The 288,358-nt window shown below is 40.4% G+C and overlaps 8 protein-coding genes across 11 annotated transcripts; 4 read left to right on the top strand and 4 right to left on the bottom strand.

Annotated features, from left to right (window-relative positions):
- Positions 1–15,533: 15,533 nt before the first annotated feature.
- Positions 15,534–21,238, bottom strand: LSM3 (LSM3 homolog, U6 small nuclear RNA and mRNA degradation associated). The gene is made up of 4 exons (XM_081317093.1): positions 21,192–21,238; positions 18,993–19,103; positions 17,750–17,845; positions 15,534–17,238 (listed from the first exon to the last, which is right to left on the bottom strand). Exons 1-4 carry the CDS (start codon positions 21,210–21,212, stop codon positions 17,158–17,160), a joined length of 309 nt encoding a protein of 102 aa, XP_081173219.1. The 5' UTR covers positions 21,213–21,238; the 3' UTR covers positions 15,534–17,157.
- Positions 21,239–21,723: 485 nt separating this feature from the next.
- On the top strand, positions 21,724–44,598 carry XPC (XPC complex subunit, DNA damage recognition and repair factor). 2 transcript variants are annotated; one of them, XM_081319561.1, is made up of 16 exons: positions 21,725–22,258; positions 23,092–23,284; positions 24,251–24,366; positions 26,109–26,223; positions 27,526–27,610; positions 29,704–29,861; positions 30,105–30,219; positions 31,092–31,181; positions 33,043–33,942; positions 35,573–35,733; positions 37,346–37,427; positions 38,055–38,189; positions 38,284–38,453; positions 39,430–39,523; positions 41,635–41,724; positions 43,222–44,598. In XM_081319561.1, exons 1-16 carry the CDS (start codon positions 22,123–22,125, stop codon positions 43,432–43,434), a joined length of 2,853 nt encoding a protein of 950 aa, XP_081175687.1. In that variant the 5' UTR covers positions 21,725–22,122; the 3' UTR covers positions 43,435–44,598. The 2 variants fall into 2 exon arrangements, 1 of the variants encoding a protein (XP_081175687.1); XR_014025340.1 differs by lacking the exon at positions 43,222–44,598 and having other exon boundaries at positions 21,724–22,258; positions 39,435–39,523.
- A 3,500-nt stretch (positions 44,599–48,098) lies between these two features.
- TMEM43 (transmembrane protein 43) lies at positions 48,099–63,527 on the bottom strand. 3 transcript variants are annotated; one of them, XM_081316404.1, is made up of 12 exons: positions 63,493–63,527; positions 59,573–59,722; positions 58,186–58,320; positions 56,822–56,916; positions 54,718–54,767; positions 53,363–53,432; positions 52,675–52,745; positions 51,601–51,722; positions 51,331–51,405; positions 51,126–51,227; positions 49,923–50,040; positions 48,099–49,419 (listed from the first exon to the last, which is right to left on the bottom strand). In XM_081316404.1, exons 2-12 carry the CDS (start codon positions 59,711–59,713, stop codon positions 49,217–49,219), a joined length of 1,182 nt encoding a protein of 393 aa, XP_081172530.1. In that variant the 5' UTR covers positions 59,714–59,722; positions 63,493–63,527; the 3' UTR covers positions 48,099–49,216. The 3 variants fall into 3 exon arrangements, with proteins under 3 accessions (XP_081172530.1, XP_081172528.1, XP_081172529.1); XM_081316402.1 differs by lacking the exon at positions 63,493–63,527 and adding an exon at positions 63,233–63,367 and having other exon boundaries at positions 59,573–59,725; XM_081316403.1 differs by lacking the exon at positions 63,493–63,527 and adding an exon at positions 63,233–63,352.
- Positions 63,528–63,824: 297 nt separating this feature from the next.
- CHCHD4 (coiled-coil-helix-coiled-coil-helix domain containing 4) lies at positions 63,825–77,495 on the top strand. The gene is made up of 3 exons (XM_081316773.1): positions 63,825–64,042; positions 66,641–66,739; positions 76,439–77,495. The coding sequence occupies exons 1-3, from the start codon at positions 64,021–64,023 to the stop codon at positions 76,738–76,740; spliced, it is 423 nt and encodes a 140-aa protein (XP_081172899.1). The 5' UTR covers positions 63,825–64,020; the 3' UTR covers positions 76,741–77,495.
- A 2,815-nt stretch (positions 77,496–80,310) lies between these two features.
- LOC308664577 (netrin-4-like) lies at positions 80,311–144,046 on the bottom strand. Its single transcript, XM_081321949.1, has 10 exons — positions 143,689–144,046; positions 130,614–131,146; positions 119,046–119,309; positions 98,550–98,676; positions 96,996–97,184; positions 88,922–89,135; positions 87,532–87,668; positions 85,880–85,948; positions 84,833–85,003; positions 80,311–82,400 (listed from the first exon to the last, which is right to left on the bottom strand). The coding sequence occupies exons 1-10, from the start codon at positions 143,774–143,776 to the stop codon at positions 82,264–82,266; spliced, it is 1,929 nt and encodes a 642-aa protein (XP_081178075.1). The 5' UTR covers positions 143,777–144,046; the 3' UTR covers positions 80,311–82,263.
- Positions 144,047–148,710: 4,664 nt separating this feature from the next.
- UROC1 (urocanate hydratase 1) lies at positions 148,711–199,170 on the top strand (the record flags this gene model as incomplete). The annotated part of the gene is made up of 20 exons (XM_081316470.1): positions 148,711–148,836; positions 154,072–154,202; positions 156,996–157,089; positions 158,842–158,901; positions 162,171–162,299; positions 163,794–163,855; positions 164,986–165,052; positions 167,428–167,571; positions 169,591–169,679; positions 170,896–170,958; positions 171,562–171,741; positions 172,646–172,743; positions 173,046–173,118; positions 174,101–174,222; positions 180,510–180,580; positions 182,771–182,869; positions 184,374–184,473; positions 185,146–185,227; positions 193,130–193,229; positions 198,989–199,170. 20 exons carry the CDS (start codon positions 148,711–148,713, stop codon positions 199,127–199,129), a joined length of 2,031 nt encoding a protein of 676 aa, XP_081172596.1. The 3' UTR covers positions 199,130–199,170.
- Positions 199,171–204,098: 4,928 nt separating this feature from the next.
- Positions 204,099–226,788, top strand: ZXDC (ZXD family zinc finger C). The gene is made up of 10 exons (XM_081321503.1): positions 204,099–205,691; positions 208,257–208,409; positions 208,663–208,741; positions 209,042–209,172; positions 209,973–210,143; positions 216,998–217,683; positions 219,201–219,285; positions 221,947–222,101; positions 223,805–223,906; positions 224,248–226,788. The coding sequence occupies exons 1-10, from the start codon at positions 204,476–204,478 to the stop codon at positions 224,332–224,334; spliced, it is 2,865 nt and encodes a 954-aa protein (XP_081177629.1). The 5' UTR covers positions 204,099–204,475; the 3' UTR covers positions 224,335–226,788.
- A 57-nt stretch (positions 226,789–226,845) lies between these two features.
- Positions 226,846–253,612, bottom strand: CFAP100 (cilia and flagella associated protein 100; the record flags this gene model as incomplete). Its single annotated transcript, XM_081321504.1, has 15 exons — positions 226,846–227,301; positions 231,348–231,441; positions 232,105–232,307; positions 232,988–233,123; positions 234,610–234,761; positions 235,538–235,601; positions 236,549–236,750; positions 240,086–240,255; positions 243,706–243,786; positions 245,589–245,752; positions 246,776–246,843; positions 248,305–248,497; positions 251,242–251,348; positions 252,342–252,425; positions 253,546–253,612. The coding sequence occupies 15 exons, from the start codon at positions 253,610–253,612 to the stop codon at positions 227,188–227,190; spliced, it is 1,899 nt and encodes a 632-aa protein (XP_081177630.1). The 3' UTR covers positions 226,846–227,187.
- Positions 253,613–288,358: the final 34,746 nt, after the last annotated feature.

Here is a 288,358-nt window from a genome sequence, read left to right as displayed (position 1 = left end):
TCAGTCTCTTGATTCTGCAACAATGATATAAGCAAGATGTTGAGGGAGACATGGCAGCACTTTCCCAATATCTAAAGGACTGACAAAGAAGAGGAGGCCAACCTATACTCCAAAGCACCTGAAGGCAGAACAAGAAGCAATGGATGGAAATTAATGAAGGAGAGAACCAACTTGGAACTGAGGAGAAATTTCCTGACAGTGAGAACAATTAATCAGTGGAATGACTTGCCTCCAGACATTGTGGGTTCTCCATCACTAGAGCTTTTTAAGAAGAGATTGGACAGCCATTTCTTTGGAATGGTATAGCGTCTCCTATTGAGTAGGCGGTTGGACTAGATGACCTCCAGGGTCCCTTCCAACTCTGCTATTCTATTATTCTCTCTGTTTGTGAGCCAGTGGCCATTAGTAGGCTATCCTTGCTCAGCTTTTAAATGTTACCCTTTTCAGAACAGGATGCAGGTCATTCACAGATATCTACACTCGTAAATGTGGCAGCAGAAAAAAATAAAGTAATAAAGAGCTGAGTTATTTAAAACTCTTGACAGATTTGAACATTGGATGCTATCTAACCAAATGAAATTCAATGGTGAAAAAAGTAAGGTTCTACATTTAGGCAAGAAAAGTCAAATGTACAGGTACAGTATAGGTGGTAGGGTTAGGGTTTGCTCAATAGTAGTAACTGAGAGGGATATCGGAGTCCTAGTTGACAATCACTTAAATATGAGCCAGCAGTGTGCTGCAGCTGCCAAAAAAGCCAACAAAGTGGTAGGCTGCATTAACAGGGATAGAATCAAGATCACATGACGTGTTAATACCACTTTACAATGCCTTGGGAAGGCCACACTTGGAATACTGCATCCAGTTTTAGTCACCACGATGTAAAAAAGATGTTGAGACTCTAGAAAGAGTACAGTGAAGAGCAACAAAGATAATTAGGGGTGTGGAGGCTAAAACATATAAAGAATGGCTGCTGGAATTGGGTCTGTCTAGTTCAGGGGTCGGCAACCTGAAAAAGGAAAAGAGCCACTGGGAACCGGTTCCATCACACATAAAAAAAAGTGGGAGCCGCGTGTGTGCGTCCATGCACGCGCATGCATGGTTTTTCTTGCGCATGCGCGGACGCGCGTGGTTGCCATTTTTTTGTGTGTGTGATGGAACCGGTTCCCGGTTGCGCGACGGCGACGGCCCATCTGCAAAGCTGCCATTTTTTTGTGTGTGTGATGGAACCGGTTCCCGGTTGCGCGACGGCGACGGCCCATCTGCAAAGCTGCCGCTTTCGGCAGCCTGCAAACGTGCCGCGGCAGCTTTCTCAGAGCGGCGCCGCTGCCCATTCCGAGAGGTGCGCGCGCAGCTCTCCGAACGACCGTAGGTGCGCGCGCACCTCCCCAAACCTCCCCAAACGTCGGCAGGTCTCCGTACCTCCGCGCGAACGGGCAGCGGCGCCGCTTCTTGGGAAAGCTGCCACGGCCTGTCTGCAAAGCTGCCAAAAGCGGCAGCTTTGCAGACGGGCCGCGGCAGCTTTCCCAAGAAGCTGCACCGCTACCCATTCCGAGAGGTGCGCGCGCACCTCCCCAAACCTCCCCAAATGTTGGCAGGTCTCCGGACGGCGGCGGCTTGGGAGAGGTGCGCGAGCACTCTCCAAACCGCCGCCATCCCGTTTGCACAGCTGCCGCATTCGTCAATGTTTGACGAACGCGGCAGGTCTCCGGACGGGACGGCGGCGGCTTGGAGAGATGCGCGCACACCTCCGCCCTTCGGAAAGGTGCACGCGCACCTCTCGGGACGGACGGTGCCACTCTCCATTTGGAGAGGTGCGTGCACACCACTGCCCGTTCGAAGAGGTGCGCGCGCACCGGGCGGCTGGGAGCCGCAGGAGACGGCTCAAAGAGCCGCATGCGGCTCCGGAGCCGTGGGTTGCCGACCCGTGGTCTAGTTTAATGAAGAGAAGGACCAGGGGTGACATGATAACAGTGTTCCAATATCTCAGGGGTTGACACAAAGAAGAGGGAGTCAAGCTATTCTCCAAAGCACCTGAAGGCAAGATAAGAAACAATGGATGAAAACTAATCAAGGAGAGAAGCAACTTAGAACTAAGAAGAAATTTCCTGACAGTTAGAACAATTAATCAGTGGAACAACCTGCCTCCAGAAGCTGTGAATGCTCCAACACTGTAAGTTTTAAAGAAGATACTGGACAACCATTTATCTGAAATGGTATAAGGTTTTTTGCCTGAGCAGGGGGTTGGAGTAGAAGACTTCTAAGGTCCCTTCCAACTCTATTATTGTTATTGTTAAAACATCCAAAAAGAGTTTTTCTTTCAGATATAAGACTCATTGAGAAGTACTTTAAATCTTGCCCAGATTTCAATGTATTAATTTGAAATGTAACAACCATAAGGAATTACAGCAAATAACTATTTCTGGAGTTTATGCAAAATAATGTAGCACAGTAGTAAAAGAGAAATAAAGGACTGGGTTGGACTAAAATAATATTACACAAGTATAAGTCTGTTCACTTGCTACAAGTCATTAAAGAAATGAATGTACACATATTTAACTTGGAAATGGTTAAAACACAGATTTCTAAATTCTGTACTATGGATCATGATTAGCAGATTGAAAGAGTAAATACAGTTAGCTATTAAGTGAAGTAAACATACAGGAAAAAAATTCATTGTATGTGATGTAACATTCGGTAGCCCAGCAATTTAGCATCAAAACAATACATTATTCTATTACTAATAAGTTTGCAGCAAGTATGCAGTCTGGCTCTGGGTAAAAAGTAGCTGGGATCCTTAATTTCAAGGTATGGTCCTGGTTTGGCCCAACATTCCCCATCTGTTCAAATTTATCCCACCAGGCAGCTTTTTGATACTGCAGACTCTGAGCATAATACCCAGAAGAGGCAAAAGTAGCTAGAAGAATGCCTTCAAGATAGGAGCCCTTCATCTGCTTCCCTTCCAAAATAAGGGTGTGGAGATTAATTGGGCTTTTTTCAAACCCCGCAGATCATCTTCTGCACAGCTTGGCCAGCAGCCTTTGCTACCTAGTCTTTCTGCTAATGGTTTCCAAGGTGCAGGGGATGATGGTGGCAGTAATTCCTTCTCTTTTTTTTCTTTGTTTACCCTCTTTACTTCTCTGTTCACTGATTTTCCTCTCCCTTCTCTTTCTTTTTTTTTCTCACTACCTTCCCACCGCTCCTCTTTTCTCTCTTCCTCAGCTGGTTTTCAGGTTTTACCCCTTCCCCCAAATTTAGGAGGGTGGGAACAGACGCTTGTCTGTTATATTAAGGAAATTGTGTACAGAACTTCTTTTTCCAATTTTTCCTCAGAAGAGAAGTTGTGTGAGGTACGATGGGCTGGGAAAAGGGAGACTGGCACAAAAACAACCTTGTGAACTTTTGGGGCTGAGACAACGTGGTCTAAATCAGGGGTCTTCAAACTTGGCCCTTTTATGACTTGTGGACTTCAACTCCCAGAATTCCTCAGCCAGGCATGCTGGCTGAGGAATTCTGGGAGTTGAAGTTCACAAGTCATAAAAGGGCCAAGGCTGAAGACCCCTGGTCTAAATACACTAACTGACAAACTACCCAGCCATATGAGTAATTTCCCCAAAGTCCCAACAGTAATTTCTTGTCCAAAATATTGAAGGGAAACTGATAACATTAGACTAATCCCAGGACACTTGCATAGGTGCCCAATCCAGGCCAACAACTCTCAGGAGACTGGGAAGTAATTCATCTGAAGGGACAATGAATCGCCAGATTGACTAAATAACTTGAATTCCTCACTGAAGGCGTTTATTTTAAATGTAGGAAGTGATTCAGTTGGAAAACACACAAAAACAAAGCCAAACTGTAACCAGAATACATTTGTTATGACTTTGCTTGCTATCTTCCTGAAAGTATGTTTATTTTTTCTTTTGAGACCGAATGGAAGAGTCTGTCATAAATTCTAGCAGTGGTAGCAGCAGTAGCCACATTCAGAGGGACTCACATGTGAGTAGCCTGGAACAATAGCCCGGCCACGGTACTTGGGGTTGCCACCAAGGATTTCAGAATGCAGATGAAACTAGATTCAATTCATGCTCTTCATACTGGAGCTTTCATTCACCTCCTACACAACCTGGGGTGAATTCCAAAGCTATTTTTGAAATATATTAGATAGAAGTTGTAACCCGCATATCTTGCGTGAGTTTTGCCTTGCAGTTCAACTCAACCAAGCCCACTCAATCTTAAAGAAGCTCTAATTATTTTTTTCACAATTTTATTCAATATTGCCATCTTGTGGATTAAGCTAGGCACTGCCAAATATCTCAGAGCAAATATTCAAAGTTACTGCAACATTTAACAAACAGTAGGAGTCTTCCATTGGATTCTATTTAATTCATCTTTTGAAAACTCAAATTGTTTTCTCAAATGAAGATTATTATTAATATTTGCACAGAGGGATCAACACTGAAATACTGTATGCAAGGTTTAAAATAAAATGACTAATTCTGGATTATTTCCTGATAAATCCAAATTAAAATAATCTCAATAACAATTGCTTAAAATTTCACAAACTCTCATTTTTATATTATAAAAGTCATTTCCTCATTTGTTAAAAACCCGCTCTCAAATTATTCACATGCTGTAATATAATAATGTAATAACAGTTTTGTCAAAGGTATTTCAAAACGTGCAATATTTGGCAAGAAAAATGTCTTCCTGTTTTTGAGATGTGATGTTATTGTAACACTATGATCAACAGATTTAGCATAGAAAAGAGAATACTTTTGCAAGCAGCAAGTCTGGTTAAAAATGGCACCAAACCTAACATCAATGCTCCAGGCCACTTCAGAGAAATATATCATTTCAGAAAACCACTAGAGGCTCTATAATTTTAACTTGGGAAATTCTTTTAAAACAGAAACAGGGGAAAGTTTGAATTTAAAGAGGAAAATAACAAAACAAAAAAAGATAAATGTTTGTAAAAGTTAGGAAAACTGTAGAAAACTGTAGAGCGATGGTAGGGTTGTTTAAGAGTACCAGTAGTCCTCAGTTTGCAACCAGTTATATTACAATCCACTTAAGGCACAAATGGCCAGTTCAAATTATCATATTTTAGACATTTTATGGAAAGACCCAACTGCATGCGCATACACACACACACACACACACACACACACACACATACAAACTTTTATGTTTGATTAGCAGGATTTCTCCAGGGAAAATCAAAATCAAAGTTTTCATGATTATACACAAGGACTTTAATATGTAGATCAGAGTCCCAAGGGTGCTTTTTCAGGAGACAACTGGACTTACATTTTTCTCCTTGAAGACATTTCGCTTTTCATCCAAGAAGCTTCTTCAGCTCTGACTGAATGGTGGGGAATGGAAAGATTTATATTCCTTGCAGACAGCCAGTCACTTGCATTCTTTTAGAGCAGGCATGTCAAACACAAGGCCCGGGGACCAGATCCGGCCCGCGAAGTGGTTTCATGTGGCCCGCGAAGCCATCCTGGAAACAGTGAGGGAACGGCCCCCACTGCCTTGGCCCTGGCCCAGAGACCCTCCTTCTGCCAGAGACCCTCAGATCTGTCCCACTCCTGCCCAGGCCCCCATAGGCACCCTTGATGCGAACGATGTAGAGCTGGCCATGCCCACCCAGTAGGCCACACACACTCTAGCCACGCCCACCCAGTAGGCCACGCCCAACCTGGTCATACCCACCCAGCCCCCTGAGGGTAACCGCAATGCTGATGTGGCCCTCAATGAAATTGAGTTTGACACCCCTGTTTTAGAGAGTCTCTGATTCTGTGTTGCCTGCAACTCAAACTGAAGCACAAATGGTTCCTGTAGTCTGCAATGTTTTCTGGAAATCCGTTCATACTCCTGCACCATTCGAAAGGGCGTTCATCCCAAAGCGCATGACTAAATGTCTATGGAGATTCTCAATCATCCAGGTCAAGTAGATCAGAGCAGTGGTGGGATTCAAATATGTGAACAACCGGTTCTCTGTGTGAATGCTGCTTCCGGACGTCCACTCTGGGCCTGGGCAACAAAAATTAGCTTCTGATTCTGCCCAACTGGTGCGAACTGGCTGAATCCCACCACTGGATCAGATATGTTCTGACCTTCATTTAAGGTCTCCTGGAACTAAGGAGAAACTTCCTGACTGTTAGAACAATTAACCACTGGAACAACCTGCCTCCAGAAGCGGTGAATGCTCCAACACTGGAAGTTTTTAAGAAGAGACTGGACATCCATTTGTCTGAAATGGTATAGGGTTTCCTGCCTGAGCAGGGGGTTGGACTAGATGACCTCCAAGGTCCCTTCCAACTTTATTATTATTATTATTATTATTATTATTATTATTATTATTATTATTATTATTATTATTATTATTATTATTATTATTATTATTATTATTATTATTATTATTATTTTACCTCTGGGATCCTTCTCATAGTAAATTTTAGCTGGAAAAAAGTTCATTACTGTCTGTACTGCTTATTAATCTAAACTGTGTCGTATAAGGACACAGTGGCGCTCTCAAAATGTGGCATAGATCCTTCCCTCTGCCCTAGTCCTGAGAGCTCAGCTGAAGTTTGAGTATGGTGATCTGCTGCCTGCTTAGTTTGTGCGTTGTACAGAAACTGGTGATGAGCTGGATTTCCTCACAGGCCATAGTTTCCTCACCCCTGCTATAGAAGAAGTGTACATAAAAGCTCATACGTGAAGGTACAATGTAAAGTAGCATACTTATCTTCCTGGTCTGAGCCCTTAAGAAAAAAGAAGGCGAACTGTATATATATTACAGGTACTCCTCAACTTACGACCACAATTGAGCCCAACCTTTCTGTTGCTAAGTGGGACAGTTGTCAAGTGAGCTTTGCCCCATTTTACCACTTTTCTTTCCACAGTTGTGAAGTGAATCACTGCTGTTAATTTAGTAAGACGGTTGTTAAGCGAATCTGGCTTCCCCATTGATCACAAAAGGTGATCATCTGACCCCAGCGCACTGCGATTGTCATAAATATGAGTCAGTTGCCAAGCATTTGAACTTCAATCCCGTGACCATAGGGATGCTGCAACAGTCATAGGTGCGAAAAATTGTCTTAAGCCACTTTTTTCCAGTGCCGTTGTAACTTTGAACCATCACTAAATGAACTGTTGTAAGTTTGAGGATTACCTGTACTCTAAAAATATTCTTTGGGCATGTGACCTGAGAAGATGAACTAGAAGGTTGGAAGAAAGGGAAAAAGGGAAAATAGTAAATTCAGTGGATAGACCGGATCACTTATTGAACTATCCATGGAAGAACTGCAGGTCTTTGGTGAAGATAGTTGATGTTCCTTTTCTTCCTTTTCCTAGTTCCCATCTGAGTGTGTTTTCTTTATCACATTGTTTCTTTTGTGTTTTATGTGTTATTTTTATTTTTATAATATTTTTAACAATTAGTAAGCCATCCAGAGTGGCTATGAAGTCAGGCGCATATAAATTTGATTATTTATTTATTTAACAAATTTATATGGCTGCCCAAATCAGATATCATGACTCCTGGCACCTTCAACATTAAAATTTCACAATATAGAACTCATATAAAACCCACCACCATACCCACTCACCTCCAGAAGCGGCAACCAGACAATCACACCCAGCCACATGACCAGCTCCATATCAGTCTGAGGTCTCCAGGCCCATTGACAGAACCATGACTTCTGGGCTTTCCATAAAAGTTTCAAGATGGGCCCACTGTTACCTCTGACAGAACATTATTAGAAAGAGAGGGAGCCACTACAGCAGACATGTCAAACACAAGGCCCGGGGGCCGGATCCGGCCCGCGAAGTGGTTTCATGTGGCCCGCGAAGCCATCCTGGAAACAGTGAGGGAACGGCCCTCACTGCCTTGGCCCTGGCCCAGAGACCCTCCTTCTGCCAGAGACCCTCAGATCTGTCCCACTCCTGCCCAGGCCCCCATAGACACCCTTGATGCGAACGATGTAGAGCTGGCCACGCCCACCCAGTAGGCCATATGCACTCTAGCCACAACCACCCAGTAGGCCATGCCCACCCTGGCCATACCCACCCGGCCCCCTGAGGGTAACCACAATGCTGATGCGGCCCTCAATGAAATTGAGTTTGACACCCCTGCACTACAGAGAAGACCCTATTCCTTTGAACCACTATATGTACTTCCCAAAGGTTGGGCCCTACCGCAGGCTTGCCCTCCTGCTCTGTTGGGATGAGTAGATGTAAAAGGGGAGAGGTGATCCTTCAAATAACCTGGCGCCCAAGGCATGTAGGGCTTTAAAGGTGATAACCAGCACCTTGAATTGCACCTGGAAGCAAATGGTGCAAGCTGCTGCATTTTGAACCAAATGAAGCTTTATTATTATATTATAACCAACTGAACCGTTATTATCATTCCATTATAACCAACTGAAGCTTATTGTTATTATTACTAGAGGTAGATGACAAGCATCTGACCAACCAGTCACCAGAAATCAAACCTGACTTAATTACACATGCATATTGCTTAGAATTTACAGAATAAGATAGGGGTATTTGGATGTTCTCTTTAGAAGGCCAGATCCTGAAGCTAAAACTCAAGTACTTTGGCCACCTAATGAGAAGGAAGGACTCACTGGAGAAGAGCCTAATGCTGGGAAAGATCGAGGGCAATAGAAGAAGGGGACGACAGAGAATGAGGTGGCTGGATGGAGTCACTGAAGCAGTAGGCGTGAGCTTAAATGGACTCCAGAAGATGGTAGAGGACAGGAAGGCCTGGAGGAATGTTGTCCATAGGGTCGCGATGGGTCGGACACGACTTCGCAGCTAACAACAACAACAACAACAATTTGGATGTTTGTGCAAAGTGTTTGAAAGTAAATTCATGGGAGATCAAATAAAGTTGGGCTAGGGGCACAAACTTATAATAGCATTAAATTTCCCCATGAGTCTAAATAACTTGAGTATTGTTCCAGTTTTCACCAGCATTTTGAACACCAGAGTATGTTGGCACACCTATGGGATTCATAGCATTTGCTTTCTATCTTAGTGAGGTATTCAAGGATTAATTGATTTTTGTAAACATGACTCCCAAGAGTTTTACTAAACACTGTTTTGGAATATCCAAAGATTGCTTCCAAGAATCTAAATGAGGCTCTGTGCTGAGGCTGCCACCTACAATATCATAGATCTGAAGAAAACTAGGCCATGTTCTGTTAATGTCTGCTTTTGCAGGACATTATTTTTTTCTGCAGACAAAACCCTGGGCTGTATGACATGGCTGAATAAGGAAATATATTTCTTAAAAAACAAAGGCTATGTCAATGCTAATTACAAACTATAATCTCCACACAGCCACAAATATTGTATTTACTACTAGTTGAGCAGTGTGTTCTTTGTTTTTGGCAAATTCTAGGTAGTTTCAAGACAAGTTCTGGTGTGCAAAGAGGCAGATAATCATCCTGCCCTTCATGCAATCTACCTCCTTGGTATCCCCAGGATGAAACCTTATCCCAGATAATATCATAAGACCTTATCTATATAATCTCCATAGATCCTGCTCATGTGAGTCTGAATATGAGTGAAATTGAGAGATTTTTATTAGCAAAATATTGCCCCCAAATCGCATAATAGGCTGTGGGAAGATCTTACTGACTCTAGCTACCCAACAGGAAGAATCATCCTACATAATCTCTTTTATCATTTTATTTGCTTAGTTATTGGCAAACAGGAAAATGCCATTTGAGGACAATCTCATCAAGCAGTCTAGACCTATCATGGTCCACAATTTTATCAGGCCCACAATGGGACTACCTCCCAGGGCTTGGAAATTCACTTAGATCCATAAGACTTAATGAGTCTTCTTAAACTACAGGATTTTGAAACAGGCACTAGCCTCAAGTGAATTGGGGAGTGATCTGACCATGGCAAAATCCTCCATTTTGAGATTGCAAACCAATTGCAGACGAGGTAAAGTTTTACGCCTATTGTGAAATGAATTGGAGATTACCTGCAATAAGCCTATGATTGCAAGGAAGGCCATGAATATTGAGATTTCCTGAAGCAGCACTTCAGGGCATGGAAATTGAAGTCCTCTAGCATTATAAGTTTGGGATACACCCTTGCCATGAATTACAGGAACTCAAGACTCTACCCTACAACAAGGGAGGCCATGTACAAGCAGTATCTCTAGCTCAATATTATATACAGGCACTAAGAAGCCCATGACAGCAGAGTAGGACTCCAAGTCACCACTAATCTGTCTGGGGACCATTGTTCCAATTTCTGTGTAGCCAGTTATGTCCTATAGTTACTAAATTCAAAACTTTTAAATGCACCTAACAGGTCTTATCATTAATCCTTCTTACTGATGTTGCCAGAAATTTATGCCTAGACTTTTTATATTCACTGTCTTTCTGCCTGCAATATTTATGCCTTTATCACCCTCTATATTTATATACAAACCTATGTGTCTCTCATAAGTCCCATCTGGAACTTCCTTAAAGATAGGAGTTACTACCCTGCTCAATTTGAATTTTATAGCCAAAGAGTAATTGAAACTCATTTTCCCCCTTTGACACTAACACAATTATTACTCTACAGTTGGCTCTGGTGACTATTCTAAACTAATATTAAGGTGTATTTTTTCAACTAAATGTCATGGTTCCGACTAATGAGACAGATCAAAGAACATTGCATGATTGTTTATTCTAAAAAAGTCTATAATAATGAGAACGAAGCATCGGAACTCATGGATGGATGCCAGAATCTGAATTCTCCTCCCCTTAACACATCATATCATACAGAATTCCCTCCCTTAATTACACGTCATGGATCACATTCACCAATTAGTTTAACACACGGAGTTTCACTTCCCTTCTGAAGCGTGCTATCCCTTATCTTCTCAAAACATCCGGGTTGAATTCCTCCCGCGCTTTAGTGATTCAAAGCCAAACAGTTAAAGCAAAAGTCTGCCTCTTATATTGTCAGTGCAAAAACAAGTCAATGTTTGCAGCATTGACACTAAAAGTAACTGACAGTTTATATATCAACACATTTTCAATGTAATGTGTATATCTAAGTCTAACAGGATCTGTGGCAGCATCAACATTCAGGATAAGATTTTATTATGGTAGTTAATTCTCTGATTCAATCCATACACAAGCTGAAACTTTAAACAATTTGAGAATAGCCCTTTTTTCTGCAAGCATGAGAAAATCTAGCTGTACCTTATTTACTAGAATTTTTGGATGATTCCTCATCCTAAATATTCAATGAAGACAAACTCATTTGCCTTGATTGCTGCATTCTCAGGCAATTTACAAATATAAAGTCTCCCATTTAAAAAAAAAGAGTTACTGGGGGTGGGGGTGGGGTAGCAACATATCTTTCAGATAAATTCAATTTCGGAATCTTTTTAATGTAAATGCAAAGTTTCTTTCTCTAGATCAGTACAGTGCCAATAAAGGACACCAGAAAAATACCAGATAAGCATTATTACAGATGCATTTTCTAGATGCATTTTTGCATCTTGATGAGAACTGAGACACAGTCAGAGATGTTGTTACATCAACTACCTTACATAATAATCTATATAACCAACAAGCCAAGTAGTCCTCGGCTAAAACATTGGAAAAAAATTCAGGAAAATGCACATCAAATTTTTGCTTCTCAAAGGTTCATTGAATCTTAATCAGATAAGACAGCTCTGGTCTTTGAAATGGGAATTCATGATCTGTTCTGCTACATTATACAAATAGCAGCAACTTAACGTATCCCCACAGGGCAATTCAGTAGGGAACACTGCAGTAGGACTGCCTTCTATGGAATACCAATTTAGTCTAGCTAGGAGCAAGTCCAAATTCTGGGCTTTAGCAGCATGGAGAGGAGTTTATTGCAGCAGCAGGCAAAACAGTGCCAAATGAAAAGCATAAAGAGGAAAAGTCATGGAAAAATGTAGCAATTTGCTTTGAGAAATCTATTATGATAATTCATTGGAGAGCAGGACAAACTCCCAAGATTTCAGGTGCAGCAGAAGTTGCTAAGACAACCTTAAAGTAACAAGAAAACCTTTCCTAAAATACAGGAATCACCATTGGGACTGGAAACTCAGTTGTTAGGTGGAGTGGTCGCTAACTGAAACCACAGCTGTGCTTATGATCTTACTTCAACTTTCCTTTGCTTTACAGCACAGGTGTCAAACTCAATCACGTCACATGATGTATAGCGACCTTTTTTTTCCTTTGCAGAGCCGGGGTGGGCGTGGCCTATGTGTGACACATCTGGCCGCGGGCCGCTAGTTTGACACCCCTGCTTTACAGACCTGTGAACATTGTAAATGTGAGAATTAGTTTGTAAAATTACTTTTTCATCACCATAACTAACAGTTGTTATGCTGGCTGGGGAATTCTGGGAATTGAAGTCCACAAGTCTTAAAGTTGCCAAGATTGGCCACCCCGGCTCTAGAGCAAGTACATGGAACACAAAGGAACAAGCTTATTTTTTGTGAAGAGGAGGGAAAGAAGGCTACATAAAAATACCAGAAGTGATGGAGCAATTTTTTGAATAGGTGCTTATGGCCAGTTTAGACTAAAGAGACCTTTCCTATGTCAGAATTGATGCCATCACTGACTCAACTCAAGTCCCAGACTAGGGAATAATGCCAAAATACTTCTTCCCTGTTTCTATACTCAAAAGAGTGGTATTAGGTGGAACAGTTGAAAGTCTGCAGAAAACACCTACATTGCCTGACACCATTCTTCTCTGCATATTCAAAGCCAATCCTTCCTACACATTGTTTTGTATTCCTGATGCATTTCAGTAATATCCTCCGAAAAGTATGAACCATGACATTTGCTGGCAAGTCTGCACCCTTCCCTAGCAATCCCTTAAGTTTCCCTCATTCAATTCTCCAGCTACTTATCCACAACTGGGAATATTTACAGTAATACTATTCCAGGCAGTATAGCATTAAAAAAACATCAATCTTTAAGGTTACTCATTATATCTTTCTTGGGAAAGCCTCTAGTATTTAGTGACCAAAAAGCAGTGTGTTTGTTAAGCATTATTGCACAGAATACTACAACTTTCCACTTGAGGCTGCATATTATGGCAGATATACAGACATACCCTTTATAATTTTTATAAATAACTGAAGGGGGCAAACATATCTAATTCTTCTTCCTCCTCCTATTTTCCTCACAACAACCACGTGAGGTGAGTTGGACTGAGAGGAAGTAACTGGCCCTAAGTCACCTGGCCGCGGCTTTCATGCCTGAGGAAAGACTAGAACTCACAATCTCCTAGGGTGCGCCTGCCCTGTGGAACCAGCTGCCTGTGGAGCTTAGGACTGCCCCCGACCTTCGGTCATTCCTCCGGGACCTGAAGACCTGGCTCTTTGAGCTTTCCGGCCTAGGCTGAGAGGTGGTTTTTTTTTTCCCCTCAGGGATCAAATTTAATTATTTTAACTGTTTTTAACTCTTGTATTGTATTGATGTTTTTAAATACTTTGTAAACCGCCCTGAGTCCTTCGGGAAAAGGGCGGTATATAAATTCAATAAACTTAAACTTAAACTTAGTTTCTAGCTTGGTGCCTTAACCAGCAGCCCAAACTGGTTCTTAATTGTTAAATAAAATGAAAATATTTAGCCAATGTGTGTTACCTTATGATAACCATCAAGCAGTGTGCACATCTGCTGTGAGCAAAGTAAGCAGCACCATCTGGTGTTCAGCCAAGGGGATGTTAAGAGGAAGTGAATTTCTCTTAAATTCTAAATAGTAACAAGGCAAATAGGATGGTTTGGAGAAATCAGCTCTCATGGAAAGTTTAACTGGATCATCCCCAAAGCCTGAACAGGACATTAAATTCTAGACCATTCTGTCATTCCATCCCAATATACTAAAACAAGAAGAATTATTAACCATCACCCAATTTTGACTCAGACATTTAATGTGAGGATTGTAAGAAGTCTGATGAAGGCTACTCACACTGGTCCCCTTCACTACTTGATCCCCATATGCACCTGCCTTTCAGTACAAAATCCATGTACAAGTTGCAGGGCTAGAGATGCATCGGTAGTAGTTTCTGCAAAAAGATAATTCCACAATGACTTCCACTCAGGTGCTGTGTTCAGTTTTAGGCACCATGTTTTAAAGCAACTTGAAGGAAACTGGAATGTTGCCGTACAAAGAAAGGCAACAAAGATGACCAGGAGACAACAAACTAAATTTTACAATGAGAAACTAAGAAAGTTAAGTAAATTTGATGCTCTATTGTGAAAGTCCCCAGGGCTTAAAATATAATGATCTGAACTTACCGGAAGCCAGTTTTCACTTATGTATCCGTTACATATCCAGTTATCCATCCCATCAGAGTAGGTAAGATGGATATACTCTATGTTCCTTCCCTTTGACATCTTGTAGAAATCGCACCCATCCCATTGCCGACAATGGGAAAAAAAAGTCATAATACGTCGCAACATGTCACGTGACGATGCAAGTTCGACACCCCTGCAATAAGGGAACCAAACATCTCCAGAACTTTCTGTTCCTCAATTAGTGAGTTTTGCATATTTGTGGAAATGGCACTGATCCATTTTAAAACCTTAACATTTATTCCTACAATTTTCTGTTACTGATCTTTAAGATGACTTTTGATATGACTGCTAATTTTCCAAAAACATATTTGAAATTGCAAGTAATTAATGTTAACTAATACCATATCATTTGGATTCTCAAAAACTTGGGAACTTAGCAAGATGTTGTAGAAAATATCTTCAATATATATTCCTGAAAGATACTTCTCAATACCTGATCATTTAAATTGTTAAAAAAATCCCAATTATATAAGCAAATATCTAATTAGTACAGAGAACATTAAATTGCTGTATTGTTCTCTGGATTTCCATGAATCCTTTTCTAGACATTGATATTAAATACATTCCATATAGATTGGAAAGATCAGTTCTATTTTTATTATATACAGCATTTTTACATTAGATATTTCAGAATGTTCAAATGAATACCATCTAGACCAGGGCTTTTCAACCAGTGGTATGGGTACCACCTGTGGTACATTGGCATCTGGTACGCAAACTAGAAAAGTGGTAGCAGGGGAGGGGAATGGCAGCACCACACAAGCCTGAGCTAGAGATGGCTGGACTGCAGGGCTGTCAGGGATCAGTGGAAGCCCAGGATCAGCGCTTCTTCGGGGCTGCCAGGGTTCAGTAGAAGCGCCAGGATCAGCGCCAGGCTCCAGCTGGATCAGCACTGATCCTGGTGCTTCTGCTGAGCCCAGAAGCGCCGATCAGCTGGAATGTTGCAGCATCTCCAGGGTCATGTGATTTACATTCAGATGCCTGGCAACTGATTCATGTTTATGACGGTCAGTGTCCCAGGGTCATGTGAAGTGATCAAAACCTGCTGCAACCACCCAGCTGATGGGGGGGAATAAAAACCAAACACCCACCCCACCCCACCCCTGCTGCCAATCCTCAACAGAAATGCTCACAAGAATGAAAACCTCGGACAGGAGGAAGAGTGCCGCCGGGTGGGCAGGCAGGTGTCTTGCTCGGCTGTGGCTTGGGGGGCACTTTTTTCAGTGCCATTGTAACTTTGAACAGTCACTAAGCAAACTGTTGTAAATCGAAGACTACCTGTACTTCACTTTTTTCTTTTTTTTTTGGTCAGGTTTTTGACACCTTGCTTGGCGACGTGGTACTCGGATGTTGCCATATCCTCAAAGTGGTACAATGGGTGAAAAGGTTGAAAAGCCCTGATCTAGACCAGGGGTATCAAACTGCCAGCTAGCGGGCTGGATGTATCACATGGAAGCCGTGCCCAAACCAGCTCCGGCAAGAGGAAAAGTTATGATACGCCACGACACGTGACGAGTTTGACACCCCGGATCTAGACTGGTTTCCATATTAGGTAAGAGCAAAGCAGTTTTTTGGAGATAAATGTTTTGCTTTTTCTATAAACCATGCCAGGTTTAAACCAAGCTCCCTTAGAAGGTTTTTTTTTTTAGAATTGAACCCTCTGAACCAGATTACAATGTTCTAAATGAAACAAGCTGCTTTAGGGTGAGCCCTATGACCTGAACACTGCAAATTGCATATAGGTTACACAGTATTTATTACTTTCCAGAAAACTGCTGACAGTCTAAGTGCCAGGACTGGCTTGCTGCAGAGGAATAATTTGACATCTGTATTTAATATGATCGGAAATTTAATCTTTTGTCACTATTATTCAATTTAGTTTTTCAAATTCCACTTCCTTGAAAACAAAATATGTTCAAAGCATTTGTACTTTTCCTCCATTATGTGCAATGAAAAAAGACAAAAATGGTTCAGCTTCTCTACATTCTCATCCTCTTGCTTTTTTTCTGAGTGTTCTGAATCACTACATGGCATTTTAGCCAATTTCATTTATGCATTTTGTATTCTTTATAGCAACATGCTCCCTATTTTTTATTTCTTATTTCTTTTGTGCAATTTTAATTTTTCTTCATTTGGAGAAGACTTTCCTAACGTCAGTTTTATTTTCATACTTCTTTATTAACTATGCTGCAATTTCACTAACACTCCTTTCCATAATTTCATTAACAATAGACACAAACGCATACAAATATTTCATTCATATAAATATTGAATGGGCTAGAAAAGTCCTTAGTACTCTGGATAAAATGTTCCCTTTTTAACTCAGAGTATTACCAGATTAGCCTTTTGTGGCTATTTTCCATTTAAATATAAATCAAATTTGATGACATTTATGATTTCCCCCAAAATGTTTTTAATCTATGCATTTCAACTGATAGTAGAGTAGCATTTAATCAAGCAGACAAAAATATTGATGCGTATGCACTACATTGAACTGTAACAAGCATGAGGACTATTCATAGATACACATGTACAAAATTAGTGAATTGATTTATTTAAAAATGTACATAAGGAACACAGGTATTAACTAAACAAGAAAGTCCACTGATTTGATGAAACTGATTTAAATGCAAAAAGGAGTCTTATTTGCCAAATAAATGTAAACTTTTGAAATACATAATCAGGATTGGAAATTCTCCTCTAAAATATTGGATAGTCCTAATATTTAAAGGGAGTGAATGTCTTGGAAGTCCAATAACCCACGGTGAAGGAGCAACCTGCAGTGTCAGCCAACCCGCAGTGGAGGAGCAACCAATACAACTCCATCTCCTCTGACAAACAGCATTGGAATATTCCTCTTGGTAGACTGTGGAAAGCAAAAGCAACAAGGCTTAGACTACATTCAAGAATACCAAACTTCTCTTCTCAATAGAACTAGTTCTATTTAAGGTGGTCTAGTGGTTAAGACACCAAGCAAGAAGCCTCACAACAAGAGACTGAGAGTTCTAGTTCAGGCATGAAAGCTGAATGGGTGACTTTAGTCAAGTCACTATCAACCCAACATAACCTCACAGGGTTGTTGTTGTGGGGAAAATCGGAGGAAGGAATATTGTGTGTGTTTGTCACCTTATTTATTTAAAAAAATAAAATAAAGCCAGAACTAAATACAATTCATATATTTGGAAACAAGATTATTCAGTTAAAATTTATTTGCACAAGGAATACTAGATATATTTAATCTTTCATCCAACATTGTTCTGAACTGAATTGCATTATACAATGATCTGATTAATAAAGTGTAACATCATAAATTTATCTACTTTGTCCTAATATTTGAAGCATTAAACATCATTATCAGTGACATTAGAAATTCTCACCTTATAAATTTCTTCGTAAGTTTCTTCATCAATTTCTATTGTGGTCACAGTCTCTTCAACATCACCCAAAATCATATTTAAATGCTGGTCATATGCCTTTGAGAGTGAAAAAAATTCATAAATATTGTTCTGGTGGCATCATTTATGTGGCACAAATAATAATAATAATAAAAATCCAGCTTTAACCTATAGTAATTTGTTTGAATTTTCCAGTTTGCTGAATCTAACTCTTTTATCATGCAACTTTGATTTCTACAGTTACATTCCATGCATATTTGCTGGAAATGCTATAATCAGGCTGAATTATTCTTATATATTGGTGGCAATGGTGTAAAAAAACTCCAATAATCTGGAAAATGATTATAGAATGAAACAAATATTAAAACCTGAATTTTCTTTCCTGCCAGCTATTTTTTTGTTCAATATATTTTATCAAACATTTGATTTTTAAATCTATTTTAAGGTAGCTCCTACAGGATAATAGCTAAAAGGACTCTTTGTGCCTTTATTGGAAATCATACATAATTCCCTTTAAAAGACAGCAAATTAAGTTATGGGAGTATGCATCCAAGTCAAACTTAATTCTGTATTTAAAAACAAGTCTGGCACAGAATTTCAATTTGGAAACCTTTTCTGGATTATAATTCTACATGTGGGCCATACATTGAAAATCTATTTGTTTTGCTAATTAATTGCAATTGTGGTGTAAAGCTGTGATTTTAAAAATGGAGATTCAAGATCTGTATATGTTTTTAACTTGTGCTTATATCAAAGCTCCAACCAGTCCAGAGACAGGGCAGAACAGAAATAAATATTTAGAAAAGAAAATAGAAATCAGGAATAGGATAAACAAGCCATCATTACTTTGATCAACTGATTCTATTTTTGCTTGCATGACAAACTAACTTTACAGTGAGATGGGTGGCATATAAATTTGATAAACAACAAATTATAACTTAACTTTTTTCTCCACAATAATCTATTACTAAATAAGCATTGTTCATAATTTGTTTTACTTTTAAGAAAAAAATTACCTTTAAACCAGAAATATAAAACTGCAGAAAAAAGGTGACCTTTTTCACCCCTTTATAACCACTTGTAAATATGGGCCCTAGTTATACCGGTACATATGGTTGGAGTGTGGTTCTCAATAGCCTCTTGCAGTCCTTGAGCTAAAAGAAATTATACAACTCTACTTTAAAATTTCAGCCCCTCCTCCCCACTTCTATGTAATTTTACTTACATGTAACCTGCCTCGAAGTTCTCGGTCATTCCTCATTTTTACATAAATCCGTTCATCAAGACTAAGCCTGATGAGATCCAAAGGTTCTTCTACAGTGTTGGTGGTTTGTTGCTGCAAAATGTAACAATTTAGAGATATACTTTAGCAAAGAAATATGAGACAATTTTGTCTAGTAGTTAAGGCAGCAGGCTAAGAACGAAGAGACCACGAGATCTACTGGTAGTTCCACCTTAGGCATCAAAGCCAGCTGCATGACTTTGGACAGGTCACTCTCTCTCAGCCCAACCCACCACACAAGGTTGTTGTTGTGGGAAAATAGGAGGAGGGAATATTAGATTTGTTTGTCACCTTGAATTATTTATAAAAATAAAAGCCGGCTGCATATAAATAAGTGGTAAATGTTGGCTACTGATAATTTTTCCTTTCCTCTCAAAAACCCTAATCTGATGACAACTAATGTTTACTGAAATCAAATGGGAGGAAATTAAGTAATAGTTTGTAACATAATCTAATATGGTGAATTTTCATCAGCTTTCAGAGGGACAAGAGTTCACTTGTGCTGACTGGATCAACAGCAAAATGCAAGTAAAATTAGAGAAAATGTATACTGCTTCTTCTCTCAACTTAGCCCACATTAGTAATTGTTTTATTTGGTATATTCATATTTGCTTTTAAAAAATAAAAAACCCACCTCTTTCTTAAAAGACTGGATGTACATTTCACTAGAAAGAGCCAGTCTATTTTATCAAAGGATATAACAATGTCTGTATTTTGCTGACACACTTTGAGTCAATGTTCTTCAAATTACATATATTTAAATTCTTCTTTGACCATAATACTTGTCAATCCCAAAAAGAAAGACTATGTGGTCATATGCTATTTTTCTGTTTTATATTCCAAGTTCATAATGACTTATTTTCAAATATTGAAAAAGGTCACTAACTGCAATAACTTTATAATTAAAAAGTTATATATCAAGAAAGGCCCATACAATTGAGATTTTATAAATAAAATACAGCCTAAGCTTTCCTACTTATTGAGAGCATATATAGTATATAGTATAATAGTAACTTGCTACTCTTCAACAAGTACAATTAAATTTGAGTATATTTTTACACACAAAAGGCATACAACAGCCACACAAATATGTACACTCAGATCACAGCAATACACTAGTGATACCCACTTTAGAAAAATGTGCTTCTTGGGTTTAATCCAAGTGTAGCTCGGGGTTTAAGACCAATATAATAATGGAGAACGATTTAAGGCAGCATTTCTTAAACTTTTTCCCCTCAGGATCCCTTGCCACTTTAAAAAATTATAGTGAAGCTCAAAATTGTTCGTATAGGTTACATTTAACAATATTCGCATCAAAAATTAAAACGGACACTTGAATAAGCAGCAAACGTTTCAAACCAAAAAGAAAAGTAGTCCAGTTGCCCTGACTTAACTTCGCGACATCTCTACCTGGATGACTGAGGATCTTTATCGAATTCTCACTATAGTCCGCTAGGATTTTAATATTGTATCATTTTTCAAGCCGACTAGCAAATCATTTAGATTTTGCGGGCCTCTGGGATGCCACATTTTGAGAAACATCGATGTAAGGCAGGGGTCTTCCAACTTGGCCGTTTTATGACTTGTGGACTTCAACTCCCAGAATTCCTCAGCCAGGCAAGTCATAAAAGGGCCAAGTTGGAAGACCCCTGATTTAAGGCATTTGATCAGAAACCATGAAATAGCATTTCACCCACTGCAAAACTTTAATATGTTTGCATCTGTTAAGGCTTTGAAAAAGGAAGCCAAAAGCAGCTTACAGTAAGAGTCGTGTACAGTATTTGAGATGAGCCACCATATAAATCAGGGGTCTTCAAACTTGGCCCTTTTATGACTTGTGGACTTCAACTCCCAGAATTCCTCAGCCAGCTTTGCTGGCTGAGGAATTCTGGGAGTTGAAGTCCACAAGTCATAAAAGGGCCAAGTTTGAAGACCCCTGATATAAATCGATTAAATAAACCGCATAAAGAGGCAGGTGGCCGAATGAAACATGGACGCCTTTCAGAAGTCGTTCCCGGGACTTTGAGAAACTCAAAGCGAAAGCTAGAAACTGAAGCTCTAGTTAACCACCCCCCAGGCTTGCCACACTTTCCACGGCAACAGGGCCAAATCCCTAGAAGATTCAGCGGCCGACAAACCCACCTGATCCACCTCGTCCGCCATTTTTTCAAAGGCAGACCACTTACTTCTCGCGAGATTTTATATCAAGTCCGATACGGCTACCGAACGTCTAGCGGAGTACATAAAGCTGCGAACTAGATGTTCGTGTAACGTCTAGCTTCCGGGTTAGTTCATCGAAATCGCCGCTTTTTTGCCTTTATAATACTGCATTTTGTTTTTTAAAACTCTGCTTGGACCTTTCTTTTTCAACCTGGGCAATTTTTAAGATGTGTGGACCTCAACTCCTAGCCCATTTTAACATCGCCCAGGTTGAGAAACATTGGATTAGATTCACAGGCTAAATTCGCACACAAACAAGCCATCTCTGTTTCCGATTTTTCTCCTGTTCTTTAATGCATCTCTCTTTGAACCGATTCAAAACCGCCCGTGTGAATGAATATTCATAGATCGGGCGTGAAGCTTGAGCGCTTTACGCGTCCTCTTGGAAGCTTCTAGGGAGCCGAGAAATAACTTGCGGGCGCTTCCTCCGATGCAAGGGAGGGATGCGAAACGCAGTCAGCTCGATCCGGAGTAGTCCAGTGGTTCACAAGTGCAAGTGTCCCCGCCAGATCCCTGGCCCGCTGCAGCGCAGGTTCTCCGGAGCCGCCGGCACGGAAGGGACGTCAGGGAGGAGGTGCCGCGGGAAGCCCGGAGCGCCCGGCGTGGCTCTGTCTGGCTTGTCTCCTGCGAGAAGCCGGAGTAACGGAGGACGGTTACAAGAGCTGCTGCTGCAGAGCGACGGCCCGGCCACCCAGCCGCCCTGCGCTCAGCCCGAAAGAGACGCTTCGCTCTTCTTTGGCATCCTCGGGAGGACGCCCGGCTTCTGTCTCTCTAGTCGCTGATCTCCTTCGTGGCTCCGCCGCGCCTGGGCTTGGTGGATCGGGCTGTTTTCTTTCGCCGAATAGCGGCCGGGATGGTCGGGAAGCGTAAAGGGGTCTCGCAGGTGCGGCGGTCCTGCAAGAAAGTCAAGGAAGAGGGTCCACCTGCTGCTGCCGCCGCCGCTGCTTCCTCCTCTTCCCCGGGTCTGAAAACTTGTGAGCAGCGAGACGGTAAAGACAGTCAGATCTCGAGCAGGAGTAGGATAAGCACTGGGGGCGGCTGGGGATTTAGGGGACAGCCTGGAAAAGTTACTTCAGAGCCGGAAAGGAATAGCTGTAATTAAAGCAGCTTTTTCTCAGTCCTGGCAGATTTCACACGCCGCCTTTCGCCTCTTATGGAGTAGTTTCATTGCCCTTGCTGGGCGATGCGAAGTTAGCAACTTTGACCGCTTCGGGCGGTTTTCTGTTATGCAACGCTTATGTAAAATGTTGAGAGAAAGTTCCCCGGTACTTTTACTCGGCCCTTTAATTTTTTCCTTTAAAATAAGTGTTTCTAATCTTCCATATCTTAAAAAAAAACACTTTTGTGGGGTATGTGCAATAAACGCCGACACTAAAGTGCGATACTGTAAGTCGTGTATAGAATGAAGTTGTGAATGAAACGCGAGTCGCTATGCCACGTGATTAAAGCACACTTTAACTGGGGCTCTCCTTTGTAGAATTACTGTTGTGGTTACGTAAGTGCGCAGTTCTTTGTCGCAAATTAGTAAATGTTTCATGGAAAGGACCTTGTTGTTTTTTTTCCCTGAAGAGTGAAAACAAAGGCTGACTTCAGTTCTTTATTCTATCAGAATGGGATACAACTTTCTGCTGATTATGCCCTTGTTTTTGTTAATGCACCATGGATATTCAGTCAACTTTAAGGAGAATAAAAAAAGATTTTTACAGCTTAATTTTGAATAGATAATTGGAAATTAAGCAGGTTTTTGCTTAAAAAGTTCCTTTAAAAATCTGTAATCTACTTTTCCTGGTGATTTTTGTAATTTTCTCCATTTTTGATACAGATGATTTTGAAGATGAAAAACCTGAGAAGAAAACTAGGAGCAAATTGCCATCTAGAAAAACGAGAGAAAAAGAACATGTCCCTCAGCCATTTTATAAAAATTCCAATCAAAAAAGACCAAAATCCAAAGTCAAGGAGGAAATGAATAGAGGTATAGAAAGCCAAGGGTTCCTTCCAAAAGCGGGGAAATGCAGGTGAGCAACTTTAAAGTTTTTGTAGACATTTTCAAAATACAAATACAAATTGTTAGAATTGAAAGAGTCCATTAAGGCTACCTAGCACTGCATCTCTCTACTTAGTGTGGGAATCCAGAATAAAACATCTTTAGAGGTGGTTGTTTAGCTTCTGCTTGAATACAGAAAACAGGAGCCCAGCATCTCCTGTTGTTAAACTGCTCTTACTGGGTTTTGGGGGTTTTTTTGCCTGAAAGGTAACCAGTATTTCATTTTTTTTCTGGAATTACAGACCACTGGAAAGATAGATAATAGTATTGTACTTGATATTCTGAAGAGGTATGGCAACTCTTCAGATACTTGGAAAGTACTATTACATCCCCTCTCAGTTGCCATTTTTTAGGATTAACATACCTAGTCTCTTCAATCACTCCTCATAAGACTTAATTTCTTATCACCTTATCATCTTTTCTCTTGGTCTAATTTTTTTAAAAAGTAGAATGGTCTCTTAAAATGTATCCAGAACTGAACAGAGTACTCCAAAACAGATTCTGACCAATGCAAAATATATTGGAACTTTTATTTGCCAAAGTTTAAACTGCAGTGGCTTTTTCACACTTATTGTTATCACAGCAGATATCTCCTGATCTTATGCCTGGGAATTAGGTTTGTTTTTCCAAAGTGTAGAATACTGCATTTGTAACTATTAAATTTCATGCAGTTTTCTTCCCATTTAACCTGTGAAGATTCTTTGGAGGTCTGTTTATGTCTCCTGAGCATTTAGCTATCTCATTCAAGTATCATACCTTTTTCCACTTTGAAATGACTATAAGAAATTTAGAGGTTTTTATTTTCTGCTTTGGTTACACACTGTTACATTGCCAAAAGTAATAAACAGTGGGTTAATATTACTACCATATCAGGGAAAGAAAAACAGTACATGAGACAAGAAAAAAATTGTAGTATATTTCTTTTTGAATTCAATAGTGGTTTGCAGAGCACTCCTTTAAAGAAAAAAACAGATGCAAAAAAAGAATTAATTATTACAAAGAGAGAAGAAGATGAGGATGAGGAAAGTGAGGAAGAATGGGAAGATGTGGAAGGTAATACATCTGCTATATAAGCCATTTGTCTCATTTTTTGATGGCTATTTTGGCTTCTCGTGTTTTATGCTTATTTTCATACTGAAGTCGTCCAAAGATTATCACAGATCTATTGAATGTTGTGTTTCTTGTATGCCTCTCTGAGCCTGATTCACTTTTTTTTTAAAAAAAAGCTTTTTCCCAGGTGTTGCAGAGTAACAAATTAAATTAAGTAAATTATAGAGAACTACCGTATATTGTTTCTTCAGTTGCAAATAAGATGAAGGAACTATCTGGAGGTTCAGTTGGCTGAAACTTTCATTTAGCATGTCATCCATCTCTTTCACAAAGATCATCCTTAGATATAAGTAGTGAAAATATAGCACTGTTTTAAATAATAATTTGAAAGCAACTTTATTTATTCATTCATTCATCCATTTATTTATTTATTTAAGAACACTAACGGAGATGGGCAGTTAAAAATGTGAAAAATAAAAATAATTTAGATCCAATCTTTTATTCGGGAGCTCAAGACAGTCTGCATAGTGATCCCACCACCCATTTTTTCCCTTACAATAACTACTTTGTGAGATGTTTCCACTAGTGTAGTTTATCTGACCTAAAATGGTACAATAAATAGATTAATTAAAAATGAAAAAAAGATTGTAAAAAGGGGAGCAAGAGTAGTCCTTGACCTATGACCACAGTTGAAACCAGACTTCCTGTTGCTAGGCAAGATTAAGTGAGTTGTATCCGATTTGATGACCTTTTTTGCCACAGTTGTTAAGCGAACCTCTGTGGTTGTTAAGCAACTCATGTTAAGCAAATTGGGCTTCCTCCATTGACTTATCAGAAGCCAGTTGGGAAAGTTGCAAATGGTGATCACATGACCCAGGAAGAATGCAAGTATTGTAAATAAATGACAGTTGCCAATCACCCAGATTTTGATCACATGACCAAAGGGATGCTGCAACAGTCATACATTACCGTAAGAACCAGTCGTAAGTCACTATTTTTATGCTGTTGTAAATTTGAATAGATGCTAAACAAATGGTTGTAATTCAAGAACTACATGTAGTAAGTTCATTCTGATGCTGAACTATGCTTTAGCTTCCCCCCATAAAAATCCTTAGAAATCTAGAAATAAGTGAAAGCTGAGCCCATATTTTATGTATAACATTTCTATAATCATTATTTTCTATGCTGAAAAAGGTTGTTTAATAAAGGTATTGCCTCATTTAATTTAATAATAATGTTGGGTTGGTGTTACAACAGAAGGAAATATTGCATTAAATACTAGATTTCCAATGTAACATGGACTATGTAACATAACAAACATTTATTGATGTCTTCTCCAATCTGATATCTTCTAGGTATGTTGGACATATAGCTCCCTAAAACCCAAACCAGCAAAGCCAGTGGTATCTATTAGAGCAGGGGTCTGCAACCTTGACAACTTTAAGACTTGTGGACTTCAGCTGAAGTCCACAAGTCTTAAAGTTGTCAAGATTGCAGACTTCCAGTTGGGGAAGAGTGATTCATAGGCAAAATATTTATTAGACTTATAGGCACATTTTGTTTAGCCTGTTGCCAAAATATGCGATTCAGAAATATCGTATTTCTGAATAATTGTTGTAATACCTTATGCCTTCATTTGTCTTCTTAATTTTCTGTCATTGAAACCAAATGGGAAGCAGCCCTGAATTGGAACTGTTCAGTTCTGTTTGAAACACCCTGGCTAGATTTAGAACTTTTGTTTCCAGAACTTTGTGAACCTGAGATCGAGATGCTGAAAGAACTTAAGGCACCAAAGCTGCCCAACACAACTGTTGAGATAGAAATTGAAACACCTGAACAAGCAAAGAAGAGAGAAAGAAGGTAGGTGGACATCCATGTAGGGTGGACACCCAGTGGAGTTCGGTGGCTGATACATTTAAAATAATAATAACCTAATACTATTAGGTGGTTTTCACAACTGATTTGACTTTTAGAGGGAAAGAGTCCAGATAAAAGGTTTTTTGAGATTTTGCTATGGTCTCTTTTTCCAATTTGGTCCCCAAGTTTTATAAATATCTTTGCTATTTGTAATGATTAATCTTATACTTTTAAGATTAAGAAAAATCAGTTCTTCTTGCTTAGAGTTTTGGTAACTTTCATTGATGTATTGTTTGTGCTGTCCTTATTTTTGGCTATTACAACCATTCTTTGTTATATTTTGCTTTGTATTGTTTTGACATTTGACTAGAATTGAGATCAGAATTTTGGTTGCTTAGCGATGCATTGCTTAAGCAAGTCGTCGTATGGCGAGACCAAATTTTACAACCATTTTTACTGTGATCAATTAAACAAATCATGTGGTTGTTAAGCAAATTCGGCTTCCCCAATTAATCTTATTTGTCAGAAACCAGCTGGGAAGGTCACAAATTGTGACCATGTGCCTGCAAGATGACACAACTATTAACAAATGCGAGTCAGTTGCCAAGCGCCCAAATTGTGATCACATGATCATGAGAGTGGTGTGAGGGTTGTAATTTTGAGGACAGGTCATAAGTCATTTTTTCCGAAGCTGTTACAACTTTAAACACTTGTTAAACGGACAGTTGTAAGTCCTATGACATTAGGAAGCAAGCTATTTATTGCCAAATAAAAGAAAGGAATTCACACAGCCAAGAGTCACATATAGTGTATAGCTTCTGACAATACATTAAGTTGTCCTTGCGGTTTCTTGTTTTAAATGACTGCTCAGAATCTAGATTATGAGTGGGGACTGTGCACTTTTAAGAGACTGATGGGAAATGGAGAACTGCCTTATGCACTTAATCAGAGCTGCAATTTTTTTTTTAATTTTTGCTAGGGTTTTGCTGCTCTTTTCAAGTATTTTTTGCCTGAAGTAGATAAGATTCCCAGCAACCATTTTTGAAACAGCCTTCAGGGACAACAAAATGGGACTTATTTAGAAAGAGACATCCTAAAGTTATTATAGCATAGAGTCAGTTTGGTCTAGTCTAGTGGTTAAGGCACTAAGCTAGAAACTCACAGATTTGTTATGGGAAAAATAGGAGGAGGAAGGAGTATTAGGTATGTTTGCCATCTTGAGTTATCTCTAGAAGTAATAAAGGCAGAATATAAATAAAATAATTAAATAGAGCTCATCAATTTGGTTTGCATGAAATCTTGCAGAGAGAAACGGCAAGCTGAGTTTGAGACATATCTCCGTCGAATGATGAAACGCTTCAGCAAAGAAGTCCGCGAAGATACCCATAAGGTTTGTTCTTCAGGGTTAAGTTGTCAGAAAATTGGGAGACTTCTAGGGGCAAAAAATGTTCATTATCTGAAGTATTACATTTATCAATTTATCCTGGCAATTTAACTAATTGAATTTGAAGATACTTTAGAGTTAGGGTCATCTAATCAAGCCCCTGCTCAGTGCAGGACTTACAATGCAGTATGCTGTTAAAATATTCCTGATTGGTAATTTTCCAGGTTCGGCATAATCAACTTTCTGAAAGGTGAGCTTATTGCTGTATAAATGTTTCACAACTATTTCACAGTTGAGCAGCATTTACTATTGGAGGAACATTACGGAGGTACATTAAGAGAGTCAGTTTGGTCTAGTGGTTAGGGCACTAGGCTAGAACGCAGAGACCGTGAGATTAAGTCCCACCTTAGCCATGAAAGCCAGCTGGGTGACTTTGAGCCTCTCATTCTCTCTCAGCTTATCCCACCTCACAGGGTTGTTGTTGTGGGGAAAATAGAAGGAGGGAGGTGTATTGGATATGTTTGCTGCCTTGAGTCATTTGTAAAAAAAATAATAAAGACGGGATACAAATAAATAAATAATACACATCTAGATATGTTAGTGATTTCCAAAGAGTAATTCAATATATTCTTACTGGGAAAATAGCATCCTGAATTCTGGAACGATTTAAAAAAATGTTCCTGTGTATATAACAGTATTTTAAATTAGCACTCAATAAACAGCACTCATTTTAACAGTATTTTAAATTAGCACTCAATAAACATAAAGGATTAATTTCTTTTGCACATTTTGTAATAAAACTGAATTTTATTTGAAAAACCTTTTTAGTGCAGTTGCATATGATCTGTGTGCAATGGCATATGATCTGTAAATGCAAAATTAAAACCGCATTTTCAAATTCAACTGCCACATGCATCTTAAAAATAAATTGAGCAGTTAAAACACTAGCAGGTGTAAATACAGCCTCAAAAAGAAACGAACTCTCAAACTGATACTCAGTTAAAATTCAACTCTGTGACAGTAGAAACATCTAAGGCTTGAGGCAGAGAACATTAACTTCCTGTAGTCTCACAACACATCATGATATAATTAGAACAATGCAGGAAAAGCCCTTTTGGTCTTAGTGCATACTTTTAACTCTGCAAACTTAACAGGTGCGGTTGGCCTGGAAAATGCATGAGCTAAGGGCTGAGGGTTATAATACCATCTACCATCCATGCCAGAATTTTATGAAATTCATATAATATGAATTTTATATAATCCAGGGAAAGAAGAGAAATAAGACTATTTCACCCCTTGGTTGAAATCAGAATATTCATTCCAGTTGGTCATGAAAGAACTGTAACTCTACAAATGATTTCTTAAATATGCATTTTTCTTTCCTTTTTTCTTTTCCTTTTTCTTCTCCCCCCCCCCCCAGTCTTGAAAAGTAGGGATATACGGTGTGAGACCTCAGAGCTACTACCGGCTCCCCAAAGCCTTGGCTCCTTCAAATGCTGCCGTCCAGTTCTAATATTTAATATAATGGGGATGAGAAGAAATTGTTAAATGTATGAGGAATAATGACTTATTTATTTATTTATTATGTATAAAATTGAGGTGCACATTTATAGTTTACCCTGGCCTTGCCTAATTTGAGGAAGTTTAGCCCTAGCATATTCATTGAAAGCCCAAATGCGGGTGTTCTTTGACAAAGTGATGATGTATGCCTAGGCCCTAGACCAGGGGTAGGCAACCTTGGCTCTTTTATGACTCAAGGACTTCAACTCCCAGAATTCTTGAGCCAGCCTGGCTCAGGAATTCTGGGAGTTGAAGTCCATGAGTCATAAAGGAGGCAAGGTTGCCTACCCCTGCCCTAGACTAAAGAATGTAATGAGATGCTTTTTAATAGGTATTAACCAGTACAGTGACCTGGATGATTGGGGTGCTTAAAATTTATGTTTCTTGTGGCTTTTTGTCTTCTGTCAACCAATGAGGTGTGGGGGGAGCAGAGCTGTCCCATATTGGGCCTGTCCCCTGAATTGTAAAAAGTACTTCAGTATCTCTGATGTACCCTAAGACTGCTTGCTTTCTTAGGATCCATGTCCTTTTCCCAACAGGTTCACTTACTGTGCCTGTTGGCCAATGGTTTCCACAGGAACAGGATCTGCCTTCAGCCAGATCTTCAAGCGATCGGGCTTTCTATCATTCCCATTCGCTTCACCAAAGACTCTGTAGATCGCATCAACCGTCTGTTTCTGTCAAACCTTGTGAATTGGTAAGGGGTTTTTTTTTTCATTTCCATTTCTTTTTTAAATGAATTTAGGATCCATCAGTGGAAAATCCGGCTTTCTGTGACTATGAGTAATCCAAGAATAAGGAAGTAAGTGTGAGGGAGTCTTCTTTTTAGTTTAACTGTAAGACTGAGATAGCTTCCCTACCCTGCTGTTCCAGCTTCCATGGGAGAGATAAATGACTGGGCAAATAAATAAATTATGGTTCTCTTGTTCCTAAAATAAAGGTTTTCTGCAACTTTCACTATTAACGATCAGCTCTCTGATAGTGAAGATTGGCGGGTTACTCTAGAGAGCCGCTTTGCTGTCTATGCTGCACGAGATGAGGCGGAACTGGTGCAGGTAAGTCATAGAAGGCTTTGCAAGGCATGCTGGAACCCCACTATATTGTAATCATAGTAAGGATAATGTGAGGGAGGTAGAGGCTGGAAGCTTGTATTTTTCACTTACAAAAAGAAAGACCGACCTCCAGAGATTTCTATACACATCTTTCTCCTTTAGCCATTGATGTCATTATTGGAAATTCTTTGTTTTTATGCTGAGCATAGCATAGAAGGAATTTATCGGACATTATACATGTGTGAATCTGAGTGTATGTACGTATACACACATATACACAAAGATGTGCAACAGTTTTAGCTTTCATGGTACTAGGGGAAAAGACTAAGGCTTTTCATTAATTGTAGGGGAGGGGAACCTGCTTTACACATTATATACAAATTATATATTTGTTTCATTTCAAAACATTTGCAGCAATTATCCTGTGGGTAAATAGTTTTACTAGGGACGCGGTGGCTCAGTGGGTTAGGACACTGAGCTTGTCGATCAGAAGGTCAGCAGTTTGGCGGGTCGAATCCCGAGTGCCGCGTAACAGAGTGAGCGCCTGTTACTCGACCCAGCTTCTGCCAACCTAGCAGTTCGAAAGCACGTAAAAATGCAAGTAGAAAAATAGGGACCACTACGGTGGGAAGGTTACAGCGTTCTGTGCGCCTTTGGCGTCTAGTCATGCCGGCCACATGACCACGGAGATGTCCTCGGACAAGTGCTGGCTCTTCTGCTTTGAAACGGAGATGAGCACCGGTCCCTAGAGTCGGAAACGACTAGCACGCATGTGCGGGGGAACCTTTACCTTTTACCTTTAAATAGTGTTAATACTGAATGGGGGAAGGAGAGAGACAAAAATCAGATTCCAAACTGGTTTTTTTTCCTAATAGATATTTTTACTTATTCTTCGAGCACTTCATCTATTGTGCCGACTTGTATTGTCTTTACAACCCATTCCACTGAAAAAGCCCTCAGGGAAGGTAAGTATGGCAAAATTGTAGCTATCTTTGTTTTTCCTGGAGAAGGTCCTCCCTGAACACTTACTTTGTAGTAATCCTTTTCGGTGTCTATTTTAAATATTTTTGCTTATGTTTCTGGATGTACTTTGGTTTGTTTTCCTTAATTTCTTCAAGTCTTTATTAATTCCGTATTATTCTGGAAATAAAGAAAAAAATCAGGTCTGCTTTTCCAAATATATATATTTAAGATTATTTTAAAGTGAGATAACTACATTTCCTGGAGTAGGCCAGACAACCTATGGTTTGTAAGTCAGATAAGATTGTATTTAGTCATTTCTTCCAATGGTAACTATTGTTAAACAGTTATCCTCGATTTAATGATTGTGTTGTAGTGACTGCCCATCATGGTTGTAAGTCGTGATGGTCGTAATACGAGTCACCTAAGTGACCTACCGGATTTTATGGTTGTTGTTTTTAACTGTTGTTAAGCAAACACTGTGGTTATACGAAAGTGTTCACCAATGGTTCTCTATGGGCTGATTTTGCAGAAAATCAGAAGTAAACGCTTGTTTTCAGCAAAGCTGTTATAAAAAGTGACTGCAGGATACCGCAAGCAGCCATAAATGTGAGCCAGTTGCTGAGCACCTAACATGCATTCATGTGACCAAAGGGGGCTATTGGAATTTTGAAACCCAAATTATAAGTACCCCTTGGAGGTCCATTATAAATTTGAACAGACACTAAGGGGACCGATTGTAAGTCAAGAATGACTACTGTACATAAGCTCTTGGGTTGTATTTCCCCTGCTTTCTTCAGTAGCTCCTGATTCAGTATCTGCAGAATGTAGAAACTGGTGCTGAGAAATGATATATGGCAGTAGCCTTTGTGTAGGAAGCAGGCAGGGTAAGCCATAGACTGCCCGTAGCCTAAAAAGAGGTACAACTACAGATCTTGCAGATGGGAGGTACGCTCGCAGAGTTTTTGTCTGAGCAATAGAACTAGTTTATTGTTGTGATTCAGGGTCAGCCTGTGGGTTCGGCAGTTGGGTCGGACGACTCAGAGGAGGAGGAGGGGGGTCTTGAAGAGCTTTCTGATGATGGCTTTGAGGCTCCGCTGAGCCCTCAGCCAGGCCCCTCCCACCTGGTCACGACGGAGACCCAGCTGTGTGAGCCTGACAGCGTGGATGAAGATGACCCACAGCTGGCCCTGTTCAAGGACGCCTGACACAGGAGGCAGTCAATCAGGAGTAAACAGAGGAAGGCAATGGGGCTTCTCGGAAGGAGGCAGAGAGAAGCCACGCCCTGAGCTGTATTTAAGGGGAATACTTCCTGTTTCATAGCTCCTGTTTCATGGTTGGTGTCTGTTTTATGTTAATAAATTTGGCAGGCTTTATTCCAGCCTCTTGCCGTTTGTAAAGGGGTTGTCCCTGCCTTTTCTGCAGGGCCGGTAGCAGGCTGGTACAGAACATTTATATAGATAACACGTGTTTTTTTTTAAAAAATGGAAGAAGTCTGCTTATAAAACAATAACTCTGTTTCTAGTCTTTATGGTTAAGACAGAGAAAGGCTGAAAGGTGTCCCAGATTTGCAGTCCTTTTATCATCATAAAGGCCCCGAAAGATGAGGAATGGTAGTGGTGGAGCTCCGTTACAGAGACTCCCTGTGCCAGTGGAACAAACAGCACAATCCACAGATCCAGCATCTCCACTGATGCACTGTAATTCACGTTAGGTTGTAAGACGTGAACAGCCAATATAATCTTAAGAGCAGGTCATTTTCTAAAGTCAACCACTTGAATTTTAATTCAGTAGAACTATCCATATTTTCTTGTTCGGCTTTTTGCCTCTTAAAATCTTCAACTCTCCTGCATTTTTTTTCCCCAGGGAAAATCCTCCAAGAAAAGCTCTGTTTTGGTAGCTTCTGGGACGTTGCCCGATTCTGCCAAAAGCTCAAGAAAATGCACAAGAGCAGGTACTGCTAAGAAGCCAAGCCTCTCTAGGGCCAAAAAGCTAAGAAAGACATCTTCATCACAGGAAGATATTCAGAAAGATATAAAATCTGAGAATGATAAGAAGAGTTTGAGGGCGGAAGAAGGGCTGGGCAGGCCTAAAAATGACCGACGACGGCAAGTGGCATCAAAGGTGTCATATAAAGAAGAGAGTGGAGACAGTGAGAATAGCGATTCTGAATTCTGTCCTTCAGAGGAAAATGATGATGGTAGCATTTCTGATGAGGACTTTGAAATTCCCAGAAAAAAAATGAAGCCACCACTAGGAACCCCTAAAAGAACACTAGGAGCCCTGAAAACAAAAGCAATAGTTAACAGGCAACGATCAGTGCCTTCTCTGTCGAAACGACACAAGGACTCAGAGATACTTGGTAATTCGGTAGACAAAACAGTCAGTCCATGTTCTTCAGTCCCACCCAGGAAGAAAAACAAAATAATTTCTAGCGATGAAGAAGAAGAGCAGAGGTCAGTTGTACTGAAAGGCACAGACCAGTGGGTAGAGGTTTTTCTTGAGCGAGAAGATCGGTGGGTATGTGTGGACTGTATTCATGGTGATGTTGGACATCCTCTGGAATGTTTCAAGTATGCCTCAAAGCCGGTGTGCTACATCATTGGCATTGACGATAACGGATTTGTAAAGGATGTAACACAGCGATATGACCCAGCATGGATGACTGCAACAAGGAAGTGTCGTGTGGATGCCCAGTGGTGGGAAGATACCTTAGAGCCGTACAAAAGTTCTTTTGTGGAACGAGATACAAAAGAAGAAATAGAGGTAAATAAAATGGCGCTGGAGGATATTTTTTCCAGTAATCAAAATTACACCCAGAAGGACTTGATTTTTTTTCTTTATCCTTTTCTGATAGATTTAGATCCCTGGATGGCAAAAACCTGGAGCTCTATCCTTTTACCTTGTTCTGCTTTGCTGCTTCTTTTATCCAAGACCTCAGCTAATCTGTTCCTCTTGGTCTACTCAAACGTTATGTGCTTTTATTCAGTTTCCCTTCAAGTCAGTTCTTGGCTGAATGATAGCAGAGCTTGTGAATTGTCCTCTTTAGATATCCCTCAGTATGACTAGCAGGGGCCAGCAACCTGAAACGGTGAAAGAGCCACTTGGAACCGGTTCCCTCACAAAAGGAAAAACTGGGAGCCGCAAAAATGTGTTCGCATGCGCGTACATGTGCGCATGTGCAGAACAGGGTTTAACTGAAGAATGGAGCCAAGGCTAGATATGCACCTACCCTGCATATTTGAATTGATTGGTTGAACTATTTTAGTCCCACTTTTTTTTTTTTTTGGACTGCATATGGCAGAGGACCGGGAGCCGCAGGAGACGGCTGAAAGAGCCGCATGCGGCTCCGGAGCCATGGGTTGCAGACCTGTGGACTAGCTATTAGCACTTATAGCCATTAAGAAGAAAATACCTGCATATTCTCAAATTTAAAGGACATCTGTATCCTGTATTCTTATTTTATTGCCCTGTACACTGCCCTGAGTCCTTCGAGAGAAGGGTGGTATATAAATAAAATAAATAAAATAAATAAATCTTTCCATTGATCATAACAGAATAACAAAGTAACAGAGTTGTAAGGGACTTTGGAGGTCTTCTAGTCCAACCCCCTGCTCAGGTAGGAAACCCTATACCATTTCAGACAAATGGTTGTCCAATCTATTATGAGAAGTGCATAAAAATGAGGTGTTCAGACCTCAGAAATTATATGTAGCAATCAAGTGAGCAACACTCTTTAGCTTGTATTTATTTCTTTGTTTTTCAAATTGGATGTTACCCAACATATATGTTTTATCTTCAGCAAAACTCTAGTGGATTGATACTTTCATTCAACATCGTATTACGTTCGATTGATTACATTTATTCCCCACCTTTCTGCTTGTATAAGCACTATGGCAGCTGAAATTAACTAGAATAAAATTACGAAGCATGTAAAAGATTATATTAACATAGGTACAATTAAATCAATTAACAAGGTTAGGGGAAGAGATGAATGTTTACATTTTTCTAAATTCTGGAAAAAGGGGATCAAAAGCACATCTTTAGGGAGACCAATTTGTAGTCTGGAACCATATAGAAGGCGGCCTCCTGGGCAAGAAATGGTTTTAGCTGACTTGACCTCTCACGATTCTTTGAACCAAAACTCCTTACTGTAGCTTCCATCATAATCCACACAGTGAAAGCAAGCAAAATTGAGATCCCTTCCGGGAAAAGTAGGGTTGCCAATGATGCTTAGATAATGTCTCTAATAGTTATTTAAATGCTAAACTTTGCACTGAGGCAGTGTTAACATACCAGGCCTCAATATTGTCTTTTATCTAGTCTTCCAAAAACTGGAAAAATATATTTGTAATTGGTTTCCTCTATAGTCTACTGCTAATAACATGATTCTCAGTTTCTAGCTAAACTTCAAGATCAGCCTTTGCCAAAATCCATCAGTGAATACAAGAATCACCCGCTTTATGCCTTGAAGAGGCATCTCCTGAAGTATGAGGCCATATATCCCGAGACAGCTTCAATTATAGGATATTGCCGAGGGGAGGCTGTCTACTCCAGGTGAGACATTTCTCAGATGTGTGTGCTGTGAAACATGGCTTCATTTGATACACAGGTCTGGGATCATCAGATTGTCCCACTGGCAATACCTTACAATTACCCATGTTTCCCAGAAAATAAGACCGGGTATTACTTCTTCTTTTTTTGCCTCCAAAAGAGGCACCAGGTCTTATTTTCAGGATAGGCCTTACCTATGGCACTGACAGCCCCACCCAGCCGGTCCACTTCTTCTGGGGCCAAAGTTCTGCAGCTGCATTTGGGCCTGCATTTTGTAGTCAGGCCTTTCTGGAAGGCCTCTGTAGCTGAGTACCGAGCTATGATTCAATCCATAGTTCAGTTCTCGGCTGCAGTGGCCTTTCCAGGAATGCAGGCCTGACTGAGAAATGCAGGCCTGGCTGCAGAAGATGCCTCAGAAGAAGAAATGGGTGGGCGAGGAGAGGCCTGCCTGCCACACCCCCACCCCATCCCTGGCATGAATTTTACGTGTATGCCTCACCCCAAAACTAGGGCTTATTTTTCGGGTAGGGCTTATATTAGGCCCACCCACCCCCAAAATCTAGCTAGGGCTTATTTTCGGGGTAGGCCTTACTTTCAGGAAACAGGGTACTTATTTTGAATGTTTAAACAAGGATCCATGTTCACACTTCCCACAGTGAATTTTACTCATCTATCAAGGTACAAAGAGTTCCCTTATCTAACTTGCCAAAGGGATAATTATTCCCAATCTTGACTGAACTTCAAGAGTGCAGTTCAGCACAGAAGAAATTTCCATCTACTCACCTTCATTGAAAAAGTGAGGCCAGAGTTGGCTGTTTGAGGCCCAAGAGGGCCTTGGCTGCCCATCTCTAGAAGCCATAACTTGTTTCTACAAATTACATAGGAAGAACAAATCTGGTGTTTGTGGGTATGAAGCCAGTATCCCTTTCATCACTTGGCTTTCCCCTCCTAAAATGAATCTGATTTTTTCCTCTCACCTTCTGTAAGAAGGTTTGAGTTGGATACTAGGCATAGATAGGGCTACTCAAAGTGCATACATGAAACCTGTTTTTCTGCTTGTCAGAAAAGTCCATCTATGCTTATTTTTTTCCCAGTCTTTCCCATCCCTACATTAAACAATATGGGAATTTCTTGCATGCAAGCATTCAGAGGAAAGTGAGCCAGCCTTTGTGTGATCCTGCATTCACTTTCTTCCAATCCTTTTCCAGTTGGTGTGCATTTAGAATACTAAATGTCAAAAAGGTACTTGTAAATGTATTCACTGTAAATGCATTCCATAACCCAACTTGCACTTTCATATGATGTAGTATAATATTCAGAAGGTTTTTTTTACTAAGACTACATCAGAAAGATAATGATTATTTTAAAAATTAAAATATTCTAAATATATCCACATTATCATGAGGGAAAGGGTATGAGTGGGTCAAAGGATAAAGAAATTCCCTCCATAGCACAAATAGCACATCTGTAACAAAGTGCATATTGAGTTTGTTCTAGTAGTGTACCTCTGGTATACTGTGCATATTATCTAGTATATTATCTAATGTGGTTTTTTGTGAACATTATCTATATGAAGCTATATTATTTACCAAGAATGGTATTTGGGTAATTTCAGAGACTGTATCCATACGCTGCACTCCAAGGACACCTGGTTGAAACAAGCTCGAGTGGTGAGGATTGGGGAAGTGCCTTATAAGGTAGAGCAATATCAACAATATTTTTGGGCTAATGTTGACATTTGTGGTAGGGAATATGTATAAAACTTTGGAAGCTGAAGAATTTTTTTTAAAAAAAAAATGCTCTTTGGGGCCAAATTAAAGGATTCTCCTGCCTGTCTTCTGTGTTTTGTTTTGTTTTTTGTGGCTACAGTAGATGTTACACAATTCCCACAGGTGATAGCTTTCTCCTGCTGTTGTATCCATTAGAGCAGGGGTATTCAAACTTGGCCCTTTTATGACTTGTGGACTTCAACTCCCAGAATTCCTCAGCCAGCGTGCCTGGCTGAGGAATTCTGGGAAGTCCACAAATCATAAAAGGGCCAGGTTTGAAGACCCCTGCATTAGAAGCATGATTGTCAAACCAAAAGGGAGACCAGAATAAGAAGGGTTTACAGATTTACTAGTATAAACAGACTTAATGCTACTTAACCTGGTTTAATGGACTTTTATGTCCAAATATTGGAAGGGAGATGTTGGAAGATTAAGTACTTCTTACTGCTAAAGAGATGGACCAATTCCATGAGGAAGAGGCTGTGATCATAGCTTTGAGAATTATGAGCAAGAAAGAATGATGATGACACTCTAAACTCTGTTGTGTTTGCACAGATGGTGATAGGTTATTCCAACCAAGCAAGAAAAGCACGAATGGCAGAACCTGCAAATCGGGACAAAAAGGATTTGCCGTTGTTTGGTCTCTGGCAGACTGAGAAATACCAGCCACCTCTGGCTGTGGATGGAAGGGTAAGCTGGCAATTAGGTAGATTGGGTAGCTTTAAAACTCTATTCTCCCACAGAGTTTATTTCCATTTTTTTCCCCATTCCACTTCTCTTTTAGGTTCCTCGAAATGAGTTTGGGAATGTCTATCTCTTCCAACCCAGCATGTTACCAATAGGCTGTGTGCAGCTAAAGCTTCCTAACCTTCATAGAGTGGCCCGTAAACTGGATATTGACTGCGTTCCAGCTGTTACAGGATTTGATTTTCATGGTGGTTACTCTCATCCCGTGTAAGTCATAAACATATGATCTGGTTTTACTAGGATATACCATGGTCTTGAAGGGACGCGGTGGCTCAGTGGGTTAGGACGCTGAGCTTGTCGATCAGAAGGTCGGCAGTTTGGCGGGTCGAATCCCGAGTGCCGCGTAACAGAGTGAGCACCTGTTACTTGTCCCAGCTTCTGCCAACCTAGCAGTTCAAAAGCACGTAAAAATGCAAGTAGAAAAATAGGGACCACTGCAGTGGGAAGGTAACAGCGTTCTGTGCGCCTTTGGCGTCTAGTCATGCCGGCCACGTGACCACGGAGACATCCTCGGACAAGCGCTGGCTATTCGGCTTTGAAACGGAGATGAGCACCGGCCCCTAGAGTCGGAAACGACTAGCACGCATGTGTGGGGGAACCTTTACCTTTACCTTACCATGGTCTTATGTGCTACCTAATAATGCCATTGGATTTACTTAGCATACATGGTTAGTGTTAGTATTGCAGAAAAGCAGAATTAGCAGGTTGGTTGCTTAGTCCAAAATAGTAAGAGCTCAGCACTTGCTCCCCTCCTTGCCATCCACTTTCACAAAGGTGGATTAATCTGGTTCCTCTTTCACCCTTGCTTATTTAATATTTTTATATCCATATCATTCAGGTGAGGATGCTAAAGCAATTAACATTCCTTCCTAGCTTTGTTAGTTACTCATTTATGAATACAGTTATAGCCCTTGACGAGTTCCTGGGTACTTTCCATCTAGTTTTCAAAATGTTGTTAAACGGACTGATGTTTAATCTATTGGAGGAGTGGGGAATTTGGGGCCATCCAGATGTTGAAATGTCTCGGCATCTCTCACTGTTGCCTGCCCAAGGATAGATTGGAATTCAGCAACCTTTGGAAGGCCAAAATTTGTTGCCCAGCGCTAAGCCCATTTAACCACAAGCCCCTGGATTGCATTTTGTTCCAACTCTGCATAAATGACAACCTGGATCCTTTTCACAGCACAGAAGGCTATGTAATCTGTGAAGAGTACCAAGAAGTGCTTGTTGCAGCCTGGGAGAACGAAGAGTCAGAAAGGGAAAAGAAGGAAAAGGAGGTGAGAATCACTCTGAAGTCTTTATTAGGGGAGGGGAGAGGGGTGAACTGCTAACACTCAGCAGCATTACCAGGCTAAATGACTGGGGAATTTAATTACAGATCTGCAGAGAGTTAATACTTCTGCAGCTTTTGACAGCATTTTCTAGCCTGGTGTCCTCCAAATTTGTAAGGGTTACAATGATTCAGAACTATCTTCAAGAAAGGGGGAAAAAAACAGACCCAGGAAACTACAGACCAATCAGTTTAACATCAATACCTGGGAAGATCCTAGAAAAGATAACCCAAAAAACAGATCTGCGAACAACTAGAAGCAAACAAAGTCATAACCAGTAGCCAGCATGGGTTTGTTAAAAACAGATCATGCCAAACCAATCTTATAAGATAACCTTTATTGTCATTTTTTTTACTGTGGGCACAACGGCACGCATCAAAAATGAAATTTAGTTGCCCGCTCTCAAAGTGAAACACATACATGACATATACCTAACCATACTATATACAACATATAGTTGTATATAGTATATAGTATACCCCTACATTACATAACAAATAAAAATTAAACACTGTCCATCTTGAATATATAACGGAAGGAGGAAGCCTGAGAGTTCACAAGGTTAATGTTGTATGGAATGAAACTATGGTTGAAAGTGGATTTTCTGCTACGGATACCACGAAGCCTCCTCCCAAATGGTAACAAGGAAAACAGGTTGTGAAGAGGATGAGTAGTGTCCCAGATAATCTTGCGGACCCTGCTCAAGCAACGCTTCTGTGCTATGTCCTGGATGGAAGGGAGGGAACTGCCAATGATCTTTTCGGCCATCCTCACCACTCTCTGCACTGCCTTCCTGTCTGAAGCAGTGATGCTTCCAAACCAGACTGTGATGCTGTATGACAGGATGTTCTTGATTGTCCCCTTGTAGAAAGTGGTCAGAACAGGGTAAGGAAGATGAGCTTTTCTCATGTGACACAGAAAGTGCAGGCGCTGCTGTGCCCGCTTCACCAGTTTCTCACTGTTGAGTGACCAAGCCAGCCTACTCGTTAGCTGCACACCCAGGAATTTGATGCTGGTAACCATCTCCACAGGTGAATCATTAATGCACAGAGAAGTGTGGCTGTGCCTGCCTTTTCTGAAATCGACAATCATCTCTTTGGTTTTTCCAGTATTTAAAACTAGTCTGTTTTCCTTACACCAGTTCACCAACCCCTCAAACTCCTTGCGGTAAGCTTATTTCAACTCTTCGATAAAGTAACTAAACTAGTAGACCAGTGAAATGCTGTGGATGTAGTATACTTAGATTTCAGTAAGGCATTTGATAAGGTAGACCATAACCTACTCCTTGGTAAACTAGAAAAAGGTGGAATAGACAACATCACCACCAGATGGATCTGTAGTTGGCTAGCAAACCATACTCAACGAGTAGTCCTCAATGGCACTACATCCGCATGGAGAGAAGTAAGTACCACAAGGTTCCGTCTTAGGCCCAGTATTCTTCAATATCTTCATAAATGACTTAGATGAGGGAATTGAAGGGGAACTCATCAAATTTGCAGATGACACCAAACTGACAGGAGTAGCCAACACCCCAGAAGACAAACTCGGGATCCAAAAAGATCTTGACAAACTTAAACAATGGGCCCTATTCAACAAAATGAGTTGGGCAATTTTGGGGCACTCGGTCTCTAAAAGGTTCACCATCACTGGTATAGGTTCTCCTGCTTGAGCAGGGGGCTGGACTAGAAGGCCTCCAAGGTCCCTTCCAGTATTCTATTCTAGTCTAGTCTATTCTATTCTATTCTAGTCTAGTCTAGTCTAGTCTAGTCTAGTCTAGTCGTTTCAGCACAACTGGAGAGCATAATTTATATAATTTACCATTTCACCTTGCAACATTTCTCTCTTTACCACATCTTACCATGTGCATGTAGAATTCCTTCTTCCTTCCTCATTAAAGTTCAGAAGATTTTTTTTTCAAATGATCTAATTTTGGGTTCCCATAGATGCTATTTGAGGCTGCCGCAGATACTGTAATGTATAGAGATGCTACTTTGCTAACCACAGTGTTAATGAGTATGTGCCCTTTGGTTTTAATTCTGGGTGAACTTTAAAAACAGAAGCGGGAGAAGAGAGTGCTGGGAAATTGGAAACTGCTGGTGAAGGGACTTCTGATCAAAGAGAGATTAAAGAAGCGCTATTCTACCAAGGTAACAAAACATTGGTGTAATATACAGGTGACAAATATGAAGTTATTCAAGGCCAACTGGACATTGGGGTTTGTGCCCAGATTGGAAAAAGAACAAAATGTCAGTATAGATTTCTTAAAATTGAAGATATAATCTGAAGTAAAATACTTTTTAAGAAATATATGTAAACGTACTTTTAAGAAATACTTTGCATTTGAACAAGTACTTCCTACATAGAAATAATATTATTACTCTTGAAATGACAAATAATAGCATTATTTCTTGATATATAAATATTAAATTGAATATTTTGCTAGTTTATCTGAAGTTATCTGAAAGAAAGGGATACCGTATTTTTCGGACCATAAGACGCACCTGACCATAAGACGCACCCAGTTTTTAGAGCAGGAAAACAAGAAAAAAAAAATTCTGAACCAAATAGTACTGGTATACTAGGAAGGAAGGAGGGGAGAGAGAGAGAAAAGGAAGGAAGGAAGGAGGGAGGGAGGGAGGAAGGAAGAAAGAGAGATAGAGAGAAAGAAAAAAAGAAAGAAAGGAGAGAGAGAGAGAGAGAAAGAAGAAAGAAAGAAAGAGAGAAAGAAAGAAAGGTACCAGTAGTTTCTTTTCCTTGAATAGGTTTTCTAAGATGCCGAAGCAATTTCAAACAATTAGCCGTATTATCTTGCAAATGGGAAATCACTTCCAATAAACTTCGCAGAGAAACCTGCAGGGACAACTCCTCACGGCTTTGCTGGGGCAAGTCGCCTATGAGGGTTAGTTTAGCAAAAACTATTTCTTTAGCAGCGAGGTAAAAGAAAGAAAATGTGTGCGCGCAGGGAGGGGGAGGCAGTCAGAAGGCATGGCAGGCACGTCCGTATTTCCTCCCTTGCCGACCAATCACAGGGGTGGGGAGGAGAATTCCACGTCTTCATTCAATCACGTCTCTCCAATGGAGCTGATGGACTGCGTTGACTGAACGGGAGACAAGTGTTTTCGCTTCGGACCATAAGACGCACCTCATTTTTCCACCCACTTTTGGGAGGGGAAAAGTGTGTCTTATGGTCTGAAAAATACGGTAATTGAATTTATCAGGGCTTTTAGAGTATACCTGAATAGGATTGCATGTATTCCTAACAGTGGGTTCAATCATAAATTTTGTCAACATTATGAATATTAATGGAACTATGTTATGATAATGTTAAGTGGCTTTTGACAGTAAAGCCTATTTTATTTGTTGAAAGAAGTATGGTCATCCATTTCAGACAAATGGGGCCAAAATAATAGGAAAAAAAGAGTTCTCTTTTCTCATAGCATTTCATGCGAAGTATTTTGATAATGTTTGCATTCTGCTGGTTCTTCTTTTTTCCAGAGGCAGTAGGATTGTTGAAATCTGAAAACTTAAGTTCTGTATTTGTACAGCATTTGTAATGTCAATTACTAGTTTTGTCACTGCGCCCTCCGTTAAAGGGAAAGTTCTTCCACAGCATCAGTGAAATATTTAAATGCTTTTTCTTCCAGAATGAGACAAGAGTCATGGTGGAAGGGGAGTCTGGTTTCTCAACCGATGATGAAGAAGGACCAAATTCAGAAACACCTGCTGAAGATATGGCTGTTTCTTGGCCCCAAAATCGGCAAGCTGAGGAACAGAGTGAGAAGGGAAAAACAACCAAAAAGAGCAAGAGAGAAAAGAAAGGAGAAGCAAAACACTTGTTCCCGTTTGAGAAATTGTGACAAGGAGATTTGGGCTCTTTAGATTCCTGTCTTAGCATGAACAAGGAAGCACTTTTATGTTCCTCCAATGTACATTCATACTGAAACTTTCCTGCCAGCAGGAATAGCTAAAAACACTCAGGAAACCTCCAACCAGTTTTTCTAATATTGCATTGCTAAGATGTATGGAGGACTTGGATTTGAAGCAGGAAAATTGGTCTGGACCCATTGCTGGATGCCTACTATACCTTTATATTGGCTAGTGGCACCTTAAAGAATCTACTTTTCCTAGATTCTTGATAGTCACATTTTCTTTAAGGTGCTGCTGATAGGTACAGCAAGAACGCCGATGTTGGAGCAAAGTACAATGTCAGATCTTTTACCTGCAAATATATTCCTTTTCTTGGAAGCTTTGCCTCATTGTGTTGCAAAGCTGTTAATAAACTAGGCTCATGGGTTTCTGGGAAGATTTATGAAAGGAACATGTATACTCACACACATATTGCAATAGTAAATCGGGGCTTAAGTTGTATTATATATGTAAAAAAAATTCTAGTGAGAATAAATGAGGGAATCTATAGGAAATGACTATTACTTTAATAGCTTCTATTCAACTTTACAAAGGAAACCAATGTGAACAGTAGGCTAATAAATGGGTATAGGATATTTGAGCAGAAGATACCTAGTTTTTAGTTGAGCTGGATTTATTCCTATCGCCTTTTCCTCTTTTATATCATCACAAAAAACTCTCATGAGTCTTACTTCTTTGTGTATTGATGATGCAACAAATTCCAACTTTAGATACTGTGAATGATGCATTCTAAGTGGGACTTATTACAAAAAAGGCTTGCAGTATGCCACATGTTCAATCGTAGTGCAATTACTTAATTGCTTAGTGTACTAGTTTGAATGTTTTACCAATGCACATTTTTTGTGCAAAAGAAACAAAAACTGTAGCAGCTTTATTACTCAAAGCAATTTTAGAAAATTCTGTCATAAACTTCATCCATTTGATGTGACCAGAATTAATTTGGGCACTTTAAATTTATTCAGAAAAAAAAGATTATATTGAATCTTGGGTAAAAAAATAAAAACTTGAGTTCCAAGCACCAGTCCCTTTCCTAATATTGTCATTTGCATATTTAGATAGTTGAACATAGTAGCGAATATCTGTAGCTTGGGTATAGGGTGAAGGTGAAGGTGAGTTCTCCAAGTTTGTGGGTTGGTTTCTGGACATTTTGTTACCAGGCTAGGTAACAACTTCAGCCGAGTTTTGACATCCCCTAAGCTCCACTGAAGATGTTACCTAGCCTGGTAATGAAACGTTCAGAAACCAACCCACAACCTCGGAGAACGGACTTCCACCTTCATACTTGAATATTATTAGATTCCCATCTCACATGAGTAATTTAGATCATCTCTTGCAAAAGGAAAATACTAGCCTTCCACAATCTCCCTACAAGCTAAAGTCTTCCTGAAATAGCATGGTTTTAAAGACCTTTCAGAATATAAGGGTGGTCAGGCCAGGGGCAGCTTTGGGGCATGTACCAAAATGTGAAGGCCATTACTAAGCAACCCTACTTTGGGAGCCTGTACTACCTTTACCTCATATGCAGAGGGAATCTTAACAGGCCCACTCAATATTTGAATTATGCTTGGACAAGTTGTCTGTGATAGAGCCCAATCCACTGATGTGGTGGATTTTTGGATAATAGCCAGAACTTTTAACTTGTTCTGGGAAAAACAGCAGCATGCAATGGCAATATATTGAGTTTATTTCAAGCTGGGTTTTTCCCCCCAGTAAATGCTAATAACTTACAGAATTATAAACAAATATAAGGAACAGTAACTTTTTTAAAAAAAAAACTTTTTAATTGCTGAAGTAATGTTTTTAAAGATCTTAACATTTTTAGTGTGTTTTCCCCTTCAGAACCTCTTCTTAAAAACATTTTGAAAGTCCCAGTAGTTGTGGTTTTTGCTCTGGAATTAGTTGAAAAGCTTTCCAAGTATCTCATAAGCAGCAATATTCCTGTCAGAGGTCTGCCTCCCTTGCAAGGAATGTCTTCAGTTATTAAACTAGAATGTTCTACATCTAGAGTAGATCTTTTCTAAAAAAAATAATCTGAAAAATATTTCATTTTATCGCTCTTTAGTCAGGCTTCCGCTGAAAAGTACTTTGTCCAATTCTGGGTTATCACATTTGAAGGATTCACAATGGAAGAGGAACAGAAAAGATTAAGAAGATCAGAAACTAAGTCCTATGAACAGACATTGGTGGAGGTGGATGTTTGTAAGATAAAAGATTGAAGGGAAAAATTATTGCACTCTTCAAAAACTTAAAAGGATGTCACATTTAGGATGGTCTTGTTCTTAAATACAGGATACAGAATAGCTGATTTTAAATTAGGGGAAAACTGATTCCAACGGAATGCTAGAAAATAACTTCCTCGCAGTAAGAACATTTTATGGAGAAAGCTAACACAGATGGCAGATGTGCCTTTGCCAGATGTGTTGAAACAGGTTAGACAGGAAGCTTTATTCTGGATTCCTAAACATGAGCTTGTATTTGATGATCTAAATCAGCAGTCCCCAATCTTTCCAGCTTGGCGGGCGGGGGGGGGGGAGAGGGGATGGATCTGTGCAAGTGGCAGGTGCGTGCACATGCACAGCTCCATTTGTGCAAGCAGCAGGCACTAATGGAGCTTCATGCGCAAGTACAAGGACCCGCCACTCATGCAAATGGAGCTTCGCACACTAGCTCAAGTGCCTGCTGCTCACGCAAATGAAGCTACATGTGCCAGTGCAAGCACCCACTGCTTATGCGAGTGGAGCTATGCATGCCAGCACAAGCATCCATTGCTCGTGTGGCCCAGTTCCAAACCTGGCATGTCGCAGTAGTGGGCTGTGGCCTGAGGACCTCTGACCTAAACGGTACCTTCCAATTCTTAATTCTCTTACCTTTAATAATGAACTGACTTCAAAACATATATGCAAATCATACATTTTTCTTGAATTTTATTCATAAAATAGAAAGTAGGCATTTGCATCCATAGAAAACTTTACAAATAATATGGTAAAAATAAAGAATACAAAGCAGCCACCATGCTTCATTCTGCCCCAGTGATACAATTGACATCTTAACAAAATGATGAATAACTCCATGGCAATGGCAAATTATAGCTAGACTTCAGTGAAATGACATTAGATAGCACCAGACCAATGAATCCAAATTTTAAGTTTGGAATCCTAACTTCAAGAAAACGGTAGACCCAGATGATGCTAATAAGCTTATTTACTTCCAAAGCTTTGGCTTAGTTGTTGCTCTTAGACTAATTCAGTGTACCTGTAATAATGAATTGAGAATAATACAATTATTTTAAATATAGCGTATCAGAGCCTATCTATCTTGGTAGATTGCATCCATATAAAAGGTTTCTACCTAATCCATGTTTTTGAATGGATCTCACTGGCAATAATGGCTTGCAATGGGGTATACATTGGCTTTTTGACTGCTTGAGAGTCTATAAAATAGTCCCAATTGAATTGAAGATTGCACAATCTGAACCAAGAAAAAGCAGCGATTGAAGCTATAGGGGAAAAACCTATTCTGGGCTATGGGAAGTTGTTAACATATTCTTTCAGTCCTAGTTTTAAAGCAATTCCTTTGCTTTCATAACGTGTGAGTTAACCATTTTAGCTTAGCATTATATACAAAGCAGGTAATGTCCTTTGGACAAAATCAACAAATTTACAAACTTGTACAGATTTAAAGAACCCAATTCTAAAGTGTTGCACTGTTTTTTTCTGAAATTGGGCAGGCTTCAAATAAAATTTTTGTCAGAGTACCATTAGTACATTGAGAACCCAATCCTATTCTACATAATTTTTCCGTAAAAAACAAATATATTAATTTGCCCATGGAGCAAGTTATGTGAACAGCAGAAAGTCTCTTCTCCCTCTGGATATATCTTTGGTTTTGTCTTTTAAAAAATCATAATTCTTCATGAAACCATCAGTAACTTACTGAGTTGGTTCAGGAAACAATTCTCAAGTCACAGGTAAAAAAAAATCCACCTGAGATCATAAATTATTTGACTTAGTGAAAAAAATGACGCATGGGATAAGAATAAATAATAAGACTGAGATACAATTATGCTGAATATAGTAATAGGAAAATAAACAGCATCATAGCAATAGCAGAGTAGTGTAAGTTACTTTGATCCACATAATTCAAAGATAGGGTTAGCTACCTATGTGAGAATTCAGACAGGATAGTAAAAACAACAAGAATGAAGGTAAGTGAAATATCGCAAAAACTTCAAAATGTTGCATGCAGTAAAACTATAATATATGAAGTTATAGATAAGGAATAGGAGATTAATATTACAATGATTTACTCATTCTTCAAAACTACATATGATCCCCATTGAATCCATACATCTATTCTACATGAGGATTAGAAGACATTTTAAATAAATTGCCTAGAAATCCTAACCTGCTTGGCCTTGTTACGTTTTGTTCAATTTTCTATTTCGCAAAATTGGGGAAGATGCACATTGTCATTTGTTTCCATTGGGTGTGAAACCTGTCAATGAGATTCAAGGTACTAGTCATGGTGTTTAAAGCCCTACATGGCAGGGGTCCGGAGTACCTCAGGGAACACCTGCTGCCGGCGTCAACTTCCCTCCGCCCTGTGCGTTCCCACAGAGAGGGCCTCCTCAGGGTGCCACCGGTCAGAGAATGTAGATTGGTGGCCCCCAGGGGGAGGTCTTTCTCTGTGGGCGCCCCGGAGCTATGGAACCAGTTACCGGTTGAGCTCCGGACGGCGCCCGATCTTCGCTCCTTTCGCCGCGATCTGAAAACATACCTGTTCGAACAAGCCGGCCTGGCCTGAGGGGGGATTGGTGGGGTTTTTACTATCATTTTATTGGGGTTTTATTAATGTATTTATTGTTTTTTATGGGCATGTATTTAATTACTTTTTAATTTTTGTAGCTTTGTGTTTTATTCTTGCCCTGTACACCGCCCTGAGTCCTTCGGGAGAAGGGCGGTATAGAAATATTAATAAATTAAATTAAATTAAATTAATGTTTAGATCAGGCCTGTACAGCATCTGAACCTCATGCCGCAATCCATCATTTTTTAAAAAGTCAATAAATTCACTGCCACTCTGAAAAATATGCTACCAAGCATCTGTAGGCCTCACTGCCACTTCCAAGCTGCCACTGAACAGCTGATTGGTGTAACACAGATCCCTTTGAGTCGTGGTGGCACAGTGGTTAGAATGCAGCATTGCAGGCTAACTGTGCCCATAGTTGAGAGTTTGATCCTGATGGGACTTGAGATTGGCTCAGCCTTCCACCTTCTGAGGGTCAGTAAAATGAGGACCCAGACTGTTGGGGGCAATATGCTGACATTTATAAACTGCTCAGAGATGCTGTAAAGCACTATGCGGCGGTATGTAAGTCTAAGGGCTATTGCTATTTGTGGCCTGTACTTATTTTAAATTTATCAATGTGGTCTTTTCTACCAGCTGTGCAGGCCTGGTCTAAATATATATGGATCTTAGTACCCCTGACCATGCTATCGAGTTCCTGAGAGCTGTAATTCAGAAACGCTTAATTCCTTCCCTCTGGATTGCATAAGGAAAGTGTCATATCTAGAACCATTATAGAACACACTGATGTTGCATTTGTTTTCAGCAAAAATAGCCATGATGGCACTTTCTTCAAATCTGATGAAAGCAGTGAATGTGTGAAGTTTCCAAAGACGTGGGTACAAAGAAGGTGCTTCCTCCATGAGGTCACTGCTGTTTCTTTGGTGGAACCTGAGATCTTGCAATCAGAATGGGAATTACAGCCAACAAACCAATCAATATTGCCCAGAAGGGCCGATAGAAGAACCAGCCCACTGAAATGGTCAGCAATGAGAGACAAGTGGCTACACAAAAGGCAAATCCTTTCAAACCAATGTCAACCAGATCCCGGACAACTGGAAACCAATCCACTGTAATGAGGAGAAATAAAAAGCAAACAAACAACTCAATGGCAGGCTTATAAAATACTTCCAAACTAAATCTGATTTAAATCCAATCCAATGCCTACTGATTTCACTGAAATTTCCATCTCTACAGACGACAGACCATTAAAGTCCAAAAAACAAAAAATCCCAGACTTTTACCAAAATACATTTTCAACACTTGAACAATAAAGAATAGTATTAGTATTCAATTCCCACCTTAACTACAGGCTTTGATTAGCTTTGATTAGTTTTCTATTTTCATAGTTTATGGAAACACATCTTTACTGTAATGCAGTGCTGAAATAACTAATTGCCTTCCCTCCCATAGACTACTGAAATACCTTCTTTCCCTTGGAGTATTCGTTTAATACAAGCACAAGAAAGGAAAATCTTTATGACTATGTTTCATAGACCCAAAGGTACTTCAGTACAACTTTTGATTAGTCCTTTATTTGTAAATCAAACTAGGGGACAGTAGCAACACTTACCCAGGGTATAAATAATTCTGGTCATAAGGCTGATGCCTAAAAACATAGACAACCATCCAGCTGCACGTAGGCCCCAGGTCTTCATGCTGTTACTCTCGTGTTCTTTCTGAAATACTTCCTAAAATGTATTTGATATTTACTTAGCACTTCCAGTCGTGTACTTGGTATCTTATCAATATCCAGTTATAATAACTCTTTTGATCAGCAGGATACACAGTGCAACTGGACGCAGCGCCAAGGCTTAATCTAACATTATTGGCCTGTGCCTATTCCCCTCCCCTCCATAATCTGCTATCATATCCTAAGAGGAATGTTACCTGAGCAACCCTAAGCTATAGCTATAATTTGAAAATGTTTTGACACACCATATTTAAAACTAATTTGATTAGTTGAAAACAGAAGCAAATATTGTCAATTTTGTTCTCATGGCCTTATCGGAGCATTTATGATGATTTTTCAACTGCAACTGAACTTCAGATCAATATTTTTAAGACAGGATAAGATGGATGGAAGAATGAGATATGGGCAAAATCAGTTTATGAGTCGTGTAGGTAGAATTTTAAGAAAAATAGATTTTACTTAGAACATACTAATTTTCCTCTTGTTCTACCCTGCAAGCAATCCCCGAGATGCAAAACATTATACACTCATCCCTTTTCATTGTCTATAAGTGTTACTTTTTTTTACAGAGACTTAAAAGACTATTTAATCCATTAAAACGATATCTGTACAAACTGACCTACACTGCTAACTTACAGCATTTTGGGGAGAAAAATATGAGAGCGCAAGGCTTGGATTCATTTTTTGAACTGGAAAAATGTCTACAAATGAAACATCTACACTGACCAGGACCAAATTCCAACATTAGAATTTGAGAAAAGCTTTATAGGAAGCTAGCTCACACTGGTCCACTTTACTTAAGCTCAATTCTGCCTACTAGAATTGCCAATTTACGGTAGGTTAACCATTTAGATTTTCAGAGAAGAATTTCACCATCTGGAGTTAGATCCGCCAGAAACTGAATCAGAGTAGTTTTATTTGCAATGATGAACTTTACCTCTGAGCTACGACCTTTCCATAAAGAAATAATTCAAGAGGATGTGTATGTGTGTGTAACAGCCGTTCTCCCATCCTTTATTTAAGCAAACAGACAATGTATATTTCTTCTCTACAACTCTCCCTCTACTGATCTGTAACCCTTACCTCAGCTGTGAGCTCTCCGGGATAGAGAATATTTAAGACATCTCCAGATTTACTTTGATATGGAACTAAGTGATCCTCTTGCTGGCGAGCAACTATGGTCACCTGAAAAGGGGCAGAGGTGGGAAATTAAAGAAATTTGCACATTAACATTGGAGAGCTTTATCTAATTACATGAGAAGGTCTTGAAGAGATAGGGAACATTTACCATATCTGGTGGACCCATGTGTGAGAAGTCTTCACTCAAACCTGCATACAAGAATGAAACACGAAGATCCCCAACCTGAAAAGCAGGAAAAACAAAAAAAATGTTGAGCAACTAAAGATTCCCAATGGAGATTTTATATCTAAGATTCTCATATTCTCTGAGCTGAGATTTGTCATATCTAAAGGCTATGACAAAGCTAAAAGTGCAATGCAGAGGGATTGGGGGAGGGGGGGAACAATTGTTTAATGTTTATTTTCTTCTATTTCTTACTTCTGGACGTCGTGGATTCTCACTATGAAAGAAGTAATCGCCTGAGCGGATCACGTCTGCGTGAGGGTCTTCCAATTTTGATAGGCTCATCTGCTTGAAATTATTAATCTTCTCAATGAGGCCTAAAAGAAGAAGCAGGAATAAGGAATCACTTTTGCTTGAGATTTATGGTGTCATTGGGATACTTCAGTGAAGCCATGTTCTTTCAGGAGGTAGGGCCACAGCATAAAATGGGCATGGCCATAGCTTGGAACGAATGGGGCCATCCTTCATGCTGTCATACAAGAAATCTCCTCATTCTACTCCATCTAACAAACTTTCCAAGTTCTTCCAATGAAGAAAAATAAAAGAACATGGGCACCAAGGAGGAATATGATAGCACTCCAAGTACCCAAATGAATGCCATACAGAAGAAGGCTGAGAACTATTTTCTATCATCCCACAGCACCAGACATGGAATAACTGTCTTAAATTACACAATGAGATTCTTAGTTAATGTTAGAAAAATGTTTCTGATGGTAAATATAGTTCAACTGCAGAAACCACCACCCAGAAATGTAGCGGATTTCCCTTCACTGAATGTGTTCCTGCACAGCTTAAAAGTCCATATGTCAAAGATGCTTGAGTCCTGCCCAGAGTAGGAGTTCAACTCAACAGCTTAAAAAATAGCTTTTATTTCTATGATTCCTTAATTCTCCTGCCTCATCATGCAAAACTAAAACAGAAAAAGCAGGCATGGTGGTGGGGAGCAGCATGCCAGAGCATAAGAACTTACAGGCAGATTTAGCTAACATCCAGATAAGAATGCAAAATATCCAATGCACAGAATAACTATACCATGCTTTGGAACATGGTATTTATTCCAAAAGCTCATGAGATATTTTGATACTGTCTTGTGATCTGCTCCATAAAATTTAAACCATGGGAATTGGAAAACTGACTTAAATTAAAATTTATTTAGCTACTTTTCCAAATATTACAAAGTTAGGAGGATTTTCCCCTTATCTGCCTTGTTAAGTACAACTTAGCATGCATGCTGTATATTTAGACATATCTCGAATCCAAACTTCATACCTCTGGAAAGGAAGAACTTGCCAACTTGAACATCAGAAGCAATTGCAGTGAAAGATTCAACAGCCATGGCACTGCACAGACAAAAAGAATTACCAGGTGAATTTTAGCATGGTAGACACATAATCACAAAAGAATTAGCAAATCTTCTAGCTATTAACCACCACAAAAATGTACTCCAGTGTTTCCAAACAAAACAAGTGTGAATGTATATCCACCCAGAAAACCATATGTATAACATTTGTTATCCTGCCACTTTGTTTAATTTCCAGAATACAATCTTGTGAATCAGTCAGAAATCTTACTCAGATTAATCAATCAATCAGAACAGAGCTGGAAGGGACCTTGGAGGTCTTCTAGTCTAACCCCCTGCTCAAGCAGGAGACCCTATACCAGGGGTAGGCAACCTTGGCTCTTTTATGACTCATGGACTTCAACTCCCAGAATTCCTGAGCCAGCTGGCTCAGGAATTCTGGGAGTTGAAGTCCATGAGTCATAAAAGAGCCAAGGTTGCCTACCCCTGCCCTATACCATTTCAGGTAAGTGGTTGCCCAGTCTTTCCTTAAAAATCTCTAATGATGAAGCACCTACAACTTCTGAAGACAAGCTTGATTTATTTATTAATTCTTAATTTAGAATATTCTAAGGACAGTATTAGAAGAGCCACAGTATAGAATACTATCAAGTTTACCTAGGGTTTTTATGTCCAATTTCTCGATCAAAATTTCTGCTGTTCACAACTTCTGATTTCCATTCTGTATCTAAAAGGGGAGTACAGAAATAAAACATGAAGAATACTATCCTGATTGCTGGAAAACATCCCAGGCATCACACATCATGAATATTTCCCATAATTCTTTATGCTCTTATATGGGAATGGGTCTTGCTGAACACCGCAATCAGAATTCTTCTCTAAGCACATGCTAATTATGTTTTTCCCCCCTCAGATTCTACTGTTCATGAACAGACACAAATACAGGACAAATGCTATTTTGAGATTTATTAACAGAAGCACAGAATCCAGATCATGAAAAATAATTTTCTCGCACTAAATTTCCCAGTACTGACTCTGATTCTGAACACCACAGTTTAAAACGAACAATAACAAAGTAGAATGAAGATGGTGAAAGGACTGGGAACTGAATCTGGTTAGGAACAGTTAAAGGGACTAAGTAGATGTAGCCTGCAGAAGAGCACTGAGAAAAAGTAAAATAACATATATCTTCTACAGGAAGGAAACATCTCTTCCCCACACCATCATCCTTCAAAGTTATTCTCACATTCCTTTACACTTGGAGATTTTTAAATAGAGATAACCATTGTTTGAAGCAATGGAGAGGCTTGGACTGGATGACGGTCAAGCCACCTTTCAATTCCATGATCTTGCAATAGCAATAACGTGTAGACGTATATACCGCTTCACGGTTTTACAACCTTCTCTAAGCGGTTTACAGAGTCAGCATATTGCCCCCAAAAATCTGGGTCCTCATTTTACCGACCTCAGAAGGATGAAAGGCTGAGTCAGCCTTGAGCTGATGAGAATCGAACTGCTGGCAGTAGTAGAATTAGCCTACTGTATTGCATTCTAACCACTGCACCACCACGGCTCTTATGAATAAAATCCAATGAAAACTTGCTTTCTGTGGTCTGCAAGTGCTGAAGTTCAGCTAATCTTGGCCTAAGATAAACATCAGTAATGGCTAAAAAGGAAAATATATTTTTGTTTCCTTTAGCATTTTATAATCACCTGAAAAGATTAACTGCTTATTTCATTTTGAATTTTATAAAGATCATAGAGAATGCAAATGCAATCAAAATAATAGTGTTTCCCGTTCACAGTGCCAAAGATAAAATTGGTAACTTTTTCTCTTTCAGTGGTTCTCCTTTATAACAGCTACATGACAGTAGAAATTCAACAGACAACTCTCACCATCCTTTTTTATAGTAGCAAGGACAGCTCTTTCCTAGCTGGAGAACAGCTGCCTAATATTAAAGCCATACCCAGTGATTGTTTTATGAGACAAATTTTTCTATTAGCAAACTTACTGTAAGAATATTTTGTTTCTTTCTTCACTTTACCATTTTCTTCGTATTCTCTACAAGGAGATAAAAACATCGTCAGATCAACATAAAATGCTAAAATATTTTATACAGTATTTTATTATAAATAATAACTTTAGCAAAAAATTACCCAAACTTTCAACTAGTTCATGTGAATGTGAATGACCTCATATAGTGGGCCCCCAACTGCTATCAATTTAAAAGATTCAGTAGAGCTTTGGTAAAAACATTTCCTAGGCATAAATGTATCAACTTTTCAAACCTTATCTATATCTCACAATTCAGTAAAAAATACGAGCCTTTCCAGAGAAAGAACTTTATAATTAATTCACTCTTTGACGGTTTTTGCTTGCCTATGTTCTTGCTTCCATGAAGCTTGAACCTGATTGTCTTGTGTAGGAAACTTCTAAATTTCTATTTTGCAGACATACAGTACATGCACACATCTCTACCAGCTATAATTGCATCAGATTTCCTTTGAGATGGTAGGGAAAAGCCACACTTTGAAAGAGGACATAAACTTCGAAGCAGGAAACAGAATTTTCAGACAAATAGATGAATTCCTTCCTTCAATATCCGAAACACAGATAAACTAATGTAGAAGCTTTATTGATTCGCAAAGGAGAAAATATTTTTAGCTGCCCTATAAGCCCAATTTGAAATGAGAAGAACTTATTCTTTTGCTCTGCAGCAGGGGTGTCAAACTGCTGGCCCGTGGGCCGGATGTGTCACGTGGAAGCCAGGCCTACCCCTTTTCCCAAGGGGAAAAGTCACAATATGTTGTGACACGTTACGTGACATGGCGAGTTTGACACTCCTGCTCTACAGTAATAATGCGTGCTAAATTAGACAGATCAAACAGATCTGATTGTATTCTCCTTATGCTTGTACTGGATTGGCACTCATTTAGCCATCATTCAATCAATCATTCACTGGATGCCATAAAAATGGTTAGTACAGAGTTATCTATTCTATATATTCTATTGTGATACAGATTTTTAATGCTGAGTTGAGATTGAAAAAACAATACATTTCAGGAAGAAGTCCTGAGGTAAAGAATTTTAAATAACACCATTTCAAACCATACACATTTTATGAAATTTATTTGAATACTTTAAATGCTCTTTTATTTCAATCATAAATAATACCCCAAAGTGAAAGGAAGTCTAAATAGGTACCAATGGACTTATTCCTAGATAAGTCAGTGCATCTTTAGATCAATATAGAGCAGCCTAAGCCTCCTCACCACAACACCAGTAATGAATACCCACCACTCCCAAAGTTGCCTCTTTTTAAGAGAGACCTTTAACCAACTTGTGATTTCAATGAAAACATGTCAGTTTCAAGACCTGAGACAATCTCTCTGTGATCTAAAGCTTAGAGAATAACACTTTCCGAATAAGAGAACTGATCTGAATGCATGGGGAAATACTGGGATTTGAGATTAATGAAACTATACAAAGAAAATGCATTTCTGTAAAAGACAAATTAAATTTCACCTGCCCCTTTTCCTTCTGGATACTGGGACTCACTGCTTCAAACCTGCACTGAAAATTTTCCTCATCTAAGTAGGATATCAGCTAAATAGATCTATCCTTGCTATGACTGAGAAACCTGAAAGAGTGCTAAAATTCCAGCTTTGATGTTACTTGCTGCTTCACTGTAGCTCAGTTTGGTATCATAACACCCATGATGAGATGTGGAGACTGCTGTAGGCATGACAACTGCTGGTTATTTTTCTATCACCCCTCAGCTGCTCATATTTTCCAGCCCAGAAGCCAGCTATAAACAAATGACTCATATTTCTGTGTTCATTCACTCATTATAGCTTTGAATCACTACAGCAGTTGTTATAAGGTGGGGAAAAATAGATACCAGGAGGCTAGATCAAACCATTATTATATTTCCCATGGATAGAAAGGAAAAATAGGTTAGGATAATATAAGAATAAATATGTCAGTGTTTCTTTTAATCCTAAATTGGATTATTTAAATTTCAAAAATTGACACAAACGTGTTCCACTATCACCACTACTCGAAACATGCACACAGTTTAAGTAGAGAAAGCATGAATATGGTAAGCATCTTACTTGGATTCTTCATACTCAACCCACTGATACATCTCCACCTGACGTTTGAGCTTGACTGCCCGGATAGAAAGCCCATAGCTGGGATCATAGAGAGACTAGAGAATGCAAATAAATATCAGTTGGTACAAGAACTATTATCTACAATGACTTCCTTAGATGTTCAGCAGGCACAGTAGGAAAAAAAAGGATAGCATTTCCCCCCCCCCCCACAAATCATTTAATCTAGCAGGACAAATGATTGCTTGATTATGTATCATCAAGTTGTTTTCAATTCCTGGCAACCATACAGATAGATTTTATCCATGAAAATCTATTCCTAACCTGCTCTTTCACATATCCCAATGTTGCATCGTCATGGTAACTGAGTCCAGCCATCTTTTTCTCAGTTTATCATTGCCTTTTCCAGTGTAACTGATGCCTCATCTATCACTGTCATCTTTTTATATTGCTACTATCCATTATAGGCACCATTTTGCTTTAGCTCAGTACCTGGGATGACCTTCGTGGCTTGTGTGGTCTTGCTGGGAAAATATATATATACGTGTCTCTCTCTCTCTCTCTCTCTCTCTCTGTGTGTGTGTGTGTGTGTGTGTGTGTGTAGGTAGGTAAAGGTTCCCTGGCACACGCGTGCTAGTCGTTTCTGACTCTAGGGGCCAGTGCTCATCTACATTTCAAACCCGAAGAGCCAGCGCTTGTCCGAGGACGTCTCCGTGGTCATGTGGCCGGCATGTCTAGACGCCAAAGGCGCACGGAACGCTGCTACCTTCCCACCATAGTGGTACCTATTTTTCTACTTGCATTTTTACGTGCTTTCAAACGGCTAGGTTGGCAGAAGCTGGGACAGGCGCTCACTCTGTTATGCGGCACTTGGGATTTGACCCGCCAAACTGCCGACCATCTGATCGACAAGCTCAGTGTCCTAACCCACTGAGCCACCGCGTCCCATCGTATGTGTGTGTGTGTGTGTGTGTGTATATATATATATATATATATATATATATATATATATATATATATATATATATATATATATATATATATATATATATATATATATATATATATATACACACACACATATATATACACATACATCTACATACACATGCATATATATACACATACATATACACACACACACACACACACACACACAAACTTGATGTACACTCCCAACATTCTTTGCTCATCCTTCCCAGGAACAACGCACATCCCCAACACAATGAGGCAGCACAGCAAGATTTGCTGTGGAAGGGGAGGAGGGGAAAGAAAGAGAGAGAGACAGAAGAAGCAATACATTTTTTTAAAAAAAAAAAAGCTTTAATATGAAAAGGTGAAGAAAATTTTGAATTAAGGAAATTTACCTTTGACGTTCTAAGTATACCAGATAAGTGAACAAGTTTCTTGTCATTCTCATGGGATATAATCTGGATGTTGTCAAGTGGGACAACTAGAGAAAGCCCCTCAGCCAAAGAGGAGGCTGTTTTCAAAGCTCGCCCCTAGGAATGATGAAATGAGTAATAAAGAGGTTTAAGTATACCCCTGAAGCAAGAGCTCGTCCATGCAACATCATGCTGAAATCACCACACAGAACAAATTTTCTTTTAATGAAAATTCATTTACGCAAGAAAAAATAAAGCACTTGGGTTGAAGGAACTCACCTTCTCTTCTTTAAATAATCTAATCCAGAGGTTCCTAACCTTTTGGGCACTGGGGTCCAGTTCCATGGAGGTTTTTCCACGGATTGGAGATTGCTTGTTTTGTGTGCTGCCTGCATGTCACAGATGGGGCTTGGCTTGTTCGTGCAGACCGGTTGCTGGCACGCCACAACGGACCGGAGGTTGAGGATCCCTGATCTAATCCACTAATAATATTTAGGAAAGCAGGAAGATAGGCAGGCAGGCAGGCTTGACGCATCATTTGTGTAAAGCAACTTACAAATGGACCCAGATTGTTGTGGGAAATAAGCTGACTTTGTAATAATGCCGCTGGGGGGGGGGGCGAAAGCCCTAATAAGCAGGCATATACATAGAATGAAGGCTATTGCTAAGCACATTGATTTGTGCTTTAAAAATTTTAAGCCGCCCTGAGTCTTCGGAGAAGGGTGGGATATAAATGGGATTTTTTTAAAAAAAAAACATGTAACTATTTGACACAAGGAATCATTGAATTAAAATTCTAAGTTGGATGCCAAATATAAAAATGCAAAGCAACCTGACACAGTTTTCCTTGAAACTGCATTAAAAAAAGGTTAGAAATATTGGTCCCAAAAGTTCTTTTTCAAAGGGCAATTGGACTTTCTTTGTTTTTCCTTGAAGACGTTTCGCTTCTCATCCAAGAAGCTTCTTCAGTTCTGAGAATTGTTGAGAACTGAAGAAGCTTCTTGGATGAGAAGCAAAACATCTTCAAGGAAAAACGAAGAAAGTCAAGTTGTCTTTTGAAAAGAAGAACCTTTGGGATAACCATGACCTGGATGACTGAGAATCTCCATAGACCACGGGTATCAAACGTGCCACATCACATGACGTGTCACAACGTATCGCAGCTTTTTTCGCATTGCCGGAGCTGGGGTGGGCGCGGTCTCCACACGATGCAACCGGCCCATGGGCTGGCAGTTTAACCCCCTGCCATAGGCAGTTAGAACCATTCATTTGTTCATTCATAAAACAGCATGCCATAAGCATTTTGAAGAAGAAGGGTTTCAAACTTGAAAACAGCTGAAATCTGACACTTTGATTCATTCTCTCTCACCTCATTGGTAAAAAGAATGTAGAAAGACAGGACAAAGGTGGCAAGGCCAACAAGCATCCCTCCAGAAGTCTCGCTGAGGCGCTCCAGAAACCCAGGCTTGTGCTCAGTTGTGATCCTCACGTGCTCATTCTTTCCACCCATTTCAGAGAACTATGGAAAAGAACAAAATGGGGGAAAGAGTTATTGAACAGCACATCTGCTGCTACCTACTTTTATAACTCAAGTACTCGAGTTACAACCACTGGTTTAATAACTGTTGCAAAGGCGTTGGAAAAAGTGACTTACGACTGACTATTCCAGCATTCGGGAATCAAAATTTGGGCACTTGGCAACTGGCATGTATTTGTGACAGTTGCACTGACCTGGGGGTCATGTGATCACCATTTGTAACCTTCTGACCGACTTCTGACAAGCAAAGCTGTTGCAGAACCCCGATTCGCCTAATGACCACATGCTTCACTTAACAACTGCAGTATTTCTCTTAACAACTATGGCAAAAAAGGTAGCAACATGGTGCAAAACGTACTTAACAACTGCCTTGCTTAGCAATGGAAATTTTGGGCTCAATTGTGGCCGTAAGTAAAGGACTATTGTAGAAATTGGCAAGGTAGCAACAGCTACAGCAAATTCTCTAACTAGGAAATCTGCTAATTGATGGCACTAATGGTGATTTCTCAAGGAAAAGATTTGGGGACAGAACATACAGTATACATTCAGACTTTACTCGTTGAGCAAAAATATGACAGTATCAACTGGGACCCATCTTGGAAGGCTACAGAAACTCAGCTATAGTACTAAGTTTTGATTTGATGGAATACCCATCTATGCATAGATGGGGGAAAAACTAACTTCTCTAACTCCTTTAGTCTAATCCTTGGGCTGGTTCATCCTTCATCATCATCATTCTGCACAGCAGAAGAGGAGCATGATAGTAAGACAGTATGTCAACACATGGTACTAATTAGCTTCACCTATGCCACTGATTGTAACTTAAAATAGAACCAACAATATTTCTTGTAGCATCTTTGGAAAAGGTATGCCCCAAACTAGTCCATTTTGTTGCTAATTTTTTGCAGCGTAATCTCAAATGCTGGAGTGGTCTTAGGGATGATACACAGCCTACAAACTATGTTTGGCTACCTCAGATTTAGCACATTGTATGAATCTTGCCATTAATATTTCTTGCTATTGTCTAATTGTGCTCAAAGTTTTCTTCAATAAACCTTGGAAAAAAACATGAATTCATCTAATACAAGAGCGAGATATCTTCTGCTTTCACATATCATCCCGTCAAAACTGAATAAATCACATTATGCATCACTATAAAGCCATAATATTCATAGAATGAATATACACACACACACACACACACACACACACAAATGGTCCATGAGATCACAAAGAATCAGACACAACGTAGCAACTGAACCACAACAAAAGAAATAACAAATTACCTATCATCCAATTTAAAGATATTTGAAGGTGTGTCTATGCCATTATATTTTGTAATAGTTGTTTAGAGCAACATGCTATGGAACAAAGATACATAATTATTCAGAGCAACATGTGCATAGAAATATTGTACAAACTTTGGATTCAGTTTAGAAGAGGCTCTTCAGAACTTTCAGAAGTGGAATCTAGCATCTATGTACAAGTATTTGGGGAAAAAAATAGAGATTTGTTCCGAAGAATATCTAGGTTGCTATGAAAGCCTCTTTACAGCACCCACAGAAAGCTTGAAAAAGCCATGGATGTTTTAATGAGTCGTGTACACAGGTGTTGCTCCCATGCTTTCTGAAGCCCCTCTTCCAAGATTAATTTGAAGTAATGGTGTTAACGTAGTGATCCATGTATATATCCTACACCCGGGATGGTGAACCTAATACAGAGCCACCTCTGTGGGGACACACGCCTTCAGCTGGGTTTTGTAAAACCTTTTTGCTTTAGGCCTCCACCGCCGTGTGCAAAAAAAAAGGTTCAATCAATCAATTTTAACTTTTTGTGGGGAAAAAAAGATCTTGCAAAGTTGGAATTGATTGATTGAACTTTTTAGTCCCATCCAGTCTGCTGTTAGCACTGCTGTCACGCCCACCCAATGGGCCACACCCACACAATTGGCTACATCCACCCAATGGGCCATGCCCACCCAGCACCCAACGATACATAAGTGGGTTTTGTGTTGCAGTTTGGGCACTCGCCATCACTGTCCTACACCATGGCTAATTTTGGCTAACAAAACAGGATCAAGCCCAAATATCAGAACACAAACAAAAGAAACAAGTGCAATCTTTTTTTCTTTTTTCTTTTATCCTCAGATCATGTGTCTTTTGAACTAAATCAAAACATGCAGCCCAACAATAAAACCAAATTAATTCATTAGCCAGTTCCTTACTAGCACAAAAACATTTTAATAGCTTAATAAGAAAGCTGCTAGACTTTTGATAGTTATTAAACTAATCATTGCTTTTAGTGTACTCAGACATGCCTTTTAAAAATAATAATTTTATCTATGCCTTCTTAGAAATAAGCTTCATTAAATTCAAGTTGTTACTTTCAATTAAAAACAGTAATACCATGCTGTAATGCAGCTGCTCTCTACGCAGCCTCAGTCATGTTGTTATTTGTTTACACAGGTTGGACATTGTTATGGTGTGACAGAAACTTAGTAGAGACTACTAAACCCAATCGGAAAAGTTTGTCCCAGAATGGAAACATCGGAATGCATTAAGCCATTTTTAAACACTTCAAGTGACAACACTCTAGAACAATTTACAAGAAGACGCCCTTTTCCATGGGAATGTATGTGATTATTGAAAGCAACATGAAATCAAGCAGAAACTCTTACACGTAAGCCCATTCCGTCAAATCGTCCAGCAACAACCCCACTTTATCTTTTACATAGATTTTGGTCTGAAGGGAAACTATTCATTTTTCAAACTTGCCAACCCAAAAATAGCGAGATCCTATCACCACCCCTTGAATAAAGCAAATGTGTTTCTCCTTTCAAAAAAGCCTTTTCTGAGGAATCAGCCCCTGGCTCTTTCCTCTGAAATCAGGTGCGGTGGATTGCAGTCCTGGCTGTCAACACTCGTGAGGGGGTTATCTGTTTCTTACTGGTTGTATACATTTATTAGAAGTATTTCTATCCTACAGAATAACAGCGTTGAAAGGGACTTTGGAGGTCTTCTAGTCCAGCCCCTGCTCAGGCAGGAAACCTTATACCATTCCAGACAAACGGCTGCTCAATCTCTTCTTAAAAACTTCCAGTGTTGGAGCACCACAACTTCTGGAGGCAAGTAGTTCCACTGATTAATCATTCTAACTGTCAGGAAATTTCTCCTTAGTTCTAGGTCAGGGGTCTTCAAACTTGGCCCTTTTATGACTTGTGGACTTCAATTCCCAGAATTCCTCAGCAAGGCACGCTGGCTGAGAAATTCTGGGAGTTGAAGTCCATAAGTCATAAGAGGGCCGAGTTTGAAGACCCCTGTTCTAGGTTGTTTCTCTCCTTGACTGCTTCTTGTCCATTATTGCTTCTTGTCCTGCCTTCAAGTGCTTTGAAGAATAGCTTGAGTCCCTCTTCTTCCCATTGCTGTTTCCCATTGCAAAGAATCTTCAAAACGTTTTTTTTTCTTAATAAAGGCGGAAAAACCCCATACTTACATATATCGCTGTGATTTGAGCTTTTAACAAATGCACCAACTCCCCGAGCTATTCTTAAAAGTGAAGGAAGAGATCTGACGCCCAAAGGAGATGTAACGCCCAAACACTCCTACGGATCAGACACGGATGTTTCTCTCTCTCTCTCTTTTTCTAGCACTGGCGGCAAACTCCGCCCTCGTTCACAGACCTGGGATGGCCCGTGCTTGGGCGCGTATCGCAAGAATGAGATAGAGACGAAGGGAGGGGGTATAAAATATAACCTGAAGCACAGAGGGAAATAAAGTCCCGACACGCCCATCCGTCGCAAAGCATTGCTGGGAATATCATTGAACTTTCTAGCATAAGAAGGCGGGAAGGAGAGGCGAAACCGAGAAGCCGTCGAAGTCGCAAAGCTTGTCGGGAAAACGGCGGAGGAGCGGTTCTTCCGCACAGCCTCTTGGAACATGTAGTCCGTTATGAATAACGGCCCTTCTCTTGTTTCCCGGTCGTTTCTTCCCCCTTCTACTTTGGGCCACGCGGGAGAAAAGGCCGGGCTCTGGCTGACACGGAGGCTGCCCGATTCGTCAGCTCCCGTGCGGATGTGAACAGCCGAGGGGGAGAGAAGCGCTCAGGCGGTTTCAAGGCTGCTCTTTGGGGTCCTTCTCTCTGGGCCAGAGGTTGCCGCGAGGGCCCCTGCGAGCGCGTGGGAGGAGGCGGGCGCTTCGCTGTTGCTGCCGGGCGGCCGCGACCGGTTAATTTCATAGGTCGTTCGGCGGATCACTCGGAGTCGTTGCCAGCTCGCCCCAGACATGTCCTACTGCAGGCAAGAAGGTACCGGGACGCGCGAGGAGGGAAGGGGCGATGGTGACGATCGGGGCGGCTCTTGGGGCAGCCGAACGGAGCAGAGAGGGAAGCCGGCGAAAAGCTTCTGTGCCCCAGCTGGGTCTTTAGGGCAGCGTTTCCCAACCTTAGGAACTTGAAGATGCGTGGACTTCAACTCCCAGAATTCCCCAGCCAGCTATGCTGGCTGGGGAATTCTGGGAGTTGAAGTCCACGCATCTTCAAGTTCCTAAGGTTGGGAAACGCTGCTTTAGGGAGCCCAGAGAAATCGTGGGCCGGACGGAAAGGAGCCTGGAGGCTGGCGTGAGAGCCGGCTGGGTGACTTTGGCTCGCTCGTTCTCTCTCAAGCCCAACCCACCTCGCAGGGTGGTTGTTAATGGGGAAAATAGGAGGAGGAAGGGGGGGGGGATATGACAGGTAGTCCTCGACGTACGACCACGATGCAGCCCCAGATTTCTGTTGCTAAGTGGAACACTTGTGAAGTGAACTTTGCCCCATTTTGACAGCCTTTCTGGCCACCGTTGTTAAATGGATCGCTGCGGTTGTTAAATTAGTAAGGCGACTGATAAGCAAATCGGGCTGCCCCACTGACTTTGCTTGTCAGAAGGTCATAAAAGCTGATCTCGTGTGAAGCTGGGACGCTGCAGCAGATAGATGTCACCTGTCCGGGTTTTGATCAGGACGTGACCATGGGGAGGCTGCAGTAGTTGTAGGTGTGAAAAACTTACAACTCACTTTTTTCAATGCCATGCCATTGTAACTTTGAACAGTCACTGAATGAACTGTTGTAAATCGAGGACTACCTGTATATATGCTCATCTCCTTGAATTGCTCCAGATAGATAAAATGTGGAATACTAATAGTAAACAGTCTGCATCCTGCGTTGATAACTTTACATCATCAAATAAGAACACCTCTGCCTATCCCATGTCTTTGGGAAGGACTCTAGGTGGATAAAAATAATCATTCCAGTCTGAGTGACTGTAACCTGCCATTATATCAGCTCTCCAGTCAGAGGAAATAAATGAATGTAAGGGTTTCAAGAGGATATTCCTGCAGCAGCAGGACTGAGAGATTGGATCTGAACCATCTTCGCCCAGAAATCTTTTGGCTCTGCAGGTCTTGGCATTGCTTTTGTACCTCCGTATAGGTTTTGGTGGTGGCACCATCTATTTTCCAGGGAGATGTTTCTTTCCACCATCAACCCTAGCGTGTGTGTGTGTGTGTGTGTGTGTGTGTGTGTGTGTGTGTGAGAGAGAGAGAGAGAGAGAGAGAGAGAGAGAGAGAGAGAGAGAGAGAGAGAGAGAGAGAGGGCTTTCATAATCTGTGATTCAGCCCCTCCTTTTCCCGTATTGGCTGAGGTACTATGAGGTTACACTCTTTCCGACCGCCTCCTACATATTTCCTGCTACATACTAAATCATACATCCCATGTACATTAAAATTAAGAGATAATTTATGCAAGGTGAGTCAGTTACTATTAATCAACTAATTGCACGTGCTCAGTTGTCCTGAGTTCTAGCTCCTTTTTTATGACCTTTTAGAAAAAAATAGGTTCTTTCCTGTTTTGCTAGTTATCTTCTCTTACAGACGTTTTTATAGCTTGTCTTCTTCCTTTCCCACTCTTAAGACCCAGCTAATTTTTGTCTACGTGTTTCACTTAACATCCTTTCTTTGTGCTCTCCTTTCCTGGTTCTCATCTTCTCCATTCACCTAGTAAATTTCCATTGCAGCATATTCAGTTTTAAATTTCTCTTTCAATATTAAAATTTGGAGACCTTTCATTTACTTCTATCACCACCCACACCCCTCGACAGCCCACCCTTACTTGCCTGTGGCATCCCTTCCCCCCACTGTGGCAACCTGCATACCCCCTATGATCCTTGTTGGGACTGCTGCTTCTTCCTGCTTACCAATGCCTGCACAGTTCTGACAATATGATGGCAACTGAGGCTGCTGGGATATGATATCACTCTTTCGATTGCATTGCTTAGTGACAGTAATCCCAATCCCAAATTGGTGTTGTAGCCTGAGGACTATCTATAAAATGGTCCTTATTAAAAAAAAGAACATAAAACTTTTTTTTAGATTATCATATTATTTATTTGCTTATCATATTCATATAGTCATATAAGGTACTTGATGGCAAAAGAGATAAAATGAAGAACTATTCATATAAAGGGATAAATTTTAAAAGTATTTCCAATAGAGGCTTGTGTAGGAAAGGGTATTAAGCTCTGGACATACCATACTCTGATCCAAGTCTGGTAGGAAGTGGTAACATCTTACATAAAGGCTGAGTGCATATACTGACAATTATCTGTCAAAGTAAACATAAGCTGGAAAGAAAATTAAACTTAGCATGATTCTTTGCTAACTTTTTTTTCCTGGGGCATATGCTAAATTAATAATATAATCAATAGACTAAACTCGAGTAGATGTTAATTTAATGTCAAGATATACATGGCTCATAATTAAGCATCTCCAGGGCCCAATGTCATCTGCTAATGAACTTGTTCAGAAGCTTATGGCAGATCAATCCTTTACCTACTCTTCTAATATTGTGTATGCTTTTCCCCTAATTTTTAGGAAAGGACCGAATTATATTTGTGACCAAAGAAGACCATGAAACCCCAAGCAATGCTGAATTGGTGGCAGATGATCCCAATGATCCTTATGAAGATCATGGTCAGTAGAATGTAAATAATATGTTTTGTATTTTATTGAATAATGTTGAGATTTATACTTGACCGCATTGCTTAGTGATGATAATCCAGGCAGTCCTGCTTGTGTATGTGTGGACTCAGTGAGGTCAAGCAGAAGGGGTGCAGGGTACTTGCATGCATGTGATCACAAGGAGACCAGGAAAAGAGCACAGAGTACCACCAATCACCTAGCAAGGTGTCAAAAACTTGATGACCAAAAGAAAAAAAAAGGAGAAAGGTGATGAAGTACAGGTAGTCCTTGACTTACAACAGTTCACTTAGTGACTGTTCAGAGTTACAATGGCACTGAAAAAAGTGCCCCCCAAACCACAGCCACAGCTGAGCAAGACACCTGCCTGCCCGCCCGGCGGCACTCTTCCTCCTGTACGAGGTTTTCATTGTGAGCGTTTCTGTTGAGGATTGGCAGTGGGGGTGGGTTGGCGAGGTGTTTGGTTTTTATTCCCTGGGTGGTTGCAGCAGGTTTTGGTCACTTCACATGATCCTGGGACACTGTGACCGTCATAAATATGTATCAGTTGCCAAGCATCTGAATGTAAATCACAAGACCCTGGGGATGCTGCAACATTCCAGCTGATTGGCGCTTCTTCTGGGCTCAGAAGCGTCAGGATCAGTGCCGAGCTCCAGCTGGAGCCTGGTACTGATCCTGGCGCTTCCACTGAGCCCTGACAGCCCCAAAGAAGTGCTGATCCTGGCGCTTTCGCTGAGCCCTGACAGCCCTGCAGCTCCAGCCATCTCTCGCTCAGGCTTGTGTGGTGCTGCCACCGGTTCAGCTCATTCCCCTCCCCCACTACCATTTTTCTAGGATGGTCGCGTACCACCTGCCAGGTGCCAATGTACCACAGGTGGTACCCGTACCACTGGTTGAAAAACCCTGATCTAAAGGTATAAAATAAATCTTACCCTTTTTCATCATCCTGATAAACCTGGAATAAGATAGAAGTATAGGCACTTACAATGTATAGAGAATATTCATTATGGCAAAGTTGGAGAGCCTCTGTTTAGCAGTATTAAAGAGAAACATGCAGATTTGTCATTTTGCATTTTTCAAGGAAAACAAAAACATATTAAGTGAGAAATATACTGAAGTGTTTTTAAATTAGGTATACAGATAATCCTCGACTTATAACAGTTCAGGTTTTTTTCCCCCTCAGGGATCAAATTTAATTATTTTAACTGTTTTTAACTCTTGTATTGTACTGATGTTTTTAAATACTTTGTAAACTGCCCTGAGTCCTACGGGAAAAGGGCGGTATATAAATTCAATAAACTTAAACTTAAGTTCATTTAGTGACCGTTCAAAGTTACAACAGTACTGAAAAAAGTGACATGACATTTTTCACACGAATGTTGCAGCATCTCCCTGGTCATGTGATCAGAGTTAAAATGCTTGGCAACTGCTTCATATTTAGGACAGTGGCAGTGTCCGAGCGTCATGTGATCACCTTTTGCGGCTTTCTAACAAGCAAAGCCAATGGGGAAACCAGATTCATTTAACAACCATCTTTCTAACTTAACAGCTGTATTGACTCACTTAACAACTGTGGCATGAAAGGTAATAAAATGGAGCAAAACTCTTAACAAATGTCTGGCTTAGCAATATAGATTTTGGTCTCAGTTGTGGTCGTACGTCGAGGGCTACCTGTTTTTAACGTGCTCCTATAGGCTTGACATATTTCCTACAATCTACTTTGCAAAAATCATTTTTAATTGAGTCATTCAGAGTTGAGTGGCGTACTAGTAATAAATGGGCACCATTAATTTTATGTATTGCCCAGAGCAAAGCAGCTTATATATTAAACTTGTAAATTGGTGTAAGGTAGGGTGCACATTATTGAAAAGGGTTATATGTCACTCCTTCCTTTCGTAAGTAGAATCAAGCCCCTGAATTAAATATTTCAAACTTAAAAAGCCTAGAAAGTATTTCATAAGAAAAAAACACTGGATTCGTTTGAATTAAGACCGAATGCCAGTTTTCCCTTGACGATATTTGAAGTTACGTCTGTTTTAGTAGCTTTGAGTTTTACAGAGGTACAAAGATAAAAACCTGAATTGAAAACTATGGTAAAGGTAAAGGTTTCTCCTGTCCAGTTGTGTCTGACTCTAGGGGGCGCTGCTGATCTCTGTTCCTTAACCGAGAGAGCCAGCGTTGTCCAAAGACATTTCCATGGTCATGTGGCCATCATGACTATACACCGAGGTGCACTGAACACTATTACCTTCCCACTGAAATGGTACTATTTTATCTACTTGCATTTGCATGCTTTCAAACTGCTAGGTGGGCAGAAGCTGGGGCAAGTAATAGGAGCTTGCAGCGCTTAAGTCTCGAGCCTGGGCTATTAGCTTTCCACCTAACGAGCTCAGTGTCTATAACCCCTGAAAGCAGCTTAAAAGCAGTTAAAAGGCTTGAGAAGAGAAGGGATAGGGAGATTGCGGGCATGAAAACAATGGCTTAAGAAAAAAAAAGTTTGGATATCACCATAGAAGAAGAGAGCCCACTTCTGGAACCTCCAGTGATAAATTTTTAAAGTAATACAGGTAGTCCTCCCTTAATGACTGGTCACTTAATGACTGTACAAAGTTACGATGGCCTCAGAAAGGGTATTTTGGGGCATGTAAAGCACTTTGGACTTTTGCAAAACACTCCCCCTCCTGTAGTCATGTGACCATGTTTTGGGCACTTGGCAACTACCTCGTATTTACAACTTATTGCAGGATCCCACACTCACATTATTACGATTTATGATGTTTTTTGCCATTTTCTGGTAAACAACAAAACTCATCCATTGGATATGCTGGGTTCTCTTAACGACCATGGTGACTCACTGTAGAACCATTGTATAAATGGTTGTAAAATCGGTTCAGGATTTTATTATGCGGTGGATTTTTAAATGTTGTAAGCGACCCGGGGTCACCTATATGTGAGTTGGGTGGCTATACAAATATTTATTTTCTTAAATAAGTATATAATATAAATAAAAATAGGAATAACAAGGCCTTTATAATGCATTTAATCCAACTCACGCTTAGCACTTTGGTACCTTGGCAGTCATAAAAAGGAGAGGTTGAGCCCAAAATGGCCACTTTTGATGAAAAAAAGATATTTTCCAGGAGTTTCATTTTAAGGTTGAAACAGAGCACTCTGTTTTATTTTGGTTCTGAACAGAGATTTAGATGATTGTGTTTTGAGAGTTTTGCAGCTAAAGAAAACAAACTTACGGTAAAAGGGGATGTTTCAGCATTTGAGTGTTTCAGGGTTGAAACAAAACATAGTTATGTTCCAAAAGGAACATAACCCCTTTAATGCGAGAACAAAACACTTCAAATTTTGTTTTGACAGAAGAGTCTGCTCAGACAGACAATACTTAAAGTGGGACTGTTTGGTTTGGAACTCTTAATAAAATACATTTCCTTATTTTGTGCATGTGGAAGCTGTGGCATATTTTGGAGCAGAATATAAACCTTTTCAATAATTGTTTTTAATAGATCACCCAATTTGTATTTCCTGTGTTTGTAAATTTGTTTCATGCTTTCATTATTTTTGCATTTTATTATTTCTCATCCTGAGCTCTATTTCTGATTCACTAAAAACCAAGACATTGTCACATGAAACAATAACTTTTAAGTGCTGCTTGCTAAATGAGGTTATTGCAACATCAGGAAGATACATCAAAATGATACTAGGTATTAGGGAAGATGTTGGGTCAGAAACGTTATTTCGGTTACATAATTGGAAGCAGCCATTCTTAAGAGCCCGCTAGCCAATATACTTCATAGTAAGACATGGAAAATGACTTTCAGCCTTGATGTGATTGAAGTTAACCTTGTGCCCTTCTTGAGATGAAAAGGAATTGCTAGTCCCTTTCTCCCAGCTCTTAGACCTTAAGTGCCATCTGTATATTACAGCCAAAGGATGTACAGAAATCCATCTTGCAGCTTTTCTAATTTCAGACAGGCTGTGCTGCTGGCCAGGAGCCAGGACTGAGTGTTTAGAATGGCTAGAAATGATCTCTGCTTTGTGACTCCTGCCACAGCTTCTAAAGGTTTGGAGCAAAATTGCTTATTGGCCATGAATACACACACATAAACACAAAGGATGAATGAAATTTCCCCCCCCCCACCCCCATTTCTGTTTGCCTCAGTGAAAAGCAGGTCTGTCCAGAGGAAAATCAACATGAAAAGCTGAATGCAATGTTTTTAAAGAAGCAATTCCTTATTTCCAAATAGAAGAGCGATTTGGCTTTGTAGAAGTGGAAACCAAATTAATCCTATAAATCTACTTTGCAGCTGTGTGTCACAAGTGACTATAAGAATTTTATTTTCAGCTTTCCTGGAGCATCATTGCTCTTATGAACCATCTAGGGCAGGCTTGTCAAACTGCCGGCCGGCGGGCCAGACACATCACCCGGAAGCTGCGCCCACCCCATTGCCGGCAATGGCAAAACCATCCCAATATGTTGCGCAATGTCACGTGACGTTGCGAGTTTGACATGTCTGGTTTAGGGTTTCTCTCCCCCCCCAGTTAATTAAAACTAACTTTACATACCAATGTGCAGCCTATTCAACGAGCCAAGATTAGTGATCATATAATAATAATAATAATAATATAATAATAATTTATTTATTTATTTATTTATTTTATTACATTTACGGTATATACCGCCCTTTCCCGAAGGACTCAGGGCGGTTTACAGGGTAATTAAAAACCAAAATACAAAAGTTAAAAACAAGTTTAAAAAAATTAAATTTATCCCTGTATAAGTAAAACCCCAGTTAAAAAATTAATCCTCAGCCTGGGCCAGAGAGCTCGAAGAGCCAGGTCTTCAGGTCCCGGCGGAATGAACGGAGGTCGGGGGCAGTCCTCAGCTCCACTGGCAGCTGGTTCCAAAGGGCAGGCGCCCCCACTGAGAAGGCCCTATCCCTGGGTGTCGTCCGCCGGCAATCTCTTACCGGTGGCACCCTGAGAAGACCCTCCCTGTGGGAGCGCACTGGACGAAGGGAACTTGATACCGGCAGCAGGTGTTCCCTCAGATATCCCGGACCCAAGCCATGTAGGGCTTTATAGGTCATCACCAGCACCTTGAATCTCACCCGGAGGGCAACCGGAAGTCAATGCAAATATAATAATAATAATAATAATAATAATAATAATAATAATAATAATAATAATAATAATAATAATAATAATAATAATAATAATAATAATAATAATAAAGTTGGAAGGGACCTTGGAGGTCATCTAGTCCAACCCCCTGCTCAGGCAGGAAACCTTATACCATTTCAGGCAAATGGCTGTCCAGTCTCTTCTTAAAAACCTCCAGTGTTGGAGCATTCACCACCTCTGGAGGCAGGTTGTTCCACTGGTTAATTGTTCTAACTGTCAGGAAGTTTCTCCTTAGTTCTAGGTTGCTTCTCTCCTTGACTAGTTTCCATCCATTGCTTCTTGTCCTGCTTTCAGGTGCTTTGGAGAATAGCTTGACTCCCTCTTCTTTGTGGTAGCCCCTGAGATATTGGAACACTGCTATCATGTCACCCCTAGTCCTTCTCTTCATTAAACTAGACATACCCAATTCCAGCAGCCATTCCTTATATGTTTTAGCCTCCAGACCTCTAATCATCTTTGTTGCTCTTCTCTGTACCCTTTCTAGAGTCTCGACATCTTTTTTACATCGTGGTGACCAAAACTGGATGCAGTATTCCAGGTGTGGCCTTACCAAAGCATTGTAAAGTGGTATTAGTACTTCACTTGATCTTGATTCTATCCCTCTGTTAATGCAGCCTAGCACTGTGTTGGCTTTTTTGGCAGCTATAGTTGTGATGTGCCTCTTCAGTGGCCATACCTGTAAAACAGGGGTGTCAAACTCAATTTCATTGAGGGCCGCATCAGCATTGCGGTTGCCCTCAGGGGGCCAGGTGGGTATGGCCAGGGTGGGCGTGGCCTACTGGGTAGGCGTGGCTAGAGTGCGTATGGCCTACTGGGTGGGCGTGGCCAGCTCTACATCGTTCTCATCAAGGGTGCCTATGGGGGCCTGGGCAGGAGTGGGACAGATCTGAGGGTCTCTGGCAGAAGGAGGGTCTCTGGGCCAGGGCCAAGGCAGTGGGGGCCGTTCCCTCACTGTTTCCAGGATGGCTTCGCGGGCCACATGAAACCACTTCGCGGGCCGGATCTGGCCCCCGGGCCTTGTGTTTGACATGTCTGCTGTAAAATATGCCAATTAGAAAAAAAATTGTACAAAAAATAGAGATCAAGAAAAATGGGTTTTATAATGAACTGGACTTTTATTCATGTAAATTTTATTTTTTGTCACATTAGAACAAACTAAGTTAAAACTTTAAAAACAAACTTTACAAAAATGAACAGAACCGCTTACTGAAAGAAAGAAGAGCTCTCTGGCCCAGGCTGAGAATTTTTTAATTTTTAATTTTAACTGGGTTTTTATTTTTTCTCAGGGTTTCATTTAATCTTTTTAAATTTGTTTTTAACTTTTGTATTGATTTTCTTTTAAATATCCTGTAAACCGCCCTGAGTCCTTCGGGAAAGGGTGGTATATAAATCTAAATTAAAAAAAATGCAACCAGCATAATAATCAGTCTTAGTGAATGATTAATATTATCTAATCTGAGATGGTACCTTTTTGGTAACAAATAGGTAAGATCTAATATTTTAAACCTTTATGTTTAAATTCTTAAATTCCTTCAATTCTTTCGCAAGCACCGACGCAAGCGGGACGGTATATTGGTAGCAATCTGCGGCTCCATCATACTGAATCCTTTAAAATATGTGTCTCACAGGCAGCCCTTATTGTTTTATGAGGATTTTTTGTTGTTGTAGCCAAACAGCCATGGATAACAAAACTGCAAAAATATGTTTTGCATATCATTTTACAAAGAACTGTCTGCCATTCTGCATATGCATACACAAAAAGCTTGCCAATAACTCTGGGTATTACTATAGATTGTACTGCTATAGAAACTAAATTGATGCTGAATTTAATAACGGCAGCAAGACTTTTGGTAGCGCAATATTGGAAGAAGGAGGATTTGCCTACTATAGAAGAATGGACTTTAAAAGTTTCGAACCTGGCAGAAATGGCAAAAATTTCAGCATACTTGAAAGACCATTCGCAACAAAGATATATCTTGGAATGGAGAAGATGGATTGATTACATTCAGAATAAATATGGGACCAAAAAGTTTCATTTAGCATTTGAATAAGTATTAGATTTATAAGATTTATTATTATTTAGTTATTTTTAAGGAGAGTTAAAGCACGATAGGATTTAAAGTGTTATTGTAGCTAGTTAGCAAATTATAGTTTTATTTATTTATTTATTTTATCCCATTTATATCCTGCCCTTCTCCGAAGACTCAGGGCGGCTTACAATCTAAAGCACAATGTGCTTAGCAATAGCCTTCATTCTATGTATATGCCTGCTTATTAGGGCTTTCGCCCCCCCCCCCAAGCGGCATTATTACAAAGTCAGCTTATTGCCCCCAACAATCTGGGTCCTCATTTTACCTACCTCGGAAGGATGGAAGGCTGAGTCAACCTTGAGCCTGGTGGGACTCGAACCTGCACTAATTGCAGGCAGCTGGTGTTACTTAAGGAGGCATTAGCCCATTGCTAAGGTTGTTAGGGTCAATACCCTGTATTATGCTCTGGGATGTGGGGGAGGGAGGGGGAGGGAGGGGAAATTGGGTGGGGGTGGGGGAGGGATGGGTCTTATGTTTAAAATGTATCTGTAAAACTGTAATAAACACCACCCATCTGTGCTTCTGTACTTTGTCTGTGATACATCAGCAACCTGGGGGGGGGGGGAAATGAACCAACTCTTCTCCAGTTTACAGTTTCCCTGACATAACCAACCAGGTGTTTCCCCCCCCCTCTATTTTGCCATTAAACCAAGATAGTGACTGCACCTCCCCGCTAATGCTAAACTGGAGAGTTGTGTTTTCTGAATGAGCTTCGTGTACGCACTGCCACATGAAGGAAACAAAAAGCTTTTGCTCTCCTGATGTCTGTACCTGAGCATAATAATGATGATGATGTATGACATCATATATTGTTATTTTGAAAATAAGCCATTTTCAAATTATGGTTTACAATGCTAGCTTGTATATTATATATATTATTAATCTCCCAAAGGTGCTTTTCCAAAAGGCAACCGGACTTTCTTTGCTTTCAAAAATGTTTTGCTTCTCATCCAAGAAGCTTCTTCAAGTCTGACTGACTGGAGGGAAATGGAAGGATTTATATTCTTTGCAGTCATTTAGTTGTTAGTGCTCTGTGGGTCATTAGCTCTCTGAGAGTCATGGAGCCACTTAGGGGTTTACCTGTATCCCAAGAGCCAACTGAATCAAAATGCAAATGATGTGGAATCTTCTTGGGACACCCATTAAATCTTTCCATTCCCCTCCAGTGAGTTAGAACTAACCAAGCTTCTTGAATGAGAATGTTTTAAGGAAAAAGAAAACCACCTTTGGGACAACCAAGACCTGGATAATTGAGAACCTACATAGATTAACCAGTTCCAGGTTCAAATAAAACAAATCAAATGGAATTTTATGTAACAATGTTTTTACGCAACAGATATAACAAAATGGATAATTGAAAAAAGCTAATATCTCCTTTGCAGCATACAGATTGCCAAAGGGTATGTGGTAGTAAAAGCTCCTAGTTAAGATGCAGAACTATTGTTTTTATGTTAGATCCAAATCAGCATAGGAAACAGATTTGCATAAAAAGTTATGTGCAAACATTTTTATGAATTATACACAATGTCCCCCGTTTCTTTTCTCCTTTAGGATCAGTTATGTACACAATAGGATAGGGAATTTTGATATTAATAAAATGATCTAGGAAGTCCAAATTACCTTTCCCCCCCTCTTTTTTGACACTCAGACTATGTTCCTTTTAGTTTTCATATATCAAGATCTAAAACCATTAATGTCCAGTTCTATTCAAGTTCATGTCAGATGGGCAACAGCAGATTTTAGTGACCTGCATCAGCAGATTTTTGTGATTTTAGCGAGATAAAAGGAAAGATGACTTCTGAAAACTGCTCACATGTATGTTTGGAGAGCTTACAAAAGACCCAAACAATCAGACAACATTTTCTGTAAGTTGTCATTTGTTAAACAAAACACTATTCTTGCTGCCTTGAATAAGACTCTTTCCCATTGGCTTTTCTCCATCCTAAATTTGGCTTTTTCTTTTCTTTTTTGCCATAAACCGAAAAACAAAGTTGCTCTTATCTTTTGTTTTCCTATGTCACCACTAAGATTTTTTAGGAAGATCAAAAATATGTTCATCACCAAATATGTTGACGTCACTCCAAAATATAGAATTTATCACTTAGGTTCCTACAGACTATGAAGCTTAATGACTTGGATCACACATAATGCTCAGTAAAATGTAATTTGTCTGGTTCAGGGTATGCTAAACATGTCTGCAGATTGTAGCAGCTTATAAAAACTGAACTTAATAAACATTTCAGCTCAACCACTGTAATTAATTTTTGGCTTGACTTAACCGTGTTGAATAAACTTTGACTCTGAACATAGTTAAAAAATCTGTGTTGTGCTGTGTGTAAATCCACCCAGTATGTAAGTCCCAGTATGAAATAGTTTTGTGAGTTACTACCTTTTCTTCTCCTCCTCTTAGGTTTGATATTGCCTAATGGAGATATCAACTGGAATTGCCCCTGCCTTGGTGGAATGGCTAGTGGTCCTTGTGGGGAACAATTCAAGTCAGCATTTTCCTGTTTTCATTATAGCAAGGAAGAAATTAAAGGATCAGATTGCGTGGACCAGTTTCGTGCAATGCAAGAATGTATGCAGAAATACCCGGATCTTTATCCTCAGGAAGATGATGATGATGATGATGATGAAGATGAAGAAGATAATCAAAGCAAAGATTTAGAAACTACTACTTCAGCGGGCAAAGAAAAGGATGGGTCTAGCTAATGAATGAGCATGGAGGCTGTGGTCTCCTTTCCATATTCAGAGACATTTAGACAGGCAAAGTATCTTCTCTCCTTTCTTTCTTTCCACCCCATTGATCCCGCAAGGAATGCACTTCTGTACACTGTATCATGTGAATTCACTGTGAAGAAGAAACTGCAGCCCTGTGGTTTTAACAACGAAATGTTGCGGTAGAGTCAGTATAGAAGAAATGTAGACACCCCCAGTACTTTAACACGTTTCTTCTCCAGTTATGTTCAGTCTGTAGGTTGCCCTGAAGAACAGAGATGGTTAATCCTCTTTTGGGAAAGCAAGAATACTGGATCACCAAATTTCAGTTGTTAGCTATTGTCAAGATTTTATATGATGAAAATTAATACAGATTTCTCAGAACAACCAAAAAGATTCAGAAATCTGGATAAAATTTTCAGCTAGTCAGCCTTATGCGCTTGATGGGACAGGAAGTTTGCATCTATAATTAATTTCTAATAATAGAAAATTAATGTTAGTATATTGATTTCCCATTTTAAAATAAACCTTGATCAGGCCTTTCCATAACTGAGCAAACAGAGAAAAACACTGGCCACTGTGTTCCTTAATATTTCTAATCCCTGTTTTGAAGGGTTTCCTGCGTTCAAACCCCTCTTCCAGCATGTTGCTGACCTTAATAAGACAAATGCAATGTTACCTGGGGTAACAAACCTCTGCGTAGATATTGTGACTTGACTGTATACTAAAAGTGAATTCCTTTTACTTTACATTGAAGCCCGTGTCTTTTGTTACTGCGAATGACTGTTCCCTGTGACAGGCTACATTGATTTGTTCAAATGGGCAATCCTCACTTAATGGCCATTCATTCGGTGACCATTTATAGTTACGACCAGTCCTTAAAGCTGAGGCCATAGCACCACCCATGCTCACATGACCAAATTGTGGACTCTTGGCAACTGGCCCACATTTATGACCACAATATGCAGTTTAGCTCACCCCCGCCCGCTTACCTCTACTTATCTCCCCCTGTCCCTGCCCTTTTGGCCACCCTGTACTTTACTGTCTACCCCTGCCCTCCCCCCCCAAATTCCATTTGCTCTCTTCTTCCCAGGAGAAAGTGACAACTGTCAGCAGTGAGCAAGCCACCTGGACTGCTACCCCACCTCTTATGGTCTCTGTCCCCAGCTCTATCCTGGTGTTTCCTCCCTATCCCTGTCCTGCTTGTTCCCTTCAGCAGGTGAGGGTCTGCTGTGCGTATCCCACATCTGCACCTTCATCCAGCACACGGATCCCAGGCCAGCAGGAGGAAAAGGATGGCAAAGGTCAGCTGGGGCAGCAGGGGTAGGCAGTCACAGCAAGGTACAGGGCCTCCAAAAGGGCAGAGACGGAGAAAGGGAGATAGACAAATGGAGGGAGTTGAACCAGAGGCAGGTGCAGCCATAACGGCCTCATCCGCCAAAGGAAACTCGTCAGGTCCTGCTCTGGTAGTCCCAGTTGCTGTTGTTAGGCAAGAACCTCAGGCCTCTGCTGGAGCTGACAGTTTGCAGAGAGTAGAAGTGTGTGGTCTCGTCTTAAGGACTGCAACTGGGACTACCGGAACTGCCATTGTTAAGCATGGTCGTGTGATATTCCACCTAACAATCATTTCGCTTAGCAGTGAAAAGTCCTTTCTCAATTAGGGTCTTTAAACGGGGACTACCTGGAGCCTTCTCATCTGAGGAAAATTCTGGCATCCTGTGATCTGAATTCTGGGACAAATTGGCTCTGGAATCATCAGTGGATAGAAGTTCTTTTGTGTTAAGCCAACCTATCCAATAATTCAGCTTCACCCTAAAGTTTTCAGTGTAAATGTCCTATATAGCCATGATGATCAAATCAGATTTAAAGCAGCTTTTCTGCTACAAAATATTGCAGGCGTGTAATAAACATGTAAATCTATGAGATTATATCCTTTCATTCAAGCAAAGGCTTATTCAAATATATATGGATGCTGATGGAAAGAAAAGAGGTGATTTCACTTATTTTCTTTGGTCTGATGCCCTGCATCTGCCAAAATGTGGGTACTTGAACCTAAGGGACATTTAATAAATGTAGTAGGGTCAACAGAGTTTTGTTAAAAAAAGATTTTGTTGAATCAAATTTGTTCTCTCTCCTCATGGATGCCTCTACTGAAACAAATAATCTTTGGACAGAAGCACACAGTACCATGCACCCCATCCGTCTGCTGACTTTGATTAACTGGTGTTAATGTGACATATGTGACGTTTATGTTTTGAAAAAGCACAAAAAGCAAGGTGGAAAAAATAAACTCTATAACAAATTAGGAAAACACAAATCCATATTCTTAGTCTGAATACGAAGTGTTTCCTCGCTTGCCTCAAAGGTTCCAAGGAAGCTGTTATCTGCCATACATTTTTCACTGACTGGAGTAAAATAGAAGCACCAGTTTGACTCTTTCAGAAAAAGTGTCAAAAAACCCCCTTTTCAGTCTGCATACAATGTCAGTGAAACAGATGTCAAAGGAAACCGCTTAAGCAGCTATCCATGGAGAACAAACAGGTCCTGAGGAATCGGATGGAGTGCATTTGTGAATAGGACTTAACCAGGTCAGGTCAAAAGAAAAATTGGGGGCTGTCTTAATCAGAAACTGGTGCCTCCCCCGTGTTCAAAGATTTATTATACAACCAATTTTGTAGCATCTGGTTAATAAGACATCTCTGGCAGGAATGCTATTAGAAACTGCTTTTGCATAATGCTATCAGTCATTACAACAGCACTCTGTTCACCATAGGATTCTCAGAGAGCCACCCTAGTGTCTAAAAGGCATTGCTGCTAGGTCTGCATTTGAATATTGTAGCAGACTATACTTCCTTAAGGTGTGTTCAGTTGAAATCACTGCAGCCAGTAAGCCATACGTCCCTATTGCAAGTAACAGGACCGAACTTCAACCAATTCCATCATTTTTAGCTGAACGCTTGCTTTTGTAGAAAGTCATTTTCACCAGGTTAACGTCAGTGCTGCTTATAGTCAAGGTGTATCACATTCAGATATCTCAAGATCATATGCTTAGTCTAGTCATGCTTTTGTTTCCATTTCCTAATTGCATATTCTATTTTTTGTTGACATTCAAATTAGTGTGCACGAGGATCTCCCCCAGTTTTAGCCTTGCAATAATTCTGTTTTTCTGAGAGGAATTTAAGGTCATTCAGTAAGTTCTCTTGGTAGGTGGGAGTTTGAACCAGGGACTCCCTAGTTCCAATCCACACTTTCAATTATCTGAAAATGTACAAAATATACACCATTCCCTGGATTCCCACTTCTGTTGCTGTTAACTTTTCTTTGTATCCTATTCTACTATTTTTCCCTTGCCTCTTCATTTAAATTTTGGATATTTCAATTGCCTTTTCACTTGCAAGCAGCTATAAAAGCAGAGCTCCTAACAAAATGTTTTATATAAATGAAATCCCTTAGGTTTAGCAATAGACCATCTACCTCTTTATCTGACAGAACCCTCATCAGACAAAATATGAAAAAAATGCAGACAGTGTAATATAAACATGTAGTTTATACAATGTGTCCAAAATGATTTTAGCATTTTAACTGAAACTGTGACGAACTAAATAAAAGCCCTGTGTCCATAAATTAATTGACATGCATAACAGATCCTATATTAAAAGGGCAGTAAGATTTATAATGCCTTGGCCAAAGCTTAAGTAAAAGACATTAACTATATATTCAAAATTAAACTTTATCTTCCCTTAATTTATTGCCCATATTTTAGGGGAGATTATTTTTTTAGTGCAAACACTTTAGTGCCTTTCAAAAGGAACAAGAAATGATATAAACAATGTACATCAATCATACGCCAGCACAAGTTATATGGAAATGTCTGGGTTTAATGGCTGTCTTAGGATAGAAGACTTCTTTACTCAGCATTGGTATCTAATGTCTCAAACCACAACTATGTTTTGCATACTATGACATTCATGAAGTACAAATTATTGCTAGGGAGTCACTCAATTCTTCTGCAGCACAGACTGTACTTTTCTGACTAGTCTGCTTGAGCAAAGGACAGCAATGTTAGTGGCGTTCATCTGTATCTGCCTTAGAGCATGGCTTTTTAGAAGAACCTTGACTAATAGTAAATAAATATGAATAGAATCGTCTGTTCTTTGAGATGTCTTCAATACGCATGCAGTATGAAGAAGGCAAGTGACTGAAGCTACAAAGTGGTGATATGAAGCATTCTAGGTGAAATGAGCACAACAGAAATTGAACATCAAATATTTACTTAGAAAACAAAAAAGGAGCATGTGCCTGATTTGAAGAGGCAGCTAGTCTTTAAATCAACAATTTGGTATGTCTTGTATTCAATCCAGTCGCAAATCTGCTAACGCCAAAGCAATATTCCAATACTTCTGCTGATGTACAAAATTCTTGAGTTCTTGCCTCGTTCGTTCCCCCAAGAGAACTTGGTAGGCTCCTAAAGTCCTCCGTAGCAGTGGTCTTCTGCATTTGTTTTGATGCAATGTATGCTAAATGCAGGACAAAACAGGAGAAGACTGTTGCTGAGACCAGGTTGGATCAGCTTGAAAACTAGAACTGTCTGGACTCTTCCGTTGTGGGAACTACACTATAGAAAACCAATCTTTGGGATCTGATGGTAATCAAGTTTTGCGTAGTCAGCTATTTTTATTCTAACGTATGGATTGCCAGTCATCTTCTTTTCCCATGATTTTTATCAGGAAGTTTAGGGGAGACACCTACAGCAGGAACAGGGACCTCCACTTCCCACAATCCTGCAGCTCCAAGTCTTTTCAGGCTGCCTTTCAAATTTCCAATAACTTTGCTGTTTGCTTCTCTGATGACGTAGACACGAAGACACTTTACATCTACAAAATCTTTTCAATTCCAGTACAAATTCCAACAAAACACATAGACATCAAAGAACCCAAAAGCTATGAAGGGTACCTTAAAATAACAGGTTTTTAAACAGGCCTCTCAAATATAATAAGCAAGACACATGTGACAGGCCAACCGATGATGTTTTGTAGCCCTGTAACTTAGCAATTTTTTCCTCTTCCTTCATAGTTACTGTAAAAAAAGTCCAGCTCCAGAAAAATAAATAGTGCAGGAGTTCTAGTTTTCTGTTAGTACTGATTGTTCATCAATAGCCTAATATAATATTGGCCTCGTTTACAAGTATATGTATTGGTGGGTTTGAAAGCTCTAGATACTGTAATCATAAAGCAAGCTATACGCCAGGCTGTGAGCCTAAGTACATGAGGTTAATTCAGCAGTCTTTACATTTTTTTTTTTACAGATGTGTAAAAGAGAGAGGGGATTGTTGTCTTGGGCAAAAGAAGTCCTGGAACAAGATTTCTGCCTAAAGCAGCACTTAATGAAAGAGAGTTTGCTTTTAAATTCTCCTTAATTATAAAAGTTATGATTAACCATTAGAGAACTAACTAAGCTTTTTACTGCCTTATTATGAAAGTGTACAAATTTGTGACTTGACTTGGAAAAAAAAATACATTATTTGCAGCCAGTTCGTAGTATATCTGCAACAAGCTTCCCCCAGTGAGCTTTCCAGGGCTTCACCAGACTGTTCATGTTCACAAGGAGTCTGTTCGTCCGTGCATCTTCTTGTCCTGCTATTAAGTAGTCTATACCTGGTTTGAAAAAGGATTACATTTTGTAAGAATCAATTCTCAATATTAATTAAGGTACAGAATCAAAGATTTTCCAGAAGACTTTACAGGGATAGTCTTAATTAAGATCATTCATTAACTTTTCTTCTCCCTTTCCACCTAAGCACGGTGTGCTCAAGATGACTTAAAACGCAAATTACTTAATTACAAGGTGAATGAGTTTCCTTGCAGAGCAAGGAAATTTTGTACTTAACCTAGACTGGAAAATTAAAAATCCTGGAAGAAACAGCAATAGCAAAATTGATTTCATGGTATTGCCAAGACGATACTCAGGCGTGTCCATGAAATGCTCAAGAGCCAAACTCAATACTTTATTTTCAAGCCCACTTGTGGCATCCCATGAAGCATGTAGTTTTAGGTTGGAGAAAACATTTTAAAACGTGAATGCAAATGAATTAATTTGCTATGCAATTCAAAGTGGTGCGCTTAAATTGTTGCCAACTGAATTGTGGAAAAGCAATAGTTACTGGTTCTCTAAAATAAGGTAAAGAAAAAAAAAGACCAGTAAACATCTGGAGAGAAATGTGAAACAAGATGCTGGAGACTTAATTAGGCCTATGCTGTGAAGAATTCAAGAATGAGAAGACAGCAGAATCTGCATGTCAGTCCATGCACATATCTGGCGAGTTCTCTAAGGCATTCTTATAACTGGTGCCCTTCAGAACGATTGAATTTGACTTGCGTAATCTCTAGTCAGTGCAGACTGCGGGTATTAAAATACAACTTATCCAAAGGCATCAAGCTGTGAAGAATGTTTCAGAATGTAGACAATAATCCCTAACTTTGCTCCTGTGTCACAAGATATCCCATCATTATCGAGTCTTATGCTGGCTCACAGTGGGTTAGCTGACACATTGTGCTAACCCATGTTTGGTTTACCTATAGTTTACTGAATATTCCATGACTGTTGAAGTGCACACAGTATAGCAAAGCATGAACTGTAGTTGAAAAACTGCAGCAGGTAAGTTCACACAATGTGCTACACCAAGCACAAAGAGCCATTCTTGTTTTGCACACACCGAGCCCTCAAAGATCAGTGATGAGGCCACTGAAATCCATTGACATATCAATGGAATTCAGGAGTCAGACCTGCACTTTTGTAATTAAAGTAATAGTAAATAAATATATATGCTATGTCTCCATTGTGCTTAGTGTACCTATATGTCTTTCATGAAAAATACATAAAATGGAAAACATGCAAGCCCAGCCATTGAGGACACCTCTGCCTCACAGCCATGCCATCTGTAACCCTTGTATCCACTCAGCCCCATGGATATAAATAAATACAGATGGAGAGTGTAGAAGTTGCCATACAGATTAGCAGAAATAATGTGATCTATTGATTTGGGCTTAACAAGTTCTAAGTATGTCCACTCTAGTGAAAAGAAGAAGTAGGGGAAACATGATAGCAGTGTTCCAAAATTTGAGGGGCTGTCACAAAGATGAGAGTCAAACTATTTTCCAAAGCACAGAAGGCAAGACAAGAAACAAAGGATGGAAACTAATCAAGGAAAGAAGCAAACTAGAATTAAGGAGACATTTTCTAACAGTGAGAACAATCAACCAGTGGAATGGCTTACCTTCAGAAGTTGTGGGTGCCCCATAATTGGAGTCTTTCAAGAAGAGACTGGACAACCATTTGTCTGAAATGGTATAGGATCTCCTGCTTGAACAGGGGTTGGACTAGATGACCTTCAAGGTCCCTTCCAACTGTTATTCTATGTTTTCTAAGTTCTATGATTGTAGCCATCATAGTTTGCTTCACTAAGCATATTGCACAAATCCTGATTTCAGCAAACTGTTGTTAAACAAACCTGATTTAGCACGTGTGAACCCATGAATCTTGTGTTGACAGCAATTCTCTGAGAAAATTTTTTCTTTCTTCAAATTGAGCTTTTTAATCGTTATATTAACAGCAGTGAGAATTGTATTTGCTCAAATTTGTAAAGATGAAGAATTACCAGCAGAGGAAGAGATAATCAGGAAAATTTTGGTCTGTGCAGAAATGGACAGACTTACATTGAAAATGAGGGAGAAAGAAGATTCAGAATACTTTAGAATACGGGATACATTTTATCAATGGCTAGAAAAATGAGGTAGACAGAAAGGAGTTTAACATGTATTAGTAAGCTAAATATTGGAACCCAGACAACATGTTGCTGATAAAATATTAAGGATTTGTGATTATAAAAAAATAATAAAATATGGTTATAAAAAACTAAAATCGTTACAGGTAGAGATGGATCCTACTACATGATAATGCTATGCTCCAACACTGAACTAAAGGATCTCTCCTGTGCATATGAGTGAGAAAAAGCACAAGTTTCATCATTGTGTGTTAGCGATGTGACAGTGATCCTCAGCTTGCTAGAATAGTGGGGCTGAATACTTACCAGGATTTAGAATAGGACATGTACAGCCCCGGTTGGTCCAAGAATCTGGATATATGCTTCGGTTATTCCTGGTGATTTTTACTTTGCCTGATTTCAGAACTTTCTTTATCTTCACAATTACTTCAGCATGGGTTCCTTTGTCATGAGCAGATAGAACCTTTGCTCTTAAAACTGCAAGACAGATTTAACAGATCTAACCAAAAGGTTTTTTTTTAAGCCCTGAGAAACAAGATAACATGGGAGACAGGTCAGGCAGATGCCTTCCTAATCGACTGGAGTATAGGAAGAGGAGGTACAGCACATTCAGACCTGCAAGATTGTCTTGTTATAATTTCAATAAAAGCAGCCTTCCTGCAGAGTTGATTTCCTGTTTGATCTACCGAGTGAGCCTGGCAACCCTAAGAAGGTTTGCATCCCAATACAGAAGAAAAGTTGCACCACTAAGGAGAGCAGGGCATATAATTATGATTGGCCAAATGTGTGCATGGGTCAGTCATTCTGTGCATGGAAAAGGAAATCCTTAAAAGGCCTTACTATGGCCTCTTTGGAAGGGACGCGGTGGCTCAGTGGGTTAGGATGCTAAGCTTGTCAATCAGAAGGTCGGCAGTTTGTCGGGTTGAATCCCGAGTGCCGCGTAACAGAGTGAGCGCCTGTTACTCATCCCAGCTTCTGCCAACCTAGCAGTTCGAAAGCACGTAAAAATGCAGTGGGAAGGCAACAGCGTTCCGTGCACGTTTGGCGTCTAGTCATGCCGGCCACATGACCACAGAGACATCCTCGGACAAGCGCTGGCTCTTCGGCTTTGAAACAGAGATGAGCACCGGCCTCTAGAGTCGAAAACGACTAGCACGCATGTGCGGGGGAACCTTTACCTTTACGGCCTCTTTGACATTAATTGCCTAATTTTTATTTAAGGGGAAGCCTAGAACCTAAGTTTCTTTGACCCAGAAGCATTCTTACTCAAGAGTTCAGATTTTTGGAAGATGGAAGAAGCAACAAGAAAATTATGCTGCATTTCAGTTTTTTAAAGTAATTTCTTTCACTTACCGTAGGCATATTTCATTTGACAAAAATTGCTGACGCTTCCTAGGGTCCTCTCTTTGCATACACACTTTTCTAGCCGGGAGATCATAAACCAATGTGTCAAAGAAGATGGGTTGCATTAAAAACAAGGGAGAGGGAGAAACCAGTCACCCAGATTTTCATAAATGCTTGCAATAAATTAATACTTAAGAAACAGCTGTAGAAATGTAAGCTCCTGAGCTGAGATGTTGTGTAAATGTTTCAAGTTGTGTAAAATAATTGAATGTAAGCATTCACTTTCTCCGTTTAATTTAATCTGCTAAAAGAATTTAGAATAAAGGATTACAAATGCCCCCCCCTCATTTTGGAGAATTACTTTTCCCCCCAAAATGACTTTATTTTTTATTTATATTCTTATACAATTAATAAGCTGCCTGAGTCCAAACAATTTTGGGCAGCTTGTAATTCAACATAATAAATATATAAAACACACATAAAAAAGAACCACAAACAGCCCCAGAAACTGTTCATGCTTGCTTGGAACATGAGATTTTGGGATTCCACCAGTTTTAAAAGATGTTAGGCAGTATATAGAATATAGAATAGAATATTCTTTATTGGCCAAGTGTGATTGGACACACAAGGAATTTGTTTCCGGTGCATAAGTTCTCAGTGTACATACAAGCAACAAAGCAATAAATCATAAAATACAATCACAGATCATAATATACCTCCAACAAAGTGATAGTCATAAAATAGGAGGAGGATTTTAGGAAAGATGAGAAGGATAATAGTAATACAGTCCTACTACATGGTTAGATATCATTAGGCATAAGACAATGCTGTGGGAATTATGTGATTAGCAGAGTGATGGCATGGGGGGAAAAACTGTCTTTGTGTCTGGTTGTTTTGGCATGCAGTGCCCTATAGTGGCATCCTGAGAGGAGAAGTTGAAATAGTTTATGACCAGGATGTGAGGGGTCTGTAAATATATATATATATATATTTTAATCCCATTTATATCCCGCCCTTCTCTGAAGACTCAGGGCGGCTTACAATCTAAGCACAAATCAATGTGCTTAGCAATAGCCTTCATTCTATGTATATGCCTGCTTATTAGAGCTTTCACACACACACCCCCACAAGCAGCCTTATTACAAAGTCAGCTTATTGCCCCCAACAATCTGGGTCCTCATTTTACCTACCTCGGAAGGATGGAAGACTGAGTCAACCTTGAGCCTGGTGGGACTCGAACCTGCACTAATTGCAGGCAGCTGGTGTTGCTTAAGGAGGCATTAGCCCACTTAGCCCTCTTGCAAGTTCGTGCAGTATACAGGTCCTTAGTGGAAAGCAGGCTGGTTGCAACTGTTTTTTTCTGCAGTCTTAGCTATCCGTTGAAGTTTGTGTCTGTCCTGTTTACTTGTTGTACCAAATCAGACAGTTATACAAATGACAGACTCAATAAATTCCTCTGTAGAACTGTAACACCAGCTCCTTCAGTGTTCAATATAGAATACATGGCCATGAAAGTTCCTAGAACTTTTATCATTTTTAGTCAATGCTTTGTAAATCATATCATAAATATTTCTAATTAATCCAAAACGTTCTCATACCTTATCAACATTGTAATTTTCTCAGTGTATTTATGGGATTGGGGGGGGGGTTTGAAATCATACCTGGGTGTCTCAAGGCTGAAAAACCCTGTTTATGATCACTCCACGGCCATTCATTTTCACTTTCGTTGGCTGGGGTATGGAGGAAGTGAGGGATCCTCCCACCAATAGGAATATTTAAAAAAGCCGAATTGTCATAACTGGAAAGAGAAGAGCAGACAGACAAGAACAGAATGAGATTACAGAATGTTTTCTTTAACCATCCGTTCAATCTATTTCAATAATACAGAAGTAGGACCAATGAGCCAATGAAACATGGAACATTTAACCAACTGTTAGCAGTTGCTACACAAAAAGATGTGTGCAATGCTTTCTGGAAAATAATTCATCCATTTCTAACTGCTTGGAAGCTCTGCTGATCCATTGGGGTCTTCCGAGGGCGCTGCCCAGAAAGCTGGAATAAACTAGGACCACGACCTTCACCATGGTAACCCCAGTGCTATGGAATCTCATTTCCTTCACCCTCTTTTTATCTGTTTTCAAAATAATTTGAAAACTTTTTTTAAAAAACCCACAATTTTCTTCCTGATGTATACTTTATGTTAGGCACTGATGGCTATTCCAAGAATCAAATATAATGGTTTATCTGCAGTGCTTTTTTTATAAAAGAAAAAGGTGCCGGAACTCACACATGCCTTGCCTACCCTACAAGGTTCCATCCAAAAAAGGTGCCGGAACTCCGTTCTGAGCGTTCTATGAGAAAAAAAGCCCTGGTTTATCTTAACTAAAGATACTAATGTTACTGATCTCCCAAAGCTCCACTAATTAATCCTATAGACAGCTGTGATGGTATTCTTTAATTCAGGCACTGGAGCCAATCCAATGTCTTCTTGTGCCTGGCCAAGGAAAGCACTAGAGCAGTGATAAGGCTCTCCCATAGCTGATTGCCTAACGGTCTCCTCTAGGCAATATCTGATCAGTCGAAATGCCTATGCTTGATAGCTTGAGGGTTTATTGTGTTTGAAATGACAATCCCACAGGTCCTTTCCAAAAGGCAACTGGACTTTCTTTAGTTCATTTCAGAAATGAAGAAGCTTCTTGGATGAAAAGCAAAATGTTTTTTAAAGAAAACAACAACAACAAGAAAGTCCAGTTGCCTTTTGGAGAAGTACCGTATCTTTGGGACAACCGTGACCTGGATGATTGAGAATCTCCATAGACATTTAAAGTGACAAAGAGCTTATTGGCTGGCATGTTTTAGGGGCTCTTGCCAGCATGAGGAAGTACTAGCAGAAGCAAGGACAGGATCTTCTGCAGGAAGCAGAAAGAGTCAGTTCCAGGTGGGGGGCAAGCAGGGTGGAAAGACCCAAAATGAATTGCCCTGGAGATCCTGTCCAAGAACACTCCTAAGTTCCCAAATTCCCTCTGCTTCCACTACCGAGAGCTGGTTTACCTGTGGAGACATTCTCCAGTATGCTTGTTACAGTCTCTAGCACAGGCACAGGGTTGGCAGCCATTTTCTCCAAAGCCCCAATACCCCAACAGACACCTGTCGCATTGGGTTCCTGTGACACCTGGCTTGCAGTAGCAGAAGCCTGTCTTTGGATGGCATTTCTGGGCTTGGTTCAGTGTTATGTTCAGTGAGCCCATGGGATGGCAGGAGCAGGCTGGAAAAGAAAGTAGAAAATAATAAGACCATATGGGTTTTTCTCCTTGAAAACTTTGAAGTAAGGGCTCTAGGTCAGGAAGTGGCTAAGTCAAATAAGTTTTAAACTCATGTTACTATACTGGTGTGACTATTTTTTTTGCTTTGTGGCACTCTATTTAAGATGAAAGATCATTAAGTTCCTATACCAAATATTCACTAGATACAGCTGTTACTGATGAATCTCTGCCTGCATTTCCTCTTATACATCGGAAAATTCAGAGAATGTGAAAGTTGAAGGATAATTGTATTCCGATTCCTGAAATATGTCAGGAAATATGAATAGGTCAGTTCTGTTTAAATGGAAACCAAATGTCTGTCTCTATCGCTAGCCATAAATAACATGCTCATGAAGCATTTGGATTTCTGCAGGGAATGAATCTTCTGCTTGTTTACTTTTCTGCCTGCTTATTTAGGATTTTTTTATTGCTTTCCTATTCTCAGTGTTGCATTTTTTGAATTGATTTTATGAATAAAATGTTCTAAACTGGCCAAACTATAAGATGGTAAGCCTAAACTACAATCCTGTAAAGCTGAATTGAATAAATCCTACTAACACTTAAATTGCAGCTCATCTACCTATCAATAGAAACAAATATTTATAGATCAGGGTTCAATTGTGCGTCCTTGATGCTCTCTGACCTTGGATGTTTTCTTGCGGATGTTTCATTACCCAACCAACATTATCAGTGCTAGAAGGGCAAACCCCACTCCCCTCTAGCATTGATGATGCTACCTAGTTGGGTAATGAAATGTCTGCAAGAAAATAACCAAGATCAAAGAGTACCAAGGACCTCGTCTATCTATTCATAGGACTGCAAACCTAGGCCTCAAAAAGTCACAATAAGGAGATTTTCCATTTTCTATTAATCCAGTACAAGAACTTAAACCTTGTCTATATTTGGATTCTCTTCACCCTCTTTCCCATAAAGATTAGTAACAACTTGGTCCTTTGATTCAAACTGGGAAAACAGGTATGTGGGAGTAGGTTAGATAGTACTATGGACATCTATTTCCTTTTTTAAGTGAGGAAATATGGCCATCAGTCTACTCCACTATTAACAGCTATAGCCCTTGTTAAAACTGTTGTGTAGTGGGTTTCTTGGAAACAGGAGGCAAGACGAGAGGGTTCAAACAGGAAAATTGCTCTATTGTAGTAACAGGAACAGAACTGAGAACAGAGGCTTCTACACAGCTACTTATATGGTTGGCCACTAGGCAGTGGCCAATAGGTTTGAAGGAACCTATTCCCGCCCCAGAGCCAACCAATGATCGTCCCGGAGACTACATGTCTGGGCAGCCAGCAACCATTACACAGACACCCTAATTAAGCAATCTCAAGCAGCATTCAAAGACACGTGAAAACAGTTTAAGTAAAAGGCCCAATACATTACAAAATGCAAATGCAGCCTACCAATCATTTAGTGCCAATTCATACATCCATACACACACAGAAGCAGAATATCTGGCTCAACTATGAGAGAAATTTAGGAGTCCTAGTGGACAATCATCTACTGAGCCAGCAATGTGCTGTAGCTGCCAAAAAAGCCAATGGCTGCATCAACAGAGGAATAGTATCAAGAACACGTAAAGTATCAGTACTGCTATATAATGCCTTGGTAACCATGCTTGGAATACTGCATCCAGTTATGCTTACGACCACGATACAAAAAAGATGTTGAGACTCTGGAAAGAATGCAGAGAAGTACAACAAATATGATTAGGGAGATGAAAAAATATGATGAATGGTTACAGGAACTGGGTACATCTAGTCTAATGAAGAGAAGGTAGGTCTAGGAGTGACATGATAGCAGTCTTCCAATGTTTGAGAAGAGGGAGACAACCTATTGTCCAAAGCATCTGAGGGCAAGACAAGAAATAACAGATGGAAACTTATTGAACAGAGATCCAACTTAGAATTAAGGAGAAATTTCCTGACAGTGAGAACAATTAATCAGTGGAACAGCTTGCCTTCATAAGTTCAGAAGTTGTGGGTGCTCCAACACTGGACATTTTTACAAAGAGATTGGACAGCCATTTATTCAGAATGGGGCAGAGGTCTGGACTAGAAGACCTCCAAGGTCCCTTCCAACTCAGTTATTCTGTTATTCTTTTACTCTACTAGAATACTTGGAAATGTCAAATATAGCTACATAGTTAGATATTATATTTTGGCTAAGGCAGTGCATATTTTGAAGAGCTGTTTGAGCATTACTAAGAGGAAGTCAATAAAGGAGAATTGGTCTAGTCTTTGAATATTTGAACTTGCTATCCCCAATGCTGGTCATCAAGTGAGAACGTGTTTGATCATGATGAGAAAAGCAGAGGGATATCTTCACATCTGAATCCTCTTTCCTTTCTTTTCCCCTGGGAGCTTGAGGATTTATCCTTGAGGACAAGCCCAAGGACTACTCTCTGAATGGAAGACTTCTTTCAAACAGGCTCTCACTAAGGGATTAATGAGGTATTTCATTCAGACTTTTCATCTGTCTTCACTCTGAAACTTGCTGCCCAGTGGGGATGGGGTGGGGTGGGGGAGGGAGGGAGCGATAGGATGGTTTTCTCCTAAAGGAGCTGAGAACTATGTTGCTCATCCCACAAACATCTGTGCTATCTACTGTGACAAATTTGTTGTTTTCTTCTTTGGTATTTCACAGCAAATTTTTATCATGGTGTTTTCCCAGTGAAAAGAAGCAGACACAAGAGTTATTCCTAGAACATGATATCAAACCCTTAGGCATTTTGCTTAATTAAGATCCAATGGGCAAAGTGTGGAACAAATGAAGGCTCAAAAGTTGTGAAGCTGTGTGGAGGGTTAGCTACTGACAATGAAAGCTGATTAAAAGACAGCCAGTTTGACTCTTCACCTGTCATCTTCTGGTTTATCTTTAATGCACATCATGAGGGGGAATAAGATTGTTTCCATCCATCAACTTCTGCAATACCTGAGAAGGAGCCTCCATCGATGAAATAACCTGCCTTTATAGATAGGCTCAGACTGTATGATGAGAAAACCTACTCTTTTACAATTTGTTCACAGTCTTTCTCAGAATTATTCTGAGTATGCATGGGGAACAGAGAGTCTAAAGTGTAATCTCATCTTCTTCATTACAGTTCTTTGGATGTCAAAGCAGGCAAATCAGGTTGGAAACCTGGACTGTTATCATCAAGAGTTGGGAAAACAAGCAGCAGCACTGAAATTTTCTTCCACAAAATGAAGAAAGCAGCATTTCTGAAACTGGCTGATAATTATACCCTGAGGAAATCTAGTGATAAACTCTTGTTCTTTTAGGGAATCCTGCAGAAGACAAGTTGTCCTGTGGTGTTCCCGTGAGGAGCAGCCAACTAGAGCACAGGTGGATGATCTCCCAACCTTTCCTTATCAAGAGAGTTCTGAAGAACCATTCTGCTCGCTGGCTCTTTGGTTTTTGACACAGTTGCCAGCTTTGCTTCCACAGAGATTTCTTTAATTCACCAGGCCTCCACTAGAAGTCCCTAACTAACAGACTTCACAATAAACATGAAAATAAGTATCAACTCTCCAGAAACACAAATCTGCATTCAGTAACAGCAGAAACTTCATAGACTTAACAGGACTGGATAAGTAGCTGTATTCCAGAGAAGAAAACCAACTTTGTGTGTGTGTGTGCGTGCGTGTGTGTGTGTGTGTATGTACAGTATGTACAATAAATGTTTTTCAGGCAGTAAAATGTTTTTGCTAGTCCTCAAACTAGTTGGGCAATGGGGCTCTAGTGAAATCACCTAACGATGAGGAAATCAAGAAGCACAAAACACTAATTAAAAACTTCTATTGATGGTAGACAGGTATTTAAAGCAATTTTACAGACACAACACTGGCAACACATGGTATGTTTTCTCAGTATTTTTTAGAATACGTACCAAAAGAGAGATCATGCATCCTGCTCCATTTTCTAAAAGTAATCAACATTCATACCAACATATGCAAACATTGCAAGAAAGAACCATCAGGTGTTTTTAGCCTCATGAAGATATTTTCTTAGCATCACCCAGATGACTCATAACATAACTAAACACTACTAGTGACTTCTTTATGCATATGGTATATGCGTGGTTTCAGGAGAATAAAAGCAAAGTGACAGGGATCCACAAATGTCATTAGTCTTGGTAAATCAGACAAAAAGTTGCCAGAGTTTGTCAAGAAAGGCATAGCTGCCATATTCCTAGCATCTTCAAAGTTTAATGTGATTGGGGCAATGAGTCTCTGCCTTTTGTTATGTGACTAATGTAAAATTAAAAAAAAATCTCTATGAATGATTGGGATTGACAATAAAAGTTTCAGCATGCTGATGTCAGCCATGCAAGGTACACCAGACGGGAAACAGAGCCAGATAAGTTAAATCTACTTTACTGTAACATTACACTAACAGACTCTTAAAAGTCTTTAAGGATATCAGTAAAACCAATTTGGTCTAGTGTTAAGGTGCTGGCCTAGGAACCAGGAGATCGTGAGTTGTAGTTCGACCGTAGGCATGAAAAAGCAAGTTGGGTGACTTTGAGCCAGGCACTTTCTCAGCCAAATCCAGCTCACAGGGTTGTTGTGGGAAAATAGGAGGAGGAGGAAGGAGTATTAAGTATGGTCACCATCTTGAGTTGTTTATAAACAATAAAGATGGAATGAAAATAAATATGTTTTCCCCCACATCCCCTAGCCAGAAACTAGGGAGGTCTCTCTTGAGCCTCAGGCTCTCTGCACATTCCCAGGGCAGGTGCCTTTTATCTACCCTTGGCTGCATCTCTTTGCCCAGTCTCCCAAGGTCATACCCATTTTCACATCTACTAGTAACTTATCCCAGTGACATAGGAATGAATTCTGTCACCCTGTGTAAGCACATTCACCTTATGTTACTATCAGAGGGAAACAAGCATATCTCCTTATGCAATACAGTTAATTTGCAAATGTGTACGTGATGCAAGGGCATCATCTCATATGAATGATCCTTAGAATGTAGCTCAGAGTGACCAAAGACATTCAAAGTTATGTATCCTTCTTTGGGAGGTGGGCAGTGCAAATGGACATCCATAGAAGAAACAAAATACTGCCAGAGACTCATGACTATAAATCTAGCTGCACTTAAGTTTTTTGTTTTTTGTTTATCTTTCAGGTAGCCTCCTAACCCTTCTTTGTTCTTTCTTTTTTGACAAGATTTTGGCAAAACCAGAAAAAAAAAACGTTACATGTGATGAAGTTTTTGATTGTTACAAATGAGGCATGATAACAGTATATGATGTATTTGCAACAGAAGGGCAGGATTGATCCTTAAAAAAGATAACTTAATCAAAAATTAAACAGAGAATCTGAAATTTCACACCTGAAATTTAATTTCAAATGTATCTATCTCTTTAAATATGCTTTATATCTTTTCGCATTTAATCTGTTCTGCTATTTACAGGAGAGAATTATGATATCTCATAAACTGGCCTATGATAAAAGATTCAAAAGACAAGAACATCACTGAATAGACAGGTAACCAATGCTGTCAAATACAACATCCAATATAGCCTGTAATTTCCAAAGAGGCTTATTTGATGAGAATAATTTGGTGAGCTGCTGATGTAGAGGTGAATTTAAAACACAGACTTGTGGGGGAGGGAAAAAGTTGCCTTCTCCTATATTGGGCAGTCGGTGGCCAGATCATATCAAAGAGCCATGAAGAAAACTGAGATACAGTTTCATTCATGCAGTCTTTAGTAAAGTTTCCACAGCTTATAATAGTTTTACCTCTAAGCTGTTCCCCTCCAGGTGACTATCTAATAATACTTCTTTCTGATTAGGAAGCATTGGCAGCATGACCGGGCATTAGAACAAGGACGCAAACTCTTTCAACTACCATAAGTCTTGAAATTTAATCTGGTGCAACAATGACTTTACAAAGCTTCCTTTTTAGCAAAACCTCTGAGAATGGGAGAAAGAGCCACAAGGGAAGTCCTTTGGTGTCACACACCACGGCTGGGCAATACCAGTAGGTTATATAGATCCTTGATCCATGTGCTTTCACAAAAGGTTACAAATAGGTGAAGGCAGGGGAGGGAGGGCAGCAGTATGAAGCCTGAGCCAGCACTAGTATTCAAGAAAGGCAAACACAAAAGAGCAAAAACAGAGGAAGTGTTGTGAACTGGAGGTCACCTGAGCAACATCAGAGGCCTGGCAATCCCAGTGTGAAAAGCATATGTAACCTGAGTTTAAAGGCAACCTTGATCAAGTCTATCAAAGCAGCAGGAGAAATCCCAGAAGTCAGCCAGTAACTCGATTCAAGAAATCTTGGAGGGAAAGCAGGTGTAGTAGGAAAAAAAAGAGATCCTGCCTTTGCAATTGAAATGCTTTCTTCTAATAAGGAGGCAGACTTTAGCCCTCTCTCCCCACGATAGTGTCAACATTACATATGAAATGAACATTAATACCTTAAAGGAAATGCAGGTGGCAAATATAAGAAACAAGGATGAAAAAGTACTGCACATCTTTTCAGACCAATGCAATCCAGGATTCTTTGAATGCCAGCTGTCATCTGGTCTTATTTAAAAGCCCTGGGCACTCTGGACACCCTTTTCTCTTCCCACAGGACTTCTGGTGTGATCCATTCTGCATGATAAAAAGCTGATCTGCAGCAGTTTTCACACCACAGCCACAACTATAATAATTTCAGGATATAATTTCAACCCACTAACCTGAACATTAAGCCTCCAGAATGGAAATTCGCACTTTAATTAAGGGAGACCTTTGCACTGGAAATATTTTGCCTCCAAGTTTTGAAATCTGAAACTGGGGTTAAAGTATTACGATCGCATGAGATGCAAAGCCCTACCATGGTAAAATTAGCCAATCATTCTTGGCTAAGGAAATCAATGGTGGAGCATGTAGTAGATTCAGATTGCTTGCAAGTCTTCAATATGGATAGACCAATCTATCGATGCTGATGTCTTCAGCAACCCATATTCACAACAATGTCAAGTTCAAATTTGTTTTTTTCAATATATTTTTAAAAATACATATACGTATTAAAATACATATGCAGCTTGGTGGACATTTCTATAAGCATGCATTTTGCTTTGCAATTTTGCATCATTTTCTAAAACATCTCTTATGTAATACACTTTTCTACATTATTTTCACAAATACATGTACATTTATCCTGATTTCAATGGTAAAGGCATTAAACAGATAAATCTGAAGGATATTTCATTCTGTGCTAATACACCTTTATTCTTGGCAAACTACACTGCAAATTCATAGAGCTGAAAAATCTCTGAACATTAGTTCACGGATTAGTAAAAAGTGTAAAATGTGTTTGCATTCAGCTGCTAACTAAATGAATATCTCTATTTCTAAGGGACAGAAACCTTCCAAAATAAAGGCGTGAATGGGCACCTTTAAAGAAAGGAATAAAGACTTTTTCCTTTTGATATCTGCCAACATATTCTGTGGGTTCCTTGGCACTCTTTGAGCGTGGTTGTTTTCTTGCAGACATTACCAAACTAGGTAACATCATCCGTGCTAACTAGTGTGATAATGATAAATATATGCAAGAAAACAATCAAGCTCAGAGAGCACCAAGGGAACTCACAGTTCAACCCTGAGCTATAAATATTCTCTTCTATCAGTACACTTCTACCACTAGCATTGGTGATGTTACCTAGTTTGGTATTGAAACATCTGCAAGAAAATAACCATGCTCAGAGAGCACCAAGGAGCCCACAGTGCAACCGTGAGCTATAAATATTTTATTGATAAATATGTTCCTTGTGCATTTCTCAGTATTACATTTAGCAAAACAAAGCCACTTACGTTTGCAAATGTCTGGAGAAGTTATAGGTTTGGCTCTATCTCGGTAAAAACCAGGCTTACACCTTTGACAACGGAAACCTTCAGTGTTGTGCTTGCAGTTATCGCAGATCCCCCCACTCTTCTTCCCAGATGCCAGCCAAACCTTCTGGTCAAAATGACAGCTATCTGCACGATGGTGACAGCGACACTCTGTAGCAGGCAGATGGGAAATTGAGAGAGGGCGGATAAAGAGAAAAAGAAGACAAAGCACAAGTTGAGGTTCAGAGAAAGAAAAGCATGGATCTTACTTATAGTTGAAGAAAAGCGAGTCTGCATGTGCCTGCACGTGTCTGTCTGTCTGTCTATCATCCCTCTGTCTGGGGGAAAAAAATATACCTTGAGTAAAGAAATGTAGGATTGATTTCGGTACCAGTTCTAAGAGTAGCTAAGGTTGCTCTAAAAATAACAATAATTGAATAATGTAACATTTTACGTTCTTAATTATTATGATGATCTGTGAATGAGTTGGCTGCCTTGTTGCTTTTTTTTAAAGCTATTAAACAAATACGAAAGATAGAGAATTCTTCCTCCCTTACTTCTTATAAAATCATTGGGATATAAATAACATTTGTATATTGCTGTGCTTGACCTCAATAACCATTGTCCAATCTTAGGCTATTCCTCTTCTGACTAGTTTCAACGTGATTTTTTTTGGAATACTGACCACCTGCTTGTAAAAAAGCGAATGCCAGCAAAACAAGGAAGAAGCAGAGATGGAATGTACCATCCCCCTAAGACAAAAGGATTCTGACAGTTGGAAATTTTATAAAGAAAAATCATTTACCCAAATACAAAGAACTTCACTACAATACAGCTGAAGTTTTGTTTTATCCAGTGTATTCTTACCAAAGATTATTCCAGCTTGATATCCACACCATATTCTGCGTAATAACAATAAACAACAGCAAACAAAGTGTTGCCATTTTTTTACACTTAATTCAATGAAAATAAATGTTTTCTTCCCTTGAATGCTAAGAACTGGTAAATTTTAAAAATCCTACTGCATATTGTCACCTGCTTTATTAGAAAAACAGTAAAAAAGACAAGTCTCTTTAAAACTAGAACTTTGTTTTATTTTATAATATATTTAAATTTGCAATATAGCAAGTAGGCCAAATATATTTTATATTTGTATTCATGAATATATGATTCTGTATGTTCTACAAAATACACAGATGGAAACATATTTACTAGTGGATGTAGGATTTATATAACAGAAGCCGAGGGACTAAAACCCATTCTGCTTTTAAATGCTAATATTTCTGCTTTGTCAATAATTCTATTTTGATGACTAGCTGAATTTTGCTGGGATACAGAACATGGCTGATGTCTTTTTACGCAAAGAGCAAAAGAAAGGAAGACTTAAAAGCATTTTCATACGTTTTCTTAGACCATTCCCCATCTGCTGCTAAAACATCATAAATCCAGATTTAGACACCAGGGCTTTGCTCATAGGTTGGAAAGATTCATTATTGTGTTGCTCCCTCCTTCCCTCTCTCCCCGAGACCCACATACTTTTGCATTCATTTGCTGCCCCAGTTTTTCCATCGCCCGGCTCCCATGGCTGGTCATTGTATAATGGCGCACACTTCTCACAATGGTGTCCTGCAGTGTTATGTCTGCAAATGCACTTCCCATGGATCTATCAAAGGGGGAAAAAAATCATTTTAAAAAGTAATACTTGTAAACAGTAGCTGCAAGCACGAAAAGGACTGGAGTGATCTGAACAAAAGCTGCAGGCAGGCAAGAACTTTAAAACAGAGGGTCTATAGGGCTTGGGCATATGTTCACTGCATTCCAAAGAATTGTTCACTTGAATTCTTTGCTTTGACATGCCTCACAAGGAGAAGCAAGGAGGAGACCTGCTTTCTCTTTCCTGTCTCCCCAGAACCTCTTCCCATTCTCCCTTTCAGCAGTTCTAAAGATTTATGGGAAGGGTTTGCTTTGACAGCAACCCAATTAGTTGCATCGGGAAAGACTTAAATATTAAAATGATGTGCTCTAAGAATTTTGGGCTTGTAGCTCCTTCTGAGCAACATCAAATATCAGAAGCAGGACAGATTTTCTGATGAAAACTGGCAGAGAGATGTTAGATCATCCTTACTTTAATTGGTGCAGACTGTAAAATAGGTCCTTAAGGTTCCACAGCTACCCAAAATTGCTGGAGGATTAACTTCAATTTCAAAGCCTAGTTCACGTTTGCTTTGCTTTTCTGAATCTCTACAGGGTACATGATGCAGAGCATCTCTAGGTATTCTCTCTAGGAACCCGGTCATGCAAAGTTTTATACTGATTTGAATGAAAGAAGAATTACTTTTTTAGGGATGGGATTAGAAAACAATGCAATATTGTGGCTTCAGCCTTTAGCATTTCAGACTCCTTGTTTAACTCACATATAGATAAGTGCAGGACTGTAAGAAACATTTGACTGGATAGAGCAAGGACAGCTAAACTCTTGTCTTCAAGACTGACCCATGAACATTTTCTGCCTGCGGGAAAGGATGGAGACTTCTTTCCATCTGACATACTGCCTTTTTCCTCCACTGAGTTGAAGTTCTCTACACTTACCCTTGAGTTGGCAGAAAAGTATGCCAGCATGAAAAGTTGCTGTTCCCCACTGCCAAACTCTTTCCTGCCTCTACTGCTTTTCTTCCCAGTTACTGCCAATTATCTAACTTCCCTCTGAAGTAAAAGCCTAACAGATGTTATCCACTTTAAGCCTGTCTTAATACTGGTATGGGGACTGTAGCCAAGAAATTAAAAGACGCTTGCTCCTGGGGAGGAAAGCCATGGCAAATCTAGACAGCACACTAAAAAGCAGAGACATCACCCTGTCAACAAAAGTGCGTATAGTCAAGGCTATGGTCTTCCCAGTTGCAATGTATGGCAGTGAAAGCTGGACCATAAGAAAGGCTGAGCGCCAAAGAATTGAGGCCTTTGAACTATGGTGCTGGAGAAGACTCCTGCGAGTCCCTTGGACTGCAAGGCGATCAAACCGGTCAGTCCTAGAGGAGATCAACCCTGACTGCTCTTTAGAAGGCCAGATCCTGAAGCTAAAACTCAAATCCTTTGGCCACCTAATGAGAAGGAAGGACTCACTGGAGAAGAGCCTAATGCTGGGAAAGACTGAGGGCAAGAGAAGAAGGGGATGACAGAGAATGAGGTGGCTGGATGGAGTCACTGAAGCAGTAGGTGTGAGCTTAAATGGACTCCAGCAGATGGTAGAGGACAGGAAGGCCTGGAGGAACGTTGTCCATAGGGTCGCGATGGGTCGGATACGACTTCGCAGCTAACAACAACAACAAATACTGGTACAGCTGAAGATAAGTGAAATCTGTCACATTTATGGACTGGGGCAAGATGGCTCATGGGGACACAGCAGAAAAAGCTCCTGGCACATTTATGCTTCAATTAGATCTATGTGAGTGGAAGCCCATAAAGATGACTGACATTTCACTTCAGCACTTACACTTCATCATACCTCAGGTCAGTATCAGAAGAAGGGAAAAGCTAGAGGAAAGGATTGTGAAGTTGGATGTGCTGCTGCCATTCCAGATTGCTAGCTCTCTTTTCCCAAGGAAAGGTCAGCCCTAATACTAACCCATTCAATTCAAACATTAGCGTAAATAAGAGAAGGCTAAGGGGAAACAGCCTTCCAAAACCTGTAAGGTTCTCACAAGGAAGAGACTATGGCTTTATTTTCTATTGTGACCCAGCTTTGTGCCACTATTTGAATTTCACTTCATCCTTCCTTCTTATTTGTTTACTCCATTTATCCCCTTTCATCCTCTTGCTGGGTAATTACTGCTGACAATAATATTGGCTGTGACTTCCTGGCTGTCATCAGTATATTTGGGGAACAAGTCTCTCCCCCCCCCATCATTCCTGCTCACCCTGTTCAAATGAGGGCTTTGGAATTGTTCCTGAACTGGACAACAGTCACTCATTTATCAAAATTATTTCTCTTTGGGGTGCATGTTCACTTTGTAGTGATGCCAAATCCAATTTGGCCTTGGAGAGATTTGCATGTAATCAGCAAAACTTTTAGCCCTAGGAAGGGAAAACTCTTCATTCTGGGTTTGTTGCAAAATGCATCTCTGAAAAATACATATTCAGGGTGTATGGAGGAAAGTATTTCATATGCTGCTTTTTTATAATTTATTTATTTATTATTATTGGGACTTATATGCCGCCCTATCTCCCGAAGGACTCAGGGCGGCTAACAACAATAAAATACAATGATACAAACTTAAAAAGAATTAAATTAACAGCCCCAATAGAATAAATTAAAATTGAAATTAAAAATTAAAAAACATATTTAAAATTCCTGTCGTCAGTCTAGGTCAGCCTGATGGAAAAGAAGTGTTTTAAGGCCGCGGCGAAAGGACCGGAGATCCAGGGCCATCCGGAGCTCAAGGGGAAGTTGGTTCCATAGGGCTGGCGCTCCCACAGAGAAGGCCCTCCCCCTGGGGGTCGCCAGCCGACATTGTCTAGCCAACGGCACCCTGAGGAGGCCCTCTCTGTGTGAGCGTACTGGGCGATGGGAGATCGTTCCCGGCAGCAGACAGTCCTGCAAATATCCTGGGCCTAAGCCATGTAGGGCTTTAAAGGTAAGTACCAGCACCTTAAATATCACCCGGAGGACAACTGGTAACCAATGCAGCTCACGCAGGAGGGGTGTAATATGGGAGTATCGGGATGCTCCCATCACTACCTGCGCGGCCGCATTCTGCACCAGCTGGAGCCTCCAGGTGGTCTTCAAGGGCAGTCCCATGTAGAGAGCATTGCAGTAATCTATACGGGAGGTAACGAGTGCGTGAGTGACCGTACGTAGGGCGAACCTGGGCAAATGCCCCCCTGGCCACGACTCCAATATGATCTTCAAAACTGAGTCATGAATCCAGGAGGACGCCTAAAATGCATGCCCTATCAACGGGAGGTAACACCTCTCCTCCCATAACCAAAGATGGAATCTCTTGGACTAAACGAGATGCCGGTACGTAAAGCCACTCAGTCTTGGCCGGGTTGAGCCGAAGCCTGTTCTTCCCCATCCAAATCCGTACCGCTTCCAGGCAATGGGACATCACGTCGAGGGCATCACTGGGTTGGTTCGGGGTGGAGATGAAAAGCTGGGTATCATCAGCATATTGATGATACCTCACCCCGAAACCACGGATGATCTCATCCAGCGGCTTCATATAGATGTTGAACAGGAGGGGCGAGAGTACCGACCCCTGAGGCACCCCACAACTAAGGGGCCTAGGGGTTGACCTCTGCCCCCCTGCCAATACCGTCTGTGAACGGCCCGAGAGGTAGGAGGAGAACCACCGTAAAATGGTGCCTCCCACTCCCAACCCCTCAAGACGTCACAGAAAGATACCATGGTCGATGGTATCAAAAGCCGCTGAGAGATCTAATAGGACCAGGACAGAGGAATAACCCCTGCCAGAGATCATCCACCAGCGCGACCAATGCCGTCTCCGTGCTGTACCCGGGCCTGAAACCCGATTGGTACGGATCCATTTAATTGTATAGGAATGCATAGGAATGCATATTCAGGATTCAAAGATTAACTAAAAATATGTAAGCATTCAGGGAATGGTGGGACTGGGAGCAGAATAGAAATTTCTTCTGTTTTATGTCTTTCTGTCCTTAACACAATACATACAAACTAAAGCCTCCTTTACTGGAATTTCTTCAAGGATCTTTGAAACAAGATTATAACTTTCCTTTTATTGTGAGATTTGGGGAGAAGAGACAATTTCTACGCCAGCTACCTTCTTTCAGACTCAGATCTTGACATCACCTACACAACTCAACATCCTTGGACCATTTTTTTTCTTCTCCTTCTCTCTCTCTCTCTCTACCTCCTTATATAACTTATATAACTCTAAATTTTGATTATAATTAACAATTAAATGATCATTGTCATTTATGTTCATTGTCAATTCCAGGTATAACATTATTATTTCAGCATATACTTCTGCGTTGTATCACCACAATTAAATGTTTTAAAATATTGAACAGCAAAGAAACTAAGACATATCTTTTTCTGGCATTATTTTCAGAAAGGACAACAAGCAATTTATGTACTTAAGTAAAAACAAGGGATGAATTAAACCTAAGGCTTCTCCCTTTATATCTAAATACTCTACTAGATTGCTGTGCAGCAATATAGCTTTGTATTTACTTAACATTTAAGGATTTCTTGCTGTTCTCACTGCCTTTAAATGTGGGCTGGCACTTCACTTCTTCTCTGCTATTTCTACTTTTCTTCTTCTTTCTCCTATCTTTCATGTAAATTGGTCAGCTACCTTTATCCCAGTCCCTTTCCCTCCTATAATATTGTTACTAAATTGTACCTACATCTGGTCTATGACTGTAACAAAGGATTTAATTTGATTTGAAACTAATGAGGTCAGCAACCTGAATTCTCACAGTGACAAATGACCCCCTCCAAAGGGTTTTTGCAATGTATGGCAGTGAAAGCTGGACCATAAAAAAGGCTGAGCGCCAAAGAATTGAGGCCTTTGAACTCTGGTGCTGGAGAAGACTCCTGCGAGTCCCTTGGACTGCAAGGCGATCAAACCGGTCAGTCCTAGAGATGAACCCTGACTGCTCTTTAGAAAGCCAGATCCTGAAGCTGAAACTCAAATACTTTGGCCACCTAATGAGAAGGAAGGACTCACTGGAGAAGAGCCTAATGCTGGGAAAGATTGAGGGCAAGAGAAGAAGGGGACGACAGAGAATGAGGTGGCTGGATGGAGTCACTGAAGCAGTAGGTGTGAGCTTAAACGGACTCCAGAAGATGGTAGAGGACAGGAAGGCCTGGAGGAACGTTGTCCATAGGGTCGCGATGGGTCAGACATGACTTCACGACTAACAACAACAACAACAAAGGTTTTTTTCCCCGCAGATCCTAGAGCCCTCTCAGACCACAAATGTCAAAAAGCCAGTGGCCTGTTTTCTAAAATTTTGAATCAGGAAGCACGTGTCCCCAGAAACATTGATTTATAAGCACAATACTGTCTTCTACTTGAAAGTTTCACAATCACAAGGAGTTAAACAGTATAATCATCAAATGCTATATACAGTACACTTACAACACTTAGCTTTCTATCCTTGCAAATCTTTATATCCTTGCTCTGTTTCTACCATGTGCATTCACTATTTTTTGTTATCTCAACTTCTCTGTTTTCAGGATTTTTTATCTCTCCTCTCCTTTTAACTAATTCAGTCCTCCTTCACGTTTGTTCTGCAATTCAGTCCATCCCCCTAAGCTTTGCACTGGCTCGCCACAGGGCTGCATGCTTAGCCCCTACCTGTACTCTTTGTACACATATGACTGTGTATCATCCGACCCACCTACTGCGATAATTAAGTTCGCAGATGATACTACCGTGGTGGGTCTTATTACAGGTGGGGATGAGACAGCATACAGGGCAGAAGTACAAAAACTATCCCTGTGGTGTTGTAACAACAACTTGCACCTGAACATCAGCAAGACGAAAGAGATGTGCTAGACTTCCGGAGGAAAAAGGAGGAACCTGCCCCACTTTACATCGGGGAGGACTGTGTGGAGAGAGTTTCCTCCTTTCAATTTCTGGGAGTCTACCTCTGCGAACATCTTACCTGGAAAGTTAATACAATCCAGGTGGCCAGAAAGGCCCAACAGAGGCTTCACTTTCTCAGGGTCTTGCGGAAGAACAGGATAGAACAACAGTTTATGACCCTCTTTTACCAGTCTACTATAGAGAGCGTCCTCTCGTATGGTATTGTGGTTTGGTATGCTGATCTGACAGCTGCGGATAGGAAGGCATTACAGAGGGTGGTGAGCACAGCACAAGACATTGTGGGCTGTCCCCTGACACCACTGGATGACATCGCCAGGGCTCGCTGCCTTGGAAGAGTGAGGAAAATCCTCAGGGATGACTCACACCCTGGACGGTATCTCTTTACTCTCCTACCATCGGGTAGGAGATATAGGAGTATAGCCAGCCGTACCAACAGGCTGAAGAACAGCTTTTATCCGTGGGCTGTTAGGCTTTTGAACGGGAAATAATTTTATATATTTTATATATTATATTTATATTTTATTGGATTTCTATACCGCCCTTCTCCCTAGGGACTCAGGGCGGTTCACAGGGCATGTATAAATAGGTATACAAAAATTAAAAGAAAATTAAACCATGCCCAATTAAAATACAGCAAAAGTAAGATAATAAAGCCAATTAAAAAAACCCATATTCCCCTTCAGGCCAGACCAGCTAACTCGAACAAGTGGGTCTTCAACCCGCGACGGAAGGATCGGAGGTCCGATGCCATCCGGAGCTCAACCGGCAGTTGGTTCCATAGTGCCGGGGCACCCACAGAGAAGGCCCTCCCCCTGGGGGCCACCAGTCGACATTCCCTGACTGGAGGCACCCTGAGGAGGCCCTCTCTGTGGGCACGCACAGGGCGGAGGGGAGTTGACGCCGGCAGCAGGTGGTCCTCGAGGTATCCCGGACCCATGCCATGTAAGGACTTAAAGATCATAACCAAGACCTTGAACCTCACCCGGAAGACAACTGGTAACCAATGCAGCTCGCGGAGCAAAGGTGTAACATGGGAGTACCGGGAAACTCCCAAGACAACTCTCGCGGCCGCATTCTGTACCAGTTGGAGCCTCCGAGTGGTCTTCAAGGGAAGCCCCATGTAGAGAGCATTACAATAGTCTAGGCGAGAGGTCACGAGCGCATGAGTGACCGTACACAGGGCATCCCGGTCCAGATAGGGCCGCAACTGGCGCACCAGGTGAACCTGGGCGAAAGCCCCCCTAGTCACGGCTACTATATGGTCTTCGAGGGTAAGTCGTGAGTCTAGGAGGACTCCCAAGTTGCGAGCCCTATCCACGGGGGGTAAGAGCTCACCCCCCATAGAAAGCGATGGAACATTTTGAATGTCCCGGGATGCCGGAATGTACAGCCACTCAGTCTTGTCAGGGTTGAGTTGAAGTCTGTTCCTCCCCATCCAGACCCGTACCGCCTCCAGGCAACGGGACATCACAGCGAGGGCATCACTGGGGTGGTTTGGGGTCGAAATGAAAAGTTGGGTATCATCAGCATATTGATGATACCCAACTCCAAAACCACGAATGATCTCACCCAGCGGTTTCATGTAGATGTTGAACAGGAGAGGCGAGAGAACCGACCCCTGAGGAACTCCACAAACGAGAGACCTAGGGGCCGATCTCTGCCCCCCTGCCAACACCGACTGCGAGCGTCCCAGGAGATAGGAGGAGAACCACTGAAGAACTGTGCCTCCCACTCCCAATCCCCTGAGACGCCGCAGCAAGATACCATGGTCGATGGTATCGAAAGCCGCCGAGAGGTCTAATAGGACTAGGACAGAGGAATATCCCCTATCCCGAGCCCTCCAGAGATCATTCACCAGAGCGACCAATGCCGTCTCCGTGCTGTACCCGGGCCTGAAACCCGATTGGTAGGGGTCCAAATAATCCGCTTCATCCAGGACCAGAGGGAGCTGATGCGCCACCACACTCTCAACAACCTTCGCAAGAAAGCGAAGGTTGGAGACTGGACGAAAGTTGTTCAATACAGCTGGGTCCAGGGCAGGCTTCTTGAGGAGAGGTCTCACCACCGCCTCCTTCAAGACGGTGGGGAAATAACCCTCACTCAAAGAAGCAGATATAACCGCCTGGAGCCAGCCTCGTGTCCTCTCCCTAGCTGCATAAACCAGCCAGGAAGGGCACGGATCCAATAAACATGTGGTGGAGCTCAGCCTCCCCATAATCCTGTCCACTTCATCAGGGGTCACAGAATCAAACTCCTCCCAGATAACATTGACAAGACCGCCCGTGTCCTGATCGCCAGACTCTGCCCAGCTGGAGTCCAAACCGGTCCGAATCCGAGCGATTGTTTCCGACAGATGTTGACTAAATTCCTCGGCACGACCCTGCAAGGGATCCTCCCTCACCTCCTGATTAAGAAGTGAGCGAGTCACCCTAAACAGGGCGGCCGGGCGATTATCTGCGGACGCGATGAGGGTGGAGAAGTAATTACACCTCGCCACCCTCATAGCTGCGAGATAAGACCTAATATGGGTTCTTAACCGCAACCGGTCGGATTCAGATCGGCTAGACCTCCAGCAGCTCTCTAGGCCCCGTTTCCGATGCTTCATCTCCCGGAGCGCAGAGAACCATGGAGCTCGCTGGGATCTGCACCGGGTCAGGGGCCGCAAGGGTACAACCCGGTCAAGTGCCTCAGTGGCTGCCCTTTCCCAGGCTTCCACTAAGGCATCCGCCGAGTTGTGAGCAATGGAGGCAGGTGGGGACCCCAGCGCTGCTTGGAATCTATCAGGATCCATTAAGCGTCTGGGGCGGTACCATCTAATTGGCTCCGTACCCCCACGGCGGGGGGTGGCAAAACGGAAGACCAGCCGCAGGAGGTGATGATCGGTCCATGACAGGGGCATAATAAATGGAGAGCCCCCACCAAGATCATCCAACCACCGTCCAGATAAAAAATCAGGTCAAGGGTGTGGCCTCCCTCATGAGTTGGTTCAGAAATTACTTGCGTCAGGTCCATGGCCGTCATGGAAGCCATGAACTCCTGAGCTAGCTCAGATGACCCTCCCAGGGATGGTAGATTGAAGTCTCCCAAAACTATAAGTTTGGGAAACTCAACCACCAACCCCGCGAGGATATCGAGCAGCTCGGGCAGGGCTGCCGCTGCGCGACTAGGCGAAATGTACACCAGCAGCAAGCCCAACTGCGCCTCAGAACCAAATCTCACAAAGAGAGACTCACACCCGACTATCTGAGGAACGGTGGTCTTTATGCATAATTGACTTGCGAGGCTGGTGTGTTGTGCAGTTAGTTCACATGGTGTAATAAGATGGAGGGTTTGTGTCACTGTAAGTTGGGGGGTGGGGGCACGAAGGGAGGCTCAGTCAATCTCAATGTATACATGGTTGTACTTTGACAATAAAGGTTCATTCTTTTTTTCTTTAACCAGTTCCTCATTCATTCTTTTAAACTTCAATGTTCTTTTGTTCTACAGATCAGTCACTTTTGTATTGGAAGCATATTCATTCAACTTATATTCATTCATGGCCCTTTTACAACAGGCACTTAAGTGGACAGTTGCTATCTTATTCAATTTGTATTTTTCCGATTCTCACATTCATTCCACACAACAGACTACCACATATAAGCACTGCTGATACATTTGTACATGCACACTTTAAACAGCTAGGGGACATCACACATCCTTGTTTTATTCCCTGCTCAGTGTTGAAACAATCATTAACAGTGTTTATTCTTTTGCATATGTTTTATCTTCATCACTTACCACTCTTAATTCAACAACTAACCTTCAATTTTATATTTACACAAATCTCCCTGCATCTTTTTCAGATCAGGAAGTGGGCAGCCATGGAAGCATGCACCAACCTCCATAAAAAATTTAAATCCAGATCAAAAGAAGTTCTAGAGAAAGCTTAAGTCACCATCCTTGGAATGAGGTTTAAAGCAACTCAAGGTTTTCATGGATAAGAACTGTTATTGTAATAATTTATATTGATGAAACTATGATGGCCTGATAATTAAAAGTGCTTGGATATGAGATTATTGAGATATGTTAGGAAGTTTCTCTGTACATTGCCAAAGTTATTCTGATGCAAAAGTGTCCACAGGATCTGATGCTTTTGTTAAAAACATAAAAAGTAATGTTGGAATCTTATAATGCGAGCTCTCAAAATGCATATGTGACAATGCAGTGTTGCTTGTTTCATTTCTGCATACGTACCCATTTGACCTTACCACGTTTGCCTCTTTTTATCCCCTTCAAATGGCACCTGACTTCTGTGAACCTAAATTGTACAACTTCCTGAGATTGCTTCAACAGAGAAGAAGCTAATCCATGTCTTTTTCTGGCATTATTTTCAGAGAGGACAACAGGCAATTTATTTACATCTTCCTTGAACAAAAACAGGGGATGAATTAATTCCAAATCCCCCCCTTGTATCTTTTCATCACAGGTACTACATCAATCTAGAACAGGGGTAGGCAACCTCAGCTCTTTTATGACTCATGGACTTCAACTCCCAGAATTCTTAAGTCAGCATAGCAATAAAACAATACAAGTCTACGTTTGTGGGTTGATTTCTCTAGCTTTCAATAATACATAAACACACACACACACACACACAGACAGACAAATATACCCCAGCAGTTATGAAACATAATAATGTATGTGTGACTTAGTTTTTTTTCTCTTGAAGCACATACATTCTATATAATATATGTCTATTTCTCTATTCTTCAGCCTGCCTTTTTCCAAAAATCCTGACTGGCAGGTTCTCAGTGTCCCGGATGTTTTGTCATGAGGTTTTTGTGCTTGGGGGAGATGTGATGCAGGGACTTCCTGTTGCTTCCTACAAAGATCTCTGCATCTATCAGGTTCCTTTTGCAAGGGCCGGGACACTTCCAATAATAGGCCAAAGTGCTGAAATAGCTTTCTATTTTGTGTGGTCCAGGAGCAAATAATTTTCCCCATTGCATTGCCTTTTCTATATTTGAAACAATGCCTTAAGGATTCTAGCATTATAGCTTCCAAAAATATGAAGTATCGCAATCCAAATAGGATACAGCTGTTACCGTAGCTTTGATCTGCAGCTGGATTACTGATTTATGACCATTTGTAGCTCAACATACCATATTATAAATTCATCTCTATCACAGGACTGATCTATTAATTGTTGCAAATCTAACCTCAATGATCGTTTGGGATTTATTCACATCTTATATTAAGGTGGAGGGACACGGTGGCTCAGTGGGTTAGGACGCTGAGCTTGTCGATCAGAAGGTCGACAGTTTGGCGGGTCAAATCCCGAGTGCCGCGTAACAGAGTGAGCGCCTGTTACTCGTCCCAGCTTCTGCCAACCTAGCAGTTCGAAAGCACGTAAAAAATGCAAGTAGAAAAATAGGGACCACTATGGTGGGAAGGTAACAGTGTTCTGTGCGCCTTTGGCGTTTAGTCATGCAGGCCACATGACCACGGAGACGTCCTCGGACAAGCGCTGGCTCTTCTGCTTTGAAACGGAGATGAGCACCAGCCCCTAGAGTCAGAAACGACTAGCACGCATGTGTGGGGGAACCTTTACCTTTACTTATATTAAGGTAAGCAACTGAGGGTCTCAGGTTATTTTGAATTTCAGCTCCCAATGACCCAACAGCAAAAGGCTGAGGGAGTTAAAGTCCAAAGCAACTGAGGAGCACTCAGATGGGATGCCTGCTTTGGTAATTAGGAACACCACCAGGTGTTACCTGTTATGTAATGGGCTTTTGGAATATCACCACGTGCATTGCTGGAGAACTAACGGTTCTCCAGCAACCCAGACAGGACGTCTCCGGTCCTGCCATTGGTCAACTTTGGGCGGCAAGTATAGCTTCAATCCGATTGGTTAATACCATAGGGCCTAGCTATATATTGAAGCAGGGTGACTCCAATCTCTCAGTACAGTTTCTGCTTAAATAAAGTATGAGTTTGTCTGTACTCATCTGCGTGTTCTCGTTCCTGCTCATCAGAGCCCACGACATAATATTACCCCAAATCTAACATGAGATTAACAGGTTCCTATTAAGAACACTTTCCAGCTGCTGCTTCTCTCCCCACCCCACTCTGCTGTGGAATTCCAGATGCACTGCACATGTACAAAGTTAAACATAAATCTAACTTCCTGTGGGAGGAAAAACATTCTGCAAAGAAAGATGGGTTAGACGGGAAGAACAGAAAATAGAGAAGACCTGCTTTCTCTTCCCAACTAGCGCAATTGCAGCCTAATTTCTGCTGGCTGAAGTAGCTTTTCCCAACAACCAAAACTTCACTGGAACATTTTATACTGATTTTCTTTCAACACAAAGTCTTCTCCTCATGAACAAATTCTCCTCAGCAAAAACTGATCCGCATGGTTCCTCCAAGCTACAGCAAATAACTCTTTGATGTTTTTTGAAGGTTAAGTAGCTTGGTGACTAAGATCATTGTTCTGAAAATAAAATGGTAACAAATTGAATATTAATACTGCTCCTGCTGCTGTTACTGCTGCCACTACTAACCACAATATGCAGTCTTTTGTCTCCACTTAAAAATGTTCCCTTCAGCACACAGTTGGAAAGCAGAAGTGGTATAGTGCAAAAGTACTTAGGAAATGATAAATGCTATAGGAAAAAGCTATCATAAGGGGCAAACCAGATAACAGCAGTCTTTATCCTACAAAAGAGCCTTGGTGGAGCAGTGGGCTAATGCCTCCTTAAGTAACACCAGCTGCCTGCAATTAGTGCAGGTTCGAGTCCCACCAGGCTCAAGGTTGACTCAGCCTTCCATCCTTCCGAGGTAGGTAAAATGAGGACCCAGACTGTTGGGGGCAATAAGCTGACTTTGTAATAATGCCGCTTGGGGGGGGGGGTGCGAAAGCCCTAATAAGCAGGCATATACATAGAATGAAGGGGACGCGGTGGCTCAGTGGGTTAGGACGCTGAGCTTGTCGATCAGAAAGTCGACAGTTTGGCGGGTCGAATCCCGAGTGCCGCGTAACAGATTGAGTGCCTGTTACTCGTCCCAGCTCCTGCGAACCTAGCAGTTCGAAAGCACGTAAAAATGCAAGTAGAAAAATAGGGACCACTATGGTAGGAAGGTAACAGCGTTCTGTGCGCCTTTGGCGTCTAGTCATGCCAGCCACATGACCACGGAGACGTCCTCGGACAAGCGCTGGCTCTTCGGCTTTGAAACGGAGATGAGCACCGGCCCCTAGAGTTGGAAACGACTAGCACGCATGTGCGGGGGAACCTTTACCTTTACCTTTTTACATAGAATGAAGGCTAATGCTAAGCACATTGATTTGTGCTTTAGATTGTAAGCCGCCCTGAGTCTTCGGAGAAGGGCGGGATATAAATGGGATTAAAAAAAATATATCCAGATTTCTGTGCTGCTTTATAGACTCATGAGATTGCTTATGCTCCCACTGTTCCCATTCCCCATTTTTTGAGAGGGTTAAAAAGTTAAGATCCTGGCACCAGTTGGGCTCAGGAGCGCATGGGAAGTAGGATTGTTCTGGTCCTACTTCCCAAATGCAACCAGGGAGCCTTCTGTGTCTCCTGTGGGAGAGCCCGCTGAGCATAATTCGAAGTAAAGGAGATCACAGGACTTTGTCCTGAATGCTATAACAGCATGAAATGATTGGCAGAATTCAGACCAGGGCAAGACCCATGCACCAGATGGAGTTGATAAAATTGTCTTCCTGAAGACTGTTGATAAATTGTGCTCCTGGACAGGATAAAATAGAATCCAGGAGGAGGCACAAATCTGAAACCCGATCCCAAAACACCAGAAGAATTATTTCATCTGTCACAAGAAAGACCATTTCTCCCAGAGCATCACTGTTACAAACTAGCATTCTTGCAGACTGTTTAAATATTTTTTAAAAGGCATTAAACTTCTTGGCTTAATAAATGACGTTCTGCTTGGGAATCAACTGATGATGAGTACAGTGTATAACAGTAGTAAGAAATGAAATAGGATGATATGAAATATCTTTGTTTGACTTCCTTTTCTCATCTCTCTTTGATGTCAACAAAGCAAAGTGAAAAATAATGAGAAAACAGTAGTTTTGTAATAAGAATTGATTATATGAAATGTGATAGTGTTGTTTAGGACTTGGGATGTGAATCCCTTCCCTTTTTGTGCCTTTTCCTGGTTGCCAAGCTCTGTTAGGAAATTGTGCACTGAGAACCCAACCTAGCAAATGCATAGTACATGCTAAATTTTTACTTATTAGCTATAAGGGTTCAGATATTTATCCTATGGATATATTTTCCTATATTCTATATTCCTACAATATAATGTTTTGAAGAAACTATCATTCCCCAGAAAACCGTTAGTGCCTTCATTAAAATCTGAATACAATCAACAAACCTGTCTTGTTAACCACAGGAGATTCCTTCTTGAAGGCTGTCTTCTCAAGGCATCCAGACCCACATGGTACAAATCAAAACATATCTGTGGTGATGTCATGTTAGAAACACCACTCTCACATACTTATCCCTTAACCTTATGGCTTTTGAACATGATATGATAATGCATATTTCATTACGCCCATCCCAGGCCAATCCCTGGATAGCCCTGTACGCCAAGACTTATCTTCTGGCAGTCAAAAAGAAGGTCTTCTCCTGCTCTCTGCTCAGGCTATGTGATGTGATCTCATGAAAAACTGTGTTTGGGTCTCACTTTCTTGTTCTTTAGAAAATCTGTAAAACCCACATTTCTCCTACCAATCTTTAAATAGTTAGCTGATTTTAGCATTGATTTTTTAATTGCTATTGTTACTATTACCAAACTTTATATTTTTAACTTTTAATTTTTTTAAAAAAAACATTTGTTAACTGCCTTTGAAAGCGCACTAGAGCAGAAAGTTTGCAAGTACATCAATAACAAGAATAACAGGAAAATACAGAAAGGAATGGTGGCTCAAAGGTACATGGCTATACATATCAGCAATGAGATTAAAAAGAGAGTTGTAGGAAGAAGATTCCCATAGAATCCTAGTCTAAGGGGAAGGATTGAACATTCAGCAAATGTAAACCTAAGAAGGGAGCAACAAATAAAAGACTGTAAACCTGATAAGCTGGAAGTGTTAACTACAAATGTCAGAAATTTGTTGTAGAAAGATTCCAGAATGCCAATGAAGGCTATTATTTCACAAAGACAGCTCTATGTTGCATTGACTTTTTAGTCCAATATTACTAGAACTGAAGGAACTTTGGGTATTTACAATCTTAACAATTGGTGTATCTATCAAACAGCTAAGTTACAGCTTAATTGGTCATGTGCAACTTTGCTCTCACTCAGTTCCTAATTGATACAGTCCATTAAGAGATGCACAACATGGCTATATAACTTTGTTCTTCAATTTTATTTTATTCTCACAGCTACTGCTTTGTCATCTTGACTCTCCGTTTCCTGAACCTCATTTACTTTCACTGCTAATTCAGTCCTGTTGGCTGTGATTGCTTCCAAGATTGTGTTTACATGCCTGTGGCATCTGCAAAGCCACAGCATCACCCACAACATCAAATCAGTTACTAAAACATTAATTTACCATGTTTAATGTTTGCAGATGAGACTTGATAATAAAGGAGGAGAAGAGGAAGCAACCTAAATTAAATTACTCAAAATGGAATGTACTTTTCCATGGTCATAAAACAAACATCTAATGTGAAAAGGAGGAACAGTCCATCAAGTTTATTCTCAGAAGAATAAAACTGTTGTTAATGTGTCAGTACACATTCCAGGATGCATTCTTCTTTTCATTGAAGTCTGAGAAATGAGTAACTTATGAATTTTGGTTAAAGAAAACAATTTAATTTTCTGCTGCTAGATGAAGTCATTTAATGGCACAACAGGCAGTGGAAAATAAATAAAATTCAAAAAAAGAAATCTAGTGATGGTTTACACTGCCTATGCCAATAGTGTGGGGTGTATTATGTTTTCTCTTGTGATGGGCAGTTTGTTTATTCTTCTACCAGCTGTATTAATTTGATGTATTATTCATCTGATGAGACCACTAGAATATTTAGCAGTTTATCTTCGTCTTGTGCTGTTTCTTAAGTGGATCCATATTTGTCCTAGGTGGAGTATAACAACATTCCTTGTTGCTGGGATACTATGATTCTACAGTAATTTATTATGTTTTTTTATCGATGATTAAGGTATGGTAGCCGAGAAGTTTAGTTAATAGTTTCATGAAATGTGTGCAGTTGTTCATTCTGTCAAGCTATCAGTGGAAGGGAAGTCAGAAATTTCCTTACAGAGGGAAGCAAATCAAAATGATAAAAATCTAGAGCAGGGGTGTCAAACTCAATTTCATTGAGGGCCGCATCAGCATTGCGGTTGCCCTCAGGGGGCCAGGTGGGTATGGACTGGGTAGGCGTGGCCTACTGGGTAGGCGTGGCTAGAGTGCGTATGGCCTACTGAGTGGGCATGGTCAACTCTACATCGTTCGCATCAAGGGTGCCTATGGGGGCCTGGGCAGGAGTGGGACAGATCTGAGGGTCTCTGGCAGAAGGAGGGTCTCTGGGCCAGGGCCAAGGCAGTGGGGGCCATTCCCTTACTGTTTCCAGGATGGCTTCGCGGGCCGCATGAAACCACTTCGCGGGATGGATCTGGCCCCCGGGCCTTGTGTTTGACATTTCTGATCTAGAGAGATGTGAAATTAGTTTATGAAAAGAGCCTTTGACTTTTTAATGTCAAGCTCCGCCAAGATTAGAGCATTTCAAACTGTTTTGGCTTTTCTATTTCTTTAGCGAGCCAAATAACCAAACAAAGATATTGGCAGCATTCAGTAGTTGACTGGTGTTGCTTGTTTAGAATTGAAGGAGTCAAATTCTGTTTCTAGTCCTGAATGTGGACTCCACAAACATCCCCAATAAGGAAACTTCTTTACAGAGGGCAATTTTATTCAACACCCTTCCCCCCCATGCAGTGATTCAAAGACTTTTTGCATCTTTGGTTTTATGTAGCCAAATATTCAATATACTCATCAGGAACCTTATTACAGCGGAATCACACAAAACACTTGTTTCTAAAAAATATCAGAGCAAAAAAAAAAATCCTTGAAACTCCTTATTCTTTTTTTAAAAAATTGAAGACATTGTACCAGAATAAGATTATTGAGCTTTAAGACAAAAAACAGCTAAATCCATTTATATTTGTCTTTGGAATGAAAAGTCTGTCATAAACTGCTCTCTAAAATGGATTTCAGAAAAAGTTTTCTGATTTCACAAGCTTTTTTTCTTCTTCTCTAGGTAGAAAACTCTCTCTTACAAAGGAGAATTCCAAAATCAGTCATGCAACTTTCAAGCAATTGGAAGAAACAAGGACCTGTCAAAGACCTCCAAGGACCTTACAAAGGGTTTCCTGACAGTTAATTTAGCACTGAGCTCTGCTTAAAAGCTTAAAGCAACTTTTGTTTTCTTCTCATTGTGTTGGAATCTGTGTTAAAAAATCAGTATTGTTTTCACTCACTTTCATTACTCCAGGATTTGCTGTACTGTATTAATGTTGTACTAGAATTTTGTATAGGAAGGGTGTCAATTGTAAGCACATTGGACTTCAGTGTCTTTGGTGCCTTTTGAGCTTGGTTGCTTTCTTGCAGACCTTTCAGTGGGGAGTGTGTGTGTGTGTGTGTGTGTGTGTGTGTGTAGGGGTGCAGTTTTTATCATAGTTCATGACTCCCTTTGTTCCCCCTCCCCACAACAAAGTGGCAAGCAGGTTGATGGGTCAATCGTTGTTTTGAAACTTTTAGCTATTTTAATTAATGTAAAATTATTTTGTCTCCTTTTTTATTTATTTCCTTATAAATTAATAAATTTGTTGTAAAAGTAGAAAATCAGTTAAAGGAGTTTTTAGGGAGAATTATAATATCAAAAATCAATGTTTGTCATAATTTCTCTCTATTCTGCATTGGTCAATCCAGATTTAGTATATTGTGTCTAGACCTGGTCACATTTTAAGGAAGGATACTGACAAAGTGCACTGTGTCTGGAGGAAGACAACTAAGATAAAAAATCTTAGAAAGGAAAAAAAAAAAGGGGAATAGTTGGAGGTATTGTACGTCAAGTCAATTTGTTGAAATTGGCATACAAAGCTAAATAAATATACAGTAACCAATCTATTTTTTTTCTTTAGGTTGTAGTAGTGGAGAACTGGCAAAAATACAGTACTATTTTTAAATATCTGAAGGACTGTAATCTAAAAAATAGAATACAATTGTTGGGAGTTGTCTGAGCAAAAATGAGAAGAAGTAATGGGCTTAAAATATAAAGACTTAGATCTAAGTTGAAAACCTAGTTTGGTGTTACATTAAAGGTATTATGCTAGAAACAGGAAAACTAAGTTTCAATGCCTTAGAGTCAGATGCAAAGCCAACAGGGTGGTTTTTAGTCCTAAGAAGTGGTTAGCAATGGCAAATCATTTCTAAAAATGTTGTCAAAAGTTCATAAGTTGCCAGGAATCAAAACTGACTCAAAGACACACACAAAAAAGCAGCTGGTCATCAGGAAAAGTATGTTCAATCAATAAAAGATATTTTAACAATATTTTAGGAAGATGATGGACTTTGGCGGAGATACTTAAACAGAAGCTTGAAGGTGATATTATAGTAGTATAGTCTTCAACTGTGTAATGACTGCACTGTTTGAACTAGAAGAGGTCCAGATCCCATTCAGTTCTTGCTTTCTGTGATAATGCAAAATGTATGGGGTCCTATCACGCATGTGCTAGAATTAGAATTATTTTTTCCAAAGTCTGGGAATAATAACCTGGATTTTGAACGGTGCTAAGCCAATGTTAATGTGTATACTATTATTGTCATATCTTGTCCCCTGATGATTGCAAATCATGCTGTTGAATGTCTGCAATCATAATATCAACATTTGGAAAGAAAGTAGCACTAGCAATTAGACTTATATAATGCTTCACAGTGCTTTACAGTCCTCTCTAAGTGCTTTATGATGTCAGCATATTGCCCCCAATAATCTGAGTCCTCATTTTACTGACCTGGGAAGGATGGAAAGTTGAGTCAACCTTCAGCCAGTCAGAACTGCTGGCAGTTGGAAGAATTAGCCTGCAATACTGCATAACCAGGGACACTGTGGCTCAGTGGGTTAGGATGCCGAGCTTGTCAATCAGAAGGTCAGCAGTTTGGCTGGTCGAATCCCGAGTGCCGCGTAACAGAGCGAGTGCCTGTTACTCGTCCCAGCTTCTGCCAACCTAGCAGTTCGAAAGCACGTAAAAATGCAAGTAGAAAAATAGGGACCACTACGGTGGGAAGGTAACAGCGTTCCGTGTGCCTTTGGCATCTAGTCATGCCGGCCACATGACCACGGAGACGTCCTCGGACAAGCGCTGGCTCTTCGGCTTTGAAACGGAGATGAGCACCGGCCCCTAGAGTTGGAAACGACTAGCACGCATGTGCGGGGGAACCTTTACCTTTACCTTTTTACTGCATAACCACTGCGTTTCCACAGTTCAAAAATCTAAATCCATTTTATATAGCTGGAGTAAGCTTTACTATTCGTAAAGCCTTTGAAGGTATAGACAAGTACTTGGAAACCTCAAGTAATTGTGGGGCCACTTGGAAATTTGGAGATTTGGGCCAGAGGTTTCCAAGTCTATACCTTCAAAGACTTTATGAATAGTAAAGTTTACTCTCTTGGGTCCAGCTATATAAAATGGATTTAGATTTTATGATCTTGGGAAAAGAAACTGAACACAAAGAATGTGTGGGGGTCAGGTGATTTCCTATGAGGACCACTGTTTTTTCTAGTATTCTGTAATCAACGTTTCCCATATCCTGTCAACACTTGCCAGTCTCTTTGTATTAAATCTCAGTTTATTCCATTGGGAAAGATAAAAGCTAAGGAAAAATGTGCACATGGTTTTGTCTATGTATGAATCACAAAATTAAAATGTGCTTTACAGTTTTGCCCTCATTCTGTAATTCTATTTTAAGTATAGTTTTATATATTTCTAATGAGGTTCCATAAATAAGTAATCATGAACCTGTTCTCAGTTTATCCCTTTTCCTGCAAAAATCTCCAAGGAATTCCCAGATTCCTTGCAAATATGGATTTTTTCCAGAGGCCAAACTGAAGTTAGAATTAAAAATGGTGATTAATCAGCAGCACTCTTCATACCGGTCCTCTTAGATTCAAATTGGCAAAAGCGATAGGTAGAACATAAAATCGTGCATATACAGTAGCTGTTCTCACACAAATAGAATTAATTAAACCATTAAACACAGACTTTTGGCACCAAAATTGCATTAAAAATATATTAAAATATACAACATTTACATAACATTAGCTACATGGATAAAATTAATGCCACTGAGAACTCAGAAATTCAGAGGCATTCATTTTTTCTCAATATAAGAAAGGGTAGCATTGATGCTCACCATATTGCTGCCAACACCTGGGCCATTGGCAAACTGACATTCTTCTGCATGGCCGTTACAGAAGCAACTGCCACGGACAATTAGGTCATAGATGGCATAATGGGCAAATCTGTGTGGTTTCTCCAGTAGTCCTGAGGCTTGGCAAGGACACTCTTGCCTCTTTAATAAAAGAAGCCGCAAATTGGTGAGCTTCAAGACAGCTTGTGCTTCAGGACTGTATGGATCTTCAATCTTGTTAGTAGGCGTTAAAGCACGGAAGATCACCTGAAAAGGGAAAGAGAATGGGGTTAATACATAGGATCAACAGCTTGCATCTTATAGAAATCAACCAGGCATAGTTCACCTCAATGGGTTGAGTAAAATCAGCAAATGATTCACTGTGCCAAACCGAGAAAAATGGCTTACTTCAGTAGAAATTTAAAGTGCCTAACTTGTGCATCATTCTTGTGAAAGAATGATGTGTAACAAACTGTATGTCATGAAATCGCATCACAAAGCCACCCTTTCATACTTGTATCTTGATGTTAGATGCAGGCATATAATTTGCAGGGCTTCCATCCATCACCCTGCCCACACACAAGTACAACTATGGACTATGAAAACACAGCCAGTGTTTTTACAGCAGTTCAGGTGATATGGTTTCAGAGAATATTCCAGCAAATTCACCAGGGCTTTATCCCAGTATCCAAGATAATTGAACAAGGGTCTCCAGACTGAACACCACTCACTGAAGAAATTAGTTGCAGTGTGACAAATTTCATGAAATACAATTTGGGATTCCAGCGAAAGTACTGTGGGCTCTCTCACTTGCTCTGTATTTTGTGTAGCAGCTATTTCTGCTTGAGCAGTGAGGTTGAAATATTTCTATAGACATTGCAACTTACTCAAGCTGTTCTATGGACTTATATATTGTGTAAACAACCTTCCTTCCCAAATATGCTCTGCCTAAAAAATGTCTCCCTATTTCTTGTTTTACAGATTAAGGAAAAACATTCTGAAAATATACTTGGGGTATACAGTATTTCCAGGATGCAGCAATAGGATCCTAAGAAATGAACCTTGCCAAGGGAACACAAGTCTGCTGTCTAACTTGAGAGCTGCAGAAGCATCTATGCCTAACAAAGACATGATAGAGAAGCCAACAGTGCATGCATTTCTTCTGCTACTCTGAGTTTAGCCTTGCTCCCTTCCACCTTTTTTCCATTTCTTTCTTTAGGAGACGCAGACTTGCAGATGGCCTAGGGTTCAAACCAGAGATATCTCTTGCTCATGGGAGCAATGGGCAACTTGCCCAGGCTGTGTAAGCAGTGCAGGTGCTTGCACTTTCCCTGATCAATGAAAGCATGAGAAAACAACCCAGCCTCTTTCCGGCCAGCTGCCTGCATTCCCCTAATGAATGAAACCCTGCGCAAATAGCCCATTCTGTTTAGCACAGGTGCCCAGCATTCCTTCCACCCAGGGAATTAAGGGCCAATGACCAAGTTTACTCAATGCACATGCCTGCCTTGGTTTGGGTAATGAAACAAAGACTCACAGACCAACATATTCAGTTCAGATCACACCAATTCACTGTTGATAAAAAAGCAGTACATTTAAATATGAATTTAAAACCTCTACATGATTTTTATTTATGACTAAGTTTCATTTTACTGAAGTACAATATTCTGAGGTCCGAAGATCCTGAATCTGTTAGTTGACTGCTGAATGGTGTGTTTCTGCATAACATCTTTTTCTGTTGATGAATCTAAAGGTCACAGGAGTGGCAATATATCTTCTGTACAGAAGACAAGAAACTATACAGAAGAATGGACAAACTTGCTCTGAAAGCAACCTCTGTTGGAATGATGTCCAGTTTAAAAAAATTATCTTAAAAATAATCTTAAGATATTGAAGATGCACAACAAAGGTAACACCTGGACACTATCTCAGGAATGGATTTTTTAAAAAAAATATTTTTGTTTTCCATCATGCCTTTAGGTATATCTGATAGATATCTATCATTGTATATTTGTCCACCAGCATCACGCCATCCTGTCTTCATGTTACATCCAACCAATCCCATCTCCACCTGGCTTGCATAGTTGACTGCTGGCTTCCTTCTTGACAGCAGCCAGAGCACCAGTGTTCCATCCATCTTTCTTCCCATTTTATTTCAAAGGCCTTTCTCCTTCTGAAGGTAATTTACCAGAAAGAAATGGAGGGGAGATAACCACAGAAGGGATGAGGAAAAGCCAGAAAATCTTCATCCTGATCTACTGACCTACCTGCCATTTCTTATATGCCACACACTCTCCTCATCATAGCCACAGGCATGCAGTATAAACTGTGAAGATGCAAAAATGGTGAAGCATACACTACTGTGTGGCAATGCAAACCAACCACTCCTATTTGCATCTGCACATTTTGTAATTTGCCACTTGGCCTCCCATTAATACCTCACAGCTTAGCAGGAAATATACCTCCAAGAGCTCTGACAGGTGACATTTACTAGAAGGAAGGTTAAGGATACAACAAAAGAATTCCATCAAGCACCTTATTGTTGAAAGAGACAAAGTCACTCACTCAAACTCTTTCTCACAGACACACACATGGTGGAAAGCAGCCTCTTTTACTAAAGGGGGAACAGGCAGCTGTTGACTGTTTTTGCAACTGCTGGTCTTATCAGACTGAGAATTAACTCTCACATCACTTTTAGCAGCTACTTTATCCTCCCTAATAGCAAAGTTGGCCTTATTCCAATGAGATGTTCCTTTCGTTCTTTACACTTCAGTAAAGTGGGGTTTGGCGATTCATTTGTGGCATCTTCCTGAAAGAGCACCAACCTTCATTGAGAACAAAAACATGCCGAATGTTTCTGGCTGGAAAGGAGCAGTGGTCAACTGTAAAAATGGGTTCTGAAAGGAAAGGCAGGAATTTCAGTGACTCATAACAACCAGAGGCAGTCTGGGCAAGCGCTCAGGGGAATACCATTCAAGGCAGACTAATTTGCTATGATTTGGTTTCTCAGCCTGCTCACTTATAATGTGCATGACTGCTTTTGGTTTTGTGGTCCACCAAGGTGGTTTCTCTTGTGTTTGATTCACCACTTCTTAACTTTCCCTCACCTATTGTTGTATGTGAACTTCTGAGTTTCCTCCAGAACAAGCGGGGCCAGGTAAAGAGCCCAATCCAGGCACGCTTAAGAGATTAGCCTTGCATGCAGCTAGGAATCCTCCTTTGCAGCTTCAGTTCCATTCTCACTGTAACTTCTATTGGTTGCCTCTCTTCATGAGTAATAGAACAAAAGCATATTTTTATTTTACTGTGGACATTCCAGACTTGCATAAAAAAGTCCCTTTAAACCATGTCTGTTATAATCAGAATAATGCTGCAGGGGACTGGGTTATATTGGTGGAATTTTCATTCTTATTTCCCAAAAGCTATTGTTTCCAAATTTTTGGCTGCAGTTCATAATAAAATAGAATATTGGTATCTCTGTCCCTGACCTTTAACAAATCTGGGTGTGCCCTGAAGCTACATAAAAACTGAGGCTGACAACAATCAAGAAAAGAATGCTCTCTCATTCTCTCGCTCTCTCCCAATTTATTTCCAGCAACTGACATTTTGTTCATCTTGTTCTTATTTTATCTTTCTCAGAGAGGACATCTTTATCCTAGAGACAATGTCTCTGATTTTTTATTTCCTCCCATCCATGGCTCCACGTTTTGATTCTTTAACCTCAATGTCAAGAATTCTATTCTTACAATCCAAAATCTCAGTCTGAAGTCTGAGATATCTTACGCATCACTTCCTATAGGTCATATGCAACAAGAGTACAGAAGCGTTCCTAAATTATTACTCCAGCATAAGATTAATGGAGGGGAAATATATCCTATACGAACTGAAGTCTTTCTTATATCTTCTCCCAATTTTTCCATCAGTATGTCCTCGGTGACTAATGGAAATCAAAATTCCTTAAAACAGAATCATTGTTTTTCCTCCCTAGGGTTTTCCCACTGCTTTCACTTGGCATGTAAAAGATGTGTTCTAATTATTAGATCTGCCTATCCCAGTTGCACCAAATAGTAAATGGACTATGTGTCCATTTATATACATGTATGAACATAGTTTTTTTTTTCTTTATGCCAGAAAGGCCACTCCATATGTCTTATCATTAATTTAATTTAATTTAATTTAATTTATTAATATTTCTATACCGCCCTTCTCCCGGAGGACTCAGGGCGGTGTACAGGGCAAGAATAAAACACAGAAATTTACAAAAACTAAAAGATAATTAAATGCATGCCCGATTAAAATACAATTGATACATAGTAAAAACCCCAATAAAAATGATAAAAAACCCCACCAATCCCCCCTCAGGCCAGGCCGGCTTGCTCGAACAAGTATGTTTTCAGATCGCGGCGAAGAATTACTGGAAATTTTTACTACATAACCCTAATTCTATACAGGTTCTTTGAGCACTCCAGAATCACCTCAGGGCCTTTGTTCTCATTACACCATCTGAATGTACGCGAGTCAAAAACAGAATCGGAAAACCTAATCTTTTTCTCCAGCTGTTCCCTGAGTGGGACCAGTGTCCCTAAAAGGTAGACCAGAAATGGGCACGATTATGGCATTATCATTACTTCAACACATACATGAGTGTAATGCTAGATTTTAGATATTTTTAAATCAGGTTTTTATTATTTTTTATAAATAACTCAAAGGGGTGAACATACATAAAGCTTCTTCTTCCTCCTCCTATTTTCCCCACAACTATAACTCCCTGAGCAGTGGTGATATTCAAATATGTGAATAACCGGTTTTCTGTGTGGATGCCACTTCCCGAAGTCCATTCTGGGCCTGGGCAACAAAAAATTAGCTACTGGTTCTTCCGAACTGGTGCAAACTGGCTGAATCCCACCACTGCCACACCAAACTGGCTCTTTTTTTTTGGAAAAAAACAGACACATGCTTATGAGATGGTAAAAGCCAACTTAAACTCCTATTATTATTTTTTAATAAAATACATGTTTGAGCTAGCAGGTTGTGATGGTCTGCTTATATTATTAATTCCACCAGACCATAAAGTATCAAAACAATAGCACACTGAATAATGAACATGTGTTGTATGTTTATTTTTAACAGTAATTTGATTCAAAATGATCCATAATGGTTATTCTTTCACTCTCCTTTAATTACTGTAAAGTACTACATTCAAAAACAAACCACAGACTAGTAATGAGCTTCTGAATGAATATAGATAATTGTCTCCTCACAATAAGTCATTATTGGATGGTTTCAGACTAACTGATATTTCTCTAACAGATTCTTCTAGAAGAATTACTGGAAATTTTTACTACATAACCCTAATTCTATACAGGTTCTTTGAGCACTCCAGAATCACCTCAGGGCCTTTGTTCTCATTATCTGAAGTCAGCAGCTGCAATTTGTTTCTAGTTCAATAGCAGTGTTTCTAAAATCTCTCTCTCTCTCTCTCTCTCTCTCTCTCTCTCTCTCTCTCTCTCTCTCTCTCTCTCTCTCTCACACACACACACACACACACACACACAACTATTTTGCATTCTAAATTCTGGTTTGTTTGTATATGTATATGTCTGTGTATACATATATATGTATATGTGTGTCTGTGTACACATACACATATTTGCATTTGAAATGCAAATAGTGTATACAGATTTTAATTTCTCCTTAGATTACATGTGCATTTTTAAAATGCATTTCTAGATTTTTATCTCACCCATGGTAGAGGAGCTCAAGATGGTCTCTCCTCCTATTTTACTCCTTGAAATGGATTGGAGTAAAAGCCACAGAGTGGGGTTCCATGGCTGCAGGGGAAGTAGAATTTAAATCTTTCTGGGGCCAGCTAAACACCTTCACCACTCCATCACACAAATTAAGTGGGGTATTTATTTTTGTTCTAATGCTCTTTTAATATCTTTGCTTGTAAGTTTTTTTAAAGTTAATGTTGAGCACCATCCATTTACTTTCTCAAGTTTTCAAAATGCACTAGTATCATTTTTTTGTGTTTGTTTAAATATTTCCACCACATCTGAACAAAAGTGCTATGGCAATTTAGCACCTGCCTGGAGTATTTCTAGACATATTTACATATTTTTCAGATATATTTACATATTCTTTGGAGAATGGATTTTTCTAATGGACATAAAATCCAACATAAAATGGCAGTATGTAAACAACTAATTGCTCTGCAAATTTGCTTTTGCACAGTAGCAAGTGTATCTTCTGAAGGTCACTGTACTAATCATATGGCGTGAATAGCTGGGACAGTAAATTATCAAGGTCACTTCACACACAAACACATGCACGCACACATTGCCACTGCAGAGTAATTCATTCCCTTCATTGCTTGCCAGCTGCACTGAGATTTTGAACTAGTTAACTCAAATGAACTTAGCTGGGAAAAAGAAAGCTTATACAGTACACCAGTGGTTTAAAATGGCTTTGCAAACTTCTGGTACTGTGATACTGTGCATCCTAAGTAGATGCCCTTCTGATTATTGTTTGCACCGGGAGGTCATTGAGGTCCCTATGAATAATCTTCTAGCTTTTCAAAAGCAGACTGAGACATAAGCCTAGCAACAATACGTTCTGGAAGAAAAAGAAGGAAGAGGAAGGAGGAGGAGATGGAGAAAGTTCAAGTTTAGTTAAGAACATTTCCATGGTCTTTTTTTCTGTTAGGGTTCAACAAAAGCTGCCCAGTGTTGGCTCAGCTATATACATGTTTGGAATAAATAAAATAAAAGCAGCAGTATCAGGCATTTCTATCATAATGCAAAAGATGAGAAATCTAATTTAATATCCGCAGGTCAGAAAGTGCAGAAATTACGCTAGGGAAAACAGGGCTTGTTCCTGGCTGGTTTCAAGTCAAAAGGAAAGGAAAAGAAGAAAAAGCCAGCCTGCAGTTGATGTGGATCATTAAAATGCTAGTTGAAAGGATACGATTCTTTTTACATTGGGGCAGCAGTAAATTGAGCCTCTATTCTGTCTTTTCTGCACATTCTCTGTTTACACTCCCATTCCTTACCACCGCTCAAAAACACGTAAGGCACACTATAAGCCTTTCCTCTGGGGAAGCAGAACCTGGCTGTGCTGTCTGTGTGTTTATTCTGCAGAGGTTAACTGCTTCCCCCCACCTCTGCCTCTGTATTTTATCTCTTCTGCAGCTCGAGTTCAGTGAAATACTGAACAGACAACTCTAGTCATAACATTTGGGCACTTGCCTTTAGCAGTGACTAATCCCCGGATTGATCTTTTCCAGCTGGAAGCTGAAATAACTACAGAATTGCAATGAGCTTTCTTTGGCATGAGGTCCAAAGCGGAAATGCTGAGTCAAAGACTTGTTATTCAAGAGGTGACCCTGAAGTTGCAACTTGGCCCTAAGTGGGGTCTGGCTTAACCTGCTGAGTTTTTCTTAGCCCTGCTTTTCAATGGAAAAATATGCTGTCCTGCCCTGTGTGTATATATCAGCACGTGGCAGCAGCTGGCTGACCTGTCTGGGCTCAGGAGCTAAGCACTGTCAGGCTTGGTTATCTTTTCAAAGGGAGTTCACCAGGAAATACTTAGGCTATGGCTAAAACTGGAAAGTTGGGGGTGAAAAAATCACAAATCGCTGCCCTATTATTTCCAAAAACAAAAACAAAAGACCACTGAATGTATTTGTCTCTAAAGTCACCAGGAGTCAAGTTTGATCTGTAAGAGATGCTATCTCCAGGCTAGTTTTAACTTCTTCTTTCCCACCATTCCAGTGGACCTCTAAGGGCTGAAAGCATCCTTCTTTATATATATTTTTTATGCTCTTCCTCTGCTATGACCCTATACCCAGTCAGCATCCCAAAATACATAGTCCAATTGGCCATCTCACTTTGACACAAGTGAGATCAGTATTTCAGGAGCTTCATAAGCAGAGAAAAATGATATTGTAGCCTTGAAAGCCCTTCTAGCTCACAGCATATTTGTCCTTTTAGCATATGTTTCTCTTCTTCCTTGTAGGCATGACCCCCTTGAGCCAGCATCCTCCCCTGAAGTCATTTCTGGCCTTACCTGTTTGCTATATCCTGCAAGACCAGGTACCTGCTCCGGCCTATGAAGAACAGTGAATAGAAGTTTGACTTTGTTTTTTTCTTTTACAAAACTAGTTTTTGTTACTCTTTTATAAATATATGAAAGGTGTATGTTTGCATCCATGCAGTTACAGATCTAGGGGAGTCCACACTTCAGTTTTGACAGAAGTCCCTCACTGTTGCTTTGATGCTGGAAGAGCCCAACTTCTAAGCACCTTTTTATGATGCCATTTTAAAAAGCACAGCAGAGCTAGTCCAAATTAGGTCTTGGCAATTCTAAATTTGTGACTTTTCTAAGGACAATTGCTATCAGAATCATGTTTACCAGTTCAGGTACAAGATGAACAGAATAGATCTGATCCTTTTTCTGTTTTGAAATATATTTCAAATATTCTAAAAACCCACTTGGTTGCATTTTAACTATTCTCTCTTCCCCCCCCCCCCCAGGTTGGGCAGGATATGGCTTGAACTGTAGAGCTTAAACTAGTCTGCCAAGCAAGGCATGTTTAACATGCTTCCATAGCAACAGGTTATCTTATTCAAGCAGACACAATTCTTCTTTTCCTAGTGAATTCCAGTAATGGGCTCATTCTAGCACACTTCATTGGTGTCATCTGTCACACAGGCTCTTGTCTAAAATGAATAGCCTTTTGATAGTTTAACTTTCTCTACATTCTAACGGAAGTGTAAATAAACAAGCAAGGAAACAAGCAAGTATTTGTACTCTTTGTTAGAAGAGTAGTTTGACATATAGCTCCAGTGACATTAAAGTAGAAAGTTGTAATGAGCTGGTTTGCATTGCTCCAAGATCCTCCATCCAAAAAGATGCTTATCTTCATTTCCGCATGCTCTGCTTTATTAAAAAATGTGCTTCTCATTTCCCAAATCCCTTGGCTGTACAGGTGGAGAGGATGAAAAATGAAATTTCATTTCCATAACTATTTCTGTCTCATTTGGGACCTTAAGCTGAATGCATCAGTACTTTAACATAAGCTTCTGCTTTTGATCATAACTTCTGTTCAATGTAGGTAAAGTTAGACGATGGCTTACATTATATCAACATACTAGCAAAAATGAAATAAGCTATAGAAATTAAATATGAATGTTTATATCCACCAGCAGTACTTGCTGTATTAGACGTCTTATGAAATCATCCTCTACAAAAGTGCACTATGATGCAATTTCATGCATTTTTCATATCTTAAGGTAAAGATTAAGCCGTGACCAACTGAAGGAGGCGATGCTCATCTCCAATTTTCAGTCAAGGGAGCCTCTGTTGTCTAAGACACCTTCCAACATCATGTGGTCAGCATGAAAATATGGAACACTGTTACCTTCCCGCCAAAGTGGTACCTATTTATCTATTCATATTTTTATGCTTTTGAACTGCTAGCTTGGCAAGAGCTGGGGCAAGTAATGGTACCTCACCCTGTTGCGTGGCACTTGGGTCTCGAACCTGGGCTGTTGGCTTTCCAGTTGACATTACCAATCAGATACCCTATAGATGTGCTGCATGATAGCTCCTATCTTCTTCCACTACTATCACCATGCTTGGTATAGACTGTGATTATCTATTCAACATTTTGGATGGTAACAAATATAATCCATTTGTAAAACACCATTCAAAATAAGATAATAGTACTTTTAAGGCTGTTGTCTTATGTATATGATTTGTGCATGAACCCATTAAATACCCTTATAGGAATGAATTTCTGAATAAATGTGTATAAATCTGGGTTATACCACTGTGTGCTAAGAACTGTGTTATACTGAGATACATCAGTTACCTGTCTAATCAATGTTATTAACAGTAACTGTAGGTTTTCAGAACTTCAGAAAGGGCTTTTCTGTATGAAAGCACACGTTCTAACTCTAAAGTCTTCCCTGACTGAAGGAGACATTGGATGCTAAAAAGAAAAGGAAATATTAATCTAAATGAAACATATCAGTCTAAATATCTAGTAGCTATCTTTTTTAAAAAAAACACCAACCCATGAATTAATTAATTACTCTTTATACACTTATGATTGTGTATTATCTGACCCATCCACTGCGATAATCAAGTTCGCAGATGATACAACTGTGGTGGGTCTTATTACAGGTGGGGATGAGACAGCATATAGGGCGGAGGTACAAAAACTATTCATATGGTGTAGTAACAACAACTTGCACCTAAACATCGGCAAGACGAAAGAGATGGTGTTAGACTTCCGGAGAAAAAAGGAGGAACCTGCCCCACTTTACATCAGAGAGAACTGTGTAGAGAGAGTTTCCTCCTTTAAATTTCTGGGAGTCTACCTCTGTGAAGATCTGACCTGGAAAGTTAACACAACTCAGGTGGCTAGAAAGGCCCAACAGAGGCTTCACTTTCTTAGGATCTTGCGGAAGAACAGGGTAGAACAACAGCTCTTTTACCGGTCTACTATAGAGAGCATCCTCTCGTATGGTATTGTGGTTTGGTATGCTGGTCTGACAGCCGCGGACAGGAAAGTATTACAGAGGGTAGTGAGCACAGCACAAGACATTGTGGGCTGTCCCCTGACACCACTGGATGACATCGCCAGGGCTCATTGCCTTGGAAGAGTGAGGAAGATTCTCAGGGATGACTCACACCCTGGACGGTATCTCTTTACTCTCCTACCATCCGGTAGGAGATATAGGAATATAGCCAGCCGTACCAACAGGCTGAAAAATAGCTTTTATCCGTGGGCTGTTAGGCTTTTAAATGGGACATAATCTTATGCAGAATTGACTTGGGAGGCCGGTGTGTGGTGTAGTTGGTTCACATGGTGTGGTAGGATGGAGGGTTTGTTGTCACTGTGTGTTGGGGGGAGAGAGCATGGGGGGGAGGCTCAGCTAATCTCAATGTACACATGTTGTACTTTGACAATAAAGGTTTATTATTATTATTATAAAGGTTTATTATTAAAGCAGATCGCCCGTAGTGCTGTGATCTTTTCTGTTAGTTCTCACCATCCAGGCACACCTCATGCTGCTTCCAGACCAATCGTCTAAAGTGGGTTGCCCACTTCTCTCCAGCCATACTTGTAGTGTATGCAGAATGATGCAAAATAACTTCAAAATAGCATTTTTCTTCTTCCCTTGTATTTCCCAATATTTTCAGGAAGTTTAAAAGAGAATTTTGCTCGGCATTTTTGGACCAATATGGCTTCTTTACTTACCCAAATCTGCTTTCCGAGTGACGCTGACAGGCAACTTCAAAGCCGCTCCCCTAGAGTCCTTAAACTTTAAAACATTTGGACTGAGCAATCCTTCCATCAGAGCACGCTTTCAAACAGAGAACTATCCTCTCAAAATCTTTCAAAGGAGGGCCCTCCTCAATAAAATAGGACACCTGACAACAGTTATATGGTTGACTAGTAATCCAGGGGCAATTTCTTTGGAAGAACTCTCTTAATTTTGCTAGGCATAACATCAAGGTAACTTTTGAAAAGTATATCCTTTTTCAGTTACCATAGCTTACCTCTCCTCTGGTGCAAGGCACTGCATCAGAATATCTGGACGTACAGAGAGCTCCCTCTTCGGTGTTATCATCTGGAAGCCCAAATGTAGCTGTGCAATTGACAGCAAAATATTTGTAAGGTCTCCAGGTCTGCCCATAGTTCTGGGACCTTTCCAGTATCATGGCTGCTGGGCGGGGTGACTTGAAGACTACAATGACATGGGTCAGATAGAACTCTGTTTCCAGATCCAGCCTGATTTCTTCCCTGTGCACCCCTTGTGCGGACTGCCACCAGGAACCAGGATGCAGGAAGAAGTCATCAGTCATTTCATCAGGAAGATGAGAGTTATTAGGCTGGTTGGCATTGCATTTGGTACACTTGGGCAATCCGCAGGAACCATGGTACAGGTTGTGCTCTGGATAAAAGCAGTAGAGTTCTGTGCTGTTCTGTCCACAAGTGGTAAGTGTCGTTGGTGTCCTGCCTGTTGCTAGATTTCCCACTGCAGGATTGCAGGAATGCCCATCACAACGGAAAGCTCGTGGCTTCGTTGAACCTGAAAGAACAGAGGGAAATCAAATGGTGGCTGTTAAAGAGAGTGGCTGATTTTGGAGTTTTGAAAATACTAAATTATTTGAAATTCTTTTTATTAAAAGCAGGGTATGTGATGCAAAATCAGTGGAGATACCTAATGAGAGTTAATGAGTAGAAATAATGGAGGTAACAAACAATTTTAAAAATCTGCAAGGTGTGAATAACTATTTTAGGGAAATTTGCTAATTGGGTGGTAGCACTCAGGTGTGGAGGATCCTGGATGAAGTGAATTATTTGGACCCTTTTCAGTCAGGGTTCATGTCATGTTACAGCACTGGTTCTTGTGGATGACCCGGGATGGAGGTGGTAGATCCATCCTGCCCTCCTGAATCTTTTAGAAGTGTTCAGTGACATCAGCCATGATTTCCTCGTGGACTGGCTCTTGAGATTGGGAGTGGAGGATGTGTTTTGTATTGATTCATCTTCTGGGGCTGGTTCCAGTCAGCGTTGATGGGGTGAAGGGAGGAGAGGTCAAGCCCTAGGCTTCTGAGGTTATGGGGTACTAAGGATTGAGTCCTTTGCTTCTCCATTTTGGAAACTAAAGGAAGAAAAGGAACTAGAGGGAAAAAAGCAAAGGACAGATTCGGGTTTTTTATCTATCATATATATGCCTATGCAGTGCTTTTTTGTCATAGAACGCACTGGGACAGAGTTTTGGCACCTTTTTTCGACGGATTTTTCAAACTTTTGAAAATTTAATGTTTAGTCCATGTGGACTTGAATCGCCCTGTCGAACCAGCAGGTCAGCAGCAAAATCATTAAAACGGTGCATGCGGGCTTGTTTGTGTGTTGAGTCTGATGCATGCGTATTTCGTCCACACTGGTTGTGATAGCGCTGCTCGGCTTGTGATTGGTCGTGTGGTCGTGTGCTGAGTGCTTACTGCGGGTGGCGACCGTTATGTTTTGTTATACAACTGACATGTGTGGGTGTGTGTACAGTGATGGACTACGTGCGAAAGGTAAATAATTTCTTATTTTAAAAAATCTTTGGTGAATTGAAAACCTTTTAAATTTTTAGTGTAAAAGTGTGACCCCAAATTCAAAAATGGGAAAAAAAATTACTTCTCAACCACCGGTCCTGCTAAGAGCTGAATATATAATTTTTAAAATAAAAGATTAACAATATGTGAGTTCTGGCACCTTTTTTCTTACAAAAATAGCACTGTGTGTATGTATGTGTATGTAGTTTTTTTCCTTTAGTTTCTCTCTCTCTGTGTGTGTGTGTGTGTGTGTATCAGGTGCAGTAAAATAGTTAACCTGCAGGCCAATCAAAATTGGCAGCAATGTGTTGATTTTAATTCAGATTACTTCCATTAAATTGTGTTGAGCATAAAAGACCAGTCAGTTCTGTGACGGTTCTTATTTCTTATATGGATGAGTGCAAAAAGAGAAGAAGAGGTAGAAAATTAGGACATACCTATTACTGATTCCAATAAAGGAGAATATTTGTAGTTCAGGGTTGAAATGAGGGTTCCTTGATGTTCTTTGAGCTTGGTTGTTTTCTTGCAAACAACCAAGATAAGAGCCTTGGTGGAGCAGTGGGCTAATGCCTCCTTAAGTAACACCAGCTGCCTGCAATTAGTGCAGGTTCGAGTCCCACCAGGCTCAAGGTTGACTCAGCCTTCCATCCTTCCGAGGTAGGTAAAATGAGGACCCAGATTGTTGGGGGCAATTAAGCTGACTTTGTAATAATGCCGCTTGGGGGTGTGTGTGAAAGCCCTAATAAGCAGGCATATACATAGAATGAAGGCTACTGCTAAGTTTGTAAGCCGCCCTGAGTCTTCGGAGAAGGGCAGGATATAAATGGAATTAAAATTTAAAAAAAAATCATTACCCAAACTAGGGAACACCACCAGTGCTAGTGATTAGAGTAGATAGTGCTAGACTAGACTACATTAAACTAGTACTGATGTTACTTGATTTGGGTAATGAAATGTCTGCAAGAAAACAGCAAAGCTCAGAGAGCACCAAGGATCTCTGATTTAAATCTACTCATTTCCAGAAATTAATGAGCCTATTGTATTTACAAAAGATTCCTTGAGAAAACAGTAAATAAGCACTTTAAGAGTAGCAGATTGGGGAAAAATGTATATGGAGAAGAACAGATTCCATAGTTTGGCTTGTGCAAATGGAAATCTTCTTTGTGATCTTCTGATTTGAGAGTTAAAGCCATTATGGGTGAGTAAGATACATTCCATATCCACAAGGATCAACCCAACAGAAACCTTTGCAACCAAATTTGTTTCACAAGCAAACCTGCCTAGGTATTAATAAGAATTATCAGAGGCAAGAGATGAATGGAGGTGAAAGTGATGAAGGTACATGTTTCACCACTTAAAACCAGCAAACAAGCACGCCAACTTTCCCCCCCCCCCAGTTCTTATAGATGAGATCAGAAAACCTTTCCCCTCTTCCTTAAGTTTCCTAGCTTTACCTTGTAAAACATACAGAGTCAGTTTGGTTTAGTTAAGGCACCAGGCTAGAAATCAAGAAACTGAATTCAGGTCCCATCTGAGCCATGAAAGCCAGCTCAGTGACCCTGAGCCAGTCACTCAAGAAGGTAAGGGGCAAATGACTTCTGAAAAAAAAAACATGTCAAGAAAACTGCAAGGACTAATCCAAGTGCCACCAGGAGTCAAAAACTAACTTGAAGGCACAAGACAAAAAATAAGTAAATGGTTCCTGTTGAACTGTTGGGTGGTTAAGAACAGCAGCAGAACATATGATAAATAAACACAGGGAAAGTTGATTGCGGGGGAAGGGTTGGTTCAAATTGTTGGGTGACATTGGGAAAAATCAATGTGATTGCTTGGCTTCCCAATCAGACAGCCCATCCGTCACTCACTTATTCCCTGAAATATGGGGTCACAGCCATGGGGCAGTATGAAGGGACAGAAGCAACTTGGGACCTAGCCTGAATACCAAATGGGGCTCTGAATAATTCATAGAAAGGATAAACAATCAAGATTGCAGTGCATTTTTTTCCTCTGGGCCCCAGGTGCTGCATGTCATTGAGAATTTGGCTCTTGATTGATGGGTTTTTCAATAATCCCTGCTCCTTGGCTATTTATGTATTTATTCCACAGTCCCCAGGGGGCTGTTCAGAGAGGTGGCTGTTTGCTGGAGGTGGCTTGATTAAAGAGTGGCTTCACTGAGGGTGAGCCACACAGCTGGAAAAACAAAACTGGGCAACCTCTTCCATGGGTGATGGCTGAATCAGACAATTCCAGTGGACATTAAATGTTAACTAGTAAATAGGTGATGTATTATCCTTCTTGAAATCATATGTAAAACAACTGGAAAACAAACCAACAATTGGAAAAGAAAGCTGAAATTTTCTCACTGAATTCAGAGATGTATGCAATCATCACCGGTGTAGGACCCTACAAAATATTTTTCAGCAGTCATCAAGTGTAACTTTGCAACACTTGTTTTATTTTTCTTCAATGAAAGAAACATTTGGTTTTGAAGGGTTTCCCCCCCCCCTTCATTGTTGAGTACATTTCTCCAGATGATGCTGTCATGTAAGAAAATGATTTTTTTTTAAAAAAAGTGGCCTGACTATTATTGTACAGTCTCTGTTCTTTTGTGTTGGTTTTCATGAGAATGTCTATTGTCATTGTGTTTTAAATTTATAAGCAAATCTTCCAGCTGACTCTAGATGCATTTGCACTACAGGTTTACAACTTGGGTGTTGTTTTAAAAATCCTGACTTTATAATGTCCTATACTTGCTAGGTTTTGGAGAAACTGCTAGACAATATATAGCAACAGCAATAACATTTAATAATAATAATAATAATAATAATAATAATAATAATAATAATAATAATAATAGTAATAGTAATAGTAATAATTTAATTTTTATACCGCCCTTCTCCCGAAGGACTCAGGGCGGTGTACAGGGCAATACAATAAAATACAATATATAAAAATTAAAAGAAATATTAAATACAGTAGCCCAATTAAATAGATTAATACAAAATGTTAAAATACCCCTAAACCCATCAGACCAGGCCGGCTTGTTCAAATAAATATGTCTTTAGGTCACGTCGGAAGGAGCGAAGGTCGGGAGCCGTCCGGAGCTCCACCGGTAAACGGTTCCAAAGGTCTGGCGCGCCCACAGAGAACGACCTCCCCCTGGGGGCCGCCAGTCGACACTCTTTGACCGACGGCACCCTAAGGAGGCCCTCTCTGTGGGAGCGCACTGGACGAAGGGAAGTTGATGCCGGCAGCAGATGCTCCCGTAAGTAACCCGGACCCATGCCATTTAGGGCTTTATAGGTCGTAACCAGCACCTTGAATCTTACCCGGAGGACAACCGGAAGCCAATGCAGCTCACGGAGTAGAGGTGTTACATGGGAGTATCGGGAAGCCCCCACCACCACTCGCGCGGCTGCATTCTGCACCAGCTGGAGCCTCCGAGTAGTCCTCAAGGGCAGCCCCATGTAGAGAGCATTGCAGTAGTCCAAACGGGAGGTCACGAGTGCATGAGTGACTGTGCGCAAGGCATCCCGGTCTAGATAGGGCCGCAACTGACGCACCAGGCGAACCTGAGCGAAGGCCCCCCTAGTCACAGCTCCTATATGATCATCCAAGGAGAGCTGTGAATCTAGGAGGACACCCAAGTTACAAGCCCTATCTACGGGGGGTAATATCTCACCCCCCATAATTAGCGATGGAATATTCTGAATTTCCTGAGACGCCGGCACACACAGCCACTCAGTCTTGTCAGGGTTGAGTCGAAGCCTGTTCCTCCCCATCCAGACCCGGACCGCCTCCAGGCAACGGGATAACACGGAGAGGGCATCACTGGGGTGGTTTGGGGTAGAGATAAAAAGCTGGGTATCATCAGCATATTGATGATACCCAACCCCAAAACCACGAATGATCTCACCCAGCGGCTTCATATAGATGTTGAACAGGAGAGGCGAGAGGACCGATCCCTGAGGCACTCCACAAACAAGAGGCCTCGAGGCCGACCTCTGCCCTCCTGCCAACACCGACTGCGAACGTCCCAGGAGGTAGGAGGAGAACCACCGTAAAACGGTGCCTCCCACTCCCAACCCCCAAAGACACCGCAGTAAGATACCATGGTCGATGGTATCAAAAGCCGCTGAGAGGTCTAATAGGACTAGGACAGAGGAACAACCCCTGTCCCGAGCCCACCAGAGATCATTCACCAGCGCGACCAATGCCGTCTCCGTGCTGTACCCGGGCCTGAAGCCCGATTGGTACGGGTCTAGATAATCAGCTTCCTCCAGGAACAGAGGGAGCTGCTGCGCCACCACACTCTCAACAACCTTCGCAAGAAAGCGAAGGTTGGAGACTGGTCGAAAGTTGTTTAAAACAGCTGGGTCCAGGGCAGGCTTCTTGAGGAGGGGTCTCACCATCGCCTCCTTCAAGGCGGCGGGAAAACTACCCTCATTCAGAGAAGCAGTTATCACTGCCTGGAGCCAGCCTCGTGTCCCCTCCCAAGCCGAATAAACCAGCCAGGAGGGGCACGGGTCCAATAAACAGGTGGTGAAGCTCAGCCTCCTCATAATCCTGTCCACCTCTTCCGGAGTCACAGGGTCGAACTCCTCCCAGATGACATCGACAAGATCACCCATGTTCTCACCGTCAGACTCTGCCCAGTCGGAGGCCAGACCGGTCCGGATCTGAGCGATTTTGTCCGACAGATGCTGGCTAAACTCCTCGGCACGACCCTGCAAGGGCTCCTCCCTCACCTCCTGATTCAGGAGGGAGCGAGTCACCCTAAACAGGGTGGCCAGGCGATTATCTGCGGACGCGATGAGGGCAGCAAAGTAGTTTGACCTCGCTGTCCTCATCGCCGCGAGGTAAGACCTTGTGAAGGACCTTAGTCGCAATCGGTCGGATTCAGACCGGCTAGACCTCCAACAGCTCTCTAGGCCCTGTCTCCGACGCTTCATCTCCCGGAGCTCCGCAGAGAACCACGGAGCCCACTGGGACCTGCACCGGGTCAGGGGCCGCATGGGTACAACTTGGTCGAGTGCCTCAGTGGCTGCCTTTAGACTTACATACCACCCCATAGTGCTTTACTGCACTCTCTGAGCGGCTTACAGAGTCAGCTTATTGCCCCCAACAATCTGGGTCCTCATTTTACCGGCCTTGGAAGGATGGAGGGCTGAGTCAATCTTGAGTCAGTCAGGATCAAACTGCTGGCAGTGAGCAGTGAATTAGCCTGCAGTACTGCATTCTAACCACCGCACCACCACATATAAGTATGACTGTGCACAAAGTTAAACATTTCAGAGAATAGTATTCTCTTGAATTATATATCTAGTACATGGAACTTGATAACTGGACAATATAAATGGTTTTTCTGAACTATTACTGTAACTAAAAGACTGATATTGGAACATTGGAAAGATAAATATATGTCTCCATTTACTCAATGGATTGAAAGCTTGATTTCACTTGCTCCTTGTAAGTGGATTGCCTAGACTTTGTATGGATAAATACAACGAAATAGGAGATTCATTTACACAAAATACAGATGATTTAAAAGAGCATGATAGTTATATAATTGTACCAGAAGTGTGTGTGTGTATATATGTATATATACTTGCAGAATGTTTGCATTAATTATATACAGAATTGTAAGTCTATACTTCTATATATAATTAATGTTACAATATGTAATATACTTTATATTTTGCTTTTTTTCCTGTTATTCTTTACTCTTTAAGCACCTGTTATGCATTTTCTATTATGTCTGTATTTTTACTTTGTATCTTTTGTTATTATTCTTAAAAGCAATATTATTTATATTAAAAAGTAAGCCCACTTATGGGTACTGCTATATTTCAGATGTGCTTCTTAGATTCTCCTAGTCTTGCTATTTGGAATTTAGTATATTGCAATTGTATCAATGCACTGAAGTTAATTTAAAATTTAAAAGAATAACCTAAAGGGAATCACATCAGAAGAAAAAGTAGGTAAATATGAATGAACTGTAGGTATATAGGTACTGTGTGCAACTCAGTTCTTGTAAAGGAGAGACAAATGTCAAAGGGGTCCAATCAGGCAAATGAAAAGACTACACTGTCTCTCACTCACTCACTCGTCCATCTAGAATGCACAGGTGAGAGGTGTACAGGTGGAATTGCCAGGGAGGGAAGCAGACCAGGATGGGAAGAACCATGTAACAGCGTAGAATCACAGTGGCACAGATCTGATTTGGGAAAAGAGCAGAGACAGATGTGACATATAGCTAGAATGCCAACTTTTTAATTCTTATCCACTGAAGATGAATGTCGAGAAAATAAATGTGATACTTCAAAGCTGCTAGTATGGAATTTCAACTCCTATCTATAATTATAGCTACTTGGGGTACAGAGTGCTCCAGGACCACTTATCCACGTCGAAACTGCTTACCCTGGATGTGCCCGTACATAATAACATTTGGCAAATAAACATCCCTCCCCCAGAGGTAAGTATTGTTTTATGGAGCTTTTCCCTTGTAGAACTGGCTCTCCTCAGAAATAAGCAGCTAATGTTTAGAAAATTAGTGAAAACTTTTTAGTATTTAAAGAGGCATTCAGGATTGAGATGTGGAAGATGTATGTAGCTAGGAAGTACAGGGGTGCTGTTCATGAAATGGTCACAATTATGGTTATTTTCTTCATTACACTAATTAGATTTTATGTATGGCGTAGTTTACTGCATACCACTTATATAAGCAGCTTCACTTTTTTTTATTGAAGTGTATATAAAAGCACTTGTAATAGAAGTGGATTGGAAAACTTCCTAGAGAATAAGATTATCAGGGCTTCTCATCAGGATGGTTTTATTGTGCGGCAATGTTGGTGGAAAACGTGAGGGACAGTTATGTCCTCATGTCCTATGTATGAGCTTCCTATTGGCAGAGCCCTTGAAGAAAACAAAACTGTTGGCCTGAACCTGCATTGCTTTGCTTATTTTCTTACGTTCTCTGATTAAATCACATTCTCTGCTGCAATCTAATTTGCCCTTTGGTTTTCAACCGGGTCCAGCAGAGCTTTTCATATATCTCATTGGCCCCCTTCTGTGTTCCTAATTGGGATGGGAGGGAGAATATAATCACTGTAACTAAACTATTTTGACTAGCCTGAGACAGCAATGCGACTTAGTGTTCTGCGAAAAGTTGCAATGTTATAGTGGAGCCTCATTAATATTATCTTTTGGAATGTAATCAACTTCAGTGCTTTAGTATTACTATTCATCTCCATTATCAACAAATAAACAGATCAAGTTCTCAAACTGAGGACTAATGAGATCAGGAAACAGAACCCCAATGAAAAGGTAAGCATGGATTTAATAATAATAACAATAAACCTTCATTGTCAAAGTACAACATGTGTACATTGAGATTAGCTGAGCCTCCCCCCCCCCGTGCTCTCTCCCCCCAACACACAGTGACAACAAACCCTCCATCCTACCACACCATGTGAACCAACTACACCACACACCGGCCTCCTAAGTCAATTCTCCATAAGATTATGTCTCATTTAAAAGCCTAACAGCTCACGGATAAAAGCTATTTTTCAGCCTGTTGGTACGGCTGGCTATATTCCTATATCTCCTACCGGATGGTAGGAAAGTAAAGAGATACCGTCCAGGGTGTGAGTCATCCCTGAGAATCTTCCTCACTCTTCCAAGGCAACGAGCCCTGGCGATGTCATCCAGTGGTGTCAGGGAAGAGCCCACAATGTCTTGTGCTGTGCTCACTACCCTCTGTAATACTTTCCTGTCCACGGCTGTCAGACCAGCATACCAAACCACAATACCATTCGAGAGGACGCTCTCTATACTAGACTGGTAAAAGAGGGTCATTACCTAGACTATTAAGCATCACAAGCACATACATCGTATTTAGAAACATTATGCGCTGTCCATTCTGAAAAGTATGCCCTGCACTTGCAGGAAAACACTAGAGGGGGAAAAAAGTATTATTAAAACAATAATACACTTGGTTTGGTTTTTCTGAATCAGTATGATGTGGAGTTCCAGTGAATAGTTTATAGCCTAGCATTATATAGAAACCCATAGCTTCATTCAAAATACCACAACATTGTTCTGTATATAAATCCAGCTAATGGATGGTGTTACTGGGGTCCTCAGAGACCCCATAGAATTTTATCCCCCTGCCTAAATTTTAACCCAGGATTAAAACTGTCCACCAGCTTTGTCTGTACACATGCAATCCTGTCTTTATGTTTGTTATTAAACCAATTAGAACAGCTCAAATTTGCATGATTTTTTGCGGGAATGGGATAATGGGATCCACTTGTCTTTTTGTTGTTATTGTACAAGTCTGACACCCTGGTGAAACACACACACCAGTAAGGACTGCTGTGCCCACAAATTTGTTTTGAATTACAGACCTGAACAGAGCTTGTGTTTCCTTCATACAAACATCCGTACACAGCTCTCCTGAGCTTTTGAGCAATGTAAAATAGTGAGGAGTGGTAGTGTTTTATTTAAATAAATACAAGTTGGAAATCTTCTCTGGATATTATGTAGATATCTAACAAGCATTCCAGTTTTATTTTCTGCCCAGTCTTTGTTATGAGATGATAGGGGAAGATTGCAAACTAATAGAGTGGGTCAATATAACTTGGGCTTCCTAATTTTTTTCAAATCAATCGCCTTTACCAAATAAGATTGATGGGCAACATGAACAATTCTTAAGGATTCTTCAGACTGAGGCAACAAGAAGAATAAGGTGTCAAGAGTTATTCTGGCTGCTTTATTTTTGCAGATGCTGTCCAGAGTGCATGAAGACTAAACACTGACCTTTGCTCCAAGAGGACCTTGAATGAGGCAAGGGGCTGTGAAGGTCACCTGTGCTATCAAAATATAGGCTGCCTCCATTGCCCCTTCATCTCAGAATCGGGTACTAAGAGGGGAGAAGGAGAAAGGAAAGAATCAAGGGCAGATTCCGTCCTTCCTACCTTAGATGCCAGGTCTTACTGGGTCAGCTGTATGTTGCAATTTGACCACAAGATAATTTTACAAGATCTGTAAACCAAAAGCCAAATTATCAAACCTTTGCTTCCCTTGACAAAATGGGAAGTCAGGTCAGTGGGGTTCTTAGTCATGCCAAACAATAAAGCTACATTCAGCCAATTATAGCCTTCAGGTTTTTCATATCAGTGTGGGATAGTTGAACATAGATAGGGCAGAGACAAAACAAGCTTCCTCCTCCTTCCTTGCATGGGATTTTGCAATGCTTTAACAAATAAGAATTTGTGAACATCTGGATTGGCAGCAGAAAGAGGAACAAAAAAAAGAAGCAACAATATCTTAATTCTGTCACGCCCATAAGAAATCAAGCTAAATATTGCTAGGTTTTTCTATTACAGTAATGTCCAAACTGCATTATATCAGATGTCCGCTGCTTTATTGAACAAATGTGATAGCCAGGGACTTTGGTTTTCTATAGTGATTCTTATTGGACCAAAATCTTTATTGAAACTTATTGAGGGCTGTTGTGGTGGAAAGGACAAAGAGCAAGACACAAATCTGGATTAAATTGTCGAACTGAAATGGAACTTGCATATTACATATTTGCAGTGTGCCATGTAGGCTTTTGGATGCCTATGTAGGCTTTTGGATCTGAGAGTCAACAGTTCCCTCCAGCCATTTTTCAATGCTTTCATTATTATTTGATTAGTAGGGAATCTTAGCAAATCATATCTGAATCATTAGGCAGGCTCTATGGCTTTCTAGGGTGACAGATCTTTGGCTGCCATTCAAAGGAACTAGTACATTGTACTTGGACATTTTTTTTTACAACAGAGCCAGAAAATCCTGGCCTGAAATCTGTGGCACTATCCAGCTATTATTACATGAAGGTTTATCCTGAGAAGGGGTTTTGCTCTGCCAGATGGCAGCAATATACCAGCAGTGCTCATCAACCTCCACAGCATTCCTTAAGAATCTGGCCTTACAAAATGGTTTTCTTGCAATCTCATGGGATCCCAAGATTTTTTTTGCAAAAAGTTAGCAATCTTGCATGAGGTCTCACAAGATTTTGGCCAGGTAGAAGCCCTTGGGCCATTGTGTTATTCTATCTACAACAATCCCAAAGACTGGAAAGGGTTGCTGATTGAGGTATCTAGCTGCCCATCCCTTCCCAAACAGGAAGAATGTTGCATGTTAAATGTGTTCAAAGAGGAACATGTCACTGGATTATATGTTACATCATTGGGAATGGCTGAAGGCAACACTCAGCCCACTGAAAACACACTCCGGTGCAGATTGAAGGGGGAAAGGTCCTGTCTCTATGGAGATGAGCTATCTTTGATTCCTACCCACTCATTTTCAATGGATAGCATTACTGGCCAGTTTGGAAAAGGTTGTTATCAAAACTGCTTCCAGCCAGCAGAGAAGTGGAATGGGCTCTTTATGTGACAGTTTCCTTAACCCCGTAGTAAGGGAAAGATCTGGTAGAAAAGCACATGTTTTCCATGCAGACAACCTCCAATGCAGTCCCAATGTTGTAAGTATACCTGGGAAAGATTCCTATGCAAAACCTGGAAAAGACTTTGCCTAGTCAGTTGCTAAAGTACAGTGTCACATGTTTGATTTCACTTGGTGCAATGTGTGAATCCCGCTATTATGCCTTGTAAACCATAATTTGTGGCTTAGCATGTTGTATGAATGTAGGCAATGATGATTAACTTAATAAATCATTGTTAAGTAATCCATGGCTTAACAATGACTTTTTAAGCCTGATGTGTCTTCTAAATCAGTGTCTTCTAAGGAGAACTTCTGTCTCAAGAAATGAAGCCTTATACTTTGGTGGCACTAGAGGGCTGTCTGCACATAGATGGCTTTGTCTCAAACTGGCTGTTAGAAACACATCTCTAATCCTTATGCCGGGAGGATAGCTTAGAATATAAATTTGTTCTTCTAAAAGTCTTTCTAAAGGTATTTTTGTTGAAAAACCAAGGGGGCACTTTTACATAAAATGAACAATTTGATTCAGATTTGATATACCCATCCCCATTCTTCTATGTACCTCTCATGCCTTATTCCACTTGCACTTTGCGTCAGGTGTTGTACAGAAATGTTGAGCATACAGCTGCATACACATAACCACCCCAAAATTACATTCATATTCAGTACATGAAATAAAGTAGCTCATTTCCAGAATATGAAACCTTAACATCCAAACCGGCATTGACATCATACATTTTATCTCCCCCCCCACCGCCCTTGAAAATTAGGCAAAACTAAACATTCTTTCCCCTGACACTTTACAATAAATTGTAAGAACTGGAAATTTATGACTCACTTTTCTGGTTTTAAAACAAGGACAAGAGCTATTATATATAATAAGTAAATTTCATCAGTTTGTAAATGTACAGATCTAAAATGAGGGTGAATGGAGACTTTTACTGATTTACCAAACTCAAATTGAGTAAGAAAAGCTTTTAAACCCTCCTCTGAAGCATTTGCAGCTGAAACGCTTTTACTGCTTATTTCTGCTTACCTGCTCCAAGCTGGGCAAAAATAACATACTCCAGGAACACGATCAGCGTCAAGCTTTTATGTTGCGCGACTCCGTCTAGGAAATCCATCTTCGCCACCGACGTGAGGTCGAAAAACAGTAATTAAGGCTATTTTACATGTCTGGTGCCGACTCAACCTTTTGCAGGAAAAAAAAGAAAACAAAACTCCAACCCCTCGTAATTTATTCGGATGGTTCTGGGACTGCCGGGTTTTCGCCCTGTCATTTCTCTTTAAGCTCCCACCCCTTATCCTTTCCCAAGGGGGTCGCCTTTCCCAAGCCGCCGCGCTCTCTCGCTGCGTGTCAGTCCCGACCGTCCATTGCCGGCCAAGTAGCTCAATCTCCGCTGGCGGCTTAGAGGGGGAGAACCCCCTCCCCTCCCCTCCCCTCCCCCGGCTCGACCCTCCGGAGACTCGGCGAAAGTCGCGCGGGATTGGCAAAGGCGGCGGTGCAACGAGCAGGCGCCAAGATCGCTGCTGCTGCTCCTTCTTCTTCTTCTCCTCCTCCTCCTCCTCCGCCGACCTTTCGGGTCCAAAACACGCGTCGCCGTCATTCGGTCTCCGCGTCCGGAGCTTCCGATTCCACCCCGGGATCTCTTATCCTGGGTTTGGGTTCTTTCGTCTCCCCTCTCCCCTGCTCGGATCACCTAGCGTAGGGATCTTCAAACTTGGCTACTTTGAAGACTTGTGGACTTCAACTCCCAGAATTCCCCAGCCAGCTACGGCTGGCTGGGGAATTCTGGGAGTTGAAGTCCACAAGTCTTCAAAGTGGCCAAGTTTGAGGACCCCTGACCTAGCGAGTGTGCATTCCGGGGCAAAGCTGCCTTCGTGTTGGGCGCCGTTTCGCTCCTTTACTCCGAGGCAGCAGGCCGGGGGGAGGGAGGGAGGGAGGGAGGGGGGGGAAAACGAGGGGGTTGCTCAGGCGGAAACCCCAGGGCGGTAGTTTGCCGGAGGATCCGACGTTGCGCGGCCCGGCGCTTGTCTCTAGCAAAATCAGACGACGACCAGGGCATCCTCGTCGTCGCCGCCGTTCATTGTCTCTTCCTTCCAAGGAAATAGCGGACAGATAGCCCCACCAGTAGAAGAGGGATTGAAGGGCCTGAGGCATTGAGCAGGGGGTCGGACTAGATGACCTACAGGGTCCCTTCCGATTCTGTTATTCTATGGTTCTATAAGGGTCTCCTGCTTGAGCAGGGGGGTGGACTAGATGACCTCCGAGGTTCCTTCCAGCTCTTCTTTATTTTGTGATTCCACTCCCTTTCTGACTTCGTAGATGAAGCAGAAGTCCGCGATAGCATCTCACGCTCCCTTCACCTGTCCGCCTCTCGGTGGGACCCGATTCGACCAAGCACGTAGTTTAGATCCCCTTCCTCGCCCTGTCCCGCCACAACCAGGGCTAATCGTTTGCCTCGGGCAATAGTCACGCACTCTTTAGTCATCATGGGCATTGTGTGTCGGAGGGGTGTGTCTGTGTGTGTGTGTAGGGGGGGGGGTGATGGACACATTCTCTTCACTCTTGAAGGCTTTCATCAGACCCGAGAAAGGGGCCGAGGAGGCGGAAGAACGAGCCTGCCCAAACGCAACGGCGACGGAAAAGGGCGCCCTCCCTCGAATCTTCTTCCCGTCGCTTATGGATGGTGCGTTTAAACTCGGTTATTTCTAATGAGAGTCGAGCAAGGATACCCGCCCCCCTCCCGCCACCAGAATCTACCCGTCTGGTTGGAGCTGACTTCGCCCACCGGGAGAGGGAGGGGGAGGATGGACGGCACCGCGCCCATGCTCTAGCTCAGGGGTCTTCAAACTTGGCCCTTTTATGACTTGTGGACTTCAACTCCCAGAATTCCTCAGCCAGCCATGCTGGCTGAGGAATTCTGGGAGTTGAAGTCCACAAGTCATAAAAGGGCCAAGTTTGAAGACCCCTGCTCTAGCTGCCCGGGTCCCTGCCTCTTGCCCCGCCGCTGAAGTTTGGTGGCGATGCTTTTTCGCGTCTGTCTCTGCAGCACCCTCTTTCGGACTACACGTCCCATCACTCCCAATCGCGAGCCGAGGGAGGTCGGGATGGGACAGAGAAAGGGAAGGGGGGGTCTTCGTGGCCTTGCTAGAATTATGGACCACTCCCGTTCGGTGTAGGGGCTTCGGCCACTTAAGGATGGCACCGATTAAAGGGAAAGTTGCCAGTAGAGAAAATGATAGATTTCCAACTACGATTTGCGCCTCGATCAAGATGAGTATGAGTACAGAATAAAGGAAAACAGTGGCTTTGGGCCCTGCAAGGTACAAGGTGAAAAATTCCAGTGTTCTGTTTTTCTTTTGTTTCTCCGGCTCAATTATAACTCGCTTTCTGCTAAAGTTGATTCTACCAGGTGGGTGGGAATTTTATTTCCAGTTGGTCTCCCTTGGTTTCCCTTTAATCAACATTATCCTTAAGTGATTGAGATCTATTACGTTTTTTAAAAAATAATTTTTCATTTGCTTTTCTACTTAAAAAGCATTCAGTATGGTTTTACAATGTTATAAATAATAATTGAAATTTGGTAAAGGCCAAAGGTTTTATTCTGTATATTCAAAAGTGCAACTACGACAGAATGTAGGTGTCAGTACGCATCATGGAAAAATCCTTTGAAAGTTAAATACCAATTTTCTTCCACACCTTCACTGGTTTTAAGTTTACTTTTGAACTTCATTTTGAGTTTTGCAAGCCTCACGTGGCCTGAATCTGTAAAGAGGCCCTTCTAATTTTGGATTTTGCCTTTTTAATTTCATACTCCACCCACCATGAGCTGGATGCATTTAGGTAGTTCACAGGAGAGCATAAATTTCCATGTGGTTATATTTCCTAATATAACTAGGACTCAAGGTATTCTGCCTATGATTCAAGGATACTGTAGTAAAACTTCCATCAATTTTAACGGAATAGCAGAGTTGGAAGGGACCTTGGAGGTTTTTTAGTCTTAACCCCCTTCCCAAGCAGGAGACCCTATACCAGACATGTCAAACACAAGGCCCGGGGGCCAGATCCGGCCCGTGAAGTGGTTTCATGCGGCCCGCGAAGCCATCCTGGAAACAGTGAGGGAACGGCCCCCACTGCCTTGGCCCTGGCCCAGAGACCCTCCTTCTGCCAGAGACCCTCAGATCTGTCCCACTCCTGCCCAGGCCCCCATAGGCACCCTTGATGCCAATGATGTAGAGCTGGCCATGCCCACCCAGTAGGCCATACGCACTCTAGCCACGCCCACCCAGTAGGCCACGCCCACCCTGGCCATACCCACCTGGCCCCTTGAGGGCAACCGCAATGCTGATGTGGCCCTCAATGAAATTGAGTTTGACACCCCTGCCCTATACCATTCTGGATAAATGGCTGTCCAATCTCTCTTTAAAAATCTCCTGCCTGGAAATTCTCCTTAATTCTAGGTTGGATCACCCCTTGATAAGTTTCCATTCCTTATTTCTTGTCCTACTCTCAGATGCTTTGGAGAACAGGTTGACCTCCTCTTCTCTATGACAGCCCCTCTAATGTTGGAAGACTGCTATCATGTCACTCTTAGTTCTTCTCTTTGTCAGACTAGATGTACCCAGTTCCTGTAACTGTTCATCCTATGTCTTAGCCTCCACCTCCCTAATCATCTTTGTTGCTCTTATGTGGTCTCAACGCCATTTTATAGCATGGTGACCAAAACTATATGCAGTATTCCAAGTCTTAACCAAAGCAGCATAAAGCAGTACTAGCACTTTCTTGTGATCTTGATACTATCCCTTTGTTGGTGCAGCCTAGGACTGCATTGGCCTTTCTGGCAGGTGCAGCACATTGCTGGCTCATACTTAAGTGGTTGTTCGTAGGTTTCCTTGACCCCTCTCACAGTTATTTTAGTAGCCTTAGACATCCAGATCCTCCTCCAGGAGGACTGCATTGGCCTTTTTGGCAGGTGCAGCACATTGCTGGCTCATAGTTAAGTGGTTGTTCATAGGTTTCCTTGACCCCTCTCACAGTTATTTTAGTAACCTTAGACATCCAGATTCTCCTCCAGGAGGTTGTCCAATATCCCTTTGAAGCATCCAGTCTGACTGCTGTTATCACATCAGCTCACAGAGAAGTTCACAACTGGACCTCTGCAATATGTTTTTATCAGCCACTTAAAGTCACTTGAATGCATTAGTTGTGTCCTCTCCAGGAGAGAGTCGTCCATGAGAGTTTGGATATCCTCACCAATATTGGTATGAAGAATGACTTTTGTGGATAGACCTACTTAATTATTACAACATTTAGAAATGAATTTCTCAAGTAGGTGCACTGGAATTCAGCACATTTCTTTCTTAGCCAGCATGGACTTTTATGGTGGCCTAAAACAGGTTTTAACTTTACTTAAGGGGCCCTGAGATTGCATGACACATTTACTGGGTCTGTTTATAGTTTCAGCATATAAATATTTTACTGCCGTATTGTTATTTTAGAATATTGTTCAATAATTCCATCGATGATCATACTTTAAATGTCATTAAAACACTGGGATTTCTGGAATGAAAGAGAGGGGCATAAACAGTTCATTAAAAGACATGGAAAAAAGTGGAAGGGGCTCACAATAATGTCAAGTTCACAAATAAAAATATCTGAATATTTGAACAATTTGCTTATATACAGTAAGATGGATGTGTTTTGCCAAATTTCCAATTCAAAGCCTGCAAAATCACTGGGTCCTTTATTGGATAGAAAACCTTCCCATGTCTGTGATGTGTACAAAGTACAGGAGCATACCAACTGTCATCCAGTGCAACAGAGCAACCAGATGTGGAGAACCAGATTGGAGAATAAACAGTAGACCTGTCAATGATTCCTCAGGAGGAGGCAGCAGGACAGACCAATAGGATGTCAAGGAGTATCAAATAGGGCGTTTCCCCCAAGAGGATTGGAGGACAAGCCAACCCTGCTTTTGTCAAAGATCACCTTAGCTGCAATAGAACCTCAACCCTTTTCTAAGTTTTGTCCTTCAGCCACTGCTATCTACAAAACATGTCTACTCTGAAAACAATTTGTGCTGGGCTCCCCCTCCGCCCTCTTCCAGAAAACAGAGGCCGAAAGAGTGGAATCCCTCATGCTCCTGTGAGAAGCCCAAATCTCACGGCAAGTGAAGAAAAAGTAAGAGTTTGTACAATTCTTCTCTTTGGACATTACCCCTATTTTTTGCGAAAAATCTCCCCATTAGCTAGGGCTCTGTTCTCCTAGAGAATACAAGCTCTGCATTCCTAAAATATTCCCTAGAATTGAGTTGGGTGGATCACCCCTGATAGATCTGCTTCTTAAAGTAGGTCTGGTGGTCTCTGTCCAGCTATATTATTGATAGCTAAAACAGGTCTGGTGGTCTCTGTTTAGCTATATTATTGATAGTTGTGAATATAAACACTGCACAGTTCTATTATATATAGCCCCTAATGCCTTTCTATCAGAGTTCAAATGCATATCTCTGCTCATCACATCCTGAACAAAATGGTCTTGTTCAGGAATTTTCAATTTTTCAGAAGTCCTGTTGCTGGGACTTTTAAGATTTCTGAGTGTATCTTTATGGTTCTGTTCAGTAAAATGTGAGATCCTTCTGCTTAGATAATGCCATTTTAAAATGGGAGAAGCTGTATTTATATAAATAGCAATGATACATAATAATGACTTATCACACTTATCTTAATTCAAGGAACAGTGATAGCAAACAACCTGAGGATTGGGCCTATATACTGTGTCTATTTTCAGTATGAATTTGTATTAATATTTTTTTTGTTCCAAGGTTATATTTCATGTCCTTTGGTTACTGTAAATAACCATGGGAACCTAATATCCTTGGATAAATCAAAACACATTTGCCAGATATTTTTTCCAGTGATTTCCTGAATTTTCTTGCTTCCAAACTGCTTTGTTGATTGAAATATGTGACAGTAGCACCCTTCATGTTCTTTTTCTTCCTCTGGAGCCTAAGCAGATTTATACTTTGCCTCTGTTTTCACTGCCCATTCCCTTAAGGTCAGTTTGGGATTGTCTTCTTGCCTTTCACCCTCAAAAGGTAGAAAGCAGCCTTTCAACAATGAACAGAAGCCAGAAGGACAGACTGAGAGGCTAATGCTAGGGGCAAGTGAGGTGGGAGTTCTTACGGGTAGGGGAACAGGTTGCCCAAATATTTTGCTGAATAGGTGCTTTTGCCTATAGTGTAAAATATATCCATTTCAGTATCTCAATGAATAAGCTAGCAGAAATGGTCATGTTTGTTTGCATGAGCATGGAATCACAAGGCTGGAAGGGACATTGGAAGTCTTCTGGTCCAACTCCCTGCTCAAGGCAGAAGCCTTGTATCATCCTAGTCAAATGGTTGTCCAGTCTATTTTTGAAAACTACCAGTGATGGTAGGGACGCGGTGGCTCAGTGGGTTAGGACGCTGAGCTTGTCGATCAGAAGGTCGGCAGTTTGGCGGGTCGAATCCCGAGTGCCGCGTAGCAGAGTGAGCGCCTGTTACTCGTCCCAGCTTCTGCCAACCTAGCAGTTCGAAAGCACGTAAAAATGCAAGTAGAAAAATAGGGACCACTACGGTGGGAAGGTAACAGCGTTCTGTGCGCCTTTGGCGTGTACTCATGCCGGCCACATGACCACGGAGACGTCCTCGGACAAGCGCTGGCTCTTCGGCTTTGAAACGGAGATGAGCACCGGCCCCTAGAGTCGGAAACGACTAGCACGCATGTGCGGGGGAACCTTTACCTTTTTACCAGTGATGGAGCACTGACGAGTTTGGAGTAGCATTGGCAATAAGATTCATTCTGTACTGGGAACGTCTGCAGGGGTTTGTGTGTTAAAGTCTTGATAACAGTTGTGGCAGCATATTTGAAACTACTTCCTCCTCCTCCTCCTCCTCTTCCTCCTCCTCCTCCCATGGACAGTAGAAGGATGGTACTCCCATTATATGATCACATGCATTATCTTGACTTTTTTATCCTCCCCCTCCCCCCACCCTTCACCATCTGTGGTCACCTTGTTCTGTCCTGCATATGAAAGCAGATCAATCTGTGGAGTGGGGGAGGGAATGTTACAGGCCTGGATACACACCTTTGTCTGTTGCATCATTACTGATGTCTCCTAGCATTGCCATCTGAGGAAATGGCTCAGCCTAACATTAGGGATGATCTCTTGTCTCCTGAGCTGATCCAGTATAAAAATAAATATATATGATAAAATATGCCAAGAGAGAATGACTTTGATGTGTATGATTTTACCCATTTTCAGCAACTAGCAGTGGTTCAGCAACTGAAAATACTTTTAAAAAAAAAAATTGGACACTTTTAACAAAAAGGGTCAGAAGTCTGGTAGCACCTTTTCCATCTTTTATTAAAAGGCATATTTAAAAGCTGCTGTCTTAATAGGACTTGTTAGTTGGAAAAGGTACTGCCAGACTCTAAACTCTTTGCCATCAGAGACTAACACACCTCTCCTAATAAAAAGGAAAGCCTATTTTGCATCTAGCTCACCTCCTGATAAGTTTAGCCTCGTCTATCTGTATTTGTTCCTGTATTTTTAAGACAGCGTAAACTCTGTGAATAATATTATGTCTACTGTGGTTTTATCATATTATTCTTAGGGCCTGGTTTCAGGAGATTCTCTCTTTATTGGCTCTTCATTGTAAATAAACTCTTCTGGCAAAAATGTGAGGTTCCAGTCTTATGGATGTGAACAATTGCTACTGTTTTGAAACCTGTTCTTTTGCCTTTTAAGTGACAATAAATTTTTGGTAAGGTCAGCTATTCTGAGCTGTGTGTCCCCCTGAGGTATGAGGACTAAGTCCTAGGAAACTGGGAGCTGCAGTGCCAACACATTTGAAAAATCCAAGTTGGGCAGCCTACCTGGTTGAGATTCAGTGATCACATACAGTACATTCTATGTGTGCCTGTTCATGTCTCTCTCACAGGCACGTAAATATATTTACATTCTCACATTTACAGTGAGAAGGCCCTTCCTGTGACAACAAAGTTCCTGTTTCTTTTCACTTAACTGTATTTTTATTTTGTTCAACTTAAACAAAAATCCAAGCAATGTTTTTTTTAAAAAAAATTTGTGGCCAGCCTGTTAAAATATTATTCTGTATTGATCTTGTAAGTGAGATAAGCAGTATCTACATTTGACAAACTAATAAATATCTCTGAGCATTGGCTTAGTATTTGATGTATATATCTTTGCATTCATTTATTTCGATATCCTGACATTTGATGTTGGAAATCATCCTATCTCTTTGGTTGGAAACCATCCTCTCTATTTGGTATACTATTTATTTATTTGTTAGATTTATTTCCAGTTGTTTTTTTTCTCCAGGAGCTAAAGGTGGCTTCCTAAGGAATGTCTCTCATTTGATGATCATAGTAACACCTGTGTGAGGTATATTGGGTTGAAAAAACAACTGGCTCAAAATCATTCAGCGAGCCTGGACTTGAAATTAGATCCCTTCTGTCTGCCCCCAGAAATCACAGGAACTTTTTACAACAGTAACTCCTAAATTAAATAGGAATGCATGCAGTCTCAGTCTCAATCCCTCGATCACCTAATAACCAGGTTGGCTTTAAAAAATAATAATCCCTGAGCATATTCACATAGTTCAACAACCTTAGTTGTGCTGCAGGTCTCATGGAATAGTTTCCACAGGACAATGCATTTTCAACCCCATGGTACATATATCCTGTGCTACTCTGTCCAATTTGTTCAGCCTTCCCCTTAGCATTCCAGAGAAAGATCTCCCCAATGCATCCTTGGTCTGGACTCTGGAAGAAGCTTTGAATGTTACTGACCAACTCATTTTAAGTTCCCCTCCTTCCTTCCTTCCTTCCTTCCTTCCTTCCTTCCTTCCTTCCTTCCTTCCTGCTGGACACATCAGAGAGGAGCTTATGTAGCCTATCTTGTACTTCCTCATGTATACTTATGCACAGATATTTACATGCTCACAAGCAGCAACCATGTAGAGAGATGCATTGTGTGAACAAATCAACCTTGAGAGTACAAATTGTGACACTCCTGAATTTGGTTCCGTGAAGATAGGCAATTTATTCTAATACCCCCCTACTGTAAACTTTCTTAAAGTGGCAGTGGCTTTTCCTGCTTCCCCTCCCCCTCCCCCCACCCCCGTTCTTCTCTATTGATTTAGTTTCTGCCCATGAATTTCAAACTGTGAACATTGCAGCATAATAAAGGGAATTTAAAAAATGAAAAGATTTTTTTTTAAAAATAAACAAAAAGTAATGGAACAAATTATGAAGGCATGCCTTTCTGATGTCAGCCTTTTCGTTTGTTTGTTTTAAATCATAATTTTTGGTACACATTTTGGAGTACATCAAAGTCAACAGAGATCTTACTTCCTCCGAGAGGAGTGGCACTTACAGAGCGTGGCACAAACTTCCTGAGTGTATGCCACTTTTCTTTGTAAGAGAGGGATTCTCCCTGGAGGTATGGGCAGCATGTGAAGATTTTGGGAAAATTGCAAATCTCTTGGGTTTTTTTTAATATACTTAAAATGGGTCCATACCATAATATGGTTTGTTTCATCATTTGCTGGGATTGTGTAACATGGAAAAACTAAAAACACGAAACCTGCTGCAGCAGTCGACCCATGCAGACTAGCTAGTCTAGCAGACTAGCAGGTTCATTTGAATTTTCTCTCCTGGCTTCACTTCATCATCTCCTTTTCAGCAATCGTCCACAGCCATTTCTTCACTAGTGATTTGCAGCAAACCCTTGCTAAAGTGGCATTAAGTTTGTCCTTATCTGTTATGTTGGGACACCAGTGGTTAAAAAAGTGTAGAAGATGCTATTAATCACTAGTGGGGAAATAACCCAAGAGGCAGTAGGGGAACATCTGGATATTTGGTAATCCTAGCACATTGCATATTGAGTGCAGAAGTTCATACTTTCTTTGCACAGAGAAAGATAATCTTAATTTACTAGGTAATTTTACGTGCATTGTGTATATTTTGTCATTTCAGGATGGTGATGAAAAAGCAGATTTGGCATAGCTCATCTCTGCTGCCAAAGAGCCAACGGAGCTTTCTGCTTTGTTTTGTGCTTAATGTAAAGGCCTACATTAATGTTCTTTCATTTCTTCTCTGGAAAATGGACGCAGGACATTATCTTATTCATACAAAGGACTGAATGAAAAGATTCCATTGAAAACGTGCTACTACCTTAGTGGATAGACCCTCATTTTTATTCAGGATCAATCTCCTTGAATCTTTTCATAAGAGCTGGGCATGTTTCCCACTCAGCCTAATAAAATGCATGTGCTTAATTAATTGTGATAGCCACCCACTTAGTCAGTTTTAAACTTAGCTATGTTTGCTTTTTTCTCGCTTGTTTTGGCAGTTGGCTTTAAAAAATTCTCTGCGTTATTTCCCACCTAACTTGCATGGAATCCTGGCACCAGAATTTGCTAAAGAATTGAGACTCTATGGGCATATCTACATGTACCGGTTCTGTCCCCAGATTGAAATGAGGTAAGGATTAGGATTTGCCAAAAGATTGGGAATTGCAGGTTGGTATTGAAATTCCTTACTGTTTCAAATGATGTCATTGGAGCTTGTACTGGATGCTAACCATTCTCATATAAAGCAGAGCCATAATTTTTTTTACTGCCACATTTTGAATTCATACAGTACCCTAAGCCATAAAATATTATTTAAAAAACAAAAATGGCAGTGTTCTGCTCTCTCAAAAACAATCAAACTACCAATTTTGGATTACTTGGCACCATAAGCAGATCCAGCATATCTTTATAAAGTTAGCAAAGGTTTGTCAGTGTGGCTTCTTCAGAGCTAGCAGGAGGTCACCTGCTGATTAACCAGCAAGATGAGATAAAACAAGAGTGATAAATAAGCAAGCTGATTTATTGGTCAATGTAGGCAACTGCTGGACATCTGGGAACTTTGGACTGCATTCAAGCATCATAATAAAGTGGAATGTAATTAATTTGTTTCTGGCGGTGTAAACTATGATTTAGGACAGGGGTGTCAAACTGGTGGCCCACAGGCTGGATGCGTCACGTGCAGGCCATGTCCACCCCGGCTCCTTAAAGGCAAAATATGTTGCGACGTCACGATGTGTCACGTGATGCAATGAGATTGACACCTATGACTTAAGACAATATACCAAGCCTGTTAATTGTGGATTAGAAAACAAACCACAGTTTAAAAAAATCTCTGAAAGTGTGAATTCAAGCTTTGACTTGACTTTACAGCCAATATTGAGAGCTTTATAACAGGGTGGAAAATAGTGGACCTTTGTTTCTAATGAATGTCTACTTCCAGCATCTTCATAGCACTTGTGTTTGAAATCACTGGTAACTGTTACTCATCAACATGTAACAGTAAATTTCCATCCATTTGCTCTTTATGATCTGTATGTTTGTAATGCAGTTCTTTTCTGTGGCCAACTTCTTATGGGAAATACAGCATATAGCTTTTTTTTTCTGCAAGAAGTAAGACATGCAGAAAACAAGGTGTCAAGACTTGGCTTGTTCCTGACCATCAAAACACCAAGGCAGAGACTCCCAAATGCCTTATTAGATTCCAATAAAGCTTATATAAGAACAAATTACAGAACTATATTTCTCTGGCAGCCCATAAGCTTTTTTAACGTCAAGCCTTTTTCATAGCACCATCCATTAAAAAGGTAACTATAATGTAAAAATAGTAATCCCTGTGTCATGACATCATCACGTAAATAATATAATTATGTCATAATGTCTGATGCAAATATGTAATATGTTCTATGTGATGATATATATGCATAGTTACTGAACTATAAAATATTCCATGTCATATTAAGCTTAGTTTAAGCATGTTTAGGGCTATTATCTGGGTTGAAAAATGTAGACAGCCAACACATAGTAGGAAAGGATTAGTTTTATGTGCCTCTTGTCCGCCATTTAATACTCATCATCCATAGTGCATTCCATGTATAATCTATAGTCCTAAACATACTGAACAAACTCAGGATATGGGTGTAGACATGGCCTCAGAGTGTAGGTTGGCATTGTGTGATGTTTTGATTAAGCTGCAGAATTAGGGCTGAGAGACCCAAGTACAAGTTGTCTCTTAGTGGTGGAAGCTTGGGCCAATTTCTCTTTCTTAGCCCACCCACTCCCCAGGGTTGCAAAAAGGAGAGAGGAGGAAAAAGTGATACAGCCAAATGCTGTTGCATTGATCTCTCAAATATCTTTGATCATTAGATGCAAAATTCATTTGTTCTCATTGACTGATCTTGTTTACTTCATTTAATGTTTTTTGGCAAACTGTAAAAGTGTAACTTATTTTGAACTTGCTTTGAGTTGACTGTAATGCACAACACAGATCCTACATTGAGTGTAGGCTGAAAAAAGTTTGCTTTTGGAATTGTTCTGAGCTGTAGTTTTGTAAATCTGATAAAAGGCAATTACATTCCTCAAATGTAGTGTTCCATTTTGAAGCATTTTTGTTAACAATTAATTGCTCAAGATCTGTTTGTTCCAATTGGATTTTATATTTGGATTCTCAAATGAACAGTTCAAATTCTGCTCATAATCCAAATTTGCATAGCACTTAAAAACAATGAGTGCCCAAGGGCACAAAACTCTCACTCTACAAGCATGCAGCTGAGATGATACAGATTTTCTGGATTGAGATTCTAAATAAATAAGATCAGGTAACAAAGTCAGAATAAACAATATATTTTCTTTGTTCGGCATGGAATCCTTCCAAAATTGACATAGAACAAGAGAAACTGGAAAAAAAACAACCCACTGTGATATTTCTTTTGCAGGTGGATGTATTTGCTAACCAAACTGTTTGCAAATGGCACTATGTCTATTTCTATTCTAATGTTGATAACTATTTCTTATCTATGTATGTGTTGTACACACATGTGTATGTATTCCATGTCAAGGCTGTGCAGCAGTTCAGAATTAATTGGAAAACACAGTTGGATTCATCCAGGAATGTGAACAGAACTCTTGCCTACAAATCTTTAAAGGAGAAATATCTGACATATCCAGGGGGCACTATGTAGAAATAAGCCCTTAATACACTAATCTCTTTCTTCTTTTTTTTTGAGGTGGGTGGGAGAGGAAACCTAATCTACCAATTAGTAATCTTGACTGAGTTCAGATGGTCTTATTCATAACAGAGTGTCCTGCATCCTAACTGACTTTATTAATTGTTTTCTATATTGGTTTTTCCTTTAATTTATCCATCAAATTGAGAATTCAGTTGTAAAAACAGAGAATAATTAATTCATCTCTACCTTTATTTCAGAGCTTATCCCATTCAGGAATATCCTTGCAAAACCAAACAAGCTGCTGCAATAATGCACATGATTATGAATAACCTTGATCCTGCAGTAGCACAGGTAATGAATATTTGATGAAAACATGGTCTAGGAAAGAAATCTCCTTGCATGTTCATGAGAATGTACTGCCTTTTATGAGGTAAATTTCAGTTTCCCTTGTAACTTGGGGACTGTGATTAGGTTCATGTATTAAATGATGGTTGTTTTAACAATACTGTACTTTGTTGAATAAACCTACAATTAGCTAGATTGGAAAAATTCGATAAGTTGTAGACCATTATTTACAAACCATAATATCCAGCTCTCACTATTCATACATATATAACCATCATCCTATTCTCTTTCAGTCAAGCAAAATTATCAAAGTGCAGAAAGAAATTGTAAACCAGAGGGTTATTCCCTGTTCTCTGTATTCTAAGTTTTGTATTATTGTAACTGTTTTTATCCCAAAAATGCTTTCCAAAGGGCAATTGGATTTTCTTGATTGTTTCATTAGAAATGTTGCACTTCTCATCCAAGAAGTTCATCAGAGATGGGCACCCATATAAATTGAATAAATAAATATTCTGCACCATGCCTCATCTTTTATTCTTTATTTTTTCACTTGTCTCTTTCTAAGAATCTTATCAACTCTAAGTAGGGTTTTCACAGTCTTTCTCTTCCTTTCAACCCATCCATTTTTCCTCTATATATTTTCTTTATAATGTAATCCTTGTTTATTTTCTGTATATGATAATCGACTTCACTGTACAATTTTTGAACTGGTAACTCATTTTTGTGTTTAGTCAAAATTGATTCATTACCCATTAATTCTTGACTCTACAACTTTTTAGACATACGTTTCTTAATTTGCCATTCCCATTGCACCCAACTCTTATTATCACCCAATTTAGCTTGCTCTCATTTCCAGAGAAGCAGTGGGCAGAAGCAAGCTCTTATAAGCAAGTTCCATTTCACATCTTTTGACCAATTTCCATGCCTCATAACTACTTCATATTATAAACTACCATTTCTATGTCTTAAAAGTTCTACATCTACTTTCTCATATTTAGTAAACATTCTACCAATGCATACAAATTTATCATCTTGCTCTTCTTTTTTTAAATTTATATATAGCTTACAGACATTCGCTCCATTTTGTCTATCAGATGTACCTGTCTTGGTCTTTGGTACAATAATTTTCAGATTTATATTCCTTGTTGCATCTGTCTATCATTCCCTGCAAACCATTTGTCTTCTCAGATTTAAATACAGCATTATCCATATACAAAGTGCATGTTATATATGTTCATGACTCATGTCAATATATCTCTACCATCATCACAAAAGTTTCTTATACAATACATTTCTGACACATTATTTGATATTTATTATACATTAAACAACCAAGGGAGCCTCGTACTTCCTTGCCTTATTCCTTTTTCAGAGTCAAAACATTTCCTAAGGATCCTATTTTTAATCACACATTTTACTTCCATCATATATTTTTCTTATCATATTCAGCAACCCTAACCATGCCTGTATCATGTTCTTTCTCTAAATCAATATATAATGCATAAATATTTATTTCATCAAAATTGCTCTGTATTTTCTCTATCTCGTTTAATATTAATCATTATTTGCTCTCTTTGACTACATTTTTTGCAACTTTTATGTCTATATATTATAAAATACCTTTTATATTCTTTGCATCATTTATATGCTGTCCCCAAGATAAAGATCTTGTTCTGGAGATAGACATAAGAGATCTTAATATCACTGTATAGGAGTTGTTTTGAAATCTTGTATCGATTTAAAATGTACCTTTTGCAGTTTCCTCAGGAACTTGTAACATATGGAGGAAACGGACAGGTGTTCAGCAACTGGGCACAGGTATGATATTGTAGATATATTTTCAATCACAAATGGAAAAAAAATATTCTGTTTAAGCAAAGTTTGATGAGCAGCTGACCATAATTGAAATCTATTGTAACTTTTACTTATTTTATGCACAAGGAGAAAAGTGCGGATGAATCTGATGATGTAACCTAGTTGGATAATGAAACGTCAGCAAGAAAGCGTCCAAACTCAGAAATCACCAAGGACTCCACAATTTTGTGCTCCCCTAAGGCAAAGCTCAAAAGAGATTGCACCCAGGACTATCCCAACTTGAACAGAAATGTGCAGGAGGGACCTATGTGACTACTTATATCAAGGGTCTTCAAACTTGGCAACTTTAAGACTTGCGGACTTCAACTCCCAGAATTCCTCAGCCAGCTGGCTGAGGAATTCTGGGAGTTGAAGTCCACAAGACTTAAAGTTGCCAAGTTTGAAGACCCCTGACATACACCAAGCCAGTTAGCTTACTGCTAACTTCATGCACTGCTTTCACCTTTTCTCAATAAAGAGATAGATGGATGTGCAGCAAGTCCCTATGCACAGAAGTGAGCCAGACTGGCCAGTTCTGCTGACTTGTTTCTTGAGAATTAGGATTCCCGGATTCCCAGGCAGAGTGGAGCCTTCTGAGTTTTTTGTTCTCAAAATAGCAATTATTTTGAGAACGAGAGTTGTATCGGGGGTCTCCCGATACTCCCGTGTTACACCTTTGCTCCGCGAGCTGCATTGGTTACCAGTTGTCTTCCGGGTGAGGTTCAAGGTGTTGGTAATGACCTACAAAGCCCTCCATGGCATGGGTCCAGAATACCTTGGGGAGCACCTGCAGCCGGCGTCATCTTCCCTCCGCCCAGTACGCTCCCACAGAGAGGGCCTCCTCAGGGTGCCGCCAGTCAAAGAATGCCAACTGGTGACCCCCAGGGGGAGAGCGTTCTCTGTGGGTGCACCGGATTTATGGAACCATCTTCCGGTAGAGCTCCGGATGGCGCCCGATCTCCGCTCCTTCCGGTGCAACCTTAAAACCCATCTCTTTAAGGAAGCGGGCCTAGCCTGATGGGACGGGGTGGGATTGTTATTATGACTTTAATTTTAAATTTGTATTATGGGCACTGTTTAATCATGTTTTTAATAATTTTAAATTTTTGTATCTGTTTTTATGTATTGCCCTGTTAACCGCCCTGAGTCTCTTGAGAGAAGGGCGGTATATAAATTAAATTAATAAATAAATAATAAATAAATAAATAAATTATGCTTCCTAAAAATATATGATGAGCATGATTTTGTATCTAATGTGCCTTGGTGTACTTTAGGGCATGCATCTTGAGTTCCACAGTGCAACCGAGACAACACAATCTTTGGACGCCTTTTGTCTGTACTTTTGCTCCTGTTCTGATAGGAGTGTGATACCTCAAAAGAGTTTCACAGCAGAACAAACAATACTTCTTTGTCATTCTGGTTACTTAAGAATAGCTATTGGTTGAATGATTTTATTTCGTTGCGATAAAGCCAGCTTGTTCTCCCTGCTTGGTATTGTGAAAAAGAGAGACTGTTTTAAAAGATGTGTGACTGTAGCAAAACTGCACCTCAAAATGTTCCTGCTGCATGTTATCAATGCTGCCTTTTTTCATTTTTAATGAGTTACAAAAACTCATTTATAATTTGCCGTGTTTGCCCTGGAATACCGTTTTTCTTACTGATGCCTGATCCACGTTGTTTGTTTGTTTGCTTGGTATCTTCTCCAGGAACTGAGATTAACCTTCCCTTCCTCCCTTGATCCTTATAACAACCTACTGAAGTAGGCTAGGTCTCAGTGATAGCAATTGGCTCAAAATGGTCCAGTAAGTTTTTCTACTGAATGCCTGAATGTCTCAACAATGAAATTCAATACATTTGGGAAACCATTGATTAAGAATGGCTGGGTGACACTTTTAATGAATACAACGTAAGAATATAAATAGTGCCCTGCTGGATTGGATCCCTGTGACACATCTGGTCCAGTAGTCTGTTTACACAGTGGCCAACTAAATGCACAAAGAAGTCTACTTGTCACCCAGTGGTGAGATTCAGCCGGTTCGCACCACTTTGGCAGAACTGGTAGCTAATTTTTTTGTTGCCCAGGCCCAGAACAGACTTCCGGAAGTGGCATCCACACAGAGAACTGGTTGTTCACATATTTGAATCCCACCACTGTTGTCACCCAACCGATAAGCTCCAGAGGCAGTCAGATTTCCATCATGGCTTTGTTGGCTTAAACCTATGCTATCATAAAATACCTATGATGAATTGGAAAAGGGTAAATACAAGTGTAGGAGATGGGGCTGGAACTAGGATCAAAATTGCCATTAGTTCTAATGACAGCTCCTTTCCAAAAAGAAATTGAGAAGAGGGCAAGGAGACTTTGAGAAGAGGACAAGAAGACTTTGTTCTTTTGCAGGAAAAGTATACAAAGGACCAATCAATCAAACCTACCAACCAACCAAGTTTCTTTAGAACTCCTGGCACAAATCCAAACTTCTACTAGTGCAAACCTTTGTAATAGGAAATCCTCATTCCAAAGTCCTTTGATGAAAGGAAAAACTAAAAAATGCAATATGGAAAGCTGAGAGGGGAACTAAATTATTGTTCACAGCACCTGGGAAATAGAATCCTTAGCTTGCTCCTCATCCCATCTGCCCTATCTTCTCCTCCTTGCATCCCAAGTCACTATTTTGTTTTCTGGATTTTCTTTTGTCGGGTTCATTGAAATCAATGGGCCACTAAAAATAGGATTGGATAGGAAATCCAAAAACCTGAAATTGTATTGGGATTATATATTGCCTGAATAGTTTTAATGTCTTAAATGAAAAGTTCTGATTGATTGTGCAGTTTCAAATATTGAATTATACTATGAATAGAGCTCCTGGCACTTTTCTATATAATTCTAATGATAATTTCTACTGTGCCATCATAAAAAAGGCTGTTAACCAGTCCATGTTTTCACCCCACCCATCAGTTTAGCTGTCTTTCCCCAGTAGTAGGAAAAAGTTTATTTTTTAATCCCTGCTATGAATAAAAACAATAAGGGAGAAACGGTTTCTGTGTGAAAATTTTAGATTAGGAGCTCATCGTCTATTCCCACCTGATAATGCATTTTTAATCAGCCTCACCCCTTTTCAGGAATTCTCATCAAGTGGTCTCTCGCCATTCTGTCTGGTCTAGCTATTAAAAATCTGTAGAACAATGATCCTTTTAAGACAAGAAGCTAATCTACTACTTCTTCCTTTCTCTAGTTCTGGCTGGTGATGCACTATTTATCTGAGATGACTGAGGAACAGACGTTAGTTATGTACAGTGGACATCCCTTAGGACTCTTTCCAAGCCATTGCAATGCACCCCGATTAGTTATCACTAATGGCATGGTAAATAAAGGCAACAATATCTCCTCACTGTTTCTTTATCATTTGTGACACTTCCAGTTTTGACCTTTCAGTAGGTCCACAACAGTTATTTATATTAAGCTTGAAGCCACATCGCTTCTAGAGAGATTGGGCCTTTCATTAGTAGCTTGTAAAAAGGTAAAGGTTTCCCCTGTCTGGATGTGTCCAACTCTAGGGGATGGTGCCCATTTCTATTTCCTAACTGAGGGAACCAATACTGCCTGAAGAAGCTTCTGTAGACATGTGGCCAGCATGACTATGTGCTGAGGTGCATGGAATGCTGTTTCCTTCCCACCAAAGTGGTACCTATTTATCTATTTGCATTTGCATGCTTTTGAACTGCTAGGTTGACAGGAGCTGGGGCAAGTACAGGAGCTCACCCCATCACGTGATACTTGGGTCTCGAACTGCAACCTTCCAGTCAACAAGCCTCTTAACTGCTAGGCCACTGCTAGGCCACCACTTATTTTCAAGGTGGATGGAAGTTCCACCATCCAAGGTGGATACTGGATATCCAGAACAAGTCTGGATTCAGTTACGAAAAAAACATTCCTATGCTGATTTACACAGGATTTATCGAATGAGAATCCTATCATTTTCTAATGGAGAGTTCCTATTCAGCTGTCAGTCAGCTACATTGTCCTCAAGTATATCATGTGACAAGGCTACAACATATGTAGTTTTAAGGCTGTATGTGCTCTTGCCAGAATTTAACACAAAATGTTACCAAATTATATAAGTGGCAAGATTATACATAGGATATTTGTCTGTTAACTATATTTAATTGACAGAATTCAATCTACTACGTGTAATAAAATTACTTTAGTTTTGTTCTGGTCCCCCCTTTCTTTGTCCTCATCTTTCCCTCTTTTTGGAGGGTGGCACACAGCATGTCAGTCAGTATAACCATTGGTTGAAAAAAGATTCTACCCCGCAGTACAAAGCATAAAGCCATTTAATTTCCTTCTCTTTACTTTACTTTAATTTTCCAGCTCACATTTGGCATTCTGTAGCTCTGTCTTCTGTTCCATGGAAAGCCAGATCATCCAGCCATCTCAGTTTGCAATTAGTAAGGATTATTTGTTTCCATTGAATAATCCTTCTGGTCATTGTGAAAATTTATTAAGATTAAGCATGCTTTGAAGTTGTGGGTGCTCCAAAACCGCAGGGTTTAAAAAAGAGATCGGACAACCATTTGTCTGAAATGGTTCAGGGTTTCCTGCTTGAATGGGGGTTGGATTAGAAGACCTCCAAGGTACCTTCCAACTCTTATTCTGTAAACCTGAAAAATTATTCCTGTTTTAAGGACTTTATTAAATCATATTAATCCAATATGTCCTATAAGAATGAGCCTACGAGCCCACACATGCTATAAGAATAGAATTTAAGGGAATATGTTTAAACAAAATCTGGTTCAGAGATTATTTCCTTAATTTTTCATTCCTACTAATTTTGTTTACTTTTTTTAAAATTTAGGTAATCCCTAACTATTCATCTAGAGAGGAATATGAATCTATGTTTGCAAAAGGAGTTACAATGTAAGTATCCATTCTCGAGGTTTTTTTTAATCTCTTCTATAAAATCATAGAGTTGGAAAGACACAGTGCTGATATGCAACTTAGAGCATTTTCAGTAAAAATCTGTCTAGGCTGCCCTGGAATAGTTCTAGTGAAAGGGAGCCTATAGTCTCTTTGAGTGATTGGTTTCACTATTTATTTATCTTATCATTAAACTTTTGTCTTTTAACATTCAATTGACATCTGCTTTCCTATACTTAAATTCATTGCTCTGTTTCTTGTATTATGGAAGGGTAGGTTATAACATTTGACTTTCTTCTCTGAGTCCTGTTAGATTTTCCCCACTTTCATTTTTCTCTTCCAAACATTGCCAGTTTTTAAAATCTCTCTTCATAGGACTTAATGTTCTAGTCCAGGGGTAGGCAACCTTGACTCTTTTATGACTTGTGGACTTCAACTCCCAGAATTCCTGAGCCAGCTATGCTGGCTCAGGAATTCTGGGAGTTGAAGTCCACGAGTCATAGAGCCAAAGTTGCCTACCCCTGTTCTAGTCCATTGATAATTCTCACTGCCATGTTCCAGTTTCTGTGAACCCATTTTAAAACTGATTACAATACTGCAGAATGGCTCCGACTCGTGCAGATTTCAATTCAAGTAACATATGAATTAATGCTTCTAATAATGCAGCCTAAAATTTCATTCCCTTTTCCTCAGACGTATTACAGTGTTGATTCATACTCAGTTTGTGATCAATCTTTGAACATCTTCAAGCCAAATATTCTCCATACTATAAGTTTGGGTCTATCACTCAAATGTCATTATTTTCAGCTTTCTTCTCTAACTTGTGAAGATAGGTTTGAATTTTCTTTTGCCATTTTAATTGTTCCGCCCAATTTAGAAATATTTACATTTTCTCTCTCTCTTTACTCAAGCCATTCATATAAATATTGAAGATTAGTGGGCACAAGACTTAATTTGTCAGATATCATTTGATATTACACTTCAGTTTTGTGAAAAAGTATTGGTGATTAACTGAACAATCTATATCACTAGGCTGATGAATTACTGTAGGTGCATATTTATTGATACCATTGTTGTTTGCTCTCGTAATATTCAGATCTATCTGAGAAAATAGAATTTTTCTTTTACAGGTATGGACAGATGACAGCTGGAAGCTACTGCTACATTGGACCACAAGGGATAGTCCATGGAACTGTGGTAAGAACCGGGCCAATGTAGAAGAATACTTTTTGAAAATGAAACCACCAATTCATTGTTGTTGTTTGTCATATTTACACTAGACAGCCAGTTTGATGTAGTGATTAATACGCCAGGTTAGATACCAGGAAACTGAATTCTAGGGCCACCTTGAGGACAAAACCAGCTGGGTAACCTTAGGCCAGTCATGTTCTCTCAGCCCTAATAAAGAGGCAATGATGAACCATTTCTGAAGTTTTGCCCAAAAAACTGCAGGATTGTGCCTAGACAGTCACCAGCAGTCAACACGGACTCAAAGACACAATATATAGATGTATGTATATATTATGCATGTTTATTTATTTATTTACACTGGCTTTACTGCTTTGTTGAAGACAGGGCTTAGGGATCCATTTTATAGTTTTTGAGAGTTTTTATTGTAATAAACATAAAGCAGTAATTCCCAAACTCTGTGCCATAAAAGAAAGACTATTGTACCCCTAAATAAACTAGATCAAGGAACACAAGCTGGTGTTTTTAAAGAAATTTTGGGTAATGCTCTTACGATTCCTATCGACATAGCATGCTGGCTCAGGCTGATTAGAGCTATTCACTAAAATATCTGGAATTCCTTGAATTAAATCATTAAGATTACTGTAAACCCAGGGCTTTTTTTTGTCATAGAACCCTCAGAACAGAGTTCCGGCACCATTTTGGATGGAACCTTGTAGGGTAGGCATGGCGAGTTGTATGACATGTGTGAGTTCCGGCACCTTTTTCTTTTACAAAAAAAGCACGGTAGTAAACCTATTGGTGTCCTCACGCAAATAAAGAGAAACAAATGACAAAACATATACAATACTTTGATGTGCAGATATACAAGGAGTGGAGTTTGCTTTGTAATGTTACAATGCACATTTTCATATTCTGATGAGAACCTCAAGATTCAATGGATAATTTCAGAGTCAATAAATGCCTTTTCTCAAGGCATATTGAGGACAACCTGCAACGAATAATGTATTTAATGCTTTCTCCTTTTCATTAAAGAGGTTTTCAATTATCTGTCATGTTTCTAGTTCAGATATTATATGTCTTTTTCTCATAAAAAATGACCATTTTCACACTAGTAACTTTACCAAGTTTCCATAGCATCACCCAGCTATTATTATCGTAAAATAAATGTTGATCTTATTGCTGTTATTTTTCTGGCATGTAGAAAATGCCCTCAGTCACTAGCAGTGAAAATAACTACCGTTAATGTCTAGATGTAGCAAAATTACACTTTAGGATGTATATGTCAGAACAGGCTCTCAAACAGACTACAGATAAAAGTCAACTGTCAATCCAGTACTATTCAGAAAAAAAAATTACCTTATCTAGAAACTTGGAAAAATACTGTTTTGAAACATCGCTTTCTGCCATTTCAGTTTATTTGTTCGAGTTTATGATTGAAAGAGTTTTAGATAAATAGTCTTTCCTATCAATAGCTAATGGGAATTATTTTAACTGGAGATGCCAATGTCAAAAACTGGAACTTCTCCTGGCAAAGCATCCTAAGTTGTAGCCTTTCTTTGTTAAGAGATGCATGTGTTTAGAAAATTAGTTTCTGTAGGCACTGGAGTTTTCGGTGCGCTTACTGTAGGGAGCTTTCCTGCCAGTAAGAGCTTTGAAATCCATTTTCTTTATCTGAGACATTTATATCCTGATTATTCCCCAAGCAGTACTTAAAAAATCATGAAGCAATTTCCCCCATGAAAACTGTCTGGGTCTATTTGTGTCACACGTAGAAAAATATCTGGCACTTCTGACTTGGATGGCGCATGTCTTCACAGCAGTTTGGAATGCAAATAGAGAGAAGGTGAAGTTCAGTGGTAATTTGAAGCTGTGTTTGTGATGTTTGTGTACGCAAAATGTACGTGCACAAATATGTATAAAAATCCATATATGATAAACACCTTTACTTCTGCATACATGGTTGCCACCTGGGATTCCACATGATTAGTATTTTGTTTAAACTGGATTGCTATCTTTGGTTCCTTTCTTTCACACGCATATACATGTATAAAGGTAAAGGTAAAGGTTCCCCCGCACATGCGTACTAGTCGTTTCCGACTCTAGGGGCCGGTGCTCATCTCCGTTTCAAAGCCGAAGAGCCAGCACTTGTCCGAGGATGTCTCCGTGGTCATGTGGCCGGCATTACTAGACGCCAAAGGTGCACGGAACACTGTTACCTTCCCACTGTAGTGGTCCCTATTTTTCTACTTGCATTTTTACGTGCTTTCGAACTGCTAGGTTGGCAGAAGTATATATGTATATGAGTATACGTATATGTATATGTATAAGTATATGTATATGAGACTATAAATGTGCTACAGTCCCTATATTTCTCGCTATAGCTAACAGTGCTCAATGCAGGCCGTCGATACTTAGGGGTGGAGAATCTGTCTGGCAAAGTCTTTGTAACATCTGGCCTTGGAGGAATGAGTGGTGCCCAAGCAAAAGCCGCAGTCATTGCTGGATGTGTGGGAATTATTGCTGAGGTAAGCCTCTGTGTTGAGTCATACTCTTCTGCTTTCATTAGAGTTGTCCCATTCTTCACTTTCCAGTTCTATCCATTCATTCTTTCCCTGTTTAAAAACCGGCATCGGATGTCACCACAATCCCTTCAGCAGACCCAAGAAGGCTCCATACCCATTTGCACTCTCAGATACCTGGTGCATATCTTCCGCAAAAGGATTTTGTGGCTAGTCAATAATGAAATGTTTTAACTATTATTTTCATATATTTATATTTGCTGTTCTTTTAAATACCACATTAAATAATCCCTTTATATCCCTCCAAGCAACTTGCATAGTTTTTAATGCATCAATATCCACATTCAGGATGCTTAATGTCTACTGCAGGTATTTCATCCCTCGCCTAACAATCTAGGAAGAGCCCAATAAACAATGTTAGTGTACAAAAAATGGGTAAAAACAGCAGGTACCCTTGCATGCTTCTTCCGTGTGGAATGTTTGTGTCTCTGGTATTTAAAATATGATGGATGGAGGAATCAATCACACTGAAGCAGACTTGTTGTCATTCTGTAAAAAAAAGATGCATTCCTTCAGACAGTCTCTCTAATTTTTCTGTCTAGAATGACAGCAGTCCTAAATTGTCTTTCTGATGCCAGCTCCATTTTATTTATAAGTGGCTTACAATACTATTACTGTTTTCAAAGTCAGTATATTAGGTTTTGGGTGCCAGTAATTATTTTTAATACCAGTAATATGCAAACAGAACATATAAGATTAAAAGTTGGACTCTTACTGTTAATAAAACTGATGTCAAGCCAGTTTTTTTCTGGATTTTTTTTTATATGTAATATCAGTAATATCCTGTTATCTGCCCTTCTCTATCTTGTATCATTTGTAAGTTTATTGTGGCTTGCTAATGAATAAATACATTGTAAGAAGAGAGATTTTATATAGAGTTCGCTAATAATTAATAAAATCTTAATGTGTAAGAACAGAGATGTTTCACTGTTTGAGAATGGGTAAGTAAAATTAATGATTATAGGTAAAAATCAAACCTTTAAGTTTCATTTATTTATTTGTCAATTTTCTCAATGTTTTCTTAGAAACTGATATAGACAGAAAAGGATAGCTGCAGTGATTTCAATAGGCTTAAACCAGGGGTCTTCAAACGTGGCCCTTTTATGACTTGTGGACTTCAACTCCCAGAATTCCTCAGCCAGCTTTGCTGGCTGAGGAATTCTGGGAGTTGAAGTCCACAAGTCATAAAAGGGCCAAGTTTGAAGACCCCTGGCTTAAACGGTCTGATTGGATGGCCATCTATTGCAGGGCAAACATATCTGGGCTGCAAATCTCCAGACACCCACTAGATGACAACAAAGAGAATTTTCCATACCATAGAAGTTCTCCAGAAATTTGAAGCCCAGATTCAGAAACCTTACATACTGCATATTGAGCCCACAAAGTTTGGCAAAGTCTTCATCCAGATGTTTGAGTATAGAATGTTATACACTATGTCATGAATTTAATTCCCCCATGGACTTATACAAGCTGTATACAGTCCTGCCATTCCAATCTTGCTTCGTGAGAACATTCTTCTGTCTATTTAAATCAGAGTAAGGAGGAAATTTGCTATTGAGAAGATGCAAATGTTGTTGGGCAGAGCCTAATTTTTGCTGCAAAGAGGTTGACAAAGAGGTCACATCTTGTTCATTCAAGAATCCCCAAGGAGATGAAATGGTTTCATGTAGATCAAGCCTCAGGGTTACAAGTTTAGAGCTATTAAATACAGCAAGACAAGCTTTCAATTTACTTGTGTAATTTTTCACTATTGATTGGGAGAGAATCTTTTATCTAAATTAGTTCTAGCAGGAAACCTCACTCATAATGTGTTTCTTAGACCATGAACAGCTTGTTCAAAACTAAACTTGTTGTCATATTGTGTTCGGTGTTTAACTTTAATTTTTACTTGCTACTCATCATGCATATAAAATACAGAAAGATTAGTTGTCCCTGATTTTTCTCTCCTGTAATACAATCTCTCAGGTTGATGAAGCTGCTCTTTTAAAACGTCATCATCAGGGATGGCTGATGAAAATCACTAGAAGTCTGGATGATTGCATTGCTCGAGTTAGGTATGGCTCAGGAAGTATGTTCTTTAGTGTCTAACAGAATAACAGATTGGAAGAAATCTTGGAGATCTTCCAGTCCAACCCCCTGCTTGAGCAGGAGACCCCATATCATTCTAGACAAATGGTTGTCCAATCTCTTCTTAAAAATCTCCAGTGTTGTTGCACTTACAACTTCTGAAAGCAGTTCATTCCACTGATAAATTGTTCTCACTAACAGGAAATTTCTTCTTAGTCCTAGATTGGATCTCTCTTTGGTAAATTTCCATCTGTTACTCCTTGTCTTGCCTCAGGTGCTTTGAAGAATAGGTTGACCCCCTCTTCTTTGTGACAGCCCTCAAATATTGGAAGACTGCTATTGTGTCACCCCTAGTCCTTCTCTTTTTTAGACTAGACATGTCCTGTTCTTGCAACCATTCATTATATGTTTTAGCCTCACACCCTCTAATCATCTTTGTTTTCTCACTAATTAAGATGATATGCCAGTCCAAAACTTTGGAATGTCTTTTGAGTTTGGAGAAAAAGGCTATTAAAAACAACCTACACCCCAAAGACTGACTTTCTAAATCTGACACATTTTGTAACATTTGTGGATGACTGTTGGACAAACAAGTAGGTTCCAGGTTCCACAGACCTTTGATCAGCTCCCATCCATACAAGACTTTACAGTTAGTTATAAACTGGCCCAGAGGTCATCAATCTAAGTCCTAACCCAGGACTTAACCAATCTAGATTTTTAAGAGCAACCAAGGTCAGTTTGGTGCTGTTAACCAAACTATCTTAGTTAAGAATATAACATATAGATTAAGTTTCTTAAGGAAAAGAATATATATTGAAATAAATCCAATATATATCCTTTCACATAAGTACCATTTATATTCTACAAATTGTCATATTTGGTTAAACCCTGTAACATTTTTATTCTGGGCAAATGTTTTGTGGAGACAAGTTGGGAGTAGTCGTGAAGGCACTGGAGTGGACATTAGGAAACCACTAGTCCCACTTTATTCTCAAAGCCAGCTCTGTGACCTTGTGCCGATCACTCTCACTCCACCCTTAGAAGCAGACAATGACAAACTACTTCTGAAATCTTGCCAAAAAACTTCAGGGCTAGTATAGGTAGTCAGTAAGGAGTCAAAGCATACTTGAAGGATTTTCCCGTCCCCATAAACAATTGTTTTGCATCTATAATGCTAACATTCTGTTTAAAATGTTTACACAGAGAAGCCAAGAAGAACAAAATGGCTCTTAGTTTGGGATTTCATGGGAATGTGGTAGATCTTTGGTAAGTAAGCAGTTGATCAGGGATCCTCTTGACAGTGATATGTTTTTATTATTTGTTATTTTATCTGCCCTGCTGCCCTAGCCATAAAATGAAATAAATCTTTACTCTTTAATTGAATATTTCAATTTATTTTGTCCCAAATTTGTGTGGTATCCTTCCTACTGTATGTTAGTGTGGTTTATACATGAGAACTACTCTGTTAGAAGCCCTGATGCAATTTTGAATTCATTTTCTTGATTTATAATGTGAATGATTCAATGGCACATTTTGTTTTTCTTTGTACAACAAATGTGATTTATTTTTCAAAACAAAGTTGATAATATGTTAAGTGACAGCATTTCATGTCTGGTTGTGATCATCATTGCAGACTGGTGGGTACATGCACATGTTTGAGAAAATGATGCTGAATTTGCTTCCCTTGAGAAAGTAGGTGTAAGAGTTTTGAGTGAAACACGCGTTTGAAATAAGTGGGATGTGTACATGTTTTAAAATGCATTTTTACCAAATGTGTATTGAATAATAATTTTGTTTAAATTTTCTCAAGATGCTCTTCCTTTCTGCTTATTTCTTCTCAGTTTCCTGTTTTCCTCTTTCTGTATGTAGGGAAAGACTGGTAGATGAATTCAATACTACTGGGGAACTATTAGTTGATTTGGGATCTGACCAAACATCTTGTCACAATCCATTTAATGGTGGATATTACCCAGTACAGTTAAGCTTTAAGGATGCCAACCAACTCATGTCCAGTGATCCCATAAAATTCCAGGCTCTTGTAAAAGAAAGGTATGGCAATCGTTTTCATGATTTATTTTAATCATCTGGGTAAAGTCTTAAAATGTTTATTTTCATTCTCTTCTGGTTCTTTTAGCAGTTTGGGATATTAGATTTTGGATAGAAAAGATTCATTTTTGAACAGGAGTCAGACAATCCGTTCTGCCAAAGTCTAGTTATAAACTCTAGAGTTCTTGCCACCTTCTCATTAATGGAATCTTGGCTTATGGGACATTTGCAGTGAGGATGTCAGTGGAGAAATGGCCAGTTCCTCTGCGCTCACACTGTGCTGGCCACCTGCACTCCCTCATGCACTCCCCCACCTGGCAGCATCCATTTGGCTGCTTGCTGGGAAGGGAAAGGAAGGGAGAAGGGGGAGGGAGAGGGAGAGGGGGAAGGGAGGGAGGGAGGGAAGATTTCCGACATTCCCTGCAAGCGTCCCACAAAAAAACGTAATGGAGAAGCAAATAGGAAGTTAGAGATTGAACCAGCTCCCCTGAATTTTCCCCCACCCGTTGTCATTCTGTTTCTCTAGTTAAGCAAGGAGATGTCTGTGAAATGGTGATCTAATGGGGCACCGGTTGTCTAAAGGGGAATGGTTAATTTAATTAAGAATCTGGAGTCCTTAGTACTCTCTGAACTTGATTGAAGAATGTGGATGAGGACTGCTGCATGTTCCCCTATCCTATTGCCACATTACTATTGAAATCAGGAGTTTCTTCTTTTTAATAAAAGAAAAATTGCAAAATTTTTTTATTTATTTCAGCAGTGAAATCTGAATCCAGATTTCTCATCTTCCACATTTATTCAGTAAACTATTTTCTCTCGCACGGTGTCCCATAGTTCAAACTGAAGCTTTTTTTTGATGATCTAAGTTGGTGCCAAAAGTAATGTTCCATTTCTTTTGTTCTTTCAGTCTTAGAAGACAAGTAGCTGCCATCAACAAGCTATCTGATCAAGGAATGTTTTTCTGGGATTATGGCAATGCTTTCCTTCTAGAAGCCCAGAGAGCTGGTAAGGAGACAATGTCTTCCTTTTTTTGGCATGGAGTGCATCACATAATTTCTGCATGGGAGTAGGCATTTTGTATTACTCTTGTGTGTTGTATATGATAATTTCCTTATCAGAATAACTATTAATTCATTGAATGCAGTACTTCTCTGCAGGATTGTTATAAATTCTTGTACAATCCTGTTCCCCAACTAGCCTTGTTCTTAGTCAGCACAGCAATACCCAGTCCTATTTTACTCAACTGTTGTTTTGTTGGGTGTTGCATTTCCTTCTCACTGAACATTTGCCTTTAAATTCTTTGGAAGGTGCTGACGTTGCAAAAAGAGGAGGCAACAAAGGAGAATTCCGGTACCCTTCCTATGTTCAGCACATTATGGGGTATGTACAAGAGGAAAATATGGATCATCAATCCTTTTCTATCTAGAAAGGAATGTGTCTGGAGATTGGGATTGGAAAAGGGAAGACCCAAAAGAGCTACCAGATGTGAACTTTATTTTTCTTGTCACTTTAAGTAACTTTCAATTGCCTTGCAGGAGTTAAAAGGCTATAAACTAAATTCTGAGTGCTGCATATCACAAATGTTTTGGGAAGTTGTGAGAGAAATCTGAAATAGAGAAAAGTAGTGTGACAGTTCTAGTAGTAACAATCCAAATGCATATGTGATAAATCCAGTGGTGGGATTCAGCCAGTTCGCACCACTTCGGCAGAACCGATAGCTAGTTTTTTGTTGCCCAGGCCCAGAATGGACTTCCAGAAGCAGCATCCACACAGAGAACCAGTTGATCACATATTTGAATCCCACTACTGCATAAATCTACATGCTTCTCCTCACTCTTCTTCAGAAGGCCCAGGCTTGAGGAGATATGACCAATAAGTTTATCTGGGTACCAACTTCTGCATGGCTAGACGCCCAAGGCTAACTCTTTTCTTTCCGTCTTCTCCGTGATACCCATACCTAATCTGGAGGCAGGCCCTTTCAACTCCTGATTGAATAAATCTTTATTACACCCAAAGACCAGAGATAAAAGGTATAGCTATGAATAGCTAAACAGAGTTAAATACAAGTAGAATAATACAGGCAATTGGAATAGTTTATACTAAAAGTACGTTGCAACTGAACAATTACAGCTAAACTCAAGTGGCCAAATGACCACAGATACATTGCTTACGTCTGCAAGTAAAGCTTTGTTTAAAGTTCTAAAATAGGGATTCAAAGAGCTTTGTGTTTGGATTAGTCTGTTCAAAATAGCTGAAATTCTTCTATCCTCACATAATGAAAGAAAAGCATTGCGAACCATAAATATAAATAAAAAAGGAATTTAAGCTATCTTTTCAATATTTAACTATGTTTTTTTCCCAGAGATATTTTTTCTATGGGATTTGGCCCATTTCGGTGGGTTTGTACCTCTGGTGACCCAGAAGACTTGGAAACCACTGACTTTATATCCACAACAGTGCTTGAGGAACTTATCAACCAGGGAGGTAAGACTTGTTGTCTTCTAGGTATAGAGGGGGAATAATAGAGCATGAGAAAAATAACTTGCAGTTAATTATATTTTATAATTTTAGACTGTAACTATCAAATTATTATACTTTTCGAGGAATGAAAAGCCTATTTTTTCATATGTGTTTTTGCTCTAAATTACCTCCATTGTATGTACTGTAACATGCATATACGTTTATCATTACCAATGACTTCCTTGCTTGTGACTATAATTGTGGTCTCAAACTTCTTCAGACTGTACTTGATATATTTTATTCAGCATTGCATATATTTTAATATTTCAGGAAAGGGATATATAAAATCTTCATTCATTCATTCATTGATCCATTCTTCAAATATATTGAATCAAGCAAAAGGCCTGGTGACTGCATAGGCATACGCCTACCTATTTCTTGGCAAGCAATTTGCCATTGTTTTAGAATAGAATAGAACAGAACAGAACAGAATAGAATAGAATAGAGCTGGAAGGGACCGTGGAGGTCTTGTAGTCCAGCCCCCTGCTCAAGCAGGAGGATGACCTATACCATCTCAGACAGGTTATTGTCCAGTTTTCCTCTGATATGTTTCCTCAACTTGGATAGAAATTGAACTGGGGGAAAAATTGTGGCTGGACTTGCCCCCATAGCATTCATGTTATAACAAGCATCTGGGCATTGTTTTAGTGCAGTATCTATAAGCACTTTCAGAATTTCCAGATATGTCCATGTAGACCAAAGAAGACACAAAGACCAGGTCAATTGAGGTCTACAGCAAGATTTTTAGGAGTTATAAAGACACAACTTCAAATCTTCATGGAACATGAATGGATTATTCTATCAGTCAGCCAATAGTGTTGTTGGGTCCATTTCATTATATTACATCTTAGCTTCGTTTTGTACAAGTGTTCAGTGTCTTACAGGAAGGACTTCAGGAAAGACTGCCATGGTAAATTTAAAGTTAGGAAAGTGAATACATAGCAGAAAGAGGAAACTTGAGAGTTCACAAGGTTAATACTGTATGGAACAAAACTGTGACTGAATTTGGATGTTCTGCTTCGGATACCACAGAGCCTCCTCCCAGAAGGTAACCAGGAAAATAGGTTGTGAAGAGGATATGTAGTGTCCCAGACAATCTGGCAGACCCTGCTCAAGCAATGCTGAGTAAACAAAATAGTAAGAGGAACAACCTTATATCCTGCCTATTCACCTGCCCTCCATGGTTTTCTGATGGAACACGTAGCTTTTAATTGAAGACCAAATCAAAAGAGCACTAGCCCTAATACTGTGCCTCCCATTCCCATCCCCACTCCCCGCCCAACAAGCCAGTCCAGATGGATTTCATGTTTGATGATTTTGAAAGTTGCTGAGGGATCATGAAGGGCTAGATAGAAACATGATCAGGAAATATTCATCCTAGGATTTTGCACTAGCTAATTTTCAGGTCAAACTCATATTAATTATCTTTGAGAAATGTCAGAGTACTGGTGAAATGCCAGAGAATGGCAACTGAGCAAATGTCTGTATGTTCAAAAGGGGAAAAATAGACCTAGGAGCACTCAGTCTGACATCAGTATCCAAGAAGATTCTAGAACAGTTCATAAAGTTTTGTAGTTTTGTGAAATAAAAATATGTGTGTAAACACTTTGAAAACAACACATCAACATAAGTATAATTTCCTGATCATGGGAAATAATTGAGCAGATTTTATTTTACGTACTGTATCCAGTTTTTGGTCACATTTTTAAAAAAGGATTCAGAGAAACTGAATAGCAACAGCCACAGCAACAAAAATGATAAAAGAATTGGAAACATGCCTCTCTGAAGAGAGATTGGAAGAGCTGGATAACTTTAGAAACGATTGCTTGGTGGATTTATTATAATGCTTTTCACATTCCTGAAAGAATGTTACAGGAAAGAAAGTCAAGACTTGTTCTCTAGTGCAGGACATAAAATGATGGATTTAATTCATAGGAAAGCAGTTTATTATTTATTAATGGGGTTTTAGTTTAAATTCAGGGACTTAATTTAATCTTAGTTTTAATCGATTTTAACTTTGTATGTTATGTATTTTTATTTTTTCCCTGTAAACCGCCCTGAGTCCTACGGGAATAGGGAGGTATACAAGTTTAAATAATAAATAAATAAATAAATTATGATTATCCAGAAAGGTGATCTAGTCCCCTTTGTTGGATGTTTTCAAATGGAGGCTAGACAGCCATCTATATGCACTGATTTAATTCACTGAGCATGTTTTGGAGTTGATGGCCTAAATGGCCTCACCCAATTCTATGATTTTATGATCTTAAGTAATCATTTTTAATGTTGTTGAATCACATCAGTTGTTTGTGCACATATTTCAGGATTCATGTATGGATATAAGTTTGCATTTCTATATGAACAGAATGCATAGTGTGACAGTCATTTGAGTGCTTGACTATGGAGAATCAATTGTGAACCAATTCATAACCCTGTTTTCTGTCTTATCAAGGAGAAATGTGAAATATATAATAGGAAGAACAAGTAAAAAGTTAGATAACTCACAATCAATTCAGTCAAGATCTTCTGAATTGGCTTTCTTGTATTCAGAAACCCTTTCACTCTTGATAACAGGATATACAGGAAGACATTTGCTAATCCTTTGCTATGACATTTCTTACTAGTTTCTCAGTGATCATTGAAGCACTGGTATCAGGATTGGTGCTGGGAAGATAGAGGCCATATTGGCCCTTTTAATTTCAGATAATATTTTAAAATTCAAAATTAGCTGCTTGAAAATTAGCCAGCATGTCAAAGCTGCCCTAATAATGGAAAAAATGGTTGTTCTGTAAGAACCAGAATATATGCTAAAACAGTTTCCCTAGACCAGGGCTATAATGGGTGTGCAATGATGCTAAATAGTTTTAAGGGAAGAATGTACTCCCTGTCCTGGGTATATTTAGATGATGGAGAAAATAAAATAGATTTTTTTTGAGAGAGAGAGTGGGAGTCAACTTCCTTTCTGACACAGACAATGTTGATGAGATCACAGTGTGCTCTCAGTAACATTTATGCCCTTAATAAAGATCATCAAACAGGAGAGATGACAAAGTAAACTGAGGTAGTAACTTTTTAAAGAAGTGAAAGACAAATGGGTGCAACATTCAGGCTTGGTGATTTCTTTATTAAGCAAATCCAAAGTCATCAAAAGTTGGTGCGCAACTATTTCCAGAATTTGGACTAGAAGACCTCCAAGGTCCCTTCCAGTTGTATTCTATTCTATAAGAAGACACTAAGCTGCAGAACAGTGGGGAAAGGAAACAAGGCTAAAGTTCATGCCATAAGTGTGTATTTCTTGTAGGAGTGTGAAAGTTATGTAAATTAGAGCTTTTCCAACAACTTCAGTACTTTAGAAAAGATGTTCAAAGTCCAAGATAGTGGAAGGATGGTCAGTCTATCTATGATGGGCAGAAATTGAACAGCAATACTTAGACTCGTGAAAAGAGACAAGATCTTGAAACATTTTAAAAACATTGCACTTTTCAACAGTAATGAAGAAACAGCAACTTTGCCGTATTTTTATTTTACAAAGCTTTCCTAAAATGCTCTTCTTTGGATATTGTCTGAATATTTGTCAAATATCCAAAAATCTTTTGAAAAATAAAGAGTTATTAATTGCTTTTCTGATTTTAACATTGTTTCCATATCTTTTCACAAAGGTTTCTTTCATAATGTATTGCAAATACCTTTTATTCTTAATTCAGTACTTTCCCTCCATGTCAAGGACCCTTAATTCATGCTCAGTGGTATTGTTCTTTTAGCTTTTTTAAAGAATTTCACAAGCTTTTTTGAAAGAAATATTTTTGTCATTTTATATGCTATATCTATTGCAATTATTGTTGCTGCTGATTTTATCTTTATTATTGCTATTTTTTAATTTATGCTTTTTTAAAAAAAGTACTGATTTCTACACTGCTCAAAGAATGATATTTATTTGGTAATTTGGAAATACAATACATAAATAAGTGTGCCCCCTCCTCCATGTCTTTCTTCTTTTTTCCTTTTTCCTCTTGCAGGTATTCCTTGACTTATGACCGTAGTGGACCCTGGCCATTATGTACATAAGTCATGATGGTGGTAAAGCAAGTTACCATGTGACAGGAACTAATTTTGCAACCTTTTTTGTGACAGTTGTTAAGTGAATGTTATGATTGTTAAATGAACTATGAGGCATTTTTTTTCTGGAAACGAAGTAAATGCCAGTTTTTGGCAAAAACATGAATTGTGGTCAAGGGACCACAGGACACTGCAAAGAGCTGTAAATGCAGTCTGGTTGCTGAGTGTTCAAAATGCAGCCACAGGTCTGCAGGGCAGGGGGTGATGTAGGAGCTTCAGAACTGGGTGGTAATAACTTCAAATCAGTGGTGGGATTCAGCCCGTTCGCACCAGTTTGGCAAAACCAATAGCTAATTTTTTTTGTTGCCCAGGCCCAGAAGCGTCATCTACACAGAGAACCGGTTGTTCACATATTTGGATCCCACCACTGCTTCAAATAGTCACTAAGCAACCAAGGACTACCTGTATTCAGGTCAACCTAGATTACAAATATATTAAACTGGAGTTTTTGTGCATGAAAATGGCTGATGGGATATACCCTGTTGCTACAGCCCTTGGTGAATAATTGAACCACTTCTCTTCCCACATTTCTTCAGATGCTACTTTTTTCCCCTTTTTATTCATAGAGAAATTTCTGAATGGAGAACACTGAAAGAAAAAAAATCCCCTCAAAGTCATTAGATTCAAAGATAAAATTAATTATGATTTATTCAATCCAACTGGAATACAAATTGTCCCCTCTTATTTTTTCATTTAGTGGAGTATATATACTGTACTATCTACACCGATATTATATGGGAATTGCTTTTATTAGCACGTCAAATACTAATGCTGAAAAACATAAATTGCAATATGTCTATGAAAATATGTCTATAAATTGCAATTGTATCAACATTTATTGGACAGCTATAAAGACAGTTCTAGTTAGTGTTTACACAATGTAACCTTTTTGGATTGTGTGGGACAACCCATCATGCCATCGTTGTAAGAATCTGATTGTGACTATTTTAAGAAGACACATATTTTGCCATTGCAGTGAGAGACATCCTTAAAGAAAAGAAGAAAAATTATAGAGCAGTTGAGAAGGTAGACTGAGGTCCTTAATTCTTTTGAATATCAGATTTGCTCCATTTACTTTCCAGGATGACTTTTAAAAAATAATTAAAGGCTGTTATTTCAGCCTTCCCCAGCCTTGGTTATATTGGATTGCAAGTTCCAAAATTTCCAGCATACTGGTTGGGAACTGTATATAGTCCTCAACTAACAACCACAATTGTGACCAGAATTTCTGTTGCTAAAGAAGGCAGTTGTTAAATGAGTCACCCCTGATTTTACAACCTTTTGTACCATAGTTGTTAAGCAAATCATTGCAGTTGTTATGTGAATCACACTTCCCCCATTGACTTTGCTTGTTGGAAGCCAGCAAATGGTGATGACATAACCTCAGGATGCTGCGACCATTGTAAATCCATGCCAGGTGCCAAACGCCCAAATTTTGATCACATGATCATGGGGATGCTGCAACAGTCATAAGTGTGAGGACTTGTTATAAATCACTGTTTTCAGTGCTGTTGAACTTTGAACAGTTGCTAAACAAATGGTTGTAATCAAGGACTACATGTATATAATCTCATATCTTTGGAGAGGTCTGATTTTGGAAGGCTGTCCTATTATATAATTAAAGTTATATTTCATCAAACCCTCAATGGATATTGGTGTTATTTATATCTGGTAAATACTTGCATATAGTATGTTTTTCTTGCAGAATTTGTCATGTAGTATAATTGCTGCAAGAATCAAATATATTGGTCATTTCTGTTAAAAAGGTTGACATATTAGTCTGATTCGGAGTATCTTATGGTAGAAAGACATTGCTACAGCAGGCCTGAAATATCTCATTATCAAGCATTTATTAATAGATGCCGTTTATATTTCTCTTGAATAATATATTAAACCAGATTACAACTGTGCTATCTTTTCTTGCCTCTAGACAAAGCAGGTTACCTATAAATCTAAAGACAACTACATATTTTATTCCTTTCTCTTGTGATAATCTGTGTAATATCACTGGATTCCTCCTAAAGGCATGTGTTTTCTGTGCTGTTTCGTGAATACTTCAGAGTCTGTTTGTAAACTGCCAGTGGTCTTCTGATACTGCTTTTATGAATCATTTTGTATAATCTTCTTTTGCCTAGCCAATGCATCTGTGAAACAGCAGTACTATGATAACATACACTGGATTCAGGAAGCCAAAAGACATAATTTGGTATGTAAACTCAACAACGATGATGCTTAATTAGAATCCAGTGCATCATTTCATATTTTTATTCTATTTATTTTTATGATGTCTATCTTAACCATTCTGCCCATAAGGTATGAAAAGGGGCTGACAAGTTAAAAGATCCCTTAAAATCATTGCTTGAAAGAACATGGAGCATTTTTACCCTCCCAACTCCATTGCGCAGGGGGGCTTCCAATCAAAGTCAAAGACTCCATCATGCCTGTCTGTTGAAGCAATTTTCACATATTGTAACCCAAACTCTTTCTGTTAAGCTCATCTTGACCTACTTCTTGGGCTTAACATTTAAAATGGCTAGCAGGACCTTCATGGTTATTTTTCTATTAGAAAAAAAGCTTTTGCTCGAAAACCAGATGCCAAGGAGAAAGTAAGGATGCTTACATGTGAAACTAGACTTCGTAAAATAGAAAAAGTGATCTATAGCCTAAATGGTGGTAATAGAAGAAAATATTTGCAACTCAGGGTTGAACTGTGAAGGTCCTTGGTGCTCTCTGAGTTTTGTGGTTTTCTTGCAAATGCTTCATTATCCAAACTAGGTAAAATGTTGCCTACTGTACTTTGCTAATAAAATATCTGCAAGAAAAACACCACACTCAGAGAGCACCAGGGACCCCATAGTGACTCTAAACCCTTACATACAAAATGTCCCTGGTTTGAAACTAGCAGTACTTTTTCAATTAATATTTTTTTTCTCTGAACCACTTATTTTTCTGAAGCATTTTTTTCATTAAAAAAAGGAATCCGGTAGCTCAGGAAATGAAAATGGTAATATAAAAAAATGTTTCTACTGGGTTTTGAATCAGGATTATTTCGCACATCAGGCAAGGATTGTAACTATTATCCTAGTAAGGAACATCTGTTGTCATAGCATCTGCAGCAGATGTTATAGAGGGAAGATGAAAGAAAGAAATTTCTTTCCAGCTGCAGGGGAATTAATCATGGTAGCTTGAACTGTAGATTGAATACCTTGCAAGCATTCCAGTCTGGACAGCATTGTCTTAAAATTGGTTTGAAGTTAAATCAATGAGAACACAGCGTAAGGGTGCCACATAGATATGCCTTATATGTGAATTTTGGATTTTCATGCTATGGAATTGTCCTATCACTGGCAAGCAAAATTAGGCCCTAATAGAATGATAGCTACTGTCTCCTCACTGAGTTTCAGGCCATAGAATTAGCAGTGTCCTTCAGATCCCTGATCCTGGGACAATAACATTGCCTCGCCAGCTTTAACAATGGTAAAATCAGACTCAGAATCTGTGAGTCTGTTTATTCTCTGGAGGCACTCAGAATGCCTAATCTGAAGAATTTATAGATTTAAAAACTAATTCCAAACACAACTTTATTCTAATTTGCTTTCATTGCAATAAAGTTCTTCTGTGATGACTATACAAAAAAAAAATCTTTTAGTCATTTTTAAGAGCCTTGGTGGAGCAGTGGGCTAATGCCTCCTTAAGTAACACCAGCTGCCTGCAATTATTGCAGGTTCGCATCCCACCAGGCTCAAGGTTGACTCAGCCTTCCATCCTTCCGAGGTAGGTAAAATGAGGACCCAGATTGTTGGGGGCAATAAGCTGACTTTGTAATAATGCCGCTTGGGGTGTGTGTGAAAGCCCTAATAAGCAGGCATATACATAGAATGAAGGCTACTGCTAAGCTTGTAAGCCGCCCTGAGTCTTCGGAGAAGGGCGGGATATAAATGGAATTAAAATTAAATTAAAAATTAATATTGAGCCAATGTGTTTATCTTTCCAGGGAAAAGCCATACAATGCCTCTAGGAAAAAGGCAAATGCAATTATTGCAAGTATTTGTATATTATGTGCAAGAAAAACATCCTTTTGAGATTTCAGTTCCATCAGAAATTCTCAATTTTATCTAACAGTAATGTAAGAGCTAGCAATAGATTTTGAATCTTGATTTTAAGTGAGTGGGAAATGGCAAGTATATTTAAAGCTAGATATCATGAAAAGTAAGTGGAAACAAAATCATAGGCAGAAATCCTTAATTATGGAAGATGGATATTTGTAAGTTCACTGTCCTGCTTTCTTCATTAAACAGACTGTCGGGGAAAAAACAGACTGTCATTGTCTCTGATCTGCATCTGGACTGTGGAGATAAGCCAAGGAGATAATCATTATATTGTTTCTATGTTTTAGGTTGTTGGGTCCCAAGCCAGAATTCTGTATTCAGATCAAAAAGGCCGTGTAGCTATTGCAGTGGCTATTAACAAAGGCATTGCTGAAGGAAGAATTAAGGTACAGTCCTTCTGTATTTATATTCAACATAACCTGTTAATTTTCTTTGACATGGTAGATTGATTTGGAGATTGAAGAGGTTATATTGAGAGAAACAGAGTGGATGATAGGACAAGAATGTTTCTTATAAAAATGCAAACCATGTAAAGTCAATGAATTTCCAGCAAAGTAACAAAGACTAATTGTTTGAAATGAGTGTGACTACAATGTAATATTAACCATAGGTTGTAAACATATCCCATGTTGTCAGATTTTGTAATAAATTCTTATCGAAAAACCAAGCTGGCAGGAATAGCCAACACTCAGAAAGATAGGCTTAAGATACAGGACGATCTGGACAGACCTGAACACTGGGCACTATCTAACAAAATGAAACTCAGTGGTGAAAAAAGTAAGGTTCTACATTTAGGCAAGAAAAACCAAATGTACAGATATAGTATAGGGGGTACCTTGCTCAATAGTAGTATCTGTGAGAGAGATCTCGGAGTCCTAGTGGACAATCACTTAAATATGAGCCAGCAGTGTGCTGCAGCTGTCAAAAAAGCCAACACAGTGCTAGGCTGCATTAACAGAGGGATAGAATCAAGATCACGTGAAGTATTAATACCACTTTACAATGCCTTGATAAGGCCACACTTGGAATACTGCATCCAGTTTTGGTTACCACGATGTAAAAAAGATGTTGAGACTCTAGAAAGAGTACAGAGAAGAGCAACAAAGATGATGAGGGGACTGGAGGCTAAAACATATAAGGAATGGCTGCTGGAATTGGGTATGTCTAGTTTAATGAAGAGAAGGGTGAGGGGTGACATGATAGCAGTGTTCCAATATCTCAGGGGCTGCCACAAAGAAGAGGGAGTCAAGCTATTCTCCAAAGCACCTGAAAGCAGGACAAGAAGCAACGGATGGAAACTAGTCAAGGAGAGAAGCAACCTAGAACTAAGGAGAATCTTCCTGACAGTTAGAACAATTAACCAGTGGAACAACCTGCCTCCAGAGGTGGTGAATGCTCCAACACTGGAAGTTTTTAAGAAAAGACTGGACAGCCATTTGTCCGAAATGGTATAGGGTTTCCTGCCTGAGCAGGGGATTGGGCTAGATGACCTTCAAGGTCCCTTCCAACTTTTTATAATTATTATTATTACCTCAGAGTATTTCCTAATTTAGTGAACGGAGGTCTTGTGTGCTTCCTGATTCTTTCATTACACAGATGAGGTGCAGAGCCCCAGGACCAAATTCAACCTCTCAATCTACATTTTACAGCTTCTGAAACACTTTGAGATTGTGTCAGAAAATTCAGTGGGAAAACTATCAGTTTTCAGGTGCATGATTTTCCAGCTTTTCTGGTACTAAAAATGCAAATATCAGATTGCTGATTTCCCTATTCAGGAATTTTACCTGTGATAAAACAATTGATCTCTTCATCTAAATGAGCAGAATTATGCCAAGGAGCCCAGCTGATTCCACTCTGTTTTTTTCCTGTAAATCTGTACTTCTTTTTCAGGCACCAGTTGTTCTTAGTCGGGACCACCATGATGTGAGTGGGGCAGACAGTCCTTACCGAGAGACCTCAAATATCTATGATGGTTCTGCATTTTGTGCAGGTTAGCTGAATAGATTATAAGTATTTCTAGTAAAAATAATTTCTTTAAGATGAACAACTACATTTCATGCCTATAACTGGTTCAACCTTTTGATGTAAAGATTTTATTTTCCATAATGGTTGCTTGTAAGTCAAACTCCCCCAAAACTGCAACACCTTGGAGAGTAAGCCTGCTGTTAGTTCACAGCAGGCTCCTTAGTCAGATGCAAGAAGTAGACAGAAAAGGTAATATTAAACATGATCAGGGAGAAATAGCAGCTTGCAAGATGAGTGCAAAAAAGAGTTAAGTGGGTAAAAGGGGGAGGAGAAATCTGTATTTGAGCTTAGGCTAAATAGGATTTTTTAATTCTAAATGACTTAATTCAAATAAATGCAAGAGATATTTGGGGGAGGCAAAAGGTCTCATGGACTCATTTTTGTTTGTATCAGTGGATATGGAAGATTTATTTATTTTCTAGGTTTGTATCTCCGGAGCTTCTCAGTGTCCTGTTTTCTCAGAGTAGAAATCCTCTAGACTTTGGGTTTTTAAAAATAATGCAAGAGAAACAGTAATACCTAAATACAGCTCGTGAAGTGCTGAAACAAAACTTTTGCTCCAGTTCTTGAAAGAAAAATCTTTCTTCTCCTTTACATTGAATGCTGTTGCCATGTCTTTCTTTTTCTTCCCTAACAGATATGGCTGTTCAGAATTTTGTAGGAGATGCATTTAGAGGAGCAACCTGGGTTGCCTTACACAATGGTGGTGGTGTTGGCTGGTAAGGAGATTTTCCCTTCAAAGGGAAAAAAGATGAGCAATGGGCAGATGGAAAGATATATGGTGCTGCAGCTATTCATTGTAGCAAAATAAGGTTTTACTGAGGAAATCTGATATGGTTTACTTCCCTAAATGTGTTCTCCAGCAATATTGAATTTTATCTCCCATCAACCCCAAACAATAGGAGAAAGTAGGTTACTTCATGAAATATGTCTCTTTTCCCAGTTCTGGCAGTACTTGGTGATTTGGTGTTTTTTTTATTTGGTGGTGGTTGTTTTTTGCGGAACAACTGATGATTACATTTTTCTTACTTTCTTTTATTTAGCAAATTTAACTTCGATCTTCACTGTTTATTTAGGAAACTCAAATATTCTCTTCAGCATACTGGCTTTAGAGTGGAAAGACAAACTAGAATATAAAAAAAATACTTGTAAATACTGCACAATTGTTCAACCTGAAAAATATACTTGTTCTGGGCCTTAAATCACCTCAGCTTAATATGTTTACTTGTGAATTGATAGTAGAATCTGTATTCAACCGAGGGCTTCTTTCATTACTGGTTATGTTTCAGCTATATCCAATCTTTCAGAATGATATGTGAAAGGACCATTTTTAAAACAATCAAGTTCACTTAATTAGTAGAATTCCCATCTACCAATATGGGTGTCTGGACAATATACAGTGGATACCTCCTTCCCTTCCCCCCCCTGTCTTTTCTCCATATGTCACTTTAACTATCTCCTAAGTGTTTATATTTTTTTCATTTAATCATTTTCTAATATCCCACATGTTTGTTAGGCAGTGACCATAGCACTCTTGGAAAACTCAATTTATGAAGCAAAAAACAGGTTTCCTTAAGGTGTGTAGGTATATTAATTCTTTATTCTCGCATCAGCCTTCAAAGTGCCCTTGAAGAGTTCTGCATTTAGACTTCCATCAAACAGCATTTACATCTGTGACCTTTGGGCTTCAATATAACATCCCCATATGCTAAAGGCAGCAGGATTTGCTGACATAAAACAGGTCAGGTGTGCAGCCATCTTTTTTTTCCGCTTCTGCCCCTAATTGTTTTTAGTGTGCTTTTTAAAGAACAGCAGAGGAAGAACTTGTTCAAACTCTTGATAATTCTCAGCTCCTCACATCTGTCACTTAGCAGCAGTGGTCTCTCCAGGGGACTTCCAAGTAGAAATTTGAGGCCCTACTAAGTGGGTTAAGCATTAAGCCTCCGAAGATGAGAAGAGCAGCCTATTGTGTTTTGAAGGACATAATAAATAATAATAAAAAACATTAAAAACACATCTGCTTCCTCCCTAACAAGTCCATGAAGCTCAAGGACTAAAAAGACTTGGCTGGATTATGCTTCAAGGCAGGGATGGACAATTTGTAAAAGCTACAACTCAGTCCTCTGCCTTGCTGCAATTGCAGGAGACTTTTGAATGCCATGTGGATGTCACCAGTAGTGACAGGGCCAAACTAATGTGGGCTTTGTTTGTAGGCTTAACAAGATTTAAAAGTAGAATTGAGAGGAATGAGAAAGTAGCAAACATTCCCATTCCTACTCTTAAAAATCATGCAGCAGCCACAAAGAATGTTTGCCAAACTCTGATGGTACAATTTTGTCTAACTCTTTTGTAATTTCTTTAGAGCAGTTGTGGGGGAATAGGAATGGTTTATTTCCCAGTAGTTTTCTGTTTTCATTCCAGGCTTTATGTTTCAAGGGAACAAAAGTTGGAAATATTCTACCTCTGGTAACTGGGCAGTCCATTGTTCAATTTCAATGAGATGATGCTCGGGACCATAAGTGCTTGGGACCATTTTTGCAGTTCATGGCACATGAGTTGCTTGTCCTTACTATAGGGGACAGACGTGTTAAGCTACTTCCACAGGATCTTCAATTTCTTGGACTATTTTGATTTCAGGATCCAATCTGGGTCAGTCACAGGGACCAGCCCTTTTGTCTTCTGAGCTTTCGGGACTCGTTGCTGGAGCCCATCTACAGAGAAGTCTCTCTATCAGAGTGTGTGCTGTTGTTCACTTACAACAGGCAACATAAATACCACACACAGAACAGCACACACTCTGCTAGAGAGAAGTTCCCTGAAGATGGGCTCCAACACGAGTCCCAAAAGCTGGGAAGTCAAAAACCTCTGGTCCCGGTGACTGACCCAGATCGGATCCCGCAACATTATCCTGGGACGTATATATTTGCATTCCTTCGTATTTTGATTCCACAGAGAGCTGACCTCTTGGGATAAAAGGGAATTTTATGACAATGTAATAAGATGTCTTTAGGAAGACACTGTTATACTCGGTGACAAATCTTTGACTATTTGGCTCAGTATTTGTTACATTAGCTTTCCTCATTAGCTTTTCCTGGGTGGTGGTTCTGGCAGGAGACAAACACACTAATAGGGTCAAAAGTAGCCATTTATGTTGTTCAAAATCCTTACCCACTTTGTCTATAAGGCACCTTTCTGTCTCTTGCCTTATGCCAGAAAAGGTCTGGCAAGGTTTCATCTCATCAAACGTTTCTTCCCTGAGCCAAAAAGGAAGCCAGCAAGGAATTCTGTAACAGAAATGCTTGCTTTTTCAGTGGCCTTTTCTCCCCAACATCTTTTATGATTAGGTGGCCGATACGGGCGAATCACATGAGGTTTCAACCTTCCCATATTAGCGTTGATTAGGTAGTCTCCACTTACTTCCAGAGCCTAAGACTGGCTCTGCCTTGGGCTAAATATAGCTGATTTTTGGTGTTTTATGCTGTGCACTTAAATGTGCAAGGACAACACTTCATTGTTTTGTGATTGAAAGATGTAAATTAGTAAGTATACTACAGTGTATTTGGGCTGTGAAAACCAGACAATCACTATACTGCAGCAAATGTGTTTGCAGCTATCCTGGATTATTGCAGCCCAGGTATGCTCTAATTATTCTGGGAGCTCTAAACCTAAGGGTGGACAAAGTAAGGCTTTTAAACTTCATCAGCCCCCATTTGTGTATGCATGCCCTTACGCTGTCTCTGAACAATTGCCCAAAATTGGGAGTGTGCTTAAAGGCAAGAAACCCACAAAAGCCAAACATATATTATTCCAAATTGTTTCATCTAAGCATCCTACCCCAAAAAGTTGCCTAAAAATCAAGAAACATTATAAAAAAAATTCCTCTAGCTTTTGCCCATATGCATGACAAGGACCTCTCTGTTTTGCACTACCTTTTGAGAAATTTGTTTCCTTCACTATCTCTATTTTATTTATGTTTTAAAATGCACTTTCTCCTGATATTGCAGAAGCAAGAGAGGTTATTTCAACTGACGTGACTTGCAAAAGCTAATTTAACATCATCACAACGGAATTTCAAACTGCCGTGCAGTAAACTTAAATGAGTTTGTCTTAAATTGTGTGGACTTTAAGACAACAGCTACTTAATCTCAGACATGTTGGCATTTTCGTTATTTGTCTGAACAAGTACATTTTAGATGGGCCAATCCTTGGGGGAACTGCAGTAGGCAGGCTCAAAAACCCTTGGCAGTAACACTAGGATAACAATTGATCTTGTAGAGTAAGTTGTATATATGGTAAAACTAATACTGTAATAATAATAATGATGATGATTGCCTCCTTCCCCGATATTAAGATTCTCATATCTTCTCATGTACCTTAAGAAATTTTCAACAATGCAGTTATCTAATTTTAGAATGGAAAGCCTCTTTAAAGGTCATCATCTATGTGTTTTGTTGCCCACCCAGAAGGAGAGAGGAGGGGGTGAGGGAAGCAGAGGAATGAATCCAGTCAGACTCCTACTCTGTGGGAGAAACTTGCAATACTAACATTCCCGACAGATGACTCAATAGCACACTTACAGTAATTATACCTAATTTCTCTGGCACATGTAGTAGTTATGCTTTTCTAGAACAATAATTCTACTTTTCCACAGATTTGGGGTAATTTAAAAATGAATAGCCTGTAATGGATCTAGAGGCCTACAGACTAGCTGGTGACTTAAGTAGTCCGCAATAACTATTTCATAAAGGGCCAATTTGGTCTAGTTATTAAGGCACCTGGCTAGAAACCAGGAGACTGGGAGTTCTAGTTTTGCCTTAGCTGTGAAAGCTGGCTGGTTGACTTTGGGCCAGCCACTCTCTCTCAGCCCAAACCACTTCACAGGGTTGTGGTTGTTGTGGGGAAAACAGGAGGAAGGAGGTGTCTTGGATATGTTCACTACCTTGAGTTGTTTGTAAAAGCAATAAAGGAAGGATACAAATATATAAATGCACAAATAAAAATAACTAAAATCGCTAATTCTTCCAATGAGAATTGGGATGTGGGATTCAGGAGAAGAATGAATTAGAAGTTTATTGGTTCCCAGGCAAGCCTGGCCAGCAATCCTCAGAAAAGCAAGGAGGTTAAGAAATATATTTGTTAAAGATAAAATGTATTTTAAAACTTTTCAATAAAAAAAAAGAAATATATTTTGTTTGACTGCCCTAAAATGTAGACCCTCTGCCCAATCTCCCTGGGAACTACATCCAGTAATGTAAATTTGGCAGGAAAAATATGGAGTGGCTATGCCAGGTTATGTGTCTTCTTTCCCCTAGTATTGTTTTAACTCAGTTCTCTAGCCTTATTTTTGTTTTTCTATTTATTCATTTATTTTTATTCATATTTTTAAACCACCCATCTCCCTCACTGAGGCACTCTTGTTCCCATTCTCTGTCCTTCCTTCTGTTTGCTTATGCTAGTTTCAGTATGCAGATCTTAGACTTAAGCACCTTCATTCTGGTCTCCTGTTTTCTCACATCTTTCTTTTGCCGTCCTTATTAAAACAAAAATTCTTTATTCTCTCTTACTTTAGTGCTGGGATTTCTATCATGGTGCACTCCCCTACCACTTAAGCCTTAATAGCCCTGTTAAGGATGGAAATTGGAGCCATTCATTGAAAACGTCACTCCTGGTGAAAAGGATGGCAGATTCCCAGGCTAGAATTCAGCCAGCTGACAGATTTTGAATTGGACGCAACTTTCCACACACTTAACATCTCCTCCCTAGATAATATCTTTTTGTGTACAATAATGGAACCACTTTAAACAGTTGATTGCCCTCTGTCAACACACAGTGCAAATTTTTCTATATATCTACAGCAGTTAATTAGAGCAGCTCTTTCTTCCACTTTACTCACAATTTAATAAATTGTTTGCTTTGTGCTTTTCAATCTTGGAGTTAAATTACTGTTGTTTGTTGGCATACAGATAGTCCTCACCACTATAATTAGACCAGAATTATGGTCATAAATCATTGTAGTTGTAAGCTGAGGCATCATATGACTGGACCAGATTTATTTATTTTTTTTACATTTTTCACAATGGTCATTAAGCAAACATGGCAATTGTTAAGCAAACCAATTTTCCTCAATGGGCAATTTTTACTAAAAACTAGAGGCAAACAACAAAAACTAGCAAAAATGTTACAAATCCTGACAAATTGATAAACTGAATGGCTAAAACTCACCAACTGACTGCAGGATGCTGCAAACAGCCATAAAGGTGAGCTGGTTGCCAAGTGCCCCAAATGTAATCACATGACTACAGGGGTGTATGTTTCTTCCTTTCTTCCATCTCCCTGGTGATTGTTGAGATCAGAATGAGTTAACGTTTCTCCTTTTCCTTCACTCTCCATGTGTGAATGCTCTTTTTTAGTTGGAGTTAACAAATTGGCTATAGTGTCATAACTGTCTGTTTCCAAGAACCAGTAGAGATGTACATCATCCATCCTGACCTGCATGCAAGGTTCCTGCTTATTTTAAGGATAGATTTAGTTGATTATTAATTCCAAAAGATCCATTGGGTACAAAAAGAATTGTAGGGAGTTCCAAAGATTGTAGCACACATCTTAAGTTACTGTCTAAAATTGCTGGAAAACTCCTGACCAGGCAGCAAAGAGGAGTCAAGCGGGGAACTAGTCTTGAGTCCTTAGGCAGCTACAAGAAGCATACATTTGACCTTCGCCTCCCCCCCCCATACACACACAACAAGTTCCACGAAACCTTTTCTAGTTGTTCCCAAGGGAAGGCAAGCAATCTGGTGAGATTATTGTAATATAGGTAGAACATAATTGCTGAGTTGGATCTTTCACAAATGGATCCATTTGCTCTCGCCCGACAGAAACCCTAGCACAGACATGTCAAACACCAGGCCCGGGGGCCGGATCCGGCCCGCGAAGTGGTTTCATGTGGCCCGCGAAGCCATCCTGGAAACAGTGAGGGAACGGCCCCCACTGCCTTGGCCCTGGCCCAGATACCCTCCTTCTGCCAGAGACCCTCAGATCTGTCCCACTCCTGCCCAGGCCCCCATAGGCACCCTTGATGCGAATGATGTAGAGCTGGCCATGCCCACCCAGTAGGCCATACGCACTCTAGCCACGCCCACCCAGTAGGCCATGCCCAACCTGGCCATACCCACCCGGCCCCCCAAGGGCAGCCGCAATGCTGATGCAGCCCTCAATGAAATTGAGTTTGACACCCCTGCCCTAGCATATTTCCATACTGAACACCAAATACACAAACTGCATTTTATATTTGTTAAATGTCAGCTTCCTGACAGGACCCTCAGACTTGGCTCTCGAGCATGCCATAAATTAATGTAACTGTCCTCAGATGTAGGCTTGCCCACTTAGTAGATTCTTCAGCCATTCAGTTTATCAAGAATCCTACATAGATTTGATAAATGGGCAAATCCTCAAATCTCTGGGAAATATACAGTTGATTTAGTAGCAAGGTAAACAAGAGATCTGCCTGGATAACTATAACATTGGGCAAAAAAGCAGGTCCTTGGTACCACATGGCTCTGACAATGGGTATTCATGCAGCTGGTGCCAAGGTCAGCTGGACTCTCCCTGAGAGGGGACACATTTGTTGATGTGCTGGTTCTGGCCTAGTTCCTGTAGCCATCAGGTTCTGATACTGGATATAGGCATTGGCTAACTGATTAATGATCAGCACGAGTTTATGAAGGTGGAATCAGTAGCTGTTATTTTAAACTTTGAATTGCATGGAGGGGCTTTCCTCCCATTGAGGTGGGAAAAGATGTGAGGGCATTCCAGTTGTCAGGCTCCCTGAACTGAACTCAGCAAAAGCTTCTCGGTCCGATGAGAAACAATGGTTGGAAACTGATCAAAGAGAGAAGCAACCTGGAACTAAGGAGAAACTTCCTGACAGTGAGGACACTCAACCAGTAAAACAGCTTACCCCCAGAAATTGTGGGCGCTCCATCACTGGAGATTTTTAAGACGAGACTAGACATTCTCCTGTCTGAGATGGTATAGGTTTTCCTGCTTGAGTGGGGGGCTGGTCTAGAAGACCTCCAAAGTCACTTCCAGCTTCTATTCTATTCTATTCTATTCTATTCTATTCTATTCTATTCTATTCTATTCTATTCTATTCTATTCTATTCTATTCTATTCTATTCTATTCTATTCTATTTGCACATTACAGGAACTTACTTTGCTTGATGATTGTTGTATGTCAGTTTGAAGTCAAGACTTTCTTATGCCTGTAGTGGTGAAGTCTAGTGTTTCTTTTCCCTGCTTTTCCCAGTTTAAGGGATATTTCACAATGGACTTTTCAATCTTGGAACTAGAAGAGTGTTGGTGGTTGACGTAATTAACATTTCTTCTATGAGAGATTGTAGCTCCCAATCTAACTCCTGGGGAGGGGGGAGGAACTCTCCTGTTCTGCCCGAATCAGCTTCCAGGTGAAGGAGGTACCTTTCCATTTATTGATAATGTAACTAGCTGTCTGGGTAGAACAATTTTACCCATGTAATATCCACACCAGAACTCGCCCCCTTCTGAGTATCTTTCTTATTAACTCCACAAAAATGAAGAGCTATTTTGTTATTTTGTTATTGAAGGGGGGAAGTGATCAATGGAGGATTTGGTCTTGTCCTGGATGGTTCAGCAAGTGCCGAAGAGCGTGCAAAGATGATGTTGAACTGGGATGTTTCTAATGGGGTAAGTAAAAATAGATCTTTCAATTTGAAATTATTGTACTTTTTAAAAGAAATGTAAACAAACAGATTTTGTTAAGTGACTTAGTAAATATATATATATCAACGATATTTGGGTATATTTGCTATGTATATTCTAATATACAGTAATTGCATAAATTTGATGGGATCTTCAACACTTTTTTACTATCTGCATTGGGTAATTACAGAATGAGGAACAAACTTTTCAGGGCAAAATCAGTATTACTTTCCTTTTTATGTTAAAGGAAGATGACATAGAATTTAAGATGATTCCAGTCACCCCTTCTCTGAGGAAAATACATATACAAATATACCCAAATCTTCTGCAATGTTCAACTTCTCCATCTTGTCATCTTAGGGAGTTAGTTTATTTCCAGATAAAATATATATTTAATTGCAAATGCTTTCATATTTATATTATACAAGCTCATGGCATTATAAAGTCTGGCTTATTCCATTTACTGAAAGTTTATAACTTTCAAATTGCTTTTTCTGAACTAGCAATGCTTGGAATGTTATCCAAGGGGCACAAATACCACTGCCTCACAATTCATGCATTCACACACTGTGCTATCTGAACAGCTTGTGTTGTCATCATATTTCAAGAACAGGTAAAAGAGTAAAGCATTTTATTGCTGTGATTTTTGACAGTAGTTACATTAATCACCAAAATGGCACCAGCTTAGTTTCATCTTATCAATTATGAGTTCTCTGGATTCAATTCGATCAAGCTGGCTCTGCTCCCATATTCCATTACAGTGGTCTTGATTTGAATTCCAAATAGCCTCCAGAAACCAAGAGTGGTGTGTTAACTAAGCAGTTAATTGATAGCAGCAACAATGGCAGCTCACTCTTTTGAAGAAGAATTTCCATTTGAATTAATCAAAACAGCTGACTTTGCACAGTTAATGTAATGGCTAACAGTTAATAAGAGCATTTGAGAGGGAACAGATTTGTCAACTTGCCACTAGGGCCTCATTGGTCCCAACTTAAGGCAAACATGAATTGATTTGGTGCTTGCCATTCATCTGTTTCTTCACTGTCAACTGGCTAGTTTTTTATTATTATTGTATTTATATACACTTCCTGACAGTTAGAACAATTAACCAGTGGAACAACCTGCCTCCAGAGGTGGTGAATGCTCCAACACTGGAGGTTTTTAAGAAGAGACTGGACAGCCATTTGCCTGAAATGATATAGGGTTTCCTGCCTGAGCAGGGGGTTGGACTAGATGACCTCCAAGGTCCCTTCCAACTTCTTCTTCTTCTTCTTCTTCTTCTTCTTCTTCTTCTTCTTCTTCTTCTTCTTCTTCTTCTTCTTCTTCTTCCTTCTTCCTTCTTCTTCTTCTTCTTATTAATTATTATTATTATTATTATTATTATTATTATTATTATTATTATTATTATTATTATTATTATTATTATTATTTCCCTTCTTTATTTTGTACAACTCGTGAGGCATCCAATGTTCCTGCCAGTGAGATGGGTTCAACTGAGAGCGTAGTCACCCAATAAATTTACAGGCCTAAGGGAAGACTCATTTCTAATCCAGCACCAATTTGGTTCTCTTGGTAGTCATAAACTCATCTGGTTAGAACTACAGTAGTAGCCAAAATTGTGGAAACCTTTTGGGAAAAGTGTGCAGTAGAAATGCCACCTTTGGTTAAGTTTCCACCAATTTTTCTTCTAATTTCTTTATAACTGTAACCTTGTTCACTTAATAATACTATTTTATATTGCTTTCTGGGCAGCCAGTCAACTCTTTGCACCATTACTTTAATTTTATTATGTTTTACAAGCTCACTAAATGAAAGAACACAAAAAAACTCAACCAACTTGATAGCGATCACATAATGTAATGTAATAAATGTAATAAAATAAATAACACACTGACAAATGTCCTCCTCTCAGCTTCAAAACATGACATCAATAACTCAATCCTACTGTGATCTGATTGGCTCATTGCCAAAACAAGATGACACCTGATTGGCTCTCTAAACACTCATGCTCATTGGCTACAATCAGATGAAGGAAAGCTACCTGATATCAACCTAAGCAAGTTGTGCTTCCTTTTTCTGGTTATTTGGCTATATAACTTTTCATAGAATACAGTACAGATAATTGAACAAACTTTGTTGCATTACATTCTTGATTAAATTATCTTTCCATTGATATATAATTTTATGGTACTACTCCCCCCAAAAAGTGGTGTTACTAGCCATCAAACCTCAAAACTACACTTTTCCCAAAAGGTTTCCACAATTTTGGCCACTGCTGTAGATGAGGAAATATAAGTAGCTGGCTATAGCCACAGCTGCTAAGTAGGATGGGCAGTACAGAGCAGGCTGAAGAAAACTGTACTCTGAACATATTTGCCTTCGGCCCACTCAAACCTAGCAGTGCCTCTCAACTAGATTCAGGGTTTGATTACTTCTAGGGCAGTGATGGTGAACCTTTTAGAGACTGAGTGCCCAAACTGCAACCCAAAACCCACTTATGTATCGTCGGGTGCCGGGTGGGCGTGGCCCATTGGGTGGGTGTGGCCAATTGGGTGAGCGTGGCTGAGTGGGACTAAAAAGTTCAATCAATCAATTCCAACTTTGTGAGATCCTTTTTTTCCCCCACGAGAAGTTGAAATTGATTGATTGATTGAACTTTTTTTTTTTTGCACACAGCGGCGGAGGCCTAAAGCGAAAAGGTTTTATAAAACCCAGCTAAAGGCCTAGGACTGGGGCGATGGCATGTGTGCCCACAGAGATGGCTCTGTGTGCCACCTGTGGCACGGGTGCCATAGGTTCGCCACCATCGTTCTAGGGTATATGTAGACAGGGGGTCTCCAACCTTTGCAACTTTAAGACTTGTGGACAATTCCCAAAATTTCCCTGCCAGCAATGCTGGCTGAGGAATTCTGGGAGTTGAAGTCAACAAGTCTTAAAGTTGCCACAGTTGGAGACCCCTGGTGTAGATAGAGCAAGCTTTGGGGTATTATTTATTTATTTATTTGATTTGTATACTGCCCTTCTCCCTAAGGACTCAGGGCGGTGAACAGTGACATAAATAACAGAATGCACAAATACAGATATTGAAAACAAATTAAACCCTAGTTTTGCCTAAATGTAGAAGATAGTTACCTTAAAACAATAATTACAACAGAACCCGTCAGACCAGACCGGATTGCATAAACAGATATGTTTTTAGGTCGCGTCGGAAGGAGCGAAGGTCGGGAGCCATCCGGAGCTCAACCAGTAAACGGTTCCATAGGTCAGGCGCGCCCACAGAGAACGCCCTCCCTCTGGGAGTCACCAGACGGCATTCTCCGAACGGTGGAACCCTTAGGAGGCCCTCTCTGTGGGAGCGCACTGGACGGAGGAACGTTGACACTGGCAGCAGGTGATTCCCAAGGTACTCCGGACCCATGCCATGTAGGGCTTTGAAAACCATTACTAGCACCTTGAATCTTACCCGGAGGACAACTGGGAGCCAATGCAGCTCACGGAGTAGAGGTGTAACATGGGAGTATCGGGAGACTCCCAACACAACTCTCGCGGCTGCATTCTGTACCAGTTGGAGCCTCCGAGTGGTCCTCAAGGGCAGCCCCATGTAAAGAGCATTGCAGTAGTCTAAACGAGAGGTCACGAGTGCATGAGTGACCGTACGCAGGGCATCTCGGTCTAGATAGGGCCGTAATTGGCGCACCAGGCGAACCTGGGCAAAGGCTCCCCTAGTCACAGCTGTTATGTGGTCTTCCAAGGAAAGCTGTGAATCTAGGAGGACTCCCAAGTTGCGAGCCCTATCTGTGGGGGGTAATAACTTACCCCCTATAGAAAGAGATGGAATGTTCTAAATATCCCGAGATGCCGGTACGTACAGCCACTCAGTCTTGTCAGGGTTGAGTTGAAGCTTGTTCTTCCCCATCCAGACCCGAACTGCTTCCAGGCAACGGGACATCACATCAAGGGCATCACTGAGGTGGTTTGGGGTCGAAATAAAAAGCTGGGTATCATCAGCATACTGGTGATACCCGACTCCAAAACCACGAATGATCTCACCTAGCGGTTTCATGTATATGTTGAATAGGAGAGGCGAGAGGACCGATCCTTGAGGGACTCCACAAGTGAGAGGCCTCGAGCTCGATCTCTGCCCTCCTGTTAATACCGACTGCGAACATCCCATGAGATAGGAGGAGAACCACTGGAGAACCGTGCCTCCCACTCCCAATCCCCTGAGACGCTGCAGCAAGATACCATATTAATACCAACCTCCATTATTTAACTTCCAAACAGTGTAGGTACTTAAAGGAGTAATGATTATTTTACTCCAGAAAATTGAACTATTTGTTAAATTTAAAACTAGAGAAGGTTCAGTTATAACCTACTGATGTAGCTAATATACTGCAAGTAATAACCAGAGTTCTCTCAAACTTCATCTTTTTACATCCTTGTTCTGGCATACATGCAGTAATCAGAAGAAATATCATTCTATTCTCCAGAATCATTAATCTTGAATTAAACATATGTTAACTTAGCTTGGTGTTTTTCAACCTTAACAACTTTTAAAATGGCTGAGGAATCTTGGGAGTTGAAGTCCACATATCTTACAATTGCCAAGGTGGAGAAATAGTGACATAGTTCTTTCCAATTTGGCAGCTTCAATATGTACCAGGACTGGAATTCCTAAAATTTTCAAAAGCCACACTAGATGGGAACTGTGTCAATTGGCACACATCAGGAAAAGGCACTAAGGTCAGGGAAAGTTAATTTAGCTGAATAATTCAATATGCATGTTTTTCAAATATTGTCTTCAAGCAATATTTGCTTGAAGACAAGTTTGAAAGTGTTCAAACAATACTTTCCCAGCCATAGGTTTCTATGTTCAGCATTAAATGATTATGTTTCCCATGAAATGCATTCATTACAGTGCACAAGAAATGACACAAATTAAAATAATTCAGTATATTACAGAATATGTTTGGTGTGCTAATGTTCTAATCCAAAGGAAGTAATCTCACAAAACACCTTCCTTATATTATGTCAAGTGCGAATAGTCAAGGCTATGGTCTTCCCAGTTGCATTGTATGGCTGTGAAAGGTGGACCATAAAAAAGGCTGAGCGCCAAAGAATTGAGGCCTTTGAACTATGGTGCTGGAGAAGACTCCTGTGAGTCCCTTGGACTGCAAGGCATTCAAACCAGTCAGTCCTAGAGGAGATCAACCCTGACTGCTCTTTAGAAGGCCAGATCCTGAAGTTGAAACTCAAATACTTTGGCCACCTAATGAGAAGGAAGGACTCACTGGAGAGGAGCCTAATGCTGGGAAAGGTTGAGGGCAAGAGAAGAAGGGGACGACAGAGAATGAGGTGGCTGGATGGAGTCACTGAAGCAGTAGGCGTGAGCTTAAATGGATTCCAGAAGATGGTAGAGGACAGGAAAGCCTGGAGGAACGTTGTCCATGGGGTTGCGATGGGTCGGACACGACTTTGCAACTAACAACAAGAACAAATAATTTGTCAATCTCTAGAAGATGCTATGCTGGAACATTTAAATTAGAACTAAAAATATTATCTTTTTATCATTCAGGGTATTTATTAAACAGTAACACCTTAGATGTTACTGCAAGGATTTCAAGGAATCACTCAATTTAGAAAAAAATGTTAAATGTATTTTTCTTAAAGTAATATATATTTAAATCATTGGGTATCTTATACTTTATATATTGTATCCATTCATTTTTATTTCATAAATGCAGGTTGCTAGACGTTGTTGGTCTGGTAACAACAACGCTTATGAAACCATCTGTCAAGCCATGGACAAAGAGAAGAATCTGAAAGTGACACTTCCACATAAGGTGCTAGATGACAGCATCTTGGAACAAGCTCTGAGTTGTTAATTGTACAATCATTTATTCTGCCTTTTTTGAACCAGGCTTCAATTGTTAACTTTCCTCTTGTTCGACTCCAAAGCTCCCATTTATGATACAATAAAATAATGGTTGCATTTTTTTTTCTTTCAGGAAAGTAATACTAAAATAAATCAACATTAGTAACATGAGTTTCTGCACATGTTGAACATTAATGCAAACTTTTCAGACACAAATCACCAAGTGATTTCCAAAGTAGGAACTGATTAATCTTGATATGCTCTCTAAAATTAGTGCACAAACCCATTATTTGATTAGAAATGAGCAACACTTTTTCTACTGCTTGTTGCAACTTGGTTTCTTTTTAAGATTTGTGGTGGAAACTCAGCATTATTGTATTTAGCTGACAACCCCTCTCCTGCATTCAACTTCAGAGCAAAATCTGACTCCAGCTGAGCAACGTTCAAAATGCATTTTGAAAAGCCTTGATTTCGATACAGTGTTTTTTTGGCTGATTTATACAGAGACTAAGGATTTACAATACATTTGTGTTACCTCCAGTGGTGGGATTCAGATACGTGTGGTTGCTGCTTCTGCAAGTCCATTCTGGGCCTGGGCAACAAAAAACTAGCTACCGGTTCTGCTGAACTGGTGCGAACTGGCTGAATCCCACAATTCAGTCTGTTGATTTCTTGTTATTATCTGGGTGAGGAACAGCTATCACATGGTCCGACCTTTATTCAGGTTTCAGCTCTTTGCCCATTTTACAGTGTGGAAACTGTCCCAACCAAATTGTATGTTCACCTCTAAAAGTTATAGTTGGCTCTTAACCTTGTCCCAAGTCATATAAAACAATCTTAAAAAAAGATCTCATTCTTTCTTATGAGCCGGGCCAAGTATTAAGATCATTGGGAGAGGCTGTTATCATGATCTGACCACCATCAAAGGTACGGTATATCTGAAAGAAACACGAGAAGGAGCCTTTTTAATGGCCGTTTACAGGCTTCAGAATTATCTGCTAAGGAAGATCAGGATTGATTTCGGTTCTTTATCCTTCTTCAGTAGGGTCCCCCCCCGCCCCCCCCTCATATAAGCATTTTCCAAATAAGCTTCATTAGCTTATTTTGCAAACAGATACAAGGTAATATAGCACCACCTACTGTTTGAATCATATAAGAAAAATTAGAGTACTACCGTACATTATGATTAATAATGTGAGAGAGGCAGTTTGGTATACAGGTATACAGCCTGCCCATTACAGTTGAAAGTTTGAACATTAAATGAACTGCGTCACTTAACTCCCCATCCTTGCTCTCCCCAAGGATGCTAGATAGCACATAGTGGGAAGGGAAAATGGCTGTATTTGCCATTTAGGCTTGGTTCCCAAAGATTTGAGCCTCTTTTGAGGTCACAGAGCCACCAGAATAAGGGGGGAAATAGGTGGCAGGGAGCTGTAGGGTCTCTGTGAGGGTGAATGACCCTAAGTGTGCTGTAACGATCTTAACTTTGAAGCCAAGTGGTAAATACTTTTTGGGTAGGTTTGTTGTAACTTCAAATGGTCACTAAGTGACAGTCATAAATTGAGGACTATCATAATGGTTAAGTCATCAGGTTAAAAACTGCAATTTGTAGTCCTGTCTTAGGCACCAAGTCTGTTGGGTGACCTTGGGCAGTCACTCTCTCTTAGGAAAGAGGCAAGTGGCAAACAATTTCTGAAAAAAAAACTTGCCAAGAAAAGGGCAGGTGATTAGTCTGGGGAACCAGGAGTCAAAAACTGATTCAAAGGGACAAAAACAAATTAATTCAGTGAACTATTCAGCAATGATCATCTAGTAAATTTTGGGAATATAAAGATCAAATTGAGAAAGTTATGTACTTAATGGTGCTAAAAAATTAAGATTTTAATTTCAAATATTTTTATTTCAAGATACAAAATAATGCTGGAGTTTATGTAGTCAAACCAACATGAGACACTCATTCAAGATTTATACAAAAGCAAAAAACCATGAATAGAAAATGGAGGATAAGCCTTTCCAAAGGACTGAATGAAGACTGATCAGGCTTAGTGAAAATCTGACCCAAAGACTTGTTTTACTTTATGTTAAAACCAAACCAACCACCTTATGGCTTATCATAATACATACAGTAAAATACATGCTATAGTATTTAGTTGCCAATCATGTTGCATATGTTAGAATATCTTTTTAACCACTGAAATAACGGGTTGAAATCCATAATTAAACAATTATGGTTTACTAATTTTTATATTTTTAAAACTAAATCTCAGCTATAGTATTGCCTGGCTAATTCTAGGCCAACTTTTCTCTTTCTAAATGGGTGGGATTTCAAGTCATCATGGTCAAAGTTGAGAATTGAAATCCAAGAGATTTGGAAGGCATCAAATGTTGGAATGGTGCTATAGGGAATCTAAGAAAGCAGTAAGATAAAAACTGTAACAAACATCATTTACCAAATTAATAAAGTTTAGATGAATCCTGACGAGAGTAGTGTTAGGCTTCAGGATTTGATGACTGTGGTGTAGATAGCAGATTTCCTGATGTTTCACCAGCAACTATAACTGAAGATTGTCAAAAGATACCATCTGTGAAAGCCTACACTAGATCCTGGCTAGTTCTACATAATTCTCTATATAGTATTCAATTTGGTTTTGATACTTTAATTTTGTCATGCAGAGACCATCTGGGCTTGGCACATTTCCTTCATGTGAAAGATTCTGAATGTAATTTCTTCTACTCCCTCTGGATAATTTTTCCCAGAAAGTCACTGCACCTTTTTCTGCCATGCTTCATTAACTAATCTCCTCAGGCCATTATGTAATCTCTTTATGAATTCTCTGTAGATTTGTTAATAGTCTCAACAAATTTGAGATCTGCTTTCCTTCTTTATAACTGGGAGATCTTCCAGCTCTGCTTGGAGTTACATTTTCCCCAAAGAAACAGCTGTCCAATTTAATGGCACTTCTGGATCCATATTTTTTTCTCTGTGCTGAGTTAATTGCCAGGAGTTCCTTTGTCATTTTTTAATAACACACAAACCTGGCCTTTCTAAAAGCCAACAACTAAGAACTGGTGTACATACTGGTAACCTCCAGCCTGATTACTGCAATAGGGCTACACATTTACACCTTTGCTAAAAGCATGCTGTCAACTTCCAAATCATTTTCAGGTAGAATCTTAAGAGCTGGTTATTGCTCTAAGTCCCTAAGCAGTTTAACTTTCTTTTATATTTCACTCTCTCTCACACACATGCTTGAGATTATTTGGGGATATCTACCCATAGATGCTGCAAGCACATTTACTTGAGAGTTGCCACCTGTGGTGTAATATTCCTCTGTTGGTATTTTAGATTTTAAAGCACGTTAATGGATGCTTATTTTCATTTTTAATGGTTGTTGCTTTACTGCCTTTACTAACATTTTAAATGTTTTAGGGCAATTTTCATGACTTTAAAGTAGTTGGTGTATTAAAATATTAATAAAATCTATAACAGCACAGTAGGAAATATTTGAAGACTTTATCTGTGCCACTCAGACTGGAACCATATCGTAATCTGGTTCAACTGGCTTTTGCTTCATGTATTGGGTAAACCCAGTGGCTGACTTGTAAATAATGACTTATGGTTTAGTGTGTTGTACAAACTAGCAAACTATAATTTAGTCAAAGGTTGGCTGGTTAGAACACGAAGTGCAAGTCTAGCCTCAGAGTCATCTGCAGTCCAGTTCTATAAGGTGAAAAGAGAATTGTAATAGATAAAACACCTCGACAACTTTTAATAACTAAAGAAGCAGCTTTCTTTCAATATATAGCAGGGATGTTAAACTGCTGGCTGGGAGGCCGGACGTGTCACGTGGAAGCCATGCCCATCCCATTGCCGGCAATGGCAAAACTGTCCCGATACGTTGCATGTCACATGTTGTCACGAGTTTGACATGTCTGATATATACAATGCATGCCATCTTCTTAGAAGATACGTTGATAGTTCTCTTCCTCTATAATACTATGACCTACAAGCCCATTTACTTATTAAATTTATATGTCGCCAATATCACTTCCCATTACAACTGAGAAGACCATAGTTTAAGGATGGCTGCCCACGACAATTATCTTTCTGGAGCCAGGTTTCACTGCCACTTCCTTCATTTGCTCGAACATCCAGCTTGCTGTTTTTTTTCCATAGTTCCATATTTTGAAATGTGTGCACCACACTGAAATGATTTACATTTGAATGCAGTGTAAAATAAATAATTAAATAAGCTTAGCTCATACATCCTAGCAACTCTATTTTTTATCTCTATCCAACTTTACACTCATTGTTTCCTTATCTATGCTTTAATAGTTTAATTGTCCTTCTCAACATGTTAAATTGGGCAGGTAAATTTGAAGAATTCACATCATGGTTGGAAACCATACTGTTACAGGGAAGTAATCCTCTCTTCCTGGCTTCTCCTCTCTCTCCTACAGCAGTTACTCTTTATTTCTGCTTTTCTAGAGAGTTCATCTCCCTCAAGAAACTTATCACACTAAAAATCACTACACAAAGTATACACTGAAAACTGAATCACAGAAAAACAAACACTGACATTAGCATTAAGCTTAAGACAACCCAGCACCATTAAAATATTTACTTCGGACTTGCCAACATAAAATGCATAATTCTGACACACATTTAGCTGCTTTGTTGGTGGTGCATAAATCCTTCGCAGTCATAACTGGCTTGGAAACATTAGTTTCCAACATGGGGGTGAGGGTGTGCATCAAGGTTATGATGAAGGAAAGTCACTTCATACGAGATTAAATTTGGGAAGCTCATTTCAGCATTTTAAATTGAAGTTTCAGTAATAATGAAACATCCGAGGGCAAGGGATCAAGAACTCTTGACCTCCACGACATTACTCCGCAGTCCCAGCCGGCATACTTATCGGGCGAAGGGACTGGTGAGTTTCAGTCCTGGCAGAAGCGAAATGAAGGGAAAACACAATTTATACAAATCGAAGTTTTGTTTACGAGGCTCTTTGCTAGCAGAGTGTTGGGGATACTGACGGGGGTGTCCACTGAATATAACATGTTGTTTGCTCTAATATAACGATTACGAGATCCCCGTTTCCCAAGGAGCATAAACCCCACGCAAAGTGGGATTTCTTTCTTGGTTTTAGCTATGTTTTGAATCAGGATCTCCACCCCCCTCCCCGCTTCTGATCTGTCCTCCGGTTTCCCGCAGAACTGCCACTTCCTGGTTTTACACTCGGCCGCGCAAGATCGGCTCCTCTCCTGGATTCCGCGCTCCGGGTTTCTCCGATCTCTTGGCCGGCTCCGCCCCGCGGCTCCGGTTTCAGCCGCTGCTACAGGGACCCCCAAGATGGAAACGCAGGGGCTGCCTGCCGCCGCGGAGGCGGCCCAGCCCGAGCCCGCCAGCCAACAACATGGCGCCGGTGTGGCCGCCGCGAACGACGGGGCTCCCTCCACAGGGCCTGTTCGCCGACCTCCTCAGCCTCGTGACTCTACGGGGGCGGCGGCAGCGGGGGCCTGGGGCCTGGACGTGACATTCCCGGTGCTGCTGCTCCTCGAGGGGAAGCTGCCGGAGCCGCCGCCGCCGCCTCAGCAGTTGCCGCCGCCGCCGCTGCCGGGAACTGCTACCTCCGGCGGCGCGCCCGCCTCCGCCGCCTTATCCCCGGCAGCCGGAGGCCCCGGGCAGCCGCCGGAAAACGACGCTCTGCTGCTGGTGCTTAACTTGGTGCGGGGCGGAGCCTCCGGAAACCCCTCGCGAGGCTCCTCTCAGGATTCCCCGCCGACGCAGCGGCCGCGGGTGGAGGGCAAGCCGGGCGGCGAAGCGGGGGGAGAAGGCCCGGCCTCGGCGCCGCTCTCAGAGGGCGGCGGGCCGCAGGAGGAGCCCGGCGGTGGCGGCGGCGGCGGCTGCGGGCAGGGGAATTCCTCCTTTTCGGGCACGCTGACCATCAACAACCAGAGCCTGCTGGTCCGCTTCGAAAATGGGACGCTTAGCTTCGGCGGCCCGGCGCCGGCAGCCCCAGTGCCTCCTCCTCCTCCGGCTCAGCCGAGCGACGCCGCCCAGCCTCCGGCTGCACCCTCCGGCGGATCTTCGCGGGCTCCGGCGTCGCATCCTCGCCCGGATTCCCACCGCGCCGAGACCTTTTCCCGCAAGCAGCTGCTGCGTCTGCATCAACTGTCGGCGCGCGGCGGGAGCCCAACCGGCGCGGCTCAGGAGGGCGGAGAGGCGGCGGGCGCAGCTCCTGCTCCTCCAGCTGGCGCCAGTCGGGCGGCGCGTCCTTTCAGCTGCCCGGTTCCCGGCTGCGCCTGGGCTTTCGCCACGGCCTACAAGCTGCGGCGTCACCTGCATTCCCACGACAAGCTGCGGCCCTTCGCTTGCTCGGCGCCGGGCTGCACGAAGCGCTTCACCACCATCTACAACCTTCGGGCGCACGGCAGGGCTCACGAAGAAGAGGCGAGGCTCAAATGCGAGGCTTGCGGACAGCGCTTCCCCAGCGCCGCCCGGCTCGGGGCCCATCAGCGGCGGAGCCACCTGGAGCCAGACCGGCCTTACCGCTGCGAGTACCCAGGTAAAGTTTAAAGTTTATTATATTTGTATACCGCCCTTCTCCCGAAGGACTCAGGGCGGTGAACAGGGCACATATAAAATACAAAGTACAAAAGTTAAAAGAGAATTAAATATAAGCCCGAGCTAAAACAATATAATAATAATAATATAAAAAACCGCAATAAAAACCCCAACACATCCCCCATCAGGCCAGGCCGGCTTGTTCAAATAAATAGGTAACTTGGTCGGCCCCGGCCTGATTGGTTTGGGCAAACTGCCTTTCACACTGCTCGTGTGTAGCGTTTCTGCCATGAAAAAAAGGGGGTATTTTAAAACGAGGGTGTAGGCCAGTTACTTACAGTTCTTAAGTGTTGCAAAACGTGTATTCCAATGAATGTGAGAAACCGAATTAAATACGTAGGCATCAATACTTTATTGTAAAATAGCAAATCGTGATCGTTGTATTATTTCTGTGCAGATTTCAATGCACTAATGTAATATATAATATAAAATTAACACATTCGGTTTTAAAAAATTAAAGAATTGAAAATAAAAAGAGGAGGGGAAAAAATCCCTAAAGCGTTAGTAGCATAACATTATTTAACTTTTAATCCATAGTTGAATGCAGGAAGTCCTTGGGTTATGACTGCAACTTGGGACCATTGCTATGCAGTCGCTATGCAGTTGCAAAGCACGATGTCGTGTAATTGCATCGATTAGCGACTGCAGTTCTGCTTGTCGTTGTAACCCCTAGGACCCCCAAGTTCTTAAGCAGGAGGAGATGAGAACCCTAACTCAAGAATGTAGAGAGGGTCCATAGGTGTCACAGCAAGTTGGTAGAGGCTATGGGATTGCTGATAGAGGCATAGAAGGGGTGGCCACAGGTTTAGGCCAGAGAGCAGGATGCTGTGGGCAGGCATGCACTAAACTTGACTCAGCCTTCCATCCTTCCGAGGTAGGTAAAATGAGGACCCAGATTGTTGGGGGCAATAAGCTGACTTTGTAATAATGCTGCTTGGGGGCCCCCGAAAGCCCTAATAAGCAGGCATATACATAGAATGAAGGCTATTGCTAAGCACATTGATTTATGCTTAGATTGTAAGCCGCCCTGAGTCTTCGGAGAAGGGCGGGATACAAATGGGATTTAAAAAAAACACGGTTCTTCAAACTTCAACTCCCAGAATTCCTCAGCCAGCATGCCTGGAATTCTGGGAGTTGGTCCACAAGCCATAAAAAAGCCAAGTTTGAAGACCCCTGCACTAAAGTGTGGGTGAGGTGCTGCAGAGTGTAAGATCCCTGAGTTCTTGGATTCCATAGTAGGCTCGTCAAGGAGAAAAGGCAGCTGGAGCAACTTTCTAGGGCAATTTGCAACCTTCCTTGCCAGCTTCCATATTGAAAGGTCACATATGTTGATCACATAATATGGCTTCCTGCAATGTCATAATCGCAAGCCAGGTACCAGAGCACCTGGATTGTGATCACATGACCACAGGAACCTTGCAATGGCTGGAGCTTTGAGAATTGGTCATAAGTCATTATAAATTTGAATGGTCACTGGGGAAAAAAAGGATGTATGCTGAGGACTACCCATACAAAGTAAAAAAATTCCCTGAAATTCACAAATTCACATCAAAGTATTATATGATAATAGCTTCAGCCTTGAACTAATTACCCAATACTAAAATCTCCATTGTATTGTTACTTTGTGTGTTTGTGTATGTTTATATGTTGAACATGTTATCAGAAAAAAATAATACCCATGAATGTTTTTGTGGCCTTTGGTATGAACTGTTATCTTTCTGAGTTTCTGAAGAGTCTGACAGACATGCAATTCTATGTGTCTTCACATGAAAAAGAATCCCTTTCGTTCAGTACAATTCTAAATAAAATATACCCTGTTTAAAATAATTACAGAAAGGTTTTAAAAAGCTTTGTGCGCTATCACAGCTGAATTCATAATTAATGCAAAGAGTATCATTTTGGGAAGAAGGCAGTTTTGTGAGATGTGGTGTGCCTGTTCCGATTGCAAGGTTACATTTTTCTTATTTGAACTCAGATCTCCTTAACCTCAGTCCAATATACTTTCTGTTGTGTGCACTGGTTTTTAAGATGAGGTGAATTCATTCTTTGGAATTTTTGTTGCAAGTCTAATTTCTAGTTTAATGTTCTATAGGTTATCAGGAGGAACATTTGCTGGGAATTGGTAAACCATGCTTTCCCATTGTTGTCCTCTGCAAATCTGGATCTCAGCTTCTATCATTTCTTGGTACCTTGGTGGCCCTATTGTGGTAGAATGGAAGCCAGATAATAGATTCTTACATTGTAACTTAGGTGTGTAGAACAAAATAAGTCTGCTGGTATTCTGTTTTCAAAAACTTTTAGATAGAAGAAGATGTAGAAATTGAACATGAAAATATTCCTTTATTGGCTGTTCCCAGCATACGGTGCCTGGCAATAATCTGCTTTGGAAAATTGTGTTTTTATTTATCTGTAGCATATTGTTTATGACACAGATAAATTAAGGGGGTTTGTTTTGTTCATTTCTGCTTTCTTGCGGAATACAGTTAACTGTTTCTTTTTTCTCCAGGTTGTGAGAGGACTTTCATAACAGTGAGTGCATTATTTTCTCATAATCGAGTCCACTTCAGGGAACAAGAAATGTTTTCCTGCTCCTTCCCAGGCTGTAACAAGCAGTATGACAAAGCTTGCCGGCTGAAAATCCACATGAGAAGTCACACAGGTGTGAACTAGAGTACTGTTAAAGTTTGCGTTTGGTTGACTTAAAGAACAATATGTTGATTGGATAGATGCTATCCTTAAAAGCTGATAATCTGTTTATAGACAAGGACTTAACTGTATCTTGTAAAGAATTTGATTGGTAAAATCATCAATGTAAAGAAGTTAATGAATATAATTGCTAATCAGATTAGGAATTTTTGAAACCAAATGTGTTAATCTTTGTATTTGCAATTTTTGTATGCCTTTTTTTTTAGGAGAAAGACCTTTCATTTGTGACTTTGAAGGCTGTGGTTGGTCTTTCACCAGCATGTCTAAGCTATTAAGACATAAAAGGTAAATGTTCCAACTGATTATACTGAAAATCATTGCCAAACAAATATTGTATACAAATCTTTAAAGAAACTGCAGTTTAAGTTTGAAGATTTATAAATTCAGTAATAGAAAATGAACTTGAATAAATGCTCTTAACATAAATAGAGTTGAGTGAAGGCAGTCTGCTTAGCTAAAACATTTTTGGAGTAAGTCTAGTAATAGGCTTTAAAAACTTATCAGACTTCAATCTATTGATATATGATTTTCTCAGTTCTATGCAAGAAGTGCTTGATGTTAATGTCAATTTAATTACTCTTGTAGGAAACATGAAGATGACAGGAGATTCACGTGCTCTGTAGAAGGTTGTGGAAAATCTTTTACAAGAGCAGAACATTTGAAAGGCCATAGTATAACTCATCTTGGTACAAAACCATTTGAATGCCCTGTGGAAGGTATTATTCAAATACTTGATTCTATTTCTGCATAGATTGATCGAAACGTATAAAAGACCAATATATATATATTATATAGCCAGAAGGATTGCTGGGCTGAAGGATTGCTATTGAATCTCATGACAGGAAAGAAAATACTTTCAAAGTACAACACAAACTAATTGTGAAGAAGGAGCTAAATCTTTCTTCCAAAGGCATACTTTTCTTTTGAAAACTATTCAATTTCAAGACTTCTTTTTCATTTTTAGGGAATATGGGCATCCACCAGTAAAATAAAAATAAAATTGGAGTGAGGGCAGGATGGAGATTTAATTTCTGTATTATATTTAAAGTTCCCACTGCCTTGATAAATGTAACTAGTTGGATAGTGCAGTTGTTTTAGTTAATTTGGCTCTGAATTGCATGCAGGGTTCTCACAAGCTTTTGAAACTGATATTACATTTATAGCTTTTCTCAGATTTGTAAGATCACCTTTCAAAGGTAATTTTTGCTGTTAGTATATTTGCTTAGCTCTGTCCTTGCTCTGCTATAGGGATGTGACAGACTAAGTACTGTGCATACAACTCATTCAAAATGGTTTTCTCTCCTTAGCATTTTCTTAGCTTTGTCACCTGTCTGAGATTTTATCTATAAATCATTGAAAATTGAAAGAGCAAAGATCTGGGGAATCAAAACACTGAGGTCTAGAAGTAAGGGATTATGAGAAACTGTGCTGTCTGCAACCTCATAGGAAACTTTTATAATATGGTTTAAATCTATACATATATATTATATTCATATGATCCAGTTGTATATTTCAGGTTGTTGTGCAAAGTTCTCAGCACGCAGTAGTCTATATATTCATTCCAAAAAACACCTTCAGGATGTGGATTCATTGAAGATGCGTTGTCCCGTATCCAGTTGTAGCAAATTATTCAATTCAAAGCATAGTATGAAAACACACATGGTGAAGCAACACAACTTTAGTGCAGGTATGATTTACTTCCTTAGAAGACTGAGTTATCTGGAGATTTGAAAAATGTATAGAATGCGTTATTTCTAAAGATCTTGGAAAAAAAATTATTCATTTCACTGAAGTTAATTATTTGGGTCTATATCAGTGGCCTCCAACCAGTTCCGTGGAGAGAGGTTTTTCCACGGACTAGAGTGGGCGTGGTTTCGTATGCTGCCTGCATCCCATGGATGGGGCTTCACTTGTTTGTGTGGCCCAGTTTCTGGCATGCTGTGGACCAGTGCTGGTCCACAGACTGGGGGTTGGGGACCTATAGTCTATATATCTGATTTGTTCTTTTGTAGATACTTGATATATGTATAAATGTTGAAAACAATATTTACTATTGATTTACAGAAAGCAAATAATAAAATGAATGGTTTTGAACTATAAAAATTTTTATATTAACATAGTGTTGTTCATAGGCCTTCCTGCCTGAGCAGAGGCTTGGACTAGAAGACCTCTAAGGTCCCTTCCAACTCTGTTATTCTATTATATTCTATTTGCTGAATGTAATGAGTAATGATAACTGGAATGCTTAGCAGATTGTTCAGAATTGAGGGAGTTAGGCAAGGGTGGGTGAGTGATCCTCCTCGATTATTTAAAGATAAATGAATAAAGAAAAGATTGTAGTGATGTTACAAGGAGGTATTATTTGGTGAAATATTACGTATTTACTTTCATAGGCAGACAGTATTGCCACTACTGTGGCAATTTTTATGGTAACCAGGATTGTGCATCTGCAAATTAATGTATCAAAGACCAAATTAGTTATTAGTTATATTTAACAAAATGAATGAATGATGGCAGGCTATACATAAATGGCAAAAAATAACAGCAAGTAAATGAATGTTGATAAAATGTTTATGAAAGATAGGAATATGAGTGTAGGGTTTTAAGTAATCTCTTTCAAATAATGAATACCTATCAAAAGAAGCAAAGGTGATTATGACTTTGTTCAGTGGGAGCAAGAAGTGGATATAGTAGGAGAAACATAAAAATTGCAAAATAAATGGGTCACCTAAGTGTGGGCAGTGAAACAACCATTTTGGGTATTCCTCAAAGGTTTTCTCTGTTGATGCTACTACAAATACCTACTTTATTATTGAAAATGTCTTCTGAATAAGTATTCTGTGTGACTTGCTTTTCTCTGTGCTTCAGTCAAGATTAGCAAGCTCGGAATGACAAATGTTGTGTTTTGCCCAAAGTTCTGTCTTTCTTACATAGCGTAATAGCAAAATGCACATAAAGGAGGGGTGGGGCTTGTGCCACAATGCTGCAAAGGTCTGCCCTTTTATATGTAGTGAGATACTACAACTCTCATACTTAAGGACAGAGCTTTACACCATAATGCCTCCCTTCACATCCTCTATAAATACTGCTGGCACAACTGCTAGTTGTGTGAAAATTACTTCTAGCACTATCCATTTTGCTAGGGATGCATAGCATATTATGGAAGTCTGAACATGTGTTAACAAGAGGTAGAGATTATCTGAAATCCTAACAAAATTACACTACCGTGGCATAGTAGCATTGAGTTCTGACACTACAAGTAGTCCTCAACTCATAACAGTTCATTTAGTAACTATTTGAAGTTACAGTGGCACTGAAAAAAGTGACACATGATCATTTTTTTTTGCCCAAGATGGTGGCGACTATGGGCGGCGTTCGCTGAGCTCCGCGGTGAGCCAACACAATGGGTGGCTGGGAGGCTCACGAAAGCCCAGCCGAGGGACATATTCGGAGGGGGGGTGTAGGAACAACAGGCTAGCACCGTTTTGCCGTGTGGAGCCTTTCCCCCCCCAGATAAGTAGCAGCGGCAGCGGCCGGGCGGCTTGTAACCTGCCGCCGATCAGCTGGTGCTCGGAATCAGCTGTCGGGCGCTGTGCTGGCTTGAATCGATCTCTCGCTTTAACTTACCTCGGGCGCTGGGGAGCTTCGTTAGACTGGAATGGCTTCGGCAGCCTAGGATCCTGCTGCGGACCCCTGGATGGACCATCTGGCACCTGAACTTAATTGGAGGGCGCCGTTTGCAGCCGCGCGGATCTCTCTACTCCTGACTGTTACTCTTGGCCTTTCGGCTTATAAAATGGCCGCGGATCATCTCCTTCTAGGGTTTGTTGTTAGGTGCCGTTTTGGCGTGGAGGCTATGGGGGAGGCTTTTTTGTCTCCTTTTTCTCAGAGGATGATGGAGATTTGGCTGCTTGAATCTGAACATTTGACATTTATGACTGAGTTCCCTGCTGCCCTAGGGATGGATTTAGCGTGTTTGGATGGCCTCTGCTTTGTTACTTCTCAAGATGGGTTGGAGGCTGGATCAGGATTTGGGACATTTCGAAATTTTCCTGTTCCTGTGACCTCCCTGTGATGTTCCGGAAGGAGTCTGGGACAGGCCGTGGTGAGAGGGCGGCCCTGGACTGGCTATCAACCCCCTGCTGGTATGAGAGACTAGCAGGGGAGATTTTTTGCTCCCCCAGCAATGCTGCCCTTATCCACCCCAGGCTGGATCTCATGGCTAGGTGAGAGGACAGTTATGGGCTCTTGTCTGGACCGGCTCAGGTGAGAGCAGAGCCGGATTGGCGGATTGCTGGATGAAGACATGTTCCGGATTTAATGTTTTTACATCTTAACTAACATCTTATCATCTTAATAACATCTGACCCCATTTATGAACAATGGCTCATACGGACAGTTCCATTTCATGGCTCGAGTACAATATTCTAGATCGGACTTGTACGCCCTCAGGGGGGGTTTTCCCTCCTGGATACAACCAGCCTCCCTTTCTAACATTTCCCTTGATGACGGGCCCAATTGTTGGGACCCCGAGAGGTGGCTGGGCTTAACCAGGGGCCTCTGGTGGAGACGCATAAGAGGCCCCTGATATATTTTTTAGCTAGGTATTTTAAAGGGTTAGGGAAGGGGAGGGACAGTAGGGTGGGGAGGGAATTTTTAATTGGTACTCAGTCTGGGCCTATGAAGGGTCCCGGCGAGATAGGGTTGGGGGTGGAGACTGCTGGTTCTGTGTGTGCTGGGGTGGGGCTGCAAATCCCCACGATGATAGGGAATGGCGGCAGGTGTTTGCACGGAGGGCCATATCAACATCTGGGATCGCGCCCCCTCTGTCTTCGAGCGGTGGCACGCTTCAACCCTCCGATTAGCACCCTCTCACCCGGGGGTGAGGGTGATCAGGTCCCTGAGCTTAGGCTGGTTTATTTTAATGCCAGATCCGTTGTTAACAAGGCTCCCCTCGTTCGTGACTTGATCGAGGAGGAATGCGCGGATCTGGCGTGCATTACGGAAACTTGGGTGGGCTCGGAGGGAGGGGTCCCTCTGACTGAATTATGCCCTCCAGGTTTCCGTGTGCTACACCGGCCGCAGGCTCAGGGTAGGGGTGGAGGGGTGGTGGTGGTTATCAGGGAGACTTTATGTCCGCGGGAGACCACCATTGTCCAGACTGGCGGGAGTGAAACCCTCCTCCTGAGATGTGGCCCTCGGGTTCAGATGGGCTTGTTGCTTACATACCTGGCACCCAGCTGTGTGGCAACAGCCCTGCCCGAGCTGCTCGACACCCTCTCAGGGTTGGCGGTGGAGTTCCCCAGGCTTATGGTGCTGGGTGACTTCAACCTGCCTTCACTGGGAGGTTCATCTGAGTTGGCTTGGGAGTTCATGGCTTCCATGACAGCCATGGGCCTGACCCAAGTAATTCAGGGCCCGACTAATGTGGGGGGTCACACTCTCGACCTGGTGTTCCTGTCCGGACAGTGGTTGGATGATCTGGGAGGGGGTTCACCGGTCATTGTTCCCCTGTCATGGTCCGACCATTATCTCCTGCGGCTGGTCTTCCGTTATGCTACCCCCCACTGCTGGGCTGCGGAACCGACCAGGTGGTTCCGCCCCAGGCGCCTAATGGACCCGGAACGGTTCCAGATGGTGCTTGGGTCTATACCCATCGCCCTCACTCACAGCCCAGTTGATGCCTTGGTTGATGCCTGGGATAGGGCAGCTGCTGAGGCACTCGGCTGTGTTGTACCCTTGCAACCCCTGACCCGGCGCAGATCCCGTTGGGCTCCATGGTTTTCTGTGGAGCTCCGGGAGATGAAGCGTTGGAGACGGGGTCTAGAGAGTTGTTGGAGATCCACCCGATCCGAATCTGACCGATTGCAGTTAAGAATCTTTATAAGATCTTATCTTGCGGCGATGAGGACGGCGAAGGCTAACTACTTCTCTGCCCTCATCGCGTCCGCAGATAATCGCCCGGCCGCCCTGTTTAGGGTGACTCGCTCCCTTCTTAACCAGGAGGTGAGGGAGGATCCCTTGCAGGGGCGGGCCGAGGAGTTTAGTCATCATCTGATGGACAAAATTGCTCAGATCCGGGCTGGTTTGGACTCTGGGCGGAGTCTGACGTGGAGGAATCAGACGGTCTTGAGCATGTTATCTGGACTGAGTTCGATCCTGTTTCCCCTGATGGTGTGGACAGGATGAGGAGGAGGCTGAGCTCCACCACTTGTTTGTTGGACCCGTGCCCCTCCTGGCTGGTTTATGCGGCTCGGGAGGAGACACGAGGCTGGTTCCAGGCAGTAATAACTGCTTCCCTGAAGGAGGGTGTCTTCCTCGCCTCCCTGAAAGAGGCAGTGGTGAGACCCCTCCTCAAGAAGCCTGCCCTGGACCCGGCTGTTTTAAATAACTATCGTCCGGTCTCCAACCTTCGCTTTCTGGCGAAGGTTGTTGAGAGTGTGGTGGCGCATCAGCTTCCTCTGCTCCTGGATGAAACTGATTATCTGGACCCGTACCAATCGGGTTTCAGGCCTGGGCACAGCACGGAGACGGCATTGGTCGTGCTGGTGAATGATCTCTGGTGGGCTCGGGACAGGGGTTGTTCCTCTGTCCTAGTCCTATTAGATCTCTCAGCGGCTTTCGATACCATCGACCATGATGGTATCCTACTGCGGCGTCTCAGGGGGTTGGGAGTGGGAGGCACTGTTTTGCGGTGGTCCTCCTATCTCCTGGGCCGCTCGCAGTCGGTGTTGACGGGAGGGCAGAGGTCCGCCCCGAGGCCTCTCGTTTGTGGAGTTCCTCAGGGGTCGGTTCTCTCGCCCCTCCAGTTCAACATTTATATGAAGCCGCTGGGCGAGATCATTCATGGTTTCGGGGTGGGGTATCATCAGTACGCTGATGATACCCAACTTTTTTTCTCCAGCCCGAACCAACCCAGTGGTGCCCTCGCCGTGATGTCCCGTTGCCTGGAAGCGGTCTGGGTCTGGATGGGGAGAAACAGGCTTCGTCTCAATCCTGCCAAGACCGAGTGGCTGTGCATACCGGCATCTCGGGTCAACCAGACTATTCCATCTCTAACGATGGGGGGTGAGGTGTTACCCCCCGTTGATAGGGCTCGCAACTTGGGCGTCCTCCTGGATTCACGGCTCAATTTTGAAGATCATATAGGAGCCGTGACCAGGGGGGCTTTTGCCCAGGTTCGCCTGGTGCGCCAGTTGCGACCCTACCTGGACCAAGATGCCCTACGCACAGTCACTCATGCGCTCGTGACCTCCCGTTTAGACTACTGCAACGCTCTCTACATGAGGCTGCCCTTGAGGACCACCCGGAGGCTTCAGCTGGTGCAGAATGCGGCCGCGCGAGTCGTGATGGGGGTCTCCCGATACTCCCATGTAACACCTCTACTCCGCGAGCTGCATTGGCTTCCGGTTGCCCTCCGGGTGAGATTCAAGGTGCTGGTGATGACCTATAAAGCCCTAAATGGCGAGGGTCCGAGATATCTGAGGGAACACCTGCTGCCAGCATCAAGCTCCCTTTGTCCAGTGCGCTCCCACAGGGAGGGTCTTCTCAGGGTGCCGCCGGTTAAAGATTGCCAGTGGGTAACACCCAGGGGTAGGGCCTTCTCAGTGGGCGCGCCTGCCCTTTGGAACCAGCTGCCCACAGAGCTTAGGACTGCCCCCGATCTCCGTTCATTCCGCCGGGACCTGAAGAACTGGATCTTCGAGCTCTCTGGCCCAGGCTGAGAATTTTTAATTTTTAATTTTAACTGGGTTTTTTTTTTCTCAGGGTTTCATTTAATCTTTTAAAATTGTTTTAACTTTTGTATTGATTTTCTTTTAAATATCCTGTAAACTGCCCTGAGTCCTTCGGGAAAGGGTGGTATATAAATCTAAATAATAATAATAATAATAATAATAATAATAATAATAATAATAATAATAATAATAATAATAATAATAATAATAATAATAATAATATAATAATTTATTATTATTATTATTATTATTATTATTATTATTATTATTATTATTATTATTATTATTATTATTATTATTATTATTATTATTTTTCTTCACACTTATGATTGTTGCAGCACTCCCCTGGTCACATGATTTACATTCGGATGCTTGATAGCTGCCTCACATTTATGATGGTTGCAGTGTCCCAGAATCATGTGATCCCCTTTTGCGACCTGACAAGCAAAGTCATGGGGAAACCAGATTCATTTAACAACCGTGTTACTAATTTAAGAACTGCAGTGATTCGCTTAACAAACGTTGGCAAGAAAAGTTGTAAAATGGGGCAAAACTCACTTAACGCATTTCTCACTTAACAACATAAATTTTGGGCTCAATTGTGGTCGTAAATTGAGGACTGCCTGTACTGTTTTCTTCCAAATTTAATGAAGGTAGTGTTGGCTGCTTTAATTGGAAATGGAAGACATAGGTTCTTGGAATGAGGATATGTAGCCAAACTGGAGGGAGAGGAAGGAGGCAAGATTTATAGGCTACCTGTCATAGTAACTAGGTAATCTTATAAAAACATTTTGCTTTGTTTCAGATCTATTAAATCAGATGGAAACCATTGGTTCCCTCACACCTAGCAACGAACTTGCCAGTTCAGGACAAAGTGACCTCAGCAATGTAGACCTGGTGTCCCTTTTTTCTAGTGTATCTGGGAACTCCTCTGGAATTTCAGCTGATATGGCTGTAATAAACTCTGGAATTCTTACTATAGATGTTGCTTCAGTTGGCTCTACGCTTGGAGGCAGTCTGTCTGTCAATAGCAGTTCCCTTGCTCAGACAGTTGACCCACTGATTTTAGTGGCTAGCAGTGACATTCCACACAGCCTGGATAGCTCTCTTTTATTGGGAACCACCACCACCGTTTTACAGCAAAGCACTTTACATTTGGATGAGGTACAGACTGTGAATGCAGAAGCCTTAGGCTCACTAGCATCTTTGTCAACAAGAAGTTCCAGCCAAGACTTGCACGGTTTGACTTCTAGCAATAACTTGTCGGTAGACACAGCCACTTTAACCCCTTCCAGCAGCCTTGGTGGAAACAATACAGCTGAATTATTAGCTCCAAATAAAGCAGAGCAAACTTTGCTTCCTAGCCTGGATGTTGTGGAGCAACAAGAAGGCAGCAAAGTGGTCACTCAGTATGTGTTCTCCAATCCTTCAGGAAGTTACAGTGCACAGAAAGAAACTGATCTGAGCACAGGGACTGGCAGCTCTATTCCGGTATGCAATAATCCTAAGTAACTAGTTTTTATTACTATCTTAGTTTTGAGGATATTGTCATTGTGAGTCATTCTCCACCAGATCAAAAGGGGTTTACAGAATGTCTGCCCCGAGCGAAGTCACCATGTATTTTGTATAATGTAAGTGGCATAAATCGTTTCTGCCTATGAAACTGATTCAGTGCTTTTACATGTTGTGTGCATCATATTAAGTGAAAGAGGATAGTCTTTTTCATAGCAGAAGCTTAGAAACGAAGCTTAATTTTATTCGTTACTTCCTCCCCAAACTGTTGTAAATACAAGGGCAATTTGGAAATAAACCTCCATTTGGTTATTAACGACAGACACTCGCAGATACAGAACTTTTATTATACACATTAGAAAACTACAACATTACTTTTTGACATAATCGCCATTCAAATTGAGGTACTTGTCATAACGTCTTACAAGGTTTGAAATTCCTTAGTAGTCGTTGCTTGGCGCCAAATCTCAGCTATTGGGGGGGGAATGATCAAAAACATCCCAACGGAACTGCTTCAAAAGTTCTTGGGTGCGTCTAGCGGTGTGCGGGAGAACATTATCCATGAACCAACACCCCACCAGGAGTGGTGCCATAGAAAATCCCGCCAAATGTGAAGATGCCAAAGTACTGCTAGTGAAGTTCCTGGATTGTGGTTCGACCATCAATTCAGAAGTCTACTGACTTCGAGTGTGGTGTTGGTTCACGATAGTGTTCGCCCGCACACCACTAGACGCACCCATTCCGTTGGGATGTTTTTGATCACTGCCTTGGTGGAGCAGTGGGCTAATGCCTCCTTAAGTAACACCAGCTGCCTGCAATTAGTGCAGGTTCGAGTCCCACCAGGCTCAAGGTTGACTCAGCCTTCCATCCTTCCGAGGTAGGTAAAATGAGGACCCAGATTGTTGGGGGCAATAAGCTGACTTAGTAAAAATGCCGCTTGGGGGGGGCAAAAGCCCTAATAAGCAGGCATATAGTTAGAACGAAGGCTATTCCTAAGCACATTGATTTGTGCTTCTTAGATTGTAAACTGCCCTGAGTCTTCGGAGAAGGGCAGGATATAAATGGGATTAAAAAAAACACATGTTTGAGGCCCAAGCACTCTGCAACAGGTTGAGCACCCATCTTCACCTAGCTTCTGCCCACCTAGCAGTTCGAAAGTATGCAAATGCAAGTAGATAAATAGGCACCATTTTGGTGGGGAGAAAACAGCGCTCCATGACATCATGCTGGCCATATAACCATGGAATTGTCTTCGGGCAGCGCTGGCTCAATGGCCTTTGAAATGAAGGTGAGCACCAGCTCTGTAGTTGACAGAGTAAAATCCTCAGGGACTCCTTTCCTATGGACTTAACCAGAAGGATGCTACACAGAAGTCAATATAAGCAAGGAAGCTATTAGGGATTAATACATGTTATTAGGAGGAAATGGTATTCATAATGCATATCTAACAGTCTACCTGGATTTAGTGATGTGAACAAACCCTTTTATATCATCAGGAGAGTGGTGGATCTGCAAGAACAGATTATCGAGCTATTCAGCTTGCCAAAAAAAGAAAACAAAAAGGAGATGGGAATGACATAGGTGAGTATTAATTATTTCAGTACAATATATTGTGTATACACCAAACTGGATCTAAGGATAGTATCATTAAATGTAAGAGTCCTAAATTGAATAGAGAGTCAGTTGGGTGTAACGGTGAAGGCATCAGGCTAAAAACCATGAGTTGTAGTTCTGCCTTATGCACAAAGCCAGCTGGACGACCTTGTGCCAGTCACTCTTCCTCAGCCCTGAAAGAAGGCAAGGGACAAATCATTTCCAAAAGACCTTGCCAAGAAAACTGCAGGAACTTATCCAGGCAGTTGCTAGGACTCAAGCCCCCACCCCCACCCCAAGGTTAAATAGAGTGGCAATAGTAACTTAAAATTTGGAATATGATCTAAATCCACATTTATTAAGAAATAGTAAGCCATCAGATGGCTCACAGCTACCCCAGCTTTGAAGTTCCTAGTGGAATATTTATCTTGTACAGGACATTTTTTTAGTTTTGTGAGATAAATTTCATCTGCAGCATATAAATATATAGCATATTTTTCCATCTATAAGATGCACCCTTGTATAAGATGCCCCCCAATTTTCTAAATAAAAATTCAGAAATCAACATTTTAAATATTCAACAAACCAGATCTTTAGTTTTGCGCATATTTTCTATTTTATTGGTAATCAAAACAGTGAAAACAGACCACATCTTTAGTGGCAGTAATACAAGTTAGCCATGCCATAATAATAATAATAATAATAATAATAATAATAATAATAATAATAATAATAATAATAATAATAATAATAATAATAATAATAATAATAATAATAAATAATTTGGAAGGGACCTTGGAGGTCATCTAGTCCAACCCCCTGCTCACACAAGGGAGGTGACTTCCTCCAATCAGATGGCGCTCTGCTGGCTTAGTCCCGCCCACCCCCTCGGCCGTCAATCACTGTACTGAAGTGGCTTACCGGGGCCTCTTGCAGCTTCAGCCAGAGCTGCGTCAGTGAAAAACGGGTCATAGAAGGCGGCTTCAGTGGGACCGGCGGCATCCTTGGGGCAGCGCGATCCTACATCACCAGGTGGCATCTCAGGCCGGCATTCTCCCCATCCAGGCGGCATCTTGGGCCAGCGATAATTGCACCAGGCGGCATGTAAAGAAGCCACACAGGCATGCCCTGGGCTGCGGAGGTTACTATTATTTCTTCGTGTATAACATGGTGCACTTGTATAAGACGCACCTGATTATTGAACAGGATGTTTGCAAGAAAAAATAGCGTCTTATACATGGAAAAATACAGTACTAGATCCTTGAAGTTGAAACAATCATGCAATTCTTGATTAGCACACATTACCTATAGGCACCAAGTACCCACCAGACCTGTACAAAACACCACTGAACACATCCACACACAACAAGCTACATTCAGAAATACATATTGAACCATTATTTACAAAATGATATTTTGGGGGGGGGGGGGTTGGGAGCGCTAGAGGCTAAAGTTTTTAGAATTCTTGCTCAGAATAACTCATATCCTCTCTCCCTCTATATATGTGCACATAATTTTATCAAGAGTTTTTGCATAATTAAAAGATAAACGAGGAAAAGTATATAAAGTAAAAAAAACAACGATAGAAACAGTACAGATGAGCAAAGGAAAAAGAAAGTTAAAGAGCAGCATCGAGTCTTCTTTATAGCAACTACAAGGGAGCCGAGTCCTGTGGAGGTTCTGGCAGCTGTCTGGAATAGGGAGATGGCCAGAGCCTTGGATAGGATTGTGCCCATTTGAACTGCCTTGGCCTGTCGCTTCCTGTGGTTCACAGAAGACTTAGGGAGCTGAAAAGAGGAAGTTTGTGCATAACTGGTAGATAAAATTGCCTGGATCTGGATCAGTTGGATGCCAAGCATGGTTCAAATCCTGCGGAGATGCCCAAGCTTAATCCATTATCTGGGACGGTTTTACCATGTTGGACCCGAGGAAATGGGCAGGTTCCTTTGGGCTATAAATGTCATCACCTGTGAGCTAGATCCACGTCCCTCCTGGCTGCTCATGTGGGTGGCTCAAGCAGTGATGAATTCATCCTTGATGGGAGGGGGTGATTACAGCTTTTAAAGAGGCAATAATGTACCCTCTCCACTAGAAACCATTACTGGCCCCACTATTGCAGACAATTTTTATCTAATCTTCCACCTTTCCTTTTTAGGGAAGGTGGTTTAGAAGATGATGGCATTTCAATTCCACAGGATGTTGGTTGAAATTGATTATCTGGACCCTTTTCAGTCAGGTTTCAGACCTTGATACAGGACAGAAACAGCACTGTTGGCATTTTTAGATTAAGTAATTTTTTAATAACCCTTCCTTTCCAAGGCCAATGAATAAATAAAAATATACCGGTATATAATTTTCCTCCTAATCTGAAAGACTTCCCAGTTCTTAGGAGTAAATTTTTAAAAGATGAAAGTAACTAGGCAATGAATAGGTGTGAAAATTGCCCTTTCTCCTCTTTTTGAGAACAGACTGTTTGTATGTGGCCTCAACTATTAATATGCTTAATAACAGTGCTTAAATTATCTGCTCCCTATATGGTAAGATCATGTGTTGTATTCAAAGATGTTTAGGAGAAGTATTTTCAGAGATGTAATGAAATTTGCTTCAGAATGCAGCTTTATATTTATAAATGCCACCTCTTGATTTCAGGTTCAACTGACTCTGGTATAAGAAAAAGCAAAAATGATAAAGTTAACTGTTTTAGTCATGGAAACCGGTTATGCAACAGTATTTTGCCTAATGGAAATCTAACAGTAAGAGACCCTTCAGCTGGCACACAGTTTGTTCAAATTCAGTTGCTTCAGGTAACAATTGGCAATTTAACTCACGGAAAATAATCTTTTTTTTTTCAGGAACATGTAGCTGGGATTTGTGATACAATATGTTGTGGAGATAGCTAAATAGAACAGGCGTGTTAGGATTTGGTGCAGCAAACCCAAATTCTGCTTAGGAAATAATTGCAAAGTTTAAGTTTCCAGTATTTTCTTTTAATCATGTCTAAAATTTCCATCTGATTTTTTTTAATCACATGACCAAATCAGTTTTGCCATTCTTTTGCTTCAGAAACAAATATTTGCAATTATTGTTTCTTTGAAGGATGCTGGTAATAAATAACAGAGAAATGTAAAAAGATGTATTTGGCAGTTGAAAAGAGAGATGTGCTACTAAAAATATACCCTGGTACCTTGCTGCAGTAATAAATGTACTACTGGTGCATAGAATGTCAGAACCATGAACCAAAACATATTTCATGTCAGAAATATTGAGATTCAGTATTGACATTATAGGAACCGGCAAACTTAAAGGGGGTGGAAAGAGTCACTTTACATCAGAGAAGCATCAGATTTTCTACTTCAGAGAAGAAAAATTACAGATGAAACGGAGTACCAGCGTTGCTAATAGATGGATGTCAAAGGGCTCAAAGTCCTCAAACAATAGAATGATATAAATTCAAAACCAAGGCAGTGATCAGAGTCTTCAGTTGCAGAGAAACCTATGAGGACTTGTAGTGCCTTATTAACGTGGCACCTAATAATGTCATATAGATTATAGGAGCTTCCTAGAATGCTAGAGTTGAAATTAAGATAGTATTTGGAATACAGGTAATCCTTACTTAACTTTTCTCTTTAGTGATGTTCGAAGTTACAAAACCACTGAAAAAGTAACTTTATGACTGGTCCTTGCACTTATGACCAGCATCCCCCTGGTCATAAGTTTGGGTGCTTCACAACCAGCTTCTGAGAAGTGGAACCAATGGAGAAGCCAATAGTAAAACCACAAGTCACAGTCACGTGATCTTTTGCTTAACAACCGTGTCACTTAGAGACTGAATTACTGGTCTCAGTTGTGACTGTTAAGTGAGGACTACTTGCAATAGAAAAAAATGCTTTAGAGACAGCATTACTTGGAACAGCTCTTATTTTCTTCACAACAACAACCCTGAGAGGTGGTTTGGTCTGTGAGAGAATAACTGGCCCAAAGTCACCCAGCTGGCATTCAGCTGGTCTTTAGTCAAGCACTTTAATTACTACACCAAACTGGTGCTCCAGTTTCTTTTTTCTTCTGGCAATCTCAAATATGACACCGTGGATGGGTATCACCAAATGAACCATGCTAAAATCAAATTGACTATATGCTTATTCTGCAAACAAAGATGGGAGAAGCTCTGGAATGGACTTACTTTAGCAAAAACTCTTGACAATTTTTGCTTTCTGAAAGAAGTTGATTGCAGTAGGATTTATTAATATATGTGCATTAAGTCAATGTTACGTAATATAGTTTGGGTGGCCTCAGTGAAAGTGTGTAGGGCTCCTAATTGAAATTACTGAAGTATTTTGTTAAATAAGTAAATTACAGTTGCTCTGGCCTCAGAGAAAGGGGCTCCTAATTGAAATTATATATGGCTGTTTCTAAGCATATACACATGTTTGTAAAGTGACCAGTTGGTTGTTGGGATAGGAGAATGCGGTTTGTAGTTAGAAACTCATTTTGTCTCTTTTGTTGTTAGGATGATTCTCCAGGAGAAGGAGATCTACCCTTCCAGCTCAGTTCTCAATCTTCCTCCTCACACACTCAGCTGACAGTAGATTTACCAGTTCATATTCTTCAGGTACAAAACTTTTAAGTTGCAACATTGGATAAATGCAGCTTCAGCTGATTCGTTATCATAACATTAACCACTACTTTTAAGTTTACAATAAGGTGCCTTCTGTGTTTGGTTGTGTCTTTTAAATTTTATAGTGTAATGTAAAGGAGAAGAAAATAATAGAAACATGTTGCAGACTTTTTAGTGAGGATTTTAACTGTTGAGAAATATGAGTAGTTCATTCCTATAAACATGAAGTTAATAGATTTTAAAGAGTGCAGTGTTTTTGTAATCTAAGGAGTGTAGGTTGATCAATTGCAAATTGTGAAATTCTGAACCTTTCTTTAACATCTTGAATTAAACAGGAGCCACACAATTCTGCTGAAGAAGATGCCAATTCTGATAATTCCCAGTTTACAGGAAGCACCATTAATCTACAAGACCTTGAATGACTTTGTTGGAGACAGAAGCATTGGAACTTTCAGACACAGAAGCATCCTGCTTTGTTCCTGCTTTGAAAGGAAAAAGTAAACAATGGAAGCATGATCACCAGTGCTGGGATGCTTGATGGTTATCGTGCAACAGAAAACTTGTTCAGTAAATTTAATTTGATAAGGCAATTTCAGATCTTGGTATATTCTGTCTTAAGAGTCAGGAAAAGGAACATATGGGGGAATTAGAGTCCTGCATTAGAGTGAACGTGCAGTGGTGATATCCCACACTGATTTTAAGAATAGTTAATTAATTAAGAATAATTCTCAAAATAGTAGATAATTAAGCTTAGCACTTTTTTCTTGAAATGAATTAAATTTTGGGTTAAAATGAAGGAATAAGCAGGAAGACCAATTTATTTTTGCAAACTGACATTTTAAAGAGAGAAGCGCATAAAAATAGTACCATACTCAGGGATAGTAAAGGTTGAATTAGTAGAGCAATATGATTTCTTGCTCTTGCTATCTCTAATTTAGCATTTTACACTGAACGTGAAAAAGCTGCCTAGCACATGTTATTTCTTACCACTTTGGTTATGTTTACAGTAATATAAAACAGTATTACCAATTTGTACAAAGTCACCTTTATTACATATACCCATCATGGTGCATTTTTGGTCAAAAATAGGTTTTGCTGATTTCAGTAAAATTTACTCCTAAATTAATGTTGAATTGACGGTCTGCTTACTATACAGACTATCCGGCTGCAGAAAGAGCTTCCAGCTAGTGTCAGTAGCATATAAAAGTAACATCTCGACCGAAATGAAAAATACATCTTTATATGTTTTTAAAACACCTATCTTTTATTACAAGATAATAGAATTTATTCATACAGACTTTTAAGAAGAAATACTAAGTCTTCAGCTAAGCAGAGAAATAAATAAGATGTCAGTGTTTTACAATAGAATTTAAGTCTGGAACTTAAAGCATTTTATTCAAGATATGCCATATGGCATTAAAATTATACATATGTACGGCTTAGTTAAAAAGTTGTGTGAGCATTGTTGTTTTTTTATACAAAGATATCCTACAAAGGAACACTTTCGAATTTTGCTTATTTATTTACAGTTAGGAGAAAATTAAAGGTTAATTGCTTTGAAAATATGAGTGAGCAACAAATTTTTCTAAACTGACCCTTCTTCCATCACATTCTAAATTTGTATTCTTGGAACTCATGCTTAAGTAAAAACTAGCCTCGCCCTATTACCTCTGCAACGTCTTCTAGCAGCTCTGACAAAGAGGAAGACTGATAAACAGCTTTCTCTGGACCTTACACTGTTCACTGTGCATCATGTGGCCATCTCTGTTTTGGAAGTCAGGAGCCTTAGGAAATATATTTCCTAGACCTGTTGAAATCCAAAGGGAGGTCCTTGGGCTTGATCTCCCTTATACAATATACCAGAAGGATATTACGTCTGGAATGGCTTTGAAAATATTATTTTCTACTGTGTTGTTAAACCATGGATAAATTCTGTCTTGGATTATTCATAATGGATTATTCCAAGTTAAGAAGACTTACCCATAAATAGAAATATACTAATTGATGCCTGTGCCTTTTGAACTTCATTTTCAGAAGAATGTAGTTTAGAAGCATTTTATACAAATTACAATAATTCAGATTTTGATTTGTGGATGTTTTTTTTTTTAGAAAAAAAAAATCTCGAGTGGGTATTTTTCATTGACTGTAAAACATTTACCTGACTGTCTTGACCTATTATTATACATTTACATTATCAAAACAAATTATTTTTAGTTCTGATATAAAACCTCTCAATGGAAAAAGTGAAGAAATTGCTTATTTTTAAACATCTTGTCTTTTCTTTCTATCACCAAGGTTCAGTTTTCAAGATAAATGGGGGCATTTTGTCCTCAACAATTATCACTTCAAAAACTCAGTGGAATAGTTCACACACTTACTGTGATTGTGATCCTCTGTAAACTGGAATGCAAGCACACCTGTCTGTTATAAAGACACACAGGTAGATTTAGATTAAACAGGTGGACCACAAGAAGCCTGTTCATTCCTTATTCCTTTTCTTTGAGTAAAAAAAACCCCCAATTTTTTGATTTCCATAGTAGGTGTGGCCTCCATTTCCTACTAAGTATGGAGCAGACCACTCAATTCTTTTTAACTCAAAGAGGATCCCTAACTTGGTAAGAATGTGAATTGTATCCGTTTGTTGTGGTGCTTCTGTTTTATGGATTCTTGCTTATTGAAAAATAAGTAATCGCTTCTGTTGGACAGACAAATGTGTTCTTTTATGAAGTTTATATACTCGGTTTTAACTCTCATTGTAAATTCCTAATTGCTTGAGAGCAAGCATTAGATTTATTCTAGCAAAGTCCATTGCTGGCAATGGATATTTATAATCACGGAGTTAAAAGGACTAATAAAATTAATGTCCAGTTTCTTCATTTCAGCTTTTATTTTTGTGATATCCATAGAATCTGCTTAATTATAAAAAAAATTGAACCTGATATTGAAGATTGATTTTTTTAAAATATATATATATATTTGTTACTGATATATCTATTTTCCTAGCTGCAAGACTTTAGTCTGTGATCTTTGGTCACTTTGGTAGATATTGTTTTCTGTCACTAAGTTTTCATTTATTGACAAAAGAAATTGAGCAACATTTGGATTTCTGATTTACAAATATGAAAAGATGTCATCTATATTTTGATCTATTGTATGTCGCTATACTTAGGATAGAGTAGCTTTCTCCCCAAATTTGCAGAGTTATCTGTTGAAACATTCTGTTGTTAAGATTGTCATTTGTAGTATGCTTCATAATGTCTTGCAGCTTTCGACTGCTAAGTAAAGTAATAGAGCAGCTCTTCTTTTTCTTTATCGATCAGCCCCTGATCCTCATCTTCTTTCTCCTTGAAAGCAGGAGGCTCAGAACGAAAAATTAATCTTCGGCCAGTCTAAAAAATGATCACAGGGACACTTAAGAACAACTCGGCACATTTTATACTGAAATAATGCAAATAAATTCATTTTGCACTAAGTGTATATCGGTAAAAGCAGGGCCAACTTCTCCTGACCACCTTTTTTAAACCTGAGCACGGTTTTATTTCTTCTTTCCACAAAGAAGTTTCTAACTATGCTTCTTCCCTGCTGTCATTATTTCATTCAATATGAGCATAACAGAAACATGGCTTCTTCCAGCAAGGAATATTCAATACATTTAAAAATTGGAAGAATTTTTACCTGTCTTCTTGGCAGAAGATACTCCTTAACAATAAAAAAAAATTACAGTTGCGTTTATTATTTGGTAAACTGAAACTTATGTAGAACACCAGTAATAATTACCACTTCATTCAAATACCTGATTTAATGTACAATGACTCAAAAATTCTCTATGATTTGTGATTTCTAATTCTCAAATCATAGTTAGGTTCAGTACATGACCTCATAAGTTATGGATGGTATGTGTGAACAACAACAAAATCCCTAGAGAATCATCTCAAAATGTTCAATTTGGAAAGTAAAATACCTGTAAAATGTTAGAACTGATATTTTGGGTAGGTATAAAGTTCTATATCTATAAGCAGGCAGTACTACTCTGCCATTGCTGGAATAAACAGCTAAACCTGTGTCGTACCTCTAGGATAGCAGCCTATCAGTGCTACCCTTTGTGCTGCTTGATAAGATGTGTGTTATTTTTATACATAAGAAATTCTGCCTTTCTGGTACTTCTGCATCACTGAGAGTGGCTAGCAAAGGTTAAGGTCAGTATAAAGCATTGAAACGGTGGAATAAATTATGAGGTAGTAAAAACAAAATAGCTTTAGCGCTTCCTGTAAAATGAAATTGTAACCACGGTTAAGTGCCAACCTCGCTTCCCAAGTTACTGGAGTTCTACAATACTCGTGTATCCTCTAATACAGGGAAGTCAAACTGCTGGCCTGCAGGCGGTTGCATCATGTAGAGGTCACGCCCACCCCAGCTCCAGCAATGCGAAAAAAGTTGTGATATGTCGTGACACGTCATGTGACACGGCGAATTTGACACCTGTGCTCTTAATATGTTCCTTTGCTGAGCAACAACCAATTCATTTATTTGCATTATCAATCACACTTTTGGTATAGTAGTGTTGAAAATCACCAGAAGACTTATATAGGCAACACCTAAGGCAGAGTTGTCAAACTGGCGGCCCACGGGCCAGATGCATCACATGCAGGCCACGCCCACCCTGGCTCTGCAAAGGCAAAAAACGTCACAATATGTAATGTGATCGAGTTTGACACCCATGCCTTAAGGCAGAGGTCCCCAACCTTTTTGGCACCAGGGACTGGTTACATGGAGAGAGTTTTTTTCCGCGGACCAGAAGGGGTGTGGTTTTGTGTGCTGCCTGCATCCTGTGGATGGGGTTTTCCTTGTTTATGTGGACCGGTTGCTGGCATGCCATGGCCCGGTACTGGTCCACGGACCAGGGGTTGGGAACTCCTGCCTTAAGGAATTCTGGATCTAAGCCATTTAGAACTTTAAAGGTAATAAATGCTTCAAATTGTGCCTGGAGAGAGCCTGATAAGCAATGCAGACATGGTTCTACTTGTAAATGTGCTAGATTCCTCTGTTCCTCTGTTATGGCAGCTCTAAAATTTCTGAAAGATCCAGAGGATAGTTCCATGCAGAGCACATTGCAGTTACCTAACTTAGATGTAACTAAAATGTGTCATTATTGTGGTCTCTTCTAACTTCATTAGGAGCTGACCCAGTTTGCATATGTACTAACAGGCTAGAAAAACGGATTCTTCAGAGAAAGATGATCTTATCCAAAATCAGCTGAATTACTATTCAGATTTTTATTTTCTTCCACTAAGGCATCTCTGTTTTAAGATTATCTCCATTTATAAGGATTGGTTTTCTTTTAGTCCATTGTGGCCAGTCGCATGCATTGATTCAGAACATGAACAACTTCCTCAACTCAATATTCCCCCCACCAATCTGGCTCCTCTTATCAATTAAGGATGGAAGTCTGACTCAATCTTGAGCCCGTCAGGATCAAACACCTGGCAGTGAACAGAGTTAGCCTGCAATGCTGCATTCTAGCTACTGCACCACCACCATTGCTGCTGCTGTTGTTATTATTGATCATCGCACAGTCAGCCTGATGTTCAGACTGGATTTGGCATTTTTGTCTACCAAGGACCTGGGATAGGCTGATGTGGATGTTTGATGGTATTATAGATATCGTCGCAGGATAGAAGCACTTCCTTGTAAGACCCCCTTTTGCAATTGACTAATGGTGAATTTGTCAATGCCAGTGGTGTTCAAGTGGTGCTCCAGTTGTTTTGGAATTGCACCCAAGGCACCTATTACTATTGGTACTACCCTTGCTTGCCTTTGCCACAGTCTTTCTATTTCTATTTGTAGGTCTTTGTTTTTTGTTATCTCCTCCAGTTCTTTCTCATCTATTCTGCTGTCTCCAGGTGCTGCCACGTCCACTATCCAGACTTTTTGGTCTTTCTTATTAACAGTTGTTAAGTCAGGGGGGTTGCAGGTGCTTGTCTGTTTGAATTCTCAAGTCCCAGAGCAGTTTATCATTTTCTATGACTTTCTCTATTTTATGATCCCACAAGTTCTTGCTTACAGGCAAATGATATTTCTTTCAGATCTTCCAATGCACCATTGTTGCTACTTTGTCATGCCGTTGCTTGTAGTCAGTCTGTGCAATCTTCTTGCAGCAGCTTACCAAGTGGTCCACTGTTTCTTCAGCTTCTTTGCACAGGTGGCACTTACTGTCTGTTGCTGTCTTCTCAATTTTGACTTAGTATGCATTTGTCCTTAAGGCTTGGTCTTGTGCAGCCAGAATTAGTCCCTCGGTCTCTTTCTTCAACTTTCCTGCTCTTAGTCATTGCCAAGGTCTTGTTATTATCTGCTTTCCCAGCTATTTTTTTAATGTACTGGCCATGTAGTGCTTTGTCTTCCCATGCCTCTATTCTGTTCTTCATTTGGTCTTTCTTGTAGGCCAGTTTGGTCTCTCCAGTAGTCAGTAAGCCTTCCTGATATACTAATTTCAGTGGATCTTCATCATTGTCCTTCAGATATTCTTCCAAAGCCATTTCTTCTTCTTCAACCATCTGACGTACTTGCAGCATTCCACGTCCACCTATTTGCCTTGGTAGATAGACTCTGTCAATGTCACTGCGTGGATGAAGGGCATGATTCATTGACATTATTTTTCTGGTCTTCCTATCCATTGCTTTTAGTTCTGCTTGAGTCCAGTCCACTATTCCAGCTGTGTATCTAATGATTGGAGTTGCCCAGGTGTTGATTGCCTTCACGATATTTCCTCCATTGAGTTTGGACTTTAAGATCTTCTTCACTCTCTTGATGTATTCACCTCTAATCTTTTTCTTGGCTTCAGTGTGCTTGATGTTGTCAGCTTGTATTATTATTATTATTATTATTATTATTATTAGTAGTAGTAGTAGTAGTAGTAGTAGTAGTAGTAATCCTTACTATTTTCATTATATTTAATAGTAAAGTGTAGAAAGGGGAAAGCCTGAGCTAGGTTTTCACTTTATAGCAAGAAATATCACTAATCAAAAACCCCTTTGCACTTGCAATCTTTGGTCTTAGAAACAAGGCACAAATGTAGATTCTGAATCCAGTCAGACCTTATTCTTGTTCATGTGTAGACATGAGGGGTCCTTGGTGCTCCCTGAGCTTCCTTGTTTTCTTGCAGACAGTTCATTGCCCAAATTAGGTAATATTAATGCTAGTGATGTTACCTAGTTTGGTTAATGAAACATCTGCAGTAAAACAGACAAGCTCAGAGGGCACCAAGGACCCTTCATGTCAACCCTGAGCTACAAATACTCTCCTTTATTGGTGCCTCCTGTATAAACCGTTCTGAACTAGAGTTACAAAAGGCTTTGGATGGGAGAATTGATAAAATAGTCTGAGCTGCTGAAATCGCAAAAGGATGTAACAGCAGATGCTCAGGAGATACTCAACATACCTTCTTCTTAACATCAGCTTGTGCTCTTGCCAGGGCCCGCTGCAGCCTCTCCTCCTGCAATTGTCTCTGCTGCCTTATCTTTTCTTCTCTCATCCTGGCCAAATAAAAGAGCAGATTAAAAGTTAGAATTGCAAGTCACGTAAGCCCAAAATTGTCTTGGAGAATTCTACTGAGCGTTGGATCCACAAAGACCTTTGCTCTTCACATAAATGCTATGTTGAAAATCTCTCCCAGGATAAAAAAAAGCAGCTCCAAAGGGGTTAAATGCTTCTTGTGTGTCTGTTATCTGATTCATTGTCTTAGCTGGTTCTGGGATCAGTATTGTATATTGTATGTACTCCGCAAAATGGAGCTTTCTGACAATTTTATTACCTCTATCAGAACCTTTATTGAAAGCACCAGTGCAGCTCAAACTGTCAGTTTCACATCTCCCTGTTAAACCTGTACGACTGTCAAAAACCAAACATCCAAATGATGCTGGAAGGCCAGCTGTTTCTATGCATGTTTTCTGTACATAAGAGCATAAGATTCATCCACATCATACTATTAACTTACAATTTGCAATAAAAAGCTAGATGGTGGCCTTCATTTGATGCTCTTACCATGCTCACAAAGCAGTTTTGATGGCAACAAGTACCATGGCATCAATAAGATTAACTAGAGGGTGCACAAAAGGAGGTGGAGAAGGAATGTAATCTTCCTCGTTCTGTTGAAGGCACCATATTGGAGCCAACCCTGAATAGGATTTTTATCTTACCTCATCCTTCGTTCTTTCTCTTTGGCTTTCTCAGCCTGTTCTATCTTTCCTGGAGGCACCCTCTCAAGGCATTCTAGTAAGTCATCTAGCTGGTGTTCGATAACAGTGAGCATCTGCAAGGTTCCTAGGTTTGCCTCATTCTCTCCAATGCAGCGACGATAGACTTCCAGCACCTTTCGATGCAAACTCACCAACATTTTGTCCTGCAAATTAAGGTAAACTTTCAGGCATTACAAATCTAGGTTCTAGGACGTTCACATCAGCTGTCAGTTATATTAATAACATCACCTCAATGCCCTCCCATCTGATGCCTAGCTGTGACATGGGCTCTGGATAGCAGGAGACAACCAAAAACAAACATTTGAACCTCTCCAGATGGGGAGAGCTACAGAAGGTAAAACATTACAAAGCATTGCACACGCACGCACGCACACACAAACACACACACACAGAGACAAATGTTTAGATGAGCTCAGATCTGATCTCATTTTTCTTCTTCAGTGAGGCTGGGACTTTATCAGCATGCCACCTAAATCTTCACCATGTCCCTTTTTTACCTTTTCTTAAGATCGGGGTGAAGAATCTCAGGGAAAGAGCATGAGGTGGAGATTACCAGTATCTGTTTACCCTGTACAAGATCACAGCACTGTTTCTGACTCTTGGCTTCACTCAGGCTCGTTGGAAGAGTTGACAATCAGAATAGAGAATCCAAATTATCTTATGGACTCGGGAACGTGATCTTATGATCTTGTAACATTTTCTTTTCCCCTTTTCGTAGCCATCGCCCATTTGTACCGTTCTGTGAGACTGGGTCTATACGTACTGCACGTACCTTCTGATCTTCAGGCACAAGCTTTATCAATTGACTTGATGCTATACATACCTGAACATCTGCTTTGTACTCCCCAAAAGAAAAGACGCGTGCTTTAAGTTCCAGGTCTGCTGCGGTCTCCTCCTCTTTAACAATGTTGGCTTGCAGAGTGACAGCAAGCAATTTCAACTGTTCTATTTCACGATCCCTAATCCAGAATAAAATGAAGTCATTTTTGGAAGAGTTTGACATGAATAATTTTATACACTGCAATTACTTGGAAAGATGAGCTAATTCAATATATGCTCAATTCATACTTGGCTAAACCAGATTTGCAGCATTTTCTTTGGAGCTGTAAATCAGCAGCTTTCCACAGGGAAGATTATTTTCTTTCAACTCCCAGGTCCTGGATCTTCCCAGCCCCTCTATACTATTGACAAAGTTTTGTGATGTCTCGCCAGCATTCCTCCATTTTCTCCAAGTGATTAGCTTTTTGTACTTTTCTCTTGACACATGGCTCCATGGGGGAACTGGGTACAACAGTGGAATAGTGGCTCTACTATACTTTTACTGAGGATATAAAGTGTGTGGAAGTTGGCCTGTGTCCTTTTCAGGAGGGAGCACAGGGTCTTTGAGGCAGCCAAACCAGTTAACACTTGGGGAAAATTCTGAGTAAACTTACTCAAATGACAGTCTTTCCTATTATTTATTTATTAGATTTTTATCCCGCCTTATAAATAATTTAAGGCAGCAAAAATACCAAATACTCTTTCTCCTCCTATTTTCCCCACGACAACAAGCCCATGAAATGAGTTGGGATGAGAGACAGTGACTGGCTCAAGGTCCCCCAGCTGGCTTTTGCACCCAAGGCAGGACTAGGAAGTCACAGTCTCCAGGTATCTAGGTCAGCACCTTAACCACAACACCAAACTGGCTCTCTATGCTGAGATGCTCTGTACTAATATTTAAGTCATAATAATTACTGCTAACAAGGTTTATCATGTAAATGATCATGTCCACATTTTAATTAAGGCTGCTATTCTTACCATTTGGGGCAATTTGAACTATCTGAAAAGTTTTAGCTCATGGAAACATGCAAGACTGCATGTAAAGCAATAGTTGGCAGAAATAGATGAATGAAGCTGGCGTGTCTTGACATCTCCTGCTCCTTTACTCTCAAAAGTGGAATTGAAGAAATTGGTTGAAAATCTTACCAATGTTTCTTCCATTTTTGTTTCTCACAATAGATGCTAATATGTCTAGGGCTATGGGAGATGTAGGGTAGAACATTTTTTAACAGCAGGGCAGAAAAACAATATTGTTGGATGGTGGTGGCTACCATAGAGCCGTGGTGGCACAGTGGTTAGAATGCAGTATCGCAGGCTAATTCTGCTGACTGCCGACTGCCAGCAGTTCGGCAGTTCGATCCTGACCAGCTCAAGGTTAACTCAGCTTTCCATCCTTCTGAGGTTGGTAAAATGAGGACCCAGATTGTTGGGGGCAATATGCTGGCTCTGTAAACCACTTAGAGAGGGCTGTAAAGCACTGTGAAGCGGTATATAAGTCCAAGTGCTATTGCTATAGGTACGCAAAGAATAACTGACACTATTTGTTGCTCATTTTTGGAAATAAATAGAATATCCTTGTGTTGCAGGGGATTATTATACAGTAGGCAATCATTTGTACTTGCTTACATTTTATTGCGTGTGTTAACCAAAGTGTGCCGGAGCTCATCCAAAGTTTCCTCTGTCTCCTGAGAATTCTGAATCAGAGACAAGTTCTGTTCTTCCAGCTCTGTGAAAACCTGCAGCAGCTGCTGTGGATCTGTAAAGTATAATTCAGGTACCTGCCAAGGAAAGTATTAACATGAAGGTGTCTTGTATCGTCAATCAAGTTTACAGATTAAGAGAAAAAGCAATCTTTTTGTTGTTGTCCTGGATTAACTTTGCTAATCATTTCTCCACAGCACTGATAAAACGTTAAATTATAGCTAATTTTAGTGGCACAAAAATGGTGAAAGAGAGAAAAACAATTATCTATCTCAACTGTGAGATGGGCAGCATATAAATGTAATAAATAAGTAAATAAATAAAATATTTACAGTCTCTATCTCTAGCTAGCTAGCTAGTTATCATCTATCTCTGTCTATCATCTGCATTTTGGTGCTGTACTTCAATGAGTACAGCCAAATCAGCTAGTGAGGTATAGGGTTACATGTTAGGCTGGGCTTCTGAAAAATCCACTTCACATCCCTATTTAATGACAGAGTTCCCTGGGCTACTATTTCTTCTTCCAAACTACTTCACCAGATTATTGAGTAAATAAGAAAAGATCCCATCCACATGTGACCATCTTGACTAGGGTGGGCAACTCATAATCTGTATAGAGCCCAACCACATTTTTTGCAACATCAGGATTGTGCCATCAAAATTCAAGATGAAAATTATAATTTCTAAAGGTGCGATTGTCCTCCATTTCTTAGTTTAAACTTTTCAGTAGCTTTTAAGCTACTAAAATTTTCCAGCACCATTTCACCTTAAGAATTCCAGCTTCAAAATGTACAATTAATTGCAGAACTCCATCAGTGGTGCAGTTATATGCTAAAAACATTGAATTACTAACCTCATCATCTTCATCAGATAATTCTGGAGTAAATTTTTCTTCTGATGGGGCAATCTGTACACTCCTGTAGAAGTTTTTCCTGAGTTAATTGTTTACAGGGATTATAATGCAATGTTTATTTTATAGTTTATCTCGCTGATCCCTCAACATGTATTTTGAACTGGAGTTGGAAATGGATTACAAGCAACTGTTTTCCACTTTGTGGAAAGTTGGAAGAGATGACAGAATATCCATAGATGAAACTTATTAAACTGATTCAATCATTTATCCTCTTTCTCGGGAACTCTGGGAATTGTAGTTTTTTTCAGGAAATCTCCACATACTTTTCTAATAGATTATTTTAAGGGTGCCCTTATGCTATGTTCACCTGATGACTACTTAGACACAATGAGACAAATTTTTTTGGCCCTATTATGCAAGTAGATTGCCATTATTTTCTTTGGGATTTTTTTTCCTGTTTTTCTGTCCAGCCAAGAACTTGAGTATTCTCTGGTGGTCTCTTACCCAAATGTTAGCCAGATTTACTCCTGTTAAGCTTTTGCAAGATTTGCTAAATTCTGCTACATGCTACTACCTGTTTCCTTTCAGTTAATGGTTGGACTTCCTTCTCTCCTGCATACTTCCATTATTTTCCCCCTGGAAGAGTGACAACATTTCATGGCAAATTTTCAAAATGAGAATATGGAGGGGAGAAAAGGGAAGTCCCATTAGAGAAGCAAAGAGCTGTTTGTACAACAGTGGATACACACACACACACACACACACACACACACACAAATGGCAATATTATACAGAGTTTGACTTGCACAAGCCACCAGCACTTATATGTAGTGCTCCATACATCCTACATCTTTGCATTTATTCTGATTTGAGAGGCCAAAATAAAGGCATAATTTGAAAGATGTGCTACTGTAAGGTAATATACTATTTTCCTGTGAGATCCAATACCTAATTTTGGTGATTTCGATTCCTCTCTGTCTCTCTCCCGACTCACTTCCCTGACATACTTACGGTTTTCTGCTCTGTTGAGACTTTAGAGTCTGCCTAGAAGATACTCTGCTTAATTTGAAAGACTCCTTTCTAGACAAAACTTGGCTTGGTGTTCTAGAAGAGGGAGGCTCTATGTTAGTCACGTCAAAACTAGAACGTTTTGTTGTGCTTCCTGTTCGACGTCGGCCCTTGTCTTGAAGATCTTGAAAATCCTTCCCTGAATCTGAATACAGAAAAGCCCATTAATTGTGTCATCCTCATTTGAGTGTTACTGTTTGGAGAGAAAAAGGTAAAAAGACTATTATTGGTAAGTCATGATAGAAAGTGGGATGGGTACAATTTTTGGTTTTGTTCATTTTAATGACTAGAAGTTTGGTTGTACATCAGTGTGCCCAAAGGAAAAAAGAACACCCACCTCTATCATCTATACCTCTGCGAAAATATCCTCTGAAATATATATTTTTAATGTAAATCTGTGATGGAATGTAGTAAAGAGGTGGATTTCCAGGCAGGAGGGATTGCATTTAAAAGGAGTAAGAGGCAACTCAGCTCAAATATTATGTGTGAGAGAAAGAGAGTGAAGACAGCCCTCCCTTAATAGTTCACAGAGTATATTGTAGAGATAGTATAGTGCTTGCTATGGTATGATTTTATGAGACAATAAAGAACTCTGCTTGGATGAATCATCACATGTCATTCTTCGTTTGGGGCCTGACAAAGTTCCTTGTTGTTGTTAGATGCGAAGTCGTGTCCGACCCATCGCGACCCTATGGACAACGTTCCTCCAGGCCTTCCTGTCCTCTACCATCTGCTGGAGTCCATTTAAGCTCACGCCTACTGCTTCAGTGACTTCATCCAGCCACCTCACTCTCTGTCGTCCCCTTCTTCTCTTGCCCTCAATCTTTCCCAGCATTAGGCTCTTCTCCAGTGAGTCCTTCCTTCTCATTAGGTGGCCAAAGTATTTGAGTTTTAGCTTCAGGATCTGGCCTTCTAAAGAGCAGTCAGGGTTGATCTCCTCTAGGACTGACCGGTTTGATCGCCTTGCAGTCCAAGGGACTCGCAGGAGTCTTCTCCAGCACCATAGTTCAAAGGCCTCAATTCTTTGGCGCTCAGCCTTTCTTATGGTCCAGCTTTCACTGCCATACACTGCAACTGGGAAGACCATAGCCTTGACTATACGCACTTTTGTTGACAGGGTGATGTCTCTGCTTTTTAGTGTGCTGTCTAGATTTGCCATGGCTTTCCTCCCCAGGAGCAAGCGTCTTTTAATTTCTTGGCTACAGTCCCCATCTGCAGTGATCTTGGAGGCCAGGAAAATAAAATCTGTCACTACCTCCATTTCTTCCCCATCTATTTGCCAGGAATTGAGAGGGCCGGATGCCATGATCTTGGTTTTCTTAATGTTAAGTTTCAACCCAAGTTTTGCACTCTCCTTCACATGTAACACGAGGCTCTTTAGTTCTTCTTCACTTTCTGCCATTAGAGTGGTATCATCTGCATATCTTAGGTTGTTGATATTTCCTTAAGTTCCTTAATATGTATTTTTGTGCATATTATGAGATATGCAATGAGTGAATTTTGTCATGAGTACATGCTCCAGTTATAAAAATTTGTTAACATTACTATTTGTTTAAAACATTTGAAGAACCAAATAGCTACATACAATAAAAAATGGAAAAAGTCATAGTGCATGAAGAATAAAATATTAGTAATAAAGGATTTACAATTATACCATTTGAAATTCATTGTTTTTCAATTAATTAAATGTGTAGAACTAGGTTTATTGTATCATTTTAAGAAATAAGAGTTGCTTGGCAGTAAAATGGGTGGCATATAAATTTAAGAAATAAATAAAATAACTAAATAACTAAAAATCTCTATAAAACTCTAATCATTAGTATTAATACTGATATCACTCCTATTTTTCATTCTTCCAAAAATAAATGCACATATCAAGGGAAGGGAAGGGGTGCTTTTTTTAAAAAAAATCTGTATACAGATCTAGTACTGAGAAAGAAAAATCATATAATGAAAATCTGTGTCAGTCGTACACTTCCCTCAGTGTTGCTCATTGTTTTTGACAGTAAACAATTGCAGAATACATTGCAGAATAAGAGCCTTGGTGGAGCAGTGGGCTAATGCCTCCTTAAGTAACACCAGCTGCCTGCAATTAGTGCAGGTTCGCATCCCACCAGGCTCAAGGTTGACTCAGCCTTCCATCCTTCCGAGGTAGGTAAAATGAGGACCCAGATTGTTGGGGGCAATTAAGCTGACTTTGTAATAATGCCGCTTGGGGGGGCGGCGAAAGCCCTAATAAGCAGGCATATACAGAGAATGAAGGCTATTGCTAAGCACATTTGATTTGTGCTTAGATTGTAAGCCGCCCTGAGTCTTCGGAGAAGGGCAGGATATAAATGGGATTAAAATAAAAATAAAAATAAAAAAAAATCTTTCCTGACACTAAAGACTGAAAAAGACCAAAGTCTTGTAAGTTACAGCTCTTGTTTAGTCTCACTACCCTTTAAATATAAGGAAACAATACAAGGAAAATGGAAATTAGAGCAACGTGATGAGAATAGTGTCTGAATTATTTTAAATAGACAGTATTTTGCTCACTTTCTCACCTCTTGAGAAGTTCATGAGTCTTTTATTATTCCCCACATTATAATTATGTTGGCACAATAAGACATATTTTGCCATAACTTGGTATATCCTGGTATATCCAGTAACAGTCACAAATGCCTACATCAAACACACTCATTAGCTATTAGATCATAATGAGATCTAAAAAACAAAAAGGTACATTGATTTTCCCATGTCCTTTGGCAAATGAGTTTATTCATTACCTTCTAGAAAAACTGAATAGAAAAACAATAGTAGTATGATGTAAATGACCAGTAATTTTCTTTTCTTGGTTTGAGAATCAATTCACAGAATTAATAGACAAGCCAATTATTTTAGAAAGCACATATTCAGACTATAATTATATAGGATGGACAAAGGTCACCTCAAAATTGGGTTGTTTTGTTTCATAAATATAGATATATGTGCATGTGAAGCAAAATGCTTTTCAGGAGAAGGAAAGAAAATACTCAAGAGTAGCATTTGAGTACTGTTGTGAAATACCTTAAGAAATCTTAAGAAATTTAAAATAATTACAGTGGTAAAAAGTTGGCTCAAATAGTTTGTTTTTAAAATGTAAGCATAACTCTATATTGATTTTGCCTCAAAATGGACTCCACAGCCAGTTTTAATAATATAAAAGAAAGAAACATAAAAGTGAGATAACTTGAATGTATGGAGTATAATTTGAACAATAAGTGGAAGCACCCTTAATACCAATTAATTTGACAAGATAGAAGAATTTACTTGTTTAATGTGGAGGTTCTCTATACTATTGTTTTTTATTTTCTGTAATTGTATCATGCGGCTTGGCTTTCCTCCTGGTTGGTTTCTTCTGAAGATAGACGAGGTTTAGTAACGGCCTCTGAAGACCTATTATTATTTCTACGCAGATCTGAGAATCACACACAGTCTTGGGATTATGGAAATGCTTACCTTTTGACAGTCCTGATTTTTCATCTTTACTCTCAGAACTGGATTTATTCGCCTTTTCTCTCATCCGTCGTCTTTCATGATCTTCCCGCCATTCTTTGGGAGACAGTTGATAGAGGAAATCCTTGAACACCACATACTCCTGCAAAGTGTCCTCAAACCGGGCTATCTCACTGAAGAAAAGAAACAGTCATTGCATCGAGAGCAAATGGAGATTACTCTCCAGCACTTCCCAAGGACACTATTGTGGAAAATTAGCGTAGGCACAAAGCTCCTCTCACCAAGTACAGATTTCAGAAAGTAAATTGACAATCATACATTTTTTAGACCAATCCATCCTAATCCATTTTCAAGATGGCATTCTGTCTTTCCCATGGGCAAAGAATTGTTCCAGCTGACCAGAAAGTGGGTGCAAAAGTCATTCAAATTTATGCCTGCCCTAAGTTCCTGCAGGTCCTGGAGCATGTCCAACCATGGGAAAAGGAATAAATTACTAGCCGTCCCTGCATTTTCACTACACCGTGAATGCATTTGTCTTCCTACAGTACACAAACATCTGAACAGTTGCTGTAAAGACACCGAGCCTTCGTTTCTGTGTGGCATTTAAAAACCTCTTGCTAACTGTGATGGTAAAAATGTAGCATGCTGGCAATTTTACAGCCAGATGCTTTTTGGGCAGCTACAAGTATGACTTTTATGTCGCTACAGTAGCTGGAGTGGAAAAGAGAGATTCTAAACTTAAAAGCACCAGGAACAGAATGTTGGGGGCTGCCGGGATAGGACAACCTCTAGAATCCTTTCAACCTTACTTCCCACAAAAAGGGGGAGAAGAAATACTTAGCAACACCACTAACCAGAAAACAGTCACTCAAGGGAGCCAGTTCTCCAAGCAAAAATCTGCTGCAATGTTTTACATTCCTTACCAAAGAAAAAGGAGGAACAGATAAAATCTTCACGATCTGCAAAGAGAGCACTGGTTATCATAGCTACAGGTGACAGATGCCAGGATGTCATTCCGCAACACCTGGCGTGTTCTCTGACCTAGAAAGATGAAGACTTCCTCGCTCCCCTGCAAGAGCATCGTGTATAGTTTCGGAATAGAAGACCTTTATGAGGAGAGCTCAGATATAATATTGTACTGCATTTACAGAATCAAGCTGCTTTGTTGTGATACTCAACACTGGCATCCTTTGACAAAACATTGTTTAAAAGCAGATGGCAATTCAGAATCTGAAACCCTAGTTTGAAGTTGGTTGGCAAACAATAGCTTGGCCTAACTATACATTGCTGTTATATATGCTCCAATAAATTCATTGGTCTATCCTGGAAGCCATTTGGCTGTAGATAGAAGAGCAGGCTAGAGGTTGTTGCTTAGGAAGAAAGGAAAATCTTAAAGTTTAGCTCGTCTCCTGGTGACGTGATGGACACATCCAAGCAACAATTCAAGCCCGTAGAGCTTAGGACTGCCCCTGACCTTCGCTCATTCCGCCGGGACCTGAAGACCTGGCTCTTCGAGCTTTCTGGCCTGGACTGAGAGTATTAACTGGGATTTTAATTGTAATTGGGGTTTTTAGTTCAAGGTTAGTGTAATCATTTTAATTGTTTTTAATTTTTGTAATTTGTTGTATTGTTTTTAAAAGACCCTGTGAACCGCCCTGAGTCCTACGGGAGAAGGGCGGTGTATAAGTCTAATAAAATCAAAAAAATCAAATCAAAATGCTATACCTTTTTTTCCCAGGATGCTTTTCAGCTTCCCGGTCTAGCCTACAGCTTTGATCTTCTGTGGTGGCCTCTCATCCGAGTAACTGCCAGGTCTGGCTCTCTGAGCTTCTAATCCAGAGAAGGTCAGCTAGACATTGCTGCCACTGCTGAAGTTTGCTGAGCACTGCTTCTTTATTACTTGGGGGGAAGGGTGAGGGAAAGTGGAAAAGCCCTAAAAATATCCCTTAATTTTACTATGAATGCTTGACTCTTTTGGTGGAAGATAAGCAATAATTTTATATATTGCCTGAAGCTAGGACATCTTCATAAAAAGCAAACGGCAAACTGATGGGTGATTGGGTTTGTGGGTTGGTCATGAGAAGAAAATGGTCTACTGAGAACCCCATTTCTCTCCTGGTGCTATTTACTTTGCGGGCCCATACTGCTAACATAATGTTGATTCCTCTGATGTGACTCCATTGACTCCCTTTTCTTCTGTCTTCAAATAAAGGATTCAGACAAGGCTAAATGAAATTTGTCCCACAAGGTGGCAGCATCCAGCTGACCTTGCCAAGTCATCAAGGTCAGACTTGGTAAGTAGCTAGATGACTCTCTAAAACAGGGGTGTCAAACTGCCAGCCCATGGGCCGGCTGCATCATGCGGAGGCCACACCCACCCCAGCTCCAGCAATGCAAAAAAAGTCGCGATACGTCGCAACACGTCATGTGACACGGTGAGTTTGACACCCGTGGACTAAAACGACTCTCTTAAATGGCTATCATTAAATCCCAGAGCAGTAGTAAAAAAAGAAAAAGCGCATTATGGAAAACATAATGGAAAACTAGTTTCATATTCTTGCCAAGAAAACAGCATTATTGTATCTATAAAGGTAAAGGTAAAGGTTCCCCCGCACATGCGTGCTAGTCGTTTCCGACTCTAGGGGCCGGTGCTCATCTCCGTTTCAAAGCCGAAGAGCCAGCGCTTGTCCGAAGACGTCTCCGTGGTCATGTGGCCGGCATGACTAGACGCCAAAGGCGCACGGAACGCTGTTACCTTCCCACCGCAGTGGTCCCTATTTTTCTACTTGCATTTTTACGTGCTTTCGAACTGCTAGCTTGGCAGAAGCTGGGACGAGTAACAGGCGCTCACTCTGTTACGCGGCACTCGGGATTCGACCCACCAAACTGCCGACCTTCTGATCGACAAGCTCAGCGTCCTAACCCACTGAGCCACCGCGTCCCTTATTGTATCTATGTAGTCATCCAAAGTCAAACTTAACTCAAGGAAGTATATGGTACAGGTTCTCTTGCTTGAGCAAGGGGCTGGACTAGAAGACCTCCAAGGTCTCTTCCGGCTCTATTCTATTCTGTCCTTATCTTTTAAATGAAACTTTAATTGATTTTGATGAATTGATCAATTTAATTAATTATTTCTAGACAACAATCGTGGAGGCAAAGGCACTATTATTTTTTCAGAGAAGTATTTCATTTTAAAATAATTCCTGTGGCAGGTCTAGTTTGTTTTTACCCCCCTAATACTTTGTTAGAAAAACAATAGCAATTTTCATTTTTTCATTTTAAGGCATTCCAAAGCATTTCTTTACATCTCCCCAAATGTTTCATAGGCAGGTTCATTCTGTTGCATTCTTGGTTGAAATAGCAACATTGTTACCTTTGGGGAAATTTATATTTTTTTAGCAATCTATGCATGTAAAATTCATTGGAGAGAGAAACAAATGGAAACCTATAAAACCTTGTTACCCATAACTCAGGCATATAATTCATAACCTGAACATTTAGCCTAAACATTTAGCACTAAGATCCAAAGAACTAGTGTACTTTTAACCGTATTGGGACATCCGGGAAAGGGAAACAGGGAGGAAGGAAAATATACCCTGGACTATATCTTCTGTAACTGCTACCTTTGGATGTTCATCATTTGCGCTGTCAATTCTCGGATCTCAATTATTTTCTCCAGTTTTGCTTTGGTTTCTTTTTCAGCGCTAAGAAAGAAGAAATAGAGACGGAAATTACCTGCAGAGTATGACTTGGGATTAGTGACATCAGAATTAAGAAAGATCTCAAGGTTTTAGGCCACTGTGAAAAGCCAGACATTGGCTAAGGAGATATAAACTTCTTCCTGGTGTTATTCTATTTCTCTCCTTCCCCCGATGCTTTCCTTCTTGTCTCTGCATATATATTGTTTGGGAACTTGGCTGAAGAATATGTAGGATGTAATGGTTCTCAATCAGGTTGATTTGACTCATTGTATTAAATGACACAACAGTGGGGTGACCCTCTTTTTCACGATCAACTGTGGAGGGATCATATAGCATAGCACTTAAGACTCAAATACCACTCCATAGTGCTTTACTGCAACTTTCATCTACCTGTGAATTTCTTTCGGACTTTTTGACTTCTGTCTGGTAAACATTTTCTTTAAGGCGTGGGATGGACAACCTACATGTTATTTAGAGAACAGATAAGGTAGCGCTCCTAATTTGTCAACATAGATTCAATTCTAGAACTTCACCATGAACCTTTTTTTTAAATAATGGAAAAAGAGATCTGCTGGTCTGGGTGGGAAGTGGAAGGCATCCCTGTAAAGGACCCTAACTAACTGTAGGAAGCTTAACTGCTTGGTGTTAGATTATCTAGCAGTTTTGTAACTCTTCAAAAATATCAGTAGGTGGGTTTTCTTGTGTTTGTTATACAAGAAGAAAGTATACTTTAGACATAATTATACTCATGAATTATTTGGCATCTGAATCCCAGTAGAAAAGATTTTACAAATAAATCAAGTCTCTGTTATGAATTCCATGAAGAATTGCATCAAGTCTGAATGGGTTTCTTAAAACAGCAGTATTTCCCCCCCCCCAGGGCTAGGCAGAAGTTTAAGTGGCCTTTGAGTTCTTTAAGGGATAGCTGAGAGATGCTGCACTTGATGAGATCAGAAGCACAAGAGTCTACAGCAGAGTCAAGATAAATAACTCTGGGCTATGATATAAAACCCTTGACATGCATACCTGTATTAGACACTGGGATGCAATAATGCAAGGGTGGGGTTTGTCTGATGAGATCACTCTTGTGTTTCCTTTTTGACACAATCTTGGTTTGCTACAGGGATATATGGTGTGAAGCATTTCTGAATCATTGCCAAAGGATGTGATACTCTAGCAGGTTCATCTCCAATGAAAGCATTAGAGGCAGAATGCTCAGAGATATGATTTGACTGCCTATAGTATGCTGAAGTTGTACAGACCTCTCTCCCCCCTCTCCCCCCCTCTCTCTACCTCTCTTTCTCAAAACTGCCATGTTTTGTTGAAACTAGAAAATCAGGATGTCATTTCTGAAATAATTTGTTCTCCAGTCTGAAGATAGAAGGTGAATGTCACTTAAGACACTTCTTTAGTTCACCAGGCATCTCTGACCATCCTTTTCAGACCAGTTATGAAAATGATGTGTCAGACATTTCATCCTTTGTCTGCCTGTATGTGCCTATGTTTACATTTTCTTACAGATTTTAATCCTACAAAAACTATAGGGGGGGGGGAACCAAGCCAACATTGCAATTCTCCCCCTTCTGACATCATGCCCTACCATGCCCTCTGTAGCCCTGGGAGATTTCCCTCCCAAAAAATATCAAGTGCCCTTTTGTTCAATATGATGATTGCATAAATGCTTGTAGGAAGCTACTGCAACCCTTGGTGTCTGATTCCATGTCTTCTACTGAAAACTGTAGGACCTCCCCAGGACTTGAGATTTCTATGAATGCTACAGCGTCAATCCTGTAGTTGAGTGTTACATTTTCAGGGCTTGGACAGAGTTTCTGTCATTCTCTTTCAGGAACTCATCAAACATGCCGGCATCCCTTTCCAAGACTTCCTCAGCTTTTTCCAGCTTGGCTTCTTCTTCGACAGCCAGATTTTCCAGTTTCTGAATTTCATCTTTTTTCACAGTGACGGCATACTGAAATGGAAAAGCCAGAAGTGATTGAGAAAGGGAGGCCCCAAAATGTCTCTTTTCAGTTCATGGACTTCAAGTGCTATTACCCCCCAAACTGTCCAATGATTTCTATCTTTCTCTTTTGTAACAGATACGTTGTTCAAGATAGATGACAGTTAACAGACACTTACGGGAGAAAGGTGGTGCAGAAATTTAATATATAAATAGCTATGTTAAGAGGTATCTGTATCTGTGTTTCTCTATAGGTAAAGGTAAAGGTTCCCCCGCACATGCGTGCTAGTCGTTTCCAACATGCGTGCTAGTCGTTTCATCTCCGTTTCAAAGCCGAAGAGGCAGCGTTTGTCCGAGGACGTCTCCGTGGTCATGTGGCCGGCATGACTAGACGCCAAAGGCGCACGGAATGCTGTTACCTTCCCACCGTAGTGGTCCCTATTTTTCTACTTGCATTTTTACATGTTTTCGAACTGCTAGGTTGGCAGAAGCTGGGACGAGTAACAGGCGCTCACTCTGCTACGCGGCACTTGGGATTTGACCCGCCAAACTGCCAATCTTCTGATTGACAGTTTCTCTATACAGCTGTACAATTCATGCAGACAAAACACGCCTATTCCTAGACATGGGAAAATATGCTATGGCTATAAATGGGATGTGGCCATGTATTTCCTCACCAGAACTTATATAAGCAGAGAAGCCCGTGGCATAAGTCATCTAGCATCTTCCACCAGGCAAGTTACTGAAACAATTCCTCTTGTTAAAAGCTACTGTTGAGTTGCAACGAAGCAACACCATTTACTGCTGCATTTGTAATTAGTCCTTCCATTTTCAAAGCATTCAGAATCAGACTGGTGCTGGTACCTCCCATTTTATCCTCGCAATAATTTGGTTGGGAGGAATAGTCTCCCCAAGGCCCACCAGTCAACTTGATGACCAAAAAAGACAACCCCCAGCTGTCCCTAATTCAGATCCCAGGCTCTTCACTATCTCAAACTGATGTATAGGCAACACCGCTAGAACAAAATGAAATACCTGCAGCAAGAACATCTGCCGCTTCTGATTGATGTAATCATGCATGGTCTCTCTCTCTACAACCTGGTCTGGTGGGAAAAAGAAAAGAAAAGGAAGGAAGGAAGGAAGGAGGGAAGGAAAAAAGGGGCAGTCGTGCAAGTCACAACATCCAAATGCAGCATGCCACAGTGAAGTGAAAGGGCAATGTTTTTAGGAGAGCTTCCCAAAAAAAATCTCTTTCCATTGACTGAGCTGGTTGAGAGACACTTACAGCCAACAATTTTATCACTTCCATAATTTAAAGGTAAAGGTAAAGGCTCCCCCGCACATGCGTGCTAGTCGTTTCCAACTCTAGGGGCCAGTGATCATCTCCGTTTCAAAGCCGAAGAGCCAGCGCTTGTCCGAGGACGTCTCCGTGGTCATGTGGCCGGCATGACTAGACACCAAAGGCGCATGGAACAGTGTTACCTTCCCACCGTAGTGGTCCCTATTTTTCTACTTGCATTTTTACGTGCTTTCGAACTGCTAGGTTGGCAGAAGCTGGGACGAGTAACAGGCACTCACTCTGTTACGCGGCACTCGGGATTCGACCCGCCAAACTGCCGACCTTCTGATCAACAAGCTCAGCGTCCTAACCCACTGAGCCACCACCATAATTTAGAAACACCATAATTTAGAAACTGGCTATTCGATTACTAAAAGTGTTCTGCTTCTATGTGAAATTGCACTTCATCTCTTCTACTCATCTTTGCTCTATTTATTTCATTTAATCTTATTTTCTGAGCACTTGTAAATAACAATTGATCTTGTATCAGGGATTTCTTAGATGTGCAGCTGACTAGTGTACATTACCGCGGCAAATACCATTTCTGGAGATGGCAGGCACTTGTAGATTTTGGTGCACATAGAAACTCTTAGATATGATCCCATGGCATATATAAGAGCCCTTCAGAAACTTTCAAACTCTGGTGAATCTCATCTATATTACAGAGTGTTTTAGAAACATTTTGAAGACCCTTAAGAAAATGTTATTCTTCTTACACTCCAACTTATGGTCAAGTTATAAAGAGAATTTTAAGCTGATCCTATAAAATAGAGTCCATACTTTCACCTCTATGCTAAGATCTTTCCTGAAATTATTTGCATAGATGTTTCCCTAATGACTTGTTTTAAAAAAATCCTAACCAACAAATGAAATATTATAGAAAGATTAATAAACAGAGGCCTGATGCTTTGGCTGTTTCCCTGTTCAAAATAACCCTCCCTTCCCAACTGTTTTTCTTTTAAAAGCTTGGAACAGATAACTCCAAATCTGTTTTACTGTTGAGTATTTAATGCTAACAAAAGACAGGAAGGGAATAACTTAACCTAAAGCAAGTCTGCACCCTCACCTAGATTGGATCTTTGGGGAACCATATCTAAAAGTATAATTTCAGTCTGAATGTGAAAAATGAGAATCCGAAGCTGGAAGCTTGTGCAGTGTATGTTCTGATTCCAAGTAGTTATCCTGCCTCATAGCATCCTAGGATCTGAATGCTTTGCTCAGCTACCTTTAGTAATTGCTATCTTCCAGGAGATGCTTTCTCGGAGAGTTTTGAGTCGTTCGGTTTCTGCTGCTAACTCCTTGTCCTCAGCTTCTTCTTCCATTTCGATCGCTTTCTTGAATCCTGACTGCTTGGCACTCTGCAGAGTGGAGCAAGTCATTTTCTCATGGACTTTCAGAGTCTTCCGTCGCTCTCGCTCCTAGAGGGAAAGGAAGAGTGAGTTGATTAAATGCTCCATGGTTATTGGAGGCTTTATAAGATGGCTGCCCCAACAAATGTATATTTCCAGTATGAAGGACTGTATAAGAAAATGCAGTTGCCCAGGAGGTCAAAATGGAACTGTATTTTAAAATAATGGGTCTCCCAATTATGAAATACATGGCCAGTCATGGGAAAAGCCCTTGGAGATGGCCAGGAGGCTTACGAAACTCAGGCTGACAAGAAACACACAGAACCCAAACCATTCAATATTGATGATCGTGTCTACCTCCCCACCCACTACCTACAGGCTCTACAATCTTCAAAGAAATTAGGACCCAAGTTTGTGGGGCCCTTTCCCATCAAACATATTATAAACCCTCCAGTGACTGCAGAACTGGAATTGCCAAAGTCCCTGAGTTGGGTCCATCCTGTGTTCCATTGCAGTTTATTAAAACCTGAGGTTATTTCTCCCCTTAGGCCAAGCCTTCCACCGCCTCCCAAGCCAATAATGGTTGAGGGGGAGCAACATTTTGAAGGCAGAGAGATCTTAGACCCCTGCAGGCATAGGGGAGAACTCTAATATTTATTAGCATGGAAGGATTTCCCCAAAGCCCAAAATGAGTAGGTAAATCGTTGCCGTGTTAGAGCTCCCACACTCGTCAAGCATTTTTATAATCAGTACCCTGATAAACCTAAATAATGTTTCCCTTAAACTTCCTGATTTTCTTTCTCTCCTTGTTTACTATGTTTCCTTCTGCAGGACTGATGTCATTTTTTTCAGGGGGCAGCATGTCAGATCCACCATGCTGGTGTCTTGTCATTCAGTTGGAGGGTAGGGAGGAAGGTTGCTGGCATTTTTTGCATGCTTTCACTTTTGCTGTAACTGCTTGAGAATTAGGGAGGGGGATTATTTTCAGAGATGAAGCAGACTCCTTCCCAGCCGGTTCCAGCCTAGTTCCAAGGCTGTCGTACCCTGAGGGTGACCTGTTATCTACCCAGCACCTCAGTGTTCTCAAAACAATCCTGCAGCATCACATTGGATGCTGATGGACTGGTTAGGGGAGGGGCTGGGCTTGAGGAAGTGAAAAAATTGCTTTATGCTTCATGTGGGACCTTCAGGTTCAGCCTGACTTTTCACTATCCACTTTCTCTCAATAAAAGTTGTTTTAATTAAGCTCAATGGAGTCAAGAGTTTCACTTTCCTGAGGGATCAGCTGGGGCAGGTCCTAACTTTTTGAGCTAATTATTCATTCCACGAGATCAGTTATATATGAAACATACAGAAAACAGAAAAACAGAATTGGAAGGGACTTTGAAGGGCTTCTAGTACAACCTCCTATTCCAGGGCTTTTCAACCTTTTCACCCATTGTACCACTTTTAGCATATGGCAACATCCAAGTACCACCAGTCACCTAGCAAGGTGTCAAAAACTTGATGAACACCCCCCCAAAAAGGAAAAAAGTGATGAAGTACAGGTAGTCCTCAACTTACAACAGTTTGCTTAGTGACTGTTCAAAGTTACAATGGCACTGAAAAAAGTGCCCCCCAAGCCACAGCCGAGCAAGAAACCTGCCTGCCTGCCCGGCGGCGCTCTTCCTCCTGTCCGAAGTTTTTATTGTTGTGAGCATTTTTGTTGAGGACTGGCAGTGGGGAGGGGTGGGGGTTGGTTTTTATTCCCCACTGCTGGGTGGTTGCAACAGGTTTTGGTCACTTCACATGACCCTGGGACACTGTGACCATCATAAATATGAATCAGTTGCCAAGCATCTGAATGTAAATCACAAGCCCCTGGGGGTGCTGCAACATTCCAGCTGATTGGCGCTTCTGGGCTCAGCAGAAGTGCCAGGATCAGCGCCGAGCTCCAGCTGGAGCCTGGCACTTATCCTGGCACTTCTGCTGAGCTCTGACAGCCCCGAAGAACCGCTGATCCTGGTGCTTCCACTGAGCCCTGACAATCCTGCAGCTCCAGCCGTCTCTCGCTCAGGCTTGTGCGGTGCTGCCACCGGTTCAGCTCATTCCCCTCCCCCGATACTACTTTTCTAGGATGGTCGCGTACCACCTTCCAGGTGCCAATGTACCACAGGTGGTACCCGTACCACTGGTTGAAAAGCCCTGTCCTATTCAAGAAGGAAATCCTATACCATACCACACACCTGAGGTATAGCATCCTTCTCCCAGTACTTATTATGAAATTAGCTTTGGTGCTGCTATTCCACATTTGTTTAATCTACAGTAGTGCTGAGCAAGACTACGCAAGGAAAGCAAAGATCAAGCTTCCTTAACCTGCTGCCCTCCAGTTGGATTGAGTTCCAGTTAACATAACCTCCAGCTAGCATACCCAGTCATTTTCACTGGATGATGCTGGATTCCCATGTTATGAGAAAGAAGATTCTCTCTATCTATGCTGTCTGAACACGCAATCCTCTCCTATCATCTGTATTCTTTTTTAAAAAAACAAGCTCTCCCCACTTCAGCTTAGGTTGCACTTTTGACTCTTTTCCAGAACGATTGGTGTATCTTATTATTTAACACAGAGTTTTTCTAAAAGTCTCAGTGACTCTCCTTAACCCATACAAAATAATATTGCAATAAGTAATGATATTATTTCTGCTATGAAATCTCTTAGCTCAATGAGACAGTACACCAGTTCAGTGGGAAGAAGGCACATCACATAGTCAGCATTCTGATTAGCCACAAGTGGGGAGAATTTCTTTCAGAAACGTCCTGTATTTTCTACATACCAACTTGGCCTTTTCTTTCTGTTTATCTCGCAGCAAAAAAATGTCAATATCTGCAGGGATTTTGAATGGGTTTTGTTCCAACAGCAGGTTTGTGTCGTGAGGAGGAGCTGAAAAAAAATAGGAAAGCAATAGAGCAGCATTATGTCTTCCTAACATAATGAGTAAATTAAGAATAATCAAAATTTGTCCAACTGAGCAAAGAAGAATGAAAGAATGTTGGTGAACTTCATCAGAAATGAATGACCATTTGAACAAATATAATTGACTGATAATTCCATGGCCAACTCAACGCAGGACAATTCAACAAATATAAAAGTTAAATTAATTTTGACGGAACCTGGGCAATAATAATAATAACTAAAGCCAATCCAGAAATACAAGAGTTACACAACTTTCAATGAAATGTGGTCACCAATAATAAAAGTAACTGATTAAAATGATTAATTAAGCATTGAATTGTCCCACAGTGAGTTGTCCTATGGCAAATTATCCCATTTTGTGTTAAAAGACCTTTTGGAAACTTTGCAACATATCATACTAGAAAAGAGATTTGGACACAGTAGTGCTGTGTTCACATTTAAATGATATCTGAAGCATTTGGTATAAATAATTTCCAAATTATGAATAGCTCTATACTTAGCCTTATTTAAAATCAAGACAATTTATTATTTGCCACATGATAAACATTGGTTTTGAAAACAAATGTTTCTTTTTATCCCCTTTTCTTTTTTTTATTCTTCACTGTGACCTCAAGATGCTCTGAAAAGAATTCAAAGGTTTGGCAAGAATTGGAAAGGGAAGGTTTTTATCTTCATGAAAACATATCATTGGACTTCAGAGCCAAGGGAACATTAAAGAACATTGGTTCTACATTATTTGAAAGATGCTCTGATCCTGAAACATCCTGTTGTCAAGGAAGTTTAGAAACATTAGTGCAAGAATGGCAACTGGTCTGCTCAAAGTTGCTAAAATGGGAGTGACTTTCTCTGTTGTGCAGCAATTCTGAAAACTGATTGATTGTGTTAAAATTGCTCAGTGATCTACTGATGATTGTTTGCATAATGGGATTTGGGAGCTGACAATTAAAAAGAGAGACTTACTTGACTTGGTACCTGGTCCAGAACTAGACTTAGCAGAGGATATTGTAAACACATCTCCAGTTTGCTGAGATAACACTCGTGACCCTGATCCAATAAAGAACAAATTTCACTTAGTTATCCAGAAATAAGTTACGTTATAGGGAAAGTTGCTAGCACCTAAGTGTCAGCATCATAGGACTTGTCATACTTCAATGTTTGAAGACTGAAGACCATTCTGTATGGGGCACTTTGGGGGTGTGCCCTAGTAAGACCACACCTGGAATACTGCAGCCGATTTTGGTCACCATATCACAAAAAAGATGTTGAGAGTTTGGAAAAAATTCAGAGAAGAGCAACTAAGATGGTCAAATGCCTGGAGGCTAAAACATGTGAAGAACAGCTGTGGGACTTGGGTTTGGCCAGTCTAAAGAAGAGAAGAAATAGGGGAGACATGATAGCAGTATTCCAGTATCTGAGGGGCTGCCACAAGGAAGAGGGAGTCAGGTTGTTCACCAGAGCACCAGATGGAAGGACAAGAAACATTGGTTGGAAACTGATCAGAGAGAGAAGCAACCTGGAATTAAGGAGAAATGTCCTGACAGCGAGGACAATCAAGCAGTGGAACAGCTTACCCCCCAGAAATCGTGGACACTCCATCACTGGAGATTTTTAAGAAGAGACTAGACAATCACCTGTTCTCCTGCTTGAGCAGGGAGCTGGACTAGAAGACCTCCAAGGTCCCTTCCAGCTCTATTCTATTCATAAGGAACAGAGTCATGTTCATTAATAACATCCCCTTCCAACAGACTTCAAGATTAAGAAAAAATAATCTTCCTGACAGTACCATAGGGGCCTCTCTCTCTCCCCTCCACACACACACACACACACACACACACACACACACACACACACACACACCCCCATATGAACATAAATTATCAATAAACAACCTGGTACCTTTTAGCATCACCATGTCGACAAATACCTTTTTTGCTGACCTGCAAGAAGTGCCCACTTCAACCTAGGAGAAGTTTATGCTCCAGGTATTAAACTCCAAAGAAACCAAGCATCAATGAAGTTGTCTGTTTCAGAAGGAACAACCTACATGTATAATAAGGATAGGTCTGTATTCTGCTTCATGAGCTGCTCACACCCTAACATGAATTTTAAAACTGTGAAAGGAAGGAAGCATTAAATTTTAGGAAATAAAACAAAATAGCCTTACTGTAAATTTCTTCAGAGTCCCCTGAAGCCGTAGATGCATTTGAAGGGGCAAACGAGATTCCAGACATCCTGAGGATGTTCTAGCTTAACAAAAATGCTGGCAAATTCCCACCTGGTCAACAGATGTCTCAAGAGGCAACACTGAATCTCGGCCTACGAACAGATGTAAATAAAGAAGCTTTTGTTAAATGCGATTTTATTCACTGATCATCTAAACCTGATATAGAACGATATAGAAACTGATTTATAACTGCTAACATTTGGGCCAGAAATTGAAATGGTAATGAAAAAGATTTTGAAGAACCCTCCTAATAACTGAAATTGAGACTGCGTCAAACAGTCGCAAATGATGGAGGCTTTGATTCACTGGACATCCATTTTGTTCTTGAGAAAAGGATTAGATTGAATGATTTGTAATTCCCCTTCCAACATTAAAATTCTACAATTTCATGACATGTAGAAGAAAGGAATTTTGCAGGCGCAGTTTTTTTCCACCATAGAAAAAAACCTGAATTACTCCCAACCTTTTGTAACACTATTGCCATATGCTATTAAATCAAAAGGATGACACGTTGTTTATTTTCATTTTTAAGCAAAAACAAAACAAAAAAGGGAAACATGCACATAAAATACGAACGGAGTCAAATAAAATGCTGCTTATCTGAACAAAAGATCTGTAGAAATCATCACCACCATAATTTTAAATAACTTGCTTGCTTTAAAGGGGGGGGTCTGGAAATCTGCAGCTGGAAATTGTTTCCCAATTGTTAACACTCATTCAGCCATGTGGTATAATAGAAGGAAGGATGGCTACCCATTCTGTGTCAGTGTTACATTGGTGGGTAACTTTGAAGCAAGAAAACTATCTTACCACATATACACACTCATTTCAGTAGCTTCTAATAAATTAACCTGTAAAGTACATCAGTGGATGAGGGGGGCATGATGGCTTAGCTTAGCTGGAAAGTTGACAGTCCATGTTTGAGACCTGGATAGGGCTCCCATTCCTGCCCCACCTAGCATTCAAAAGCATGCCAATGTGAGTAGATAAATAGTTACCACTTCAATGGGAATGTACATATAGCCATGATGGTCACATGACCATGGAAAATGTCTTCAGGCAATGTTGTCTCCCTCAGCCAAGAAAGAGAGATGAGCCCAGGACAGGATAGGGAAACCTTTACCTTTCTTCTGTAGAGATAGTAGTCCTTGACCAAACTTAACTCAGCTGAGAAGATAAGCAGGATTGGGCTTGTCTGATACTTGGAGAAGAAATCACCAGGAAAATCTAAGGTTGTAGGCTAGACTGGGAAGGGAAGTTGAGAAAAACAATCCTGCAAGAAAAAGACGGAAAACAATTCCATGCTGATGCCTAGAAAATTGCATGGCTATGACCATGAAGTCACCAATAGTCAAGCTTGATTCAAAGGCCTGAATTTGGTATTAAGTATTTAGAAAACTCCTCTCTGCTTAGTAAAATGGTTCTTGAAGCCCTAAAGCTTCAGTAGCATATTCGCTCATTCAGAAGTAGCAGGTCTTATCTTTCAGAATTATATAAACTACAGGTAGTCCTTGACTTACAACCATTCATTTAGCAACCATTCAAAGTTACAACTGCATTGAAATCAGCGACTTATGACCGTTCCTTACACTAATTACTATTGCAGCATTCCCATGGTCATGGGATCAAAATTTGGGCCCTTGGCAACAAGTGTGTATTTACTCGTGATTTCTGGTGGTGCAGTGGTTAAAGGGCAGTGTTGTTGGCAAACTCTGCCCACAGCCTGGAGCTCGACCCTGATGGAGCTCAAGGTTGACTCAGTCTTCCATCCTTCCAAGGTCGGTAAAATGAGGACCCAGATTGTTGGGGACAATAAGCAAATAATGCGTATATCGTAAACCACCACAGAGGGCTATAAAGCGCTATGGGGCTCTATGTAAGCCTCAATGCTATTGCTATTGCTGTTCTGGTTGCAGTGTCCTGGGATTACGTGATCACCATTTGCAACCTTCCCAAAGGGGCTTCCAACAAGTAAAGTCAATGGGATAAGCCAGATTTGCTTAACAGCCAGCTGGCTCACTTAACAACTGCAGTGGTTCACTTAATAATCATGGCAAAAAAAAAAGATCATAAAAATCAGGCATGACTCATTAAACAACTGCCTTCCTCAGCAATGGAAATTCTGGCCCATTTGTGGCTGTATGTCAAGAACTACTTGCATTTTACCCAAGAGAGCAGAAAGGTTCAAAGCATCATCATGTCAGATGAGGAAGCAAGCTGACAGCTGCCTTTGAAGGGGAGTGGGGAGGAAACCACCCTAATTCCATCTTCAATTTCTTTTGAAGCTGTAGACCAAGGGTCTTCAAACTTGGCCCTTTTATGACTTGTGGACTTCAAATCCCAGAATTCCTCAGCCAGCGAGTTCTGGGAGTTGAAGTCCACAAGTCATAAAAGGGCCAAATTTGAAGACCCTTGCTGTAGACTGAAAAAACTTTTTGACTTGAGGCCTGCCATCATGCAAGAGCTGAGATAGGATTACTGTTTAACAGCCTGTTTAATATTATACTGCTGATGTGCAAATACAGCCTCAGGCTGCCATCCTTTCTGTCTCCCGGAAAGGTTACATACAGGAAACCAAAGTACAAAAAAGGGCTTGCGTAAATATATTGCACTTGAAAGTACAAATATATAAATCAAATGGGGAGAAGGGGAGAGAGAGGAGAATGTAGTAAAAATAGTTTTAAACCTCCTGATAGCAATAGAAGATGAATTGCCACAGATGTAAATATATTGCTGGGTAAGCTCACTCCAGAGACATAGATTTTTTATTTCAATATTGAGTTGTTGTTTTTCCCCCTGTAGATTTCCCCTGCTTTTAGACAACCCAAGCAACAGCCTTTTTTTCATCAACGCTGGAAATTCAAGAAAGCAGATCGCGCTCACCCTGAATTCTCTTCCGACTGTGGGAAAAAAAAGAAAAGAAAAGAAGTATGACTCTCTACTGAAGCAAAGCACAATTTCCCGGTCCCGCGTTTCTCTTTTTAATTGCTTCTGCGCGGCAAACATCCGTACCGGAGGTTTTGCGAGTCCGTTTGGCCAATTTAACTCAAGCGCCGCAGCGCTTTCAGACAAGAGGCAGGCTCCAGCGTTCTCGACATTAAAGCCTCTTCCATTGTTCTCCGTTCTTGTTTACGTTGCCGAGGAAACCATTTTCTCCTGTTGCCAGGAGCTGCTGACGTCATAATGAAAAGAAGCGCTGGTGGATGCAACGTGGACGTAGAGATTGAAGCGAGCAGGAATCGAGCGGGTTACGTCAAGTTCTAACAATCTGGAAACTAAATCTGGAAACTAAATGAAACAAGGTACAGTAGTAACGACGATCAATCCAGTGGAGAACATCGTAAAAAGCAAGACACTTTTTTACATTCTTAATTACATAAGACGTTAATTGCTGCAGGAGATACAGAAGGCCAGCAGTTTGGATATTGTTGTCTTGTGGGAAATAATTTGAAATTTCCTATAACAGATGTCAATGTCCGGTGAAGGGGGATCATTTTGAGGCACAAGTCAGGTTGTCATCCAGCAAAACCCATTCAAATTAATCAGGCCTTACTTACCACATTTTGAAGTAAATGAAGCACTGCATTTCCAGTCTAAAAAGTTCCCATCACAACAATATCCCAAAGATGCTTTTTCATGAGGCAACTGGACTTTCTCGTTTTTCTTTGAAGACGTTTTGCTTCTCATCCGAGAAGCTGACTGCAGGAGTATAAATCTTTCCATTCCCCAACCATCCAGTCAGAGCTGAAGAAGCTTCTTGGATGAGAAGCAAAACATCTTCAAAGAAAAACAAGAAAGTCCAGTTGCCTCGTGAAGAAGCATCTTTGGGATACCTATGACCTGGATGACTGAGAATCTCCATATACATCACAACAATGCTAATCTCATAAGGAGGGGCACCTAAGACAGTTCAGTTCAGAATCTAACATGACTTTGCTTGCCATTATGTCCTTAATAGTTCTTTAACCTGCAACCATCAGCAGAGTTGGAATAGTGCTGAGAACCACCTGATAAAAAGCATGTGTTTGTAATGCAGGTAGTCCTCAACTTACAACCACAATTGAGCCCTAAATTTCTGTTGTTAAGTGTTACATTTGTTAAGTGAGTTTTTATTTTTATTTATTTATTTTAATTCCATTTATATCCCACCCTTCTCCGAAGACTCAGGGCGGCTTACAAGCTTAGCAGTAGCCTTCATTCTATGTATATGCCTGCTTATTAGGGCTTTCATACACCCCCCAAGCGGCATTATTACAAAGTCAGCTTAATTGCCCCCAACAATCTGGGTCCTCATTTTACCTACCTCGGAAGGATGGAAGGCTGAGTCAACCTTGAGCCTGGTGGGATGCGAACCTGCACTAATTGCAGGCAGCTGGTGTTACTTAAGGAGGCATTAGCCCACTGCTCCACCAAGGCTCCATTTTATACGCCCTTGCTTGCCACATATAAACTGCAGTTTATAAAGTTGTTAAGTGAATCTGGCTTCCCCATTGACTTTGCTTGTGAGAAGGTCACAAAAGGTCATCACATGACCCTGGGATATAGCAATGGTCATAAATATGAAGCAGTTGCCAAGCTTCTGAATTTTGATCACACGATCATAGGGATGCAGCAAGGGTTGTGACTATGAAAAACAGCCCTAAGTCACATTTTTCAGTGCTGCTGTAACTTTGAATGGTCACTAAACAAACTGTTGTACATTGAGAACTACCTGTATTTATTAGATGATTTATCTCAACATTGAGATTCGGTGTTATTTATAATACTTGATTATGCTTATTCTCTTATGCACACACACAGACAGACACATTTATTTATGTGTCCAAAACCACTTCCAGTGTTGGAATCAATAAGAAACACTTAATGAAGCAAAGCAAGAAAGAGTGATAGTGTCAGAGGAAAAAAGTAAACAGTAGCATGCCAAACATCTGTTTGGCTGGAGAAAACCCCACAGCGTTCATCAGGAAGAGATGAATCGATTCAAGTGTATCCTCTTCGTCATAACTCGTCCCAGCTTCTGCCAACCTAGCAGTTTGAAAGCATGTAAAAATGCAAGTAGAAAAATAGGGACCACTACGGTGGGAAGATAACAGCGTTCCGTGCCCCTTTGGCGTCTAGTCATGCCGGCCACGAGACCACGGAGATGTCCTTGGACAAACGCTGGCTCTTCGGCTTTGAAACAGAGATGAGCATCGGCCCCTAGAGTCAGAAACGACTAGCACGCATGTGCAAGGGAACCTTTACCTTTACCTTCCCACCGTAGTGGTCCCTATTTTTCTACTTGCATTTTTACATGCTTTCGAACTGCTAGGTTGGCAGAAGCTGGGACGAGTAACAGGCGCTCACTCTGTTACGCGGCACTTGGGATTCAACCCGCCAAACTGCCGACCTTCTGATTGACAAGCTCAGCGTCCTAACCCACTGAGCCACCGCGTCCCATATGTATATGTATATGTATATGTATATGTATATGTATATGTATATGTATATGTGTATGTGTATGTGTATGTATATTTATGTAGGAGACACAGATGTTGAACATAGTATAAGCGTCACTTTTCCCATTCCATAACTTAAGAAAAAAAGACTGCCTTTTGCTATATAGTTAAATGAAATTCATTTGACAGATGGGAATACAGTCACTAGTTCATACAATAAACCTAATTACAGGCAATATGCACTTATAACAGCAAACAAACATAACTGCTGAATAGGGAATTCTGGGAGTTGAATTCTATACTTCTTAAAGTTGCCAGGGTTGAGAAACTCTGCTCTAATAACAGAGCAAGAAAAATATTAGCACATCATTTCTATACTTTTGATACATTATGCAGAGCAGGAGAAATGAATGTGAAGACCTAGAAGTGCATAATTGAAGGAAACCTACCAGGGAGAAAGGTATGAAAGTGAGCAGGCAACTATTAGAGTTACCAGGCCTCTTGATTTCCCTACATCATGCAGGAGATTTGGATTTGATGAAGTGCAATGTGCCCACAGCTCTTTCTTCCCCTTGATAATGACTTGGTTAGTTGCTATCTCAGATAAACTTTGGATATCTTTTCACCTTCAATGCAATGCAATGCAATGCTGTTTGGATCAGACCACCCCCATACTGGGCTAATAAAGGATGTATTTTAATTAGGCAGTCACTTGGTCTGTCTAGGTAAGGATGCAGAGCCCCTTTTCATACTTAGTTCTTAGCCTAGAGCTGTTAGGTTAATTTTCCACAGTATCATTAAACAGAATTCATTTGACAGAAGCTAATAGGTTCATCAGCTCACATGACAGACCTAATTACAGACTATGTAGTACATTTATGAGGAATGACAGGTGCCTTTGGCAGGGCTGGTTCATTTCCCATCTGTCTTCCTAAGGGTGGCGCTTGTTATGTCTTGCCAAAGGCTGAATGGGAAGGTGCCCTATTTGCAAGGATTTTTAATCTTGCTCACAAGCCATGAAAAACAGATTTTCTGTCTTCCATTTAGGATATTTTTTAAAAATGAACAACCTATTTACACTAACAAAAGTGAGCCAACTTGAACATCCCTGTAATTATTCACACACACAAAGTCATTAAAAATATAAAATCCAGCATCGCACTTGAATGCAAGTCTTGCCCTAGCCCTTAATAATTTTTGATCTATTTGATCTCTCGGTTTTGGGAGAAAGCAAGTCAACATTTAACTTTATCATTATTCCAAATTGATGTTTCTTCACAGGTCAGTCTAACTTATCGACAGCAATGTATCCCATGTTGTTAATCCTACCTTATTTTGCATCTACAGCTGCAACATTAGATATAGTTGCATTAATGTTATAATTTTATACAGATATGAGTGCACATTCTACATATGTGCCTGATTGCAAAGAACCTAGTAGATGTAAGATGGCAATCTGAAAAGGAACTGTAGGTATATTTGACTGAAAGGCCTTGCCTATGATTAGAATCTTAGACACAGCACTGGATTCGCTCTTAATGCAATGAGTGCATGCTTCTCTTTAACATTCAATATGCAGGTCCCATTATATATATATATATATATATATATATATATATATGCATTTATTTATAAAAAGGGCTTGTGACAGTTCAGTCAAAAAATGAACAAACCTCAGGGGCTAAATTAGATCTATTTTATTAAATTTAATTTTGCCCAGTTAGATATTAAGGTAGGAATTATGTGGGGTAAAGCAATAAGCAAGAAAATGGTCATTTCATAAAATCAAGAAAATCAGCTGTGATTATGAGAGGTTTTAATGTGCCCATGAAAGGCTCAGAAAATATTACTGTGTCATTTTTGCCCTGGCATTTGATCCTCCAGATTTTAGATCAAAAGGCATGCATGGTTAGTTTGCACTGTTTTCATTCTATATCCTTAAAATATCAGCAGCAGTATGATGCAAGAAGGGCTCCTCATTGCAACTGTTTTGTTATGAAAACGTCTAGTAATGGTTTCGGAGAAATTTTCTACTCTTAAGACATGCATTACCCAGATGTACCATGAGGTGTCATTCCACACTGGGATTTATTTTCTTTCTAAGACCAAAACAGATAAAACATTTCTAACCCTTTTTTTCCTTTTGTGCATGTATACAGTAGAATTTATGACCAGTATTCTTAGATACATTTTCAATTATACATAATAATAATAATAATAATAATAATAATAATAATAATAATAATAATAATAATGATGTTGCTTGATATCGCTGTACCAGGAGATGCCAGAGTCGAAGAAAAAGAACTGGAAAAAATTACAAAATACCGTGACCTGGCCATCGAAACTGCACAATTATGGATGAAACGTGTAACAGTGATACCCATTGTCATCGGGGCACTGGGGACTATGTCCAAAAACTTTGCAAAATACATCAAGAAATTGCAGCTTCCTGCAATAACTCCAGCAAAGCTACAAAAAACTGTGCTATTTGGAACATCTTACATTTTAAGGAAATACCTGGTGATACCTAGGATGCTGGCAGCAACCCGTCCGTGTCAACCATTAGTGCCAGTCAATTTGAATGTTCAGTTGATTGAGTTTCATGTCTTATGAATAAAAGTTTTATATAAAGTTGGAAGGGACCTTGGAGGTCATCTAGTCCAACCCCTGTTCAGGCAGGAAATCCTATACCATTTCAGACATTTCCACTGGTTAATTGTTCTCACTGTCAGGAAGTTAGTTCTAGGTTGCTTTTCTCCTTGACTAGTTTCCATCCGTTGCTTCTTGTCCTGCCTTCAGGAGCTTTGGAGAACAGCTTGACTCCCTCTTCTTTGTGGCAGCCCCTGAGATATTGGAACACTGCTATCATGTCACCCCTCGTCCTTCTCTTCATTAGACTAGACATACTCAATTCCAGCATCTGTTCCTTATATGTTTTAGCCTCCAGTCCCCTAATCGTCTTTGTTGCTCTTCTATGTACTCTTTCTAGAGTCTCAACATCGTGGTGACCAAAACTGGATGCAGTGAAAGTAAGAAGCTGTTTTACAACTGGTAATTTCCTCTACTTCCTGCTCTGTTGATTTTATAGAAGCCTCTCAAGTTTGCTCTCTCTTACTACTCTAAACTCTCTCTGATCAGAATCCAACTCAAAGGATGCTCCCACCAGTGGTCCTAGTGGTTAATTTTGGTTTCTTCCCTCTTCCCTTTGCAGCTTATGTCTTCCTAAAATATAGTTCAAGGGTAATAAGGCCCTGCCAGATTAATCACGATATAGGGAAAAGGAAGAAATGTTTGTTTCTTTCTTGTGCCGGTGCGATCTGATAAAAATCAGAAACAGTTCTTCTGTTAGCAAATGGAAGAAGCATGTTTGTCATTGTAAGCCAGTTTGTATGTTTAAGCCTCTGTTGTATGATAAATAAATATATAGGATTGGGTAAGTAAATTGGATGGTTTCAGATTCAACCATATATTGAACAGATCCGCTGAAATTAACGGGTGTTAAAATGATGAGATCTTGGTAAGTGCATATGATAAAGAGTTCCTCTTCTGAGCTAATGAAGTGAGATAAAAAATATTAGGAGAGTTAAATAGTACTTGCACGTTATGTTCCATACAGGTATGACTGTTTCTAAATTGTTCATCCTCAGCACTGTGAATTAAGGCACCTCCAATTTTCAGAGTTCTGATCTTCAAGGAAGAGTGATTTTAAAGGAACTGGATTCCTTCCATTCTGACACAGTACAAAGTGCAAAAAAAGAGGAAAGTATTGACAACAGGCACGAAGGCCTTTGATTATGCCTAAAATACCCTCCCCCCTTTTCCAAAACAAATCTGAACCCACTCCACCTCTGCCCACTTTGGTGACCTCACTGGATTGTCAATTGTGGTCCATTAAAATGAAACTGCAGCCAAAGGCCACATGTGTGATAAATTTGAAAATTGCACCACCAAACAGATCTGGAGGGCATTATGTTGCTGATGTCTGTCTACTGTATAACTCTTTGCCTTTTTTTAGCTCTTGTTCTTTCTTTCCTTCTTTTCCAAATGCATTTTCAGCTAAGAACGACCATTATTAAACTGTACAAGTGAACCTTGCAAAGTTTATTTTTCCACCATATTCCTTGGGAGTTGAAACAAGCAGGGAGCAAACTAAGCTGAAAAGGCTACCAACTGCAACTCATCTAAACTTAGGAGGTCCACTCTGGAGGTTACTTGGAGCACTTTCATTCCTATGAGGTTGAAGCCAGGTCAAGCTAATTTGAGCTATAAGCTAATTTATTGAAAAGTGCATACCTATACGAGCAAGGCTGCCACTGAATGCCATGGCACTTTTATTTACTGCCGTAGAAAATTCCTTCCTTTGGATAGGCTGGTCAGAGCCATGTACTAAGAGTGTAAATTTTCAAGTGAGTTCTGTGCATCTATCTTGGCAGGCCTCAAAGTATCAGCCTCAACTCATTGGAAGGCTACAGATTAGCCCAGTCTGGTTTAGAACACACCTGCTTTTGCTATTATTTATTCCCTAGGTTGCAAATGACAAGACCAATTCTGCTATAAGACTCAGGAGCCCCGGAAGAATAAACAGAAGTCATCTACAATATACAGTGTAATACTTGCAACAGCTACTATGTAGGATAAACAGGCAGAAAACTGGCAGAACATGTCCATGAACACCAAGCAGCAGTTAAAAATCATGATGAAAACTCTTTAATTTCACAACATATGGACAGACTTAACCATAGTTTCAATTGGGAAACTGATCATCGTAGACCAAACCAAGTCAAAAAACACTAGGGAATTTCTAGAAGCCTGGGACTGTGACAAATTAGCCATCAATAGACACATTGATGTAAACAATATCTATATACAATGCAAAAGAAACAATCAACCACCCAAAAAGAGACAAAAAGACCAAGACACCTCCCCATCAGCAATCAGCATCTAGATGACGAGCATAGATTAACTCCAAGATTAACATCAAACCAATGATCAAGTAAACAATACCCCAATCAAGGAATTGCCAAACAAGCCATCAGGAAACACTCCAACCAAAAACCATCAGAGGGCAAGCCTTTAGAACAGAGGTCCCCAAACACTGGGTTGCAGCCCACTACCGGGCCGTGGCCTATTCACAACCGGGCTGAACAAGTGGTGGGCTTGTGTGCACGTGCATGCACACATAGCTCAACTTTTGCAGGCGGCATGTGTGCAGTCGAGCTGCATGTACATGTGTGCTGGCCTGCCACTTGTGTAAGTTGAGCTGTGCTGCATGCCGGCCCACCACTCACATAGTCTGGTTCCTTCTTCCCCCCTCCTGCCAGCCACCAAGCTGCAAAGGTTGAGGACCACTGTACTAGAATGTAAACTGGGAACAAACCCCACTCCTTATTAGCACTGATAATGTTGCCTAGTTTGGGCAATGAAAGCAACCAAGCTCAGAGCACTTGTGATTTGTATCTTAATGACTACTATTTTAAATATTGTATAATTGATATAGATATGGAAGTGACATAAATGAGAACTGGACTACATTACTAGGTATTGAAGAGAATTGTATAAAGGAAAAAGAGGTTTTTTAGTAATATGAAATTGAGAAATCTTAAATGTTTTAATAGTGTAAAATTAAAGCTAGAAAAAAAAAGATAAGGTGTTTGATGTTTTAAAGATGGAATGTTAAAATATGAAATATACTAAAAGATTGATTGATATATATTCAAAAAATAAAATAAAATAAACTATTAAATGATTGATGGATAGCAATAAGAAATATGTTAATTTAGATAAGAGATAGTATATATCGAAGAAAAAAGAGAGAGGAAGTATTGGTTATAATAATGTGGAGATTTGTAATAATATGTATTTGTTTGAAATGGAACTATTGTAACTCGGACACCACATTGCTTTTTAAAGATATTATTGTAAATATTGGAAAACTAATAAAATATTATATATAAAAAGAAAGGAATATAATCTTCCAATGTGCTGATATCTGACTAATTTCTAAAAAGTGGAAATAAATGCTAAAGGCTGGTAGTGTTGATATCAATCTTGATTATTAAATTACCCCATCTTCCAAGCTCATTCAATACTTTAAAGCCTACAGTAACCAAATGGGTTAGGATAACACTCCATATTACCTCCCAACATGCTATGTTCACACATGCAAGTCACAAACACCACAACTATTTCTAATATTTTGTTCCAATGCAACCACTAGATTTTTTCTGCATTAAATGTGTTGTATGTGTTGGCCTTCTCTGTGGGTGCGCCTGCCCTTTGGAACCAGTTACCCGTAGAGCTTAGGACTGCCCCTGATTTTCGTTCGTTCCGCCGGGACCTGAAGACCTGGCTCTTTGAGCTTTCCAGCCAGGACTGAGAATTTTAATTTTTAACTTACTGTAATTGGGTTTTAATTAGAGTTACAGGGGTTTTATATTTTACTCAAGGATAATTTAATTATTTTAATTGTTATTAACTTTTTTGTATTGTAGTGTTATTTTTAATTGCCTTGTGAACCGCCCTGAGTCCTATGGGAGAAGGGCGGTATATAAGTTCAATAAATAAATAAATAAAATAAAGTATGTAATTCGTATGTGTTAAGTATTGGGGAGAAGATGTAGAGAGAATAAGAGAATTAGAAGGGACCTTGGAGGTCTTCTAGTCCAACCCCCTGTTCAAGCAGGAAATCCTATACCATTTCAGACAAATGATTGTCCAATCTGTTCTTAAAAATCTCCAGTATCCACAGCTTCTGGAAGCAAGTCATTCCACTGATTGTTTTAACTCTCAGGAAATCTCTCCTTAGTTCTAGGTTGCTTTTCTCTTTAATTAGTTTCCATCCATTGCTTCTTGTCCTGACTTCAGGTGCTTTGGAGAATAGCTTGGCTCCCTCTTCTTTGTGGCAGCCCTTTAGATATTGGAACACTGCTATCATGTGCCCCCTCGTCCTTCTCTTCATTAAACTAGACATACACACAGTGCTTTTTTTGTAAAAGAAAAAGGTGCTGGAACTCACACATGTCATACAACCTGGCTTGCCTAACCTACAAGGTTCCATCCAAAAAAGGTGCTGGAACTCCGTGTTGTATGTACTGTAGCCATGTAGAAAGTGGTGTTGCAATGTTCCATTTCAAAATGACAATTTAGGAAGGACAAGGAAGAAAGTGTCTGAATAATATATGATTATTTTTCAGGAACACCCACAGTTACAATTATCCAACCCTGGATGTCCAAATATCTGCCGATAATAATGCATTTTTACAGCTCAAGTAGTAGTTAAGAGACCTAGAACCTGATTAGACCAGGTTTTCTAAGATTATTTGGAAATTCCAATGACCAAATATAAAAGTTTCGGCTTTCTTTCTCTGGAAATTCTAAGCAGCTAAACTCTTTGGTTTGATTCCAATCAACACTCAGGATCCAGCTCAATGATCAATCGTTTTTTATCTCTCCAAGGTCACACCTTCACAGAGTTCCATGAACCAGGATGTCAGCAGATCCTGGAGGCTGTTTTGCAGTTAAAAGGACACTTGTGTCAATATTGCATCTAATTGCTTTCCCTGAGTTTTCCCATCCACTGTTTGTACCACAGGTCAGTGCCCTGCATGGTGATAAGATTGTTATTAGTGATGACCACTTTAATATATGGGATGATAACACAGAGGACATCTTTTTTCTTCTTCTTCCAATTCTGGAAGGGTCCTAAACTAACCCCATTCAGTCTGAGTGAGTGGGGTGTTTTTTGTCCAAGCTTTTTTGAAATTTTTTTTTTTACCCTTTGTCAAGTTAGGGCTTATGAAACCTTAGGTTGAGCAGATTTTTTTTAAAAAAAGTTGAATAATGTCTCTACTAAAGTTTAGAATCAACCTTGAGCATGGCCAAAAGGAATTATAAATCATACTCTGTGTCGTTATCTTCCCACCTTTTTTATATAACATAAGGATTTTTCTGGATCAGAAAAAGACTTATTTTATTTCCTATAAAGGTAAAGGTAAAGGTTCCCCCGCACACGCGTGCTAGTCGTTTCCGACTCTAGGGGCCGGTGCTCATCTCCGTTTCAAAGCCGAAGAGCCAGCGCTTGTCCGAGGACGTCTCCGTGGTCATGTGGCCGGCATGACTAGACGCCAAAGGCGCACGGAACGCTGTTACCTTCCCACCGGAGTGGTCCCTATTTTTCTACTCGCATTTTGACGTGCTTTCGAACTGCTAGGTTGGCAGAAGCTGGGACGAGTAACAGGCGCTCAACTCTGTTACGCGGCACTCGGGATTCGACCCGCCAAACTGCCGACCTTCCGATCGACAAGCTCAGTGTCCTAACCCACTGAGCCACCGCGTCCCTCTCATTTTTTGATTATGTGTCCTCAAATTGATGTCAGTTCTAAGCAACCACATAGATTTTCTCTGAAACAATCTGCCAATAACCTGGTCCTTCAGATCTTCCATTTGTGCATGCTGTACCTGAGTCCATGCACCTTGTAGAGGGTATGCAAAGGTTATCCAGACTGATTCAAAGTTCATGTCCAGTGTTGGGGGGAAAAGCACAATCCTGTGTGGATTACTCCAGAAGCAGTGCAATTTACAGGGCTGTTCAGTTCTACAGATTTAAGGGCTTTGGAATCTGCTGGGTTGTGAACATAGCAAATGTTTACATCCTTGCCTACTCCAAACACATTTTTGCCTTTGAATCTGAAGCACTTTAGAGTCGTACAATAGAGCCCTATGTTCAAATCAAGCATGAGGTTTGTAAAAAGAGATCAGTTTTCTTCCATATGCTGAAAACACAAATAGTTATAATGTTCTTGTTTTCTAGTAGAAGATGATGGAAATTGCATGCTGGATTTCCATACTGGGTGAGGATGAGTGATGTTAAAATTCATTAAAACTGATGCAGATATTTTGATGCTTTTTCTTTACTAAGGCTTATAATCTCCTGAAGAAATGACCAGCAATAATAGTTTCTACAATGGGGAAGGCCTATGACATATTTCAGACTGCTTGCTTAAAGAAAGTTTCAGGCAGGGAAGCTCTATTTGTAAAAAAATAAATGATGATACTCTTTCCTGGATGAACGGAAGGGGGTGGTACTATGATCAGGAATAGAGAAAGACATATAAGAGGGAAAATTGTTGGTTTTGATATAAAAGCAGATTTGAGGATGAGTGGGGAAATCACATAACCACTCAAGGCAAAGTATAGGGGAAAAATAAACCAAAAAACTCATGGACCAAATGATAAAGTTAAGAGGTTTCCACCTCTCTCTGTTTTATCTATCCCACAAAAGGGCTAATAGTGGTCTGCCTGTTTAAAGGCTGTTTACCTTTTTCTGTCATGTAAAATGATGATTTCCACTGCAATTCCTAAAACTACTGGCTTGCTCTGGACCAGAGCTCCAGATGAAGATATCAAGACCGGAGATTTCTGGAGGAACAGAATGAAATTGGAGCAGATTCAGACCTGTTCGCTTTGCCTCTGGGAAATGAAAATGTGTTCTTTATTACAGTACTCCACTCTGACGTGGGATCCATAATTTGGCTGAGTCCAGTGCATTTATGAAATGGAGAGCACGCTGCTGTCAAAGCATTAAAAGTAAATAGGAGCCCCCATCCTCCGGTGTATCCATTCTTTCTTTAGAAAAGAAGCCACTCAGATGAATTTAATTTAATTTAATTTTATTGAATTTATATACCACCCTTTCCCGTAGGACTCAGGGCGGTTTACAGGGCATAAAAACATCAATACAAAAATTAAGAACAATTAAAAAGATTAAACTAAATCCCTGAAAAAATATAAAACATATAAAACCCCAGTTAAAACCCCAATTAAAACTCAGCCTGGGCCGGAAAGCTCGAAGAGCCAAGTCTTCAGGTCCCGGCAGAATGACCGAAGGTCGGGGGCAGTCCTAAGCTCCACGGGCAGCTGGTTCCAAAGGGCAGGCGCACCCACTCAGAAGGCCCTACCCCTGGGTGTTATCGGCCGGCATTCTTTTACCGGCGGCACCCTGAGAAGGCCCTCCCTGGACGAAGGGAACTTGATGCCAGCAGCAGGTGTTCCCTCAGATATCCTGGACCTAAGCCATTTAGGGCTTTATAGGTCATCACCAGCACCTTGAATCTCACCCGGAGGGCAACCGGAAGTCAATGCAGCTCACGGAGCAGAGGTGTTACATGGGAGTAACAGGAAACCCCCATCACAACTCGCGTGGCTGCATTTTGCACCAGCTGAAGCCTCCGAGTGGTCCTCAAGGGCAGCCCCATGTAGAGAGCGTTGCAGTAGTCTAAACGGGAGGTCACGAGCGCATGAGTGTGCGTAGGGCATCTCGGTCCAGGTAGGGTCGCAACTGGCGCACCAGGCGAACCTGGGCAAAAGCCCCCCTGGTCACGGCTCCTATATGGTCTTCAAAACTGAGCCGCGAATCCAGGAGGACACCCAAGTTGCGAGCCCTATCAATGGGGGGTAACACCTCACCCCCCATCGTTGATGATGGGATAGTCTGGTTAACCCGAGATGCCGGTATGCACAGCCACTCAGTCTTGGCAGGATTGAGACGAAGCCTGTTTCTCCCCATCCAAACCCGGACCGCCTCCAGGCAGCGGGACATCACGGTGAGGGCATCACTGGGTTGGTTCGGGGTGGAGAAAAAAAGTTGGGTATCATCAGTGTACTGATGATACCCCACCCCAAAACCACGAATGATCTCGCCCAGCGGCTTCATATAGATGTTGAACAGGAGAGGAGAGAGAACTGACCCCTGAGGGACTCCACAAACGAGCGGCCTCGAGGCGGATCTCTGCCCTCCCATCAGGAAGCTTCAGGAAGTCCAGAGATACACGAATAGCAGGAAATTAAGATGCAACCATTAGTCAATTGTCAGTTTCTTAGTTTGGTTAAACTGGATGCAGCAAAAATGGCACATGGTTGCAACTGCAATAGTTAAACAAAATGCAGAGGTAGAGGAAGGTAGGAGGGTGAAGTTTCGTTCTCCGAGCTTGTGGATTGGTTTCTGAACATTAGGTAGGTAACATCTTCAGCAGAGTTTAGGGCAGGGGTCCCCAACCCCCGGTCCATGGACTGGCACCTGTCTGCGGCTTGCCAGCAACCGGGCCATGCAAACAAGGAAAGTCCCATCCACAGGATGCAGGCAGCACATGAAACCACACCCCCTCCAGTCCACAGAAAAACCTCTCCATGGAAACAATCCCTGGTGCTGGAAAGGTTGGGGGCCACTGTTTTAGGGGATGTTAGTGTCAGTGTTCTTCTAAACAGCTCGGAGAATGAACCTCCACCCTCATCCTACACCCGAGCTACAGATATTCGCCACAATTGCAAAGGAAAAATAGGTTTCACCGTCCCTGGATATGTTGCCTAATATAGTAGCCCTATTTTTAAATGGCAATAATCACCTGTCTAAAACATTCCTTGATCTCTAATGGCATTTACTCAACAATCTGCTTGGCTTTCTAAGGACTAGGCAGAAACTCTGGGCACAGAGCCAGAAGGTGTTCTTTCCCAGGTGTATTCAGTTAGGAGGATACCGCTTCATTAAACCGCACTAATTTACTCCACCTTTTGTGGTACTTTACAATCCACAGAGAGTACACACATAGCTGACACCTGATCAGGCTATAAATAGAAGGGCTGCTGCAGCTGTTCTTGTCTTGCAGCAGCACGGATGGAAATAAGCTGCCACGGAACTGATTGCTTTGCTGAAGGGAGCTACAACCTGAAGATTCCTAGTCTAAAAGAAGGATACCTCAGGTTCCATCTGTTTAATTTAGCATTCTTCAACAAGGTCTCAAAATGGGACTTCTTGGTGGAAGGAATGGTCCCTGCTGTGTGTTGTTGCTCTGAAGAAGCTCTTTGACTTTAGGTGACTGGATAACCAAACTCAGCCATCTTATTGAGCTGGTGTGTGAAAGAGACCATGGCAATGATCGGTCTACCCCTTGAATAGGAGTTAGATGCAATGTCTGGTTCTCAGTATGTTGCTAAATGCCATTTCCTATCGAATCTAAGCAACATAGGCAAAGGGAAATCTGATAGGCACTCCATACCATTGACATTTGGAGGGTGTTAGGCATATGGTGATAGCCTACAATGTAGGGTTGAAAATATATTAACCATGATGTTGTGACTTTAAGATGTTAATTGGCCAATGAGTGTGTAAGTGTTCTCATGGCCATAAAGGGGAGCTAGGAATGTAGCTTCTCCCTAACAGAGGGTCATAGCATGAATTACATGATGGGGAGATGACTTCCCTTAACTTCAGGCAGATTGTATTGTGAATCTATACATCCGTAGGCTGGTTGTTATATTTGTGCTTGTTATCCCTAGTTATCTTTCAATCTGCCCTCCATCATTGACACTTAGATTCAACACAACTTGAAACAAAGTTCCTACTTAGCTTTAACTCTCCTGGTTGTGCCTTTGATTGCAATATCAAAGAAATTATTAATGACAACACTTACCTGCCCCCTTAAAAATCTTTGATTACTTATTTCTGCAGATCATCTTATAATTATATGATTATGCTGGGTCCTCCCCCCCCTTGGCCGAATTAGCAATCATACTAGGAATTAAGTCCTGAGGATTTAGGCCACTTGTAAACTCAGCTATTGAATGCCAACCATTACATTTTCCTATAAGTAGTACACTCCTATGCATATCCACTTAAAGGTAAGTCCCACTGAGATCCACCAGACTTGCCCACAGGAAAAACTGTCTAAAACTAACCTAACTGACCTTTTCCCAGGTACACAATATTTCCTTCTGTAGAATTGGTAATACTTCTGAATATCTTTGGCTAGCAATGTGACATGTATTGTCACTGCACGTTTTTTTTTTTATGTTCGTCAGAAAAGTTCATTTCTAACTGTACATTTCCCCTGCTCTCTGCACCTGTTGTGATAACTTATCTGGTAACCATAGTGAATCCCATATGACTAGCTATGTTATGGTTTCAGTCTGTTTAGTGCGCATGTCTAGAGAAAGTTCTGAGTTGTTATCTGTATTGTTTCTTTCACTTTGCTGTTACTGTCTGTTACGTTAGGATGTAGCCCAGCTAGCTCTGTATAATATATATTTAGTTTTTATATTTTTGTAAGTAAAAGGTATTTAGTAAGATTATGCGTCGTGTTTTTATTGCCTTCCTGCACGCATATCATGCATTCTCTGAAGCACGGTCCGTCGCCCTCTACAAAGGTGTTTTTTACCTTGACATTTTGGTAGCAGAGGATGGTTTGATTTATGTTTTTGGAGATGCATGTTTCTGCGGCTGTTATCAGTTAGTTAGTGCTAGTGAGGCAGCAGTGATTAACTGCTGAAACATGTCAGGAAGGAAGCCACGGCTGAAACGGGAGGCCAGGAGCTTGTCTGTTGGGCATCTCCCTTCGACCTTAAGAACTCCGATAGCTTCGGCCACACGCCTTGGAGAAGACGCACCTGCTCCTGTCTACGATGCAAGGTCAGTCACTCCTTTTTCTACTTTTCCAAGCTCCCTGGCAGCTGCTTTTGGAAATGTTCACACTCCAGGGGCTCAAGATGAATTTCAAAGGCTTGGAGCGAAACCTAAAGTTCAGCCGAAGAAAATTCCTTCTGCTCCTTCAAGCCCCAAGCAAACTATGCGAGATAGGGCTATGCAAGGCTACTGTGAACAAATTGGGGTTTTTGAAAGGCGTTTGCAGCAGGCAAAGGAATATGTGTCAATGGTTCAGCAATATGAGAGGAATTATGAGCATGAACCGGCCATATTGCCACACCCACAAGGAGAAGCCATATTGCCTCCTTCTTCCCCAAAGCCAAAGTCACGCCCATCATTGAGTGTCATGCAAGACGAATGGGAACCGGAGGCTCCTATGTCACATGCTCATGGGCTGTCTCAAAGGCCATACAGAGCCACAGTGATGCCTGAAGCAAATGTTATAGCACCATCTACTGGTGAAGCTGCATTAAGACATAAATTGGAGCTCTCACTCTCGCAATTGTCTATGGAGGAGTCTTTGCTCAGAGATACAAGATTTCTGCCGTTATCTGAGGCTCCAGTCCCTGATGGTGCTAGGATTCCTGTTACTATTGCTTCTCCTGTTAATATTGCTTCTATGCAAGCCCCTCTACCTGGCAGAGCACAGCCATATTTAACCCACATGCAATTGCCACCGGGTTCTTATATGCGAAGGCCAGTGTCATCTGCAGATTATGCTACTGCACCAGCCCCAGCGCCAGCGCCTCCTGCTGGCCAGGGTAGAATAGCAGCTCAAAGACAGTCACAGCCAGCACCAAGACTACCGGCAGCTTCAATGCAACTGCCGCATGTCCAGGCACAGGCACAGACGCCACTGGTGCCCCCTGCAGGTTATGGTCGGATTACACAACCTGCACAGCCAGTACCTCAGTTGTATATTCCTCATCAAACACCTTCCATTGTACCACTGGCTGGTGATTCAAAATTAAAGAAGTCAGGACAGAATTACAGGGCATGGGTCAGTGAGATTGGACTTTTGCTACGCAGAGAAGGTACTCACATGATGGTGTTTAATCCTCCTGCCCAGCCATGGACTCCTGACATATGGGACTTGGATAATAGAGCATGCACAACATTATTGATGTCAATGGACATTGAATTGCAGCTCACGTTTTCACAAGATGCAACTGCCCAACAAATTTGGACTCAGTTAGAGGCATGTTATCGGCCTACATCAATTGAGTCTACATGTTTACTTTTGTCTGAGTTCCATGGTTCCAGATTAAAACCTGATGAACATATTGGAGCACATTTGACTAAAATGAAAGGTATTAGAAAAGAACTGGGTGAAAAAGGCTATCCTATTGATGATTTTCAAATGATCAGCATTATCATCAATTCTTTGAATCATGAGTGGAAAGATGCTATTTCCAAGATCAATCAAGTGCCTATTGCTCAACGCACAGTGGATCATGTATGCAGGATTTTAGCCGAAGAAGAGGCACTTATGCAAGCTGCGCCACATTTAAGGGAACCACCTGCATCAAGAGCTTCAGCGAGGCGTGCCTTCCGTGGAAGGACCTACGTTCCAAGAATGCCAAGATGCTACATCTGCAATCGTGTGGGACATGCCACCCGGGATTGTCCCCAACGAGTTCCAGCGCCCGTCACATACCAGCCCAGAGGAACAGATTCCAGAGGAGGCAGAGGTAGAGGCGGACGACAAAGTCGTGGTCGTGGTTCCAGGCGTGATCCACAAGCTCCACTTGTCACATTGGTTGTGACCAACGATCCACAGCCTCAACCAGAGTATGACAGACGACTTCTTTGGACTTTGGACAGCGGAGCAGCATTACATGTTACCTACAGAAAAGAGCTTTACACAGAGATGCACGAGCCTGAACCTGAACTTCGTGAACTTTACTCTTTTTCCAATCATCCTGTTCAGGTCATGGGAAAAGGAACTGTTTATATTGAAGAGCTCGATGCTCTCATTCCAAATGTTTACTATGTTCCGTCTGCCAGTAGTAATTTGCTTAGTCAGAGTCATTTGTCTAGGTTTTCTCATTTTCAGGTCCACCATCTTGAAAAAGCAAGTTATATAGTCAAAGACGGAGATATTGTTGCTGAAACCGTGTTGATTGGTGGTGTTTATTACTTAAAACCAAAGTCTAAGCAGCAAGAGCAGGCAAGTATACAAGCTCCAAAAAGGGAAAGCACAGGCCCAGAGAGAGACGTCCCAGAGAGAGATCCTGTTGCTACTCCAAAGGTTCCTAATAATGATAAAAAGACAAAAAAGACACAGGTTGCTCACAGCAAGCCTGGGGTTCCTAATAAAAATGCTAATGTTGAGAATTCACTAACAGGTAAACCTTTGCATTCCAGGTGTATCCATAAGTGGCACAGAAGATTGGGTCATGCCAGTTTCCGTGTTCTGAAGAAGATGCCAGAGTTCGCAAGAGGTTTGGATCTAAAGGGGTGTAAGGTGTTTTTGGACTGTGCTGTCTGCAAGAAAGCCAAATCCAAAGCAGCAGCAATCCCAAAACGCGCTACACGCCTGTCAACACGCTTTTTTGATTTGGTACACACTGACATAGTTGGTCCTTTTGCACCAACACTTGGTGGTAAAAGATATTTCTTGACAATCGTTGATAATTATTCTAGATATGGATATGTATATCCTATGAAAGAAAAATCTGAGACCTTTCAGATCTTTAAAGACTTTGCTAGTCTTGTCTATACCCAATTCGAGGTCAACATTGCCAGAATCCAGAGTGATCGCGGTGCTGAATTCATGTCTCAGCGTTTCCAGGACTGGATGCGTGAGAATGGGATAGTACATCAGACATCCGCTCCTTATACTCCAGCTGAAAATGGGGTGGCAGAACGCAGAAATGGGGTTTTGCAAACCATGATGCGTTGCCTCCTTGAAGATGCTAACCTCAGTCTTCCATACTGGGGTGAAGCTATCAAATATGCTAACCATATCATCAACCGCACTTGGAGTAGTGTGATAAATCAGACCCCTTATTTCATGTTGTATGGACACAAGCCTGATCTCTCACATCTCCATATTTTTGGTTCCTATGCTATGGTGAATATTCCTTTAGCCCAAAGAAAGAAAGGGGGTCCTGCAGCAAAAAGGATGAGATTTATGGGCATTGATGATAATTCAAAATGGAGCAAATACATTGACTCTCATCATGTTATTGTGGTTTCACAATCTGCTACTTTTGAGGAAGATGCTGACTGGTCCAGGATTCATTCTAACGATCCTGGAGTTTATTTTCCTAGAGATGATGCTGCTGATGCCACGCAACCTGATGATCAAGATTCACAGGATATTGTTCCTTCCACGAGTTCTTCTCAACCTACTGTTCCGTCTTCGCAAGCCGCTGATGTTGCTGCTGGCGACGATGATGGAGACGAGGACGACACGGAAGAAGAATGGACGGTTGGCCCGAGGCGTTCCAAGAGGTCCACAAAGGGAATCCCTCCAAAACGGTATTCGTGGCAAGTAACAAAAACACCTGTACCTTTGATTTGTAATGTTACACTTCCACCTGAGAAGTTCACACAGATCAAACATCTTCCTGAATCAGAACAAGATAAATGGTTTGAGGCAATGCAGGCTGAAATGGACAGTCTAAAGAAACTTCAAGTGTTTACGCCTGCAAGCCCTCCAGCAAACAAGAAAGTTATTGGTACTCGATGGGTCTACAGGATCAAAAAGAAGCCGAATGGTGAGTCGTTGTACAAGGCCAGACTCGTAGCCCAGGGTTTCGCTCAACGTTATCCTGAGGACTATACAAATACATACTCACCCACAGTGCGGACTGAAAGTGTGAAAATTGCTTTAGCCACTGCAACTATCCTTGGCCTGGAAGTTTTCCAGTTCGACGTTGAAACGGCTTATCTTCACGCTGATCTTGATGAAGACATCTACGTCAAAGGTCCTCCAGGTTTCAGACAGCAAGAAGGGGATACCTGGTTTCTACACAAAAGTCTTTATGGTCTGAAACAGTCTGGTTTAATGTGGTACTTATGTCTTTCTGACAAACTAAATTCAATGGGCTTTATTAAGTCCGAAACAGATGAATGCGTGTTTACCAAAAGATCCGGTAATAGGTATGAGATAATTCTTGTTTATGTCGATGATATTGTTTATATTGGTCCAAATAAGCAGATGAGTGAGGTTTTTGCTAAAGCTTTACAAAAGTTTTTCACATTGAAGTGTTTAGGATGTATTAACACTTATTTAGGTGTTCAAATTGCCAAGACTCAGAAGGGGTTTAGTCTCACACAAGAAGAGAAGATTGAACAACTGTTACATCACTGTAACATGGAGGACGCTAAGCCTGTGAGTATACCCATGCAAACTGATTTTCACATTTTGGCACATGAACCAAGTCCTGAGTTCGAAGATCAAACACTATATCGCTCAGTCATTGGGTCGCTGCTGTATATTAGTAGTTGGACTAGACCCGACATTGCACTTAGTGTTAATCTTTTATCACGACACGTAGGCAAGGCAAAACAGTTTCATTGGACATGTGTTAAAAAGTTATTGAGGTATCTAAAACACACCAAAGACATGAAGTTGTTGTTGGAACCAACACATACTGACTATGCAGAGTTATGTTGTTTTGCAGATTCAGATTGGGCGAGTGATAAGAAGTCACGGAAAAGTACATCAGGTTACATGATGTTTTTGAATGGATGTCCTGTTTACTGGCATGTGCGTAAACAGAATTTTGTTTCTTGTTCCTCTACAGAAGCTGAGTATGCTTGTGTGTCTGATGCATGCAATTCTTTAACCTGGTTTGATGCTTTGGTCACAGATATCTGGACACATCCGATTCGACCGATCACAGTGATGGAAGATAATGAATCTGTGGTTTATATTTCTGAAACACGTTTTACAGGTTCAAGGTCCAGACACATTGACATCCGATATCAAAACATAAGGCAACTGGTGAAACAAGGTTTTGTGACATTACAGTATGTGCCTACACGTGATCAAATTGCTGACATGCTGAACAAACCACTTCCTACAGCTCAGCATGAGTATCTGCGTGAGAAGATGTGCCTTACTTGAGTCTTCACTTTGCTGACGAAAGAAGGGGAATGTCACTGCACGTTTTTTTTTTTATGTTCGTCAGAAAAGTTCATTTCTAACTGTACATTTCCCCTGCTCTCTGCACCTGTTGTGATAACTTATCTGGTAACCATAGTGAATCCCATATGACTAGCTATGTTATGGTTTCAGTCTGTTTAGTGCGCATGTCTAGAGAAAGTTCTGAGTTGTTATCTGTATTGTTTCTTTCACTTTGCTGTTACTGTCTGTTACGTTAGGATGTAGCCCAGCTAGCTCTGTATAATATATATTTAGTTTTTATATTTTTGTAAGTAAAAGGTATTTAGTAAGATTATGCGTCGTGTTTTTATTGCCTTCCTGCACGCATATCATGCATTCTCTGAAGCACGGTCCGTCGCCCTCTACAAAGGTGTTTTTTACCTTGACATGTATTTCATCAGTTTGTATTTCCTTTATTGAGGTAACCATAGCTGTATGTTCAGAATCATTTTATGGCTGATCTAGTCTTCTCTTATGCAACCATTCTGTTTTTCAAACCATCTACTTGCAATCCCACTTTGGGCAAACAGCTGAGGTTCATGCTGTTGGAATGACGTCAAAGCCTGCAATCTCCTCCCTATATATCATTTCAACACCAGCAGTGGTAAGGCTTCCAGGTGAGATTGCAGCTGCTGTCACTGAATGACCAAAATCACATTAGGAGAGTTCGATCTCCTCACAGCATGGTTAATGGGTTACCAAAAGGGAACATGTGTGAGTGAGATTTACCAAAGCTTGTATTGCTACCTCCTCTCCTTTTCTTGGCAATAAAAGTCAGAAATTTCTGTAGTCAACAGAAAATTGCAAAGTGCCTCTAAGAAGAATAGGAACTGATGCACATTCCAGCTATTTAAAACAAGAAGAAGGAGAAGGAGAAAAAGAAGGAGAAGGAGAAAGAGGAGAAAGAGAAAGAGAAAGAAGGAGGAGGAGGAGGAGGAGGAGGAGGAGGAGGAGGAGGAGGAGGAGGAGGAGGAGGAAGAAAATAGTGTTGTATCATTGAGTTTAGGAGTCATAGTAGCAGGGTTTAATCAAGTGTCTTAAGTAACAGCACTACAAGTCCTCCTTAACATTATTATCACTAAATAAGGTGATAATGTAGAAGAAGGGTTGCTTGGGGTGACAAAGTTTTAGGATGTATTGGCAGAGTAGAGATTCTATAGAATTAAATTGTGGAAAGGGGTTAGTTCAATCCTCAAGTCCAATCCTTTGCTCAATGAAGGAACCCAATGCATCTCTAATATAGTTGCCCAGCCTTTACCTGCTTCTATTTAGCACCTTCCTGGAAAAGGACCTGTTTGCCTTTGCTCAGGGTAAAGTTTGAATCCAATTCTTGTACAAGGTAGTTTTCATATGTTTTACCACCAGCTTTCATTGTCAAGGAGAAAAAGGAAGGCTGGAAGGCTCCTGTTCTAGATAAAGAGAGGTGGCAGAATGAACCAATCCTTTAGGCAAGATAAGCTGGAGCAAGTTAGAACAATAATTGTGTTGCAGCATAGCTTTCAGCATTTTTGGTGGGGTAGTGATCTTGATCTCTAATGATGTGTTTATTAAGGCTTCTAGTAGACTAGCAGGTCTTTTGCAGCATTCATCTATGTTCTGGCATAGTCTGGGAAATACTGACTGATAGGCATTATCCATCTTGTCCAGGATCCAGGGCAATTTCATACTGAGTGTATAATTTTCAGGAATGCAATACTACAAGCATTGTTATTGTTGAAGGGTAAGATTCTTCCAGCCCAGCCCCGCCCCTTGGCTCTCTCAACCAATTGCAATAAATCTGTTTCTCTTTCTCTCTCTCTCTCTCTTTTATAGTATGTGCCACCTTCTTTTAGCTGCTTGATTTTCTCTCAGTTACCATTTTTGGACCAATTGCAAAGAGTACATACCCTAAATATTTTGTAGAGGAAGAAGACAATTCTTGAGTTCTTGAAGCTCCTATTAATGAGCCTTGAAACAACCTGCATTGATTACCTGTCTATTTCCAGAGCTTAGTGTATAAAATCCCTTTTTAGCATCCTCAAACAAATGAAGATCTTGGTTCCTTGAAGAATTGTTCTACCCGAACCTGTTTCTGTTCTTGGTCCACTCTACACTTCCTTCCATTGCTTTTGGAGTTTTAGTATGCTCAGAGCTGGACACCTTGACACTTCCATTTTAATTTTCCACTATGAAATTACAGTAACAGAGCATATGGATCAAAATCAGTAAAAGTGACAGGAAGAGATGTGTCAAAAGTATGAGCATGCTGGCTCAGGAATTCTGGGAGTTGAAGTCCACAAGTCATAAAAGAGCAAAGGTTGCCTACCCCTGGGCTAGACCACTACATGCCTGGGAAATGAGGATAGAAAACCAGTGAAGGGGGTTTGAACTGCAAGTGAGTAAATATGGCAGCAGAGAGTTGGATAGGTATGAGTGAAAGTAATAGCACTTAGACTTATATATCAACCCATAATGCTTTACAGTACTGTCTGTGAAGTTTACAATGTAAGCATTATTTGCATATTGCCCCCAACAAACTGGGTCTTCATTTTACTGACCTTGAAAGGATCGAAGGTTTAATCAACCTTGAGCCCTATCAGGATGGAACTCCAGAGTGTGGGCAGAGTTAGCCCACAATTCTGCACTCTAACCATTGTGCCACCATGGCTCCTATCATACCAGTGGCTCCTATCCTAATATCAGTGGCAATATGGAAAGCAGAGGAAGAGAGCGCCCAATGAAAAAGGGATTAGCTGGACAGGAAAAGAATCAATAGAACTGACTATCATATTTAGAGAAGAAAGGATATCAACCCCAAGCTTTCCCACCCAGGCCTTTGGCTATGCTAGCTGAGAAGAAGGACATTTGTAAATCCACCAATGAGAAGGAAGTCAAGCTGGGTGAGACTCATGATTGGTCCAACTGGATTGTTTTCTTCCTTTGGAACAAACTGCACCTTAGGGCTGTGATGAATGGCAGCCCAAAAGGTTTGTGATGGTGAGCGATGAATAAGTACAGGGGAGAAAGGAAATGGCAACATAAATAATTATCTTCATTTGTTACAATGCTTTAGGCTCAACCAACGCAAGGACCAAAACAACAATACCTGTTTTTTTGAACTACAGTCAGTTAAAAATGAGAAGCAATAGGGTTCCCTTAGCCCCAATAACAGACACATACATTTATTTAAAAATAGGGTCACAAATTACCTTCCTACTTTCCTGGGAGATACAAATATTTGCAAATGTTTTTGATAGTATTCTGTTCTTCATGCTTCAAGTGGCCTTCTGTCCTTGTTTTTAAGTGTTATGGGTTTTGCATGTTTATTTGAAAAACCCCTGCAAAGAAGAAAGGAAAATCTTCATGACTATCTCAGGAGCCAACCAATCACTGCTGCAATGAGCCTCTTTTGACTGCAAATTGGAATTAGTGTCATTTGGTTTTGATTGAGATTGGGGTGTGGGTCAAATTTTATTTCTATATGGGTTATTATGAGTGAATTTCCATTGTGAAACATTACAGTGGCTAATTCACTTTCCATAAAAAATCCATCTTTCAAGTTCTCTCTGACACATAGACATAAAGTTGAAGAGAGTATCAAGGATCACATGAAGTGTTTGTACCATTTTATACTGCACTGGTAAGATCACACTTATGGTCTCCTTTGACTCAGATGACTCAGAAGATTAGGGGCCTGATTCAGCAGATTATCAACCTTAGAATTTGGTAACCACTGACTCAGCTAGCAATCAACCGAAGTGGGTTCCAGAAAAATCAGCTGATGTGGGTCCTGATTCCAGCCAAACATTTTAGGGAGGAGTATTGAGAAGATTGCTAGCCTATAGCTCCATAAGCAGATGATCTGGAACCCTTCCAATCAGGACTCAGGGCTGGTCATAGTACCAAGAAAAATACTGATCATTTTGGTCAATGACCTTTGGCAGGCTTGAGATGAGGGTTGGTAGGAGATTGGGAGTGGGAGGCACACAATGCTACAGCGGTTCTCCTTTTTCTGGAGCTGATTGCACAAGTACTGATGGGGGTAGAGATGGAGTCCTGCTTTGTAGAGAAGAATGCCTCAGAGAATTACTCTTTCCCTTGTGACAGAGAATAAGTTGAGGGGAGATTTAGTAACACAGTGGAGGAGGCAGCACATCCCATCAAAGAAGAAGCCTAGATTAAGAGACTGCAAAATCCCAGCTGGTTGGGGGAGAGGGGAAAGAGGTTCAGGGTAGCCACATCCCAGATTCCCCCCAGGTTATCTCTAGTTAGATGATTATAGCCTTAGTTTGGCAAGATTTTGTCCATTAAGCATAAAAAATAAAAGATTGTAATCTGTAATTACAAAACTGATGAAAATTGAAAACATCACAGCCATGTTGGCTGAATGCCCTTGGATTTCTCTGTGTTGTTTTGGGCCTTGAGCTTGACACCACACTCTTATTTTTAGAACATCTAGATCAGCGGTGTCAGACTGCTGGCCCACGGGCCGGATGCGTCATGAAGAAACCACACCCACCCCATTGCCGGCAATGGTAAAAAAAGCTCTGATACATTGTGTGACGTCATGTGACATCGCGAGTTTGACATATCTGAATTCTAGATGAAGCTGCTGGGTTAAGTCATCAGCATGTAGTATGGTATCATAAGTCTGGTTATTTATGGGACCCACCTTTGTCTAATTACTTCTGCCATTGTATAAGATTAGGAAGGATGGGAATGAACTAGGGCTCACCAATTAAATAGAATCCCACAGCTGGGCCTTCTCTTTCACTGCTCCCAACTTCTGGAATAACATCCCTCCTGAGGTTGACTGGCTCTACTTTTGCTTTCCTCTAGAGGAGCACTAAAAGTCCACCTTTTCAGACAGACCAGAGGCCACTTTTAGGAAATGATAATATATCTGTTATCTTTAACATAGAATTTTAGACTTCCACTCAGTACTTTTTATCATGAGACAGTAGCCTGTAATTACAAAACAGATGAAAATTGAAAACATCACAGCCATGTTGGCTGAATGCCCTTGAAAAATATTCTCGGCAATTAATAATGAATTCTTGGTTTGCTGTCACTGTTTCCACCTTGTATTGCAATACAGCAGTAGAGGATAAACATGTCCTTTGTGTCAATACTCCTGTAGCATTAAGAGTTCTTATCTGATAATGTTCAAGGACTGCAAATTAACACGGTCAAAACAGTACAGCGGCCTGTGTAGAAATGTGATCCAAACACTTTCCTTAATAGACCAAGCTTATGGCTTTGAATCAAGGTGCATTCTTGCTAAATAAAAGGGAAAAAAATAAAACGGTGTACATGCTTTTAGCTGAAAAAGACTTTGCTGGTAGCTTTGACCTCATCACTTTACCTCATCATAGCCCATATGAATACTGCTGAAGGTGGGGTACTATATAACATTAAAGAGGTAAGATCTTTGTATTGCTGATTTTCAATTTGAGCAGAAGTAGACTCTGAACACTTTTGCAAGGCCGATTTTCTTATTTAAAGCATTTCACGTGAACAGCTATTGACCACTGTTCACCCTTGTCAACATATGGCCCTGACTATCATGGGATCATTACAAGAGTCATTGAAACTCATGTGAGTTCTGACTTCCCAATCCCTTTTTTACTTAGCCTCTTGGAACAAGACATATTCACAAAATAAGATTGGTAATGCACTCCCTGCCTCAGAGCAGGACATTGATACCAATGTTACCAAAAGAATCTTGACATTCAAAAGCAACCTGGGAATGCAATCCCCTCTCCTGTCCCCCTGCCACCCCAAAGAGAAACCAGGAACATGAATTGAATTGCTCAATTAGGAATATTTCTAGAGAAATTAGTTCCCTCCTCGTGGTTGTCATCTGTTTATGATGCTCTAAGTGGCGCTTTCAAATTGAGGCTGCACTGTGTTCTTCCCTTAGAATGGATTTCAGTGCTTATGTTGCTAATGACCTACAGAAGCACCATTGTGTCTGCCCTATAGAACAGCCTCCCTCCAAAGATAGCCCCACTGTTTGGGTTTTTTTTTGGGGGGGGGGAGGCCTTACTGGTTTTATCCCAGGCACTGGGGCTGGGATGTTGATTATGGGAGATCTAGCATACTAAATAGTGTTTATTTTTCTTTTGTTGGATTTTGTGGAATGCTTTTGTTTTTATTCTTTTATTCTTTTGCTTTGCTACCAGACTTTCATTGGATAGATGAGTGACCTATAAATTCATTAAATAAATAAAAGATCTTTAATTAGAGCAATGAGATTTTGCCTACTTTATTAGTAGAGAGGAACAATTATATTCATTTGCTATCCTTGAAACACCATTCAGGATTGAGATGCTGGAATATTTGCTTCTGTGCAGTAATTAGTAACAATATATCTGCCATCTTTCCTGGGGGGAATTTATTCTGGCTCATATGATAGCAGAGTAGAGTAGAGTAGAGTAGAGTAGAGTAGAGTAGAGTAGAGTAGAGTAGAGTAGGGTAGGGTAGGGTAGGGTAGGGTAGAGTAGAATAGAATAGAATAGAATAGAATAGAATAGAATAGAATAGAATAGAATAGAATAGAATAGAACAGAACAGAATAGAGCTGGAAGGGACCTTGGAGATCTTCTAGTCCAGCCCCCTGCTCAAGCAGGAGAATCTTTACCATCTCAGACAAGGTCCATTCTCTTCTTAAAAACCTCCAGTGATGGAGCACTCATGATTTATGAAGGCAATGATAATGATGTTCATTATATGAAGCAGGGGTTCTTAACTTTGGCAACTTTAAGACTTGTGGACTTCAACTCCCAGAATTCTGGGAGTTAAAGTCCACAAGTCTTAAAGTTGCCAGGGTTGAGGAACCCTGATATAATGTATACTGTACTGATACAGCAAGTTCGGGACCCACTCTCAGGAGGGTCAGTACGAGATAATTGCCCATGTCACTGGATGGTTCATTTCCAAAGTAGAGTTCAGTGTTTGGAATTATCAGGCAGACTGATACTGTTTGTTCAAGTTGTGCTCATTTTTTTCCAGTTTCCCAGCAAGGTCCAGTTGATTGGATCATTGGACAAAAAAAAGTGAAAAAACAATTCCATTACCTTAAGAATAATTACCTTTTGAGACAAAAGTGGAAGTACAGGAGAAAATACGCTCCCTCCCTCCCAAGCAGTACTTCTCAACTGTGGCAATTTTAAGATATCTGAACTTCGACTTGCAGAATTCCCCAGCCAGCATGAAATCTGGAAGTTGAGTCCAGACTTCTTACCAATGTCACAGTTGAGAAACACTGCTCTAGAGTATCAGGAAGCATTCCTCATGTGCCATCCTAACACTTTTGATCCAAAATTCACCCAAAGGCCAGGATCTCTGATGGTCACCCAGAATTTGTAGAACCTTGAGGGGGATATTCATTTCAATAAAACTGTATTCATCAGGCAAGGTGGGCCAAGATTCCTAATTTTTACTCTAAATCTAAATCAGGCTTCAATTCAATGATACGTTTAACTTAACAGTAAAAACATTTTAGCAGCACTAACCCACATATCTTCATATCTCTTATTGGGACCATGCCACAAACGAGAAAATTCTACAGAGTCATTCAAGAAGACTCTCTGACAGAGTGACAAAATAAAGAATATACTTTGCTGGACAGGTGCTTCACATGAGTGAGCAATGTCTAGCAAAGACTGCAATCACTTGGATACCACTAGATAGTCAGGAAAAAAGAGGAAGGCCACAGAAAAAATCTGGTGCCAAACATTTCAGGAAGATCTGAAAAACATCAACCTTAAATGGAAGGAAGTGGAGACTGTAGCTGTGGACCGAGAAATATGGAGTACGCTTGTAGCTTGGCACAGGATGAGAAAGACCAGGCCACAACATATAAAAGGCAGGATTTGTTTAATTTTATAGGCTTGATGTTTTCTTTCTGGTGCATTCACTATGGCAGCATGCAGCACACAATCAAATATGGGTTTGTATATTAGGCATTGTATGTTATTTTTAGAACATTTTAGTATTTGAAGCCATGTTTTCAACTGCCCAGGGATTTCAATTATTGGATGACTTAGAAAATAAATAAATAGAACAATGAATGAACTGTCTTTGAAGATAAGATGCCTGTCCTAAAAAATAGAATAATGATTTTTTTTAGGAATGGACTTGTTTCATTAGCTATCCAAAGTCAGAATCAGAGTAATACCAAATTAGCACCAAAATATTACTACTACTACTACTACTAATATCAGCCACAACAACTACGACCTGTGACTTAAAGGTTTTACCCTTACGACAAAAGAGTTTCACAAGTGAATCCTTGGACCTAATTTCCTGTGTTGGGTTTGCAGTTGGCAAGTTATTATATTTTATCTGGATTGGCTAATCCTGGGCAGGAAGTCTCAAGAAAGAAGAAGATTCCTCAGAAAAGCAGTATATTTTAAGCAGGGGCATCGTGGGGTGAGCCAACTTGCTTCCCTTTACAGAGAAACACTTCCACCTCTGCAGGGTTAATTGCCTAAACACTTGCATATTAGTACATATGGGAAGGGCAGAATAACTACTGATAAGTATTCCTTAATATTAAACATACTTCTGACTGAGGGTTTACCAGGAAGAAAGAGAGTTCAAGCCTTTGCTGTCTATCAAGGTAGCTCACAGGGAGAGCTTTACCTTTGCTGAGAGGTAATGGCATTCTGAGAGACTGATCCCAGCTAGGGCTTTAAAAAAAGGGACATATGAAGAATTTTTTTAAAAAAAAGGTGAAAAAACTTAAAGCATTCATGGCTAGTACTTATTATGATGGCAAAAATTCAAACAATTAAAGCTGTCATGGTTCCGACAGATGAAACTCTTCCAAGAACTTTGAGGCATTGTTTTCCTTAAAGATTCTTTATTCGAGTAGCATAGCATCGGCACATACATAGGTGAAGCCAAAATCTCAATTCCCCTCCCCTGAACACGTAGTATTTAGTGCAATTCCCTCCTCTAATTAACAGTCATAAATCACATTCTCCAATTAATTTGAAATGCAGGCTTTCTCTCCAGTTCTCCAACCCACCATTTCTTATCATCTCTTATTTCAAAAAAAACCTTGATTCTCACAGTACTGCAATATTGTTGTGTCTAACTAAGTCCCATACACATTCCTCCTCCTCCCGCCCCCCAGTATCATCTAATTCTAACTCTAAGAGTAAAACATAAGAAGGAAAATGGCTGCATCTCCATATGTTGTCAAAGCAAGAATATCCGATGTTAGCAGCGTTGACATCAGCTTTATAGGACTGACAAAGAAGAGCAAAGAAGTTCATATGGAGTGGGGGAAAATGAGAGAGTATGATTTAAAATTTTGCGAGATTGAAAAGTAAGACGTGGTGCTTAATGGACATGTAAAAAAGATTTTAAAAATTGGATACAAATACATTACTTCAGACAATTTTAGAGATTAAAGTACAAGTGAAACCAGAGGCTTTCCTTTTGCTGCTAATGGACAGGCCACTTGAAAAAAAGTTGTGGAGCTTTGTTTTTGTATATGACAACTGTACAAGATTATTATATGCTCAAATGTGGAAAGACTGGATGCTACCACAATGGAAGGATGGTGTTGAAGCTGATGGAACTTACATAAATGGCTAAATTAACTGATTTCATTAAAGAAAAGACATTATGTACATTCATGGCTGACTGGAAATACCTTGCAGACATTTTGCATGAAACAGGAAAAAATGCAACTTTGTGTGGTGCTAATGATTAGAAAAAACGGATAACAGAAAAAAAGCACTTTTTATAAGCATAAGAGAAAGATATAACTGTAATAGCAATAGCACTTATATACTGCTTCGTAGTGCTTCACAGCCCTTTCTAAGTGGTTTACAGAGTCAGCCTATTGCCCCCAACAATCTGGGTCCTCGTTTTACCATCCTTGGAAGGACGGAAGGCTGAGATAAACTTGAACTGGTCAAGACAGAAGGAATCATACTTGTATTTGCTACAAAGGAAAACGAAAGCTTCTTTCTTTTGGCACTTTTGCATTTTTGTTATCTGTCTTCGTTCTGTTACTAGTTTCTTTTAGTTTCTATATGTTCTTTAACACACACACACACACAGAATGAGAGTGAGAGTGTGTGTGTGTGTGTGTGTGTGAGAGAGAGAGAGAGAGAGAGAGAGAGAGAGAGAGAGAGAGAGAGGGAGAGAGAGAGATTTGGGGAAGTAAATGGAAAGGAAAGGGGGAACATATTGCTAAAAATATTTCCATAATGTTTTTATGTATGTTTGCTTCATGCTCAGTAGTAGTTCCTTTTTGTGCTAGTCAGCTGTTATTATTCAATGTAGACTTTGCTTTTCTTTTGCATTTCATTATTCCAATAATAAAAGTATCTTTTTCTTTTAAAACAAAGAATAGGAAAATCTGGAATGGCACAGTTGTCTGTGGTTGAAATTTACGCACATAACGCACATTACTTCTGTATGCACACCTATGTTTCCCTGTTTATGAACATCTGCCGGCTGAGTTCACAAAAAACATGATAAAATTGCCTTCCTCCCCTGAAATATTACAAATAAGCAATCCTTATTTGATCTTACCACAACTGGGCAAGTTTAGGTAACAGGCAAAGACAATGCCTAGGCTTCCATATCACCCCAACCTTGCAAATAGCCAGTAATTGAAGACAGTCTGAGTGTTGTGTTTGTAAGAGTTCTTCAAACTTGCCCCCTTTATGACTTGTGGACTTCAACTCCCAGAATTCCTCAGCCAGTGTGCCT

The sequence above is a fragment of the Vipera berus genome, assembly GCF_964194415.1.
Source record: "Vipera berus genome assembly, chromosome: 2".
Classification (NCBI taxonomy): Eukaryota; Metazoa; Chordata; class Lepidosauria; order Squamata; family Viperidae; genus Vipera; species Vipera berus.
Note: the sequence above shows the minus strand (reverse complement) of the source record. Positions and strands in the feature narration are given on the sequence as shown.

Coding starts and splice junctions, on each gene's coding strand:
- LSM3 (XM_081317093.1), bottom strand. CDS start 21,212: ATGGCGGACGAGGTGGATCAG. Junction 17,846..18,992: donor AACTTCGAGGCAGGTTACAT/GTAAGTAAAATT, acceptor TCACTCTCAAAG/GCATATGACCAGCATTTAAA. Junction 17,239..17,749: donor CTTACGAAGAAATTTATAAG/GTGAGAATTTCT, acceptor TGCTTTCCACAG/TCTACCAAGAGGAATATTCC.
- XPC (XM_081319561.1), top strand. CDS start 22,123: ATGGTCGGGAAGCGTAAAGGGGTCTCGCAGGTGCGGCGGTCCTGCAAG. Junction 29,862..30,104: donor CTGTCAAACCTTGTGAATTG/GTAAGGGGTTTT, acceptor CCTAAAATAAAG/GTTTTCTGCAACTTTCACTA. Junction 30,220..31,091: donor ATGAGGCGGAACTGGTGCAG/GTAAGTCATAGA, acceptor TTTTCCTAATAG/ATATTTTTACTTATTCTTCG.
- TMEM43 (XM_081316404.1), bottom strand. CDS start 59,713: ATGGGTGGAAAGAATGAGCACGTGAGGATCACAACTGAGCACAAGCCT. Junction 51,723..52,674: donor CAAGTTCTTCCTTTCCAGAG/GTATGAAGTTTG, acceptor TTCTTCTTTTAG/GCCTCATTGAGAAGATTAAT. Junction 51,228..51,330: donor ACATGGGTCCACCAGATATG/GTAAATGTTCCC, acceptor GCCCCTTTTCAG/GTGACCATAGTTGCTCGCCA.
- CHCHD4 (XM_081316773.1), top strand. CDS start 64,021: ATGTCCTACTGCAGGCAAGAAG. Junction 64,043..66,640: donor GTCCTACTGCAGGCAAGAAG/GTACCGGGACGC, acceptor CCTAATTTTTAG/GAAAGGACCGAATTATATTT. Junction 66,740..76,438: donor TGATCCTTATGAAGATCATG/GTCAGTAGAATG, acceptor TCCTCCTCTTAG/GTTTGATATTGCCTAATGGA.
- LOC308664577 (XM_081321949.1), bottom strand. CDS start 143,776: ATGGATTTCCTAGACGGAGTCGCGCAACATAAAAGCTTGACGCTGATC. Junction 97,185..98,549: donor GGCAGCAAATGAATGCAAAA/GTATGTGGGTCT, acceptor TGCCTGCTACAG/AGTGTCGCTGTCACCATCGT. Junction 85,004..85,879: donor TCAAATGAAATATGCCTACG/GTAAGTGAAAGA, acceptor TCTGTCTTGCAG/TTTTAAGAGCAAAGGTTCTA.
- ZXDC (XM_081321503.1), top strand. CDS start 204,476: ATGGAAACGCAGGGGCTGCCTGCCGCCGCGGAGGCGGCCCAGCCCGAG. Junction 217,684..219,200: donor GGACTGGCAGCTCTATTCCG/GTATGCAATAAT, acceptor TTATATCATCAG/GAGAGTGGTGGATCTGCAAG. Junction 223,907..224,247: donor TACCAGTTCATATTCTTCAG/GTACAAAACTTT, acceptor TGAATTAAACAG/GAGCCACACAATTCTGCTGA.